The sequence below is a fragment of the Canis lupus genome, chromosome 30 (genome assembly GCF_048164855.1).
Source record: "Canis lupus baileyi chromosome 30, mCanLup2.hap1, whole genome shotgun sequence".
In the NCBI taxonomy this organism is placed as follows: Eukaryota; Metazoa; Chordata; class Mammalia; order Carnivora; family Canidae; genus Canis; species Canis lupus.
Genome location: NC_132867.1, coordinates 40,827,549 through 41,071,341, shown reverse-complemented (window position 1 = coordinate 41,071,341; position 243,793 = coordinate 40,827,549). Strand labels below are relative to the sequence as shown.

Below are 243,793 nucleotides of genomic sequence, written 5' to 3'. Positions count from 1 at the left end.
GACGGAGGGACGTGCATGTGGTGCTGAGACGTGGGGGAAGGCAGGACCGCGCGTGGCGGGGACAGGCCTCGCTGGTATTCCAGTTGTTATTCTGTGGGTTGCTGGCCCTCTGGGGAACCGGTGCTGGATCCACACCACAGCCGAGGAAGTTTGTGTGGGAACACGTGCAGGTAAGGGTCAAGGGCACAGTGCCCGCCTCCTGCCCGCCCACCCACGGAGCCCGTCGCTGGTCCCCAGCATGAGAAGCAGGGCACCTCTGCTCCCGCACCCCCCACCCGGGAGCGGCGGCTGGCAGCCCCTTGCTGGCTCCGGGGCAAATGGGCCTAAGAGCCCTGGGGTCAGGCCCACCGGCCGCCACCCTCTGCCTCCCTGCGCCGTCGTCCCCCAGTGGCGTATTTCCATGCGCACGGACAGCCAACATCAGGTACAGACGTGAGTGCAAAGGCAGGGTTGGTTTATTGGACTTGGCTTTGACGCGACAGGCACTCTGCAGGCGCGCGTACAGGCTGGTGGTGAGCACACCGTCCCTGCCGGCAGAGCCAGGGCGGTTCAGAGAACAGATCAGAGGACGGGTTCCGTGTCATGTTCTTCCCACACTAATCGCCTCCGGGTTTCCCGGACCCTCCTTTGTGCTTTCAGGTAAACAGGAGTCAGAAAGGATTGTACGTTTATAAACTGTGATACCAAATTGTACAAAACTAACCAGGCGTGTGGGGTCAGGGGAAGATGACCGTTTTACAAAATACCGTAGGAACACCAGCATTAACGTGAGTTATTTCCAGTTTTGGACTCCAAGTCCCCTTGGCAACTTTGCCGAAGAAAAGAACATGCATTGAGTAGAAAACTGGTATTCTAAATACATTTTCTTTGTGTGACACATTCTTGTTGTGTGGATACATAATGTGAATTAAGAAAAAGTTTTTTTTTCCTCTCTTTGCTGCCAAAATGTAGGCATTAAAATTAAGCCACAGTAAACCCACTGAACTTACCCACAAAATGGAGTAAGTTGGGACAGATTTAGGGAGGGAGGGAGGGAGGGATGGCATCGAGAGGTGCGGCGGTGCGGCAGGGGCGTCTCTAACACTCCTCCGGGGCCTCTGAGCAGGGACGGGCGTGTGCTCCGTGGAGAGCGTCCAGCATGCACCCGGGGGCGGCCGCACCCACCGGGCCCTCGAACCTCTTGATGAAACACCTTTAACGCCGCTGGACTACGTGCTCCATCTTTAAAGCTAAAATGAAAACTGTTACAAAAATAATCTGGCTGAGGATCATGAAACTTTTTTTTTTTTTAAACAAAAAGTTAAAAATATTTGAATGTTCAAATCTCATCTTCTCTCACACTATCAGATTTGGTTTTGAACGTGATTTAAGTATCTTACGGAATGCAGCACATAAACCCCATGCAAGCACCACAAAACCATCCCGTACATAAGACTTCTCAGTACAATGACTATTTGACAGCTCAGGGTTAGTTATTTCTCTTCTCGTGGACTAATCATGACAAAACTTTATTACAGAGCAGGAAAAGGACAAGGTTCATCCCTCCTTCTGGGGGGGCCTCCATCGCCAGCCGGTCCACCTGACCCTGCAGGGGCGGTATTTGCACGCAGGGCCCCACCCTGATGACGTGATTAAGAAACCAAAGTCGAATCAATACAACCCCGCGATCCCAGCAGGCCTCCCTTGTCACGAGGCGCTGGCTGGTCTCACTGAGGCAGTGCCGGGGCCCTCTCGTGGGGAGGAGCCAAGGGGGCTGCCTGGGTTTTGGGGAGACGCTGGGGACCCTGCATGGGGCAGAGGCAGCCTTCGTCCAGGAGGCCTGAGATCCCGAGTGGAGGGTCGGCTGGAGAAGCACGGAGCACCTGCGTGCCAACACCATAGCCCCACGTCGCAGACCTCTTCTTTAGGTGTGCGATTTGTTATCTCATAAACTCAACACGGCGCCGTAAACTCCAGGGGCCTTCCAGAGGTGACCACCTGATTTCGGAATCTGCATCCTGTCCATCACGGGGGCTCAGGGCTGGTGCGGTTTCCCTCCGCTCTGTCCCTGCTTCCCCTGCTCATGTCTGAGCACCTGCCACCAACGTCTGTCATTAACAGAAGTCTATAAGAACCTTAAGTGCAAGCTTCAGCATTTCAGATAAAAGGTAGCTACGAACAAATAAATACAAACAATTCTTAACGGCTGATTTCCACCTTCCAGCAGGAACGCAGGTTTTCGGACACTGCAGCCACACCTCTGAAGAAATGAGTTTTAGTCTAAGTCGGGAAAGCTGCTTTTGGGCACGCCAGTCACCGGGGTGCTGGCTCGAAGGCTTACGGAGAAAGGTCAGAAGGGCAGGCGGAGCACAGGACCCGGAGGAAGGAGTGTGCTCGGAGTCCCGGGTGAGCGCCGCCAGGGGCGCTCACGAGGGAAGACACTTTGGGCTGGCCTGAGAGGTAGGAACACAAGGAGGGGAACAAGGCCCAGGGGAGGAAGGAGGCGTCCCGAGGGCGGAGGCTCTTCTCTCCTCGCCCCTGCCGCAGGCCCGTGGAGAGAGGCTACGAGCCTCCTGCTGACCCGGTGACAGGCACCTGCCAGACACCTACGGACAGGGGAGGAAGGCCACCGGAAAGCTACCCGGCATGGCAGGCACGGCGCCGAGCACCCCAGCTCTGCAGTCTGCGGATGGGGACGGCACCTCCAGGCTCCCACCCCGGTGGGGGTCACAGAGGTCATTCGCACACCTGAGGGGCTCATGTGCCAACAGCGTCTGTTGTAAAACCTTCAGCCAGACACCCACAGCCCCCACAGAAGGATGGAGCAGCAGCAGCTCCCACTCAGAACCTTGTTTATACAATTTATGGGGATTTATAAAACAATAAAAAAAGGCCCCACCTTTTTAAAGTTATAATTTATAGAATATCTGTACAAAAACAGTCTCTAAAAGGACCCTGCTACTATCCTAGAAGAAGTCCATAGCGGTTGGCCTTCTCTTTGGCGTGGTGGTCAGCAGCTTCTTGGTCCCCAGGGGGGTGCTGGTGGGTGAGCTCGTGGGCGTCTTTAGCACTCCGTGGAGGGGCCTCTGCTCAGGGTTGAAGGCCACTCGGGAGGGGCCCGTGGGACTGACCAGGATACTCTTGTCTGTCTTCTTGAATTCTGCCCCGGATGAAAGCAAGGCCACGCGTTAGTGGAGTAGCATTCCTGGCCTGCCCAGCGCCCCAGTGCTGTCTCCCGTCGGTGCCGTCCCCCGTTCCCACTGCCGGCAGCCCAGCCAGGCCCGTGCGGTCACGAGGTCCTGCAGAGAGCAGGCCCCGAGCTTCCAGAGGTCACGGACTCACTATCCTGCTCCATAGAACGAATGAACAAATGTCCACGGACGGCATAGGAGGGGGCGTCGGGCAGGGGGGTGAGGGAATGCGCATGAGCCTGAGGCTCAGGCGGGAAGAGCCTTTCATTCCAGCTGATCTGCTCCCCACACTCCCTCCAGCTCCAGAAACAAGGCCTGGCAAGGCCAGAGGCACCTCAGACTCCCCCACGGTCTCCCCCCTTCACACGTACGTTTACGTGTAGGCCCTATGAAAGGTCAGATCTTAAACACATTACATCCTTTTAAAAAGCTTGGTTTCTGTTAAAACAGAACAAGCAAAAGGCACTGATACTAAAAGCATCTTCTCTTGGGTACGCGGCTCACAATGTTAGCAGATGCAGCTCGGCTGGGGGCTGCCAGTGGTCCCCAGGCCCGAGGACACGGCTTTTCAACGCATCCCCCGCCAGACAGACCCCTTCCAGAGGCCCCGAGGACACCCCTCCACACCCGGCCCTGGATGCCCCACTGGCAGCTTGGCTCTGGACTTCTGACTCTGGAGCGGGTCAGGGCCCGTGTCCCCCGCGAGCCGCCTCCGTGGAAGGAGCCCTGCAGGAGGCTGACCCCACACTCACCCGCGGTCATGTTTCTGTTCAGCCCGAAAGTGACCTTCTTGGAGCTGGACGGCATCTTGTCTCGCTGCAAAGGGAGGACAACAGAGGGAATAAGACAGCGACCATGCCGTCCGTTAGGACTGGGGAGGAAGACCGGGTACCCCATGATGCCTGAACCCCCCAACGTAACAGGAAAAGGCTCGCCATTTCCACGCTAGGACTCCCATTCACCAGGAGCTTTATAGTTTTACGGGTGCACGGAACGATGGGCCCACACACCGGGACGGGCTCTGGCTTCAAGGGCGGCACATGCGCTTCCCAGCGGTGCCCACACACACTCATCTAGATGATCTAACAATTCATCAGAATTAGCGGTTTCCTATTTGGGAGATTCCCAGATGTGGCTGCACTCTGCATATGACAAAGCACCCTCATTTCCATGTGAACCCCGTCACCTTGCCCTGCACCACTTGCTTTCAGACCATAAACGTTTTATAAGAGAAGCCGGATCTGTCTGTGGCATCATCGGCGAGTGTGTCTGAGACTCTGCACGCGTGTGTATTAACACAGCAGTCGTCCCTCTGCTAGTTCCAGCAGGTACCTACGCAGCACCCCCTCCTTTCTCAAAACAGCCACTGTCCCGTGGCCTCCTGGCAGGGTGGCCCAGTAGCACCCTCCTGGCGGCAGGCCCTGTCAGCCTCAGTCTGCGCCTCACCCTGTACCCCCCATGGGCGCCCGGGGCAGCGCCTGCTCCTTCCCCCACCCTGACCACCCCCGGGGATACTAAGATGAGGCATCACGCGCTGCACTCTCGATTCCCGCGGACCAACCCCTCAGGCCGGCCCAGATCACCGAGAGACGAGCCTGTGCTACCAGGAGGCGGTGAGAGCCCCAGAGCCACCTGGCCCCAGGGGCCCCCAGTGCGGCAGACCAGGGCTCCCTCGACAGGAACCTGCAGGCCGCGGGCAGGAGCAGAGGCCTGGCACACGCAGGCGGCGTGGTCGGGGTCAGGAGGGTGGCAGTGGGGTCACGAACCTGCAGGGCAGGGTGTGCAGAAGTGGCAGTGGCGCTGCTCTTGGCTTTTCTGAAGAACAGCGGCTTTGGTAAGAAGGCAGTGTCGAACCTCACAAAGTCGTTCTCCGTCCTCAGCTGCTGCTTCTTCGAGGGGCTTAAGGCGCCCCCGTCTCCCTGCACGAGGGAGGGGTGAGGAGAGGGGAGGTCACACGTGTGTGCAGGGAGGCCATGTGGGGCCCATGGGCCACAGCGTCTCTGGCTCAGACACCCCCCCCCCCCCCCCCGGGTCTGCAAACACCTCCTGGACACGGCAGGGCGCAGACCTCAGGCACGCGGCACCACGCCAACAGGGCCACAGGGTTCCTAGCTTTTTAGCCACAAGAACCACTTTCATGGATCTTCAAGCCTAGGGCTCCTGAAGATTTCTGCTTTTCAAAGACCACTTGTTAAATAATTGAACGCACTTTCTCATTTCTGACCAAAGACCTCATCGTCCACCAAGAAGTTTGGTGGTGCAAGAGAGTGAGCACGCCCTTAGGACCTGCAGGTCCACTGTGGGGAGATAAAGGACCCTCACCGGGGGTTTTACAGCTGCCTGCAGCCCCCAGCAAGGCCCCTGCTCTGGTTCTGGGGTCCCAGGGTCTGGAAGCCCGATATAGTTAACGTCACACGGCTGGATTCTGCAAGGTCCTGGCGTTCCTGGCCTAGAAGCTGAGGCCTTCCCCCAGGAGCCCCCCCCCCCCGGGTGGTGTGAGCGAGGGGTGGACCCAGGAGGCCTCTCTCACACGCCTTCACCCACCAGCGAGAGACACCAGACCCTTTGGGAGGAAAAGCTCCCTTGACCCTGCGGCTTATGAGCAATAGTTCCAACGCCAAGGAAGGTTGCTGAGCCTGAGAAATGACACGCGGAGATTTCCCGATGCTTAGTGAAGACAGGGCACCAAATGAACGGGCGTGGAGGCCCAAGGGAAGTGGTACCTGCCGCAGAGGTGCTCGGGGAAGGTCTAAGGTTACAACAGGCTTCCTGGAGCCCAGGGGAGAGCTCCGGGTGCTTCCCCAGCTGAGACCTTTCCTGGTCACAAGCGGACTCAACCACTCAGAGACACCATCAGCTTGGGATGAGCACTTGGCTGAGCGCACACGGGTGCCCGTTACCCATATGTCTGCCCGAGCGGGTGCTGGACGTGGTCAGCAGGCCCGTTTGGGAAGGGCTGGGGAGCAAATACCGGGCGCCCTGGGGTCATGAGGTTTTGTAAGTACTGCTGCCGCTGCTGAGGAGGGAAGGCTGCCTGGGCCAGCCCTCACCACCAGCGTGCCTCTGCGTCACAGTCGAACGGTTTGCTGACACTGGTACAGACACGCCACAGGGCCACAGGCGACATGGGAAGCAGATCCACAGCCCACTCCTTGCTTAATTGACTCTAGATGTGTAAGCACAGACAAGCTTTTCTTTAAAAAAATAAGCGAAAAGGAGAAGAAATTTGGCCCTCAAAGGGCCAAAGGTTGGCCGCGGGCGCATTGATGAAGGAACACCAGAGCAGCGTCTGACGGGGACGCCTGCCTGCCTGTGCATACTGCAGGGGGCCTCAGCTGGGGGACACTCCCAGGCTTCCTGCCGGCCCTCTGCAGCCCCCAGGGAGCAGCCTGGCAGGGTGGGGGGTCCAGGACAACAGTCCCGGCCCCCAAGAAGAGGCACCTGTTTATTTCCTCCTGGTCCAGGCTGTTATAAACCAGGGCCGCCCCTCGGCCTGGAGCTCTGGCCTCGCCCTGCCGCCCCCCAGGGGGCTGGCTTACCAGAGCCTGCCTGAGCGTGGCCTCGGACTCCAACACCACGCCACGTGCTGCCAAGTCAGACGTCTCCTTCACCTTCTTCCTCTTTTTCAAGATGGCAGTTTTCTGACTGGACGGGCTGTGCACGTCGGGGCTGCCGTGCTCCGCCTTCTTTCTCTTCAGCCTCCCGCCCGGAGGCGGGGGCCAGGCCAGTGCGGGGGGACCGCTGCCGTTGACCGGGAGGGCTCCGAGTTTCCGCTTCCTCTTCGGGACCGGGGCCCCGCCGGCGGGGGTGGCTCGCGGAGCCAGGTCCTGAGCACGGGCGCTGCAGGGGCCGCCAGGAGCCGCGTCCTCCAGGGGCGGCAGTGCTGTGGACTCCGTGCTCCCGGCCTGGACCCTGGAGCTCTTCTTCTTGGGCCGTTTCTTCCTGCTGTGGGCTGTGGGGGGCCCCGCGCCGCCCTGTTCCTGGGGGCCTGGGGTGGCTGCCGGCCTGGGCTCTGCTGCTGGTGTCCTCGGGGCTCTGCTCGCACCGGCCTCTGGCTCGCCACCTCCGTTCTGTTCTGGGGGCATGGCTTCAGCGCTCGACCCTAAATGTTCAGGCTGGAGGTGGTTCTTCTTCTTCTTCTTCCTTTTCCTCTTCTGAACACTGGCTTCACCCTCCTCTTCCTCAGTAAGAAAGAACTTGTTTCCTAGAAAGAAACCCAGGCCCATGAGGGAGTGCCTGACATGGGGCTGACCGCTGGCTCTGTCGTCAGGTGCCGTCCTTTCCCTGCCCAGCTGGGACCAGACCCTCCCGATGCCGGTTCCCACAGAGACGGAACTACAGCCACGCTCAGGACTATGCATCTCCAGGCCCGTGAAAACCACAGCTGCAGGGCAGACACACCACACTTGCTCCAGAGGGCGCAGTCTGTGTAGCAGCCGCTACACCCTCACCTGCTGAAGGTGGCCCCAGGAGGAAACAGGGAGGCTGCGGGTGAGAATCCTTCCTCCTCAGCAGCCCGAGCTGAGGCTCAGGCTCTGGCTCTGCCCTGACCCCGGAAGCCCTGTGCCCAGCCTCCCAGCAGTGCAGAGGCGCCCTCCTCCTCCCTCACCCACGTGGAGCTTGGAGGCTCACCTCTCTCTTTTTCCAGCTCGGTTTTCTCTAAAAGTTTATTTCCTTTTTTCTTGTGTCTTCCTCGGTTGAGGGTTTGCTCCTCTTCATCAGCAGAAATGTCCTCGGCAAAACTGAGCTGAGATATACTGCCTGCTGGACACCAAAGCCGCATCCAGTCAGCTTCCTGAGATGCCACGACTCTGTCCCCACCTCACACCGGCATTCTCCACCCTGACTTCTGCAACCTCGCTACCTTCCCAACCCAAATCTGTGGTGGATGCAGGAACTGCACCCCATGGGGGACACCCTGACAGCACGCCCCCTGGGGCTCAGCAGCCCACAGGCGTACATGGGGAGCAGGGTGTGCTGGCTTGCTCACATGTCCCTGGCTATGGACAACAGCTTTTCCCTTGGGGCACACCTGACCATGACGGCAAAGGAAAGGGAGCCTGAGATGTCAACTCTTTTCTTCCTAAAGAATCAAACTGGTATCTTCCTAAAACCGACGATGACCCCTCAGCCCAGTCTACCCCCTTCCCTGGCGCAGAGGCCTCCCACAAGCTCTGCCCAGCTGACGGCCTTCACAGGTAAAGGCTGTCTTATGTTCCCAATGTCTCTTAATCCTGTTTGTCAGTATTTGCTGTAAGTGCCTCAGTTGGGCCATGTTCATGTAACATCACCAGCTGTAATCCTGATGCCCTCACCTTCAGAAAGATCCTGGAACCTGAAACAGAGAATAAAAGTCCCTGAAAAAACCTCTTCTTTCTGTGTTCTGTAAACACACACATACCAGTTTTCAGATGTGCTACTTGGGTGTGTGTTCACTTTCTTTTCCTTCTAGGAGGAGAGGCTAACGGTGGTGTGATGTGAAGGACGCATTGCCCTCGAGGACGTGGGACGTGGTGATCTAGAGAGTCCACTGTGGTTCGTTCATGTGTAACAGAAGAAATTAAAACTTTTCTCAAGGCCAAAGCAGCCCATGTCTCTGCTTATGTCCCACTGTCCTCTCTGCTCACCTGGTGGAGAAGCACCAGTGCTGGGTGGGGGGGCAGAGCACCAGGGGAGCCAACAGAAGGTCCAGTTCAGCTCTGTCACCTGCCAGCAGGGACCTCGGGCAAGCCTCGTGCCCTGGCTGAGCCATCAGTGAGGTGGGACATTAGAAAAGCCTTGCAGGGCTTCTCCTCACAGGAACTAACTTATGTCAAGTGCTCGGACACTTGACACTGAACACAGTGGGTGTTCAGTTTCTGGTCACCAACCACGAGAAGCCAGGGTGCTCTGCACTCAATGACTGGTGTGGCAGACCGGCACGGGCGTGACCACAGTGGGAGGTGAGGGAGCCGACACCACTCAGTGGCACCCTTACGCGGCAATCGCTGGCGGTACGAACGGCCGTTACTGATGTGCTGCTGCTGCCCCACGAGGACGTGGTGGCCAGAGTTGAACTCTTAGGGGCATGTGAAGCATACACGTGTGGGTAGGGGAGCAGCTGTTCCACGAAACTTTCCTGCTGCTGTGTGCACGCCCAGGCTATGGCTAGACGTGATGAGGGCCGGGGACACAGCCTCCACTGCGAGAGTCCACAGACTGCGCCCACAGCCACTTACTTTTTGATGAGTTTGGAGAGACGCTTCCTGTTGAAGGGTGGGATGTTTTTCCTGTTGGTGATCTCCAGGAGCCGGTCCGCAACAGCCTTGTAGTCGAACTGCGTGAGAACAACAAAACGTAAGCCCGCAGCCAAGCCACACTGACTTAGAAAGTCACTTCCACAGGTGACGGCAACCAGCGGTGTGGGCTCCCAGGCGCATTCGGCAGCAGGCCGGTGGAACAAGGGAGTGCTGAGACTCAGCGACCAAAGGTTCAGTGCGATCTCTGAGAAGCCTGTTCTATTTGTTCTTGGGGGATGCTATTCTTCATCCATCCTGTTTATTCTTTCTTTAAAGAAAAACTGTGGTAGAACACAGCACAGAGTTGGCCTGGGTGTGGCTCTCTGGAAGTGTGATCTAGAAGCCGACCTGTGCTTGGTAACACAGTCACCTTTACTGGAAAAGCGCTGAGCTGCCTTTGTCGTAGGGAGCGCATGGATCCTAACAGCGCACGCCGGGATGAAGACTGACAGCTTTCATAACTCTGTCACGTTTTTTTTTTTTTTTTTCTTTTCTCTGTCACGTTTAAATGTGCCTCCAGTAAGCTCATCGTAAGGAAGTGACGTCAGCGAGCAAAGGGATTAAAGACGACGGGAGCCGCGGGCCTGGGGATAACGCACTCTGACCCTAATTCCCACTTAGCCAGGCCACTCCACAGCCAGTCTGTTCTACCAACCTGGAGCAGGGGCCCAGCGTCCTCCAGGCGCCCACCGCCTCTCTCCCCGTCGCCGTGGACCCCGTCCTCTCTGCAGTGCTGCTTGCCCAGTGCTATCAAAACACACCCAGAGACAGAGCTCTTTAAACACAGTCACTACTTCCAGAGGAGCCACTGTCTCAGTGTCTCTTCAAACAGAAAACCCCTGCAAATACATTTGTCATCTTCCAAAGCAGTTTTGTTAAAATAAATCCCACAGAAATCACACATTTTGCCTTTTAATTGCATCACAGACAAGACCTCTGCTGCCCTCAGCGCCCTCCGGCGAGCTTTGCCTTCCGTTAACACTGGCGGCGGGGGACGGGAGGCCCTGGGCTGGAGGCCGGGAGAGCGGAGCAGAGCTCACTCAGGAGTCTGTCCCCGGTTTCAGGAAAACTTGAGGCCGGGGGTAGAAATCTATGCAGATAACACACTCACGTCTCAGGGGGCTGCCGCAGCAGACACAAGTTAATGCTAATGCAACTATTAACACTTAGAAAATAATTCAAAGAGCACTAATGCCCATGAAGAAGCAGATAAAACTACCAAGGAAAACTCACAACTTTTCAAATTTTATCTGCTTGTTAGTGGTGGGGCCTCTGGGCACAGCCTCGAGAAGACGCAGCAGAGCCCTGCATGCATGTGCGGGTCCAGGGCCACAAGCACGACAAAAGGAGCTGGGAGAGGGTGGCTGGTTGAGACAAAGGCCGGGCGCGCAGGAGGGAGCGGGGACGGCCCCCACGACTGCATGAAACCTGCTCAAGGGCAGCTGGTTAATTCATCTACACTGAATTTAAGATCAAAGATTTTCTTCTTTTGAAAAGAATTATTTTTCCAATTAAGGAATAACACATGATTGCTGTAGAAAATTTAGGACAGAAGTACAAAGCAGAAGTCACCCATTAACTCTGCTTCATGCAGCCAACTATTAACATTTTGATATCCTTCCAGATTTTTGAAGGCACATACCAAACCAGGCTCCATAGACTTTTGGGTCTTGTTATAAAAAAATGTTTAATTAAATTTCCTCTGGCCACTAATTTTTGAAATCTTTGCTTTTTAACGTCTGTGTGACATTTTAAAAGCATGCGCACACCCGGACCTGAACGTTTACCTAATGCTGAGCCCTGAAATGCTGTAAACCACTGCTGGAGTGGGAGGGGTCTGCAACTGGAAATGTGGGCTCCACATGCAGTCCCTGCGGGCTAAGACTGGCCCCGGCCATCGCAGCCCACAGCGGGTGTTACCCAAAGAGGGACCCAGAGATCAGGAGGCAGCGCTATGGAAATAAGCGTGTGTTCGCCACGTGAGCACCAAGGACCCTCTTGGAGATACAAGTCCACATCAGGATGTTTAAATACATCAAAAATCCAAACAACAAAAATAAACAAAAGCCAAGGCAAGAGCAATGGTAAAGTGAAACCCTAGAGGGACTCCCGTGACCCTGGGAGGCAGCACATGCACGCCGCGGAGGGCTCCCGTGTGTCAGCGCCCCTTGGCTTCCCTTCTCGGGGAGCTCATGGCAGGGCTCCCTTTGATGAGGTCTTAGGTTATCTCAGTGAGACTCCAATGTATGTACTAAAGTGTTCACCTGAGGAGAATTTTATCTAAAAAGACAGACTGTTCAAGGGAATCCTCTTACCAGGCTTCTTTTTACTGACTGGTTTTCTCCATGCCACCTCGTTTTCAGGCATCTCATCTTCGGAGAACTCGTTCTCCTCCCCTTGGGCTTTCTGTTCCTCGAGGGTCTCTTCCGGTCCGAAAGGAGACTGGTCTACGATGACTTCCAGCACACCCCTAGCTATAGTCTGTACCAATGTCTGGCTGGGGGTAGAAGTACAGCAGAGAGAAGGTGATGACAACAGAAGACCTGGTCATTTAGCAGAGGTGATGGGGCACATGGTGCACGGCCCACTCTAGCCTCCCCAGGGCCCAATGTGGCCCATTGCCCGGCCTACAGTGTTGGCTCTCCTGACCACACTCCCACGCCAGCCGGCTGTGGCTGTGCAGAGCCAGTGGAGCGCCACGTGCTGAAGGCAGACAGAACTGCGACTGTGGGGGGGGTGTGTCTCCTGAAGGTCTGTGGTCAAGCCAGCAGAGCACAGGTAGGACTCAAAGCATCACAAGTCTTGCTAACAGAAATTCAAAGTTCAGCTGTTCTGGGGTTTGGCTAAACTATCACAGGTGTCTTGCATCAAGCCTCTCAACAATTTAACACCAGTACCCACAATTAAGGACCAAATGAAGCAGAGAAAAACAAGCATGGGATTCACTTACTCCTTAGTTTTGGCAGCAATTTTGCAGAATGGATCAATAAATTGGAGATTCTGATCTGCCAAAAGCTGAAATTTAGGAACAAAACAAAATTTTTTTGTATGTCCTAGAAAAAGGAGCCGTTCACATTTTTCACATAGGGTTAGATCAGGGAAACACCTTTGTCAATGCTGAAAACGCACTCTGCGTGAACTGCCCAGATGCTCGGAGCCAGCTCATGGCCATCTTCCAGCCACATGGGCATCAAAGTGCAATGACCAGAGAAAACCACCCCACTAACCCATGCTGTTCTGCATTCCCTGATCTAGAGACAGGTTCAATCGACAGAGATATTGTCAGAAACTGTAAGATGAAATAACAAAAAATCATTATGGTGAGCGTGTCCTTGTGTTAACTATTGGACTGTGTCAGTTGCTTTCAATTGTTTTATAAGCAGGACTTCAAGAACATCCTTAGCTCACAATCTTTGTTCACGTGTCCTATTAGCTGCTTAGGACACATTCCCAGATGGGGAAGGATTTGTCAAAAGACAGGGTGAGCCAATTTATGTTGCTCCTGTTGCTGGTAAGGCCGGTGCTGACCACAGCGTTTTCTCCCCAGCTCCAGGAACATGCGGAGAACCAGAGTCCCCGGTCAGGTCCGCTGTGGTCTCATTACACCCCGGGCCTGATGTCTCACTGCTTCTTACCTCTTTCCCTCCCACTTTGGATAGTTCATCCAGATAAATATCAATGAAGTGGAACTTCACTCCATTAGGAGACTGGCTCTCAGGATGCAGGATTTCTTTCATCAAGACATCCAGGAAGAGCTTGATTCGGCTGAAGAAAACAACACACGCGGTCCTATTAACTGCAGCATGCCAGCTCTTCCCTCTTCCCCCAAAGAAAACAGTCACGTCTGTTCTTGTGCTACAATGCGTAACAAACAGTGCAAGGCTGAGAACGTGCTATGAGGGAAAAGCAATCCCTGGAATCGGTAGAAACGCGCATGTGCCCCCACGCCCTCAGGAGCCTCTCCTGGGCTTCGTGTTCTTCACGCCTAAGGAGGTTCTGCGTCTCAGTCGACGGAGGGGAAGGCAGAAATCACGCCACTCCTACTAGCTCGCTAACTGGAACGCTTGAAAGTCACACTATCCCTTTCAACATTTTAAAGCCACCAAATGCTTACCCCAATACTTTACCAACCTTTCTTCCCAGCCATGTCGCTTGAGAACTTCAAAGGACTGCCTCAGGACCAGGCGGATCAGCTAAAGATAGACAACTTTTGTTACCAAAGGGAAAGTAAGAAATGCCGGTCAGTCAGCAGAGTGAAGAGACCAACGAAATTGGTTACAGCCTGCGTCTCCAAAGTGAAAACACAGTCACAGTCATCTCATTGAACTTTTCACCAGGAAGTGTTAACTAAGGATCCCCAGACTCACCCCCAGCAGCTGAAAGAGAAAACAGAGCGGCCTGCGAGACCTAGTCGAACGCCGTCCCGTGATCCCGCTACCTCTTGCCACACTAAGCCTGGGGCTTGCTCTGCTTCACAGATAAGCCCTCCCACTGCTCTCAAGAAGCTCAACATCCTTCCTTTACAGGCTTCGAAAGCACACTGGGGGAAGGGCCTTCAGATCTTACCATATAATATTTGCCCAGGCGCAGCCGGTCTATCCCCTTCCACTCTCGATTCATTGTTTGCCAAAAGGTTTGAATGAACAGGTGTTCTGCAGTGAACAAAAGCTTTTGAATACTTGGTTTTCAGATTCACATATTGCCATAAAGCAAGAAAGTAACAAAGGGAAACAAACTAGGATTATTGATTGTTTACTTTTTTCCAAGAATTTTTTGGCAGCTAGAAAATTTGGTCCATAATTAAATATGCTCAGTAATTTATTTTCCATTCCCACAAAAGCCTATTATAACAGGAAGGCTGATAATATCTTGATATTCAACTGTAATGCTCTATGAAGCATTTTTCTTTATCCACTGCAAAGCCTTGTTTCTATTAAAATCAAAAATTCTCTGAGCCACATCCATGGGCCCTTTCCGCCCACCTACACCTAACAATCAATCCAAAGCCATTAATTTTGATGAACACTTGGATGATCCGCATAGAAACTCAGCTTTTTGTTTCATGTTCCATGTCAGCTGGTTGAGCTCTAATAAAACATTCTATTTTTCTCTTCTGAGCCACGAATCTACCACTTTTCCATCCAAAAATAACTGTTGGATTTTTTGGTTTTACTTCTTTTTGCACAATTCTTTCTTGATATCTGAAAACCTAGATAATATTCCATGGGTAGAATTCTGCTCATTATGGGTCAGCTGGGACCCGGCTGAACCACAGAGCCACTGGGGTTTCGAAGGCCAGTGGGATGGCTCTGCTCCGAAGAGCGCCAAGCAAATCCAACCAAATCTGCTGTCTTTTTTTTCCTTTGTCAGCACAATCAAAACCTGAATGTCTCAGAAATAATTCATTTTCTCCCTTTGTTTTTTGGCTTACTTTATGGCTTACTACCAGTGATGCCCTTATGTGGCTCCAGTCTTCAGGATGTCCTGGTACCCAGAGGTGACAGCAAACAGTGGCATATGCATGCCCAGCCTCTGAGTTTTATTTTTATTTTTAAAAATGATTTATTTACTCATGAGAGACACAGAGAGGCAGAGACAGGAGAAACAGGCTCCATGCAAGAAGCCCAATATGGGACTCGATTCCAGGACTCCAGCATCACACCCTGGGCTGAAGGCAGATGCCCAACCACTGAGCCACCCAGGCGTCCCACCTCTGAGTTTTATTAAAGCAACTCAGAATGTGGAGACTCAGGAGATTTTCATTTCTTTAAAAAATGTATACATATATATATCCATTTATTTTTGAAATCTTACAGAGGTCACACAATACTGCACAATATGCCTCTTTCATTGGCCCTCTTTTGGGGTCAACATCTAAGCTCTTCAGGGCTTTCTCACAGGGAAGGTCTGTCGCCCGACATCTACACCCTGGCAGCCCTGGGCACAAGTTCAACAAGCCCCCTGGAAAGAGGAAACTCTGAAGGAAGAACAAACAATATTGCCTAGTTTCCTATGCAAGTTACCCAAGCTGATGAATGAGGAAGTTCTGAAAGTTATGAAAACATCAGGACTTACGGGCCTCTGAGTTGTTAACAACGTGGACGAGTTGGGAAATAGTGTTCGCTAGCTCCTCCTGCAAAGGTGGGGTCGGGGAGAGACAGCAGGGTTATTATGCGGCAGCACTGGACGTCACAGCATCTGCTGGGGTCTGGGCCTCTTGTTACATCACTGTTTAGATTTTAGCAAATGCGAAACTCCCAATCTCAGTGGACTATTGTGCCAATGTAATAATGCCTCCGAGGATCACGCTGTAGGTTTAAGATAGTATCTCTAGTTTCAGTTCAAATGACCTACAGAAATAAACTGTCAATTCTTGGCTTTAAAAGTACATAGCTGGGAAAAAAAAAAACGTAACTGACGTGGACATCCTACCCTAAGCCACCAAATTCTGGCATACAGATGCAAGGGGATCCCTGGTGGTTAGATGTGGGGACTGTCACTCCTCAGGGGTGTGTGTGGAACCAGAAAGTCCCATCCTAGGCTCACTCGCTTGGAGCCAGGCTGCGATGGGGGGTGTGTGTGCAGGGGGTGGGCCAGAAGCGAAGGTCAATGGCACCCATCCAGGCTCTGTCCAGGGCAAAAGGGCCATGTGAAGAATAAGTCCTGCTACAATGCAGCAAGATCACTGGTGGGGAGAATTTGGTGGTCTGGGTCTAAGAAGAGACCTGCCCTGGGAAGTGTCAATAGAATCCTGTTCACAAGTGACATAAAAAAAGAACAGCCATCCTTGGTATGACTTGCATTTACTTTACCTGGGCTCACGTCTTCCTCACCCATTTTAAATGAAAATGATGCTCCTGTTCATCTGTTTTCTTCCTCCACTAAAGCTGTCGTTTGGTTTGTTACTTTTGAATGTAACTTAAAAATATTTTGCCCTGCTGTCCTACTCAAAATATGTTCAGTGAAGTAAAAGCAATAAATCAAAGCAGGCTATTACATGGCTTGGGGAAAGTGGTAAAGTTGCACACCAAAATCCAGACAAGTAAAATCTATAATCTTTTACGTATCGAAGGGCTTCAAATAGCGTTCCTCAAGGCTTACTCTCCACTTCGACATTGGCAGGTTTGCTTTCATGCACTAGAACAAAACTCTGTAGACAGCGAAAGTCATTTTCTTAAATTGTTTTGGTGGTGGGGTTCAGCATGCTCGGCAGATGGGTCTAGAAGCACATGCACATCTGTGCCAAGTCTCCCATTGACTCTAAGGGTAGAGGTTGTCAGAGGCAGGTCCACTGCTTGCTCTACTAGGCTCCCGACCCTCAGCAGGGTGACTGCCCAGTCACGGCACCCGTTCAGATCATGCCAGAGGTAGGCTCGGAGCCCGGTGCTCACAGGCTCTTTGACTAGAGCCATGACATTACTGACCACAAATAATAACATACTAAACAGAAGCTTCAAAATATGTAAAACCTTCCACGGAACCAACCTATGAAAATATGACAGAGAAACAAGAAACTTCTATTTTATGCCTCTTCTTCGTTATCTGAAAAGATAACTTCTCTGCTTGGCCACTGTATATCCCTTTCTGATGGACAAGAGGCGGGCAACTGAGCCCTGAGCAGCGACTTCAATTTCTTTACGTGCACAGGAGACAGACACATAAAACGAGCAAGCCCTTTTTATCCATCTGGGCCAAAGCACCAGTCGTCTGACAAAGGGAACTGTATGTTACCTGTAGGAGGGGTTCGTCCTGCACCCACATGCAGTAGAAGAGCCCTTTCCATATTTTTAGAAGTTCTTCTTGACTGAAACCTCCTAGAGGACAAAACAGCACAGACATCTTACTTTAGAGTCCTCACATATCCTGTCGCAGGGTCTAGAACTACCACGTGACAGGAACAACACCACAAACATCTTCATTCTCTCACCCACTTTTTTTTTTTTTAATTTGAAGCATACACTTCCTTGGTGGTACAAAATAAACACATATAGATCACGTAGTTTTATCATCTATGGGGCAGGTGGTAGTGGTGGTGTGTCCTCACCATCTGAGGAGTGTAAGGAAGTACATGTCATTACAAAATTATTAATGAGGTAGTCATTTATAAAAATAGCTCCCTCTGTGTGCTCCTCTCTGCCAAATCTAGCATATCACTCTGCATACCAACATTTGCATTATTCTTACAAAATGAAATTGCAAATCCTACAAAAGATACAGGATTTGCTTAAGTCCCATACAACTGGCCCTGGGGAAACTGGCAGAGCTTTGAGATATTTTTGCAAAGATAACCTCCCACCGCTTTTTAGAGATTTTATTTATTTGAGAAAAAGAGTGTGCGACAGAGAGAGCATGAGCCAGGGGGAAGGACAGAGGGAGAAGCAGACTCCCCACTGAGCAGGGAGCCTGATGCAGGGCTTGATCCCAGGACCCTGAGATCACAGCCTGAGCAGATGCTTAACTAACTGAGCCACCCAGGTGCCCTTGCAAAGATATTGTTTTAAAGATCCTGGCAAGAAGTCAAACTTGGCTATATCTGGATTTCTTTCCCTCCTGGTTATAGTTTTCATTTCCTGGGCAACATTAGCTTTGTTTTAAGTGACATCACCTTGGTTAGCCTCGTTTGGACTCCTTTTTAAGCCCTGTACTACCTCCGACTAAGCCACAAGTCATACACAGCCTTTTAGCTCCTGGGCAGACCCCAGATGTCATAATTGCTGAGTAACATATGGAATCTCAAAAGCCAGGTGAGTATACATTCTTGGAGTTTCCAAGTCGATGGAGAACAAACAACCCTTGAGTCTTGGTGCATGTTACAAATGGTCTGTGTTAATACTTCATTAGGGGGTACTAGGAAAAATCGTTTGGAATATCAAAGAAGGACAAACTAGGTGAATGCATACAAGTACGTATACACTGGGCATCAATGTAATTTCAATATACCAAAAATAATTAAAAGGTGGCAAACAGATCCTTTTTGATGTATTGAAGTTTAGTGTATTCAGAGTGAGAGTGAACCTTTAGAGGTATATAGGTATTGACTTCCAAGTTACCAAAGACCTTTTTCATATCAACAATTTTATTACGGTGCATTTTGATTGTTAGTTTCTACTTAAAACCAGTATGCTAAAGAGTAAAATTTATTAAAATACATTTCCTTTAAGAGTCGGGCAAACCTCATGGCATGGCAACTGGCTCCCCCGACCCTCGGGCACCTTGTTATAAGCCACACCTTGGGGGCCTAGCTATTGCTAGCACAGCTACAGTGAGTGATAAATTTCCCTGGAGCTGAGACAACTGCAATCAGGACCACAATAACTTTGTCAAAGTGACCTGTGTTTATATTCAATCATGCTAAGACTAATGAAGAATTAGGGACGCCTGGGTGGCTCAGTGGTTGAGCATCTGCCTTCGGCTCTGAGCACGATCCCGGTCCCAGAATCGAGTCCAGCATCAGGCTCCCTGAGAGGAGTCTGCTTTTCCCTCTGCCTGTGTCTGTGTGGCTCTCATGAATAAATAAAATCTTAAAAAAAAATAAGACTACTGAATTAGTGGGCAGGGCAAGGATCACCCTTGGCTGGCTGGGAAAACATCAGATGAAAAATATACGGGGGGAACTTAGAATGGATAAATCAGATGTCGGTAACACCCGAACCTACTGATCCACCTTAGCTCGCAGAGTCACCTATCAATCGGAAGACCACAGCACCACCTGCTAAGTATTCTTACAAAAACCAAAACCAACTGACACGTCAAATCTGACTATTAACCAGTTTGTGGGGAAACACAGGGGACAGAGGAATATGTCAGGTGAGACCACGGGATACAGTCACCAGGGCAAATGGCCCGTTCCAGCAACAAGTAAACAGCAAAGGGAAAAGATAGGAACGGCAGCCAGACCAACTGAATGCAACGGCTGCCTCTTGCTTGGATTCTGATGTGTCACAGACAAATTCACAAAATGATGGGAAAACTCAACGGATTAGTTATTTCACATGAAGCAACTTTAAAAAGAGCCTGTCTTCTGGAGCTCCATAATGAGGTGCGTGGAGATGTCAGTGGGAGGTGGATGTGGACAGATGGGACAGACCAGGCAGGTACTAACTGGTCCTGAAGCGGAGTACTGAGTACTCTATTTATCTGAAAGGTAAAAAGTACTGCACAAGGTCACTAAGGTGTTACCAAGGGCCGTTTTTGTTCTTCTGTTTGTGTAGAAAGCTCTTCATAATGAAACTAGAAAACCAGAACGCCGGCCAACTTAACAGCAAACAGGATTGGATGACGCTGTTTCCTGTGTTAAGGCCTGGAGCTGGGCAGTCCCGGGGTCTGCGGCCCCCTCCAGCGCTCCCCCCTTCCAGGCAGGGCTCGGGGAGGGAGACAGTGGTCTGCGTGGGGCTCGGCCCAGAGAAAGGGGAGCCAGCAAGCTGCGCTTATGTCGAATACGCATGAATTCCCTCAGCTACAGGGCTGCTGCAAGGCTGGACAGATGACCCCAACTCAGAGGCTCTTGCTCTCGCCAGCAGGCTTGAAGAGGACGTAGTGTGCACCTGCACTCGGCCACCTCACCAGCTGCTGGGGAGCCTGTGTGAGAAGGGAGCCCATCTAGAGGAGCCAGGTTTGCCATGGAGAAAAAGTTTGGTGCCATCAGCTGAGCTCCTTCATGAAGCTGTGCTTTGGTTTTCCCCCTTAAAACTGGTCTGGGGGAACCCTGGGTGGTGCAGCGGTTTGGCGCCTGCCTTTGGCCCAGGGCGCGATCCTGGAGACCCGGGATCGAATCCCACGTCGGGCTCCCGGTGCATGGAGCCTGCTTCTCCCTCTGCCTGTGTCTCTGCCTCTCTCTCTCTCTGTGTGACTATCATAAATAAATAAAAATTTGAAAAAAAAAAAAAAAAAAAAAAACTGGTCTGGCTGGGCAGCCTGGGTGGCTCAGCGGTTTAGCACCGCCTTCAGCCCAGGGTGTGATCCTGAATCCCGGGATCGAGTCCCACGTTGGGCTCCCTGCATGGGGCCTGCTTCTCCCTCTGCCTGTGTCTCTGCCTCTCTCTCCGTGTGTGTCTCATGAATAAATAAATAAAATCTAAAAAAAACAAAACAAAACACAACAAACTGGTCTGGCTTAGGGGCACTTGGGCATCTTTCCAGATCCGTCCTGTGCTTTGACATAATGCTTACATATGGTACAGACACACACAGACACATTAGCTGTGTGTGTGTAACCTAGATAGCGTCGTGGGTTCTACACATTCCACGTTCTGGCACTTTTCACTTAAAAGCAGCACAGCGTATATTTCCAGATGGTTCTAAGAGCACTAGTGTGTCACGCCAACTCTAAGTGATACTGTGACATACCAAGTATCTGTGGTTACCCCACACCTGTAATGGGCAAAGGTGCAAAGGATATGTATGCTAGAGAGGTTTATGTAATGGAAAACTATGGATTTCAACAGTCACAGGGTGACAGTAGCTCCTAGGCAGTGCGCAGGAAAGGGGGTCAGGTGTGAAAACAGATTGCTTCTTCCTAAGCGAGGCAGCAGAGTACAGAGGACACAAACCCATGGCCAGGCCCCAGCTCGCTACTTGTTAGCCGTGCTATGTAGAAAACCATCAGCTAGCCCCTGGCCCTGTTCTCTCACCTATGATATGTGTACGGTTTAGGGTCACAGTCAAAATTAAAGGCATGTACGAGAAGCACTTTGTAAGAGTAAAGCGCTTTTCAGTGCTATTGGTAGGTAATACGATTGTCTTGTGTTCTCCACCCACAGGCTGCTGAAGCTCTCTCCCCTTTTAAAACACTTATTTTCAATATATGTATAAAAATCACTTGTTTTTGCCCAGGAATTTAGTTTTTATTTAAGACTTAAAAAAATAAATTTAGAACTTTTATTAAGTACTTTCTACCCTCATGGGGCTCAAACTCACTACCCCAGGATCGAATCCCTGGCTCCACTGACAGCCCCAGGCACCCCCCATTTTTTGTAAATTGACTTACAGCCGACACTCAGTGTTACATCAGTGTCAGGTGCTCACCACAAGTGGAGCTACCATGTGTCACCCACACGACACTGTTACACTACCATGGCCTATATTCTCTACACGACTGTACCTTTCATCCCATGACTTACTCATTCCATCACTGGGGGCCTAACGTACCCATTTTTGAAGGCTTTAAAGCGAAACAGAGAAATGCTCATTTAATTTCCTCTCACTCTGAGGGTGAAGGATGTATCTGAAGCAGGTTCAGCCCTCAGGGGCTTTTCTGTCTTCTTGGGGTTGACTTCCTAAACCAATGCCACCAGGTTTCTGGCAACAATATAGGTTTAGTTATTTCACAGCAAATGAGGCGAACATGAAGTGAGACATGGGCAGAGTAAATTTCAACAAACTGTGAAATGAGAAAACCCTGACCGCTACTCTCGGGATGAAATGAGCTCAGGAGCATTTTAGGTTGGGGTGAGTCCACACCTGGTCAGTCAAAACACCTGCAGCTCTCATCTATTCTACCTACAAGGGGCCAGGGACCCCTAAGCCTGTTAGTATGAAGAAATACTTCCTCCAATACTGAATCTGAAGCCCCATCAGCCGTAAGATGTACGGTTCTCTTACGTGCCACCAAATGAGAGCAAGAGGGCACAAGGTTGATTTTAAGATCCATCCCAGTTTCTGCAGATGTTACATGTTTACAGTTGCAGAATCAATAAAGCCGGGGGGGGTGTGTGTGTCTGTTTTTCATTCCCTGCTCTATTATTCTCAGTGCCAACAATAGTAAGAGCACACAGTAGGTGCTCTGTGTTTGCTGAAGACGTGAATGAACGGTACAAATGAGCTCTTATGGGTAAAACCATAGATAGCGATCATTCTGTACGTGCTCTGTGTGAAGTTACAACACCCCAGAGCATCATTTAGCTGCTTTAAGCACTACAAAAGTTCCCAATTTGTTTACAAAGCTTCTGGGGTTCCTGGCTGCCCCAGTCAGTGGAGCATCTGCCTCCTGATCTTGGGATCGTGAGTTCCAGCCCCATGTTGGTCGTAGAGATTTTTTTTTTTTAATTTTTTTTTAAAGATTTTATTTATTTATTCATAGAAACAGAGAGAGAGAGAGACAGAGATATAGGCAGAGGGAGAAGCAGGCTCCATGCAGGGAGCCTGATGTGAGACTTGAACCCAGATCCTGGGATCATGCCCTGAGCCCAAGGCAAACGCTCAACCGCTGAGCCACCCAGGCGTCCCTAAATTTTTTATTAAGTAAGCTCCATGCCTAGTGTGGAGCCCAGGGTGGGGCTTGAACTCATGACTCTAAGTTTGAGACCTGAGGGGAGATCAAGAGTCAGACGCTCAACCGATAGAGTCACCCATGTGCCCCAAGATCACTTAAAACAAAAAAACAAACCCCCACAAAACTATTTATGTTGCTGGTGGGCAGTTCTTCATACCAGTAAGACTAAGATTTCAGATTTCCTTTACTACACACGAAACAAAACACAACAAACCGTGAGCCTGTCAAGGAGACACACACGTCAGGTCAAGTTACTCCCCAACTTGCATTTCAGGTCCACGGGGGACAGTGGCGGCAGAAGCCCGGCTTATTATGCCTCCCTGTCACCGTCTGTGACATTCACCATGCAGTTCCTTCTTCAGAGGCCCAGCATACTCTACGCAACGTGGGCGTGGTGGTGAACAAGATAGTCTCTCTTGGCATGATGGGCACTGACCAAACAGGACCTGGGGGCACTGGTGCAGACACAGTGGCCTCATGCCCATGTCCCTGCAGATCCTGGGCCCGCTCATCAAGCTCTGTTTGGCCATTTCAGCCCATATGTACTGCATCTGGCCTTTCTTGTGTTCTTGTGTGGAGGCAAGCCCGGTATGCCTGGATGTGCTCCCACTTCCAGCTAAGCAGACAGACGGAAGTTTACACTGTTTGGGGAAGAGTGATACAGTAACAGAGAACGAAGAAGCCACACAGCTAAGTGCCATGACAGACACACACTGGATATTTTGGAATCCTGGAGGGGTGGTGTGAGATGGTAGGGAAGGCACTTTGGAGGAAGTGATGTTGAACTGAATGCTAGGAGTGCGCAAGAGAAGCAAAGGCGGAGAGGAGAGAAACGATGCATGTATACCAAGAGTCAGCACAAAGCATCACGTAGGGGCCGAAGTGGCAAGAGAAGGGAGGACAGACCATTGCCTGCAGACCTGGAAATCCAAGAAGGTGGTGACGTGATCAGAACCGTTTTTAGAAAATGACCCGGGCTGGTTTGTGGACGAGAGGTTCAATAGAGGGTCAAATGGACTTAAAGAGATTGGCTAGGAAATAAGCAAGTTCAGAGTCTAGATGAGATAAACGGTGAGGGCAGAGTAACTCAGCAGATGAAACAGGCAGAAGCAGCAAGAGACCATGGATGAGGGGTGGAGGAGAAGACCGGGAAGAGCCATCCAGGACATTATGGTGCGTCCAGCCTGGCTTTGAGAGGATGGCGGGAGCTAGCACCTAAGATGAGAGAACACAGGCGGCAAAAGTGAAGCAAGAGAGAACAGGTTTTAGGGAGGAGGAGAATGAATCACGTTGGGGCATTCGAGTCTGGGGTGCCCACGAGGGACACCCAGGTGGAAGCGCCTCGTCCGTGCATCCTATCTGCGCTGGGAGCAGCCAGGTCTGCTCCCGCAACTCGAGCACTCGGGGACCCGAAGCTGTGATAATAAACGTCGCCTCTCCGCGAGATCCCTAAGCAGAACTGAAGTCAGAAATCTGGTCTTCCCTCCTTTCTGGGGCACGTCCCACAGAACTGTATTTTCTTTTTCCCCCGGGGTGGTCCTTTTCCATCTCTCCTCAAAGACCAAACGAACTGAGAAAGTCAGTACAGAGACAGATAACGCCTGTCCTTTCTTTCTTTTAGGTTATTTACTTATTCGTGAGAAAGGCAGAGACGTGGAGGGAGAAGCAGGCTCCCTGCGGGGGAGCCCATGCGGGGCTGGATCCCAGGACCCCGGGGTCACGCCCTGGGCCACCGGGGTGGGGGTGGGGGTGTCCCAATACCTGTTCTGTCCAGTAGACTCTCAAGGCAGTAGTGTTAGCAGTCAACACGTCAAAATCAATCCGAGCGCAGCGCAGAGCCTGCGCCGTGGGCGGTGGTCCGCACCCCCGGGGGCTGCACCGCATGTCGGGGCCCGTGAGCTTCGGGCTGCAGCCCCGACGGCCTGGAGCGCAGCGCGGCCCCGCACCCGCTCCCGCACCCGCTCCTGCACCCGCAGCCGCTCCCGCAGCCGCTCCCGCTCCGCTCGCCACCGCAGAGGCCTTCCCGGACCCGCTCCCCATCCCCTCCCCGCCCTCTGGACCTCTCCGAGCGCCCCGGCCCCCCGGCGCCCCCCGGAGGTCGGGTCCGTCCGTCCGTCCGTCCGCCCGCCCCCTCCCGCCCCCTCGTCCGGGCGAGCGCGGCGCAAACCCCCGCGGGCAGCCCCCCCCCGCCGCCATGTGCGCCGCTGCCCGCCCGGCGCCCACCTGTCTCCCTCTGCGTCTTCACGCTGATGTACTGGCGCAGCTTCTTCACCGCGCGGTCCCGGATGCCCTTCTCGTGAGACGCCAGCCGCTGGGCGAACTGCAGCTCGGCCGGCTGCATGGCGGGGGCCATCGCGCCCGCTGGACCATCCCCCGCCGCCCGCCGCCGCAGCCTCCCGCCGCCGCCGAGCAGCTCGGGGCCGCGCCTGCGCAGAAGGCGGCGGGGCGGGGCCGGGGCGGCGCGCGCGCTGATGGCGTCACAGAGGCGCCGGGCGCCGCCGCTCGCAGCGCGTCCCGGGGGCGAGGGCGGCCCGCGGCGGTTCGGCCTCGGCTGGCGGGCGTCGCCGCAGCCGGCGTTTGGCGGCGAGGTTAGCGAGCGCCGGGTCTCGCCTGGAGGAGGCCCCGCGCCTCCAGGCCCGCTCCGCGGGAGCTCCGTGCGCCGGGCGGCCACCCGCCGAGCCTCGGCGTCCGCGTGCTGGGCTGGGGGCTGGGGGCTGCGGGCGGGATGCTGGGGACAGCCCCGTTAGGGGCGCCCTGAGGGGCCGGGGCTGAGCCCCCGCTGCCCTCGGAGCCAGCGCCCCCCAGCGCCCCAGTGTCGGGGCCCGGGGCAGATCCCAGTGTAGAGGATGCTTGGGGTCAGGGGTAGGTCCCGGTGCAGGGCAGGTCAGGGTCAGGGTCAGGGTCAGGTCCCGGGGCAGAGGATTGCAGGGTCAGGGTCAGGTCCTGGCGCAGGGGTGTCAGGGTCAAGGCCAGGTCCCGGTGCAGGGCATGGCAGGGTCAGGGTCAGGGTCAGGTTCCGGTGCAGAGGATGGCAGGGCCAGGGTCAGGTCCTAGGTCAGGGGATGGTTGGGGTCAGGGTCAGGTCCTGGGTCAGGGGATAGCAGGGTCAGGGTCAGGTGCCAGTGCAGGGCATGGCAGGGTCAGGGTCAGGTTCTGGGTCAGGGGATAGCAGGGTCAGGGCCAAGTCCCAGTGCAGGGCATGGCAGGGTCAGGGTCAGGTCCTGGTGCAGGGGTGGCAGGGTCAGGGTCAGGTCCCGGTGCAGGGGTGGCAGGGTGAGGGTCAGGTCCCGGTGCAGGGGTGGCAAGGTCAGGGTCAGGTCCCGGTGCAGAGGATGGCAGGGTCAGGGTCAGGTCCCGGTGCAGGGGTGGCAGGGTCAGGGTCAGGTCCCGGTGCAGGGGTGGCAGGTTCAGGGTCAGGTCCCAGTGCAGAGGATGGCAGGGTCAGGGTCAGGTTCCGGTGCAGAGGATGGCAGGGTCAGGGTCAGGTCCTGGGTCAGGGGATGTTTGGGGTCAGGGTCAGGTCCTGGGTCAGGGGACGGCAGGGTCAGGGTCAGGTCCCGGTGCAGAGGATGGCAGGGTCAGGGTCAGGTCCCGGTGCAGGGGTGGCAGGGTCAGGGTCAGGTCCCGGTGCAGGGGTGGCAGGTTCAGGGTCAGGTCCCAGTGCAGAGGATGGCAGGGTCAGGGTCAGGTTCCGGTGCAGAGGATGGCAGGGTCAGGGTCAGGTCCTGGGTCAGGGGATGTTTGGGGTCAGGGTCAGGTCCTGGGTCAGGGGACGGCAGGGTCAGGGTCAGGTCCCGGTGCAGGGCATGGCAGGGTCAGGGTCAGGTCCTGGTGCAGGGGTGGCAGGGTCAGAGTCATTGCCAGTGCAGGGCATGGCAGGGTCAGGGTCATTGCCAGTGCAGGGGATGGCAGGGGCAGGGACGAGGTCAGGTCCCAGTGCAGGGGATGCCGGGGCTAGGTACAGGACAGATGCAGGGGATAATGGGTTGGTACAGGTCCTGGCATGGGGACAGATTTAGAGTGGTTGTTTGCGAGTGTGCTCTCCTGCCTGGAGAACATTCGGGGGACTTGGGTGTTGTTGGCAACCTGCTGGCCTCAGAAACAGACGAGGTCTTAGTTGTGCAGGACCCAGTACACTGGACCGCCCTGGCGGCACCGATGGTGCACGCTCGGCCCGCGGGGCAGGTGAATGGACCAGGTGGCATCTTCCCGAGCAGGTGGTCGTCTGGGCTACAGGCGGCTGGCTGGGCTGGCCCTCCGAATCCCGGGCGGACCCCCGGAGGAGCCTCGGCTCCGCTGAGCGCCGCCCCTAGCCCAGCGCCCCCCGGGGTCGGGAAGGCCCCCGGGACTGCTTACCTTGCCGCTCAGCCTTGCATCCCCCTGTCCTTCTGCTCTGCAGGCAGCGAGTCTAAAAGCCCGGTTAAGGCAGCAGAGCCGACGCGGAACCTCGCCGAGCCCCACCGCTGCCCCCACCGCTGCTCGCCGGGCGGAGGATGCTGCGCCAGCTCCTGGAGGTTCGAGCCTCGCTGCTGCGCGTTCCCGCGCTTTCGGGCCTGCGGGGCCTGCGGGGTCAGAGGGCGCGGCGCGCAGGCGCACGGAGCGGGCCGCAGGGAGCCGGGCCGCAGGGAGCAGGGAGCCGGGAGCCGGGCCGCACCAGCCGGGGGCGGCCATGGGCGAGACGGGCGGCGCCGAGGAGGCCTGCGGGGTCAGTGGGGAGGCCGGGCCCCGGCGACTGGCTGCGTGGTGCCCCCGGAGCGCCCGGGCCGCGCCCACCCGCGCAGGGGGCCCGGGAGGGGGCAGCGGGCGTGGCGGGGACAGTGCGGCCCCGGGGCGTTGTGCGGGGGCCCGGGAGGTGGGGGGACCCGGGCTCGGAGCCGGGCAGTGTCCGGTTCACGGTGAGGGCCGGAGGCGGTCACCCGGCCTGCCCCCCCCACGGCCTGGGCGGGTGGGGAAGATGAACGGAACAGCGGAGGTGCGGGGGGCGCTCCCAGAGGGCCGGGCAGCTGGGCCCGGGGGTGGGGGGGTGAGGGTGAGGGGGGCCCGAGCGTGTCCGGCTGGTGTAGGTCTCGGTTTCCGGGGGTGGGGGTGGGGTGGGGGGTGGGACCGGAGCGTGTCCAGAGCATCAGCCTCGGCCCCCCGCCAGGGGTGGGGGAACGAGTGCCCTGGTGGCCTCGGCTCTCTCGGGGGATGGAGGTGGGGTGTGGGGGTGGGGGACCAGAGCCTGTCCGGAGCCGGGGCTGGCCTCGGCCTTGGGGGGGGGGTTGTTGGTGGTGGGGGGACTGAGCTTGTCCGGCTGGCCTCAGCCCCCGGGGGTGGGGGACCAGAGAGCTGCCCGATTTTCAGCCTCGGCTGGGGGGGGGCTGGCATGTGGATGGGAAGGGAGACACTGGCTCCCCCTTTGAAGTGTGCGGAGCAGAGGGCAGGATGGGTAACGAGGAGCTTCTGAAAGCTTTGTGAGCAGGAGGTGTCCAAGGAAGGAAGCCAGCCGACTTGGGCAGCAGTCGTCCGGAAAGACGGTAATAATGGGAAAATCTGCTCCTCCTTTTAGCACGTGGGGACTAAAGAGGAATTCGTTAAAGTCCGGAAGAAGGACCTCGAGCGGCTGACCACTGAAGTCATGCAGATCCGGGACTTCTTACCTCGGATCCTGAATGGGGAGGTGCTGGAAAGCTTCCAGAAATTGAAGATTGTAGAGAAAAGTGAGTCTGACTTGCAGTGAGCAGGCAGGGATGGGACGGCAGTCTGTGCCCGTGGCTGACCTTCCACGAACTGCCACTGTGGCTGCAGTTGGGAGAGTCGGTGGGGACTCAGGGTGAGGTGCCCTGGGGCGCAGAGCTCACACATCCCTAGTAAGCTGGCTGGGGGGAACGTGGCCAGCTCCCTGGGGTCTCCCTTAGTGGCTCCTGTTTCTACCTGCCTCTCATCCTCGGCGTGAAGATTCCATACTCTTAGAATTAGAAAGCTCCACTCTAAAGATTAAGCGTTGGTATAAGTGAAAAATCCTGCCTTGTGGAAACTTTGCATGGAGTTAAAAGTCTCGGTAGAGATACGTGTGTATTTACTTGTTTCTAGGTGAACAGACAAGCCCGTTTCTTGTTTTTATTAAGATTGATTGATTTATTTTAGAGGGAGAGGGAGAGAGTCCCAAACAGACTCTGTGCTGAGCTCTGAGCCTGGTGTGGGGCTCGATCCCACGACCCTGAGCTCATGCCCTGAGCTGAAACCCAGAGTCAGATGCCGCCCTGCCAGCTGCCACCAGTCAGTTTCCAGCCCTGATTTAAGTCTGGAATCCCAGGACTTGTCCATTCAGAGATTGAGATTCACCTTGAGCTCTGACGTCAGGTGTCAGTTTGGGAGCCTTATCGAAGTTCTAAGATTCTGGGACTGATTCTGCGCTTAACTAACATACTAAATTACAGTTAAGTGAGTCTTTGGTGCTTAAGGCTGGTCTAACGCTGTGCATTGGACTCCTCACCATCCCTGAGTGGTCTCTAGGACAAGTGTTTCTTTTCTTTTCTTTTCTTTTTAAAGATTTTATTTATTTATTCATAAGAGACACAGAGAGAGAGGCAGAAACACAGGCAGAGGGAGAATCAGGCTCCATGCAGGGAGCCGACATGGGACTCCAGGATCACACCCTGGGCCGAAGGCGGCGCTAAACCACTGAGCCACCCGGGCTGCCCAGGACAAGTGTTTCTGAGTGGCCCAGAGTGTGTCTCTAGCACTGGTCCAGACAAGAAGATACCTGAATTCAACAGTACACGTTTCTGGCGTGGGCTGATGTACCTGGCCAAGGGCGCAGCCATACATAGTTAGAAGGGAGAACGCTCATGACCACTGCAGTCCCCTGTCCTTACTCCCTCTTTGGAATCCTCAGATTGGGGGTCTCCTCCTACTCATGGCCATGACTCCTCCCCAGGGCTTCCTTGACAGTCTCAGCTCTTGCTGGACTTGACGCTGGTAGCCGTTTGTCTCCCCTTCCTCCATCTGGAGGGCTGTTGCTAGTCTCTGGGTGCCTCACCAACCCCTACCCTCCTTCACACATCTCACCATCTGGGATGTTGTCTCCCATGGAGACCCTGTCGGCTGTGCTCTAGGTCCCTGGTTATACCGTAGCTCTAGACCATTGGCTTCGGAGTCCCTTGTTCTGATCCCGTGCTCAGCCAGTGACCTTCTGAGAGCAGTCAGTCACCTGAGTGCGTTTATCTTCAGGGAAGGAAAGTCCTGACCCGTAGCAGAGCATGCCAGTGGGCTGAGTGGTTACGTCTCAGCAAATTAATGAACTGGCATTCTGAAAACGACATCAGGGTCTCATGAATTGGTTAGCACGAGTCTGGAGATCACAAAATCAAAAATGTATATATGAGACTGAGGGGCACAAAGATTGAATCTGTGGTGATGTGATCAGAGTTAGACTTTAAGAGCTCTTGCCTCGCCGTCCCCAGACCCTGTAGTCATGTCTTCCTGCTCTGGCTGTTTTGTCTTGGTCTACTTTGCTGACGTGTCCTCTGCAGCAGCCTTTCGGCTAGTGGAGCTTCCTGTGGAGTCGCCTCACTCCACGGTCTTTCCATGGGCAGTCTCATGCACACACAGCTTCAGTTTCCATATTGCTGCCAGTGGCTTCTGGGTTTGGCCCAGACCCCCAGGCTTAGTTAGGGCCTTGAGTCAACTCCTACTTGGCATTTCTCCTTGTGTATTTCACCATCATTTCAAATTCTCAGTGTTTGTCCCAGCCTAATCAGCCTGCAGCCATCAGGAAGCACCCATGGGTCCTCGGTCAGGCTTATTGGCTTCTTGCAATAAGAGAGGCCACACCCCAGAAGAACCATGGGCATCTTGCCAACAAGAGGCTAGAGCCGCGGTGGGTTTTGGGGAAGGGTGGAATTTAGGTGAAGTGCACATTAAATCGTGTTTTAATGGCCTCCAAGCAGAGTAGGGCCGTGTGTGGGGGCATCACCATATCCTACTACAATGGACCGCGGCCTCGTGTCTTTGAGAAGCACAAAGTTTATTTTATTTATTTTTAAAGATTTTATTTATTTATTCATGAGAGACAGAGAGAGAGGCAGAGATACAGGCAGAGGGAGAAGCAGGCTCCCTGCAGGAAATGTGATGTGAGACTCGATCCTGGGACTCCAGGATCACACCCTGAGCCAAAGATAGACACTCAACCACTGAGCCACCCAGGCGTCCTGAGAAGTACAAAGTTTAGATCGTGTAGAATGTTGTGTCTGGAAATTCCTTATTTGAAGCTCTGCAACTAGCTAGAAATCAAGGCTGCTGCCCTGTGTCCCAGTGACTTTGATCCTGTAGGGAACAGCGGGATGTTCCTTTTTTACTGGTGTAATTCCAAACAGCAAAATTTCTGACAGTCTGAGATTTTACAAAATAGGCTTTTTGTGAATCAGAAATCAGCAGTCACTGAAAGGGGTCATTGTCACAGTGTGTTCTTGGGAGAAACACTGTTTCCTGTTAACTTGGCAGCTTGCTTCATATGTCTGTTGGCCCAGTGTGGCGAACTCCGGGACAGATTTCTCCTTTCCTGCCTCTGACTCATTCGTGCCGTCCATCCCCCTAGCCCACCTCACACTGGGCTTTCTCAGTCTCCTCAGGGCACAAGCAGGTTTTTTTCCTCATGGCTGCATCCTGGATTCACTAGCCTGCGTCTGCTGCCACCTCTGAGCCCAGGCCCCTATCTCTGCCTCCTGTTTCTCTGTTTGCTCATTGTCACTTTCCAGTCTGCCCAGACTGTGTAGCCTGTGTAGTTTTTATTTTTTTATTTATTTAATTTTTTTTTAAAGGTTTTATTTATTTATTCATGAGAGACACACAGAGAGAGGCAGAGACACAGGCAGAGGGAGAAGCAGGCTCCATGCAAGGAGCCCGACGTGGGACTCGATCCCGGGTCTCCAGGATCACGCCCTGGGCTGAAGGCAGCGCCAAACCGCTGAGCCACCCGGGCTGCCCGCCTGTGTAGTTTTTAATAGTTAGGTGTGGTTAGGTCATTTCCCTGCTGATATCTTCAGTGGCTTTTCCTTGCTTTTAGGATACAGACCAAAAAACACCCCCTCTCTAAAAAAGCACCACCACCCAAAAACCTAAGCAAACCTGTACCATGGCCCAAAACACTTTGTATTATTGGACTTAGCCTCAGGCGCAGTCTCATTTCCTGGTCTGCCTAGATAACATCTGTCTTCCCATTGGTCCTGTCAGGTGTTGCAGCACACCACACTTTTCCTTCAGATAAAGTCATTTTTATTGTCATCCTATGATGTAGGTCCGTGGGAGGGCAGGGCCCCTCTTTTTGCCTCCCACTGTATTCTCTGTGCCCAAATATTTGGTTCCGAGGGACTTCCCACCCACCCGTTTTCTGCAAGCTCTTTTTTCTGAATTGCTCAGTATCACAAAGCTAGAGCTAGAGGTACCTGGGTGTTAAGAGAAAGGGAGGATCAAAGTGGATTTGGTGTCATGCTCACGCTCAAGGCTTGACTATGAACTTGAGTTGGCCCTTGAAGGCTTCTGCATCTCTGGCCTGAGGCCTGGCCTACAAGAGGTCCTTCTAAGGCATCTTTCACTTAGTTTTGGCTGTTGACATGGGTGACATGAAGGAAACAAAGTTTCTCTCCCTTTTCTTTTTATGAGGAGGAGGGCTGCTGGCTCTTCCCTGGGCCTTCTGAGACAAATCTGGTGAGCCATGGCCCCGAGAATGGCTCCCCGAGAGGTGATCCAAGGATCGCAAGGTGACAGCAAGAGCTGATGGACATGCTGATCTACCTGCCCTCCTGGCCCTGTGGTCTTAGAGCAGTATTGGGGTTTCTTTTGCTTCTCCAGTGGATGTGCGTTTGTCAGCTTAAGGAATGACAAAGAGCAACACAGAGGGAGGAACGAATGCAGACAGGAAGAGAGTAGAGGGCAACTATACCTGATTCGAGGGGAAGCTGCTTTTGGAGCCTAGGGGGTTGGCTTGGTTGGGTTCAGGCCATAAAGGACCCATGTTGACAAAATGAGTGTCACGTAGTGAATGGGACTTAATTCTGATTTTAGCATAGTAACTCCCTTTAGGAAATTGGGCAGGTAAGTGGTAGAGTTTGGAGTCTTCATGGGAAGGGTGTTCCCTGAGGATCTCTGAGAATATATGAGCATTGAGGAGCCAGGCATGCTTTGAGGGGTAAGAGGAAGGTGTTTTCAGATGGGGTGATGGTTACAGATGGTATGAAAGTCACAGATGAGAGTAGAGTTGATTGCCCACTAATAAGCTAATTTTTCAGCTTGATACGTGGAGCAAGGATTGGGGTATAGCAGAGTCAAGTCAGTAAATGTCAGTAGTTGATAGGAGACTAAATAATAATAAATTATTTTTATTTTGAGATGAGAGGCAGGTGGAAGTTATCCATGGAAATCATGTCAAAATAGCGACTAAAATGACATTTTCAGGGGTATGATTTTTTTTTTTTTTTTTTTTTACCTGTAGAATAAGCTTGAGGAATTGAGTGGAAGATAAAGGAGAATCAATAGATAGAGTACTCACCAAGGAAGGTCTTGGACTCCATTTGGGAGCAGGATTATGGCTGCCTGGGTGGACTGGAAGGGACACGTGAAGAAATGGTTAGTCTGGGTGGAGAAGTGAGGGCAGAGCCTGACAGTGGAAGTACGGAGCGCTGGCGCGCTGCTTCTGTGAGCTCTCAGATGTTTCCCTGCCTGTAGAGGGGACGGTGATGTTTACCACAGGAGGTGGCAAGGCTTCAAATGAGACGACTCTTTGGGAAGCACAGGCGCTTAGTGTACGGCTCGGGGGGGCCCTCGGGAAAGGACCTCTTCAGGTGGAGGGGCCCCTGGTGGACTGAAGACAGCTCCGCTCCTGACCCAGCACTTTGCATTCTGACTTAAACAACATCACTCTGTGAATTTGAAAAAGGTTTAGGGAGGCTTGGAGTACGAGTGACCTGGTTTGAATTCTGTTTCTGTCCTTTCTTAATCTGTGTAAAATGGGGCTCCCATGGTGTTCTCAGGCCTCCACAGATGACCTTGGCAAAGCAGAGATGGGGAAGTACTAGGTAAAAGTTAGCTCGCTCCCTTGCCTCTCACCCCTTCCCGAGTGTGTTCATCTAACAATAATGGAGTTTTACTGTGTCAATGTGTGTCAAAAAGTTTGTTTTAAATTAGAATCCTGTTTTTTAAGGACTTATTTTAGAGTGTGGGCATGTGCGTGTGAGTGGGGGGAGGGGCAGAGGGAGAGAGAGAATCCCAAGCAGAATCCATGCTGAGCATGGAGCCTGACGTGGGGCTCCATCTCACGACCCTGAGATCATGGCCCGAGCTGAAATCACGAGTCGGTCACTTAACTAATTTATTTTTCAAAAATAAAATCCTATATATTATGTGGTTCAGTATGTAAAATAGATGAAAGTTATATTTTCTGCATATTTAAAAAATTCTGTTTTAGAACATTACTTGTAAAGTTGATACAATGAAATGTTTTGATGAAAACAAAATATGATCAATATTAGATTTTGGAAATCAGTTGCAGTGCCATCCTCAGTGTCCAATTTCTGTTTTTAGTTGTGGCTGTTAAGTTACAAGAAAAAGACATAAATCACAAAGGTAAAGAATTGCAAATGGTGAGTTTTTAAACATTTCACTTTGCAGCATCAGGATGCTTTTCAAGGAAACTGATCTGGAAGCTTGAAGGCAGTGGGGTCAGATGTTTTTGTTTCATGGTGAAGTCACAAGGTCTGATAATTCTTTGTCTTACTGGCATGGATTCATTTGGAGGAAGATGGTGGAAAAGCCAGTCGGCCTGTCCTGTGGAACACTTGTCAAACACCTATGCTGCCTTTGAGATGTCAGATGATATGATTTAGAAACAATTGGACATCTTAGTGGCAGGCGTCTGGAGTTGGGATTGTGTAACATTTCCTATTGACACCAAACATAAATTGCAGTCTCATTTGATGACTTTAAATCTGCAACGTTAGTTTTAACCTTTTAAAATTTATTTATTTAAATAAAAATGTTTAAGTGTTCATATTGTAAACCAGCCTTGTTTTGTTCCTTAAACGTCAGTAATGAACAGAAACTAGTGTAGCTGTGATATACTGGGGAGAGGTTTGTCTAATTTTCTGTAGCAACAGAAAAAATTATTTTGTGCAATTTAAAATTTGTGCAGGAGGGCAGCCTGGGTGGCTCAGCGGTTTAGCGCCACCTTCGGTCCGTGGCCTGATCCTGGAGACCCAGTATTGAGTCCCACGTCAGGCTTCCTGCATGGAGCCTGCTTTTCCCTCTGCCTGTGTCTCTGCCTCTTTCTTTCTCTCCCCCTCTCTCCCTCTCTACCTCTCCTTCTCTCTCCCTTTCCCCCTCCCCCTCTCCGTGTCTCTCATTAATAAATAAAATCTTAAAAAAAATAAAATTTGTGTAGCAGCACCTTGTCTCTGTCTGCATGGTCCAGTAGAACCTTCTGTGATGATGATGGTACTGTGTGATTCCCTAAATGTTTAAAAAACAGCTGCTAGCTGTATATAGCCTATTGGCCCAGCACCATTTATTGAAAAGACAATCTCCTACTCCTGTTGTACAGGATTGTTTTTTTTTTTTTTTTAAAGATTTTATTTATTTATTCATGAAAGGCACAGAGAGAGAGAGGCAGAGACACAGGCAGAGGGAGAAGCAGGCTCCATGCAGGGAGCCCGACGTGGGACTCGATCCTGGGTCTCCAGGATCACACCCTGGGCTGAAGGCGGTGCTAAACTGCTGGGCCACTGAAGCTGCCCAACAGGATTAGTTTTGATCTAAATGGCTGTGTATGTGGGGATTTGATTCTGAATTCTTTTTTTTTTTTTCTTTTTATTGCGCCCCCCACCCCCCACCCCAGGCCGGCTGGAGCGGAGGAGGGGCCCAATTCTGAATTCTTTATTAGTTTTATTTATTTTTATATTGTTCATTATTAGTGTTTATTAGTTTTTATATTGATTTTCTACTTGGTTATGTTTTATTCTAGCTCCCTGATGAAATTGTCTTTTTGCTGGAACATTAATCACAGTTAAAGTCTGAATCTGGCAAATTCAGTATCTGGATCAGCTATTGGTCTGCTTGTAGTGTCTATTTTCCCTTTTGGTAATCTTGGTCATTTTAAGTAACTAATGGACTATTTAAAGTGAAAATTTGTAGAGACTTTGTTTTTTTTTTTTTTTTTGTAGAGACTTTGGATGATAGTATTTTTCTCTCGCAAGCCGTGCCCCTCCTCACCACCCCCTACCTCATTGCACGCACTGTCTGCTCGCCTCTGCAGCTGTCGTGTGCTGCTTATGCCTTGCTGAGCGCCTAGAAGAGGGAGTTGGCTCTGACGTCAGCTCATTTTTCTGTGCTTCCATCTCCTCTGGGATCATGACCCACCCTAAGTCTTGGCTGTGCAATAGCTCTGTGGTTTATTTCCATTTCCCAAGCTCTGTGCTACCACTGACGGCTCTGCCCAGCTTTGCTGCCTCTTTGCCTGTGCTGGTTTGGAATATGCTAAGATTCCCAGGAGGAATGGGGTGGGAGGCTGGGCTCCTGTACCGCTATGAATGCTCCTCCTCTCTGGGTCCTGGCCTGAGGGCCTCTGTGACTCAGTGGTCCCCACATACCTTGAAAGGAGTTAGTTTGTTTAAATTCCAGTTTCCTAATTGTTCTCAAGGGACGATTGATCTGCTACCTCACCATCATAGCTGGAAATGGGAGTCCTTCATATATGTGGTTGTGACTTTTAAGTTGTTAAAAAACACATTTTAATGTCATACAGTAAAGACAGGCTGTGGAAATGTCCCAGATTAAAGGAGGCTAAAGATACGGCTGAAGGCCACACGTGACCCTAGACTGGTGGTTGTACTTGGAAGGGAAGAAATGCTACATAAAGGGCAGTTTCGGGTCATTTGACAGAATTGGAATGTTAGTGGCAGATTAGATAAAGTTATTGTATTCATTTTTCTGAAGTTGATAACTGTATAGAGTAGGTGTGTAGGACGTTATTCCTATTCTTGGGAAATACTGAAGTACTTACGATGTATGTAACTTACCCTCAATGGGCTCAGAACGCGTATTGTGTGTGTGTGTCTGTATGTGGTACAAACGATGAACAAATGCGAGACGTTGCCAGCACGTAAGTCTGGGTACAGGGAATATAGGTATTGTTTGTATTTTTTTTTTCATGCAATGTTTTGTAAGTTTGAAATTGTTCCCAAATAAAAAGTCTGAAAAACATTGTAAAATGGATAAAGTGCTGTTTATAGAACATATGTGTCCTTTAGGCACTCTTGGGTTGTTAGCAGTGGGGTTTGAAAACCACAGTACTACCTGGTCTCTAAAGCATTGGTGGGGGCAGCCCGGGTAGATCAGCGGTTTAGTGCTGCCTTCAGCCCAAGGCATTATCCTGGAGACCTGGGATCGAGTCTCACGTCAGGCTCCCTGTATGGAGCCTGCTTCTCCCTCTGCCTGTGTCGCTGCCTCTCTTTGTGTCTCTCATGAATAAATAAATAAAAATCTTAAAAAAAAGCGTTGGTGGGTGTTTTGAGATTAATTTCCCAAGAGTTTGGTATTATTGAGAAGAGGGAGACCTCTGTTTCAGCTCAGAGAAAAATTATTATTTCTGGCCTATAGAAATCTGAACAAGAGAGAGAATCATGAAGCTTATGATGAAAGAGTGAATGCCAAGAAGGGATTATTGGGGTACCTGGCTGGCTCAGTCAGTGGAGTGTGCAACTCTCAACATTGGGGTTATGAGTTTGAGCCCTACAGTGCATGTAGAGATTACTTGAAGTCTTAAAAAAAAAAGATCATTTGAACCAAAAGTTTATTGTGACCCAAGTGAGACAATATCAGTGTCTCATGTCCATGTTTGGCAGGAACAAAAGGGGAAGCTTGGAGTATAACGTAGAGGACAGACAGGACTGGACAGAGTTTGGGGAATCCACAGGAGGATCACAAAGCCCCGGGAACTGGAGGAGTGGGGTGCCAGGGCTTCCCTTAGAGCTGCCAGCTGCACAGAAGGTGAAGTTACTGTTACTGGAAGATTGTCAGGGATGACACAGGGGAAGTAGATGTCCCAGCAGGTCTCCTTTCGTCCCCGGTCCCTTTGGAGCCTGCTGCTGTTCAAATCTAACATGAAGCTAAAAGCCAAGGAGCCCGATTGCTGTGGATGTTGACTTTAGCCTCTTGGGAGCACCGAGTGGGGTGGAGTACGGATCCAAAGGACATGTGGAGATGGTCTGGCAGACGGGGGCCTGGGAGAAAAGGAGAGAAATAGGGGCTTATGGACAGAGGAAGTGGGAAGGTAGCCAAGATGGAGAAAGTAGAGAGGTACATTATTTGAATATATCACTCCTGACACCCCACCATTAACATCTTATTCTAAATAAATAAAATCTTTAAAAAAAACATTTAAGGGATACCTGGGTGGCTCAGCAGTTGAGCGTCTGCTTTCGGCTCAGGGCGTGATCCTGGAGTTCTGGGATTGGGCTTCCTGCATGGAGCCTGCTTCTCCCTCTGCCTGTGTATCTGCCTCTCCCCCGCCCCCCGTGTGTCTCTCATGAATAAACAAAATCTTAAAAAAATAGTAGTATTCGTATGCCAATAACTGAAAACATTTCCTGATTCTGGTTTGAGAAATACATTCACAGAACTCATCTGAATTCAGTAAGATTGATCTTAGGTTTCTGTGATGGTATTTGTTTTCAGGTGCCCAGCGAATTTAGTCAGTGAGTCAGGGAGGTGTTCACCATCTGCCTGGCATCTGTCAAGCACTGCTAGGTAATGTCGAGATATTCAAAGGGCAGAATTTGACCCTCTTCCTTAGTAATTTACAGGTAGACTAAGGAGCTCCAAGAGACTCAGATGTTGAAGTTAGTGATACAAGGTACTGCCAAGTCCATTTGGCAATGCCAATATAGAACAAATTCCTGTTAGTCACACGTTTTCTTCATCTTATAAAAGATAACTCCAATGGCCTTTAAGTTAGAAGAAGAAGAGTGGTTTGGGGAGATTTTTGGCAGTGGAGAGAAAAAAATGCTATTTGCACGTTCTGATTCCAACTCGTTTCCCCCAACCCCTTTGATTTGTTTTAAAAGTTTGATAGCTAATTAAAGTGTTGTTTGGCTGGCTTATAGTGGGTAGGATTTCAAATGCACTTAAGCTCTTTAACTGAAGGTGTTGTTTTTTTTTTTAATGAATCCTGAAATATTCTCATTTTTTCACTTTTTTTCCCCCGTTTTTTTTGTTTGTTTGTTTTTTGTTTTTTGTTTTTTTTACTTTAGGTATTTATATTGTTGACAGGCTGATTAAGTTAAAATGAAGTCTTTAGGGTGAGCCGTGATCCAGTATGACTGGTGTCCTTGTAAACGGGTATATTTGGACATAGAGCACACGTGTATAGGTAAGCTGATATGAAGGGACCAGGAGAAGGCCCAGGGACAGTGGAGGCAGATGGGAACTCTGGAAGATCTAGGCTCCTGAAAGGTGGAGGAGGCAGGGAAGGACCCTCGCCTACAGGTTTCGGAGGGAGCGTGGGCCTGCTGACACCTTGGTCTCGGGCCCACAGCCTCCAGAACTGGGGGACAGGATGTTTCTGTTGTCGGCTGTCCAGTCTGTGGTGCTTTGTTACATACCCTCCAGATCTCAGTTCACAGTAAAGATGGAGTCCATTAGCAGCTAATCGTGAATTCTTTCCTAAACCTATTATGGAGTGCTAGGAAGGGAGAGGTTAGCTATGAAAGACCGTTTATTTTGGGTTTGAGACTTTTAGCTGTTTTGGTCAAAAACGATACTTTCATATTAACATGAAACAACAAGTGTAAGTTTATTCTTATTTTAAGCATGCCAGGTGCTAAAGGGTAGAGAAATTGATCCCTTATGTATGCTTTACATTTCTTTGCTCAGGGTTTCAGAAATGCTGCTTTTCATTTGTAGCTCAGCTCCTTGCTGGTAATAGTTCTCTGCACCCTTTCCGTGGATAAGTTAAGCAGTGAGAGATACAGCCTTTTCTCATGGTATTAAAACTATCAGGGCAGCCTGGGGGCTCAGTGGTTTAGCACCACCTTCAGCCCAGGGTGTGACCCTGGAGATCTGGGATCGAGTCCCACGTCGGGCTCCCTGCATGGGGACTGCTTCTCCCTCTGCCTGTGTCTCTGCCTCTCTCTCTCTCTCTCTCTGTCTCTCATGAATAAATAAATAAAATCTTAAAAAAAAACTATCAAAAAAGGATTGTGAGTTTCAGAAGTGGCCTGTGATGTAGATTATTTCTGTATATTAGTAGTCTGTCTTAGCCACCATTTCATTCAGTTAACAGTTACAGGGAGATTTCCTTATGAATGCTAAAGATTAGTAGGTACAAGACAGCCTAGGCTGGATGGCAGCTTCTTCCCTATTCTGACATCGAAGCTGGGTAAGATAATGTATTATTCACTGTCCATATTCTTTCTGTCCCTGGTTTTTAAAATAAAAAAATCATAGAAGTGGTATATTCTCATTATGAGGATGAGACATATAATCAAAGTGGCTGTATATTTTTCTCTCTTCAAGGATTAGCAGAAGGAACTTACAGAGAAGTAAAATTCATTTGTGTGACAAATATTTATAAAATTCCATGTACCGTTGTAGGGATTTGGGATGTATCAGAAAGCGAAACATGAAAATGCCTGCCCTTGTGGGGTTTGTTCAGGGCTGTTGGCACTGCGGGGGGCCACGCTGAAAAAGCAGGGTGAGGGTTTGGTTGGGAGAAGGCGGCAGTGCTCCCATCTGGCCACGAGGTGGCGGCCTTGTACAGCTGAAAGGCACCTGCCACCTCCAGGTGCCCGGGTAGGCAGGTGTGGCATCCCCCCCGCCCCCGCCCCGCCCATGCTGACTTTGAATTCTGTGGGGTGCCCGTGGGAGAGTGGAACGTTTGACCCCGTCCCCTTGTTATGGTAGCCTATGGATGTACGGCTACACAGGGCCAGAGACTGTGAGGTTACCCTAAGGAAAATCTGTGGGGCCAGGATGAATTCCCATGTGTGTTTATACGTGGTAAGGCTTGTAGAGATGTAATTTTCTATCTTTGCCACCTTTGAGTGACGTACAGCTTGATGATACAAGAAAATTTAAGAGTGAACTGCGAAGAAAAAGTTTGTACCACTGATTTATTTTAGTTCTTTTCATTTTGTTTCTTTTTATGAGCATATGCATTTCATAGTTCATTCATAATTATAAATGACATAAGTTTTCATTTAACACTGTCACAGAAGGCAACTGTGTAGCTTCTAGAGCCTAGCACTTGACTGACAGTTGATTTCTTGGGTGGCCAGGATTTGCAGCGTAGAGCACAGACTTCCAGGAGAGTCCTGTTGTGGCGTGATGCATTGTAGGAGGAGGGGGCAGAGAGGAGAACTGATTTGAGCTAGAAAAAATAGTCCCACTTTACATGGTTTCTGAGAAACGCCGTTTAAGACAAGTTGTGCCAGCCAGTTTCATAATCTGTAACCGAATATTTGGCTTTAGGTGCTAATCTTCCCTCTAGGGCAAAGGGTGCCTGGAAACTGCTGACTCCCTTCATTTCTCCCACGCTTTGGGGATGCCCCTGCTGTCCTTGGCAGTCCCCTGCCTTCTCAGAGCCCAGGGCCACCAAGCCACCCCCTGGGCTTGTCCACACTTCCCTGGAGGGAGTGCTGTCCTGCCGTCTCCTCCCCAGGTGGAGGGGGGCACCAGTTTTCAGGCCGCTGGCTGCTGCCTCCCACCACCTGCTGTTTCTGTCCCCAGGTTCCTGTGGCTGGGCTCCCTCACTGGCTCTCACTGGTTGTGTGTTGTTTTCATTTTGTTAATGGCCAGAGACCAGGCTGTTGTCCTGAAGCCGTCTTTCTCAGAGTCTATTCCCGGACCAGCAGCATCTGCCTCACCTGCGAGCTTGCTGGAAGGGCAGATTCTTCAGGCCCACCTCAGGCCTACTGAATCGGAGACTCTGACTGACGCTGGCGGGGGTGGGGGGGGCGGGTGCAGCCTGTGTTGACCCAGCCCTGTAGGGGATACTGGCGGACTAACATTTGGGAGTCAGTGTCCACAAGCACTGCTGCATTAGCTCTGAGTGCCGTGTGCCACCTCACATCTGGGTGCGTGTTAGCATAGACACTGATGATTTCTTAGTTCCTGAGGTCAAGGCACTTCATTACTTTGCTTTTTAAATGTCAGTATTTCTGCACCATAATATCTTTTCTTTAAAGTTGACCATACCTGTGATTCCAGACTTACTAACGTGGATGTTTTGGGGATTTTGTTGGCTATTTGAATCACCACCTAAATGAACGTGGTGGGGAGTTGCCACGGTTGCCCGCCTTCACCGCGGCCTTCTCTTGTCTGATCACCGTTGCTTCCGCCCCTCCATTGACGGCCGCTGCGGCTCTTCCTCCTGAGTCAGTCTGCCAGTTGGTGAGACGAGCACTGTGAATCAGCCCTGGCTGGCACCGTCTACTCACCGAGCTGCCTTCTGCTTTTTATGGAGCAGATACAAGTCTGTGCCACGAGACAGTCGGGTTTCTCAGCCCTGCCGTCAGTCCCTTACGTAACCCACTTTCTTAGAGCCTCCAGTACGAGTTTGGCAGTAAAATCAGGGCTTAAAAACATAAGACTGAAAACAACAACAAGAAAAGTGCTTTTGGGTATGGGCTAAAAACTGGCAAAAACCTGAAAAGCAGAACTTTTAGAATATTGGTCATTGAAGGACTGGTTCTGTGAATAATCACACCTGAGCAGCCCATGCCCATTTTCTTGAGAGATTTGGCTCATTGGATTCTTAGAGGACATTAATGGTCTGAAATGCTGAGTGTTGTTGTGTCTCTCTTCTTCTAGACCTGGAAAGGAAAGAGCAAGAGTTAGAGCAACTGAGAATGGATTGTGAGCACTTCAAAGCCCGCCTAGAGACCGTGCAGGCTGACAGCATGAGAGACAAGAAGGTACGATGCTAGCACACCAGTGTCCGGGCTGCTCCCCGACAGAGCCGAGTGGCCGGCAGCCCTCCTAGCCCTTAAGCCTCAAGAGATTGTATTTTAAAATGTATGTAATTCTGGGGGCGCCTGGGTGGCTCAGTCAGTAAGTGTCGAACTCTTGATTTCAGCTCAGGTCACAATTTCAGGGTCCTGAGATTGAGCCCTGCGTTGGGCTCCATACTCAGTGGGGAGTTTGCTTGAGATTCTCCTTCTCCCCTTGCCCCTCCCCCTCCTGGTGTTCTTGTGCGTGTGCATACATGTGCGCTTTCTAAAATAAATCTTAAAAAATAATAAGGGCTGGAAAATAGTCGAACATTTGGATTTTATGACCATTTAATGTGGAGAATATTTACTGGGTAGGCTTGTAATTATGACTTCCTGTTAACTTTAAAAAAAGTTTTTTTTTTTTAAGATTTTATTTTTTCATGAGAGACAGAGAGGCAGAGACAGAGACAGAGACAGAGGAAGAAGCTGGGATCATGACCTGAGCTGAAGGCAGATGCTCAACCACTGAGCCACCCAGGTGCCCCAGCTTAAAAAATTTTTTAAAATATTTATCTATTTGACAGAGTACTCACATGTGCCTTAGTGGGGGGCCAGGGGGTGAGGAGGGAAGGGTGGGGCAGAGTGAAAGAGAGAAAGAGAGAAGCAGACTCCTCACTGAGCATGGAGCCAGATGCAGGGCTCTTTCTCAAGGCCCCAGAGTTCATGACCCGAGCCAAAATCAAGACTTGGACACTCAACCAACTTAGCCACACAGATGACTCTAATTTTTATGTCTAAAAGATCACTTCAGAACATTAAAAATCATAGAATAATAAGAATTCTGAAAAATGTACTTAATAATTTATAATCAGAGATGTATTAACTGGAAATATTTGTAATAAACCTAGGGGATCATTTACTAATCTTTAAGAAACAACTAATGTGTTTTAATATTTGACGAGACTAATAGTATTTCTTAAAAATTACACATTCTTGGGGATCCCTGGGTGGCTCAGTGGTTTGGTGCCTGCCTTTGGCCCAGGGCGCGGTCCTGGAGTCCCGGGATCGAGTCCCTCGTCGGGCTCCCTGCGTGGAGCCTGTTTCTCCCTCTGCCTGTGTCTCTGCCTCTCTCTCTCTGTGTGTGTGTCTATCATGAATAAATAAATAAATAAATCTTTAAAAAAATTACACATTGTTTTTCTATAGAATAAATGATTTCCCCTTCTCTTCTGTAAAGCTAGAACTATCCTATCACTTCTGATAAAAGTCAGGGTGTGTGTATTTTTTATTTTAAAGTAGAAAAACACTAACAGTACTAGTAACAGTAGCTAGTATCTGTTGTTTCCTGTGTGCTGGCAGGTGGCCAGCCACTGGCTGTGCATCGAATATCTCTTGTGCGTCTCCTAGCACAGCAGAGTCAGTAGGCACTGTTAGCCTCAAGGAGGTTAGGTAGCTGGTCACAGGTCCACTGCTGCCTCATGTGAAAGAATTCTGAATATTTGTGGCTGCTATGGAGGTTTTCCAGAACTGGTGGGTTTTGTATGGACTTTAACATTGAACAAGAAGGAAAGGTCAGGGAAAGAGTTTCGGTCTCAAAACTGAGTTAGGTTGAGTGTCAGTCACATAATCAAAGTTGAAATTTTAGCTTTGTCGTATGTTTAGATCACAATAATTTAAGATGACGGTGGCTAATTTGGGCCTGAAATTTTCATGGTCTGAAAGAAGTTGACCAACAGACAGGAAGGATCTGATAAAAGTTGACAATGCACTTGTTAGGTTCTGTACTTCCTGAATTTGCTGAGATGTCCTTGTTAAGGTTAAAACTTAATTGGACAGAATCTTAGATTTCCTTTTTTTTTTTTTTTAGTAGATAAACATAGGAAAAATGCATGTTTTGTGGACATTTTAGAGGCAGTGCTTAAAAATGCACCATTCGTGGGGTACTTGGGTGGCTCAGTGAGTTGAGTATCTGACCCGTGATTTTGGCTCAGGTTGTGATCTCAGGGTCGTGCGACTGAGCCCTGCGTCAGGCTCCCTGCTCAGCGTGGAGTCTGCTTGAGATTCATCTCTCTCCCTCTTGCTGTCCCTCCCCCCTCACTCACTCACTAATAAATAAAATCTAAAAAAAATAAGCCATTCTGGTAAAGTGCCCGTATAGAGGATGAAATGGCCCTGGTGAAGTTAGTGTCAGATCGGTAGTGTGTTTTTGCCCTGACAATTTGACCTTAGTTAAAATGTGGGAATATTTTAGGTTAAACTATTTCCTATTTCCAGTCACGTTTCCTGTTTAATTGTCCTGCCAATTTAATACCGATGGGAGCCCTTTCAAGTCTGCTGTTACAAGGCCACATCTCTTCTTGTTGTAGAGAACTGACAGCTGCCTTTTCCGTAGCCTTTTCTGTGGTCTCCGTCCAGATCTCTACAGCTCATGAGGCTGGACTCTGGAGGCTTATTTTAGACTTGAGAAACCAGGAAAGAATGCAGGGGCTAGATCCCAAATTAGAGCACTGCTAGTAAGTACTACAGTATGCGTAGAAGTCATTGGGAAAGACAGAAGTTACTGGATCCAGTACGTATGAAGAAAGGAGAAAACAAAGTGTGGACTCAAAATCATAAATAACTGTGCTGGATGAGCAGCCACCCCGAACCCCGGGAGAATGGCCATCGGGCAAGGAAAGCTTGGTTCTCTGCTTAGTTGAGATGTTTCCCCAGCAGTGGTGGAATCAGATCAGGGGAGGCCAGCTGGGCCTTGCTGTGGGCGCGGGGGCTGGCCGGGAGAGTGGGTCTTCCTGGGAGGGGCAGCCTCTGAACTCCAGAGGAGAAAGGGCCCGGCTTCCCCTGTGTGTGACACCATCAGAGGCCCGTGCCGTCACTGTGAGGGCGCATGTGGCTCTCGACAAAGGGTCTGCCAGCAGAGCTTTTATAGTGTCTGACCTGGCTTTCCCGCCTGTGTGAACTTGTCCTGGATGATGTGCGGGTTCAGCCCTGCTCTCTAGGGGGTCTTTCAGCTGCTGGCCTCTGCCTTTGCCTTCTCTGCACGTTTTCTTGTGCACGTACCTTTCAGAGTTAACTACTAACTTGCACAAGACTGCCCATGTATGGTTATCTGTGATTTTGTTAGGAAAGAGTTGCTACTTTTGAGATAGTAAAAGGGAAGTTGTTGTAAACATTGTATATTATTTCAGGAAACCTTCTAAAGAAAAAATTAACTGATAGTGTATTTTAGTTACAGAGATGAACTACAGAGGGTTTTGAAGGAATCCATACTCACTTTAAGTATGTAAACATGTCAGGACTCGGTTACTGTTTCTTTTTTCAAAGCAGTTTTGTTAAGATATATTTTGCATAACAGAATAATCTGTTGTAAAAGTGAAGTTTGACTGTTTCAGTGAGTGTACGCAGTTGTACAGTGTTCACCACAGTCCATTTTGATTTTGGTTAACATTTTTAAAAAGAATTATAGAGGGGCACCTGGGTGGCTCAGCGGTTGAGCGTCTGCCATCGGCTCAGGGCGTGATCCCGGGGTCCCGGGATCAAGTCCTGCATTGGGCTCCCTGCATGGAGCCTGCTTCTCCCTCTGCCTGTGTCTCTGCCTCTCTCTCTATATGTCTCATGAATAAATAAATTAAATCTTTAAAAAAGTAAAGAATTATAGATTCACAGGAAGGTACAGAAAATTCGACAGGAGTCCCTTTGTGCCCTGTACCCAGTTTGCCCACTGGTGGGTCTCTGGAATCCCTGCAGGGCATGGTGAGAGCCAGGAGACCAACAATGGTAAAACCCACAGGGCTTATTTGGGTCCACTGGTCTTATCTAGTGATGTATCTCACCAGTATTGGATGCTCTCCTGTGTGTGTGTGAGAGAGAGAGAGGGAAAATGTGTGTGTGAGAGACTAGTTCTGTGCAGTTTTTTAAAAAATATTTTATTTTTTTTAGAGAAGGAGGGAGAAAGGGAACAGGGAGGGGGGAAGAGCAGAGGGAGATGGATGAGGAGATTCTGTGCTGAGCACGGAGCCGAGCCCAACACGGGTCTATCTCATAACTCTGAGATCACGACCTGAGCCGAAACCAAGAGTCAGATGCTCAACCGACTGATCCACCCAGGCTCCCTAGTTCAGTGCAGTTTTATCACATACATGGATTCATGTAACCACTACCACATTCAAGATACTGAATTCTTTCATCTATTAACACATAGTTGCTACACATTAATCTCCATAGTTATATTTTAAGAATGTCATGAAAATGACTTGTATCACTCAAATTCATCAAAATTATTTCTTGAATCAGTGGTCTGTTCCTTTTTATTGCTGTGTAATGTTCCATAGTGTAGAAATATAGTTCATTTAACTATTCTCCCATTGAAGTTTGGGTTATTTGCTGTTGTTCATTATTATGATAGAGGTACTGTGAGCATCAGTGTATAGGTTTTTGTGTGACTGTATGTTTTTATTTCTCTGGGATAAATGCCCAAGAGTATGGTCATTGGATTGTGTACTAATGATGTTTAGTTTTTTTTTATTTTCAAGATTTATCTATTTATTTTATAGACGGCATGAGCAGGGGGAGGGGCAGAGGAGAGAGAGTCACAAGCAGACTCCTTGCTGAGTGCAGACCCTGATGGGGGGGACCAGTGCCATGAGCATGAGATCGTGACCTGAGTTGAAACCAAGAATCAGCAGACCAACCAACCGAGCCACCCAGGCACCCCTGCACATTTAGTTTTGTAAGAAATTGCCAAGTTGTTTTGCAGAGTGGCTGCCCCATTTTATGTTCCCTCCAGTAGTCCATGAGTGATTTATTTCTTCCACATCCTAACTGGTAAATGGTGTTATCACCATTTTTATTTTAGCCATTCTGGTAGATATATGGTGACTGTACTTTGCATTTCTCGCATGGCTAATCATGTTGGGATCTTTTAACATGCTCGTTTGTTGTCTGTGTATCCTCTCCTGTAAAATATCTGTTCATATCTTTTACCCATTTTCTAATGGGATTGTTCTTTTTTTCCTGTTGAATTTAGAGAGTTTTTAATATATGTTAGATGGAACTCCTTCATTGGAGATGTGATTTACAGATAGTTTCTGCCAGGCTGGAGCGTGTCGCTTCATCTTCATGGGGTCTTCACAGAGCAAAAATGTTCAATCTGGTGAGGATGAACAAATCTTGTTGATTTTTGCTTCCATGATCATGAACAAGGTATGAGCTTTGTTTTTTTTTTTTTTTTTTGTTGTTGTTGTTGTTGTCCAGTTGATCTTGTACTTTGTGGAAGACATGACATCTCCTCCATGGACCTGCTCTTGCACTCTGTTACTGATCAGTTGGGCGCATTCCCCTGGCCTGTTCTGTTGTCTGGCCCCTCTACCTGTTCGTCCGCCAGAGCTCACTGTCATGGTTACTGTGGCCACGTAGTGAGCCTCAGCATTGGGTAAAGAGATTCTTCCCATTTTTTTCTTCCTCCAAATGGTCTAGACAGGCCCTTTACTTTTCCACATACATTTCATTATAGGTTCATTTGTGTCTACAAACATGCTGAGGTTTTGATGGGGATTGTCTGTAGGTTAGTTTTGGGAGAACTGTGATCTTGTCTGTGTCGTGTCTTTCAGCCCATAAACAAAGCACATCTTTCCACTCCTTTAAGTTGTCTTTAATCTCTTTCATCAGTGGTTTGTAATTGTCAGCACACAGATCCTGTACACATTTTGTTAGATTTTTACTTAAGCCTTTTATTTTCTTTCTTTCTTTTTTTGGTTCTACACAATGTTTTCATTTTTATTCAACTATAAGCAAGTAGCAGAATTAATACAAATTTCTGAAACCCCAAACTGGCTTTCTTCCATGAGTAAAGAGTGATCAATTTAAGAGGTCCAGGCTTGGGGATTTCTGACCGCCTTTCACCCAGGCCTGCAGTTTATCTAGATAGCTGCGCCTGAACCACAAAGCGACTCTCCCTATTGCTGTTTCCAGTACCGCTCTTTAAAGGAACCAGAGACACTGGCCCCCAGTAATCAGTCCTAGATGTAACACACTGGGGGCTAATGGTGTGAGAGACACTGTCGAGAAAACGTGACCCAGAAGATGCTATTATGCACAGTTCTGGACTCAGGCTCATAAAGACAGAGGCAGTGAATCTATTTTTTTTTTTAAACCTTTTTTTTTTTAAACCTTAAAGATTCTTTGATGTTCTGCTCTATTACTGTAAACCTGGTCTTTTCACCTGAATTTTTTCTTCTTTAAATTCTGGATTGCTAGTCCTCCAAAATGGAGGATTAGATTTGATCAAAACATAAGGAGTGTGACTGTGTAGAATTACAGAGGACAGGCAGAAGGAAAAGTCACCCTAAACCACTATCTGATGGCTCAGGTCTTGTCTGTGAGAATGGGAGCGGGGAAGGGGAGAAATCTACATGCATCACTGAGCTTGAGAGCATGCTGGGCACTGCCTGTCCCTGTCTCCTGGCGTCCCTCCACTTTCCAGACAGCTGCTCACAGAGATGGTCACACAGCTGTCCCATTCAACCTGATAACAGGTGCAGGCTGCCAGGGATTTGAGCTCATACTTCTTGTGGGGAGATGCCACTTTGAATTTACCAGAGTGGTCTCCATATTGTTTGCTGAGAATGGCCTTATCACACTTCAGTGGCCCATCCTGCATGTAAACCAGCTGGAAGTAAAGGGTGAAGGCCTTGGGAGGTCCAGATCCCATGTAATGGAAGAGAACTGTGCCACTACTCATGTCGTTGCCCCGTGTGTTGACCCCAGAAAATAGCCCCATTGCCTGTGTTTGGGCACCTGGCAGATTGCCTTCCTGCTGGGAGCATCTGAGTCTGTCATGACCAACATGCAGCGTTTACCTGGATCAAGGCTATCCCATGCAATACTGATGGGCTGGTTCTTAACCTGGGTGGGCGTCAGTACGTTGTGCAGTGTACCAACCTTGGCCCTGCTGTATTTGACCTGCAGTGGATGCTGCAGCTGCTCCTCTACCTCCTGTGGGCTCAGGGGCCCAGGCTGCCTTCTGAGGTCCACCAGCATCTTGGGGCTGAGCCGGGTGGACGGTGGTGAGAGTCTTGGCGAGGCTTAGGCCTAGCAGCACTGACTCAGCATGGTCTGCAGACTGGCCACAGGACACATGGGCCCAGCAGCTGGGATGCATTTTGTTTTCTTTGGAACACTTTTAAATGGTGTTTTAAATTGTAGTTTCCACTTTTTTGTTGTTAGCATATAGAAATGTGATTGCTTTTTGTGTGTTGATCTTATAACATGTGACCTGGCTGAACTCATGCATGAGGTCTGGGAGTTTTTTTTGGATTCCCTGAGATTTTTTTTTCCCCTGAGATTTTTTTAATATAGACAATCATGTCATCTGCAAGTAGGGACAGTTCTAGTTCTTCCTTCTACTCTCTCTACCTTTTGTTTCTTTCTTTTGTGTGATTACACTGTCTGGAACTTCTGGCACCGTGTTAAGTAAGAGTGGCAAGAACAGACAATCTTGCCTTGTTCCTGATCATGGGGGAAAGCAGTCTTTTACCAGTAAGTATGATTTAAAAAAAAAAAAAAGAAGAGCCCTTTTTAAAAAAAGAATTTAACTGAAATTCCAGTTAGTTATATACAGTGTTATCTTAGTGTATCAGGTGTACAGTAGAGTGATTTAACATTTCCATATATCACTGGTGCTCATCATGACAAGTGCACTCCTTAATCTTCATCACCCGTTTCACCCAGCCTCCCTCCCACCCCCTCTTTTGTGACCAGCAGTGTGTTTTCTGTAGTTAAGAGTCTGTTTCTTGGTTTGCTTCTCTCTCTTTTCCGCCCGCTTTGCTCATTTGTTTTGTTTCTTATATTCCACATATGAATGAGATCGTATGGTATTTGTCTTTCTCTTACTGACTTATTGTACTTAGCATAGTACTCTCTAGTTCCATCCATGTCATTGCAAGTGGTAAGATTTTGTTTTTATGTTATATTCCTTTGGGTTCGCTGGAAAATTGAGTGGAAAATACAGATTTCCCATGTGCTCCCAAACCCCATTCATTTGTAACCTTCCCTATTGTACAGATAAGTGTGATTTTAGCTGTAGTGTTTCATAGGTGCTTTTTATCAAGTTGAGGAAGTTCCTTTCTGTTGTTAGTTTGCTGAGAATTTTTCTCACAAGAGAGTGCTGGATTTTGTCCAATTTTTAGAATATTTCCATCACATATTTGTTTGTAGTTAGTCCTGTTCCCTTGCCCAGCCCTAGGCAATCACGGATCTGCTTTCTGTCTCTCTCTATAGATTTGCCTTTTCTGTATATTTTATGGAAATATAGAAATACAATATGCAGTCCTTTATATTTGGTGTAATGCTTTGGAAGTTCATTCATGTTAGCATGTGTCAATTGTTTGTTCCTGTCGTAACACTTTTTTAAAAATCTTTCATCAGTTGATAGACATCTAGCTATTTTCAATTTTTGACTCACGAATAACACTACTGTGAACATTCATGTACAAGTGTTTGTGTGGATATATATTTTAATTTTTCTTGGGGAATACCTAGGAGTGAAATTGTTGGGTCATAGGGTGAGTATATGGTTATTAGCATGTGTCATAGATTAGTGATCATCTTTTCTCCTAAAACGAGTATGAATATATGTCTGAATGTGTAAGAGATTCTGTATACCAAATACATCATCCCCGGTTAGATGTGAATGGGCCACCCTAGACCAAGTTATGAAGTCACCAAAGTTTGGTTTGTGGCCCACTGATTCCTTTCCTTCTCCCCCTAGTTGTCCTGCACTTACCTCTCTAAAAGAAAAAATGAAAACATCTAAAAAAATATAACTTAAAAAAAACTATGACTTTTTAAAGATTTATTTATTAGAGAAAGAGAGACCATGCGTGTGTGCATGTGTGCAAACAAGGGAGGGGTAGAGGGAGAGAGTATCAAGCAGACTCCCTGCTGAGCACAGAGCCTGATGTGGGCCTCGATTCCACAACCCTGAGATCATGACTTGAGCCGAAATCAAGAGTTGGACTCTTAATCAACTTTACCACCAGGTGCCCATGAAATACTTTAACTTTGAGAACTGTTATTATGATTCTAATTTTACTTTGGTATAAATGAATTTAAGTAGATTTCTATATTTCTTTTTTTTTTTTTTTTAAAGATGTGTTCATTAATTTGAGTGAGAGTGTGTGTACATGAATGGGGGGGGAGGAGGGGCAGAGGACAAGAGAAGGATGTTCCCCAGTGAGCGTTGGAGCCTGATGTAGGGCTCTATCCTGCCACCCTGAGATCATGACCTGAGCCAAAATCAAGTCAGATGCCCAGCCAACTGAGCCACCCAGTCGCACCAGGTTTCTGTATTTCTTAAGTTTATCTCTTGTTAAGTAAGGAAATGCTCTCACCTTTTAAGGGAACTTCAGGTAACAAGAGTAGTACAACCAGTGGTGAAAGTGGGGAATCAGGAATCCCCATACTGCCCAAGAGCCGCCTGCAGCGAGCCTTTAGGATTGTTTGTGTGGTCTGAGGGAACATCGGGAGGACAAGTCACTGTTGAGAACCCTGGCTGGGATTTGCCAGCTATATTCTTCAGAAGTCCCGCTGGCCTCTATCTTCCTGTCACACGGACGCTCAGCTTGACTGTGCTCGGCATGCCTGGGAGGCCCTCCTTTGCACTTCTTGTCTTTGCCCCATATGTCCTAGCCGGGTTAGCTGTGTCGTCTGACATCTGTACAGTGGGGTGAGCCACTTGGAGGTGGCAGGGTCATGTACTACAAGTGTTGCTCTGTGGACTGCTGTGTTTGGTTGTTACTTTGTTCAGGTGGCCCAGTTGGGGTTGATTCTAGGTGTAGCCACTTGGGACCTGAGGTGCCTTCTGTTTCATTTTACTTGAAGAAGATGAATTCAAGTCTTTGGCAATACTTATAAACTCTAATATAGCAGTGTGTTCTTTTTTGAGAGTGTAATTTTCCTTCTGAAGTTTAAAAAAATACATAGATTGTGGCTAAGGATGAGTTTTCATTTGCCAACATGTTTTCTATAATTCTACGTGCATTAAAAAAAAATCTTTGTATAAGAAACACAATAGAGGTATTTTAAAGTTGAATGCTGTTCATTTTGCTGATTTCATTTTGTTTTGATTTTAGGAGAAACTTGCTCTTCGACAGCAGCTGAATGAAGCAAAGCAGCAGCTCCTGCAACAAGCAGAATACTGTACAGAAATGGGAGCCGCAGCCTGCACCCTTTTGTGGGGTGTCTCCAGTAGTGAGGACGTCGTCAAAGCCATTCTGGGAGGAGTAAGCACGACCGCTGGGCTCCCTGGATGTTGTTGATCAGTGTTTATGGGACACAGAGGGTACAATGTGTACGAAGGCATTTACAGATGAAATCCATGTCTTACTTTCGTTCATCAGACAGTGGTGGCATACCAGTATGTAGGGTCCACTGTAAGCTGGTGCTCTAGGGGGTGCGTAAAATGAAAGAAATAAGACACCTACTCTCCCAGAACCTGTATGGTATTTGTGGAGATAGTACCGCTTCCATATTGTTGCTTGACCTACACACACTTAACAAAGTTTAAAGTACTTCTATGTATGTTACCCCACAGGTACCATAATACTTGATTTGTTTAAAGTTACGTGTTATTTAACATATGTATTAATAGTGCACACACACATCCACACTCAGGAAACTCAGAAGAAGAGAGATTTGAAATGGGCTTTGATTAACTTGAATAGGTGGCAAGGGCAGAAAATGGGGAGGGGAGAGGCAGCATAATCAAGGGCATGGGCTGAGAAGCCTGAAGTTAGTTTTAGGGATGGTGCCCAGGTCTGCTGACTGAGAGTGGAGGGCTAGTGTGGTAAAGTTATGGGGAGATAATGATCCAGAAGGAGGATGGAATGTGATTTTGGAAGACCTCAGATGCTAGGTTGCTGATTTTCTCTGGTAGGTGGTAAGGCTGGATTCCTGAGGGTTTTGAGTAAAAGAGTGGTGGAAAGAGAGACTTCAGGGAGATTGTCCTGACCTCGAGTGAGGGTAGGTAGGAGCAGGGTGGGCATGGGGACAAGACAGGAAGACTAACTGAAAGGCCCTCCGAGTGGCTCACGCAGTACCCTGCTGTGGGGGGCAGGGAAGGCAAGTGTGGTGCCAGAGGATGAGAGGGGCCAGAGAGCTTGTGGCTGCATTCTAGGAGAGGGGTGTGCTTGTGGACAGAGATACAGATACGAGGCCAGCAATAAATTACTTATGACGTAGAGAAATAATTGTGTGTGACTTTAGGTGGAGAAATTGTGTTTTAACATTTATTGAGCTTTATTCAGGTGTAATTTACACATCATAAGATTCCCCCATCTGTGAGCATACAATTTAGTGATTTTAGCTCATTCCAGAGCTGTGTAATCATCACCACAACCCAGTCTTAGTACATTTATATCAGCCCATGAAGTTGCCTTGTTCCATTTGTAAATGTGTTAGCTTTTACGCTATTCCTTAGAACCCTGACACCCCAGGAAGTGCTTCAGAGGTTCTGCATACTTGGAGGGACTTCTCCTAAGTAATGAAGATTTAAACTGCCCAAGAAGCCTGCTTACTGCCTTCCATCTCTTGACATGTTGAAGTTTCTGTTAAGATTTTGTTTGAAAATCCATTCTCCCATGGTTGAAACCTGTGGTTTCATGCCAAGAACCAACAGAGAACATATTTTTCTAGCATATTCCTAGAGTATTTTGGGTGAACTCACCCTAACACTTCCACCACTGTATAAATTTGTGCTGTTCCCTCACATATATTTTATTTTGCTCTTTCTATCAGTCTGCAGGGTAATTTTTCTACAGATTCCAAACTTCCTTTTTCTGTTCTTTTTGATATGGGAACTTGTAATGAAGGAGCAGACTTTTAAATACTGCTTCTGTAATTAAAAGAGAGTCTTCCTTTTGTGTGCTTGTACTCTTATAAAGTATTGTATGAGTATTTGTGCAGGGGTGTGATACTTTCCTTTCCAAACTTTCAGGATAAAGCTTTGAAGTTTTTCAGTATCACCGGTCAAACAATGGAGAGTTTTGTGAAGTCACTGGATGGGGATGTCAAGGAGCTTGATTCTGATGAAAATCAGTTTGTGTTTGCTTTGGCTGGGATTGTAACAAGTAAGTAATTCTTTTTAGGCACAGTGACTGTTAGAAGTGTTTCTAGAGTGATGATTACAGCCAGGTGTGTGTGTGCAGGAACATCTCCCAGGAGCTTTTTAAATGGCCTTTGGTTCTTACTGTAGAGAATCTGATTCAGTGGGTGTGGGATAGGTACAAGGTGTGTGTGTTTTGGGGAGCATCCCCCCACCAGGCGATTCTGATAAGCATCAGTGAGTAAGAAGACTGATCTAGAAAACACAGGATGAATTGCATGTTCTGTTCAGTTCTGCACATGGAAAAAAGTCAAAACTGGAAGTTTAGCTACTCATTATTTGGAATCATTTTACTAACATCTAGCTAAAATAGAAGCCTTAAGCTAAGAGTGAGAGAAGCCCTTGCTCTTGTTTTGGTACAATAATTAAAGAATTCCAAAAACCTAAATTGTCTTCCAAAGATTATAGTTATTCTTATGATAGAATTCTATGATAAAACTGCTGTAAGCGATAAAGCCAAATGACTATATAATTAATAAATCCTATCTTAGTGTAGTGGGAGGTGGTGGATACTAGTGAGTAGTATTGTTCTGAGGTCAGTGAATTGGTTCGGTTCATTGCCACGACTGTGAGTTTTGCTCTTTATGTTTTTACTGTTTATGTTGCTCTTTCTTCTCTTTATCCTATGCTATCCTGTTGCTTTATCCTATGCTACTCTTAGGGTAATTCTCTGCTATTAAAGAGAGGAAATCTTATTTTTCCTCATGGCATTATCCTTCATCTATTGAAATCCTAACGAGGTAGATCCTGTGTAGACATTTTCTTCATAATCCCTTAAAAATTTGTGATACTTCTTTGAGGTGGCTCTTGAGACTCTGACAGTGGCCGGGGCAAGTCCTGACTTAGCCCAGCCCTTTCCCAGGACGGTGTGGCATGCTTCAGACATCACACCTTCAGGTGGAGGGGGCTTGCACTGCTCCAACTTTTCAAATTGCTTTAAGGTCTTTTTTCTATGGCATTTGCAGACTTGATGATTGGATTCTCTGCTGTTTGCAGAGGATGCCACAGGCCTATGACAAATATGATTCGTCATTCCGCCAGATTGTGAGTCTGAGCCTCTTGAGTAGCTGACTAGTGTGGAGCAGTGAGGTGGTTGGCCAGTGGGTAAAGCAGCCTGTTGCCTGACACAAGATCAGCTGGGCCTTGTTTGTTCTTCCTGGGAGTGGCCTACATGGATACTCACAAAGAGTCGCAAAGTGCGCATTTACATTTCACTTAGGCATTGTGAATTTTATTTGGAAATTACTTACTCTGGTGGTACTTTATTAAAGTGCTGCTTCACAGAGGTTGTGGAGGCTTGTGCATCGCCAATACCAAGCTTCTGTCCTATGGGAGGAGTAGGCAGTAACAGTAGAGACCTTGGGTTAGCTGTCAGATAGATCCTCTGCCTTCTAAAACAAGGATTCTTTTAAAAAAAAGTTTATATACAGTTGGTATTTTGATAGGTATTGCATTAAATATGTAGATTGCTTTGGGCGGTATAGACATATTAACAATATTTGTTCTTCCAATCCATGAGCACGGAATGCCTTTCCATTTCTTCGTGTCATCTCAGTTTCTTTCATAAGTGTTTTATGGTTTTCAGAATACAAGTGTTTCATCTCTTTGGTTAGATTTATGCCTAGGTATTTTATTGTTTTTGGTGCAACTGTAAATGGGATTGATTCCTTAATTTCTCTTTCTGCTGCTTCATTATTGGTGTATAGAAATGCAGCAAATTTCTGCACATTGATTTTGTATCCTGTGACTTTACTGAATTTGTTTATTAGTTCTAGCAGTTTTTTGGTGGAGTCTTTCAGGTTTTCTATATAGGATATCACAGCATTTTTTCACAGATCTATAAAAAACAATCCTAAAATTTGTATGGAACCACAAATTTTCCAAAAGACCCCGAATAGCCAGAGCAACCTTGAGAAAAAAAAAAGAACAAAGTAGGAACCATAACAATTCTGACTTAAAGTTATATTTCAAAACTGTAGTCATCAAGACAGGATGGTATTGGCACAAAAATAGACATATAGACCAATAGAACAGAATAGAAAACCCAGAAATGAACCCACAACTATATGGTCAGTTAATCTTCGACAGAGCAGGAAAGAATATCGACTGGGGGGAAAAAAACCAGTCTCCTCAACAAATGAGTGTTGGGAAAACTGGATAGCCACATGCAGAAAGAGGAAACTGGACTACTTTCTTATATCATACATAAAAATAAAGTCATAATGGATGAAATACTTAAATTTGAGACCTGAAACCATCAAAATCCTGGAGGAGAATACAGGCAGCAACCTCTCTGACATTGGCCATAGCCCTTGTTTCTAGATATGTCTCCTGAAGCAAAGTGAACCAAGGCAAAAATAAACTATTGGACTTTATCAAAATAAAAAGCTTTTGTACAGCAGAGGAAACAACCAACAAAAGTAAAAGGCAACCTATGGAATCGGAGAAGGTATTTGTAAGTGACACATCTGATGAAGGGTTAGTATTTAAAATATATAAAGAACATAAAAAACTCACCACTCCAAAAATGAATAATCCAATTAAAAAATGGGCAGAAGACATGAATAGACATTTCTCTGAAGACGACATACAAATGGCTAACAGGTGAAAAGATGCTCAACATCACTCATCATCAGAGAAACACAAATCACAACCACAATGAGATACCACTTCACACCTATCAGAATGGCTGAAATCAACAACACAAGAAACAACATGTGTTGGCGAGGGTATGGAGAAAGGGGAACCCCCTCCTGCACTGCTGGTAGAAATGAAATCAGTGCAGCCACTGGAAAACAGTATGGAAGTTCCTCAAAAGGTTAAAAATAGAACTATGACCTGTGACCCAGCAATTGCACTACTAGGTATTTATCCCAAAGATACAAATGTAGTGATTCAAAAGGGCACCTGCACCCCGATGTTTATAGCAGCAATGTCCATAATAGCCACACTATGGAAAGAGCCCAGAAGTCCAGCAACAGATGAATGGATAAAGAAGATGTGGTCTATATATACAATGGAATATTACTCAGCCATCAGAAAGGGTGAGATCTTGCCATTTGCAATGATGTGGATGAAGCTAGAGGGTATGAGGCTAAGTGAAATAAGTCAGTCAGGAAAAGACAAATACCATATGATCTCACTCATGTGGAATATAAGAAACAAAACAAATGAGCAAAGGTACAGAAGAGAGAGAGGCAAACTGAGAAACAGACACAAAGTCTAGAGAACACACTGATGGTCACCAGAGGGGAGGCGAGAGAGGGGATGGGGAAATAGGTGATAGGGAGTCAGGTGTGCACCTGTCCTGATGGGCATTGGGTTTTGTATGGAAATGTTGATTCACTCTATAGTACACGAAACTAATATTACACTGTATGGTAACTAACTGGAATTTAAATAAAAACTTGAAAAAATTAAATTTTGCATATAGTAAACTCCCCCATTACAGATTGTTCTTCTACCTTATTGCTGTTTTGTGAGTTTTGGCAAATGCATATAGTCCTGTAGCCACCATAGTTAGGGTATGGGACAGTTCCAATTATCTCCCTCAAACCTCCCCCACCTTTCCTTTTGTCACTGTGCCCTCTGTCCATTGTCAGCCCCAGATAACTGCTGATTTGGCAGTATTTTTAACTTTTAGCTGAAAAATTTTTTAAAGATTTTATTTATTTATTCATGAGAGAGAGAGAGAGGCAGAGACACAGGCAGAGGGAGAAGCAAGCTCCATGCAAGAAGCCTGATATGGGACTTGATCCCGGGACTCCAGGGTCACACCCTGGGCCAAAAGCAGGTGCTAAAGTGCTGAGCCACTCAGGGATCCCCTAGCCAAATTTTTCTTACTGGCCCTTATGGCATCCAGTGTTTGCTCCAAGTAAGAAATGCTTACCTTATATCTCTCCTTGGAGCACCTGCCTTTTCTGATTTTACGGTAGTTGGTTGATCTCCGGCATCAGCTCTCTGATAATGTCCAAGATAAGTTGTGATTTTGCATATTATCTCCTTCACTCCTTTTAAAGAATAGAGGTGTAGGTCTAAGATTTTATTTAGTGATTTGAGAGAGAGCACGAGCAGGGAGAAGGGACAGAGGAGAAAGGGAGAAACAGGCTCCTTGCTGAGCAGGGAGCCCGATGGGCTCCATCCCAGGATCCTGGGATCATGACCCAAGCTGAAGGCAGATGCTTAGCCACTCAGCCACCCAGGCGCCCCTCAGTAACTTTTATAGGAGTACAAATATAGATGGCCAATTGTTATCACAGTCCTGTGGGACGAACTTGCTTAGCTTGCAAGGAAAAAACTTATTGCTCTAGTTGTAACTACTTTCTTTGCTTTTTTATTATTCGACAGTTATAATTGTACCCCTTGCATCTTAATTCTTGGTTTATTCATTCAAACAATATTACATAATAATTAAAGAATCAAAATTGCTTTTTGATTGTTGGTAATTTTTATTTATTTATTTTATTTATTAACTAAAGGTTTTATTTATTTATTCATGAGAGACACGATGAGAGAGAGGCAGAGACGTAGGCAGAGGGAGAAGCAGGCTCCAGGCAGGGAGCCCGATGTGGCGCTTGATCCTGGGTCTCCAGGATCACACCCTGAGCCAGGGGCAGGTGCTCAACCACTGAGCCACCCAGGCATTCCCATATTTTTATTTATTTTTATTTTTATTTTTTTAAAGATTTTATTTATTCATGAGAGATACGGGGAGAGAGAGAGAGAGAGAGAGAGAGAGAGAGGCAGAGACACAGGCAGAGGGAGAAGCAGGCTCCACGCAGGGAGCCTCACATGGGACTCCATCCCGGGTCTCCAGGATCAGGCCCTGGGCCGAAGGCGGTGCTAAACTGCTGAGCCACTCAGGCTACCTGATTGTTAGTAATTTATAGGCAGGATTGGATCCAGTTTGTCTCTCATGGACATAAGAGCTCCTGAGAATTGATAGCAGAGCACCCTTGTGTCCATGACCATCACCTCTACTTCAGGCAAGCAGTATGAGAGAGAAGATGGGCTGGAAGTTGAGGCACAGTGTCCAGTTCAGCTTTTGCCTCTGACCAGCCCTGTGTTCTTATGTCTTTGGCCCTCAGTTTCATCTCCTAAGAAGACTCTTGGTGCCTGAGGTCTGCTCTAACCCTAGGCTTGAGTGGTTGTGCGTGTGGAAGGAAAAGGTGCCAGTTTTGTACCTTGACCTACATATGGTTTTGTGTCACCCAGTCCGAGTCTGCAGTGAAGAGTCCGTGGATGGGCATTTAGGTGGTTTCTACTTTTTGGCTCCTACAGGTGATGCTGCTGTGAACATTCGTGGATAAGTTTCTGTGTGAATGTATATTTTTGGTTCTCTTGGGCATGTACCTAGGCATGGAACTGCTAGATCACATGATAGCTCTGTGCTCCACTTTCTGAGAAACCACCAGACCATTTTCCACAGCAGCTGTGCCATTTTACTCTGTGATGGCTACTTTCTCCTGTGTCTTCAGGACAGTCCATCTTTTTCTGTATGTGTGTGTATCTTTGGTGGTGTTGGAGGTGGTGGAGATCTAAGAGCAATCATCAGATCCTCTTGTCTACATCCTCACCACTGTTGTTGGACCTCTTGAAAGGCGAGGTTGGCTTGTAGAGAGCTGATTTCCAGTGTGAGCAGTGATCACCGTCATTTTATCTTGGTTCTGTGTCTGAATCATTTATTGAATCAGCTGTCAGGACAATAGCCAAACAGAATCATTTAAGACTTAGGCAACAGATGTAACTGGAAGCACTAGAAGGAGACAGACACTCTGAAACCATGACTCACATGACTTGATAAGCAGCTCAGAATCGCCCCTTCCCCTGGTGGGAGAGGACCCAGCAATAAGCAGCACTAAGGCAGGGTCTGGGCAGGAGTGTCCTTCCTCCGTTCTCTTCTGACATGGACAGTTGTTAACTAGAGAGATAACCAGGAGGTTCTCTGTCATCAGACAGGTGGACTAAGGGGGCTGGGTTGAGGGTGTTCCATTGACCTACTGTCATATGAGAAGGAGGAAGGAGCACCGTTTCATGATTACTTAATTGACTAGAAGAGAAGTGCTGGTATTTCTAGTTAGTGATTGGGATGATACTGTGTGTGGTGCCGTCTGGCTAAAAGGTGATCCTAGTTCAGGCCTGCAGACTATCGAATTTGGCTGAGTGGCAATTGCTCTGAGACAAGCAGGCATTAAGCCTTGCCTTCTGGATCATGAGACAGGTTCTGAGAGGCAGGGGTCGTTGATGTATGCCTTGTCGTTGAGGTAACCTGGTTAGACCATCCCTTTTCAGCCTCAGCACTAGAATTTTCCACTGTGGGGGCCTTCCTGTGTGTTGTAGGAGTTTAACAACTCTAGACTCTACCCATTAGAAAGGCCAGTAGCAGCCTGCTGAGTGTGACAATCGAAAATGTCTCCAGATATTGCCGAGTATCTCCTGGAGACAGTCAGCTTTCCCTAGCTTTCTAGATCATGAACTTAACTTTTCAGGTACATATACAGAAAGATTTACGATAATCTGTGATATTAGAGGTAATTGTTAAAAGATATTTTAGGATCATTGAAGACGTATTTTGTTTCTGTATTCCACGGGTATAGTTCTGACATGTTTGATTTAGTCCAATAACACAGAGGTCTTGCTAATTCAGAAAATTTGGTATGTATTATTTACAAACTATAGAAATGATCCCTGAAAGTATAGTCTTCTGTGTGTATTATTTATAATATGCTGTAGCGTTCATGCTGCAGATGAGATGTTCACAGAAAACAGATCCAGGATGAGCAGTAGAGATTAATGTATTGAACGTGTAAATTGTAACCCTGTTGTTACTGTTGTTGTTAATTTATTTTTAAACAACTTTACTGAGATAAAATAATGCACTCTGCAATTCGCCAATTTAAAGTACACACTTTGATGGCTTTAATATATTCATAGGGTTGTGCCTCCGTTTCCACAGTCCATTTTGAATCATTTTTATCACCCTGATAAGGGAGAAACCCCACTAACCTGAGCCATCACTCCTCAATACTGCTGTTCCTCAAGCTGTGGGCAACCACTGATTGGCTTTCTGCCTCTGGATTTGCCTGTTCTTGGCATTTCATATGGTCGAAACAGAGAGTATGTGGTCCTCAGTGCCTGGCTGCTTTCTCTTAGGGTGGTGGTTTTGAGGTGTGTCCATGTCGTTCCTTTGTATGGCTGTCCGGCTCTACCCGTTTATTCATTTATCAACTGATGGATGTTTGGGTTGTTTCTGTTGGTTTGTTATAATGAATAATGATGCTGTGAACATTTGTGTACAAACTTTTGTGTGGACATGTGTTTTCATTTCTCTTGGATGTGCAGTAGGGGTGGACTTGCTGGGTCAGATGACCATATGGCTTTAACCACTTAAGGGCTTGTCAGACTATCTTCCATTCCTACCAGCAGTGTCTGAGGGCATCAGTTGCTCCAGGTATTCATCAGTATTTTTTAAACTAACTTTTTGATTGTGGCCATGCCCAAGTAGGCATGAAGTGGGATCTTACTGTTTTTTTTTTTTTTTGTAAAGATTTTATTTATTTATTTGAGAGAGCATGAGCAGGGAGAGGGAGAAGCAGACTTCTCCCTTGGGGGACCACCCAGGCGTCCCCCAATGTTCTTTTAAAAGTAATCTCTTCTCCCAATCTGGGGCTTGAACTCATGACCCTGAGATCAGGAGTTGCATCTTCTTGTGACTGAGCCAGCGAGTGCTCCTCGATTCTTTGTATCTTTAACACCACACATAACTGACACCAGATTCATTTCTTAAATTATATAATTACTGTGGTAACTTATAGAAATGTCTGTAAAAATTTTAAAGAAAAATAAACCTGGAAAACATAAGTACATTTTTTGTCAATCCTTGATCATCTTGGAGTTGCCTCCTAAGTGTTCCAAACAGATGGATGAATAGGGGGGCTGTGGAGGAATTTAGTCATATTTATTTTACTTTGTAGTTTTCTCTTTAGTTATTGATACCCAGTGAAGTATAGGCTTGGCATTTGCTATCTGATTACAGGACACATGGTACAGGACTTTATTTACCTGTACCATGTTGTGTTTTTGTTGTGTTTTGTTGGGTGCTGTTGCCTGTTGAGATACAGTAGGTTTTTTACTCTGTAACTTTTTCTTCAGTGATACTTCAGTGATGTCCTGTTCTCAATTGTAACAAACCACCTGAACTTGAGGTCTTTAAACTGGGATGGTCACTTACTTTGCTTATGCTCTTGCAGTTTGCTCAGGGCGTGGCAGGGGTGACTTGCTGCTGCTCTGCAGCATGTGGGGCCTCAGCTGGGCTGTCTCAGAGTATGGAGGGCTGGAACAGCGGGGGGCTGGTGGAGGCCCTCTCCCCTCACGTAGTCTCAGGGCTTCTCACTGTATCTTCTTACTGTGGTCTCTGCATCATGGCAGCCTCAGGATAGTTAGGTTTCTTTCTTAGTGACTCTGGGCTTCTAGAGAAAGTGGCAGGAGACCAAGGTAGCAGCCATCAGGCTCCTTCCCACCTTGCCTTGAAAGTCATAGTGTTAGTTCCACTGCATTCTGCTGTCACACTTGAGTCACGGGACAGGGGCCTGTCCAGGGTTTGCTTGCTGGAGGCATGATTTGTGGAGAAGTCATCTCTGGAAGCTGGCTACTAAAGGACGTAGCTAGATGTAGGTTTTTCTGTGGGGTTTCCAGGAGGTGGTCTGCTGTAGTTACAGGAAAAAGGCTTTCCTCTGAAAAACTGCCTTAAAATGACTTTTATGAGTTTATGATGCCAAATGCTTAAAGGTTAAGTTTCCCTGCAAGTGTTTCTTTCCTAAAATTACAGTGTGTCATATACTAGAAAATATAAGTATCAGGTTCAAGTTCATTGAACAAAGAAGGTAAGATCATGTCAGTGAAGGGTCCCGTCTTCAGTAAAATTATAGCTGTTGTGAAATTATATACCAAATAACACAGCACTGATTTATGAGGCAAAATTTGCTGGAAAGGCAAACAGAAGCGGGAAAAAATCTGTTAGGTTTAAGAGACTTAATATACCTCTTTTTATTCTTCTCAGTCCAGATAGTCAAAAATAAATAGGCATGCTGAGCATTGATTTCATAAATTTAGTCTGGTAGCATAGATAAAAGTTTATATTTTGCCATCAAATTATAATTAATAAAAGACAGAACTAGTAAGTGATAAAATTCATCCTCCATTCTTGTAATTATTAGCAAACTGAAAGTTGAAGAAAAGTTACTTAAACTTGTAAAGGGTATCTACGAGGATCACACACACAGCAGACACCAGGTTGACCTGTGAACTCCTGGAAGCATTCCTGTTGAAATCCGGAGGATGAAAAGGCTGCTGCCGCCCTGCTTTTCTTCCAGTTTGGCCTGCTCCTCTGAGTTAGGAATTTTAGTTCCTGTGAATCATGCTTTATTGTTAGACCCAGCTAAAGAAAAGTCTTACCAACATGCACATAAATACACTTGGAGCATTGCTATAACCTTACGGGTATTTGGTAGCATTGACAGAGCCTGTATTAGCGGCAGCAGTGTCCCATGGGAGCAAGTGGGATTACCTGGTCTGATCTCCATGCTGGCTTTTCAGGCCCTCAGGCATGAAGAAACATGATACTTGCTGACCCATAATAGAACGTAAAATTTAGAAAAAGAGCCTTTTCAGGATTAGTGTTCATATTCTTTTTTGATCTCATGATTTCAATTTACTATTGTGGTTCAAAGTCATTAAGGATCTTTCTCTCCCAGGATTGAAAGTGCATTTTAGTGTCTTTGGTCCCAGATAAAGTAATATGCATCCACCTTCTGTTTGAACCCTGACTACCCATAGCTGTTTAATCCACTATTCTGGAGCATGGTATCCATCTGCTGTGCTGTGGTCAGGTTGCAGACAAATTTAGATTCTGTGCTCTATTCCGCTCCCGAGGCATCTGCTAATCACAGAGGACATTACTCAGCGTCCTAGTAACTGTTGTGGTTGTCAGTTACTCTCTCTGGGCTGTCAGTTCTGTGGATGACACTGTTTGATGGTACCTTGTGGGCTATTCTGTGTTTTCATTAGGTCTCTTAGGAGAAAAATAGCAAAAAATACTCAGGCAGAAAAAAAATACTCAGGCAGGGTTTTCTGAACTCTCAAGTTAACATTGACTTTGATGCTTTGTTTTATCTTTTTGTTGCAGATGTTGCTGCCATAGCATGTGGTCGAGAATTCTTGGTTAACTCAAGTCGGGTGCTGTTGGACACCATACTGCAGCTTCTGGGAGACTTGAAGCCAGGACAGTGTACCAAACTCAAAGTGTACGGTGGATGATATTAAAAAGTTCATGTTTGTTTACTTATTAGTTAGAATTTGCTGATTGGGCTTCTTTTTCAAGTAAACACAGTTAATTTGGTAATAGTTCTAAAAAAAAATAGAAGAAATACATTACCTGGAGAATTGCGGGATGCACTCTTTATTCAGTACTATTTTAGAAAAATAGTAAGAAACAAAAAGAATGTTCTCACCTTAGAGCAGTGAGTCCGAAATACTATTATATGACACTTAGGTTATATTAGTTAGCTGAAAACAAACTTACAGGTATTTGTTATAACGGCATCCTGCTTCCACATAACAAAATCTGTGTTCAGTTTCTACTGGGTAGCAAACCTAGTGGCTGACAAACACCCCCTTCACAGTTCTGCAGGTGGGAAGTCTTGGGGTGGGGGGGCTCACCTGGGTTCTCTGACAAGGGTTTTGCATGGCTGAGATCGAGGGGTTGTCCATGCTGGGTTCGTCTCCAGAGATTCTGGGCAAAACTGTGCTTGCAGGCACATTCCAGTTGCTAGCAGATCCAACCTGAGGCCGTGTTTCCTCGCTGGCTGTCATGTGGGGCTTGCTTAGCTTCTGGGTTGATTGAGTTTCTGATCATAGGAGCCACCCATCTTCCAGCTCCGACCGCCCACTGAATCCTTCTTCCATTTGGAAACTCTTGGACTTTCTTTTCTGCTACCAGCTGGAAAAAAGGCTCTGCTTTTGATAGGCTCATGGGTTTGGGTTAGGCATCACAGGATAAACTCCCTTTTGATGAACTCACCTGATTAGTAACCTCAGTTACGTTTGCAATGACTCCCTACCATATAACTTAGCACAGCCAGGGTGTTATGTTCTGTGTCCAGCCCTGGGGATTAGGGCAGGAGATGTTGGCCATTTTAGGCCTCTGCCTACCACACTGTTCATTCTGACTGGCTGGTTTCCTCCTTGGAAGATTGCTTATAATAATAGCTTCTTTAAAGTCCTTGTCAGATATTGACATCTTGGGCAGGTGTCTCTTTTCTCATGTGAGTTGGGATTTTTCCCATCTCTTCGTGGGCTGAGTAATTCTGGGTTGTATCTTGGACATTTGAGCCCCTGGATCATGTTTGAGCTGTGAAAAAGGCTGATGTTTTTGTTTGATGAGGCAGTCCGCCTGGTTGGGTCCAGGTCACAGGCTCAGAGTAGCCATTGTGCTTCCAGTGTCACTTCCAGTTTCAGAAAGCCTTCGCGGTACAGCCGGCTCTGCCCCTCCTCTGCTCCATCTGTGCCAGCCCGAGAGACCTGGGTCACCACTGCCAATTTACTTCTCGGGCTGGGATGTGCTCTTTGTGGTGAGAATCACACATGCCCAGCTTGACGTGAGGCCAGGGGTTCTCAGCCTTGTGGGGTCACCTGCATGATCTCTTAACTCCCCACAGTGTGCTTGGTACTTGTTAGTTACCCAGGGCCCCCTGCCAGCCCCTCACCTGGAGTGCTGGCATGTGCCCTGCTCTGTCCTATGCTTCTGCAGCTTCCAGAGGTGAGGGAGATTTCCTTCCCACACAGTGGGGGTGACGTAGGTGCCCTTCTTGCCGCAGAGCCCCTTCCTACTGCTTTCCTGGTGCATGCTCTGTGCGAGCCAGTGCTACTCCTGGGCTTCGGGGCTGAGTGGTAAACTTGCTGTGGGGCTGCTGGTTCTTAGACTTCTGGACTACTTCCCAGGCTGCCTGCTACTGTTTACTCTTCAGGGGCTTCATGTAGCTGCTCCCTGTATTCCGTTCAGAATTCAGGGCTACATTCAGTGAGAGCAAGAGGGTGGGGTGTGTTTTTTCCATCTTATCTGGAACCAGATTCTCAAGTCTGTTCTTACGTTTTGTACACACAAATACATGTCCATGAGCAATCTGTAATACATCATAACGTATAGCTCATATAGTTTTATGTATGTTTTTACACATTGTGGATCTAACTTTATTAGATTAAATCAATCTAATTTCTGTTAATTTCTTTTAAATATTTTGCATTAAAGGAGGCATAACATGAATTATCCCTGACCGATGGACACTAGTTTGTTTGTTTATTTATTTTTAAGATTTATTTATTTATTCCTGAGAGGCAGAGAGAGAGAGAGAGAGAGAGAGAGAGGCAGAGACACGGGCAGAGGGAGAAGCAGGCTCCATGCAGGGAGCCCGACGTGGGACTTGATCCGGGGTCTCCAGGATCACTCCCTGGGCTGAAGGCAGGTGCTAAACCGCTGAACCACCGAGGGATTCCCTGGACATTCAGGTTTTACATTCAGGTTTTACTCGTCACATGTAACAGTGTGCAGAACATCTGTGGCAGAGATCTCCTTGCTAACCTGTGTGAGTGCTTCTCCAGGAGCTGTCCCTAAAGTGTGATATTTGAGAAGGAAGGAATAACACTTTTAGGTTGGGTAAGATGCGAAATGGGTCTCCAAAGTGTGCACTTCCACCCACACGGCAGTGGTATTCTGGGTCTCCCACAACCTCCTCAGTGCTTCGTTATTTTTTACCGTCTTCTAAAGAATGCTTGTGTTGTGTACATCCATCTGTCTGCCTGTCTCTAGATGGATATTACCAGTGAAGTTGACACTCTTTGCACATGTTCATAACAGTTTTTTCCCCTGTGAATTACCTGTTCATGTCTGTTGCTTGTTTTCTTTTGGGTTGTAATTTTCATGACTTGCTTTGGATGTGTTCTGGATATTACATCATTGTCTGTCTCGCTTCTGTGGTCTGTACAAAGTCAGTGTTTATGGGGCCAGTCAGCGCCCTGCTGCACTTCCGAGGCAAGGCTTTGTTGGGGGCTGCGTCTCGTCTCTGTCTCTGTGATTCCAGCACATGGAGCTCTGTGCCTTTGCATCTGAGGAAGTCCTTGGCCTGCAGTGGGAGATAGGCAGACTTGGGTTCAGAGATGTTTGCTTGCTTCCTTGGTTTTTCCATCTGACAGGGAGCAGAGCCCATGTATGGACTGTTCTCCTCAGATCCCACTTGGGATCTCAGCATGTGAACTCTACCTCTGAAACTAATGATGTACTACTAGATGTTGGCTAATTAAATTTAAATTAAAAAACAGTGATGATATAAATTAAAGAAAGACAAAAAATATTAAATTTTTTTGGAGCAGTTTTAGTTTCACAACAAAATTTAGAGGAAGATACAGAGATTTTCTATATGCTCTTTACCCCCACACATGCATTGCCTTTTCCACTATCAACATCACTCACCAGAATGTTTTGTTTTGTTTCTGCCAACAATGAACCTATGTTGACACGTCATAATCCTGTAATCACCCAAAGACCATGCTTTACGTTTACTCTTATGGTTGCGTATTCCGTCGATTTGAACTGATGTGTCATAACATACCGTTCATGAGTGTAGTACCATACAGAGTGTTTTCACTGCCCTGCAGATCTGTCATGTTCTGCCTGTTGGTCTCTTCCCTCCCTCAGCCCCAGGCCACCCCTGACCCTTCACTGTCCCCACAGTTGTATCTCTTCCAGAGTCATGTAGCTAGAATCACACAGTATACAGCCTTCTCACACTGGCTTCCTCTGTCACTTGGTCACATGCACTCACAGTCCCTCCATGTCTTCTTGTGGCTTTGAGTTTTGAGAGTTCTTTGTATATTTTGGATAATATTCCTTTAACAGATGTGTCTTTTGCAAATACTTTCTTTCATGCTGTGACTTGTCTTCTTAGTTTCCTGACATGGTCTTTCACAGAACAGAAGTTTTTAATTTGAATGAAGTCCAGCTTATCAGTTATTTTTTTCCCCACAGATCTTGGTGTTGTGTCTACAGAAGGCATCACTGTATGGGTCGTAGATGTTCTCCTGTATTATTTCCCGGAGCTTTATAGTTTTGCATTTTACATTTAGGTCTGTGACTCACTTTGAGGTGATTTTTGTAAAGCATGTAAGGTTTGTGTCTAGATTGATTTGTGTGTGTGTGTACATCCAGTTCTAGTGCCACTTGTTGAAGAGACTCTCTTTGCTCCCTTGTGTTGCCTTTGTTTCTTTGTTAAGGATCCGTTAACTATATGTGTGTGGGTCTATCACTGAGCTGTATTCTGTTCTGTTGATCTGTTTGCCTTTTCTGTCACCAGTATCACACTGTTTTGATCATTATAGCTTTATGGTGAGTCTTGAACTCAGGTAGGTTGGTCCTATAACTATATTCTCCTTCAATACTGTGTTGAGTATTCTGGGTTTATTCCCTCTCCGTATAAATTTAGAATTAGTTTGTCAGTATACATAAAAGAACTTGCTGGGATTTGGATTGGGATTGCATTGAACCTATAGATCAAGTTGGAAAGAGCGGACACTTTGACAAGATTGAGTCTTCCTATCCATGAAAGTGGAATCAAGCTATCTATCCTTTCCTTTTTCTTTTTTTTTTTTTTAAGAGTTATTTATTTATTTATTAGAGAGGGAGAATGAGTGAGGAGGGGCAGAGGGAGAGAGACACTCCAGCACTGAGCTTGGAGCCTGACACAAGCCTCGATCTCACGACTTGAGCTGAAACCAAGAGTCAGATGCTTAACCAACCAACTGTGCCATCCAGAGGCTCCAATCTGTCTTCCTTCCCTTCCCTTCCCTTCCTGTTTTTCTTTCTGTCTTCCATTTATTTAGTTCTTTGGTTTAATTCCTCAGAGTTTTATAGTTTTCTTCATACAGATCTTATGCATGTCTTGTTAAATATGTACCTGAGTATTTAATTTTTAGGAGGCGCTAATGTGAATGGTATTGCATTTTAAATTTTAAATTCTACTTGTACATTGTTGGTATATAGGAAAGCAGTTGACTTTTGTAAAAGTTACCTGGTTACCTGGTATCCTGAAGCCTTGGTATAATCTTATTAGTTCTAGGTTTTTGTGGTTGATTCTTTTAGATTTTCTACATAGACAATTAAACATCATCTGTGAACAAAGTTTTATTTCTTCCTTCTCAATCTGTATACCTATTTTAAAAAGATTTATTTATTTATTTGAGAGAGAGTGCACACACAGACGCATGTGCATGTATGTTCGTAAGCTGGGGGCAGGGGGTGGCGGGCAGCAGGAAAAAAAAGCAGACTCCCTCCCTCCCAAAGCTCCCAAAAGCTCAGAGCCTGATGCGGGACTCAATATCTTGACCCTGAGATCATGACCTGATCTGCAGCCGAGAGTCAGATGCTGAACCAACTGTGCCTCCCAGATGCCCCAATCTATCTTTCTTTCATTCCTTTCTTATCTTGACCTCTCCTCTCCTCTCCATGGCAGCTCCATGCCTAGCATGGAGCCCAGTGTAGGGCTCAGTCTCATAGCCCTGAGATCATGTCCTGAGCTGAAATTAGTTTATCAAGTTTGTCCAGCAAACTATTCCTAGTTTACTGAAAGTTTTTGTCATGAATGGATGTTGGGTTTTATCAAATGTGTTTTTCTGGATCTATTGATATGATTTTGTGATTTTTCATTTTAGTCTGTTGATGTGATGGATCACATTAATTGATTTTCAAATTGAACCAGCCTTGCGTACCTGGGATAAATGCCACTTGGTCATGGTGTATAATTGTATTTATACTTCTTAAAAAAAAGATTTTATTATTTATTCATGATAGACATAGAGAGAGAGAGAGAGAGGCAGGCAGAGACACGGGTAGAGGGAGAAGCAGGCTTCATGCAGGGAGCCCGATGCGGGACTTAATCCCGGGGCTCCAGGATCAAGCCCTGGACCAAAGGCAGATGCCAAACCGCTGAGCCACCCAGGGATCCCCTATACTTTTGTAAAGAAAGATTTTAGGTACTTATTTGTGAGAGACACACACACAGAGAGAGAGAGAGAGAGAGAGAGACAGAAACATAGGCAGAGGGAGAAGTAGGCTTCCTGTGTGGAGGGAGGGTTGACCCTCTTGTCATTATGTAATACCATTCTTTATTCCTGGTAACATCCTTTGTTCTAAAGTTACTGTGTCTGAAGTTAACATAGCTGCTCTTACTTTCTTTCAATTAGTGTTAACATGGTATATTTTCCTCCATCCATTTACTTTTAATCTATATTTTTTTAAAGGGGGGACGAGGGACAAAGCAAGAGAAAATCTTAAGCAAGCTCCATGCCCAGCGTGGAGCCCAATACAGGGCTGGGTCTCACAATCCTGAGATCATGACCTGAGATGAAACTAAGAGTTGGATGCTTAACTGACTTAACCACCCGGGTGCCCCACTTTTAATATATATTTATGTTTATATTTAAAGTGGGATTCCTGTAGACTACGTATAGTTGAGCCGTGTCTTTTGATTGGCTCTGATGTCAGTCCTTCGGTAGATGCATCTGGACCATTGACGGTCACAGTATTACTGATAGGTGGACTGCTGTCTACCATACTCCTGACTGTTCTTTATTTATTTGTTGTCATTGGTCTTTGTCCTGTTTTGTCTTCCACTCTTTTTTATTTTTTAAAAATATTTTATTTATTTATTTAATTTATTTATTCATGAGAGACACACAGAGAGAGGCAGAGACACAGGCAGAGGGAGAAGCAGGCTCCACACGGGGAGCCTGATGTGGGACTTGATCTCCAGACTTCAGAATTATGCCCTGGGCCGAAGGCAGGCACTCAACCGCTGAGCCACCCAGGCGTCCCTAATTGAGCATTTTAAATGGTTCCATTTTCTTTCCTTTCTTAGCATATCAACTTATACCACCTTCTTAACTTTTTTTAGTTGTTGCCCTACAGCTTGCAGTACATGTACAACTAATCCAATTCCACTTTCAAAAAACACCGTATCAGCTCCCAGGTGGTAGGAGTGCCTTGTGGTCATGTGGTCACCCTGATTCCTCCCTCCCAGGCCTCGTGTCCATTCTGTAAGCTGTGATCATCGACTGCTGTCGTGGCTGTTGTTTTAAATGAACTGCTGATGGATCAAGTAAGAATCAAGTTTTCACTTTTCCTTCACTTCTTTTTCCATACTCTTCCTTTTTAAAAGTAGATTTGGGTTCTGATTTATGTTCCTTTTTTCTAAAGAGCTTTAAACATTTCTTGCAAGGCAGGTCTACTGGCAACAAATTCCAATTATTATTTGTCTAAGAAAGTCTTCATTTCTCCTTCATTTTTTAAAAGATAATTTCACTGGGTGCAGAATTCTAGGTTGTTTTTTATTTTTTCTCTCTCAACACTTTATCTTTTTTTTTAATTTTTTTATTTATTTATGATAGTCACAGAGAGAGAGAGAGAGAGAGAGAGAGAGAGAAAGAGGCAGAGACATAGGCAGGTTCCATGCACCGGGAGCCCGATGTGGGACTCAATTCCGGGTCTCCAGGATTGCGTCCTGGGCCAAAGGCAGGCGCTAAACTGCTGCGCCATCCAGGGATCCCATCTCTCAACACTTTAAATCTCTCTTTCTCTCTCCTCTCCTCACATGGCTTCTGAGGAGAAGCTGATGTAATCCTTGCCTGTGGCCCTGTGTAGGTAAGGTTTTTTTTTTTTCCCCTTTGGCCATATTCACGATTTTTTCTTCATCTCTTATTTTCTGCAGTTTAGAAATGATGGGCCTGGATGTACTGATTTTTGCACTGACCTGGGTGGTGCTGTCTGAGCCTCCTGGTCTGTGGTTTGGTGTCTTACAGTAGTTTAGTGGAGCCTCAGTCATTATTTCTGCTCCTCAGGTGTCCTGTTCTGGTTTTTTGTCTTTGTTCCCTTTGCATTTCAGTTTTGTGGGTTTCTGCCAATAAATCAGAGAGCATCAGAGATACTTTCTCACCCATGTCCAGTCTACTAGGAAGCCCATCAAAGGCATTCTTCATTTCTGTTTCTTTCTGGTTCTTTCCATGTCTCTGTTTACGTTTTCCCATCTGTTCTTGCCTGCTGTCTGCTTTACCCATCGGAGCCCTTGCACATGCGTCAGAGTGGTTTTGAATTCCTGGGCTGATCATTCCAACATGTCGGCCATGTCTGCTTCTGTCTCTTGCTCTGGCTGCAAATGTGTTTTTTAGCCTTTTGCCTTGTGATTTTTTTTTTTTCTCGATAGCCAGACACGATGACCTGAGTCGAAGGAACTGCTGTAAATAACCTTTAGTACCGTGGTGGTGAGGTGTTGGCGGGGAGGGACGCGTTCTGTAGTCCTCTGATCAGGGCTCAGGCTTCCAGTGAGCCAATGCGTCTTCTCAAGAGTTTCTCAGTTTTTTCCTTCCCCTGCTGCCCTTAAGTGGAAGAGGATGGCTGGAGTGAGCTGGTGTTGGTTATTTCCTTTCCCTAGGTCAGTTAGGCTCTGGTTGACTGGTTTCTGCTGAGGGCAGGCCTCGTTGGGAAGAACAGACACCTGGGTATGTTTCACTGTGGGTGCTTTTCCCCTATATCTGCTCTAGAAGCCTGGTTGGGCTCCTGGAGGTATGTGTCACAGTACTGTGGAGGCTTCTGTGACTGGGTCCTCCTGGATGTGTTAATTCTCACACTTGTCTACACTGAGCCTCTGGTGGTTCACCAATCCAGCTCAGGTTTCCTGTCCCTGTTCATGCTCCTGCGGTGACGTCTATTCATAACCCCCTGCTCCAATAAGCTGTGACCCCCTGTACTCACCTGTCTTTCTTGTCTTGGGTCAGCAATTTTCCCTGTGTGCTCCCTTCTCCTTGGGATCTAAGAGGGGAGGACTTTCAGCGTATTGAGCTCCTGAACATGTAGAACTGGAAACTGAAAGTTGTAGTTTTCATTTTTTTTTAAGGGTTTTATTTATTTCTTGGAGACAGAGAGTGTGCCTGTGGATGAGTAGGGGAAGGGAAGAGGAGGAGAAGGAGAAGCAGTCTCCTCGCTGAGCAGGGAGCCCAGTGTGGGGCTCCATCTTAGGACCCTGAGATAATGACCTGAGCCAAAGGCAAACACTTCACCAACTGCACCACCCTAGGGTCCCCTAGCTTTCATTTTTAAAGTCCATTTTTAAAAGGGGCCATTTCTCTTCTACTTCATATAAAACTTTTTCCTTCTTCAGAATTCAAGCAGCCAGTTGTCTCCCCGTCCACCCTTGCTCTCCCTTGTCCACTGAGCAAGCACTGGGGTTTTGTCTTCTCCTGTATGCCATTCCCTGCTGTCTTGAATGACTTGATCATGTTTGTGGTTGATTCTTCAATACTCTGATGTCAGGGTTACTTGCCTTTCTAGGGTCCAGGGATGGGAGCCCTACACAGTGAATAATCTAGTCTTGCGGCCACACCCTGGCCTTTGCTCAGCCTCTGAAATGGCAGACCTCACTGCCGCTCATAGGTGCATGTTCTCTCTGTACCTTGTCCTCGTCACTCCCTTAAACCTGCTGAGAGCTCCTGCTCACCAGTCTTCTCTCCTGACCATCCTGCCGACCTCCCCGGCTTCCCGTTTTGTCTAGCTCACCTGGACCCAATTGTGGTTACACCAGGGTTTCTGTTTGCCTGTCGGCAGTCTCAGATCCCTCACCACTGTTTCCCGCTCCTGCAGCCTTGGACCAGCCATTGGCCTTCTCCTTTGCTGCAGCCAGGGCTACCCAGTGATGCTGGACAAGGTGGTTCCCAGTGCATTCATGCCATTTGACTCTCTCCTGGCCTGAAGCCCCTGTCAGAGCCCTCTCCATGTCCTCATTGCCCTCCACTCTGGTCCTCACAGTGGCAATGGCAGACTTCAGACTCTGACCTTGGCCACTTTGCTGTTCCTCCGTCCTCTACAGATGGGCTCCCGGCAGAGGCTTTCCTTCCTGTTCCCCAGGGAGCACTGGGGGTGTGAGTGTGAGCTTACTCATCGTGGCTACCTCATTGGTACCTTCCCATCCTCCCTTTCGTCTTACATGTGTCAGAGGAACCTGTGGTCTTCTGGGACTCTTGGGTGAGTGGTCCTGGCACCTCTGGTTTTGATTAGCAGTCCTCTGGGGTTTTGCTCAGTGAGTTGTCATCTCTTGCTTCAGCATTTTCAAATTCTCCCTCTCTACTGGCTCCTCTTCAGCCCTTTACCTCCCAGCTGTGCTATGACAACCTTCAATGGGGCCCATTTTCTGTCTCTGCTAGAGTTTGGGCAGCCTGAGGTTTACCATGACATGACATGACACATTTCCCAGGGTAAAGGGTGGCTCATGGTACCAGGTTCCTTTTGCTTCCTCTTGAAGTCCCCATGGGCCAGCAGCCTTGTAATAGATTTGATTCTGCTGTGTGACCCAGGGTCATCTCTTTGGTGGCACACACCCACAGGGTGACAAGTGGGACATTCTTATGGCTCAGCCTCAGTGAGTTCTTTCACTGTTCTGTCCCCTTGGGCTTTATAATTTCCCACTTGCCCTGGTTTATCTGCTTGCTTTTGGGGAAGACTCTCCAAATATAGAAACTTCCAATATCTGGTGGCCAGACACATCAGCTGATGCTGGGCCTCTTGAGGTGCTTTGTGCTGCCAGCAGGACGGCTGGACTGCTGTCTGCTGCAGTGGTGTATCTCGTAAGCCTTGGCCTTCAGGCCTCCAAGAGGGTCACACCAGCTAGGGCTACACTCTCTGTGGGCACTTCTCCATTCACAAATAGCCCCTCAGGTACCTGTGGACAGCCCGGACCAGCCCTAGGCCTCCCTAGGCTCCATCCGCCAAGTTCAGTGCCACCAGCTGATAGCAAGCCCCTGTCTGCCTCTTCTCCATGCACTTCTAGTTCTTACCCAGCAGTCAGGATGTGTCATGTCAGGAGCTTCCCTGTCACCACTGGCATCAGTCCTTGCTCTCCACCCCCAGCCACAGGTCACCCAGGCATGCACACAGCATTTGGCGTTGGCAAGGTCTCTGCTGTGTCTGGGGCTGCACTCCAACCTTGGGGTTGCAGAGGGCCAGTGTGTCTCATGCTGATGCTGAGCCTGGTATGGTGGACCCTGATCCTCTCCTGGCATTTTTCCCTACTGCTGTAACATGCACCGCTGTTGCCCTGGTCTTTGACACCTGAGGCTGGACAAAGAAACTTTTTGTTTCATGTGGGAGATCTGGATTTTGGGAATCAGGTTAACCCCAGCCTTTCTAAGTACCCCCTGTTTTTTGTCTTTAATTTTCTCATTAATTGTTTCTCATTGCCTGTTCTTCATTATGATTTTACCAACCCTATCGAGCAGACCATGAGAGACCTCTTAGCAGCTTGTTCTAGCTGCTGCTTAGGGTCAGATCTGTTGGAGATGTTGTTGATGGGTTTCCTGGAGGCCCAGCTGGAGAGGAGACCAGGAGGTTGCCAGGGAGGGTTTATCCACATTCCTGAATGAAGACCGCTGGTTCTCAGTGCAACAGTATCCCCAGATTTGGGGTTGAGCTGCATGCTCTGTGAATGGACTATGTTTACTCTGTGCCAACCATAGGCTATTGACCCAGTACATTTCATAGTTCAGGGCCCTGGGAGTATATGGTGTTTATAGTCAGGGAAGGCCGGAGAGAACAGTAAATTTGCAAAGGTGTTTCATGCCCAGGCACATAGAGGTAGAAGATTATAGAAATGCCCCTGGGGACCCCTGGGTGGCTCAGCGGTTTAGCGCCGCCTTCAGCCCAGGGCGTGACCCCGGAGTCCCGGGATCACAAGTCCCACATCAGGCTCCCTGCATGGAGCCTGCTTCTCCCTCTGCCTATGTCTCTGCCTCTCTCTCTCTCTGTCTCTCATGAATAAATAAATAAAATCTTTAAAAAAATGCAGAACCTGTTTCAGTAGTCCTGAGATGGACCTGACAGTCTGCTTTAAAAAAAAAAAAAAAAAAAGAAATGCCCCTGGAGTTAGGAATGTACTTGGCCTTGCTACATGACAACTTCCACTTGTCATCAGCAGGGTTTAGTCAGTGAGAAGTCCTGCACATGAAATTTCCCAGAACCAGCTTGTGAGCTCTGCAGGAAAACCAGTTCATACTTTATAACCAAACCAGCATTATTACATCTTTGAACAGATGTAGCTCTGAGTGGTTGTAGCTATATTTGCAGAGCTGAACCTCCTTGAGTGATGATTCACCATCATAAGGACCAGCGGGCTGAATTTCCCCACAGAATCCTAGCTTCTAAAGAAGAGAGAACTTGTCTGGGATAGTCAGAACTCAGACTGTATTTTATAAAGGTGATTCTGGAAGCATTTCCACAAAATGTATTCATGTCAGTGCTTTAGAACTACACTTAGGACACTAAGCTTGGACCTCTAAGTGTACCCCACAGAGAGTTGCCTCTCTTCCATTCACTGTAAACTTGTAGTTGGCACAGACTGTGCTTCTGCTCTGTATTCTCAAGGTCTAATACACAGAAAGGTGCTCAGTAAATGATGCTTTGTGAGCAAATGAGATGCAGACATTCATTTTCTGGTTTATGGTTATACCTTGTTTGTTGTTAAAAGTCATGCAAAGTGTTACCTTGCATTTGGGTGGCCTGAAACCCTCACATAAGGAACAGCTTAATACCAGTGGAAAAGAAATCTTCAAACATGATTGAGCTTTCTTAATCATTTCCAATTAAAACTTTATTAATCCTAGGTAGTAGGAAAGCTGTTATTAAGGACATTATAACACATTTATAGGATGTTGGTTAACAGTTTAATATTTTAAGAGGCAAGTACATTCTGAGGACAAATATTAGATTATGTTCAAATCCCTTAGAGTCGGTAGCATTTCCAGGTATTAACAAAGGTCAACCAAGCTTCTAAAATGTTTCTCTCTGACATTTGGGTTCTGGGAACTACTATGTATTATTCTTTTTCAGTCAGTAGAGCTTTTGAGCCACAAAATATTTAACATCCAGTGAATTCATCTAGTGGTTATAAATTGGTAGGTGGTGGTTTGAATATAACTTTGATTCTTCTGAAAGGTACTTTTAGGGTTTCAGCCTATCTAGTTTGATCATTCTGTGTACATTTTTTAAAAAACAAATCTGTATTTGGCATTTTCATTAAGAAAAAGGCAAATAATCTAATACACATGGGTAAAAGAGATAATCAGGCAGTTCATAGAGGAAACACTGGTAAGCTTCATAAGTATGGAAGAGATTCTTCAATTGTATTGCAAATTATAACCATAATGAAATAACTTTTCATTCTATTTCACTGGAAAAAAGTCATGAGCTTTAGAGAGATGTGAGGCCCAGAGAAAGCTTACACCTTTCCACTGTGCTGATGAGAGGGGGAAGGAGGCAGGTGGGCAGCATCTGTTGAGGTCAATATGCTCATGCCTGGGACAGGTAATCCCCTTTTGCATATGTACTCCAGAACAAGTTTTAGCTACAAACACTAGGACGCTTGTGCAGAAACGTCATAGCATCTGTGTTTGTAGTAGCATGTGCTAGGAAATTACCTAAGCCTCTGTCACCTGCAGAATAGGTAAATAGATTGTGATCAGTTAAAGTTGGGATGCATCAGCGAAAATATATGATTACTATACAATCATTGTAGACAAATATCTCACCATGGTGTGGAAGATTACATATGGTGTGCTGCCACTGAGACAGACATGGAAGATTGAGTTGTTGAGCTCTGCACATGTGCTGTGAGAAAGTATCTAGAAGTGTGTGGCTCTGTCACATGACAAATGGAGCTGTTGGCTCCCACCTCCCTGGAGCGTCTATGGCTATGTTCAGACATGGTTCACAAAGGGAATTTGACTATGGTGATAAGATTTTTTTTCTTAACCAGGGAGGTGGGTATTGTATTCTTTATATCTTTTTGTGGGCCTTTAATGTTACATAGTAGATAAAAAGTTATCGATGTTTGGTTAGGGTTACATACACTGGTTTTTAGGTTCTAACTCAATGAGGGGGACACAGAATCTGAAACAAGTAGGTTCTGTAGTTAATTACTGTATTTAAAAACAACAACAACAACAACTTAATCCTAAAATTTGTATGGAACCACAAAAGATCCCAAATAGCCAGAGTCACCTTGAAAAGGCAAACAAAATTGGAGGCATCACAATTTCAGACTTCAAAGTTATAGCACAAAGTTATAGTGAACAAAACAGTATGGTAGTGGCACAAAAACAGACACATAGATCAGTGGAACAGAGTAGAGAACCCAGAAGTAAATCTACAACTATATGGTCAATTAATCTTCGACAGAGAAGGAAAGAGCAATCAATGGAAAAGAAGACAGTGTCTTTAACAAATGGGAAGACTGGACAGTAACATGCAAAAGAATAAAACTGGGCTACCTTCTTACACCATACACAAAAATAAATCAGAACGGGTTAAAGACCTAAATGTGAGACCCAAGAAACATAAAAATCCCAGAGGAGGCACAGTAAGTTCTCTGACATTAAGTTGCCTGTGGCAACTTCTTTTTAGATATATCTCCTGAGGCAAAGGAAACAAAAGGAAAAATAAACTATTGGGACTTCATCAAAATAAAAAGCTTTCACATGGCTAAGGAAACAGTCAATAAAACTAAAAGGCAACCTATGGAATGGGAGAAGATATTTGCAAATGGCATATTTGACAAAGGGTTAGTATCCAAAATATATAAAGAACAGTTACAACTTAACACCCCAAAAACAATCTAATTTAAAAAATAGGCAGAAGGCATGGATAGACATTTCTTCAAAGAAGACATACAGATGGCCAACAAACGTGAAAAGATGTTCAACGTCAATTATCATCAAGGAAATGCAAATTGAAATGACAATGTGATATCACCTCCCACCTGTGAGAATGGCTAAAATCAACACAAGGAAAAACCAGTGTTGGTGAGGGTGTAGAGAAAGGGAAACCTTCATGCACTGTTTTTTGTTTTCTTTTTAAGATTTTATTTATTTATTTGAGTGACAGAGTACAAGCTGGGGAAAAGCAGAGGGAGAGCAGGCTCCTCACTGAGCAAGGAGCTCGACACAGGGCTCAATCCCAGGATTCTGGGATCCTGACCTGAGCCGAAGGTAGATGCTTAACTGATGAAGTCATCCACGTGCCCCAACCCTTGTGTTACTGTTAGTGGGAATGCAAACTGGTATAGCCACTCTGGAAAACAGTATGGAGGGGTCACAAAATTTAATAATAGAGTCATTCTACAATTCAGCAATTGCACTACTAGGTATTTACCCAAAGAATGCAAAGGGATATATGCACCCTGATGTTTATAGCAGCATTATCCATGATGGCCAAGTTACCGAAGCAGCCCAAGTGTCTATCCACTGATGAATGGATAATAATGGTTATGTACACAACAGAATATTACTCAACCATCAAAAAAGAATGAAATCTTGCCATTCACAATGACATGGATGGAGCTAGAGGGTATTATGCTAAGTACAGTAAGAGAAAGATAAATATATGATCTCACTCATATGTGGTATATAAGAAACAAATGAACAAAGGGACAAAAAAGGCAAACCAAGAAACGGACTCAACTATAGAGAATACACTGATGGTCACCACAGGGGAGGTGGGTGAGGGGGTGGGGGGTGGGGAAAAAGGGGATGGGGAGTCATGAGTGCACTTGTGATGAGCACCAAGGGATGTATGGTAGTGCTGAATCACTATATTGTACACCTGAAACTAATATTACACTGTATGGTAACACTAGAATTTAAATTAAAACTTAAAAAAATTTCATTCGACAGGCACTTGCTCCTGCAATTGACCCCTAGTAAATGCTCAATGAAATAAAAAAAAAAAAAAAAAAAGAAAAGAAAAAAAAGATGCTTGGGTGGGTCATTCAGTTAAGGATCTGACTCCTGGTTTTGACTCTAGTCATGATCTCAAGGTCTTAGGATTGAGCCCCATGTTGGGCTCCATGCTCAATGGGGAGTCTGCTTGGGACTCTCCCTCTCCTGCTGCCCTCCCACACCCCTGTGCATGCGCTCTCCAGCTCACTCACTTAAATATTTTTTTCTTTCAAGATTTTATTTATTTATTAGAGAGAGTGAGTGAGTGAACATAGCAGGGACAAGAAGGAGAAGCAGGTTCTCTCAAACCAGGGAGTCCAATGCAGAGCTCAATCCCAGGACCCTGCGATGATGACCTGCGGTGAAGGCAGACATTTTACCAGCTGAGCCACCCACATGCCCCAGTAAATAAATGTTTTTAAAAAAAAGTTTAGGCCTCTTGGTCTGAAATGTCTGACTGTATTGCTGTACTATTTGCCTCTCTCTGAAACTGCATATGCAGTCATCTGTAAGAGTTTTATTGCTCACTGTTCCTTAGCATTACATGATGGTGCTAATTTGGTTACTTTAGATTTTACTCCAGATGAACAGTTGGTGGCTTTTGTTTCTGGAGGGTGGACATCACAGTAGTGCCTTTTTCTTTATTTTAATTGCTGGTTTGTTTTGAAGTACCGGGTATGTTTGTTCTTTGTTACTTCCGTTGTAATTTCGAGATGAATACAATAGTTGAGTTGCATCACCTTTACTTCTAATGACTCAGCGTTGTCCATCACACTGTCAGGAGGGCTTTCTGACTTCCTACCAGGCCAGCCTCCTCAACCCCAGGCCTGCTGTAGCTAGGTGAAGACCGTGTCCTTGAAAGAAAGCTGCTCGTGTTGCTTTTGTAGCATTTCAAGTTTGCCGGTATCTCTGTTAGCTTTCTCTCCTTTCATTGCCAATGTCAGCTTTATCTGTAATTCCAAGGCTGCAGAGCCTGGCCAATTGCTGCTTCGAGCCTGTAAGCCCATTTATAACAAATACTCTGCTTAGGTTTGTGGTAGGAAGCAAAATTTGCCTACCCTTTTTGTCACTGGAATAAAAAGTCTGATTCCTAGTTCTATGGTAGTTTGGGGAAGGACATTTACTTTTAATACCTCAATGCCAGAAGAGTGGACTGAATGCGCAGTTTCTCTTGAGTTTGCAATTGGAAACATGATACATTATTTACAAAATATTTGTGGTTAGGATAGAAATCTTGGAACAGAAAGCACTTGCATAAGGAATGAAAGTTTTCTGGGTTTATTGTTTGCTAAGTCCTCTGTGACCTTGGAGCACTCTCTGGTCTTCTGTGAGATGTAGCCTAGCAATGGCATGAGGTCTCAGGTGGTTCTGTGGTCACTGCAATGACATCTGTTCCACTCTAGCTTCTTAACAATGGCTGACTTTGACCAAATATGAATTTTAAAGACATTTATCAATTTGGTGAGTCCTTTTTGCTGCCTTAAAGTTAAATGGCAGTTGGTGAAGAATTTCAACTGAATGTATTTCCTAGAATTTGCCCTATATTCTAGTTATCACCCCAATGTTAATTTTGCCTTTAAGATTTAAAGATTAGCTAACTTTATTTTCATTTTCTAAGGCAAGGGTTGCAAATTTTTTCTGGAAAAGGCCAGATAGAAAATATTTTAGGCTCTGTGGGCCATACGATCTCTGTAACTCTGACTCACCTGAATTGTAGCATGGAAGCAACATGGGCAGCACATTTAATTTTAAGGACTTCCAACTACCTGTGTTGGTGATCTGAAGTAAGAACTTCACTTTTAGAATCCTGGATTGGAGGCTCCAGAAAGTTGTAGTTAAAGTGCTGAATTTTCCTCATGAGTACAACTTTTAAATAGCTCTTAATAACTCATTAAACAGATTACTAGTGAATAGACTTTGGATATGTATAAAAATTGTCAGGAAAACTTGAAAGGACTTGCAAGTTTGGCTCATTCTGTGGCCTGTGAGGAGGCTGAGGATCATAGTCTGAGAAGCGGGCATCATTGCTCTCGAGGGTGCTAGTCTAGTGTTGTCTTCTTGAACCTGGTAGCATTGCCTTGCCTTTGAAAATGCTCATCTAAATACGGGGAGAGAAAGACCGTTTCTGCATGCTTTGCCTGGCAGAGGCTCTCAGTCACTGGGGGTTGGTTCACTTTTCCATATTTAACCTGCATGCTTACCATGTCCCAGGTCCTGAATAAGCCATGGAGCCTAGAAACCAGCTGTTTGTTTGTTTGTTTGTTTGTTTGTTTTAAGACTGTTTTTATTTGTGTGTGAGAGAGATAGAGAGCATGAGTGGAGAGGGGAGGGAGAAGCAGACTCTTGCTGAACAGGGAGCCCAACATGGATGGGGCTTGATCCCAGGACGCCGGGATCATGACCTGAGCTGAAGCCAAATGCTTCACCGACGGAGCCACCCAGGCGCCCTGAAACCAGCTATTTTAACAAAAAACTGTAATAAGCACTTTCTGTGGCGTGCATGGATGCGCCTCCCACAGTTTATTTAATCAGGCCCTTGTTAATGGACTGAATGGCTGTTACTGATTTTCTTCTGTCTCAGGCTCCAGTGTGTCTTGGCATGACGCTGTTACTGATCCCATCTTTATTTAAAATTTGATTGTATTGCTTATTATAGAATTTTTGCAGTAGTTTTGTTTTTGTTTTTAGACATTTGGATTACAATACATTTAAAAGATCCTGGTTACTGAACTGAATGTTTTGGCACCCCTTACATTTGCCCCCAAAACAAGTGTCTTACTCTCTACACCCTACTGGGCCCTGCTGGTTAAGTATTCCATTGTACCCTGATATTGCAGGTCTTTGTTGGACTCAGGATTCCGTTAGCTTTTGCTGAAGAGAATGACTGTCCTAGCAGGTAGTTAACTTTACCTGACTCTTCAACCCTGGCTCCCTTGAGGTGATCGATCAAATTTGTGTCCCGTCCTTGGTTTCCCAGTTCCCACTCCTCGGGACCTCTTGTCTGGCCTCCCTCTTTCCCTCTGCCCTGGCTCTGTTCGGCTCTGTTGGGTACCTGTCCTTACCTCATGGCCCTTGTGTCAGTTACCCTGAACTTTCACTCTGTGATTGTTAACAGTTCAATTTTTTTGTTAAGTTTTAGGTTCTCCTTTGAATCACTGGGTATTTATAATAGTAGCTCCTTGATGGTATTTAGAATTTCTTTTTATATTATTTATACTTGCTAAACATACCCATTTTCTATTCTGTAACTGATATTTCTATTATCTGACAGTTCTTTTTTTAGTTTTGGCTCTCATTGATTCTTTGTGCTGTTGCTTATGGGATCTTGTTTTTCATGGTTTTGTGATTTTTGTTATGAACCCACGTTTGTTAGTACTCTGTGGGAATTTTGAAGACCAGGTTGAGGAACCTTTCCTTCAAGAGGATGTTTACTTTGGCTAGGCAGCTGAAGGAGCTCCTATCCCAACTCTCCTTTTTTTTAACTTTTGTTTTAGTTTTTAGGAGAGAGGTGAGGAAGGACAGAGAGAGAGAATCTTAAACAGGCTCCATGCCTAGTGTGTGAGCCTTACACAGGGCTCGATCTCATAACCCTGAGATCATGACCCAAGCCCCAAACCAGGAGTCAGACCGTAACTGGCTAAGCCACCCAGGTGCCCCTCCCAACTCTCCTTTGTATTAAAATAATTGGCTTGTGGATTTTCAGGCCATAAAGTATGGATTCATGCCAAGCATGAAAGCTTACTCTTCCCTGGCTTTGTGTGGGGGTCTGTGACCTGAGTTCCTGTCTTACATTGGTCTGAGGCTTTTCCTTCTGTCACTCTGCACAAAGCCACTCTGTTGCTCTGAGCTATGTGCTTCTGGAATCTGTCCTCTCCAGCACACGCCTCCCTGAATTTGCACTCTTACCCAGTTCCTGATCAGGGATGTTTTCCCTTGACTTCTCACAAGCTCATCTATTCTTTCAGGGGTTTGCAAAATCTTTGTGTAGCCTTTTTAAAAAATTGCTTTGCAGTGTGAAGTTTTGGGATCTTTGTATTCTGCAGTATTGTTAAAAACCTTGTCCAATCCATGAGCATGGAATATTTTTTCCATCTCTTTGTGTCTTCCTCAGTTTCTTTCAGAAGTGTTCTGTAGTTTTTAGGGTATAGATCCTTTACCTCTTTGGTTAGGTTTATTCCTAGGTATCTTGTGCTTTTGGGTGCAATTGTAAATGGGATTGACTCCTTAATTTCTTTTTCTTCAGTCTCATTGTTAGTGTATAGAAAGGCCACTGATTTCTGGGCATTGTCTTTGTATCCTGCCACATTGCCAAATTGCTGTATGAGTTCAAGCAATCTTGGGGTGGAGTCTTTTGGATTTTCTATGTACAGTATGTCATCTGCAAAGAGAGAGAATTTGACTTCTTCTTTGCCAATTTGAATGCCTTTTATTTCTTTTTGTTGTCTGATTGCCGAGCCTAGGACTTCTAGTACTATGTTTTTTTGTTTTTTTTTGTTTTTTTTTTAGTACTATGTTGAATAACAGAATTAATATTGTGAAAATGTCAATGCTACCCAGGGCAATTTACACATTTAATGCAATCCCTATCAAAATACCACGGACTTTCTTCAGAGAGTTGGAACAAATAATCTTAAGATTTGTGTGGAACCAGAAAAGAACTCGAATAGCCAGGGGAATATTGAAAAAACCAGAGCTGGGGGCATCACAATGCCGGATTTCAAGTTGTACTACAAAGCTGTGATCATCAAGACGGTGTGGTACTGGCACAAAAACAGACACATAGATCAATGGAACAGAATAGAGAACCCAGAAATGGGCCCTCAACTCTATGGTCAACTAATATTCGACAAAGCAGGAAAGACTATCCACTGGAAAAAGGACAGTCTCTTCAATAAATGGTGCTGGGAAAATTGGACATCCACATGCAGAAGAATGAAACTAGACCACTCTCTTTCACCATACACAAAGATAAAGTCAAAATGGATGAAAGATCTAAACGTGAGACAAGGATCCATCAAATCCTAGAGGAGAACACAGGCCACACCCTTTTTGAACTTGGCCACAGCAACTTCTTGCAAGATACATCTATGAAGGCAAGGGAAACAAAAGCAAAAATGAACTATTGGGACTTATTCAAGATAAAAAGCTTCTGCACAGCAAAAGAAACAGTCACAAAAGACAGTCTACAGAATGGGAGAAGATATTTGCAAATGACATATCAGATAAAGAGCTAGTATCCAAGATCTATAAAGAACTTATTAAACTCAACAGCAAAGAAACAATCCAATCATGAAATGGGCAAAAGACATGAACAGAAATCTCACAGAGGAAGACATAGACATGGCCAACGTGCACATGAGAAAATGCTCTGCATCACTTGCCATCAGGGAAATACAAATCAAAACCACAATGAGATCCCACCTCACACCAGTGAGAATGGGGAAAATTAACAAGGCAGGAACCACAAATGTTGGAGAGGATGTGGAGAAAGGGGGACCCTCTTACCTTGTTGGTGGGAATGTGAACTGGTGCAGCCACTCTGGAAAACTGTGGAGGTTCCTCAAAGAATTAAAAACAGAGCTACCCTCTGACCCAGCAACTACACTGCTGGGTGTTTACCCCAAAGATACAGATGCAAGTGAAACTCCAGGACACCTGCACCCCGATGTTTATAGCAGCAATGTTCACAATAGCCAAACTGTGGAAGGAGCCTTGGTGTCTATTGACAGATGAATGAATAAAGAAGCTGTGGTAAAAAAAAAAAAAAAAAAAAAAAAAAAAAAAAAAAAAAGGATGTGGTCTATGTATACAATGGAATATTACTCAGGCATCAGAAAGGACGAAGATGACCATTTGCTTCGACGTGGATGGAACTGGAGGGTATTATGCTGAGTGAAATAAGTCAATTGGAGGACAAACATTATATGGTCTCATTCATTTGGGGAATATAAAAAATAGTGAAAGGGATTAAAGGGGAAAGGAGAGAAAATGAATGGGAAATATCAGAGAGGGAGACAGAACATGAGAGACTCCTGACTCTGGGAAATGAACAAGGGGTGGTGGAAAGGGAGGTGGGAAGGGGGATGGGGTGACTGGGTGATGGACACTGAGGGGGGCACTTGATGGGATGAGCACTGGTTGTAATGCTATATGTTGGCAAATCGATCTCCAATAAAAAAATATACAAAAAAAAAAACCTTGTCCAACAGTTTTCCAGTTTTCATTGGACTCTAACTTACCAGTTATGGTCAGTTCACAGGTAGCTTATAAGATCTTGTGTGACTCTGGATACTGTCTTGTCGGTTGTTAGAGATGGCCGGGGTTGGGGTGCTCTTCCTCCCCTGTGCTGTGGGGTAGACACACTTGTATGGCCTGAGCCGGCTACCCAGACATCATAGATAATGTTCAGTGACTGAAAAGATAGGATTACATTTTCAGCAGCTGAATTGAACTGTTTGAGCCCAGTATACTTCTGCATTGAGGGTTGCCTGTGTGTAAATGCAGGACCAGTTATAAAAGAGATCACTCAGTAAATGTGGTCCTGAGATTCCTGTGGGACCCTCTGTGATTGTGTACCCTGGTCCTATGTGCTCTCACAAGGTGGTTTTATGTGGCTGTGTTGCTGGAGCTTCCCACTTTCCCATAGTGTCCCGGAGATCAGTATTGTTTGACGTGCATCACCCAGCCTGCAGAGTGTCGGAAAGCCCTGTTAACCAGGAGCTGTATTTAGGGTGAGACTTCCCGTGGGCGTCACCTCAATCTGTCTTCTTTATGTTCCAGGTTACTGCTGATGTCCCTGTACAATGTGAGCATCAACCTGAAAGGCTTGAAGTACATCAGTGAGAGCCCAGGATTCATCCCACTGCTGTGGTGGCTTTTGAGTGGTGAGGACAGGCTTTCCCTGTACATTTTCTCATACAGCATGGGCACCTGGTCCGCTGTGGCTGGAGGAAGGTGTAAAGTATTAGAAATAGGGGTTGATTGTCCTAAGGTGTTAGTGGTTTTTTTTTTTTTTTAAGTTTTATTTATTTATTCATGAGAGACACAGGGAGAGAGAGAGAGAGAGAGAGAGAATGGCAGAGACACAGGCAGAAGGAGAAGCAGGCTCCATGCAAGGAGCCCGACGTGGGGCTCCATCCTGGGTCTCCAGGATCAGGCTCTGGGCTGAAGGCAGGCGCTAAACCACTAAGCCACCCAGGCTGCCCTGTTAGTGTTTTTTTTTTTTTTTTTTAATTTTTTTTTTTAGATTTTTATTTATTTATGATAGTCACAGAGAGAGAGAGAGAGAGAGGCAGAGACATAGGCAGAGGGAGAAGCAGGCTCCATGCACCGGGAGCCTGATGTGGGATTCGATCCCGGGTCTCCAGGATCGCGCCCTGGGCCAAAGGCAGGCGCCAAACCGCTGCACCACCCAGGGATCCCTGTTAGTGTTTTTTTAAAAGAGATTTCAAACTAGAGAGAACTCAGTGGTATGCTAGGTTGTTTCTAGTTTTGTTTCTGAAGTACTGCTTTCAGTTAGTTATGATTCTGTGACACAGAGAAATTATCTTTTAAAAATTATTTTAATTTTAATTTTTTAAAATATTTTTATTTATTTGAGAAAGAGAGAGAGAGAGAGAGAGAGAGAGAGGGAGAGCATGCACCCAGAAGCATAAGGGAGGGGCAGAGGGAGAAGCTGACTCCCTACCAAGCAGGGAGCCTGATGCGGAGCTTGATCCCAGGAACCTAGAGTCACAACCTGAGCCAAAGGCAGACACTTAATCAACTGAGCCACCCAGACACCCCAAAAGAGAAACTGTCTTAACAGCTGGCAGAGGACATTCAGCTGTCCCTTTTTCTGTGGACAAAACAGTGCTGTGGGTTGTCTGGGGCTCTGAATGTCAGATGAAAGAATGTGGGGAAAAAGAAATATGAGGGATGCCTGGGTGGCTCAGCGGTTGAGCCTCTGCCTTTGACTCAGGGTGTGATCCTGGGATTCCAGGATCGAGTCCCACATTGGGCTCCCTGCATGGAGCCTGCTTCTCCCTCTGCCTGTGTCTCTGCCTCTGTCTCTCTCTCTCTCTCTCTCTCTGTGTCTCTCGTGAATAAATAAATCTTTAAGAAAATCTGAGATTGCACCTCTGAAGTCCCATATGTGTTATGTGTATATGGGTTTTTTGTTATCTCTAAAATAAAAGCTCTTTCTACTGTATCTTTTCTCTGTGATCACCAATTTATTTATCTATTTTTACTTTTTAAAATTTTCATCCCAATGTAAGTAACATACAATATTATATTAGTTTAGATGTACAGTATAGTGGTTCAGCACTTCTCTCATCATCAAGATAAGTGTATTTTTACTCTCCATCACCTCTTTCCCGCAGCCCCTACTTACCTCCCCTCTGGTAATCATCAGTTTGTTTTCTATAGTTGAGTCTGTTTCTTTGTGTCTTTTTATCCCCCTTTGCTCATTTGTTTTGTCTCTTAAATTCCACATATAAGTGAAATCATGTGGTATTTGTCTTTCTCTGACTGACTTATTTCACTTAGCATCATACCCTTTAGCTCCATCCATGTTGTTGCAAATGGTAAGATTTCATTCTTTTTATGGCTAATATTCCATTGTATATATACTACAACTTCTTTATCCATCTTCAGTTGATAGATACTTGGGCTGTTTCCATAATTTGGCTGTTGTGTACATTAGCCAAATTACCTACATCTCAGGCTGTTGCCCTGAGAAGCTTTTTATCTTGATGAAGTCCCAGTAGTTCATTTTTGCTTTTGTTTCCCTTGCCTCAGGAGACATATCAAAAATGTTGTTAGAATCAGTGTCTGACCACAAATTTAACCTGATTTTGTCCCAATTTGCTCATGATAACTTTTAACACTATGTATTCAGTAGGTACATATTTCACTTAGGTGTGCAAAAAATGGACTTTCCTTATTTTTTCGTAATTTGGATTGATCTCTATTTGAGCTTCAGTTCCACTTGGTGATGAATGCTTATTTTATGTAACAGATTTTTTGAATTGTAATTGATATGCAATTAACTGCCCACATTTAAGGGAAAAAATTGATTAAGTTTTGATATAAATATACACCTGTAAAATCATCACCTCAATAAAGGTAGTGAAGGTGAGCATCAGCCCCAAAAAGTACCTTGTGCTCCTTGGTGGTGCCTCTCCCTTACTTCCCTGCTCCCCTCTTCTCAGACACCTATTCACCCCCTTTCTGTACTATAAATTAGTTTTCATTTTCCATGTGTTTATATAACTGGCATCATATGTCTTGTACTCTGTCTGCCTAGTTTTTCTCATTCAACATATTTATTTTGAGATCCAACTATGTTATTTTGGGATAACAGTTGATCATTTTTTATTGCTAAATAGTGTTCTATGCTGTGGGTATACCATATTGCTTTACTTATTCAGGTGTTGATAGACATTTGGATTGTCTCTAGGTTTTAGCTATTATAAGTGAAGCTGCTATGAACATTCTAGTATGTCTTTACATTGACATATGCTCTCATGTCTCTTGGGTAAATACCTAGGAGTGGAATGTCTGGGTATGTGGTGTATGCTACCATTTAGCACACCCTAGAGTGGTGTGTCAGTGTTCCAGCTGATGTGTGTCCTTGTTGGGGCTTGTGTGGCCTCTGTTTAACTTTAGACACTCCATCAGGGGCATAGTGGCACCTTGTTGTGGTCTTAATTTGCATTTTTATTATGACTAATGATGCTGAGCATCTTTTTATGTGCTTATTTCCCACCCACATATCTTCTCTGATAAGATATCTTTTCATATCTTTTGCCCATCTTTAAAAAAATTGAGTTGTTTTAATTGAATATCAAGAGTTTTCTTTTGTGTATTCCAGATACAAATCCAGATATTGGATACAAATGCAAATATTTTCTCCTGGTCTGTGGTTTGTCTTTTCATTTTCTTAAGAGCATCTTCAAAGAATGGAGGTTCTTAATTTTTAAAAATATTTATTTATTAGTTAATTTATTATTTTAGAGTGAGAGTGTGAGCAAGAGCAAGAGTAGGGAGAGAGGCAGAGAGAGAGGAAGAAAGAGAATCTCAAGCAGACTCCCCACTGAGCACGGAGTCCAGTGTGGGGCTCAGTCTCACGACCCTGAGAGCATCACCTCAGCTGAAATCAAGAGTTGGACACTTAACTGACTAAGCCACCTAGGCTCAGTTTCTTAATTTTGATGAAGTTTAACTTATTGTTTTTTTTTTTTAAAGATTTTATTTATTTCTTAGAGTACACAAGTGAAGGGGAGGGGCAGAGGGAGAGAGAAGCTGACTCCCCACTGAGCAGGGAGCCCAATGTGGCACTTGATCCCAGGACTCCAGGATCATGGCCTGAGATGAAAGCAGATGCTCAACCTAATGAGCCACCCAGGTGCCCCTTACCTTATTCTTTTTCTTTAATGAATTGTGCTTTTGGGGTAGCTTTGTCTAACTCAAGATCACAAAGTTTCTTAAATTTGTTATTCTTCAGTAGTTCTATAGTTCTACATTTTACATTCAGGTCTATGATCTGTTTTGGATTAATACTGGCATGTAGTAAGAGGTGGGAGTCCCAGTTCTTTTTTTACATAAGGCTGCCTGGCTGATGTGATGCTGTTTGTTGTGAAGGCTCTTTTCTCCACCCGATAACCTCTGCACCTGTGTTGAAAATCACATGCCAGTGTATGTGAGGGTGAGGTTTTGGCTCACTCTTCTGTTCCATGGATACATTTTTGTATCATTATGCCAATACCATACTCTATAATAAATCTTTTTTTTAATAATAAATTTATTTTTTATTGGTGTTCAATTTGCCAACATACAGAATAACACCCAGTGCTCATCCCGTCAAGTGCCCCCCTCAGTGCCCGTCACCCATTCACCCCCACCCCCCTGCCCTCCTCCCCTTCCATCACCCCTAGTTCGTTTCCCAGAGTTAGGAGTCTTTATGTTCTGTCTCCCTTTCTGATATTTCCCACACATTTCTTCTCCCCAAAGTCATTTACTGTAAATCCTCCAACACTTTTAATTTTTCAAAGTTGTTTTGGCTATTTCTAAGTTCTTTGCATTTCCAGATATATTGAGAATCAGTTTGTCACTTTCTACCAAAAAAACACCTGGTTGAGAATTTTATTGGGATTATGTTGAATTGACATTTTATTTGAGGAGAATTGACGTTTTAGCAATATTGCATCTTCCAATATTCATGAATTCCAATATTCATGATCCATGAACATGGTATATATGTCCATTTATTTAGATATTGTTGGGAGACAGGGGTCTCTCATGTTTCTTTATGTCTTAAGAGCAGAGGAACTGACCTCTTTTGTTCCTTACTATCTTTGCAAGAATGCTTATATAGTGAGCACCCATTATAGGTAGAGGTACTATCTCTATACAGAGCAAAGGGTGGGTTTGTTTATAAGCATGCAGTAAGGATAATGCTTCCTTCTAGGGCAAAGTTTAGGTAGGCTTACCACCCATTATGAAAGATATGGGGTTCCTAAGCTTGTGTAATGCAACTCATGGCCTGTGCATGGCCCTATGGAATTGGGTCTCATTGAACTGGCCCAAGTGTGGGTATGGCTGTTGCTGGTGAGTGGTGCAGTTCTTTGTCTTGGACTCAGGAAGCTGATGTGTCTCCTGCCAGCACTCGTGAAACTATAGCCTGCTGACCTCTGTCCCAGTTGGGCTCCAGACCCTATCTCCTGGCCAATTTGTTGGATTGCTGCTTTGTAGGAAGCACCTCAGACATGGAAGCTTTAGTCCTGGGTGACTTCTCGCCTTTGCCTGCCTGTAGGTCGGCTTGGCTTGTCCTCAGAGACGGTTATCCTGAAACCAGATGCCCTTCACTTACGCTAGCTTGCAGCCACTGAGCCCTCAGCACCTTCTGCTAGCTGTTTACTTTCTCATCAAAAGAGGGCCGTATGCTAAATGTAGGGCCCATTTTAGCTGTGGTGCTCCAGAAATTGTCTGGGCTGAAGTGACAATTGTAATGAGTCTCTAATTTATATAGCTCCCTAGGTACAAATAGCCCAAGAATGTCAGTTCCTGACTTTCACCACAGGTGCTATTCTTTGACCAACATGGTTGTTCCTGTTTAAACTTTGGGTCATGTACAATAGGAAACTGTGGTGAAGTTGCCTTAATGACACTTTTTCCCACTGTGGCATTAGGCATTCTTGTCTATGAAAATAATTGCTTGTTCTTTTGACACAGTGAGGACAGCCAAAACCCTCATAAATCCTTTGCAAGGTCATTTTGCCTGATATCTTTAGAGCTGTTATCATAGTCAAACAAAGACAAGGTCTAGTAGGCCCAGGATGTTTGACCCCTGAATTCTGTATGGAATTACTTCAGCTTAAAAATTGACATTTGTTACAGAATTTGTTGCGTATTTTGAGAGGATGAGTATGTATTTTATTATGGAATAGAGAAATAGAAGCAAAAATAGTTTTCTGAATAGTAATCCTTGCTTCTTGGTGCCCAGTGGTGGTGGTATGTTTGTTTTCAGAATTCCAGACTCTTGTAACTGCTTAGAGCTAGGAGAGAATTTGAGAACTGGCTTCTTGTACCACTTTGCTTTTGGGTAGCTCTGCTTTATGAAATATACTAGAGAAACAAAAGTCTCTTCTAGTTTTTTAGAAGATCTAGGGAAAAAGATTTCATTATTTCTCTCAGTAATTGGGTCCTTCTTTTATCAGTTCTTAGGGGATTTGATGTATTTTAAAGTGTATTGACTTTGGACATGTTTGACTCATTAAAATTGCAGATTTTCTATTTAGGAATTCACCTACCCTTTCAGAATCCCATTTTCTGATCTGCAAAGTAAAGATTTCTACCTTAAGGGTCTTAGTGTGTATTAACATGCAGCCAACACCTCAGAGTCAGTGTTAAATAGGTGTCAGTTTCCCTTTTTATGCCTCATCTAAACCTTTCATGCTGTAATGAAAACTCATTTTCTTTTATTTCTTTTGACCTAAAGGTGGCAAGTTGCTGTCCAGTACCTGTACTTGGATCCAGAGTATAGGACCAGTTGCTGTTAATCATCCCTGACTTCATAATTTCATTTCCTTTAATGTTTGTTGGATTTCATTTTCCTTCCCTTTGTTCATCTATGTGGCTGGCTTTTCCCCAGGCTTTCTCTACATTCTTAACATTCCTCATAGGTTGCAGAACTACGTGGAACACCAGTGGATGGCTGATGAGGATAGGGTGTGCTGGGATGATGACCACATGTTACAGAACTGCTAATGCAAAGGAGTATTTTGATCACACTGCTAACTTTTTAGTGCTGTATTTCCTACTATGTTCACGGTGTTGGATAGGAAGGCATTTACACCTTATACTTATTCAGGTTGTCTAAGCAGTGGGAGACTTTGGTAGTCCTACCAAAATCGTATCTGTAGCCCAAACCTCTGTCCTGAACTCCAAAAGCACATCTCCCACTATCTCCTTGCCATCTCCACATAGGCATTTAACAGCATTCACATATTTCTGTATGCATGACCCCTACCACGTATCCATACAGCCTCACATGGACACCTAAGGGACAGTGAGACTCAGTATGTTCAGACTCAGTTCCTAATCTTTCCCACACTGACCTCTTTTCACGCCTTCCTATGACAACTCTATGTTGATTTCTCAGGCCTTTAGAAACCTCAGAGTGAATCTCATCTCCTTTTCCTTTCACACCCACATCCAATCTGTTAGGAAATCTTAATGGCTCCACTTTCAAAATCTGTCCAGAATCTGACCACCATCTACCACTTCCAGCTGGTCATGAGCCTCCATCATCTGTCCTTTAAAGAACTCCAGCAGCCTCCTATAGATTTCCCTATTGTCCATCCTTGCAGGGCATGAATTGGAAGCCAAGGATAGGACAGAAGGAATCCAAGACCAACTCTCCTTATTGAAAGCAGTCAAAATGTTGAATGAGATGTAAAAAAGATACAAAAATTGCTCCTCTGAGCTAGAAAAAGAGTAACTGTATCCAAAGCCCAAAAGCTAAGTGAAAGTGGGATGCCAGAGAAGTTAAGAGACCTGAACTAACACCTGCTTTGAGGGCATTTCTCAAAATGACTTTTGGTTTCCATGGCCTCACAGAGTGTGGGGACAGGAAACGAAGCCCATGTCTCACCCCAGGTGAGTGGCCTTGTAGGGACTCCCAAAGGCATTTACCAACATTGCAGGGGTAAACTGAGGATACTCCTCCAGCCCTTGGGGACTGCAGGAAAATTGCTTTTAGGGGAAATCATTGAGAGGACATGAGGCTGGTTGAGACTTGTGAGCTGGACCCAGCAATTGGAGGCTTCTCACTCTGCACCCCATCCTTGGGATGTTTGAGCTTCTGTCTTCCCTGCTCCCACAAGTCGTCCCAAGGACATAGCCTTGAGATAGGGATGTGGTGTGGAGACCTTCTGGACGGTATGCGTGACTGAACCCACTTCGGGCTTCTATGTAAACTTTCTTTTTTTTGAAGATAGAAGTGTTTTTATGTATTTATTTATTTTTTAAAGTTTTTATTTACATTCTAGTCAGTTACAGGGTGTTATATTAATTTCAAGTGGCACAAGATAGTGATTTAGCACTTCCATACAACTCTTGGTGCTCATCATCACAAGTGCCCTCCTTCATCCTCATCTCCGGTTTCCCCCATCGCTCCATCCACTCCCCTCTGGTGACCAGGAGTTTGTTCTCTACACTTAAGAGTCTATTTGACTGTCTGTTTTTTCCTCCTTTGTTTTTGTTTTGTTTTGTTTTGTTTCTTAAATTCCACATGAGTGAGCTCGTATGCTGTTTGTCTTTCTCTGACGGACTTATTTTGCTCAGCATAGTACCCTCTAGCTCCATCCATATTGTTGCAAGTGGAGGGATTTCATGCTTTTTTTATGGCTGAGTAATTTCCATTGTATATATGTACCACCTCTTCTTTATCCATTCATCAGTCAATGGATAATCGAGACTCTTCCTAATTTGGCTATTGTTGATAATGCTGCTATAAACATTGGGGTGCATGTTAAATGTATCCTTTTTTGTATTCTTTGGGTAAATAGCTAGTGGTATAATTGCTGGAGTAGGGTAGTTCTATTTTTAATTTTTTTATTCTGGTGGGTGAGTGTGAGGACCCACAGGTCTTGTGGTTGGCCAAGACAAGCCTTGTGTATGTTCCCTTTGCTTATTAAACTTGGCCAGCAGCCAACCTTTTTCTATGGTCTTTCCTTGATAGTATAAAATACACCTTTCCTTGTGGTATAAAATAAATTTGTTTAATATGTTTCAAGAAATAAAAGAAGGGACTAATATATGAGTAAAGAGTAGGAGATTATAGAAATGGCCAGGCAGATCTGAAAAAGGACCAAATAGTAATTCTGGAGATGAACAGTGTCATGATTGCGATTATAAATTTATTAAACAGATTATATACATAGTTGAAGAGATAATTAAATTGATATAGACAGATCTGAAGAAATGATCAAGAATGAAGCACAGAGAGGGTTGGAGGATAACAGATAGGGACGTGGAGGAGAGACAAAGAATGGAACCCATGGGTAACCAGAGTTCTGGGCTAGAGGAGAGCAGGTGGGGCAGGAACCATATTGCAAGAGAGAATGGCTGAGAAGTTTGCCAAACTTGGTTACTTAATGTGAGAAGTCTGCCTGCTTGTAAGTGGGAAGTTTGAGGAAAACTCTCTCCTTGGGCACATTGTAATGAAAACCACAGAATATTAGAGATAGAGATGGTCTTAGAGGTAGGCAGACAGCAAAGTTATGGCTTCAGGGGGGTAGCTCTTAGAATTGACCCTCCTGGCAACAGTGTCCTATCTTATGCTTAGAGAGAATAGCTGCCAACCCTTGTTTGCATGTTCCTCCTCCCACAAATACTTTTCAGAGCAGGGGTGAGATGGAACTGAGGCTCTGTCTCTGGAGCCCTTCCCAGGATGTACCTAGGGAGGAGTGTGATCTCAGATAGCAAGTATGTGGGAGAGAATGAGGGACAGAGGGAGAAGCGGGTGTGTGGGTGAGTCCAAGGAAACGTGGGCTGTATGAAGCAATGGGGTTAGAGCGCCAAAGGCAGCACAGCAGCACCAGCACTGGGTGCTAGTGAGGCAGGGGCGCTGCTGTGTGAGTGGGCAGGAAGGGGGAAGCAGGGACGGCTGACTCTGGACTTCAATGATGTGGGTGCAGGGTAATGTGTGAATGTGCACCTTTAAAAAACAAAAAACACTGTAGAGTTTTGGGTTATAAAGCAGGTCTCAACCATTTCAGATGATAAGAATCCTGTGGAATATTTTCTTTGACCACAGTGCAGTGAAGCTGGAAATGAGTGAAAAAAAATTAGTAGAATCTCACATGCAGAAATTAAGTAACCCATAAGTGAAGGAAGAAATCATAAGAGAAATCAGGTATTTTGAACTAAACAATAAAAATATTACATATCAAAAATGATGAAATGCATCTAAATAAGTATTTAGTAGAAATTTTATTAGTTTAAGGAGGAAGGCAGAAATTCATGATCTGAAACATCTACCATAAAGCTTTTTTTAAAAAACTGAAACAACCCAAACAAAGTACACGGAGGAAAATAAAAGGAAAAAGCAGAAATAACCAGGCTGTTGCTAGCAGGTTCCACAGCAGCTTTGAGCTATGGAGGGAAGCATCTGGACCAACAGAGACCATGGGGTCTGAAGAATGGAGAGTGTTGGAAGCTCAGAGGCTGTGGAACTGTTGAGTACATCAGTGTGTGCAGAGTCCCAAAGGAAGCATAAGAGAGAAAGGAACAGAAAAAATTATTTGAAGAAAGAACACCTAAAAACTTGATAACTTTGATGAAGAACAGTCTAGACATCCAAGAAGTACAGTGCACTCCCAGGTAAACACACATCTACACCTAGACGTATCACATCGAACTGTTCATACTCGAGACAAAGAAAACATCTCAAAAATCAGCAAAAGAGAAACACGTGCATAGGATCCACAATAAGGCGAACAGCTCTCTGTTCGTCAGAAACAGCGGTCCTAATGCAGGGGGATGATTTTTCAGAGTTCTGAAAGGAAAGACTGTGGACCGAAAATTCTATGTCCAGCTAAACTGTTCTTCAGATGTGGAGGTGATAACACACTCCCGGATAAAGAGAGATGGGGGGATTTTATTGGCAGCAGACCTCCTTTACCAGGAAAGAAGTTCTTCAAGCTGAGAGAACGTACCAGAACATGATGCCCCCAATCCCTGCCAGGTGCTGTCGGTTTCACACGGGGAGTGTTGGGGTTTCAGAAACTGCTGCTTCAAAGACTTGTAGCAAAAATGAGAGGGCTTATCCCACTTCTGGGTATTTACCCCAAACAATTCAAAAACAGGATCTTGAAGAGCTGTTTGTACAGCCGTGTTCATGGCAGCCTTACATACAATAGCCCAGGTATGGAGACCACCAGAATGCCCATCGGTGGCTGAATGGAAAGAGGAGAGGTGGGGCACCCACATGGGGGACCCTGTTCAGCCACAGAACAGGACATTCTGACCCCTGCTGCCATATGGTTGAAGCTTGAGGACATTATGCTGAGTGAGGAAAGCCAATCCCACCACATGAGTCCACTCATAAGAGGTGCATAAAGCAGTTGCACACAGATGCTGAAAGTAGACCAGGGGCGCCAGGGGCAGGGGAAGGAGAATGTTTCATGGGGATACAGCGTCAGATTTACAAGGTAAGCAGAGGGTCTTGGAGATGGATAGATGGACGGTGGGGATGGTTGCACAGCTGTGGGAGTGGACTTCCACCATGAACTGTACACTTGAAAATGGTTAACCTGGTAAGTTTTATGTTATGTAAGTTTTATCACAATAAAAAAATAAAACACTTGAAGTGTCAGCTGTCAAAGTGTAATAAAGCCACATGGGAAGATAGTTGTAGTATCTTGTTGTTCAGAGAAAATAGCTGCCCCAAACTGTGTACATATGACCCAGTTTATCATATGTATGCACCCATGAAATGGCGTAGTAAAACATCCCCACCCCCCTCATTTGAAGCTTTGACCCCCCCCCCATTTGCCCATCTGCAGGCTCCGCTCAGGCCACACCTCCTGGGAGCCTTCTGCAGCCACCTGGCCCACATTGGGCTCGCTTCCCTTTGGTTTCCATTTTACCTAGAAACAGTTTAACATTTTCTTGTTCTTTTGTTTCACAAATGCCAGTTATCTCCAACTAGACCATAAAATTCTTTTTGGTAGGAACCAACTCTTAGGTTTCTTTGGAATTCCTGTGATCACAAGCCTGCCTCCCCCAGTGCCTGTCAGCGGTGGCCTGGGGGCCACAAACCATGGAAGCAGCCCTGCACAGCGCAGCATTGCCAGGTGCTGGTGTCTGGTTTCCCTCAGGCCATGGCTGCACTGACCACCGTGCTCATCTTGCCTCCATTCAGGATCTGCTTTCCAGTTCTCCACCGGCCTGAGCCCTGACTGGACCTCAGGACCTCCTGAATCCATGCCACCTTTCCCCCAGCCTCTGGGGCTCCTTGCCATGGCCTGCAGGCAATTAGCCACCCACGTGTGGCCCAGCACTGCCCGAAGACCCCTCCTGTTCTGCACACTCCCGGGGTGATCCTCAGATTGATGGATCACACAGCTTGGTCTGAGACCGAATCCCCACCTTGGTGGCGTGACTGGCCTCTGGACTGGGCAAGTTAGCGCTTGACTTAGCCTTTTTGGGGCTGTCACTCTGGTTGCCCACTATGCTCCTGTCCTCTTCCCCTGGCGCGGGCCTTCTACATTGACCATCGGTCACTGAGGGACCCAGCAGTGCCAAGTGATGGTCTCGGTGATGGGTGTATGCGTGGAGCAGGACCTGAGGCTTCCTTGTAGACTTTTCTGGCTACAGCTGATAAAGAAGAGAATTTTTCCCACTCTGGGCCATGGACCTACTACTAGGCATGAGTCTAGGGCTGCCTGTGGTGGTGCTCCCGGCTGCTTGGAGGAAGGTGACCTGTGCTGTCCGTCACTGAAGCCAGGGTAGGTGCTGAGACAGGAGACTCCAGAAGGAATCCTGCAGTTGGTCAGTTCATCTTGTCCTTCCATGTCCTGGTTCTTTAGCTTTTTCTCAAATTTCAAGTTACTCTGGAAGCTTCTGTGAATCACTCTTGTTTTTCTTCAGTTAGTTTAAACCTTGTTTTCCTTTCTGTTGGGGCTGTGTATCTCTCTCCCGCCCACACCTTGATTCCACTTCATCGTCCATGGCACCTGTCACCTTGGGCAGAATGTACACTTTCCCTCCTAGTTTCCTTGGTGCTTTGCTGTCTGTCTGCCACACTGGAATGAAAGCTCCGGAGGGTATGGATCTTCATTTGGTTCACAGATGGAACCCAGTGCCTTTAACACAGATGGTCCTCTAAAATACATATCAAGTGAAGGATTGAAGCTGTATATCATCTCCGCGATGAGAAGCCATTGTTTGAAACTTGGTTATATCACAGAGAAGGGTTTGGTTGTATGTCTTAGGGTTGTATACACAGAAGGAGGCTGAGAGGTTTGGAGGCTAGGCAAGTTGGGCTGTGTGACTTCAGGGTCCCTGCTGGCCTGGGTATGTGGTGTTGCAAGAGCACTGTCTGTGTTGTGGTTCTGGTAGGTTGCATCTCTGTACATGAACAGTGACGATAACCATGTGATTAAAAAAATGTTTATGGCCTTTATTTACAAAGATTTTTTTAAAGATTTTACTTATTTGAGAGACAGCAAGAGAGCATGAGTGGGGGGAGGGGCAGGAGAGAGAGAAGCAGATTCCCCACTGAGCAGGGAGCCTGACATAGGGCTGGATCCCAGGACCCCAGGATCACTAGCTGAGCCAAAGGCAGATGCTTCACTGACTGAGCCACCCAGGTGCCCCAATATTTTTTATTCTTTTAAAGTACTCTCTATACCCAGTGTGGGGCTTGAACCCACAACCCAGAGATCAAGAGTTGCAAGCTCCACTGACTGAGCCAGCCAGGTACCCCTATTTACAAATGTTTTTTGATAAAAATGTTTTATTATGTTGGTTAAATATTCCTCCTAATACTTTTGCATTAGCCCAGTGCTCAGACTGTTAATGCAGTAAGTGTGGTATTTGTCTTTAAGAAAAACAACAAAAACCCCTCAAACATCATTGACTTGATACTTGGCCTTCAGAAGGTCCAACAGGCCAAAGAAGTCAACCTTTCTACAGGTGATGGTGGGCCCTGTTCTCTTTGATTAATCAAAACTTACATAACACTTAAAAAAAAAGATTTTGTTTACTTGAGAGAGAGCATGAGCAGGGAGCAGAGGGAGAAGCAGACTCCCCGCTGAGCAGGGAGCCTGATGGGGGCTCCATCCTGGGACCCTGAGATCATGTGCTGAGATCATGACCTGAGCCGCAGGCAGGTGCTCAACTGACTGAGCCACCCAGGTGCCCCTACATAGCACTTTTAATAAGAAACATAATTTAAATGTTTGATTTTCAGCTATTGATAGAATTGAGTAGATGGATGACTGCTTCATATCTTGAAGGATGTCAGAAAACATTTGGCTCACATATGTCAAATCCAGCAGGTTGAAAGCCATCTAAGATTTACTGTCATCTGATCAAGATATAACTGACTTACAGTCACAATTTAGAAAGGGGAGCTAGTGTACATGGGGAGATGAGTTTGGTGTGGGACATGCTCAGTTTGAAGTAACAGTAGAAACTTTATATACAAAAAAAAGAAAGAAAGAAAGAAAAAGAAAGAAAGAAAGGAAGGAAGGAAGGAAGGAAGGAAGGAAAGGAAGGAAGGAAGGAAGGAAGGAAGGAAGGAAGGAAGGAAGGAAGGAAAGGAAGGAAAGGAAGGAAGGAAGGAAGGAAGGAAGGAAAGAAAGAAAGAAAGAAAGAAAGAAAGAAAGAAAGAAAGAAAGAAAAGAAAGAAAGAAAGAAAGAAAGAAAGAAAGAAAGAAAGAAAGAAAGAAAGAAAGAAACTTTATATCCAAATGGAACTATCCAGAAGTTCATTGGTGATGAGAAACTTAGGAGTTTGGAGTTTGTGTAATAGGCCAGAGGCCTCGAGTGTGGGGTGATTCTGTGGTGCTTGGGCTGTCATCTACAAAACAGACAGATGCTGTATGTCACGTCAAAGGGAGGCCATGACAATTCAGTGGAAGAGTACATGGAAATGCACAAATTTTCAAAAAAGGGGGAAACAGTTCTCTGGGAAGGTCAGATACAACGTGAAGATCAACAGGAATGGAAACAAGGCTCTGACTGGTGATCTAGGGGCAGAGCTCGTGTGGCGCATGGGGTCAGGAGCTGGAGCTGCCCAGAAGGATGAGGAGGTGGGTGCTGCTTGGGCCAGGCTGGCAGGATGGGAGTTTTGGGTGTTTGTGCCAAGGGCAATCAGATTCTCCTTTCAAATAGAAAAGAATTAAAAACAAACATTAGTATGTCTCACTTTGAACACACAGCAGCCTGACATCTTGGATCAGGAGTCATTATCCCTTGCAGTTTGTCTTTACATAGTGACTTCTTTTCTGGCATAAAAGTAGGTTACTAAAATGTGAAATCTGCTTCATTTTTGGTGGTTTGTTTCAATAGGCCCCTAATACTAGAATAATTTTCATGATGATTCTCTCTGTGAATTCTGTGTTTGTCTTTGAGAAAAGATACCCCTGAGTATTCTTCATCAGCTCACTCATGAGGGATCCGGTGCTTAGGGTTATTACTCTTGATCAGACTATGAAACCTCAGCTGATGAGATTTCCCACCTGATTTGCAGGCCTTCCAGCTGTGAACACCTGTTGATGACATTAGTCATGTAACCTTGTGGAAGCCATTTTTACTCAGAAGTCCAAAGAAAAACCCTTTAGAAGGTAAAAGCTGGGGAGTTAGTGTTTACCAAATATTTGTTGGGTTATATTTCTTGGACACAAATATAACATTCTAAGTGCTGCACTTACAGAGGATAAACGTTTTTGTCCCAAGGTCACATGGTCCCGTTTGAGACAGGTCCTGGCTGGACCGGCAGATGCTCAGGTAGAGCGTCCTCTAGTCTTGCCGGCATCACATTCCCAGCCAGACTGTCCCAGCAGGCCACAGAGACCTATATTGAGTAGAGAAGTTGCCAAGGCACCACAGACCATTGTGATTCCACTCAGGAACAGCCCAGAAGGCAGGGACCCCCTCCCCGCACCGCCCTGCCAGTTTAATCTGGGAAGGTGCCCCTTAGAGCTCTGCTCACGTTCCTGCAGGTTACAGGACTCATCAACGTCTGAGATTACTATCCGTCTTTGCATAACCTAAAACTGGGTACAGGGCGGGGCTGAGAGTAACACTGCTCCCCAGCCTGGTGCAGCTGGGATTAGGAACCACGGTGCCTTTCTTCCGTGATGTGTTTGGCTGTGTCTGTGTCTCCAGGACTCTGTGGACAGTTTATCCTTTGTCTTCTTCCTCATATCTGTTCAGGGCTTCACTCTCCCTTTTATGGACCATGTGACATAGAGAAATAGAGCCTAAACTCCTTAGAGTAAGCCTTTTGTGGAAGGAAGAAAAAAAGAAAGAAAACACATACCCCTGTGCCCTGATATTCACACTTAGGTGTCTATCCCTAAAGGTTGTAATTTAGTTGATTGGGAGTGGAGCACAGGCATCTGGGTTTTCACATCTGTCCAGATCCCTTTGATATGTAAGGCAGGTTTGAAGGTTAGTGTTATGAGGCAGTCGTAGGGATCCCGTCATTGTGCCTTGATTGGTTTCAGCTTTGGGGCTTAAGACAAGTGCGTGGCACCCATCTGTCCACAGTCACTGATGCACAGGTAGACGCATGAGCTAATAGGCCCATCTAGACCCCAAAGTTGGTGGAGAAGCTTCTCTCTTGCTGGATACGAACAGGGATGCACATTGTAGCTCCGTGTGAGCGAGGAGGGCAGCCTTATTGGTGACGCTCTGGAGGGCAGGACAGAAAGAACAGATCCAGGCCTTTGATGATGTATCTGAACCACTGAATCCAGCCTTGCTTCTGCACTTGACAAGAGGTGATGGATTCTTACTGCTCAAGCCAGTTTGAGCTGGTTTTATACTTTCAGTTGAACTGTTCTGACTCACTGTTCTGTAGTAAATCCAGTAAAATTTCCTAAGTCAGGTCCAAGTTTCTCAATATGCAGAAAGAAGGCACAGAAGGTGTGATAGTTGGAGGTAACATCTGCATTTGCTTGAAAACACATCCTGCCAGCACCATCTTACCTGCTTTTCTGTTCTTGACAAAATGTGCAGTGCAGAACCAAATAGAGTTCGTAGAGCCTCCACGTGTGCGAAGTGGAGATGGTAGGATGGGGTGCAAATCCTACTTATTAGTTTGGTTTTGAGCCAAGTTTGGTGAGCAGCCTGTGCTCCCAGCCTCCATCTGTAAAACAGTGATGTTGACGCGAGCTTCAGAATGCCCATAAGAGCTGTCAGCCCTTGTACCTAGAGTGGCCACACAGAGTCACCAGGGTTTGTCCGTTATAGGCCATAATAATGATAGCTGTTATCAAAAGTGAGTGAAAATTGGGAATGAGAATGTCATCAGGATAAATGAAAGCATAATTTTGGCTTCAAATAACGTTCAGTGAAATTTCTTTCTAAGCTAAGTTAGCAATCTTTCACTTCACTTTGCACGACTGTAAACATCAGCCAGAAAAGTAACTTACATGATTCTTTTTCAAGACTGTACACAGAGTGCTTAACTCTTAGCATAATTGTCATTCTTTATGTCATTCATAATTGCCATTCTTTAAAAAGTTTAGCATCACTAAGGCAAGGCTGTTGTATGGGAGGTGGGGTAGTGGAGGTACCGCCTTCTATATGATGTAAAATATGTGCGACTGGCTTAATTTTTAATCCCTGGTACCCCATGTCCTGTTTCTGTCGTGAACAGCACTGGAAGCAAATATGAACACAGCACCTCACCTGTGCCCTTGGTGTGTGGCAGCCACAGGACTAAAGGCCATACTCACCACACTGTGTAGTCTCTACAACAGGTCTGTTTTACACATAGACACTGAGACTCGTGGAGGTGTGGGCACTCTTCACGGCCACACCTGGGAGTATGGTGCTTTAGTGGAGCTGATTCACATGCATGGCTGGGGGCAAGGTGAATGCTGTGGACAGTCATGAAGGTACAAAGCAAGTGGCAAACCCTCAACTTCTTATCCACATAGAAATTTAAGTCACTGAGCTCTGGGCCTAGGAGGACGGCAGCCCACATCCGATGTTGCTATCCTTACATGAAACCAGACATGGGAATCTGGAAAGGACTTTTGAGTTACGATGTAAATCCCCTTAGGACCTGCCACTGGCTTTCAGTTTGCCCTAATTTTGGCTGCTCTTTCAATTGTCAACATGCCTTTAGGGATTTTCTTATTCCACAGCAGGATCCTAATGGTCCATTTCTTTCATCCCTACTGAGTCAGCGGAGGTGACTTATTTGGCAGGGTTACTTGACAGCAGTGTTTCATTTTCTTCTGGCCTAAAGAGATTTTCCCTGTGGTAGAACTGCAGTAAGTGTGTGAAAGCACTTGGAAGTGGTAAGTTGCTGGTCACATGCAAGTTTTTATCACCGTCTTCTGGGAAGAATCAGTCCTTCAGAGGGTGGCCAGCACTACAGTGTGTCCTGCAGTAGTCGGGTGGCAGTTTCTCCCATCTTGCAGCTAGAGATGTGCAGCATTTTCCCAAGTTCCTCAAGGAGTCCAGAACCCAGATGAAGGGTGTCGTTCTCATGACAGGCTTATGACTTCTGTGTGGAAATGCACAGGCTTTGAACAAAGTTGGGAAGGACCGGTACTGCAGCCCCTAGGAAGATGAAGTGGGCGTGCATGGGAACGAGGCATTGCGTGTCCACGGGCTGTGACCTAACAGGCTGACTGCCTGTTAGCAGGATTGTGTTATAAGCACACAGCAGCATTTGAAAATTACCAAACCCTGGAGGTCCAAACGGCTTGAGTTCCAATTCTGAAGTCAGAAGCAAATATAAACAGGCTGTTTTAAAAGCATAGTGGGAGCTCTGTTAGAAGCAAGGAAGAAGAGGGAAGGCCTCACGCACTCCTGCGTTTCTGCTGCCCTCACGTGCACCGTGGGCTCCTCAGGCCCAGGAGCAGAGGGAGTAGAGAGGCATGCCAGAGCTCCGTGAGTCTGTTGGCTGGTCTGGCCAGCCCTCTTCAGTCACCCCGAAGCAGGAGAGGAGGGCCAGCAGCTCTGACTTGGTCATGTCCCAGCAGTCTCGAGGGCGAAGCGATGGGGTAGTGATGGAGATCCAGCTGGCGGGTTGCTGCCTTCCTCATCAATTGTTGTCACTGGGATCCTTGAGGGATGGATGTGTGTATGTTGGGGAGGAGGATTGAGAACTGTTGCTCTCAAGGTAAACACCCAACTTGTAGATCTGTTGGGTGTCTTCAGAGTAGTGGGCCCGTGTGTGGCAGCCGATGGAGAGGATGCTGGATTGGTTTGTGTCAGATCTCAGTGCTGAATAGGCTCATGGGTTGAAAGGACATGGAAGTGACTGCAGTATTTTCCAGAGGAAGGCTTGATGGCAATCTGCTGAGAAACCTGCCCAGCCCATGGCCAGGGCCTCCTCCCTCTTTTAGGGCCCAGGAATGATGTGGAAGTACTTTAAAGGTCGTTGATAATGCTTGTGAGGTCTTATCTATCCTTCCTGGCTTTCTGTCTACTTATCTTGTCAGCTATCAGGAGAAGGATGCCAAAATCTGTGACCATCTCTGCATTTTGTTTTCCTTTCACTTCAGTCAGTTTTCACTTCATGTGTTTTGCAGCTCCGTTAGTAGGTGCACGCACGTTTAGGGCTGTTAATGTTGCTAACGGAACTGACTCCTTGATTGTTAGAGTCCTTCCTTATCCCTGGTCGTGATTCCTCCTCTGAATTCCACTTTGCTGAGGTCAGTATAGCCACTGCAGCTTCCTTCTGATATTGGTATATCTATTTATATGTATGTATATATAAAATAAGACATATAGAAATATATAATATATATTTTAATATAATGCATCAAAAACATATTTCCATGTTTTTAACCCACCCGGCCTTTATATTTTTTGCGACTTCCTTGTGATAACCTTAAATATAAACTGCCACTTATCTTACCAGCAGAAAGGGTATAACAGGGAATAAGAGGGAACTGCAGCCCACAAGCAGTCAGCAGGACAACACCATAGACAAATAGACAAATCAGGAGACCGACCGGTACCAAGGAGGGTCTTTATATTATAGAGGAAAGGGGGGCGGGGCTGTTGTAAACGGAATGTCCATTGAAGTAAACAGGGGGCTGGAAGTGTGCTGGCCTCTCATTGGCTGAGCTGTGCCGGCCTCTCATTGGCTGAGCTATGCTAGCCTCTCATTGGCTGAGCTGTCTCCAGGGTAGGAGGAAACCTTCCTCCTACTGGGGTGGTCTCTTCCCGCAGAGTCAGCAGGTGCCCAAGGAGGGCTGAGAGCTCCCCCTGCTGGCCTCTGGTTCTAAACAAGGTTTCTCTTTGTTAGTGTTCATTCTTGCAAACTCTTTATAGTTGGGCCTTTTGAAAGTTAATCTGACGGGGGCTACTGGGTGGTTCCGTCTGTTGAGCGTCCCACTCTTGATTAGGGCTCAGGTTATATAGTCTCAGGGTCGTGAGATGGAGCATCGAGTCAGCTTAAGAGTCTGTCTCCCTCTGCCCCTCCTCCCCACTTGCATGTGTGCGTTCTCTCTCAAAAAAAAAAAAAAAAAAAAAAGAAAGAAAACTTAATCTGACAGTCTACTTTTTAAATTGTATTATCTTTTACATATAATGTGATTATAAACTTGTGTGTGTTTAAATCTGTAGTGGTGCTCTTTGTTTTCTATTTGTCCTGTTTTCTTTTTTTTTTTCCCCCTTCAGTGTCTGCTTTTTTTGGATTAATTTCATAATATTTTGTGATTTCATTTTATTTTTTAATTTTTTTTTTAATTTTTTTATTTATTTATGATAGTCACAGAGAGAGAGAGAGGAGGCAGAGACACAGGCAGAGGGAGAAGCAGGCTCCATGCACCGGGAACCCGACATGGGATTCGATCCCGGGTATCCGGGATCGCGCCCTGGGCCAAAGGCAGGCGCCAAACCGCTGCGCCACCCAGGGATCCCATGTGATTTCATTTTATCTCCATTTTTGACTTATTAGCTATACCTGTTTATTTAAAAAATATTCAGTGGTTATTCCAGGATATAAAACATATGTTCTTAATTTATCTTAGTCAACCTTTAAAATATACCATACTGCTCATGTATAGTGCAAGCAGCCTACAACACTGAACTTCCTTCCTTTCCCCCTTCCATCCTTTTGCAATTGTCATACATATGTGGAAAGCCCCCAAATCCAGTTTTATTATTTTTACTTTAAACATCTACCTTTTATTTATTTAGATTTTTTTTTAAGCAACCTCTGTACCCAGTGTGTAGCTTGAACTCACAACCCTGAGATCCAGAGTGGTATGCTCCACCAGCTGAGCCAGCTAGATGCCACTAAACAGCTACCTTTTAAAGAACCCAAAAAGATATGAGGGACACTGTCTCCATATTTACTATTTCTGGTGTTCTTCATTCCTTGTGTACGATCCTGACTTCTACCTGGTATAATTTTCTTCCTGCGTGGAGGACTTTTAACACTTTTTGAGGTGCAGGTCCACAGGTAGTGAATTACATGAGTTTGTTTTACATGGTGTTCAGTCACCATTATTTTGGGAAGATATTTGTGCTGGTGCAGGGTTCGTGGTTGACAGATGTTTTCCTTCATCCCTTCACGAGGTTGTTCAGCTGCCCTCTGGGCCACGTGGTCTCAGACTTGGAGTCCACTGCCCTGCTCGCCTTCATTTCTGTCTCCCGAACACATCTCTTGTTGGTTTTGAGAGTTTCTCTTCATTACTGGTTTTTAGCCTTTTGATAATGACATGTCTCCGTGGGGTTTTATCTCCTTGGGTCTGTGGTTTATAGTTTCCCTGAAATCTGGATATTCTGGGCCATCGTTTCTTCAAAATTTTATGACTTCTCCTCTTCTCTAAGACCCCAGTGACATGCTTGATGTCCTGCAGGTCCCTGCTGCTGTTGGCTTTTTTTTTCTTTCAGTCTTTTTTCCTTTTTGTGTGAGGGCAAAAGTCCAATGAAGAAAATTATAATATGAAGAAATGTGGTAGCTTCATGTTTTCCTTTGGGGTGATAGCCACCACCATCCTCAAAAATCATGTAAAGCAGGCCATCTGTGCTCACCACCTCCTCACATTCCTGCCACCATTTCTTCCCACGTTGTGCTCTACCAGTAAACAGAAACATATCTGCTGGCACAAACCCGTGTTTAAAATGTATTACCTGAAAAAAAAAAAAAAAAAAATAAAATGTATTACCTGTAGACTAAACTTCCAGAAAACTAAACCAAAAGGTAATTCTTGGAAAGGTGTTTCAGATGAGATGCCCAAGTTCTGTCGGCCTGCAGGAGAAGCACAGCACCCAGTAGGAATTCTGGTTCGAGTCCCTGCCCAGCACTTCCTTACACATGCGATCCTCTGTGCTCAGTAAAATCTCTGGGGGTGGCTGCGTGCTCCTGTTTACTGACAAGGAAACAGGCTCAGAGATGCGACTGCCTTACTTGTCACACCCCGGCAGTTGGGAAGCTCCACACGTGGTGGTCATGTTCTGGCATCCTGACTGCAAACCCTCGGCCTGAGCTTGTGCGTTTTCTCCTGGGCCGGGCTGAATCCATAAGCTCAACCGACATGGAATTTGAAATGTAAAAATTATGTGTTGCCTTCATTTCATAGATGACATGCCATTCCGAGACTCCTGTGTTTGCCAGGGGTATTTCTGTTATGCTTATTGACATCTGCTTATTTTAATGTGTTTTGACATGTGTTGAAGTGGGACTAATTTGGTTGTGGTTCAGGCTCTGCCTGTGTATCAGAGCTGATCCATCTGCCACGCCAGAGTATTTTAGAAAGGGAGCAAATTCCTACTTGGGATAAGTAACACCTTTCCCACTTCCCTCTGTGTGTGATCTGTTGTCTAAAGTGTCGTGTTGAAAAAGTTGAGGAGTGATTTTGGAAAGAGGGAGGTGAGGAATCTGTTTCTAGAGTGTAATTCAGAAACAGATGAGCTAATGGAAGAAGCCAAGATGTTCACATCCATTATGAGGGCATTTTAATTCATAAAGGTTGAAGTTATAATCTCTCTTTGGATTTTTAAAGAAAAACTTAGAAGTAAATGAAGTAGCCTACTACATAAAGTTGCACTAACCCACCTCATAGTCATCTAATGGTTGAGGCATTATGTTTGCAGACCTTGAAAAATCCTCTTGAAACCACTGTCTAGGGAGCCTCTCCACATGCCCCATCCACATGTCTGATCATTTCCTTCTTTAGTGTCCCATGGTAAATATTACAGATGGACTTATATTTTCACTTTCTGATCTCTTACATATTAATGGCTGGGAATTATTTTACTTAAGAAAGAAATCTCTAGGTAAGCAGGACTGGAGTTTGTATTTCTTTTGTTTCCCATGCAGTACGTTGTTGGGCTCGGCATCCCCTCTGGAGGCCCTGCTGCTGAGCTGGGGGGCTTTACCTATCCATTGGTGGCCGGTGCTGTGGGCAGGGCACCTGGCAGCTTGCAGCACTCCAGCAACTCACTTACTTACAGGTGTTCCTTGAGCTCTGAGCCCTGTCCTAGGAACCGGAGGGTCAGAAGTGAACGAGATGGAGTTCTTCACCATGGAACTTATATTCAGGTGGAGAGACATGAGGACAAACAGAATGACCCATGTCACATGATACAGATAACGGCGGGGCGGCATGGGGGGCTAGTGGGTGATGGGGTGAGGCTGCTCTCCAGGTATTTGGGTGAGGCCTGTGTGAGTGGAATGGCAAGCCGAGCAGAGGTCTGAGAGCAGAGCTTCACAGGCCGAGGAAGGGCAGCGGGAAGGCCCTGTGGCAGCCACAGGCAATGAGAATGTGGACGTGGAGAAGGCCCGTGTGGTTGGCAAGGGTTGGAGAGAGCGCCAGGAGAGCCGGGATGGGCTTGGGAAACCACCTGTCAGACCAGGGCTGGCCCCCGCTCGGAGCACTGCCCAGGATCTTCACAGCTGTCTCTAGGCCTTGACATTTTCGGTGCAGGAGGAAGAGGAGGAGGGCACACAAGGGAGATGGGGTGGGAGGAAACCCAGGAGGGGTGGTGTCCTTGAGGCCCAGAGAAGGCAGCATTGGTAGATGCAGCAAGTTGACTGCGCTCCTGAACTACCAGCCGTGGTCAGTGAGCTGGTGGGCTGGGGAGGCCAGGGGCTCGCTGTGTGGGTATTGGGTGGGTTGGGGGCTAAAGCCCAGCCGCTCAGTCCCTTCCTTTTGTTAGTGGTACATGCGCAAAGCTCAGATAAGCTGGTTCAATGTGGCATGGCTGTCGAAGTATACACTCAGCGTTGGGCGCCTACCGAGGACGTGTGCTCTGAATCTAAGGCAGTGACACTGATGTTTGCATGTGGCTCACAGATCAGCTCTGAGGGCGGTTCCAGGAGAGTCTCCAATGACATCCTGGGCAGTGGCGGTGTCATTGGAATGAGGATGTAGTCTTCATCTCTGATAGCTCTGGAGGCAGTTCTGGAACTCTGATGGAAGTGCCCGGAAGACACCCCACGCCCCGCCCCCGGCTGTTTCTGTTTTCTTCATTAGCCACCTGGCCGGACCCTCCAGGCTGAAGAGCCCTTTGCCTGGAGGAGGGGTGTGGGCAGCCGCCAACCTCCTCCCTCTTCTTTTGCCAGAGCAAACTGTTGATGGACAGACCACTTTGCTTCTGTTTGGTTTTGTTTCATTTAGTAGATTTTGATTTTTGTGGGGAAAAGTTAAAAATAAAATTCTATTTTAATTGTTTTTGTAATTTAACCAGGATTCTATGATCAAATCTTTTGTAGTCACCTTGAAATTCATGGGTTTTATCAATCTCTGTACAGTTTTCCAGACAGGATGGAGTGCACCTGCCCTCCTTCCCCATGCTCACCTGTTGTGATTATCGCTACAGTGTATGCCTGGTGTGTTGCCCTTTTGTGTTGGTTTCATCTTTCATCGGCTCTTTGAGAGAAGATAGGGCAAGGTGCTGGGCTCTCTGGAACTCATCCCCAGTGGTTCCCGGTAGCAGAAGAGCACTGTAGCTGGCCAAGGGGCCGTTCATAGAAGGATGACAAGATGCATGGCTGGGCTTAGATGCTGCCCATCAAAGTATTTGCTCACTGTTTTTATATCGAAGTGCTAAATCTACTCAGACTGTTATTTTAATATGAGGGCTCCTACGGCAGTATTAAACATCATGAATTTGATCTGTCTTAATATTTAAGGCTCAGTAACTCTCTCCTGGTTAGAGAATTAGAGAATCAAGTTTGGTTGATTTGTGAAGATGGATTTTGGTTTTATTTTAATGGGATTTTTTTTTAATATAAATTTTTCCTCCACTGCAGAAAATTAATTTTAGAGAAATCTTTTGTGGTGTTTCAGGAGTAATATGCATTTACATTTATATGTAAGGGCTTGTGAGTGCCTCCTTAATCTGAAATAGTCAGGTGTCATTGTTGGGCCCTTATCTGGGAAAGTGTGTTCTCACCAGAGGGACCAGCAGTGCGAGAGCCCAGGGCCAGAGTGCCCTGCTTTGTTGGAAGGACACCAAAGGCCCACGTGGCAAGAATGGGTCGCTGGTGGAGAGAGTAGGGGTGAGGTTTGTGCCCTGTGGTGTGGAAATTGCTATTTATGGAATGCCAACTATGTCTGAGCATTTTGATAGACACTTTCATGTGTGTCCTCGTTTGGTCTTTACGGTAATGATGTGGATGATTTAAACCTTCAGTTTACAGCTGAGAAAACAAATGCCTACCCAGCCTTTGTTTAAATAATTTTGCTAAGATGACAGTGGTGCTGCTGCCACCCTTGTCGTGGAGCTAACTCCCAGTTCACCTCAGATTTTAATTTATGCTTTTAATGTATGAATTTTTAAAAACAAAGTTAATCACCAGGTAAGTAAAGAACAGCAAATGTGTTTAATTTCATATATGCCTGAGAACAGAAGGACCCCCTGAATGTATGTGTGAGCATGTGTGTGTGTTGGGGGGGGGGATGTGGGAATGTGTGTTGGAATGTGTGTGTGCATGAGCATGTGTGTTGGAGCATGTGTGCACAAGTGTATATGGGAACTCATAGGAGTATATGTGGGAGTGTGTGTGCATGAGCATATGTGTTGGGGCATGTGTGTATGAGTGTGAGAGCATGTGTGCACAAGTGTATGTGGGAGCTCGTGGGAGCATGTGTGGGAGTGTTGTGTATGTGCATGTGTGTTGGAGCATGTCTGTATATGTGGGAACAGGTCTGTGGGTGAGAATGTGTGCACAAGTATATATGGGAGCTCACAGCACATGTGGGAGTGTGTGTATGTGAGCATGAGTGTTGGACCATGTGCACATGAGTGCATGTGGGAGTGTGTGTGAGCATGAGTATATGTGGAAGCTTGCAGCATGTGTGGGAGTGTATGTGTGTGAGCATGAGTGTTGGAGCATGTGTGCACGAGTGTATGTGGGAGTATGTGTGTGAGAGCCTATGTGCACGAGTACATGTGGGAATGTGTGGGAGTGTGTATGTTGGAGCATGTGTGCACAAGTATATGTGGGAGCATGTATGTGTGAGTGTGTGTGAATGAGTGCATGAGGGAGTGTGTGGGTGTGCATGAGCATGTGTGTTGAAGCACGTGTGCATGAGTGTATGTGGGAGCGTTGTGTGTGAGAGCCTGTGTGCATAAGTGCATGTCAGAGTATGTGGGAGCATGTGTGTGTATATGAATGCATGTGGGAGCATGGGTATGTGTGAGAGCGTGTGTGCATGAATGCATGTGGGAGCATGTGGGAATGTGTATGTGAGTGTGAGTGAGCACATGTGCACGAGTGTGTGGGAGCATGTGTGGGAGTGTGTGCGCATGAGTACATATGGGAGCTCACAGCACTTGTGGGAGTGTATGTGCGTGAGCATGAGTGTTGGACCATGTGCAGATGAGTGCATGTGGCAGTGTGTGTGTGGGTGTGTGTGAGCATGAGTATATGTGGAAGCTTGCAGCAGTGGGAGCTTGCAGTGTGGGAGTGTGTGTGCATGAGCACCTGTGTTGGAGCATGTGTGTACGAGTGTATGTGGGAGCATGTGTGTGTGCATGAGTGCGTGTGGGAGTGTGGAAGCATGTGTGGGAGTGTGCATGTGAATAGGTGTGTGAGAGTGTGTGTGGGAGCTGTGCTTTAAGGAGCCAGTTCAGCTGTCAAGTAATCCATTGGGCTGGGTCCAGTCAGCTTTCTCTGCGTCCATGTGAGTGCCTATGGCTTGAGGCATGTGGTGTTGGGAGTCAGTGCCTGTGACAGGGTCTGTAATAGGGTGTGTGGAGGTAGGGATGTCTTAGTCACATGTCCTTGTCCTTCCTCCCTCTGCTCAGTGGGATGGGTGTGGGGTAGATGGAAATACCTGTCACCATCTGGGGAGCTAGTGTCCTGGGGACACAGTTTGGGGCCATAGAGCTACCTGGATGGTGATGATGAGTGTGTGTGTAGAATGGGAAGGGATAGTGAGGGGGCAGGTGGGCGAGGGGAGTTCTTGGACCTTCCTTGGTGTCAGAGGGAAGGTGCGCCTGTCAGGGCCTTCTTTCTAAGGAACCTGGGTTAAACTTTTCAGTTCTGCTTGTGTTCAAAGAACTGCAATTTTAAAATTCCTTATTATTTTATTGAAATATGATTATATCCTAACCTTCCAGTTTGGGTTTTTCCCCAAATCCCTGCATAGAGTAATAGGGAAGTTGCCTGCCACTGAATCTTTGGCCGGTAGTCAATCCTCCTTCCCCACGTGGGCAGTGCACACTGAGTTGGCACACCTTGCAGCACCAGTTCCTTCTCAGCTGTTCAGCATGGATGTGATGCATTACTTAGCCTGGCTACGGGCACAGCTCCTTCCAGATGCTGCTGCTGGGGACAGATGTGACTGTGTGAGCTGCGTGCTTCTCAGAGGCGTTTGTGACAGACACCAGTGACGTGAGAGCTCAGTGCTATGGGGGATGTCACCAGGAAAGTCACACTGCTGGGTTATAATTGCCAGTAACTCTCCTAGTGCACTTCTCTCCTACCATGTCCTCCTCACTCCCAAATGTAAAAAACATTTACAAAGAAATCCATGTACTATTTAGAAGGAAACTTGGTATGATGCAGTGGTTTCCTGTCCATCGCACTGCTCAATAGGACTTTGTGAGAAGAAAATATCCCCAGAAGGTCAAAAAGGGTAAAAATATAGGAAAACTCCAAGCAGAATATTATTTCATTTGTTTTGAGTTCCCTGAGCTTTAATAATGAAATAGTGCTTAAAAGAATAGTGTGGTCTCACATGTATGATTTTCAAGAGGAGGTAAAACAAATCTATGCTGATAGGAATCAGAACATCAGTTATGTAAGGGTAGGGCTTGACTAGGAGTGAAGGGGGATGAGGGAATTCAGTGGTCATGGAAACGTTCCATACCCCATTAGGATTATATGGATATATATGTTTGTCAAAAGGTTTGAATTGTACATGTCAGATTTGTGCAGTTGATGTAAAATTTAACTTCATTTTGACAAGACCATCCAAGAAAAATGTTTTTTATTATGTATTTTTACATTCATTATAATAACTAACCCCTATCTACTGGTGTCAACCTTTTTCCAGTTCAAGTGCAGGGTGCAAGCTTTCCCTCCCTTTATCTTCTCCCATTTGTTCTATCCTGGGTCTCCAGGATCGCGCCCTGGGCCAAAGGCAGGCGCCAAACTGCTGCGCCACCCAGGGATCCCTGTTCTACAGTTGTCTTAAATATTCCATCTGTTTACATTGAGAACCATATCAGACGTTAGGATAATTTTTGCATCAACCGGCAAATATAATATGTCCCCTTATTTTTATTTTTTCATCCTTTATTTTTTTCTTAGTGTTCCAAAATTATTTTTTATCATTTTTTTTCCTGTTTAGAGAATGTCGTTTAGCAATTGTCTCTTCAGTTTATTCTTCCGGATTTTCAGAAAAGTTGCAGAAGTTGTACATGTGAGATTGTACAAAGAAGAAAAATATTGAAAGTCGTGAGAAAAAATGGCATGTCAACTGTAGGAGAAAAATAATTCAGTGATACTCACCCTGCTTCTCCTAATGTTAATACCTTCCATAACCATAGACTAGTTACTGAAATAGGAAACCCACATTGTTACACTATTAGAACCTCATCTTTAGCTCATTAGAATTTTGTCAGTTTTTCCACTAATCTTTTTCTAAAAACAGATGTAATTCACAAAAAATGAAATTCAACTATTTATAGTGTATAATTTAGTAGTTTTTAGTATAGTCACAGAGTAGTGCAAGCATGACTACCATCTACCTAATTTTAGAATATTTTCATCACTACTAGTAGAAACCAGGATGCCCATTAGCGGTCACTCCCCATTCTCTTCACCTAGCTCCTGGAAACTGCTAATCTGCTTTCTGTGTCTATGGATTTACCTTAATCTGGGCCATTCATAAAATTGGAATTTTATAATTTGTAGGTTCTTTCATGTAGTGTGTTTTTACGGATCATCTGTATTGTAGTGTGTACAACAATACTTCATTCCTTCTCATTGCCAAATGATATTTCACTGTGTAGATATACCAAAATTTGTTTATTCATTTGCCACTTGATGGACATTTGGGTCATTTCCACTTTGGGGCCATGTTATAAATTGTCAACACTTATTAAGTGGAGCACAGGTTGCTGGATGGTGAGCTATGGTTCAACAGTAGGCCACAAGAGGAATTGAAAAAGAGGTCCTAGAGGACACCTTGAGGTGCCACACTGGGAGATGAAGGTGGAGTGCAGACGGGGGGAGGGGTAGGAGGGGGCCAAGTGCCTTTATCAGGGTCTGGGGTTCCTGGGTTAGGGCTGGACTGATCAGTTCAAACCAGAAGAGTTAGGACTCAGGGAAGCCCTGTGGGGATCTTATCTAAGTAGAGGGCACATGAGGGGAAGATGCTGGGAGGTGAGGTGGGGGGTTGTTGATCACAAGGGCTGTGGGATAAGTCATACCAGGGACTTAACATTTGCTTGTGACTCTGCGGGCTGTGCTTGAGAGGCTACCATTAGGCCATTTGACCAAAGAAATGCACGGTGAGGTAGCAATCCCAGGATGCAGCTGAGCTACACTCTCAACAGGTTGTTATTGAGCAGTGCTGTAGCGAATGTTCCTGTACAAGTTTGTGTGGTGTAGCCTTGCTGCTATTGTAGTCTGCTGATGACAGATTTTCTTAATTTTCCTTCATCTAAGAATGCTGGAGTTCCTCTTCATTTGTGAAGGACATTTTCACTGGGTATAGGATTCTAGGTTGGTGATTCTTTTCTTTCAACATGTGGAAAGTGTTGTGTCATGTTATTCCAGTCTCTATGGTTTCTGGTGAGAAATCCAATATCATTGGATTGTTTTTCCTTCCGTAAACAATGTGTCATTTCCCTCTGCAGCTTTAAATATTTATTTTCTTTGTTCAGAAGTTTGGCTATGATGTGTCTTGGCATAGATTTCTTGAGGTCTGTCCTACTTTGAGTTTGCTCAGCTTTTTGGATCTGTATGCTTGTGTTATGCCAAATAGGGTAAAATCTCAGCCATTGCTTCTTAGAGTATTTTCCAGCCTGCAGCCATATGAATGTTAGATCTTCTTTACAGTCTCACTGGACCCAGGAGGTTTATTTTTTTTCTCAGTCTTTTTTCTGTTACTCAGATTCGATAATTTCTATTTTCCTATCTTCCAGTTCACTGATTTTTCCTCTGTCCCTTCCATTTTTTTCTCTATCAAGTTTTTAATTTCAGTTATTATATTTTTCAGTTCTAACATTTCCCCTTTGTTGTCCTTTATATCTTTGATTTCTTTGCTGAGACTTTCTGTTTTTTATTTGCTTCTAGCAGATTGCTGTTACTCATTGAATAACTTTTATATTGGCTGCTTGAAAACTCTCATCATATAATCTTCATATCTATGTCATTTTTGTGTGGGAGTCAGGTAAATGCCTTTTCACACTCTAGTTGATTCATTTATCTCCAAACCCATAATTGAGCCATCTACAGCAACAGTCTCTGTCTCAAGTAATAAATTTTCCATGATTGTTTATAACCAGAATTTGCTGATCTGTGGCCTGAACAGACCCAAATTCTCTGTTACTTTCCTCCCTGCACCGTTTTGGTACATAAGATGATTACCTTTCTCTTAGTCTGTGTTCCCTTCCAAGACTGTCACCAGGCTGATTCTCCTGTGTGTGTCAGCCTTCCTGATTCTGTGTATCCTATGTCATCTTCTCTCTTGGTATATTCCTTGTTTAGGGGGAGCATGTCCTGTTGAGTCTCCAGAGAATGGGTGTGTGGGACACAAAACTTTTGAGATACTATATGTTTGGAATGTCTTTATTTTACCCTCACCTATAATAGTCATAATTTGGCTGGGTATAGAATTATTTTTTATTTCTGAATTTTGTTTTTTTTTTTAATTTCTGAATTTTGAAGACATTATTGCATTATCCTGTAATGTCCAATGTTGAGTAGTTTTGATGCCTAATTCTTTGTATGTGGTCTGTTTTTCCCTCTAGAAGCTTATAGAATCCCCTCTTTGTTTCATTTTCTGAACTGAAATTTTATACTGATATGCCTGGTCTATTACATGTATATTTTATTAATTTTGGTGGAAACTAAAAGGTCCCATTTCAGTTTGGAAACTTTTGTCTTTTAATTCTAGCAATCTTTTATCAGTTATTTTGAATTACTGAATCATTACTGAGCGATTTCCTTTCTCTGTTGACTCAGTTTTCTCTTTCTGGAATATCTGTTATTTGGGTGTTGAGCCTCCTATTCTAGTCCTCTTTTCTTGTATTCTTCATCTCTTTGTTCTTTTAGCACCACATTTAAGAGATTTCCTTAACTTTATTTTCTGTCTTTCCTATTGAGGTCTTCATCTTTACTATCATGCATTTAATTTCTAACAGCCTTTTTTTTAGGGGGGGGATTAAAAAATACAACATCTCATTCTTGCTTAATGGATGATATAACTTCTTTTATCTCCTTGAGGAAAGTATCAGCAATGTTTTTTAAAAATTTCTCTTCTTATTACACACTCTTTTATTTTCCCTCCTTTTGTTTCTGCTGAAAATAATGACCATCTTTTTCTCAGGGGTCTGATGATGTGCATTGTCTTCTCACGTTTAAGGGTGGGACTTATAGTACAACACCCATTCATGATAAAAACTCTCAACAAAATAGATCTAGAAGGAACATATCTCAACATAATAAAGGCCATATATGGAAAAACCCACAGTGAACATCATATTCAGTGGAGAAAAATTGAAAGCTTTTACCCTAAGGTCAAGTACAAGACAAGGATATCTACTCTCATCACTTTTATTCAACATAGTCCTGGAAGTCCTAGCCACAGCAATCAGACAAGAAAAATAAATAAAAGCCATGCAACTTGGTGAGGAAGAAGGAAAACTTTCACTATTTGCAGACAACATAATACTCTATATTAGAAAACCCCGAAGACTACTAAAAAACTGCTAGAACTGATGAATGAATTCAGTAAAGTCACAGGATACAGAAACTCAACATAGAGAAATCTGTTGCATTTCTATACACTAATAATGAAGCAGCAGAAAGTGAAATCAAGAGAACAATACCATTTACAGTTGTACCAAAAATAATAAAATACCTAGGAATAAACTTAACCAAAGAGGTGAAAGATCAGTACTCTGAAAACTAAACATCGATGAAAGAAATTGAAGATGAAATGAAGAATGGAAAGACATTCCATGCTCATGGATCAGAAGAACAAGTATTGTTAAAGTGTCTAAACTACCCAAAGCAATCTATAGATTTAATGCAATTCCTATCAGAATACCAATAGCATTTTCCACAGAACTAGAATGAACAATCCTAAAATTTGTGTGGAATCATGAAAGACCCTGAATAGCCAAAGCAATCCTGAAAAAGAAAAACAAAAACAGAGGTACTACATTCCAGACTTCAGGTTGTATCACAGAGCTGTAGTCATCAAAACAGTATGTACTGGCACAAAACTAGACACAGAGATCAATGGAACAGAATAGAAAGCCCAGAAATAAACCCACAATTATATGGTCATTTAATCTTTGACAAAGGGGGAAAGAATATGTAATGGGAAAAAGACAGTCTCTTCAGCAAATAGTGTTGGGAAAACTGGACAACTATGTGCAAAAGAATGAAACTAGACCACTTTCTTACACCATACACAAAAATTAATTCAAAATATATTAAATGTGAGACCTGAAACCATAGAAATCCTAGAGGGGAGAGCACAGGCAGTAATGTCCCTGACATCAACCATAGGAACATTTTTCTAGTTATATCTACTGAAGCAAGAGAAATAAAAAGAAAATTATTGGGGCTACATCAAAATAAAAAGCTTCTGCACAGCCAAGTAAACAATCAATAAAACTAAAAGACAACCTACAGAATGGGAGAAGATATTTGTAAATGACATATCTGATAAAGGGTCAGTATCCAAAATAATAAAGAATTGATACAACCCTATACCCCAAACCCAAACAATCCAATTTAAAAATGGCCAGAAGACAGGAACAGACATTTCTCCAAAGAAGACATACAAATGGTCAACAGACACATGAAAAGATACTCAACATCACTCATCATCAGGGAAATGCAAATCCAGACCACACTGAGATATCACCTCACACCTCTTAGAATGGCTAAAATCAACAACACAAGAAACAAGGTGTTGGTGGGGATGTGGAGAAAGGGGAACCCTTGTGCACTATTTGTGGGAATACAAACTGGTGCAGCCACTGGGAAAACAGTGTTTAGTTTCCTCAAAAGGTTAAAAATAGAACTATCCTGTGATCCAGTAATTACAATACTGGATACTTAGCCCCCCATATACAAAAAACACCAGTTCAGAGGGATACAGGCACCCCTATGTTTATAGCAGCATTATCTATAATAGCCAAACTGTGGAAGCAGCCCAAGTGTCCATTGATGAATGGATAAAGATGTGCGTGTGTGTTTGTACAATGGAATATTACTCAGCTATAAAAAAGAATGAAATCTTTCCATTTGCGGCAACATGGATGGAGCTAGAGAATATTATGCTAAGTGAAGGAAGTCAGGGAAAGACAAGTACCATATGATTTCACTCATGTGGAATTTAAGAAACAGGAAGGAAACACATGAGCAAAGGATAAAAAAGAGACAAACTGAGAAACAGACTCTTAACAAATGGATGATCACCAGAGGGAAGGTGGGTGGGGTGCTGGGTGAGATAGATGATGAGGATTCAAGAGTGCACTTATCCTAATGAGCACTGAGTAATGTATAGAAGTGTTGGGTCACTATATTATATACCTGAAACCTAATACCGTATGCTACCTACACTAGAAAAAACAATGGGAGGGAGTGCAATGTGCTGATTGGGAGCCCTAGCACGTGGGTGAGGCTTGGGAACTTGACTGTAGTGAGAGCTTGTTCAGCCATTCAGTGGGAACCCACAGGTCAGCACCCTTAGGTGTTTTCTCTTGGGTTATTCAGATCGGCTGGAGAGGATTCATCTAGTCTGTCTATAGGGCAGAGGCCTACAAACTCTGGAAACAGAGTAGGGAAGAGAGAGTATCTTAGAATTTGTGGATGTGTTTTCACATAATTCATGTGTTTTCCAGACAGAGCCTCCATCTTCAATTGTGCTGAATGTCCCTGCTCTGGATTCTTTAGAAAATAAATTCCCAGTCCTCGAGGGAAAGAGCAATTGCTTAGGGGCAGGGAAAAGGGTAAGAGTCCAGAGATGTAATTGTTTCTTTTTGTAAAGGTCAGGCTTATTGAGTTATAATTTTACATAGAGTAAAATTCATTTATTACTACAGAGTTTTAGAAGTTGTGACATAGGCACACACCATGTAACCACTGTTGTAATCAAGACACAGGATAGTTTCATCATTGCAGAATATTTTCTTTACGCCACTTTGTGATCACCTCCTCCTCACTCCCAAGCCCTGGCAACCACAGATCTCTTTTCTCTTCCTGTAGTTTTGCGTATATAAACAGAATCATGATGTGTGTAGATTTTGAGGTCTGGCTTTTTTCTCAGTGTAATTCATTTGAGATTCATCATGTATTTGTGTGTATCAGTTGTTAATTTCTTTTACTGATATTTACATATTTTTTTTTTACTCTACGGAGATACCATGGTCTCTCTATGCATCAGTTGAAAGATGTTAGGGTTATTTCCAGTTTTTGGCAACTGTGAACAAAGACATTGTGAATAAAATATTTGAAAATATATTTAACCAAAGAAGATACATAAATGGGAAGTAAGCACATGAAAAGATGTGTCTTTTCCAATATTTGGATAATTTTTATTGAGTTATTTGTTTTGTTATTGAGTATATTTGAGTTTATAGTCTATATTCAGGTATTTTTAAAAAATAAATCAGATACATATTTTACAAGTATTTTCTCCTGGCCTCCAGGTTCATCTTTTTATTTGCTAACTCTATCTTTTGAAGAACAGATGTTTTCAATTTTGATACAGCTTATTCTTTTTTTTTTCTTGCTTGAATTGTGCTTTTTGTTTTTTATCTAAGAAATTCTTACCAAATTCAAGGTTACAAAGATTCTGTCTTGTGTTCTAGATGTTTTTTAGTTTTAGGTTTTACATTTAAGTCTATTACTAATTTTCATGTAAGTTTTATATGTGAGGTGAGGTATGGATTCACATTCTCTGGTTTTACATGTGTTCACTTTTTCCAGCACTTGTTGAAAAGGCTGTTATTTTTTAAAATTAATTAATTTTTTATGGTGCAGAAAGTTGTTTTTATTATAGCATGGGGATGGGACCCTGGACTAAAGGAGCTACACTGGGGAAGATAAAGAGCAACTGATTATATACTTTTAAGTTTGTGGAGGGAAGAGGTGGGGAGAGATGACGTAAATTTCTAATCTGTTGCTGAAAGTAGGGTATACCTGGCCTTGAAGGTCTATTTGTCAAGATAAGGTTGTATTTAGTCTTTAATGAAATATCAACATTAAGGCAGCTAGGAGTTACTTAAGGAATTTTTTTTTAATGAAAGATTTATTTATCTTAGAGCACATGAGGGGCAGGGGAGAGGGAGAGAATCTTCAAGTAGACTCCATGCTGAGTGTGGAGCCTGACATGTGGCTCAGTCTCACCACCTGTGAGATCATGACCTGAGCTGAAGCTAAGAGTCAGACGCTTAACTGAGCCACCTAGGTGCCCCGAGGAATCCTTTTTAAAAATTAATTAATTTAAATAATGCTTACATCCCATGTGGGGCTTGAACTCAGGACCCTGAGATCAAGATTCCCAGGCTCCACTGACTTAAGCCAGACAGGCAATCTGAAAAGGCTGCTATTTTTTTTATTAAAATGCATTTCTAAAAAAGATATCAATTGCATCTATGTGTTTGTTGAGATTTTACAAAACTGCAGTCTGTTCCAGGTTTCTCTAATCCTATTTCATTTGTCTCTATGATTGTCCCTTTACCATATCACACTGTCTTGATAACTAAGTCTTGAAATCAAGTACTCTGAATCTTTCAGTTTTTCTTTTTCTAATTGTTTTGGCTGTCCTAGTTCCTTCACTTTTCCAAATAAATTTGAGAATCAGTTTGTTGATTTCTGCAAACAAGCCTTACTGGGACTTTGATTGGGATTGCACCGAATATATAGATCACTGGAGAGATTGACACTGTAACAATATTGGGTCTTCTGGTCCATAAATGTGTTATATCTCTCAGTTTACTTAGGTTATCTTTAATTTCTTATGTCCATGTTTTATGATTTTTAGCATACAAATCTTGCACATATTTTGTAAGATTTATACTTAAATATTTTATGTTTTTGGTGCTGTTGTAAATGATATTCTTTTTTTTTAAAAATTCCTTTCCCATTGTATTGTTACCAATATGTGGATACAATTGATCATTGTATGCTGACCTTGCTAAACTCAATTAGTTTGTGTTATTCAGGGGTTCTGTGTTTTAACTGATTTTCTTTCCTTCCTTTCTTAAGTCAGTAATGGAAATAGCATTAAAGTTTTCAACTCTGATTGTGAATAGATTTGCCTATAGAGTTCTATCATATATTGCTTTGTGTCTTTTGAAGCTCTTTTGTTGGGTACATACATAATTGAGACCATTATGTCTTCATGTTGTGTTGACCTCTCTATAATTATGCGGTGTCACTCTGTAGTCCTGGTAACATTTCTTGTTCTGAAGTCTACTTTGTTTGGTAGTAATATAGGCTCTGTAGCCTTCTTTTAAGTAGTATTTGTATGACATATTTTATTTATTTTTTTAAAAGATTTTTTATTTATTCATTCATAGAGACACAGCTAGAGAGAGAGAGGCAGAGACACAGACAGAGGGAGAAGCAGGCTCCATGCAGGGAGCCCGATGCGGAACTCGATCCCGGGTCCCCAGGATCACGCCCCGGGCTGCAGCTGCAGGCGGCGCTAAACCGCTGCGCCACCGGGGCTGCCCTGTACGGCATATTTTAGATATTTGTTTTTACTTTTAACTTTTGTCTTTATATTTATCTTGGGTGTCTTATGGACAATATATAGTAAGGTCTTACTGTTTTATGCATTCTCTGTCTTCCAATCAGTGTGTTTATAGAGTTTTCATTTAATGTATATAGAAAGAAATATGAAAATATCTCGTTTATTTTTTCCTCTTTTTTTGTTTGCTATAGATTATTTGAATATTTTATTTTATCTACACTGTTGGCTTATCACTTTAAAAACTTTTCTTATTATTTGCCCTAGGGTTACAATATAATCTTTAAATAATACTACACTGCTTGGGGTGTACTGTAGGAACCCTACATCAGTGCTTTTCCATCTATGAATGATACTTATTTCAGATTCCTTTTCTAGATGTTCATGTGGCTGGGTCATCTCCCAGTCTGGCTCTGTTGATTACTTTATTGCTCGACTCTGGGCCTTCTGTCTCCCTTGCTTTGTCATCATCATTTCTGATTGAACGTTGGACATTATGTGCAGGGCAGTAGAGCTAACTTTTTCTGTAATGGTCTGGAGAGTAAATATTTTAAGCTTTAGGGCCATATATGGTTTCTGCTGCATATTCTTCTTCTTCTCTCTATCTCTCTTTTTAAAAATATCCCTTTAAAATGTAAAAATCCTTCTTAGCTCACAGCCTGTATAGAAACCGTTCCTGGGCTGCTTTTGGCCTCTGGGCTGCAGTGTACCAGCCACTGCAGCAGAGAATGAGGTCACTGGTGTTGACCTGTGGACATGGCCATGCCTCGTTCTGCTGGGCTGTTGGTGTGGGATGAGATGAGTGTGGGTTTTGTTGTTGCCGTGCTTGCCTTCTATGTACCATGGGCTTCAAATACCTCTCTTTCCCCTGTGCTGAGTGAGGGTGAGGGCTGAGGTGCCTGAGTGGTTTCCTCAGTGCCCTAGTCCGCCCCTTACTGTTGACCTTCCCTCTGTGTCTGTTTCTTACTTTGCTCCTGTCCCAGCTGTAGACTGCCCTTACTGGCTGCTGAATGTTTGCTGAGCTGATGCTGGAGGACGAGGGGAGCTGTTTGTCATCTCAGTTCAGCCCCTGTTATCTGTGTCTGGCTGGTAGGGCCTTCCCAGGCCTCCTCCCTGTGACAGCCACACTCTGCACCTGGCCTTTGGTAGCCCGTACTAGGGAAAGTTGCCCCCTCCATGGGTAGAGCACAGCAGTCTTCACTTTGCCCTGGGAGCCCTGGGTCAACAGCAAAAGCCTCTGGGTGGCCTTGGTGTGTGACACTTCCCACTGAGGACTTAAGTCTGCTCTTATAACCCACGCTTACTTCTTAAAAGGTTTAAGTGTAGTGCTAAGAAAGAGGTACCTATGTTGAGCCTGGATCCAAATATGATATTCAATCAAGAAGTGGATCAATGGCATATTAAAGTTTCCCAGTAGGAAGGAGTAAGCAGTAAGAAGAGTTGGATCCATCCTGGTTAAGAGCGTAGCTTTGTGTCGTGCTGTTTGCATCTAGCTGTGTTTTAGTGGTGCTAGAGTCCATGCAGGGTACCAGCTTCTGAACTCCAGAGAGAATTCCTCAGGAACATGGCAACACTGTGCATACTGTAGCCTATGACTCTGTGGGACCTGGAGGCCCCAAGAGCTGCCGTACCTGTACGTGGCCTCTAAGGGGTTGATGTACTTGGAATACAAATGAAGTAATAATTCTTCAAACAATCTTATGTGGACAGAATTAGAACACCATGAAAGGCCCTTGTGCTTTTAGTTCAGAATCTTAAAGTGATCTGATTATGAATAATATTTGAAGACAGGATGTCACTAAATAGATGGTCATTGAGTTTTATTGTGTCGCTCTTATGAGTGGAGCTCTTACATTGGAGTAACACTGTTTCTCATTCAGCTTGTAGTTGCTGGAGAGTCAGACCTGTCATTCAGAAGGGCCAAGAGCTCTGGAGGAATAGACTTTGCCTCCGTTCCTGTAGAGTCTCATTCTAACCAGAAGCATTCCCTCTCTCCTCCAGACCCAGACGCAGAAGTGTGTCTTCATGCACTGCGACTCGTCCAGTCTCTGGTCCTGGAGCCGGAAGTCTTATCCAAGTCGGCCTCTGAGTTCCGGAGCTCCCTGCCCCTGCAGCGCATCCTGGCCATGGCCAAGAGCCGCAACCACCACCTGCAGACCGTGGCCCAGGAGCTGCTGGACGACCTCCGCGCCCTGGAGCGTGATGTGTAGGGATGCTTGGTGTGTCCCTTCCCCTCCCCCAGGCCCCCACTTTGTGTTCTGAAACCATCACTGTGCGCCATGTGTTCTAGATGGTAGAATGTGAGTGCTCGAGAGGGACGTGAACGTGTTTGTATCCACACAACTTCCTGGAAGTGAAGAACCACAGAACTTCCTTCCTGTGGGTGGCTGGCTAGCCTGGCCCAGGGGCAGTCTTCCAGAAAGGCCCATGTCCTGCACCTAGAAGAGGGCCGTCTTAGAGCGGCTCCTGCTGCTCAGGAGACTTTCTGACACCTGTGGGTTCCCCATACAGAGAGGATGAAATAACCATCTGCCCCATTGGTCAGCATTTATCTGAGATACATTTTTTTGAAAAACAATTCATTCTCTCTCTAGTTATAATTAATACCCTAAAATGCAAGTTTACCTTTAAACCTTTTGGTGAACCTGCTATTTCAGGTGACATTGGACATTTTAGTTCTATTTTTTGTGCCTGTTTTATTTTTGAATAAAGAAAGCCAGAAGAGTCACTGATGTGCACAACTATTGTTTTCTGAAATGTATACTTGCTATTAGGAAGTTGTATATTATAATGCATGTGCTTGGTGGGTAGAAAAAACCCTCCTTCCATTGTTCTGGGCCATTTGGCTATACATTCAGAAGTCCCATTTTTCCTATAACAAATATCATGAAAAGGGCCTCATAGATTAGAGTCCATGCAGTTGGTTGCAGTTCTTCACATGACATAGGTGGGTGTGTCCCAGGATCCCTTCACCATGTATGTCTTTCTCAACCACACCTAGGCCACTGGCAGAGAGCACAGAGGGATCCACTTCATTTCTCACAGACACCATGTGTGCCAGAGTGCAAGTTCCATCCACATCACCCTATAAAGTCACATTAGGGAACACGTTCGCTCCTCCCTTGTGCTGCTTCCCTCACAGTGATGCTGCGGGCCCTTGGGCTCTGGGCATCCTCTCAGAGTGAAGGAAAGAGCTGTCATCCCCTGATGGTGGCAGCCTAATATACGTTTATAAGCTGTTTCTGCTGCGTGGCATGTTAGAGTAATTTCATTCTTCTTAGGTGGATCTTATAGGCAATGTGTAGTTTATGGCTGAAGCTGAAGCCAGGGGCTTGGAGGAAGGCACAGTGCTGACTCGCAGGCCGACAGATTGCGGAGCACTGCTAGCTCATCGGAGCCAGTGAGCTGTTGTAAGAGACAGTTTGAAATTCATGGGTGCAGAAATCCATCCATCTGTGTGCTGTGGTTCTGTAGGTCTGACTATTGGCGAATAAAATTGAGGATGTTGTGTGTTTGTACTTTTTCGAGCATGGTATTTTCTTTTCGGGTATTTGTTTGATAAGGTAATGGGAGATAAACTAGTGTAATGAGCTTGTGCTGCCTCTAGAAATGCTGGGTCTGTTCCTGCCAAACACGGGATCTGCAGTGTATAGAGACACAGAACTGGGCCAAACATGAGTGTTATATAGCTTAGCTAATTAGTAGATGGATGTGATCAAGAAGGATACTTTTTTTTTTCTCCTAATTTTGAAGTGTTATAGGGATAGCAGGAGTCCTCATGAAAACTCCTTCAGGGAGAAACGCATGACAAATGCCATGTGTGGAGTGTCTATCACAGGAAAAGTACTTACAGCCAGTCTTAAGGAATGGCTTAGCCTTTCTAATATTTCTGTTTTTCATGTGAAGGTCAAGGGGGACACATGAGTTCTAACGAAATCTCAGTTTAAAAGTATGTATAAAAGCTTGTGCTTGGCAGTGTTTGGGTCTCTTGTGAATTTAAAATCAGAAACAAAAGCAGTAAAATAGCACATATATTTTAAAATTTATTTTCTTTTAAAGAATTCCTCTGACGTTAAGTTGAGGCACTGTTTCTTTCTCCACGGTGCTGTCAGTTTGTCTGTAAAGGCCTGGAGCCTGTCAGGCCAGCAGCAGCCAGGCCTCACACCACCCCATCCTGCCCGAGACGGTGCTCAGAGCAGCCCTCTTGCTCACGGAGCTCAGAGATCCTCATTCAGAAGCAGACCCATGCTGCGGTTCTGAGGCTGGCTTTCCATAGCTGGGTCTGTGCACGGCGCAGAGTGGGGTTGAGAAGTCCTCATCCCGGATATTTACATAGCCCCATGCCTTTTACTTATTTCAGAGGATTTCAAAATTAATTGGAACACCAAGCAGAGCATCGCAGGTCTGGGGCTTGAAACCAGCCTAAGGCCGGCACTCAGACCAGGGACAAAGAAGGGTGCAAATGAGAGTCGTAAATGTGCCTGTTGCTCTGGTTCTAACCAGTCCTGCCGTGAGCTGTCCTGCCATGACATTAATTTGAAGGGGGAAAGGTTGATGAATACTCCCGTAGACTTACTAATTTCGTGAGACAAAGTTTGCTGTTTTCTCCTATGCCGTGGATGCTGACTACCTGAGCAGGACTCCTCTGACCAGAGTAGAGTCTTGGGCGTAGATCCTGGTGTAGTACGGGACGCACTACAGGATACAGCACCCTGTCGGGACTATGCTGGCTCAGACGGCGGAGTGACGAACCCAGTAGAAGTTCTTTGATGCTCTTCCAGGCCAGGCTCAGGTGGGGAGGTCAAGACACAGCTGGTACACCTGCATCTTCACCGAGCTCGTCTGTAGGCTCACAGCTGTCCCTCTGCTCTGAGAGTGTGCACATTTAAAATTGTCTCCAGATGTAGAATAAGGAGTCCTTTGAATGTGCTAGTGCACGTTGCAAAATGAAGACTTGTCTTTTCTCACTTGTAATTCTTCAAGTGTCTTTTAATTGTGGCAGGATTTACCACATAGATGTAAAAGATAAGCATAAAATTACCATTTTGACCGTTTTTAAGTGTAGAATTCAGTGGCATTAAGTACATTCACAGTGTTGTGTAACCACCACCACCGTCTATGTCCAATACTTTCTATCATACGAAACCGAAACTCTGTACCCATTAAACAAGATCTCCTCATTCCCCGGCTGCCCTCTTTCCAGCCCCTGGTCTCCTCTGTTCCACTTCTGTCTATGAATTTGACTCCTCTACATACCTCCTATAAGTGGGATCATAAAATATTTGTCCTTCTGGGCCCACTTATTTCACTGAGTGCAAAGTCTTCAAGGGCCAGCCAGGCGGTATCATGTCTCAGTTTCATTCCCTTTCATGGCTAAATAGCATTCCATTGTATCTGCATGCAGGCACACCTTGGAGATATTGCGGGGTCAGTTCCAGGTGCCCACGACAAAGCGGATATGGCAATAAAGTGAGTCTAATGTTCTGGTTTCCCAGTGCATGTAGAAGTTACGTTTACACCGCACTGTAGTCTGTTAGGTGTGCAGTAGCATTGTTTCTGAAAAACAGTTTGTTGATAGAATACGCTAACCATTATCTGAGCTTTCAGGGAATTGTGGTCTTTTTGATGGTCTTTGGACCATCTTTGGACCTTTGGAAGGTCTCCCCTCGATGCTGATGGTTGCTGACTGATTGGGGTGGTGGCTGCTGAAGGCTGGGATGGCCACGCACATCTTACAATAACACAATAATCAAGTTTGCCACATTGATCAGCTCTTCCTTTCATGAGCGATTTCTCTGTAGCCTGTGATGCTGTTTGATAGCATTTGACCCACAGGAGAACTTCTCACATCCTGCTGCCGCCTTATCAACTAAGAGTGTTTAATATTCGACATCCTTCATTGTCATTCCAACAGTCTTCACAGCATCTTCACCAGCCCTGGATCCCATCTCAAGACTCCACTTCTTTGCTCATCACTGAGAAGCAGCTCCTCGTCTGTTCAGGTTGGATCCTGAGATTGCAGCATCTCAGTCCCATCTTCAGGCCCTGCTTCTGATCCTAGTTCTCCTGCTCTTCCCACCACATTTGCAGTGACTTCCCCAACTAAAGTCTTGAGCCCTTCTAACGCCTCCATGAGGGGCTGGAATCAACTTCTTCCACATTCCTGGTAAAGTTGGTATTTTGACCTCTCCCGCGAATCACAGATGTTCTTAATGGCATCTAGAATGGTGAATCCTTACCAGAAAGTCTTCAATTGATTTTGCCCAGATCCGTCAGACGAATCACTATCCATAGCAGCTAAACCTTACAAAATAGATTTCTTAATAAGACTGGAAAGCTAAAATTACTCCTTGACCCATGGGTTGCAAGAATGGGTGTTGTATTAGCTGGCATAAAAACAGTAATCTCATTGTCCATCTCCCGCAGACCTCTTGGGGGACTAGATGTACTGTCAATGAGTGGTCATATTTTGAAAGGATTATTTTTTTCTGAGCAGTAGGTCTCCAGCGATGGGCTTAACGCATTCAGTAAGCCATGCTGTAAACAGATGTGCTGCCATCCAGGCTTTGTTGTTCCATCCACAGAGCCTGGGCAGAGTGGAGTTGGTTAGCATAATTGCTAAGGGCCCTAGGATTTTCAGAATGGTCAGTGAGCGTTGGCTTCCAATGAGGTTCACCAGCTGTGTTAGCACCTGACAAAAGAGCCTGTCCTTTGAAGCTTTGAGGCTGGGCATTGACTTTTCCTCTCCAGCCATGGAGCCATGTCCCATGATGTATAAGAGTTAAATTTTTATCAAGTCAATCTGTTTTTCTTTTGTTGCTTAACTAAGAAACACTAGATGACATCTTCTTCCTATGTAAGAGAGTTTTTACTACCTGGGAAGCCTGTTGTTTAGACACCTTCATAATGATCTTAGCTAGGGTTTCTGGAGAACTTGCTGCAGCTTCTACGACAGTAGTTGCAGCCTCGCCTGGCATGCTCACGTTGTGGAGACGGCTTCTCTCCTTAAACCCCGTGAACCCACCTCTGCTAGCTTCCTCACCTCTCAGCCTTCACAGAATTGAAGAGAGTTAGGACTCTTCTCTGGATTAGGCTTTGATTTAAGGGAACGTTGTGGCCAGTTTGACCTGTCCAGACCACACAAACTTTTTCCAAATAAGCAATAAGACCGTTTCACTTTATCATCCGTGTGTTCACTGAAGTAGCACTTCTAATTTCCTTCAAGAACTTTTTCTTCGCATTTGCCACTTGGCTGTTTGGTGCAAGAGGCCGAGCTTTTGGCCTGGCTCAGCTTTTGACATTGCCTTCCTTACTAAGCTTGATTATTTCTAGCTTTTTATTCAAAGCGAGAGACGTTCAACTCTTCCTTTCACTTGAACACTCTGAGGCCATCGTAGGGTTATTCATTGGTCTAATTTCAATACCGTGTCTCAGGGCCAGGGAGGCCTGAGGAAAGAGGGAGGAATGGGGGAACAGCCAGTGAGTGGAGCAGTCAGAATGCACACAACACTTACTGGCTAAGTTTGCCATTTTATATAGGTGCGATCAGGGCACCCCAAAACAGGTAGGGTAGTAACATCAAAGATCACTGGTCACAGATTCCCCACAACAAATGTAGTAATAATGAAAAAGTGTGGAGTGTTGCAAGAATTACCAAAATGTGACACAGAGACATGAAATGAGCAAATGCTATTGGAAATAATAGTGTCAGTAGACTTGGTGAAGGCCACAAACCTTCCATTTGTTTAAAAAAAAAAAAAAGAAAAGATAAAAGCAGTATCTGTGAAGGGTAATAAAGCAAAGTGCAATAAAACAAGGTACGCCCGTGCCATATTTTGTTTATCCATTCATCTGTTGATAGGTTGTTTCCACCTTTTGACTGTTGGCATAATGCTGCAGTGAATACTGGCGCACAGGTCTCGGAGTCTCCGCTTTCAAGACTGCTGGGTGTATACTTAAACGTGCAATTGCTGTGTCACACTGTAGTCCTATGTTTAACTGTTAAAGGGACTGCCAAACTGCTTTACACAACAGCTGCACAATTTTACATTCCCAACAGTGTCCATGCACGAGGATTCCTGTTTCTCCATGTCCCTGCCAACACCGGTTATTTTCCGTTTGTTTTTGTTACAGCCATCTTTATGAGTGTGAAGTGGTATCTTATTGTGCTTTTGATTTGCATTTTCCTGATGACCCAGTGATGTTGAGCCATCTCTTCATGTGCTTACAGGCTATTTGCATATCTACTTTGGAGAAATGTCTGCTCAAGTCTTTTATCCTTTTTCGAATTGTGCAGTTTGCTGCTTCTTGTTGAGTTCCAGGAGCTCTTTATATATTCTGGATATCAATCCCTAGTCAGATAGATGATTTGCAAATATTCACTCCGTTTTATGGGTCGTCTTCTCACTCTGTTGATAGTGTCCCGTGATGTATAAGAGTTAAATTTTTATCAAGTCTATCTGTTTTTCTTTTGTTGCTTAACTAAGAAATCATTGCCAAATTCATAGTCATGAAGATTTTCCCCTATGTTTTCTTGTAAGAGTTTTATTGTTTTTCTCTCTGCAGTTTAGGTCCTAGATCCATTTTGAATCAATTTTTGGATATGGTGTGAGGTAAGGGCCCACCTTCATTCTTTTGCCTGTGGATTTCCAGTGTTCCCAACCATTTGTTGAATTTTGTGATTGTCATTTGGAAATATTTTTACAAGTGTGATTTTCAAAACACAAAGATTCGTGTATGTTGTACTCGTATTTTAGGAGCCTTTGGTGTTTTTCGTGAGTATTGTATTGTAAGGATTTTAAGTTGTTCCTAGTAGAGCTTCCTCAGCAGCTACTCTCCCACCAAGGATGCATATTTAATATTCTTAGAACATACCTAGCCCCAAATGACTAAAAAAATAAATAAAAATGAAGGCATATTCATAGTTCAGCTTTTTAGAATAAATGGTTTTATGCAAACAGTTACTCTTGGACGTCTGAGAGGAGAATCCAGGGAGCAGGAAGGGTAGGTGCAAGGGGCAAGGGCCCTGCAGCACTTGTTTGGGGCGAGTTTGAAGATAGCAGGGAGCGTCTGGGTACCAGCATGGGACAGACTTCATGGTTTGCTTTGTGTGATGGTACATTGTTAGAGAGTTGGAGGCAGGAGCAATATCTGATTGTCCTTTTTAAAATGTAAAAAGAATAGATTTAATTTTTAGGATCAGTAGGTGGCTACACTGTCTGGCTTCAGCCTAGTGGTCACCTGCCAGCCCCAGCACCGTAAGCCACAGGGGTTAGGGGTTCACGATACCAAGACCAGTGAGACACATGCCTCCCCAGACTGCAGCCTTGGTGCCCTGGGCCAGTACCTGTACTTCCACACCCAGGCTGGAGGTGGACCTGGCACCTGACTCGCTGCCCCGCACGTGTGTTGTGCAGAGCATGGGTGAAGCAGAGGGGATGTGTCCCTGTGGGGTGGAGGAGAGCCCGCTCACTGCCAGTTCTGCTCTCAGCCACCTGCACCGTCAGCTCCTCAGCTGTCCCGGGTCCACTCTCTCCTGGACTGCGGACCTCACGGCAGACGTTTTTAGCAATGGAGGAATCCTGGAGTGCTTAGCCAGTGCAGTGAGCTGCTCTCCACAGATGTGTACGAAAGCACAATCTCTCGGCATTTGTGGGGACCCCGTCAGTGTCGGGTAGGTGACCTCTTGCCCTGGGTGTGAGAATCACATGACACGGGACTGTGGCATGACAGGCATTTGATAGCGCCATGACTTCTGTGAGACTGTAAGGCCTCCCTCAGGCCCTGGGAGCTGGCCCTGTAGCTGGACGCATTGGTTTTCTGGCGGCCGCCGGGGCTTGTGTCCACTTTGCTCCCCCTCATTCCTCACACTCACTGTCTGCAGGTAGGGGGGTAGCCCAGGCCATTGAGCTGATGAGATCACAGCCTCATGGCAGCCTCTCCCCGCTGGGTGTGCGTCCATGCTCACCTGTGCTCACCTGTTCTCCAGGCCAAGGTCTGATCCTGCTCCTGGGTTTTCCCAGTTCTGGTGACTAGTGGTTTCGGTCCCTTGGGGCTCCTGTGGCCCAAGGCACAGGAGGCAGGGGAAATGGAACACAGCAGTGATGGCCACCAGTTACCCCTTCTGCCCACCCACTCAGGTGGCGTTTGGACCACACATCGGGATCCATGACAGGCTCCTGTAGCTGCCTGATTGCAAGGAAACAGGCAGATAACACGGAGGGAGAGACCTAGATTAATCATCAGTATTGAAAACTTTGATTTTTAAAGGGTTCTGTTCAGTGTCTGCAGGTCAGTTTATAAAAGTATGTCCTTCTGTCTCCAGCCTGCTGGTTCCTGGGGTCACTGTAGTCTGTTACCTTTGCTGGGAACACTGGGTATTTCTCTGTGTCATTCTTTGTTTGAGATCCCCTAGAGCGGAGGCCAACGGGCCTGGAGCAGAGGCCTTCCTGCCTGCTGTAGGCCAGCGAGCCAGCTCCCGGAGGCCGGGCTGGGGCTGGGCTGGGGCTGATGGGCAGGGCGGTGGGGGCCGGGGAGAGGAGACCCCGTGCAGAAGGGCTGGCGCTTTTGCTTTTCTTTCCCATCTTTAACTCGCTGCCCATGGAGCAGAGATGAAGGACAGCGGGAGCTTGGAAGGTACCACTTAGGGCAGAGTGGGGCAGGTTCCTCCTGCTGGCACCGAACTCACAGAATGCACACTTTCCCGAGACCGGAAACTCACCTCTTAAGCATCCAAGCTGCTTTTTTGAGGTGAACCGTTTTCATGGCAATCTTTATAAACACTTCGCACACTGGCTGCCTTTATGCGTTGTACTTGGCATGTTCACTCTTCTGGATGAATCAGTGTTTCCCCCGCCTGCCTCCCGCCGCGGGCGGGGGGGAGTCTGAGAGCTGTGCTGTAGCATTTGAGCATACTTCCTCCAGCTAGGAGAGTGGGAGGTGGTTTCTCACATCGAGATGAGTTTCTCGCCCACGTGTACCCCCTGCTTACGGGGTTGGGGGGCAGGGGCACATATGGTGGCCTAGATCCCTGTTGGTCAGAGGTGGTTTCTGTTTGGTTCTGGCCGGGCACAGGGGGTGGCGGGGCCTTCTGCCCCAGCTGGGCTCTGATCCTGCCAGCATAGCAGCCTGGGGTGTGTGGGAGCAAGACCTCGGGGTTCTCTCCTCAGGTCCTCCTGGTCTGCAATGAGGTGCCTTTGGGAAGCATTGTGGGGAGCAGGGCGGAGCCCCTGCCTAGCTCTGCCTGCCTCTGGGGGAGCCCCTCCCCGGGGGTTGTGCTGGAAGGTTTGCCCTTGGGTGAAAGAGGCAGCCCCCACCCCCGTGGACTGGAGCCCCCACCCCACTGGGGAGGCCCAGCACCTCCTCGCTTCTCTCAGAGTCCAGGCTCCCTGGGAGAGAGGAGGGAGAGGTCTTTCTGGGGGCGGTGGCTGAGGCCCTGGGCTCCTGGGGTCCTCATGCTGTGGAGCTCACTTGAGCCCCTGGGTGGCCGGGGGTGGCTCCAGCTAGCGCCACAACCGCCACTTTCCTGTGGCGCCTGCTCCTGCTGGTGAGTGGCCACCTGCTTCTCCCCGTCCCCTCCCACGTACACACCACCGTGGGGCCTTCCCACAAGCCTGCCCTCACACCACACTTTGTGCCCGACTCAGGTGTGGACATAGGTCAGCCTCTATAATGACGTCCCAACAGGTCAGTGAGTGGATATGGCCGCAGATCGTGTGTGCACACGGGGGTGTGTGAAGGGCTGTGCCTGTGTAGGGGCCTGTGCCTCTTGGGGCGGCCTGTGCACATGGGGGAGCCTGTGCCTGGGGGGGAGCCTGTCCCCGGGGGGGAGCCTGTACCCGTGGGGGAGCCTGTGCCTGGGGGGAGCCTGTGCCCGTGGGGGAGCCTGTGCCCGTGGGAGAGCCTGTGCCTGTGGGCGAGCCTGTGCCCGTGGGCGAGCCTGTGCCCATGGGGGAGCCTGTGCCCGTGGGGGAGCCTGTGCCTGGGGGGAGCTGTGCCTGTGTGTGGCGTCCGTTGTACCTTCCTTCACTGCTGAGCCTGACCCTTGGTCCAGCTGGGTTGCCTGGTTATGTCTGTTCTCCAAGCCTGTGAAATGCTAGTGGGAATTTGGCTACAAATACGAAAGCCCGAGCCTCTGTGTGTAGGTTTCTTTCCAGGAGTACAAGGCAAGCACATATAAGAATAAAAATCCAGAAGCAGCAGCATCCTGGGAGATTGCTTCGGGCACATTGTCAAGCAGGCAGCACGGAGAAGGGGCTGGCTGGGTCACTGAGTCCCCCTCCGGGGCTGGCCCGGTGCTGCCTTTCCTGACCTGTGTCTTGAGTGGAGGGTTGGTCACAGAGAGGTCATGGTTTTCTGTCTGATGTGTCAAGCATTTTGTGCACAGAACTAAGGTTGTCCATAGTAAGGCTTTCCAGGGCACATGTGGCTCCACCAAGGGGGCTGGACTGGGGTTCGGAGGGGACCCCTCTCATTCTCTACCCTCCCTTTGAGTCCCCATGTTGGAGGGGTCTGGGGTTTGTGTGCTCAACAGAGGCTCCATGGGTACAGGACCCTTAATGACACCGAAGTCATTTACATCCTGATCTCTGGGGATGTGTATCTGTTTATTTTTGGCTGTAGACCATGAGTACTTGTGGTCTGACATTCAGTTAGGCCTAAGGAGATGGTGACAGGGACAGATGCCATCTCTGAGCTCTACAGGACAAACCTGAAACCCCTCCTCATTCGGGGCCAGCTTAGGTCAGGCTCGTGTTTGCTCTTACAAGCAGCAACAGGGGGCACCTGGGTGGCTCATCTGGTTGAGCGTCCTACTCTTTGTTTCAGCTCAGGTCGTGGTCCCAGGGTCCTGGGATCGAGCCCCACATCAGGCCCCACGCCTAGTGTGGAGTCTGCCTCAGATTCTCTGTCCTCTCCCTCTCCCCCTCCCCACTGGTGCATACAAGTACTCTGTCTCTCAAATAAATAAAATAAAATCTTAAAAAAAAATACCCAACAAACCAGCAACAGAATGACTAGGGTGCTGGGCTGCAGGCCAACCTGAGGCAGAACCAGCCTTCTTTGTGGCTACCTCTACTCCCCGCTGTCCTACAACCTTATCTTGTTTTCTCTGCGGTGCTGGAAAAAATCCCATTCCTGGAAATTGCCGAGAGAAGAGCCCTATCTTCAGGCCAGAGGCCCCAGCCTTGGGTTGAGCGTCCCTGTCCCGGAGGCCCAGATGCCTGCTGACCAGCTCCCTGCCCCGCACCCAGCCAGACCGGGTACTGCCTTCTGTTCTGTTGACGTCAGCAGCAGGAGAGACTCCCGGCAAGGAACAAAACTGCCTGTACTCGGGCTCCTGATGCTATCATCTGGTAGGAAACCCTGACAGAGCTCCGGGCAGGTGAAAAGCTTTCCTGTTTGTCGAGCAATTAGTCACACGGATTCTGGGCCAAGACACACCATCTGCATCGATGTTAATCCCCAGGCCAGAGATGACAGTCTGGCTGCAGCCACCGAGCTTGCACAACAGCACTTCGGGCAGCCTGGTGGCTTCGCTTGTCCCACAGATTCACAACTCCTGCCCTGCTCAGCAGCACATGCTTCCTCTTTTCCTTCTGGAACATTTGGCTCTGGGTTACACTTTGCCCTGCTCAGGAGAGGCAGCCTCAACCCAGAAGGAAGCTATGTTTCTGTCCTGGGAGGGCTCGGCCTCCCCCGGGGGCTGCTGCGCCGACTGGGGGGCTGGAGTGGGGGGTAGCTCCCGGAGTTTCCGCTTCCAGAACAGAGAGTGCGGGGCAGCAGGGCCGGAGCTGCTGGCTGGGTGAAGGGGCCATATTTTTGCTTCCGGGTTCCCAGGGACTGGAAGATGTGCACACCAAGAAAACCAACCACATTTCATCTGGTTTCTGTTGTTTACAGATCCGTAGGTACTGTCTTTCCAGGGGCGGGGGTCAAATTATCCAGCGCAGCAGTCTGTGAACAGGGACTGTACTCACAGCGGGCGGCGGACGGCGGGGACGACGGGGGCCCGGGGGGAACTGCAGCCTGGAAGACCAGAGCACGTTCCCACGGTGACAGGCCTCCACGGCCCGTGTCCCTCCGTGATCCGAGAACACCATGTAATGGTTGGAGCAGCACAGCAGAAAGGGGCAGCTGCCTCGACCAAGGGAGCCAGGGCTGGAGGGGCGCAGAGTCGGGGAGTCGGGGGGAGTCTGCAGGTAGGAAGGCGGATTCTGGGCAGAGGACAGGGTGGGGTGCCAGGTGGTGGGGAGCAGGCGGCCGGGGTCCCCGAGGCGCTGGCAGGCTGGCCGGGCCCCAGCGTGGCCTCGGGTTGTGTCCTGGGTTCTCCACCAGGCGTGGCCTTCGGGTCCCAGCGTGTGGAACACAGAAGCACCACGTCCCGTGAGGGCCGCTTGCCCCGAGGAAAGGACGTTCTGGAGGGAGGACGTCCCGGGGAAGTCGGGGACACGGGGACTGCTCTGGACTCAGCGTTTGGTCTCCTGCTGGGGCCCCCGCTTCTCTCCTGCCCCTGAGAATGTCTGAGCTGCGTGCTGGAACTCGGCCAGTAGCTGCTGTGGGGAGGCCTGATTCGGGGGATAATTACTGGGCCTGCGTGGGCGGTCGTGCCCTGCGGTGACCCCGCACGGCGGGAGGTCAGGCCAGTGAAGGGACGTCACCTTGCCACAGGGCTCACACTCCTGAAGGTAAAGCCTGCCGAGACCCGCTCCCCGGCCCCCACTTCTTGTGTGGCAGCCTGGGGACCGTGGCGGGCACGCCCCGACAGGGTTGGAGTGACAGGAGCGGCAGGAATGGGCCCACGGGCCCTTCTTTCGTGGCCGAAGTCTCCTTGGCGCCAGGGCTTTTCCTGCTGGTACAGCGGGTGGGAGGCGGCCGTGGCGCAGCCGGGCCGTGTGCGGAGCCTGGGGCGGCGGACACAGGCGTCGGGCCCTCAGGCCTTTCAGGGTCGGAGGGCAGAGAGGGCCGCCACGAAGGCCAGCGTTCGGCAGGGAAGGGTGCTCCAAGCAAGGATACCCAGGGCCTTCCTGCTCCCTGGCAGCGGAATGTTCCAGCAGTGTACTGCCCTTGCCCAGCTGCTCCCTGAGCTCTGTCCTTCCTGGAGACTGTCCTCCCCACCCCACCCCCCGCCACTTCCTAGAAAGCTGGTTACTAGAATTTTCCTGCAGGCTGGAGCCCTTCTTGGGAACAGCTGGGAGGGCCGAGCGCGTGTGCGCACAAACACCCTAGTCCTGGGCTCACACGCGGGATTGCAGACCTGTTCCGAGTTAGGCCAGGAGGGGCCGTGGCGACATCTTGGGGCCACGTCCCGACCCCGTCCCTCATGTTCCCTGATTCACTTCCGCGGGGTCCTGCCCACCAGGACGGGGCCTCTGAGCGCCTCTGAGCGGGAGGAGGCCGGGGGAGTTCTCGGTCCCGGCGGGGGGCAGTCTGGAGAGAGGCCGGGGGTGTGCACACAGCTGAGCCCCGAGCAGGAGGGAAGGGAGGGCCCCGCGCCCAGGAGCCTGCGGCTGGCCGGGGTGCGGGCGCCTGTGTCTGTGTTAACTGGAGTCCCGCAGGGGGGCAAAGCTCCTGCTCCACCCGCCTCTCCGAGCCTCCCGTCTGAACGTGGCCCTGCCCCTTCACCGCTTCGTCTCCGTGGCTCAGCCGTCGAAACCATCAGCCACGGGTCCCGGGCACTAGTCCCACCTGCCACCCAGGTCACCCAGACCCTCAGCCAGACCCCATAAGACTGGTCGCCTCAGGCGTCACTGCCCGCCCTCACCCACACTCCTGCTCACCTGCTCGGGGACCCCCACTCCGGCCACTCCGGCCAGGGCTGCGGGGCCTGCCCCACTCTCCCACTGAGAAAACTTCCCTCTGGGGCCAGCATTGGCATCCCCCCCCCGACAAATCCTCACCCGCTCCCCCACTGCCGCACTCCCTTGGCAGAGCTGGACCAGCTCGGTGGCTGGGTGCCGCCCGGGGGGACCGCCGCACCCAACGCCGGGGGCAGCAGCTGGCGGAAAAGCAGGTGCGATGACCCTGGCCCGGGGCCGCGCGTGTGGCGGCGTCAGGGCCTCCTGGGCTCCTGCTCAGTATCCCTCCTTACGGTGCCCTGTGCGCTCTCCACCCAGCAGCCAGCTGCGTCTTCTAGGAACATAGACCTGACCACGTAATCCCCTTGCTTAGACATTTTCCGTGATGTCCCGTGGCACTTGGAGCGGGCGTGCGGCCCACCTGTCGTGCCCGGGCTCCGCTGCCCCAAGCACCGTGGATGCCTGCACCAGCCGGCACGGCTCTTGCTACTTATGCGGCTTTTTCGTCCTGAGAGGGGGGCCCGGGACCTGCGTGGCACCCATAGGCACGGAGTATTAGCTGAGTGAACCCTGCCAGGGGGCAGGCCACCTCACCATGGGGCTGTGCCACCTGGGGATCCCCCCACCAGCCCCCTCCTGTCCCGCCTCTCCGTTAGCAGGGGCGGAGTGGGTTGTGGAGGGTGGCAGGCTGAGCGGCTGGCAGGCCCGAGTTGCCCAGCCGACGCCGCACCTGCCCGGCCCCTCTGTGCTGTGGGGCCTCCCCCGGGCTCTGCGTTAGCTGCCCGTGAACCTTGCGTCCACCCCAGGCACCTTCTGGAGGAGGCGGTGGAGCTTGCCCTGTCGACAGCTGGTGCTGAGCTCCGTCCTCTCCTGTGCGATGGCTTGGCTGGTGCCAGGCTGTGCCAGGCGCTGCAGAGACCCATCCGTCCCCTCCCACGCTCGGCAGTTTCCTTTTTTTTTTTTTTTTTTTTTTTCAGTTTCCTGCTGTTCGAAGCGCACCATCCCCTCCTCTCCTGCCCCCGGAGCGACAACAGTGACTTTCTTAGGAGACGCAAAGGAAGAAGGTTCTCAAAGGGTGACCTGGAAACCCTGGTTGCTCACAGGTGGGCATGCCCTCCCGGGGGCTCCACTGCTCCCTGCTGGGCTTACAGGAGAGGCTTCCGAGGGGACCCACAGGTGTCTGGCCCCCGGGTGGGCTTGGGCCACACTTCTGCATGTGCACCACCGGGTGGGGGGTGGGGACTCCCTCCCCACTTCTCCTTCGAGGATTGCTGCCTTTCTCAGGTTTTGTGTCCAAGCCCCAGCTGAACCCTCCTCAGGGGGTCTCCACTAGAGCACCCGGAGGGGGGGTCGCCAGGGTGGCAAGGCGGCTTCCTGGCTTTGCTAGGGAATGGGATGGATGCTGTCCCCCAGAGCTTGGAGCCAGAGCAGTACGGCTGGTGCCCTGCCCACCTGGAACTAGGGGAGTTCGTCCTGGGGAGGCCGTGGGAGGCTGCGTGGGAGGCGGGTGTTGCTGGCAAGGACAGGGAAGGAGGGAACAGGCCTCCCTGCCCTGCCTAGGCTTCCCCCCAGCGACCCACACGCTGCCCGGACACACCCTTCCTGAGCTGGGAAGAAGCACAGGCTTCAGTGGCCTTGAGAGCTCAGTGGTCCATCCCCCCCTCCATCCCCCTCCCTCCTCCCCTCCATCCCCACCCTCCATCCCCACCCTCCATCCCCACCTCTCCCCACCCTCCATCCCCACCCTCCATTCCCTCCCTCCATCCCCGCCTCACCCCACCCTCCATCCCCACCCTCCATCCCCACCTCTCCCCACCCTCCATCCCCACCCTCCATTGCCCCCCTCCATCCCCACCTCACCCCACCCTCCATCCCCACCCTCCATCCCCACCTCCCCCCACCCTCCATCCCCACCTCACCCCACCCTCCATCCCCACCCTCCATCCCCACCTCCCCCCACCCTCCATCCCCACCTCTCCCTACCCTCCATCCCCACCCTCCATCCCCACCTCCCCCCACCCTCCATCCCCACCTCTCCCCACCCTCCATCCCTACCCTCCATCTCCACCCCCACCCTCCATCTCCACCCTCCATCCCCACATCCCCCCTCCATCACCCCTCCCCCCATCCCACCTCCCCTCCCCCCCCACTGCTGCACTGTTTGAGGGGCTGGGCAGCACTGAGGAAGAGCAGGGACCATAACCACAGCCCCACTCGGCCCCACAGGCGCTGTTCCCTTCCCCTGCGGCCGTCCCGTCCCTGTCCCCGTGGCGGTGAGTGGAGGACCAGAGCTTTGTGGGCACAGCCGGGAGCCCCGCGGAGCCGGCTTCTCCTGCTGCAGCTGCTGCCCTGTCTTCCCGCTGCCCTTCCCGCTGACCCCGGGGGCCTGGGTTCACGTGCTCGCAGGGCCCGAGACGATGGCCACATGCTGTGAGGAGAGGCAGCGTGGAGCGCGGAGGCCAGTCCAGGGCCTGTGTCCTCGAGGGCCACCCACTCTCACACTGGCAGCAGCACTGGGGGCCGCCTGGGCCGGCCCAGCCTCCAGCCCCTGCTGGGTCAGCCCCGCCAGCCCGCCACCGTCCTGAGGGTCGGGGCTCCTGTGGCCCCGGCTCCTGGGGACTCCGTCCAGCCTGGGCCGCTGAGGAGCCCTGGCCGAGTGTGTGGTTGGTCTGTTTTGGGGTGCCCCTCCCCTCCGAGATGGATGTGCCCCAGACACCTTTCCCAGCCCACCTGTCACCCCGGGCAGCTGGCCCCCAAAGCCGTCTGGCTGCAGCCAGCAGCGGGGGAGGGGGGGTGGCGGCCGGGGAGGGTCCTCTCCTGACCAATTTCTCCCCCGGAGGGAGGAGCCTCCACATCTGCAGAGGAGGAGGGGAGCACTGCCCCCGCGCTGAGCTGGTGGAGGGGTGCTGGGTGAGCCGCTCAGAGCCGGAGGCGGGCCGCGAGGCAGCCTGGAGCGCCCTAAGGTCGTCAGTTTGCTGAGCCCCCCTGGGGAGATGCAGGAGCAGCCACACCCCGGGAGAGGGGTCTATAGCACTTTGAGCCGACAGGGTCGGTGCATGAAAAGATCCCACAAACCCGAGGCAGATCCACAGCCCCGTGGACACACGGGCGGCAGTCGCGGGCAGACGTAAGCGCGGGAAGAGGGGCTCAATGTCAGTCGTCCCCACACCTGTCAGGTGTAGCAGGTGTCAGTGCCGTGGGGGGGGGTGTGGGGGGCCGAGCTGCCCCAGGCCCCGCGGGAACTCAGTAGCCTCGGGCCCGCCCGCGCCCCACCGCTCGGTTGAGGGGAAGAGCGGAGGGACCCCGCGCCGGGACCGTGCAGCCCAGCGCAGGACCGAGCCGACCTCGCGTGGATGGTGCACGTGATGAACAAAGAGGGGCTGATGGCCCGGGGCGGGGGCAGGTTGCCTGGCTGGGCCGGGGTGGGGGGCCCTGGGTGAGCGCCAGGTGCACCCGCCGCCGCGTCCTGGAAGCTGCAGGGCGCCTGCGTGGACAGGTGCAGGTGTGGCACCAGTGGAGGTGTGGCACTGCGCCCCTGGTTCCGGGAGAGGCGGGAGGAGGAGGGACAGCCCGGGCGCCCCCTGCACCCCGTGACCTGCCCGTAGGGGCGCAGGCCTCTGTTTCTCACCCAGGCCGCCGCGGCAGGGGGAGGGCGGAGTCCTCCGTCTGTCTTCCGTCCGCCCCGGACTCCTGCCTGCCAGCGACAGCCGCGTGTCCGTGTGTCCGGGGCAGGCTGCGGGCGGCGGGGGGCTGCGGGGGCTGCGGGGGGCTGCGGGGCGCCTCCGTCCTTGCGCTGAGCCGGGCGGGCTGCCCTCCCCGCCGTCCTCTCTGGCAGGTTTCGGACCGCGGGCGGCGCGGGGCCTCGGCGGCTCCCGGAGGGCAGCGGCGGCGTCCTCGTCCTTGGGGCCAGGCCGCCGGGAGGGCCCCAAACTGCTCCCTGCCGCCCCCGGGAACCGGGGAAACGGGGTCGCTGTCCGGGCTTCCTGCGGAAGGTCGCCAGGAAGCACGGGGCCAGGCTGGGGGCCGGGCTGTGTCCTGGGAGCCGAGAGCAGCGTCCACGCGAGGGTCGAGGGGCCACGGCTGGGGCGGCTTCCGCTGCACGCGGGGGGCCCGGAGGAGCCTGCGAGGCCGGGGACCCTGCTGGGGGTGGGGGGCTCGGCGGGGATGCGGGGTGGTGCCAAGGCCGCGGGCAGCAGTGTGTCCCCGGAGGCAGCCCAGGCCTCCCCGGGACGGCCAGTGCACCGGCGTGGCCGATTCTCCGCCTCAAAGGAGACGCTCCGACTCGGGCTGGGGCGCCCAGGCTCCGGCGTGCACCAACCGAGTCTCAGGACTTGCGGGGTGGGGCCGGGACCCGAGCCCCCGAGCCCCCGAGCCCCGCGGCCTTCGCTGAGTGGCCTCTGCATCTCCGGATCTTGGGGTTGGGCCCCCGAGGCTTCACCCTGGCGGCCCTGAGCCTGCGGGGCTGGGCGGGGGGCGCCGAGACCACGTGGGCCCGAGGGGGGCGGTGGGATTGGCCTTTGCTGTGGGTGGCGCCTGTTGTCCCCCAGGGGACACTGTCCTTTGGTCGCTGGGGGGCCCCGGGAGGTCAGGGGGCGTCCGGCTGAAGGCCCAGATCAGACAGAGGGAGGCTTGCAGGAGGGTGGGAGCCTGGGGACACAGTGCAGGCTATGCCGGGAGAGAGAGGTGAGGGGAGCCCCGGGGAGCGCAGGCCCTGCCCGCCCCTGCCCTGCGGCACCAGTGCTACCCTCGCACCCTCGCACCCTCGCATGGCTGGGCCCCTGTGGGGACTTTGCCTTGGTTCTGAGCGTCCTGGAACCCTGCTCTCTGGAGGAGCCTCCGTGTCCCCGACCTTTCTCTCTCCCACACACTCCCCTTCCTGGTCCTTTGGCCGCTGCCCCAGTGAACACCAGGGCGGTGCAGGGCCCCGCGGAAGTGGGCTGGGAGGGCACGGGGGGCGGGGGGATCATGGTGCTGAGACACCGCTGCTGGGTGAAAGCTATGAAGGGCACGGGCAGTCGGCACAGGGGACAGCTCCAGCTGTGCAAAGGCCCGGGGGCAGGAGAGCCGGTAGGAAGCAGACAGGCCACAGGGCTGGAGGAGCTCTGAGCAAGGTTCAGGATCCGGATCTCACCCAGATAAAGGCCAGAGGTCACTCCTGACTCCACCTACTCCAGCAGGTGGTCGGGACAGGGAAGGGCCCTGGACTCCCCCCGGCACACGGTTGGCAGCGGCGATCAGGAGTGTGGTCAGTGGCAGGTGAAGGTGGCTGTTTTCCAACTGGGAGGCCAGTGACAAGCGGGGCCACCAGGCTCCAGGTGTGCAGGGTGTGGGCAGGGCCGCCGGCTCCAGCAGGAGTTATAAATGGACCAGCACGGCCGTCGCCATGGTGACCAGCAACTGCTCCTGGGGCGGCCCTGGTCGGCGCCCCCGTGGCCCCCTGCGCTCCCCCTGGGAACGCGGAGCCTGGCCGGCCTCGGCCTTTTAAGGGCATTTCTGGGCCAGCGCCTCCATTACCAGCCTTTGTCGCGGCTGAAATGCGATCTCGCCGGAGCCGGGCCGTCAGTAGGGCAGGAAGCTCTTCCTGGCTGGGCAGACAGCCAGCCCTGCCTGTCCCGGCGGCGCCCCCACGTGCCAGCTCCACCGGCGGGGCGGGGGCGCACGGACATCCCCCCGGAGCCGCTCCGCTGGCGTAGGTGCTTGGCCAGGGCGGAGAGAGGCCTGCAGAGAAGCCTGGGCTTCCGGCGGGGGTCGGGGCGTCTCGGAGCCCCGGTGGGTGGGGGGCCAGGGCCCCGGGACCCTCTGCGCAGCATGTTGCTGCTTGTCTGGCCTGCCTCTGGGCTACTTTCAAAACCAACAGCACTTCCCCCTGAGAGGGCGGGAGGGAGAGTGTGGGGGACCCCAGGCCGGGACCACCCAGGGTCTCGGGTTAGGTTTGTGTGGGTGGGCGGCTGGACGGGAGGACGTGACTTCCGGAAGCCTGGGAAGCACCCCTCCATGTTCTGAGGCTCCCTTGAATGTCCCTCAGCCACGCTCCACCAGGCTCAGGGCGAAAGGGTCCCTGCGGCTTGGCAGAGGGGCCACACTGGACTCTGGCACGCGGGGGCCCCCGGGGGGCGCTCTCCAGGCCAACTGTTGAGCCCCGCCCCGGGAATGCAGATGTGTCCCAGGAGAGACTCTGCAGAAACCTGGGGCCCCCGACACTGCAGGCTCGAAACCCCAGAGCTGGCGCCTCAGGCTCCCTGCGCCCCCCAGACTCATTCGCTGCCCACCACATCCCCTGCAGCACCAGCACCGTCACCCTGACAGGCCTGCCTCTGGGACGGCAGCTCCCGGCCCGCAGGCCCGGGTCTCCACGCCCTGGAGACGAGGAGCGCTGGACGAGGAGCTAGCTGCTTGCTGACTCCGTGGTCCACGCTCAGTCCGGGGGAGCAGATGCCGCACCTGCGCCTGTGGGCGGCTTTGCATTGGCCGGACGGCAGGCAGGTGAGCTGCAATCGTGCCACGGAGAGCACCTTGCCGCGGCGTGTCATAGCTGGGGTGGTGGAGGCCAGGGAGACTGTCCTGCCCAGGGCCAAGGAGCCCCCTGGGGCAAAGCAGGCTCGTGCCCCAGTGTCCCCACGGCCAGCTGGGGCAAGAGGACAGTGGCCGCTGACCGTGTCCTGTGGGCAGGCGGAGTGAGCAGCACCTGGGAGTGCAGCTGCAGAGAGGAGTGAGCACACCTGGTAGGCCATGCCACCTGGACACGGATCAGCACCACTTTTCATTTAATTTCATTTATTATTTTATTTGTACAAGGGTTTCAACGTGATGAAGGGCATCTATGAAGAATTCATAGCCGATACCCACTGACTGGTGCAGGCCTGGATGCTTCTCCCACCCTAAGTCTGCTGGAGCTGCTATAACCCAGCACCCACCCTGGAAGGCTTAAGCAAGAGTGGTTTATTGTCTTACATCCTGGAGGCTGGACGTTTAAAATCCCAGTGTGGGCAGGGTTGGCCCCGTCTGGGACTGTGAAGGAGAATCTGTTCTAGGATCCCCTGCAGCTTTCAGTGTTTGCTGGTCCTTGGCCTGTAGGTACATCACCAGGACCTCTGCCTTCATCCTCACACGACCTTCTCCCCGTGTGCACGTCTGTGTCCACGCTCTCGGGGACACAGTCATACTGGGTTTAGGGTCCCTTTTCTCCAGGACGACCCCATCTTCACCAACAACATCGGCGGTGACCCTATTTCCAAAGAGCCTCACCTTCTGAGGTGCTGTCGGTTAGGACTTCAACATAATAGGAAGCGTTAGGGGACACGATTCAGCCCATGAGGTCAGGAGCAGGCAAGGATGTCTGTTCTCACCACTTTGGTTCATCATCATTCTGAACATCCCACCCTGTGCAACAGGAAGGGAAAAGGAAAACACAGCATCCAGATTGGAAAGGAAGTAGTTAGTTGTCTTTCTGCACAATCAGAACCCAGTGTCTGGGCCGTCCTATGAAAAAGTGCAGAAGACTTCTGGGACTAGTGAACGTAGCAAGGTTAATACAAGATCATCGTGCAGAAGTACCGTGTATTCTGTTTACAAGCCAAAATCTAAATAAAAGAGAACACCCAAAATATGAAATATTTAGGGATAGATCTTATCAAAAAAATGTGCAAGTTCTCAGGGATCCCTGGGTGGCTCAGCGGTTTAGCACCTGCCTTCGGCCCAGGGCGTGATCCTGGAGTCCCGGGATCGAGTCCCACGTCGGGCTCCCTGCATGGAGCCTGCTTCTCCCTCTGCCTGTGTCTCTGCCTCTCTCTCCCTCTCTCTGTGTACCTCATCAATAAATGAATAAAATCTTTTTAAAAAATGTGCAAGTTCTGACTGTAGTTGACAAAATATCGCTGAAGGAAGTTAAGGTGAATTAAATAAATGGAGAGATGAACTATGTTCATGGATGGGAAGATGCAGTTTTGTTCAGACGTCCGTTCTCCCCAAATAGATCTGCTCCCCCAGAGCAATCCCAACCAACGTCGTATCAGACTCTTGCAGAAGCTGACAAGCGGGCTATCAAGTGCTTAGGGAAATGTAAAAGTCCTACAATACCTGGTCTAAATGGGGTAAAGAGGAGTGAGTTTGGAGGACATATATCACCTGGTTTCAAGACTTAATATAAAATTATCACAATTGGGGCACCCGGGTGGCTCAGCGGTGGAGCATCTGCCTCTGGCCCAGGCGTGACCCCAGGGTCCTGGGATCGAGTCCCACATTGGGCTCCCTGCAGGGAGCCTGCTTCTCCCTCTGCCTGTGTCTCTGCCTCTCTCTGTGTGTCTGTCATGAATAAATAAATAAATAAAGATTTAAAAAAAAACTATCACAATCAAGACAGTGCATGTTGACATCAGGGAAGACAATATATGAATGGAATAGAATAGAAAGTCCAGAAACAGACCCAGAAATAGACAGACCACTTTCAACAAAGGTGCAGAGACAGTCAGTGGAGGAAGGAGGGTCTTTCCCACACATTGCGTGTCCAAAGGCACACAAAGGGAACTTTGACCCGTACCTCTGGCCATGTACTCAACAGTAGCTCAACATCGTAGACCTAAATATATACCTTAAAACTGTGACCTTTCTAGAGGAAAACAGAAGCGAATATTTATAACCGTGAGTTAGGGAAAGATTCCTGAGCTACCACACCGAACGCGTGAGCCGTGAAAGAAAGCGGATGAGTTGGACTCCATCAAAATTAAGAACTTTTGCTTTTTCCGAAGCCTCCGTTAAGAAGCAGATGACAAGCCACGGACCGGGAGGCAAGTCTTTGCAAAGCACGTACGTGACGAAGGACTTACGTCAGAGTATGTAGAGAACGCCCTAAACCCATACAAGAGGACAAATCCCCCAGTTTTTTTTTTTTTTTAAAGGGCAAAAAATATGAATAGACATTTCACCAAAGAAGACACACTGACAGCGAAGAGGGAAGCAGGTGCACGTCATTGGTCACCCGGGAAACCGAGTGCAAACCACAGCGAGATGCCGCCGTGCACTAATGAGAAAGTCTAAGATCCACGGGACTGACCTTCCCAAGGGCGGACGCGGTTGGGAATGAGCGGGAATTCGCGGTCCTTGGTGGCGAGAGGACCAACTGATGCCCTCTTTAGGAAAACGGTCTGGAAGTTTCTTTAGAAGCCGAGCACACGGCGGGCACAGGATCTGACCACGGCGCTCGTAGAGAAAGGAAAGCACCGACCTGTGGAAGACGCGTGCACACGTGCTCTAGGGGCTCCGTCTGTCATCGCCCCAAACCGGGAACCAAACAAACACGCCCCGGGAGGTGAAGGGCTGGCCCCGGGGAAGGCGCAGGGGGCCAGGGTGCGCCACGGCGGGACGGAGCCCAAGACCGCTGATGAAGCGAAGGCAGGCCAGACGGAGCGTGCACCGTGTGACGCCGTGTGTACGTTCGGCAAGTGCACACCCATCGCTGGTGGCAGGAAGCAGGTCGTGGGTTCGGGGACACGACTGGGGTCGGGGCGGAGGCAGAGGAGAATGGGGAGGGAGGGGTGCCGAGGCTCCGGAAAAGCCCTTGCAAGGGATGCTCCTAATACTCCGAGTTTTCTCCCTCTGTATGTATAATTTCTAGAAACTTCCACCCACTTGGTACGTTGCTATTATAAGGAGGTACAAATCCTGAGGGAAAGAATTTGGCAAAGCACTGCCTTTGTGGTGCAGAGGGGTGGGGGTGGGGGTCACACTGTGCCCAGCAGGGGCTGCCAGGAGCAGGTGCAGGCTCAGGGCCCTGTGGCCACACAGTGGATTCAAAGCCTTATAGGTTTCTCCCCAAGCCGACCCGGCCCATCCCTCCCCTCCCCTCCCCTCCGACCCCACACCTCCTCCCGCTGTTGCGTAAAAGGCCCATTCCAGAGCTCTGCACCCCCCCCCCCCCCGCACCTCAGAGCCCCGTCTCTGCAGCTGGAGAAGGCGGTGTGAGGCCTGCTTCCTCCCTCCCGGGAAGACTCACAGTCTGGGGCCTCCCGGAGCGGGCTCCTGGGGTGGGGGCCGGGAGGGGGCCGCGGCAGTCGCTGGAAATGGCAGGGGACTGCAGGCAGGACCCGACATCCAAGCCACGGTCCCCGGCGCGGACGGTGGCTTGTCAGAGTGGGGCCTGGGGGGGGGACCCAGGGGTGCCCGTGTCCGGGGCAGCAGGAGGCTGGCTGTCGCAGCGCCACGGCCCCGCTTGGCAGCACGAGCCCCCCGCCCTCGCCCGCCGGCCTGGGCTCCTGCGAGGTGCCCCCAGCCCTCCGTGGGGGGCCCCAAGCCGCAGGGCGCCGTAGGCGGGGAGGAGAGCAACCAAGGTTAATGACGGTGCCTCCTGAATTCCAGGTGGAACCCGGTCGCCTTGGTCGCCAGATTTTTCTTCGAAGCACTTACGGTAATTTGACCTTAACATGTTTCCTGGGGATTTATTACTTGTTAGAGCTGAGTCACGTCTCCCCTCCCCCACCCCAATGCGCAGGACCCCCAGGACCCGTGGACGTGGCCTGATTTGGAAGGAGGATCTTTGCAGTGAGTTCGTCTGAGGGGTCCTAATCCAATGGGACTGGCCTGTGCATATGAACGGGGCACCTTGGGACACAGGCCCACAGGCAGGACACCATGTGACAACGCAGGCCGAGGTGGGGATGATACCGTAAGCCACAGAACGCCAGCACCAGAAGCTGGGGACAGCCTGAGACAGATGCCCCCCGCGCCCACACCCTCATCCCCGGAGCTGCGAGTCGCAGTCGCCCCGGGACGCTGACATGTGACTTTGCGTGTCTTCCCTCTGGACGGGCACCCACCATGTCTGTCGTGTCACCGAGAGCCCTGGCCTCTAGCCGGGACACGACCCACTGTGACGGTTTGCAGAATGAACACACACAGGGCCTCGCCACCTGTCACCTGTGCATCAGGGGTCTCTCGGTGACCCCTTCTGCCCCCATAGGTTCCCTGAAAATGGGGCTGCCATCTCTTAGGGTGCTGGTGAGCAGGGACTCCAGGCTCAGGGCATGCCCCTGCCCCCGAGCCTGGGGCTCCGTTAGCTGGATGCGGCGCTCTGCGGACACAGGTCCCCACTCCCAGGAGCTGAATGGAGGGGGTCCAGACAGGCCACTCACCAGAGACCCCTGCTCCACGGCCACCCTTCCCGGTCACCTTCACGGCTCTGGGAGACCTGCCCTGTGTGTGCCCGTGTGTGCACATGTGCACGTGTGCTGAGGTGCGAGGGGGAGGTGGCTGCTTCTCTGGCTGGGACGGGTATGGACCCCGGGTCCCTCCAGCAGGAGCTGTTGGGGCCCCACAAGCTTGGTCTCCGCAGCGGTGAGGATGGTTTGTGGCTCCGGAAGCTCCTGGTTACCCCAGGGCGGCACCGCAGCGCAGGGAGCCCACACGGGCGGGGCACGGGAGGCCCAGAAGGTCCTTGGGGTGGGGGGCTCCCCGGCCCCCCGCTGGAGGCCGTGGGAAGGAAAAAAATCCCCCCGCCCGCCTGTTTGCAGACACGGGGTCGCCGCGTCCGGCTGCCTCTGCTGCAGGAAACTTGTCATTGATTTGAAAACCACCGCGGTGAAAACCCCGCTGCTGGAGGCTGGGGTGCGGGTCACTCAGCAACGTCGGGGGGGGGGGGGGGCTTGAGCCCTTGAGCCCGTGGCCCCAGTGGAGCTGCCGGGATGGGGGCTGCTTGCCCCTCACCTGCCCGGTCCAGGGAGGTTGGGGTGAGACGCAGTGGCTCTCGGGCCCAAGGGTCCCGACCTGAGGTTGAGCCACTGTTGTAAACCGGCCATTTAGGGGCAAGGTCTGGTGTGAGATGCCGTTGAAGCTCTGCGTGCGGCAGACGGTGCCCCGAGGGGCGCTAATCACTCACAGAAAAGCCTGGGAGCTCCGGCTGGGGCGGCGTGGAGGCCAGACAACCTGCCATCTGCTAGGGCCCGTGCGAGGGTCTGGAGGCCCAGCGTGGTGGCCGCGGTCAGCCAGCAGAGGCCCCGGGTGGACAGCCCGGGGGCGGGGCGCGCATGACGGTCCCTGCCTCTCAGCATCCAGGGTCGCTCGGAGCCCTCAGGTGTGTCCCTAAGGACCTGGCAACCCCACGGGGCCCCGGGGCCAGGGGTCACCGTCTGGTTGCGTCCGTCCTACGGCAAAGGCTTCCCCACGTTGGGACTGAGAGGCAGCCGGCAGCCAGGCGGGTGCTGACCCCTCGGGGCAGCTCCGGGTCCCTTTGAAGGTCCGAACCAGTCCCGGGCCTGGCCTGGCCGTCAGGGCCCCAGAGCCCGAGGGGAAGCCCCACCCTCCGGCCAAGGACTTCCTGCTCTTTGAAAGGGTCTTGGTTCCAGGGTCCCACCCTCTGAAGTTTCCGGAGTCAGCCCGTCCCCCTCCTGCCCCAGAAGTGCCCAAGGAGGAGCTGGGGAACAGAAGCGGGCAGCTCCGGTGTCCTCGCGCCGTGGGACGGCCACGCTGGCCGCCGCTCACGTCCCAGAACAGCAGACGGAGGCCCGGGGCCCTGGGGAGCGGGAGCACGGCCCCGAGGGCCCCCGCACTCCACCAGGGCTGGGTCGGGGCCCTTGGACATACCTGCCCGTGCGGGGGCACAGCCCTGCCGACGGGGACGCCGGCGCGCATGGCAGGTGTGCACGGGCTGCCTGGGGTCCCGCGAGGACTCTGCGGGGGACTCTCCCGACTGCCCTTGCTGGCGCCACGTGGGTCTCGCTTTCCCATCTGCGAGGCGGCGATGGAAGCAGAGCTGCAGGGCGCCCGGGCTCGGGCGCTGTGGCCGCCCCCCTGTCTCCCGCTCTGAGCTCGGCCCCTGCGTGGGTGGGCGATCACGGGGCTGGCCTCCCGCCCTGCGCCCACCTTCACGGGCCTCTCGTGTTGAACACACGGGGGTCCGCGTTCCGGCGGCTTCTGCTCGTATTGGCGCATCTGAGCCAGCTGCTCTCAGGCTGCAGGGCACGCGTGTGCGGGTGGGTCCAGGGAGGGCCGGCCCGCCACCTCCCGCCCCAGCCCTGCAGCGGCCCTCCTGCACCCACATCCAGGGGCGCCCAGACCCTCCCACCCCCTCCTCTTATCACCAGGGCCCCCTCCTCTTATCAGCGGCTGATGACAGCATCTGCCTCTCCCTTCCCTGCCCCTGGGAACAGCCCGGGACACAGCTGCCAGGGCTTCCTGGTTCCGAGCCCTCAGGGGACGGCGGGCCTGGGTGGGGGTGCCTCCGGCCTGGCCACATCCTCGTCCAAGCTGTGCCCTTGGCCAAGCCCCCCGCGACAGTCTCACAGAGCGTTGGATGCAGGGTGCCACTTCCCAGTGTCATAGGGCCGTCAAGGGGGGGGTCCCTCCTGCAGCCCATCGCCCCCAGGCAGAGGCTGGACCCTCCACCGGGAAGGCTGCTGGGGGACAGGGCGCCGCATAGCCCCACCTGGCCCTCACCCAAACCCCACCAGCCCCTGCCCGTGCTTCCTGGCCCCGCAGGAGTGGGTGGACGGGAGACTGGCAGGTGTGGTGCCACCAGGCGAGGGCTTGAATTCACACATCCTGGGAACCCAGAGGCCATTCCACACACACACACACACACACACACCCATGTGCCCACGATGTGTGCTCCGTGCACAAGCACATGCATGTAGTGTGCATGCTCCCACGCTGTGCACGCAGGCTGCACCCACACACACTGCAGGGGACACTTGCCTGCGTAGACACGCACACACATGAAGCCCGGTTACATGCACCGACGACCCAGCCCTGGGAGGGGGATCATGACCGCACGCGTGGGGTGGACGGGTCTTGGTCCCTGGTGGCCAGGCTTTCCCGAGTGAGCCAGTGTGTCGGCCGGTCGAGCTGGCCTTCCTACGGGGCAGTGGCGGGGCCAGCCTGGGTGCCCTTGGATGAGGCCATGTGGCCGCTACGGTGGCATGTGTGCCAGGGCCCTGGTGGGCTAGGGGACACGGGGCCGGGCGAGGTGCCTGTGATGGGGACCCTGGAGCAGCCCCCCGCTGTGCCCCCCCACGGCGTCCCTGCCCAGCACCCCCGGTGCCCCCTGCCGCCCCCGCCTTGTCTCTGGATCCCCCCTCCAGGGACTCGTCCCGTGACTGGCTGGTGTCCCTGCACACAGTGTCCTCAGCATTCGTCCCCGTGGGAGCAGGTACTCAGTCCCACCCCATTGTCTGTGACTCTAGAGGTCCCCGAGAGCCGCCGCACCACCTTCACACACGGGCGGGCACCAAGGGCCAGGAGGGGTGCCGAGGCCTGCGGCCGTCCGTCTGTCCCCACCCACAGGCCGGGCCGGGGGCCGGGTCTTCTGTGAACCGGGGCCGTCACCCAGCTCGCCAGCCAGGGCCGTGGGGAGAAGGAAATGCAGCCGCCCGCGCCGAGGAGCTCCACCGAGCGCCAACTTCCACCTCCTGCCACCCCGGGCGAGGGCACCCTCGCCAGAGCCCCGTGCCAGCCACGGCGGGCGTGATCCCAGGGTCCCGACCCGCCTGCGCTCTGTGCCCCAGCCAGCCAGCGGGGAGCATGTGGCCCCTGTCGGGGACGGCGACCTCCAGTGCCTATTCCCAGGGTCGAGCTCTGCCCTGAGTAATGCTCTGGGCCCCCACGTCCCTGCGCGGCCACCTGGCCGGGTGACCCAGGCCTCAGTGTCCCCTTCCATGTGCCCTGAAGTGAGAGGACCCACGCGGGAGAGGCTGCTCTGTGCAAGGAAGGCAGCAGAGACACAGGGAGAGGGCGCAGGGGGCGCCTGGCGGGACGGAGGGTCCAGGACGTGGACCATCCTCTGGGGCTGGGGTCGGCCCCCTGCGGCCTGGCTCGTGACCCCAGGCTCTGGTGGGTCACCGGCAGCGGGCCCTTCCAGGCTAAGACAGGACAATGGGGGGCCCTGATGGTTGTGGCCGGTGACGGGGCTCCCCGTCACCAGCCAGGGCAGCCGGGGGGGCCTGTGGCCCTGAGCCCTCGCCCGGGCAGGACCTGCAGCCGCCCGTTTGCACTCCCGGCGGGTGACGGACCCGCAAGGGGAGGCCCGTGTTTCCTGTGTTCTACTCGGTTCTCGTGTCCCACCTGTCAATGCAGTGCTGCCCCCCGGCTGGGGGCTCAGCCCCACGGGACGCCCCTTTGAGATGCCAGGCGCAAGGAGCGGCTCCCCAGGTCCCCACGCTGCCGTCCCACTTGGCGGTACATCGGAGGGTGACCGTTGGGTCACAGAACTTAGGAAAGCGCTTGGCTCGCGGGTTTATGATAAAGGACAGGACTGGGGAGGTGCATGGGGCCCGGGGCGGGGGCCGAGGTCTGCATGGGGGGGCCCCCCACGCCTCTCACGGCCTGGCCTTCCTGGCGCCCCCGCCCGCCAGCCTGGAAGCCTCTGAACCCCGTCCTAGTGGGGTTTGTGGCGGTCCCCTTGCCCAGGCATGACTCACTGATCACTGGCCAGTCCGGCCCCAGCCCCTCCCTGAGGCTCACCCCTCCCTCCGCGGGTCCTCCAGGGGCTTTGGGGGGTCACCTCACTGACACGGAGCTCAGGTTAGGTCCCTGGGGGCCTGTGGTGCATAAGCCTCCGTGGGCTCCTCGCACCTGGGAGACCCTGAGGGGTTCCGGGGCTCTGCACCAGACGGCGTCTCCCCCAAAGCCTCTCTATCTGCTCAGAGACCCTCGCCATGGGGGGGACCAGCCCCGGGGGTGGGGTGCCGTCGCCCCGGGAGCCCCCAGGCCAGCCTCTGCTAGAGGGGCGCCCCCCGCACAGACCCACCTGGGGCCTTCCTGCTCCCCACATGCGGCAGGGCCAGGGGAGCTGCTCAGCCCCGCGTCTGTCTCTGTACAGCGGGCACCGCGGGGTCAGGCCGGGCAGGAGGGCGGGGGCTGGGGCGCTGCTGTGGGCAGGAGAGGACGCCTTTGGGGCTCCCCAGGTGCTGGGCCCCCGCAACTGTGCCCCCGCCCCGGCTTGGGACTCACGGGGCTCAGGGGATGCGGCCTGCAGGACGGGCTGGCTCAGGGGACACGGCCCGATGACCCTCCGAGGGGACTGTGCTCAGGGCGCCATGAGCCACCACCTGCGGCCTTCTTGCCGCCCCCCACCCTGTCCCCTCGGAGCTGTGCGGGGTGGGGGCTCCCAGGCCTTCCCCGCCCCTCCTCCCTGCAGCCGGCCCTGCTCACCCTCCATCTGGGTGCCCTCAGCCTGACGGCACCGCGGACACCCACCCAGCTCAGCAGCCCCTGCTGGGCTCCCGCCACCCCCAGCGTGCCCCTCTGGGCTCCCGGCCCCCACCCCCACGTACCCCTCTAGGGTGCCGGACCCCCTCCTGCCCTCCCAGCCTGCTCACCCGGTTCAGCCATAGGACACGGTCCCAGTCGAGGTCCTGCTGCCTGGAAACTTCGTTATCCCCCTCCCCCCGCCTGGCTGGCCCCGGAAACCTCGCCCCTGTGTTCCTGCTTCTTGTCAGCCCCGGCCTCGCCTCATTGCCCCTGCCCCCCAGTCCACCCCAGTCTGTTCCCCCCTGGTCCCCACTACCCCCTGCCCCCCCCATTCCCAGTCTGGTCACACACACACACACACCCCGGTCCCCACTACCCCCTGCCTGCAGCCAGGTGACCTGTCCCTGTGACCCTCCATTAGATCTTTGGCTCCCACCCTTGCTTCCCCAGGGACGTCTGCACCCCCACCCCCACCCCCAGTCCTGGGAGAGCCGTCTATACCATGCTGCCCGTGTGCCCCCTTCATTCACTGTCCAGCCTCAGGCAGGAGGGGCCCCCACCTGGCTGTAGGTCCAGTCCTTGCTGACCCAGCGTGCCCCCCTCCCCCCCCTCCCCTGCTCGAGGTGTCTGGGTCCCATAGCCTGCTGGTCTGGCCCTGCCTCCCCGACCCCTTCCAGGGCTGGTCTAGGGGCCTCCCTCCGTCTACACTTGTGACCAGGACCCCTGCCCTCCAGACGTGGGCTGCACATCCCGTGTCCACCCCTCAACACCCCCCATATTTCTGCCCCCAGCTGGGCCCCGCGTGACTGTCCATCACACCTGTCCCCCGCCCCCCCGGGAGTCTCAAGGGCACCTCAGTGCCTAAACCTCACCTGAGGCCTGGCCGTCCCGTAGCCTGCTCCCCCGGGCCTCCCTCCCGCCTCCACCTGCCCCTCCTGGGGTTTGAGCGGAGAGACCCCCTGCCCCGCACCGCCACTCCCCTGAGCCCTCTGAGCGCCCCCTGCTTTTTAAGTAGGTTTTTATTTCAGATTCACAGAAGGACTGTGGAGACGGCTCGGAGCCGCGTGTGCTCCCCGGTTGCCCAGCTTGTGCGTCACCGCGGGCCCTCAGCCCTCGGCCCCCTCTCTGCAGCCCCGCGGTCTTTATTGCCGAGCCTGGAGCAGTTGGGCTTCTCTGCTGCCTCAGGACCTTTGCACATGACACGGGGTTTCTGGAACCCCACAAGGGTCACGCGCTCACTCCCTCTGGCCCCATTCTCGCGTTGCCAGGTGAAGTTTCCCATCCCGGGGCCCTGCACGCACCTCCGCGCCTGACCTCCCTCCTTCCCAGCCCATGCCAGTGCCCAGTGCCGTCGTCCTGTTTATTTATCTTTGTTAATCGCTTAGCAGGATGCCGGGGAGCCGACTCAGTATTTGGAAACAGGGCCCAGAATCAAGTCTCCGTCCTGTCTTTCCCAGCAAACAGCACGTTGACGACGGAGAATTCTTTATAAAAGTCCGCAAACACACACAAGGGACGCCGGGGGGCTCAGTGGTCCAGAGTCTGCCTTCGGCCCAGGGCGTGACCCCGGGGTCCGGGATCGAGTCCTGCATCGGGCTCCCCGCAGGGAGCCTGCTTCTCCCTCTGCCTGGGTCTCTGCCTCTCTCTGTGTGTCTCATGAATAAATAAATAGAATCTTAAAAAAGAAAAAAAAGCCAGCAAACACCGATGACCTGAACCGTGGAATTCAGATATTGCCGTTTTGCAACTTCCCGTGAAACCCGGACGTGCCCCACGTCCTGGTGGCTCCCAGGGAGGAGGCGGCCCGGCTGTGGGCACCACCAGGATGGTTGAGCTCGCCGCCCCCTCCGGCCCCCTCCGGCCCGTCTCAAGGCGAGGGCCAGCCAGATGCCGTGCACCCCGGGATGGCACAGACCCCAACCCTGGCTGGGGTCGACCTCCCCGTGGGACCGCTGGTTTCCAGAAGCTCAGAGGACAGAGGCCCGTCCTGGCTGCAGCACGAGGGCCCCTTGGCCACATCCACGGGAGTCAGAGCCACGAGCACAGCCGCTGGCCTGCCGGGGACCGACTCCCATCAGCCCAGCGTAGCGACTCGTGAAGCTCTCCTGCAGCACCCGTGAGTCGGGCGGGAAGTCCGCCCTCTGACACCACTAAGAAACCATTCGTTTCATTTCTGGGTGTGGTTAATATTATCAGTTTTTAAAAGAGTTGTCCTTAGAGGTGCTTGTGCAGCGCTGTGGCGGGACTGGTCTGGGTGGGGGTGTCCCCCCGGGGCCGGGCTGTGGGTGGGCCGTGGGCAGGGGCCGTCGTGGCCCACTGGTCGCTGTTGACACTGGCCGTCGGCGTGACAGCCTTGTCTCCACATTAGCGTCTGTCTTGACGACTCCCTAATAAAAAGTCCAAAATCAGGCAATCAGCCAACAGGTAGGTGGGTTTTCCTTCCCATCGTCGCTCTTCATTGAGAGGGTCACCCCTTCCTCTGGGTCCCCAGGAAGCATCGACCTCGTATCACCCAAATTCCAGGGAAATATTAAAGCAAGCAGAGCCATGAGCCAGGTTCATTTATTTTTATTTTTATTTTTATTTTTATTTTTATTTTTATTTTTTATTTTTGCCAGGAAGGTTTAAAACCAAGGCGGGGAGGAAGATGCAGAATGAGAGTAAACACAGGGGTCGGGGACCGTGTCCTCGCGTGGCCGGGGCCATCGTCTTGGTGATGCTGCTTGTGTCCCTTTTATCTGCTATGCAGGAGGCCCGACGCGCTCGGCAGCGCCACTCCCGCTCGGCCGGCGGGGCTTCCGCTGGAGCCTTGAATGCCAGAAAATGATCCTGAGGCTCCCTGTGTTTTTATTTTATTTTATTTTATTTTATTTTATTTTATTTTTATTTTTACTTTCCTGTGTTTTTATATTAAGCTTGATCAGTACGGCGTTAGGAGCTAACGGGACGGGTGCCGCCGAGCATCCGTGCCTATGCTTCCCCGCACACCCCGGGACGGTGGCCACCCGTCAGTCCTCCTACTGGCTCGGGGGCTGGGCCACTGGGTGGGCGCCGCTGGGCACCGGGGCACGGACGGGCCGGGCGCTGCCTCCACCCGGGGAGAGGGTGGGAGGTGCGGGAAGCCGCCCGGCAGCCGGGCCGCTGCACTGAGGCGCCCTGGGCTCACGGCCCCTCCGGGGGTGGGGGCCGCGGGGTGCAGCTGCGGGCGCTGGCGGCCGGCCACCTCCCTGCACACAGAGCCGTGGGGTCCCCGACACAGTGTCCCCACCGCAGCCGGAAGCCCGCTACCGCCACCGCCACCGCGCTCGGGCCGCTTGTGTTGTTTGTTTAGGTTCCTCTTGTTTGGGCTGCAGAACCGCGCTTGAGGAAGGAAGGGCCTGTGGCTGCGGACGGGCCGAGGCAGGGGGGCTGCGGCGGGTCGCCCAGGCGGGCAGGGCTGGGGCGCCTGTACCCCCGCCCCGCGGGCTCCCCCTGCTTGAACTTCTGGCCTATTGTGGACGTTTGGTTCAACAACGACTTTATCGAGGTGGGATTTCTATCCCTGTTTTAGGGGTGTCGTGGGTGAATTTTAGTAACTTTACCAAGTCAGGCAGCCACAACCGTGACCCACTTTTAGAACATCTCCAACACTGTTTTTTTTCACTTTTTAAAAAAGATTTTATTTATTTATTCATGAGAGACCCAGAAAGAGAGAGAGACACAGGCAGAGGGAGAAGCAGGGAGTTACGCGGAACTCGAACCCGGGACTCCAGGATCACGCCCTGGGCCGAAGGCGGCGCTAAACTCCTGAGCCCCCCAGGCTGCCCATCCTTCACTGTTTTATGTAAAAGAGACGGATCTTCAGATCTTCCTTTACGGTCCCCTGAAAGCGGAGCTGGGGACGGGGACTTGAGCTCAGGTGGGACCCCAGCCGGGTCTGGGCCAGCACCTGGCTGGGCACCTCGGTGCCCCCACTGCGCGTTTCCAAAGGCCACGCAGGCGAGACACAGTGCTACGGGGCCGGCTGTGCTCCGGGGTGCCAGCACACTGCTCAAAGGGTGGCACTGGGCACTGGGCGACGGGGTAGAGACAGAAATGGGAGAAAAGGAGGAAGGAGGGAGGGAGGGAGGGACGAGAGGGATGGGAGGGAGCGGGGGTAGGAGGGAGGGGGAAGAAGGAGAGAGCTGCTCTGGGGACTCCGGGGAGCCCCCCTCCGCCCACCCCTTCCCAACAGCTTGTGGGGAGCTTCTGCACACGAGCCCCCTGAACGTCATACTGGGGCAATAGGGGCCGGGGCGGGGGGTGGACAGAAGGAACAGGGTGGCGGGGAGCCGCCCTACAAGGAGCATTACTGACCTCCAGGGACTTCCTGGCTGTGTGACGTCCCTGAATCCTTACTACCACCTGCGAGGGGGAAACTGAGTCCCAGAGAGGGAGCGTGACCAGCCCGAGCTCACACAGCTGGCAGCGGTGGAACCATGGGGACCCTACTGTCTGCTGCATCGTCAGGATTAGGTCCATCCACCAAAGCCCGTTTGCCCGGAGCCGCAGGAACCCAAGAGATCTATTTGGTGAATGACACAACGTCCCAGAACTTTCTTTCTTGCTGCCTTATGGCAGCCATTTTTGCCCATATGCATTGGTCCAGCCTGACCCACTGTCTTTTCTTTTGAACGTGCCCTCGATCCTGGCCAGAATTTTCAGCCCCGGCTCCTGCCCCTGCCGGCGAAGGGCTGCAGCCAACTGCCTGGGTTTAAATACTGGTCTGAAGTTGTTTTTGTTTTGTTTTGTTCTTTATGTATTTATTTGTTTATTTATTTGGGAGGAGGGAGAGAGAGCACAGGAGGGGGAGGGACGGAGGGCGAAGCAGCCTCCCTGGAGCCGACTGGGGACTTGATCCCATGACCCTGAGGTCATGACCTGAGCCCAAATGACACCCTCAGCTGACTGAGCCCCCCCACCCCCCCAGGCGCCTGTGACGTTTTGGATAAACGGATCGTCTAGAGAGTTGGCGTCCCGGCCAACTAAGGCCATTGGCTCTCATAGGACAGATGTCCTGTCTCTCGATCCGAACCGTTTCCCAGACCCTCCCACAGTCTTGAATGTGTCTGTGAGGCCGCCAGGGAGACTGATGTGTGTGGACGGTCCTGTTGTGGTCCCAGCCCGAACCCAGGGGGACCCCGCAGCCTCCTGGGCTTGTGTCCCCTGAACCCTGGGACAGGGCTGCGGGAGGGTGACAGGTCCTGGGGCTTGCGGGGCGTCGGTGTCCGCTCCTGAGGCCTGCCCCGCGTGGCTCCCCTGCCTCACCCTGTGCACCTGCTCCAGGCAGATGTGCCAGGGCCCACTCTGGTCCGGCCCCGAGCCTCTTCTCCCGCGATGCTGGCACGTGGGGGCCCGTCTCCGGTGGGGGTGCTCAGTGGGTCTGTCGAGTCTGTGGATGCGGCTCGAGGAAGGCGGCCGAGCTGGTTTGGCAGAAGGTGAAGGCCGTGGGTGGAGGCTGCAGGCAGCTCCGGGACTCGCTGGACCTCCAGAGGCAGAGGCGGCCGAGGCCGGGCTGTCCCCGAGGGACGGGGCCGCGGGCAGGAGGGCCTGGGTCCTCGGCATGTCCGGAGAAGGTGCAGAATGAAGGGGGGGACGACAGGAGGAGGGCAGCGCCCGGCAGGTGCAGGGGTGGGAGGAAGTCACCCGTCATCCTTCGTGGGCGGGAGGCGACGCGTTTCCGGGTGCAGGGTGACAGCCAGGACGCCTCAGATGCCACCGGCTGTGGAACAGGGCGGGACTGATCGCAGCCGTACAAGGGGTGTGTTGGTGGCTGAAAAGGTAGAACAAAGTTTCTAGGCAACAATCGGAAGCTGTTGACGACGCGGGGGAGGCAGCCCCACCTGCCTCCCACCACCTGCCCGGGCCCCGGGGTCCCGCTGTCTCCGGCCCCCTCCTGCCCTTGATGGGGTCTCCTGGGGACCCCAGGCCTTGCCAGTGTGCAGCCAAGCTCTGCCAAGGAATGACCTTGAGCCTGCGACCTGCGTGGACACTCAGGGAGGTGGCACGTGGACGGGGTGACTCAGCGGGGCTGGCAGCGGACTGGGGACACGGTCAGGGCTGTTCCCCGAGACTCCAGGGTGCCCACAAACCCGGATGCTCGCTTGGACTCCCGGCCTGGCGTCGAGCACCAGCACCCCCGCGCCCCTCATGGGGCTCGGGGCACATGCACCGCCCGCCCCCGGCCCGGGCCCTCTCCCTGGGCCGTGCCGCCCTCCCCAGAGTGGACTCCATTGTCCGCGTCCCTGATAAGGACATCGAGGCCCCAAGATTCACCCCACGTGGCAGATCAGCCCGCCCGTGGCCCCTGCGGGCCAGATCCCACGGGCTGTGCCGTCCGTGTCCAGTCGGAGGCCGATGGGAGACACCTCGGCTCTGCTCGGGTGTCGTCCTCTGGACGGTGGTCCGCGGAGGCCCGACGGGAAGGCGCCAGCTCCCGGCCCCTCTGCCCGACGCGGGCCGGTTACAGCTCTTCTCCCCAGGCGCCCCCAGCCCAGCACCTGGCACCAGCGCCCCGGGCCCAGAGCCCCCAGCGTGCGGGTGGGGGTGCGCCCGGGGCAGCCGCCCGGGGGGGCTCCGAGTCCGGGGTGCCCGCATGGCCCGTGCTGAGAGCGGGGTGGCGCTCCGGCCCCGGGAATGCAGGGCGGCCCCCGCAGGCCAGGGCTTGTCTGCGGTGGAGCGCGGGCACGCGGCGTTCCCTGGGCGTGGGCATTCCCGGCACGGAGGCTGGGGCTCCTCTCCCTGGAAACTGCGTCACCCTCCTCCAGGCCGGGCCGGGATGGCAAGAGGCCTGGCTCTGGAGACGGTGACTCACGAGGTCACCCCGATGGCCCTGCTCTTTCACACTGGTGTCTGCCCGAGTCTGGAGCTGACCGTCCCCCGCCCCCCGCGCCCCAGCTCAGGGACCCGGGCCTGTGGGACAGAGCCGGCCGGAGCTCACACACGTGGCCAGCGGCCAACCCGGCCTGGGCCCAGGAGCCTGTCCTACCTGGTGATGAGCCTGGAGACGGAGCTTTGGGACCGGGGGGAGTTTGAGAGTCACTGGAACCCCCCACCCTGGCTTCGCGTCAGTTCCGGGGCTTGGCCAGGGCTCCGGGCCCAGGGGGGTTTGTGTGACTGTGTCGCCAGGGGCCCTCACAGGCTTGTCCCTCTGGATGAAGGGAAAGTCCTGGGTCCTGTGACTCCCAGGCCGATAGGTTTCCTCACATGGAAATGGGTGACGGCAGTGATGTCACATGCCAAGTGGGCCCAGCCTGGCCCCCAGGGGCGCTCCCGGGCATGAGCGGTTCCCAGGTGGCCTCGGGCAGCGCACGGGGGCTACCTCCCACGCTGGGGTCCCTCACCTGCCCCGTCCGTGGGACTCCGCGGCCTCCAACCTGGCCCAGGGGCCTCTGTGACCCTCACAGGGTGAGCTCCTCCCCCTGCCCACCTTGTGCTCCTGGCCGCGCCGTGTGCTCACCTGTGTTCTCTCCACCCGGCCCCCTGCCCCGGCCGAGCTCCGTCACCGCGAGCCGGGCTGCGCACCCCACCCTTCCCTCCCTCCGTCCAGGGAGCGGGGGCCCCGCGCTTCCCTCCCTGCTCAGCCCTGCCCGCTCCTGGGCCACCAGTTTTCAGGGAGTCGCAGAGGCTCATGTTCAAGCCTCGTCCCCGCCGACCAGGTGTGTGGCCCTGGGCAAGCCACGGTGACCGGGGACGTGGGGCAGCCCGACTGGAGGCGCGGGACGGCGGGGGCGCAGGAGCCCCGTGCAAGGCCCCCTGGTTCTGCCCTTTCTGTGGCGTGGTCCCGGGCAAGCACCTGCGCCCCGAGAATCCCACTTCACAGCCTCCTCCTCGCGGGGCAGTTGTGGGCGGTGCCCCAGGGCGTGCGGGAACTCACCCGGGACCTCGTCCTCCGCTGCCCCCACCCCCCCGGAGCCCTGGGGTGGTGCTCACGGGCCCCCTCATGGGCTTCCCGGGCCCTCCGCCCCCTCTGGTCTAGGGCTGCCTCGACCCGCCCCTGCCCCCCAACCCGTCCCGTGAGGGGCCCCTCAGCCCCGGCATCCCCTTCCCAAAAGAGGTGGGCTCCAGAAGGCAAACCCTGCAAAACCTCCAAACGGCTGTCGGGGGCCGATCTGGGGACGGTGCCGACGAACCGGAGCTGCCGGCCGGGCAGGGCCTTGATCTTGCTGCCGGAGGCTCCCGGGGCGGCCGGGTGGGCGCTTGCTTCCCTGGCCCCTCCAGAGACGCGGGCGTGGGCGGGGAGGGCAAGAGTCCCGCCCGCGGATGCACCACGGGGGTGCGGCCCGGGGCTGGAAGGCCGGGGTGTCCCCGAGCCCATGGGCTCCCCCGGCAGCGCCCCTGCCCAGAGCCCCCGCTCGTGTCCACTGTCACCGTCCTGGGGGCCCAGCGGCGTCCCTCGAGGCTGAGAGGCCGGGGTGACGTGGCTGCTGCCCGGGGAGCCCGTGGTGTCTCCAGGTTGGGCAGCAGGACCGGGAGGAGGGGCCGGGGGAATAACCAGAGCAGCAGCCGCGGCAACCTGGACTGTTCTTTTTTAATTTATTTATTCATGAGAGATGCAGAGAGAGGCCGAGACCTAGGCAGAGGGAGGAGCTTCCCTGCGGGGAGCCCAATATGGGACTCGATCCCAGGACCCCGGGGTCACGGCCTGAGCCGACGGCAGACGCTCCACCGCTGCGCCCCCCGGGAGCCCCCAGACTGCACTGTCTGCGTGGACGAGCCGGCCTGGCTCTGCCCGAGGGCTGGGCCCCTTGTCTCCCCGTCAGGGCCCCGTGGGGGCGGAGGGACCTGGTGCCCCGGGATGGAGGACAGCCGCCTTTGCCTGCGGAGGCAGTCCCTCCAAACACGCGTGGGGCTAACAATGTCCGAGACACGACCACAGCCCCTGAGGCCGAGGGTCCCACGTCCTGGCGCCCACGGAGGGAGTCCACGCGGGAGGTTGTGACGGGTGAGCGTCACGGGCACGCCCTCACACCTTTCCTGCTTAGAACAATTTCCTCGTCGTGGGAGTATCAGGTGGCGTCATAATATTTCCAAGTGGGACTGTTTCAGGGAGGGGCCCTTGTTCCGCTGTTGGGGACTTCTCTGTCCTTGGGGATCGGCCGGTGCGCTGAGCGCGGAGGGGACGCGGGGGGCGCAGGGCCAGCGGCGTGGTGGCCCGAGCTCCGGGACCCGTCCTCCCTGCCGGCCGCCCCTTCCTGCGGCTTCTCTGGGCCAAGGCCTGCGGAGGGCTCTCCCCCTGGCTCCTTATCGGCCCATCGGCCCTTTAGGGAATGACGCTTCCTGCCGAAATGGAGTCAGCTCGCAGAAGACTTCCTATTTGGGGAATGCAGCAGAGCTGGGCCTCTGGAGCGTCCAGGAAGAGGAGAGCCCCTTCCGGAGCCGCGGGCAAGACAACACACCGGGGACACGGCGCCCGCGCCGCTGAGCGCCCACGCCAGAGCGCGGCCTTCCCTGGAAGCCGGCCCCGGGCCTTGACGTCCTGGCCCCGAGCCCCTGCCCATAGGAAACGGGGCGGGGGGGCTTGGGCGGGGGCTTGTCCGGGGGACAGCCGGGAAGGCTGGCCCCGGCTAGGGCCCCCCCGGCACCCCAGATGCGCCCAGGCGCCCTCGGCTCTGCACCTGGACGCACCCCTGCGGCGGCCTGGGCACGGCGTCCCCCTGACACCCGGCTTCCCGGCCTCTGAGAGCCACGTGGGGCGCCGGGCCCGGCCCTGAGCTCGGCTCTGGGGCTCCAGTCCCAGGATCTAGAGCCACCCCCGACCCCGGGGCCTGGGCGATCTCACGGGCGGGGGGGGCCTGGCCGCGAACCTGGGAGGAGCCAGCTATCCCTCCCCCGTCCCCCTGCAGCTGTGCCTGTCCCCACTGTGTCTCTGCCGCTGGAGCAGCTCCTCCTCCTCTGTCCCTCCAGCCTGGGGACAGTAGGTCCCGGAGCACTTGGCATCCCGGACGCGCTGACCGCCGCCTGAAGCCTCCCCCGGCCCCAGGAGCCCCTGGCCATGACAGAGACACCCTCATCTCTCCAGGCGGGCAGCCCTTGAATGTGGCCACGGTGTCCCCAAGGCCCCCACGGGCGGACCCCATGTCCTGCCCTCCCCCACTCACCTCCTGGGGCTCAGGGTCATCTCCCACACAGGAATCCTTCCTGCTCCCTAGGAGCAGAGCCTCTGCCTCTGGGGAACCCGTCCCAGCCAGCCTCCCTCTCCTGCCTCATCGGCCCAGGCAGGGCCTCTCGGGGGTCCCTCAGGCCTCCTCTCCCTCTGGACCCCTCGAGCATCACAGTCCAGGGCGGCCGGTGGGCCTGCCTCTTGGCCAGGCCTCCCCCCCCCCCCATCCTGAGACTGGGGCAGGGGAGGAAGGCAGAGCTAGGGAGGGGGCTGCCTCGGGAGGTGGGGAGGGCTGGGTGCTCTGATGGGTGCTGGGCTTTGGCCAGACCCCGGGCCCGGGGGACAGGCTTCCGCTTTGCCAGCCTCCCTGGGACCACAGAGCCTGCTGGTGGCATCAAGCCTCCTTACATAAGCGGCGTGAAGATACACGCACAGCCCCGGGCAAGTCGGAACAGCCACCAACGGGCGGGGAGCCACGTGGCCGAGCCCCGGGAACGCGGTGAGTAAGGCGGAAAGCCCCGGCTGGCGGCTGGCAGGAAAGGGACTCTGGGCGGGGCGGCCCTGGCGGAGAAAGTGCTCAGCCAGGGAGGCTCTGAGCCTCCAGGAGGCCGCCCCGGGCCTGCCCCGGCCCTGCCCCGGCCCTGCCCCGGCCGCGTCCCGCTGTCCGAGCTCACACGGCTCACGCGCCTGCGCGGCTGACCACCTGCCCTAACCGGGTCGGGGAGGCCCACGTTGGCCCCTCTCTTCTGCCCACGGGGGTCCCGGGAAGCTCATCCTGAGGTCCCTAACTTGGTCACATCTGCAAAGACCCCTTTTCCACATGAGGCCTCACCCACGGGCTCGGGGGGTCAGGACATGCGCACAGCCTGGGGTACCAGCATGCCTCCAAGCCAGTTGGCAGGAGGAGGTGCCCCCTGAACCCCTTGGCTGTGCTGTGAGCTGGGGAGGCTCCCAGAGGCCTCCGGACTTGGTGGGACCAGTGGGGTCCGGACAGCATCCCCCAGCAGGGCTGCTCCCTAGGAGCCGAGCCCCAAACACGCCCCGTGCCCCGTCCCTCCTTGGGCTCCTTCCCGCCCAGGCGCCCCTGCCCCACCCCCGGGAGCATCTCCATCCCTTGTGTGAGGCTCTCCGTGCCTCCGGCCCATCTGTCCCCTGGCGCTCACGCGGACCCAGCGGTTCCCACGGTTACCGCAAACCCAGAAAACGGGGTGCTGTGTTTTATTCTCAGTCCTCGGAGGGGGCTGGCCCTTTGCCTGAACTGTGCTCCCTGGACAAGCTGGGAGCTCCGAGGCCCCCACGGCCCCCACTCCAGGCTGTCCCAGGACGGCAGATGTAGAAAAATAGTTTTATTTTTCTAAGTAGCCACAGGCCTCTTTTTGGGAAGCTGAGCCCCATCTTCCAGCTTCCTGGGACTCAGCCCCCAGACAGGCAGAGGTCTGTGGCTTGTCCACGCTGGCTGTGCCCTGCCCTCGGCGGCCGTGGGTCCCTGTGAGCGCCTGTCCCCGGCTGCCTCTCCAGGGAACCTGCTGGGGTGGGGGGCACATGCTTCTCTGGCCTCACGCTGGCACCTTCTAGAGCAGTATTTTGACCCAGGTGATGCCCACAGGTCCTCCCTGTGTCCCCAGAGGCCCTGGGGTAGTGGCCTGAGGGTGGGTAGTGCCCAGGCCCGGCATCGGGTGTGCACGGACCCGTCCCCAGCCCACCAGCAGGTGCCCCCCACCACCTCCGGTCCCAGCTTCCTTCTACGGCTGGTAGGGAGCCTGGAAGCTGCACCCCCAGCAAGTGACCAGACAAGGGATGTTCTCAGGAAGCCAACAATGAGTCAGGATGGAAAGTGGGGGTGCTCGCGGGTGCTCCGGGACCACCTGTGCTTTCCAGCTCCGTGGCCGTGAGAACCCACTCTTGGCCCCACCACCGCGGAGAGGCACGGGACCCCAGGATGCCGCTCCGACAACAGGGGAACGGCAGGTGAACCCACCTGGGGTGACAGGGCACCCCCAGGGCAGTGGCCGGAGACCCGCCAGCCCCCAAACAGCCCTGCCCCCCACTGTGACCCGAGTCTGGATTAAAGCAGGCTCACCGTCCATCTCCCGGGGCTCTGGCCCCCCTTCTAGGACGTACCTGCCGAGAGCTGTCCCCCGTCCCGACATCGAGGTCCTCTGGGTCACGTGAGCGCGGAGGCGCTGTCCAGGGGCTTTCCCACGAGCCTGAGCTGCCGGTCACCTTGTGCTCTGGGCCCTGAGCTGAGGCGCTGACAGCGGTGCCTGCGGGCGCCGGGCTCACTTGGGCTCCTCCCTCGGTGTGTTGGTCCACTCGGGCTCCTGCCCCGCTCCTCGGCCGCTCCCTCCTTCAGTATTTTGTCGTTTTCCATTTTAACTTAGCGATTGGCTCCTTGCTTGACCTCCGCGTGTCTGCCGTGGAGGCTGCTTCGAGCCTGTGATACGCGCCCCCCGCGCCCCGGGAAGGCTGCCTCCGATAGTGCGCACGAGCCCCCAGATGCTTCCCCCTCCTCTAGACTCACTGTCCACTGCCCCCTGCCTCCACGTCGTTGGAAGACACGTTAGACTGTCGAGAAATGGGCGGAAGACGTGAGCAGACACATCTCCAGCGGAGACCCACACGGGGCCCCAGACACGCAGGAAGATGCTCCCCGTCCCTCGGCATCAGGGACACACACCAGCACCACATGGGACCCCCCCATCCCGCTCGCCCGTCAGGACGGCCACCGTCAGGAGGCGACAGGTGCAGGGAGGATGTGGAGAAAGGGGAGCCTCTCTGCGGCTGTGGGAACGCAGGCGGGCGGCCACCGTGGGGATGGGGTGGGGGTGGCCTCGAGGAGCCGGACACGGAGCTGCCCTCCGACCTGGCAATTGCACTGCTGAGTACTGACCCTGCAGCCCAGAGGCGGTGAGCTGCAGGGGCACCTGCACCCCGCGTTCCCAGGGGCCGTGTCCACGGGGGCCGCGCCGCGGGAGGAGCCTCGATGTCCACGGACAGATGCTGGAGGGAGGAGACGTGGTCCCTGCGCACCCCGGGTGTCACTCGCCGTCAGAGGGGGGAGATCTCGCCATTTACACCGACGTGGGGGGAGCCGAGGGCGTGATGCCGAGGGGGGCGAGTCGGCCGGGGAGAGACATGATCGCGCGGCCTCCCTCGAACGGGGACTAGAGGAAACAGCCCAGAGGGTCACGGGAAGGAGGGAAAGTGAATGGGAAGGAAAGAGAGAGGGAGAAAACCCATGAGAGACTCTGAACTCCGGGACTGGGGTCGCTGGAGGGGCGGGGGTGGGGGACGGGCATCGAGGAGGGCACGGGATGGGATGAGCACCCGGTGTTACTGGCAACTGATGAACTGTCGCGCTCTCCCTCTGAAACTAATGATGTACTAGACGTTGGCTGGTTGAATTTATTTATTTATTTTTTTTTTAATTTTTTATTTATTTATGATAGTCATCACACAGAGAGAGAGAGAGAGGCAGAGACATAGGCAGAGGGAGAAGCAGGCTCCATGCACCGGGAGCCCGACGTGGGATTCGATCCCGGGTCTCCAGGATCACGCCCTGGGCCAAAGGCAGGCGCCAAACCGCTGCGCCACCCAGGGATCCCAGGCTGGTTGAATTTAAATTAAAAAAAAAAAAGATGTTTGTTCTGGTCTACTTTGTGCCTAATTTCTTTTTAATTAATGGTCTTTCTTAGAGTAGATTTATGTTTGCAGAGTGATTAAGCGGGACAGCCAGGGAGGTGCCGACACTCCCTGCTCCCCTGCTCGGAGGTCACCCCGCCGGCTGGAACGGGGCATGTTTGTCACGACCGGTGGCCAGTGCTGCCCCATTATTACTAGTAACCATGCCAGCGGCTGACAGTAGGGTTCACTCCTGGTGTCATGCTTCTGCGGTTTGGAGACACGCAGAACGCCCACGCGTGGCCACCATAGAGTATCTTACGGAGTGGGCTCGCTGCCCTCCGCCCAGCCCCCAGCCACCTTTCTCCTGTCTCTGTCATTCTGTCTTTTCCAGAATATCCGAGTTGGAAGCGTACCGTGTGTGTGTGGCCTTCCGCACCAACCTCTTTTCCTTAGCGATCTGCATTTCAGGTTCCTCCACGATGGCTTCTTGTGGCCTCCGTGAGGTGGAGGCGAAATCGATGGTCCCTTGAATTGCTCCTCCCTACAGGTAACGCATCATTTTTCTCTTGGGTTCGTGAGATCCTCGTGGTTTTTGTTGTTTTGTTTTGCTTTGTTTTTGAGCAGCTTGTGATGCGGCTGGGCGCAGTTTTCTTTGAGTGGAGCCTGTTTGGGATTTGCTGAGCTTGTTAAAACTGCCCATTTGCCTTTCCCCAGATCTGGGACATTTTCCACTATTATTATGTCAAATATTTTTCTGTGCCCCTGTTTCCCTCCTCTCCCCCGGGACTCCTATGGTGTCAATGGCGGACTGCTCGCTATCATGCCACCAAACCCTAAGCTTCTGCCCATTTTCTTTTTTCAAGCTTATTTTTCCCTCTGTCGTACAGGCTGGAAATTTTGTAGGGATCTCTCCATATGTTCACTCCCCTTTCCGACCACTGCCATTTGGCTACAAAGCCCACTCAATGATGTGGCTTTTTTTTTTTTTAATTTCAGATCTTTTATCTTTCAGTTCTAAAATTTCTATTTAGTTGGTTTTTGTAGTGTCTGTTTCTCTACAGAGGATTTCTATCTTTCCACTCACTTCAAATGTATTTTCCTTTACCGTGTGGAGCATAGTTATAACAGGTGCTTCAAAGTCTTTATCAGATGGTTCCAGCATTGGGTCATATCGAGGGGGTGGCATCTATGGATTGTCATTCCCTTGAGAATTTTTGTGGCTCCCTGTGCATCAAGTGATCTGGGGGGACTCGTGGTTGTCCCTGTGACCTGCCTCTCCTGGCTGTCCAAGGTCTGTGTGTGTTTTCATATAAATCATATAAATAGTGGCTAAATTCCTGCATAATCCCATAATCCCTCCATCCCTGCCCAAGTCCTCCCATACCCTGGGAGCTCCAGACCAAAGGATCATGTCTGCATGGGCTTCACGGCCTTCATGCTGGGGTTCCCATGGGGCTGGCTCAGGACCCTGGCCCGTGAGGTCACACCCCAGCCAGCTGATGTCTTGGAAGCATCAAGGATGCCCTTGTATCATGGACACTAAGCACATGTTGGGGTCAGTGATGGGGACTCAGAAGCAGGCTCTGGTCTGACATGGAAACATGTCAACCTGCAGGGCGGTCTCCATCTCATTCCCTCATGGGAAGGGATGCAGGCATGCGGTGCTGAAGGCACTGCAGGACGGAACCCAGGTGGCAGACCTGCCCTCGCAGGAGGGTGGGCAACAGCAGGTGTGGCTGGTGGCTGCAGAGGAGGGTCTTCAAGCCAGATCGGGGGAGGGCAGGTCAGGCAGCTGCAGAAGAGGGAGGTGGAGGTGAGGCACGGCCCTGAGAGGTCACCGGAGGCCGGTTTTGCCGCTTGAGAAGGGTGGTGCAGGGCCGGCTGAGCCGTCTGGGTCCTTCCCTGACCTGCAGGCACGTTCTCGAGCTGGGTGGTGAGGAAGTGGCATCTGTGGGAAGCCTCTGAGGCCATGGGGCCTTGATCCGGGGGCGAAGCCTCAAGCTTTCCTCTTGGCAGAACAAAACTCGGAGGAACACCAACTGCCAGCACAATGGGAGGAAAACCTGTTTCCTTTTACTTTCTTAGGGGAAAAAAGCCTTAAAGTTCTGAACAAATGCATGGGAAGAACCTCTCCACTTTGAATCTGGAACCTACGGGGGCTGGGCGTCTTTGGGAGGACGCAGAGCTGGCCTAGCCGTGGCAGGAAGCACCCACATGGTCACGAGCATGCTGCCCGAGTCGGAGAACCCCAGAACACTCTGGGACACCTCTTTGCTGGTGCCCGGGGGGCTCTGGCCTCCCACACGCAGGGCAGCAAGGCACCTGGCCCTTCCGACTCCGTGGCCCTCCTGGGGGCTGCCCATCGGGCCCTGACAGCCAGGGTAGGGCGGCCCGTCTTGGAGGAGCTGAGAAGTCACCCGGGTGCCCTGGCTCGGTCGGGCCGGTGCCAACGGGAGCCCCAGGAGAGGAGGGGGCTCTGTGCTCTTGGGCCCTGTTTGCATGGCTCACACCCACCAGTGGGCTTTCCCCGGGGCCAGAGGCCAAGGGTGTGACGGCTCACGTGCCGTTGAGTAGAAATGCTCCAGACACACGCACTAGACTGTGAAGGAGCTTGAGTGTGTTTTACACACACATACACACACCCCGTTGCATGTGCGCACATGCTCACACACAAGTGCACGTGTACCAATGTGCACACGTGTGCTCACACAAGAATGTACCCAATCACACACACGAACTCACACACATAGTCATGCCTGTCGCATCCACAAGCACACTCCATATTCACTCACGCATGAACTCACACACAGTCATACCGACACACACGCTTAGGATTGGACACATGCCCCACAGTGTGCACACATATGTACTCACCTGTGTACCCACAGTCACACACGAACTCACATACATGGTCACGTGTTGCATGTGCCATGCACGCTTGCACATGAGCCCACCGTCACACGTATGCCCATCAACAGCACACCACACACGTGCACACACATCAGCTGTCACACACACCCTCCGCCCTACACACAGAGAGAAGTGGACAAGTCAGACCCCCCAGCTAGCTGCTAAGCGCACGTCGGAGCTGGCCTGTTGCCTCCAGGCCTCTCAGGGCCTCAGCCGCCAACAGCGGGCTCGCTATGTCGGGGCCACGCAAAGATCGTATGTAAGTCCGCGTGCACAAAGCCGTGCTTCCATGAAGTGAGGTTTGCTGGGATGAAGTCCTTTCTGTGAAGAATGACACCGATCATCGCGCTGAGAGCAAAAGGACTGAGATGTGTGCACACATGCCTCGAACCGCAGAGCACGTGCAGTCCACGTGTTCGCACCTTGGAATGGGAACCCCCGCGACGGCGCCCCTTCCAGGCAGGCACCCCAGAGCCCTGTGACCCACGCCGGGCTTGGTCGGGGTTTGGGTGCGGGTCAGAGCGTCTCCCCGACGCCGCCGGGTGGAGTTCAGGTGAGACCTGGAGGGTCAGAGGTTGGCAGGAGGTGTGCGGGGTCGCCCCAGCAGGTGGAGATGGCTGGGCTGGAGGCGGGACATGTGAGGTCTTGGGGTTGCTCTGCAGCTGCAGGCTGGATACAGTGCCCGGAAGCGGTGGCCCCACTGGCCTGAGTGGGGTGCCTGCACCCCCGGGCTCCCTTTGGCCCAGGCCCCTCCGAGCTGGGTTTCCCTCTGTGAGCGGAGGAGTCCTGTCACCCGGGGGCCCCTGCATGTCTGTTGGGCACCCAGGCCCCCACCCAGAGCCCCTGCACACCCCCAGCCTTCCTGGCCCAGCTGCCACGTCCCCTCCTCTGAACCCCACCCTCCCCCCCCAACTCCCAGGTGCTCAGCTGTGTGCTCACTGGTCTATTGACTCTTACTCGTTACTGTGGCCCCCTGTCCCAGGGGCAGTGACATTAAGGGTGATGGGACCACGGGGAACAGCAGGCTGGGGGGACAGGCAGGGAAGAACAGGGGCTCTGAGAAGCCCAGGAGCCGTGGGAGGGGTGGGGACTGGCCTACCCTCGCTCCCCACCGTGTCCTGGGAGCCCCTCCGTCCCCCTGTCTGGGGCTCCTCTACCCGCAGGGCAGGTGTGTTCCCACTGGGGCCCCTTCCCGCCTCATCCCGCCAGCATCGTCCTGCCTGATGCTCCCTCTGGGGACTCCTCCCCCAGTGGGTCCTGGGGATGGTGATGCGACGTCAGGAGGCCGTCCGTGTCTGTGGACCAAGCAGAGGCTGGTGGTGGCTGTTCGACCTCGGGTCCCCACCACCCTCCAGCTCCAGCTCTTCTCCACCGCCCGTCGCTCTGCAGGCCCGGACCCCCAGCAGGTGGGCGCTGCCCGCCTCTCCGCGCCCCGGACTGCGGAGCCAGGCCCACCTTCGGGGACTCACGGGCCCTGCTCCAGCAGCAGCAGCTGCCCCGGCCCGGCCCAAGTCCTCCCCGCCCACATCCCTGGTGCTCCCGCCACTCCGGGGGCTTAACAGGCCACCCCCAGGGGCCCTGCATCCCCACTTCCGCTCCCCTGGGGGTGCCGGTGCAGCCCGAGTCCCATTAGAGAGGAGGGGTCGAGCCAGCACCCAGCCGCCCTCACTCTGCGCTCGCTTCCCTGTGGGCCACGCCCCACACAGCCTGTGTGCACACGCACACACGCACACACACCACAGTGCACATGCCCACACTTGCACACACCGCACGTGCACATGCACACACACACCACATGCACACATGCCCACACTCACGCACACACCACACGTACACACAGCACAAACACATGCACAGGCATACACCACACACACACACACACACACACTCCAGCCCTTTCTCGTGCCCCCTCCTGTGTGCCCTCCTGGACTCTGTCCACCTCCAAGTTCTTCCTACGATGTGTCTTCGTTGGGACAGGAGGGAGGCGAGGACATAGGACAGAAGGGACAAATGGTCCTGGGCTCCGGGGGGAGTGAGCCTGAGAGACGGGGCTACCGGGACGGGTGGTGCCTGGGGACGACCCCTCTGGGACCCCGCGGGCAGGGAGGGCGGCAGGCAGGGTGAGGTCAGCAGGCTGAACAGGTGGGGTGGGGACGGCTGTCCAGGTGGACACCGGCTTCTTCAGGAACCGGGGTGGAGTTGGCAAGAGTGACAGAAGCAGGTGCCGGCGCCTTGGGGGTGGGATGGTCCCGGGCATCCCAGAGGGATGTCACCTGGACAGAGTATCGTCTATAAGGATGCATGGCAGGATGAAGGCTTCAGAGAGGATGGAGGAACGGGGTCTGGGGTGGCAAGGAGGAGCCAGGAGGAGCCCCTACCTCTGTCCCGTGGAGGGAGTGAAGGAGGGGCCCCCCATGGTGGGAGGGTGCAAGGGAACCAGGCTCTCAGGAGGCTGGGGTCAGTTACAGCAGGAGGCAGGGACAAGAGGCAGCCCTGTGGGCTTCTGCTGACACGTTTTCTCAGAGGGTGCAGGGAAGGTTATGGGGTGGGATGGGCGGGGCTGGACTGGGGGTGCAGGGCCGTGCAGGGAGAGACACTGGTGCCCTCAGAGCCAGAGGCTTCTTATGGGCACACAGAGGTAGGTCTCCAGGTTCGGGGCAGACTGAGGGAGGTGAGGGTGTGAGTGAGTGTGCAGGCGAGGTATGTGTGTGTTTGTGTGGCGTGCATGAGCAACACATGCGCAGCGTGTGTGTGGCACATGCAGTGGGCGTGTGCCTGTGTGTACACGTGTGTGGCATGTGTATACATGAGCGTGCACGGCACCTGCATGAGTGTGCATGAGTGGTGTGCTTGTGTGGCACGTGCATGTGCGGGTTTACAGCTCCTGTGGATGGAGGCGAGGAGATGGACCTTCGCGACCACCAGGTCCAAGTTCAGGCAAAGGGGGTTTCGCAGGGGCTGGAAGCTTGGAGTTTGGCCCCGAAATAAATGCTTCCAGAAGTAAGAGGGAAAACATTGGAAAGCTCAAAAAAAAATTTTTTTTTAATGCAAGGGATTTAGCTAAGAAAAAAACAATATTAACTTCATGGAGTCGTCCTGAGGTCAGGATATGGTCAGCATGTGTTTCTGGCCCTGAGCAGTCGGACCAGAGCTCTGGAATGTTCCAGACACCTGAAATGCCAGCTCGGCTTTCTGTTTTTCTTGCCGAACCAGGGAGCAGATTTCAGGAAGTCTTCAGCAGGGACTGAAATGCAAAGGGGTGTGTTCCTGACTGGGGGTGAGCCCGCTGCTCCCCGAACAGGCTCCTCGGGGGCAGAGGGGCGTCCCTGGGAAGGGGGGGGCGCTCTGGAGGGCGGCGCTCCCATGCGGGGGCCGGGAGCTGTTGCCCGGGGATTCTCTAACCCGCTTCCTGCGCTCGAGCCCGGGGTGAAGGAGGTCAACAGAACCCCAGCCCCACAGCTCCGGCCCGGAGGGAGTGGGGCGCCAGCAGCCGCCCGCCGTGGGGGGGCCGAGGCTCCGTGCTTCCCCGCCGGCCCGTCCGCTTCCGGAGCTGCGCGCCCAAGGCCCCGCGGAACCGAGGGATTCCTGGAAGACCAGGCCACACTCGGGTTAAACAAACCACCCAGCATCCTTCTTGTGTTTGGATATTTCCAAAGATTGATCGTGCGTGGACTTTGTGATTTGTGATCCAACGTGACATCAAAGAAAGCGTGTCCTTTGGGTGAAATCCGTGATTCCTGCCATGTCTAAAAACGTTTAAATTTCCTGTCCCGGAAAAAGCGAGCTCCGGACCCCTCCCCCGTGGCCTCCTCTGCAGCGGGGAGCGGGGAGCGCGTGTCCGAGTGGGAAATCCGAGAACCCGGGACTCTCGCTGTGGGTGGAGTTAGGAACGTCCCCCTGGGGCTTCCCCCCGGGGAGGGGCGTCACTTAGATGGGGTGTCGGAGGGCTTTAGTCTCCAACCGTCTGTTGCTGGGTATTTTCTAAGAGACACCACTGAAAGATACGTTTCTGTCCTGTTGGGGACACGGCACCGAGAGGCTGGGGGCCACCGGCAGCTCCTCTCCTGGGAGGACGGTGACCCGTGCAAGAACACGGTGCGGGCGACAGGCAGCGGATCAGAGCTGGTTGGAGACCAGGCGCACATCGTGGGCGCTCGGCCGCCACCTGCTCCCCGCGGCCGCGGCTGCCAGTGGGCTCGGAACTCCCTGTCAGGGCAGGATGGCCTTGGCCGAAGGGGACAGAACCTGTGGTGCCGGGAGGGCGGGAGGGCCGCCACTCTTTCGTGATTGCTGCCGTCTGAAGGCGTCTGTCGCCCAGATTCTCACGTGGAGACCCCAGTCCCAACGGGACGGTATCTGGAGGTGGGGCCTGTGGGCAGTTCTTGCGGGCGAGGGTGGGCGGCGGGGGCGGGGGTGGTCCTTGCGCTGAGATCCAGGAGAGAGCAGAGCCCGGGCCCTGAGACCCCCCGTGCATTACCGTCTGCCCCCGTGGGGGGGTCCCCCACCACCCTGGGTGAATCCAGAACAAGGCCACTCAGGTCGTTTCTTTGTAGGGGCCTCCTTCTGTCCTGGAATCCTGGTTGAGAAAAAGCTGGCTGAAGGAATGATCGAGAGAGAATAGGTTTGGGAACGGGGACTGTTTGCTTAGGAAAATGAACTTACTCAGGAAGATGGGCCTTAGGCACTCAAGAGGGAGGTCTTCTGACCCAGGCCCCGCCACCAAGAGCCGAGGCCGAGGGTGGCTGCGGGTGGGGCGGTGGTGGGCACGGGCTGTAGGCTCAGTCAGCAGGACTGCAGACACAGGGCTCCCGCGGGCAGGCCTGGGGCACACGGCGCCTCCCCTTGGAGCTCGCGGCCTGGTTGGCGGCACACAGCCTGGAGCGGGGCTTACCCACGAGGCCCCGAACACTGCGCATCCCGGAGGGGCCCAGCTGTAGGAGCCGGAGTCTTCCGCGCCCCGTTCATCAAGGTCCTGACACCACGGAGCCACGTGGCGATTTGTCAAAGCAAACGTGTGTGCACGTGCGGGCCCTGGCCTGGCAGGCTGCCCAGGCCCAGCCCGGAGTCCCCGGGACGCCTGCCCGCCTGCCGGGACTGCGCCAGGCGGCTCCTTAGAGCGGGGCTGCTCACAGGCTGGCGCCTCCACTGCACCGAGCCCAGGCTCCCAGGGGCGGGCTGTGTCTGTGGGGGCGCAGGAGGTTCTCGGGGGGGTGGGGGCAGCGGGTGGCCGGGCCGCAGCCTGGTTCTCCTCCTCCTCCTTCAAAGTAATGGACTTAGTTCCTTTTTTTTTTTTTTTTTTTGACTTAGTTCCTTTTATAGGAATTTCCCTTTGCAGAGGATCTGATGGGAAAGTGCAGTGCCCACCCCTCCCCCGTGGGCCCCACCTTGCGTGCCGCTCGGCTCCTCACAATCCCTGAGCCCGGGTCGATGCGCTCTTAGGAAGCCATGGTTCCCGCGGGGTTCATTCTCGGGCCGTATTGACAAATGAAGGCTGACGTGTGTGCCCCATTCCAGAATCATACGGAGGAGGCCCTGCCCCCCAGGCCTGTGCTCCACCGGGCCGCCCCTCCCTCCCCCACCGCGCAGCTCCTGATCTGTTTGCTGTCTCCTGTGCTTTGCCTTTTCCAGAATGTCACAGAGCTGGAATCACACACCCTCAACCCACCCGATTCTTTTCAGAGGATGTGGTGCATGAAATCCTGGAGCCAGGCGAGGGTGTGGCAGGCCGGGCGGCTTCACTGCTTTTCTCTCTTGCACGTGAGTCTGTACAAACCAGTCCTGATTGTCCTCGGGCGGTGGAGTTAGTGCCTGGGGTGATTTTCTGCTTACCATTCAAGGTGGTTTATACCTGGGGAGGGCTCAGCCTCCTAGGATAGATGGGAAAGGGTGAGAGGTGGCAGCTTCTCCAGGGTCTGAAGCTTCTCCAGGGGCAGCAGCTACTCCAGGGTCTGCAGCTACTCCAGAGCCACCAGCTTCTCCAGGGGCAGCAGCTACTCCAGGGTCTGCAGCTACTCCAGAGCCACCAGCTTCTCCAGGGGCAGCAGCTACTCCAAGGTCTGCCACTGCTTCAGTGTCAGCAACTTCTCCGGGGCCTGCAGCTTCTCCAGGGTCTGCAGCTTCTCCAGGGTTAGCAGCTTCTCCAGAGCCGCAGCTTCTCCAGGGGCAGCAGCTACTCCAGAGCCAGCAGCTTCTCCAGGGGCAGCAGCTACTCCAGGGTCTGCCACTTCTTCGGGGTCTGCAGCTTCTCCAGGGTTAGCAGCTTCTCCAGAGCCACAGCTACTCCAGGGCCAGCAGCTACTCCAGGGTCTACAGCTACTCCAGGGCCAGTAGGTTCTCCAGGGCTAACAGCTCCTCCAGGGCCAGCAGCTTCTCTAGGGTCACAGCTTCTCCAGGGCTGACAGATAAAACTCCCTCCTCTGGCCAGCTGAGCCAGTCTGTTCCATCCCTGCAGAGGGGATGGCCTTAGTCCTAGGCCTCAACAGGACAGCTTATCAGAGTACAACACAATTCACATATGCACAAAATATCATAGCACACGTGTGCACGTGTGTGCTGGGTGGTGTGTGTGAGTTGTGCATATCTTGTGTTTGTGTGTGTGCCGTGTGTGTCTTGGGGCTGTTGCATGCATGTTGTGTGTGTGGCAGGTGGGGATGGTCCCGGGGCACCGGGGGATAAGCCATGGCACTCAGGTTGCTGCTGGCCAGAAGAATGCATGACCGCAGGAGCGTTAGGAAGCGACACAGCTGAGGGCACAGCACACCCCTTCCTGACTCATGCCTTTCCAACCTGCGAGGCAGCGGGAGGGAGGGAGCGTCTTTGTCATCCTCTTGCTTGCCAGGGTGTGGTTGGGCCCTTGGCTCCCTGGGGCTCCCCACAGCTCCTGGGCTGGGTGCCCGTCTGGAGCCTCTGTGGTAGAGCTAGCTGTTGGCCGCGAAGACTTGCAAATGAAGGGAGACCCCGTGTATCAAATGAGAGAATGAATGCTGGGCACTTCTGCGTGCCAGGCTTCCCTTGCCGGAGCTGAGGGCCGTGGCGGTGGCAGTGGTGTCAATGGCAGTGGGGTTAATGGTGGCCGCGATGTTGGCAAAATGTTGCTGCTGGTGCTGATGACGTAGATTTGTTGGTGTTGGTGTAGGTGCTGTTGGCGGTGGTGGAGCGGTATTGGTGGGATGTTTGGGGGGCCACTGACCCCAGTAGAGGGGAGGAATATGCAGGGTGTGGACTTAGCTGGACCAGCAAGCCTAAACTATCTGGGGTCACCCAGTTATTTAAGGCCTAGAGGGGACAAAGGAGCATCTTCTTTGTTGCCACAGCCACAGGGAGGGTGAACAGGCTGGCTCAGTGCACGACTAGGTCACAGTGGACATGCCCTGGAGCCCCGGCCCCGTGACCTGGATGAGCCCCAGAGTCACGTCTGGCCACTCTGGGCTGGGCGATGGGGGTCAGGGGTGAAGTCGGGGCCCAGTGAAGCATCCTGGTTGCCCACACCCTGGACAGAGTCTACTCAGGGCTGTGGGCTGGACGCCTCCTCCCTCTGGCTGGGACGCCCTGGGGATTGGCTGCCTTGTGCCCAGGAGGGTCGGGGATGCCCTGGAAGCTGGTCCCAGGAGACCCTGGGTGGGGCCGTCTGGGGAAGGGACGTCCTTCTGGGAGGGACAGAAGAGGAGCTGACAAGAGGACCTTAGGAGGTGCCAGGCGACCTGCCCCCGGGTCCCGAGCTCAGGGAAGGAGAGGTGGCCAGATGGAAGACAGAGGGGGCTTGTCACTCACGGGACGAGGAATGGCCAGGTGCAACGTGCCGGGTGCGTCTGAGACGCTGGAGGCCGAGTGCACAGGTGTCATGAGGTCCGAGGCCCGGGACACCTCTCCAGCCAGGCCTCCCGGTGACTGCGACCCCGGTGCAGTCAGTGGGACGGGGAGGCGTCCTCTCCATCCTGGTGTCCCTCCCAGCTGGCGGCTGGGCCTGTGTTCTTGCGTCTCTCTCTGGCTCGCATGCGGTGGGACGCAAAGCACGTGGCAGCCACATGGCTCCCTGCGGCTGCTCACAGCCCGGGCCTGGATGGGCGCCGACGGGCACCTGTGGGGCACTGGCCCGTCCTCCGACGCCGTCACCTGGGCCTGTTTAAGCACCTGAGACAGAAGGCGGTGAAGCCGTCGGGCAGGGCCGGGCGCAGGATCCTCCTCCGACATCCTTTAGGGGACTTTCTAAGCAAAACGTCCCTCACGAAGGAAGTTCTTGTTTCTGTGCAGGAAGCGCGAGGCCTGCGGCCGGCAGAGGACAGAGGGCGCTCGGAGCGGCCACGGCCCTCCCCACGCAGGACGCTGGCCTGCTGCTCCCGGCCGCTCCTGGCCTGGGTGACCGAGGAGGCGTGGCAGGGACCCTGGGCCCTCCCGGGCGGCGCCGTCGCTCCGCACGTCGGGACCCCAGGCCCGTCACAGGCAGGCCGGCCGGGCGCCCCTCGGGCCTGGCGCGTGTCCCCTCCCTGCCTGCGCTCACTCCCTGCCAGGGCGCCCCGAGAGGAGCACCCAGGAGCCGCCCTGCTGCCAGGTGCCCGCGGCCAACAGGAGGAAGACGTGGATGCAGCCCCGGAACACAGACATCAATAATTCGGCTTTTCAGAACTGCAGCGATCTTTAAAATGCCTCTTTTTCTCTTTTGATTCAGTCTTAATGGAAGCCCGGGTGTTCCAAGGACCATTTAATATTTAAACAGTTGCCTCCACTTTGAAGGTCAGTCCAGAGCTCAGGGTGCAAGGCCGGGCGTGGAGGGGGAAGGGAGGTGGGGCCGGGGCCGGGGTGTAGGAGGAGGCCTGCGGGGACGTGGGCTGGGGGGACTCGGGAGAGGGGAGAGGAACGGCCCCCACTGACTGCTCATGGGACCTGGGTCCTTGCAAGAACCTGGCCTGTACCCCAGTGTCTCCGGCTGTGAAGTGGGTCCGTGAATCCCTTCTTCAACCCTGGGAATGGGACGACCCCATACAGAGGGCAGGGTGCGAGCGTGCGGGGAGCGGCTCGGTGGACGCAAGTGGCCGCGGCCCCTGGGAGTGGTTGGTGGTGCCGCTGGGGGGCCCGAGGCCTCCTGACCAGCCTCCCCGCCCTCCCTCCTGCCCGCGGCCCCGAGGCCCATGGGCCCCTCTGTCCCGAGTGTCCCACCAGCCTTAGGGCTCCGGGAAAGTGTGCCTTTTAGAATAAAAAAACAAGTAAACTCAGTTTATCTGCTGTTAGCAGTTACTTGTTGTAAATGTCAAATATTGGGGCACCCGAGGGGCTCCTCTGGCTAAGCGTCCAGCTCTTGGTTTCGGCTCAGGTCATGACCTGGGGTCCTGGGATCGGCCTCCCTGCTTAGCGGGAAGACTGCTTCTCCCTCTGCCCCTCCCCCTTCTCTCTCTCTCTCTCAAAAAAAAATCTCAAGAATACAAAGTAACCCTTAAATGCTTATACTTTATTTTTTAATTTGGGAAAAGCCCTTCAAGACACACCCGGAAGGCTGAGGTTGGAGGTGGGCACCCTCGTCGGCTCCCTTCCAGACGTAGACGGAAAGGAGGGGTGCGTCCATGCAGCCAGCAGCCACTGACACAGGGTTTTAGGGCGAAGGGAGTGTAAGGAGGGAGGCCAGCCGCAGGGCTGGGGTGTCGACAGCGCGGGACCCCCGCAGGGCGTCTGGAGGGCCGAGTCCTCCCTCCCAGAGCTGGGGGTCTCGGGACTTGCCCAGAGGCTGGCGCTGTGTGCACGTGTGCGGGGGACCCCCCGGCCGGGCGGCAAGGCATGGGGCATCCCAAACCCCCTCCCTCTCCAAGCAGAGCTGGGCCCCCCAAGCCAAGGAGCACCAGACCCCGACTCTCCGCGGGGACCTGCACCGGGAGCATCGGGCGCGGGGCCACGCGCCACCGAGCGGCCCCACGTGCTGAGCCAACGGCTGACGTCAGGCCCGGGGCCACTTTCAGCAGCGCCGCGTGTCTGGGAAGCCCTGACGGAAAAATTGGCGATTGCTGAGCCTGTGGCGGGAGGGTCACCAGGGAAAGGCTCTGAATACCTCGCGGCTCCGCGCGTCACGGGAGCCTCAGCAGGTTCCGCTCGTCTCCCCGGGGTGGCAAGGCAGGGAGCCCCCCCCGGACCCCTCAACCCCGCTCTGTGTCCCCGCCGGGCGCCCGCGGGGAATCATCGGCAGGCAGGCCACCCGGCCCCGGTGGGTCCCCGTAGCCTCTGCCGGGGTCCCGCTCAGGTCTGCTCAGGTCCCCGCCAGAAGGGGGTGACTCCCACACCAGGGAGGGGGTGCACACGGCCTCGGCGTGCTGGCCGCTTCCTGGGGCGCTCCCCTGCTCGCGAGAGCACCCGCCTCGGCTGAGGGACGGTGCTGTTTGCAGACCCCCTTCGCCAGCGTGCCCCTGTGTGCCCAGCAGCGCGGCCCTAGGCCCCGGTCACAGGATGGGGCCAGAACCCCCTGCCCCACGCACTCCCCACCAATTCAGGATGGCCCACGAGAGGCGCTGAGTCGCTGGGAGGGGACGCCTCTCCTGGGAGCCGGGCCAGGGCCAGGCGGGGCTTGGGGACCCTTCCTGCTTGGAGGAGACTCGGGACACGCGCCTGGCGTGTGTGCCCATCAAGCATTCTTGGTTCCGCTTGGAATAAAACAGTTTGTGTTTCGGGCCCTGGGATGGTGTCCATCGCGCTCCCGGGACACACGTGTTTAAGGACGTGCCCGAGATGAGCTTGTGCCACGGGCAGCAGACAACGTAGCCACTTACCGGTTCTCTCCAGCTCCTGCCTCCGGCCCCCGGGCACCCCCTTCCTTCCAGCCATGATGCAGGTCCCAGGAGGGACCCCCGCGTGCAGGCCCTAGGCTGGGCACGAGGGCCAGGGAGGCGAGGGGGGTGCTCAGGGCGGCCCGTGTGGAGACCCGCTGGGTGGTGTCGGGCCGTGGCCTAGTCCTCAGCCGGGAGCCCGTGCTTGGAGCTAAGGCCCCCGTGTGTCCTCTCCTGGGCTGAGGCTCCTGGAGGACACCGGGTGTCTGGGCTCTCCCGGGACGCCCCCCACCTCTAGCTCAGCGCTTGGCACGCGGTGCCCTGACTCTTGGTTCCTGGCGCCTGGCACTGCAGATGGAGTGAGGACACCTGCAAGGACGTCCACCCCCTCGAGGCCCGGCCAGCCTCCGAGCCCTAGCGGTCCCGAGGCCTCTCCCTTCTTAATACTTTGATGACGGACACGGCTTTCTCTGTCCTCCCCACTGGGAAGATGCTTCCAGAAAGTAAAGGGTCAAGACCCAGCGGGCTGCCCTGGCCGGGGGAGTGAGCTTGGGGGCAGACTCAGCAGATGGGGCATGGCCTGTTTCAGGAGTGTGCCTCGGAGCTCGCTGATGCGGCCTCCTCCCGGGGGCTTGGGCAGGAGGCCCTCTTCAGAAAGGAGGGTGCACCTCAAGAGAGTTAGCATGGCACGGGTTGGGGCTCTGCACAGGTGCACTCCCAGGGCTTTCTGGGAGGGTAGAGCGAGGCCCCAGGGCACCCGATGCAGCCCCTCTTCTCCGCACCCCTGGCCACGTGCGTGCCCCAGATCGGAGGGCGGATGGCAGAGGAGGGGGGACGTGGGCGGGGGACCCGGATGTGCAGGGGGGTGGGGGCGGCTCATTCCCATGGACCTTCGTCTTGCACAGGCCAGGGGCCGAATGAGGGGCAGGTGGCCGGCGGCACCACTGCAGACAGACGGGCTTCAAACTCCAGGCTCAGGAGTACCCCCAACACTCACGGCGACAGGTGGGGGGGTGCGGGGCAACCCGTCCCACGGTGATGTGAAGCCAGACGCCTACACCCTCCCCTTCAGGGGTAGAGATGGGTCACCAGTGGGAGTCGGGGGCCATGAGAGAGACGGAGGGGTGCCGGGGAGGAGCAGCAGAGGCAGACGGGCAGGGCGGGTTAGGGGCTCCCTCGGAGCCAGGATCCTGCCGCTGTGGTGATGCTCTGAACCGGCCTTGGGTGACCCGGATGGGGGGCACCTTGACCTCTTCCTCAGGATCGGGGTCCCCTGAGTTCCCATAAAAGGACCTACCTACCTTAGGGGCCCCCGGGTGGCTCAGTGGTGGAGCATCTGCCTTCAGCTCAGGGCGTGACCCCGGGGTCCTGGGATCGAGTCCCGCGTCGGGCCCCCCGCAGGGAGCCTGCTTCTCCCTCTGTGTCTCCACCTCTCTCTCTGTGTCTCAAGAATAAATAAAATATTAAAAAAGACAAATAAAGGGACCTACTTTCCCTGTTCGTTAAGCCCCCTGGGCACCCGGGGTGTCCCGTCCAGGCCACGTTTGGTCCCCTCATAGCTCAGGGAGTGCCCTGCTGAGACGGGACCCCCTGACGGCCAGCTGGGGCGGGGGCTCCATGTGGCCCTTCGCCCCCCGGAGCCAGGAGGCGGCCTGTGTGCAGGTCCAGCACGGACGGCGCCGTCACGGGGACACTTGAGAGAGAAGGGTCGTTGAGGGCAGGACGGGGGACGGCACCGTCTGAGGCCAGGGACACGCAGACCCACACCCAGTGCTCCGCGGGCCCAGCCCCACGGTGTCGGTCGGCACCTCCCCTGCTGCGCTGTCGCCGCCCCACGGGGGCTGCTGGGGGACCGTCCCCCTCACACTGGCCGCACCTGCGCGGGCTCTGCTCCGAACCCTCGAGATCAATCACCTGCTCTTTCCAATCAGGCTCTTCCCTGATTTCAGAAACGTGCTTGCTTTCCCAGGGCCCCAGGGCGTGGAGGTGACTTGGTCGCTGTGACGGGCACACGTCTGGTCACTTGTTGGAGCTGCCAGCATGTGTGTCCCGCCCCCCCACCGCCCCCCACCAGGCCTGGTGCGCTCCAGGGCCCCGCATGGCTGGGGTCAGGCCCTGAGCGCTCAGAGGAAGCGGTTTCCGCCCCAGACCACGTCGTGCAGCCGTGCGCCGCCCGGGGCTGGGGGACAGCGGCCCTTCCCACCTGTAGACGTGCCCCGGGGACAGCGGGACGTGGCGGGAGATCGAACACAGGGCTGATGACGGGCCCATGGCCATCAGGCCGCGTTTGACCATTTAAGGAAAGCCCTGAATTAGAAAGGCATCCAGACCCCGGGACGATAGGCCCAGGCGGCCTCCTGTCCCCCGCGCCCCCCGCCGTGGGGCCCGGCTCCTGGGGGTCTGCTATCAGCACACGGAGGGCTGGCGGCTCCGTCCGGGCCGTAGCAGACGGACAAACCCAGACGGTTCTGCCGAAGGCCGGGCTCTGCTGGCTTGGCCGGTGGTGAACGAGCAGTTTCCGTTCGAGTCACTACTTCCCGGCTTGTAAAGGTGGCCATGGGCTCCCCGTAAACGCTTCTCAGGGGCGCCCGGCCTGACTGGCATGGTGGCTCGGAGGCAAAATCCCCCAATTTTACAGATGGGGACACGGGGTCTGAGCGGCGAGGATCAGGGCTGGGTTCTCAGCTGGCGAGGACCCCGCGGGGCTTCTGGCGGGGGGCAGGCTCGCTACAGGAGAGGGCACGTCCGGGGAGGTGGGTGGGAGCCCCCACACGCGGCCCTGTTCCTCCCCCCGCACCCCTCGAGCACCCGTGGCTTCCCTGCCCCGCCTCCCTCCTCTTTGCTGTTCCTTAGCTTCTGATTGTCCATCATCTTGCCCCCTGGCCTTTCTCGTTCTCCCTCCAGGTAAGGGGCACCTGAGTCCACCTCCTTGGCCAATCGGGCGCATGGTCACTGTCGCCCAGGGGCTGTGGGCACCTGACGCTGTGGCCTGCACTTCGAGTCCCTGGAGCCCACAGCCTCCGGCACCACCTGCACCACCACACAGGCTGCAGTCGGGCTCAGCCCTGCTTCTGCTAGAGCCACGGGGGAGGCCCCAGAGGGCGGTGCCGGGCCAGGCTGTCCCCCCACCTCCCACCCCTCAGCCACCCCCCTGCAGCTAGCTGGTGCAGTTGAGCCTCCCTGGGAGGGGGAGTCGCCCCCGTAGTAAGGCCAGCGCACCTCCCTGGCTGGTCCCGGAGGGTCTGCTTACCGGCGGCACGGCCTGCCTTCCAGGCCCCCTCTTAACTTGCTTGCACCTGCCAAGACCCCGTTTCCAGATGAGGTCCCCGCGCTGAGGTTCGGCGCGGACTGTACCCAGGCAGGGGCCAGGGGACACTGGCCAACCTACTGGATTATGTGATCGAAAACCCAACCAAAAGAGCCACAGGCCTCAAAAGGCGCGTGGGTTCAAAGTCCAGCAGAACGGCACACTCTGTTCCACACGGTGCCCTGCACTTCACCCACGAGGACAAATACCCCACCGCGTAAGAGTGTGGTAAACGTCAGCGCCCACGTAGCCGCCCCTGGGGGAGGACGGAGAAGGAGCAGGGGGCAGCAGAGGGGCATTGTGCCTGCCGGGTGCCGGGCGGCCTGGCCCACATCGCTGCGCTGGTGACGGACCGTGAGGGGTCTGGCCGCACGGCCTCCCAGCCTTGCCACCCGCGGGAGCCCCAGTCCAGGGCCAAACCCAGAACCTGCGGCCCCAGGAAGGCTATGGGGCCGGGGTTCCGGGGGAGGCAATGCCTCTGCTCCGAGGGGCGCTACAAGCTCTCCCCCCTCCTGGGGGATTATCCTGCAGCTCGGAGCTGGGGTGTGGCTTCCACTTGGGGTCATCCACTTCCCGTTCCTCCTGGGGCCCCAGGTGCAGGTCCTGGGGACTCAGACCAGAAAGGGAGCTGCCAGCATTTTGAGGTCACATCTGCACATGGAAACCGAAGCCGCTGCACACGCTGGCTCCCTGCGAGCTGTGTCTGGCCGGGACGTCCCCGGGGACACCAACAGGGCAAAGTCCCGTCCCCGTCGGCCGGCGTCCAGGGCCATGCCTTCGGGTCTGTGGAGTGGGGTGGTCCTGCCTGCGCTGGGGTCAGGGGTTCCCGGGGGCATCTTTGTGACCCATCATGACCCCAGCTAAGAACCTCAACCCCTCCTGCCTGAGGCCACGGCTCTTTGCTCTTGAGGATTGTGGAAAACCCCTAGGAAGGGGAACCTCTGGGCCTGCTCTTCTGTTTTTCTTTAGAGAGAGCGAGAGAGAGAGTGAGAGAGCGAGAGCACGTGTGTGCTTGCGGTGGGGGGAGCTGCAGAGGGAGACTGAGAATCCCAAGCCGACTCCTCGCTGAGCACAGAGCCCGACACGGGGCTCGATCCCATGACCCTGAGATCGTGACCTGAGCCGAAACCAAGAATCAACGCTTAACTGCGAGCCCCCCCGGGTACCCCAGGTCTGCCCTCTTGTCCTGCCCCTGGGGAGGCCCCGTGTCCCCCTGGAGTGGCCTCGCCCAGGCAAGCAGACGCTGGGGTCTCTCACCCCCTCCCTCTGTCGCTGCTGCCTTCCTGTTCTGGCACATTCTGGGAGATGGTCCCCGGGCCATGCAGTGGGGAGCCAGCCAGCTGGGGCCGGGGGAGGCGGAGGGGGGCCGAGTCCTCCGACCCCGGGGAGCCCCGAGGGTGTCCCTGAACCGGGTGCATGGACGCAGGAGCGCCGTGTGAGCGACACGGAGTCTGGAGACACAGGCGCCGGCTTCCAGCATGGGCAGGGAGCCCGGGCGCTCGGGAGGACGGAGCTCTGGGGATTAGGGGTGCTGAGAACATGGCAGCAGGGGAGGAGGGGGCAGGACAGGATGGCAGGTGAGGACGCCGGGGGGCCGCAGGCCGCTGGGTCCAGGGCGGCACGGACCGAGGGAGCGCGGGGCTAAGGCTGCCCGGGGCTGCGGCAGCCGACCGGCCACACTAGCTGGAACGTAGGCAGAGGGGCGACGCCACACCGGACAGAGGGATGGGACGGGACGGACGGGACCCCGGGCCAGCCCGAGGCTCCAGCAGCGAGCCCAGGTGGCCAGGCTGGCCCAGGCGACACTGCTGCCTCCCTGGTCCCGGGGTCCGTTCTGAGGCAGGCGTCCCCCTCGCGGGATCTGGGGCGCTCAGCGGCTCCGGGGTGGGGGCAGACCCAGGGGGTATTTAGGAAGCCCCCCTGCCCCCTGGCAGCCCGTCTCTGTGGACGCCTGAAGCTGACCCCTCACGGGCCCTGCTCCCGAGGCCAGCGAGTGGGGGGGATGGAGGCTGCCCCATGAGGATGGGATGTGGGCCGTAGGCCCCGGGGTGGGGGAGCCAGCGAGGGCCCAGGCCCAGGTCCCATGGACACAGTGCGGGCCGCATGCCAGGGACGAGGAGCCTGGAGCCCTGACCTCGAGCTCCCAGGACATGGGAATTGTCAGGCCGGCCCTGTGCACACAGGGTTTTTAAATCTTCCTTTTGGGGTACAGGGGGCGGGGATGGCTCGGCCAGTGAAGCATCTGCCTTCCACTCAGGTCGTGATCTCAGGATCCTGGGATCGAATCCTGCGTCTGGCTCCCTGCTCCGTGGGAAGGGAAGCCTGCTTCTCCCTCTGCCTCCCCTGCTCATGTTCTCTCTCTCTCTGTCAAATAAATAAATAAAATCTTAAAAAATAAAATAAAATAAATAAGATAAAATCTAACTTTTATTTGTTGCCTGCGTGGTGAGGTCAGCAGATCAGGAAATGACCGGTCACTGAAGTTTGGGGCGCAGCACATGCCCTCGCGGGGAAGCAGCGGGCCGGCGAGCGGGGGCGGGAGCCTCACTGTGGTTTCCACGGGAAGGAAGGGCTGGGCAGGGGCAGCCCATTTGCCTAACTTGGGCGGGCTGGAGGGGCACGGGGCTGTCCCTGGCCGTCTGGCTCCTGGCCCCAGGGTGATGGGGGCAGGGGATGGTGGCCTGGAGCACCCGGGGTGTGGGCTCTGCCTGGGAAGAGTCCCCCCCCCCCCAGTGTCCAGCACGGTTGCCGCACACTGTTCGGTGCAGGGAGAGGGAGCAGGGGGTGGTCCCGGGCCGAGTCCTCCGCTTGTCCCCAGCAGGGTTGGCCAGGCCGCGTCTCCACGTGGCGATCCTGTGTGTCCACAACGTGGAGGGTCTTCATCCTTGTTCCTGTCGCCACATGTGGCACTTCGAGAGGACACCGTGGGGGCCCGTTTGGCCCAGTCCTGTCCCCCCAAGGGCCCTCGGCGCACTTTTGATGAAGAGGATTGTGGTGGGAAGCCGGCTGCCCAGCATGTGAGGGGGCGCGGTGGGAACCTGCCTCGGGGGGCTCGGATCCCGCCAGGAACCCCAGAAGCGGCATCCCAGATGCTCGCAGGCTGCAGCCCGGGGCGGGGGGGGGGGGCGCTCCTTGCTGACAGCCGCTCCCCCACCTCTGACGGGCTCCCGCTGGCCCGGTCTGGTCGGGACAGGGCTGGAGGGGGCCGGGACCTCTCCAGAAAGTGGGGGGACCTCGGGGGGGAAGCCATGTTGGGGTCACACCACCCGTCGGTGGCCGAGCCACGTCTGGAGCCCGGCGAGCGGAATGGTGGACGGGTGTCATCTGAGCGGGCCTGACGCTCTTGGTCAGCGCTTCCACACTCAGTCTGGTCTCAGAGAACGAGCGGTCCTGCACCATCCAGCGTGTCCCCCGATGCAGGGTTTCTGACACACAGGTGGCAAAGCCTGGAAGCGGACAGTGGCCCCCGGGCCACTCTAGACGCCGTGGGTGTGGAGCCTGGCTGTGCCCCCTGCTGCATACCAGGAGCTCTGAACCCCGTTTCTTCCTGCATAAAGTGGCAATGACAGTGAGGGCCCTTGGGGGTGAAAGAGACGAAGATGCTGGGAAGAGCTTGGTGTGGCGCTGGACATTGGTGGGGGCCAACACCAGTGCCCACGGGTGCCCCTTCACCTCAGTGGGCTGGAGGGGGCCCCAGGACACCCACCAGGCCCAAGGCCAAGGCATGCATTGATGCTGCCCCAAGCCGGCAGGAGAGATGAACTCTGAGCCAGGGCTACCACGGGCCACATTGGGCTACTCTAGACCATGCTGGGCCACGTTGGGCCACCCTGGGTCACATTGGGCTACTCTAGACCACACTGAGCCAGCCTAGGCTACCTTGGGCTACTCTAGACCACACTGAGCCACCCTGGGTCACATTGGGTCACATTGGGCTACTCTAGACCACACTGAGCCACCCTGGGGCACCCTGGGGCACATTGGGTTACTCTAGACCACCGTGGGTCACTGTGAGTCACATTGGGTCACTCTAGGCCACACTGGGCCGCCCTGGGCCACCCTGGGCTGTTCCCCAGCGCCATGCCCCTGACCACAGTGAGGTCCGGGCCTGGAGACCTCGGCCTGTGCCGCCCCCCTATGGGATGGCTATGCTGAGAAGGACATTTTGTGCCACCCCCAGGCTGATTTGACTCAGGCCGTGTCTCGGGTTGGTGGCGGGCACAGCGCGGGCAGAGGGGGGTGGGCCCAGTAGCTTCTGCGGGAGCTGAGCACCTTCAACATCAGCCCCCGACTCCTTGCTAATCAATGAGAAAACTGATAGAACCACAGTGAATCTCCAGGTTCACATATCGCTCCACACTTGGGAAGAACTTTCTGGAAATGCAGCACACACACAGCCCCTCGCCCCCTCTGGCCCCACGTCCCTGCAGAGTGGGACTGGGAGCCCTTCTCAGCTGTGTGTGGAAGGAGCAGGTCTGGGGGTGGGGGGAGGAGGGTCAGGAGGACGCCGGGTGCTGAGTGCCCCCCAGACCTGCCACCGCAGTGCTCTGCGCGATCGTCCTCCTGGCTGCCCTTCAGCCCACCTGGGCTCCAGCCACACTGGTCCCCGTGGGCAGGGCCCGTCCTCGCCCCGTCTTCCGTCCGTATGCTGGCTCATTCGCATTCACATTCATTTTTTTTAAAAGGCTTTATTTATTTATTCATGAGACGCAGAGAGAGAGGCAGAGACACAGGCAGAGGAGAAGCAGACTCCCTGCAGGGAGCCCGATGTGGGGCTCCATCCCGGGACCCCGGGGTCATGCCCTGAGCCAAATGTGCCCCCCAGGCGCCCCTCACATTCATTTATTTTTTAAGCTATTGCAGAAGGGACAGCTCTGGAAACAGAGACCGGGCTCCCTGGGGGAGACCCCCATGGCCGGGACCCCTGGCAGGGGTGAGGCACTGACCCGCCCACAGCCCACGGGCCGCCGGACACAAACCCCCAGCCAACAGGCAGCAGGGGCTCGGCACCCACGGTGACTGCACCCCGAGGGGCGCGGGGCAGAGCTGCTGAGCAGGCGGCCTGGTGGGGTGTCTCCTGTGCTCAGCCCCGGGGTGCATCTCGATTTCCCTCCCCCTTCCCGTAAAACAAGATCCGACACAACTTTAAGGGCCACACGAGAGGAAGTGTCCAGAAGCTGTCCTCCTGAAGTCCCCTCCCCCATTCCTTGGTGTTGGCACGGGCTCTGCGTCTTTCCCAGATTCCCACACGGAAGCCCTGACCCCCAAGGACGGGGTGGATTTGGGGATGGGGCCTTCACACGGGGACGGGGACGGGGACGGGGCGGGAGTCAGGTGGTGAGGGTGGGGGCAAGGACCCAGACACGGTCACAGGGGAGCACGGGAGGACACATGGACAGGACAGAGAGCGGCCTTGGGGGGAGCCGCCCTGCCCAGGCCTGGACCCCCATGCCAGCCTCCAGGACAGGGACCCCCCAACACCCGCTGTGCTTTGTGAGGCCACCCCAGGCCCCGGATGCGTTCACGTAGATGTTACAGCTTACATAGCAATACCCCCCACCCCCATGCGATCTTCCCTGCCCTCTGGTGCTATGGGGGGAGCGGGGGTGGCACCTTGAGGCTCCCCCATTTTTCGAGGAGGACCACACTGGGCAGGTCGGGCTCAGCCCCCGAAGCCCCGGGGGCGCTAGGGGGCTGCTCCTGCTTGCGCCCCGCAGAGGCTGCGGCGGGGGGGGGGGCCTGCTCTGCCTGGCGGTGCTGTGTCGCCCTGGCCTCGGCGGAGTCCCCTCGATGGATCCATGGATGTCAGCACCTCGTGCTTGGCCCGAGGGCATCCGCTGGCCCCGTCCTCTCCCCGTGCTTGGCTCCTGGTTGCCCCTGACCTATTTCCGGGAAGGGCACCCCCGCCCCCAGCGAGAGCAGCAGCGGTTCAGGGAATCCTTTGGGGAATTTATTATGCAAAGAAAGTTCTTCAGCCACTTGTGTTTTATTTAAACTTGTACCTGAAGATGCGGGGTTTCCCGAAGGTGGATCCCCACGAAGCTGCTGGATGGTCCCACGAGGTCATAGCTGCAGGCGAGGAACAGCACTCCCAGCTGTGTTCTAGTAGATTCCACACCTCTTCCCCCATGGAATCCCCCAAGGGCTGCAGCGGCGCTTCCTCCCAACCTAATCTGCTAGATGACGTGGGGGCTTCACGGGCTCTGAGGGGGGGCCGCGGAGGACGGCCTCACAGCGCCTGGAGCCTTTGCTACCGCAGAGCAGACGTGAGCACGAGGCTGGGGCCGAGCGGACCCCATCGCCCTCCCGGCCCCACCTTCTGGAAGCTGCTCTGAGCCGACCCTCGCTCCCCTGCTGCCCGGCTCCCCGGCCTGGGCTCCCCCAGCTAGCGAGGGGAGGAGAGGAAGGGCCTGGGCGTGGGGCCCCTGCCCCGCTCTCCTGCACCTGCTGGGAGTGAAGTCAAGTCCTCCCACTTGGGGTTCTCCCCGCCCCAAGGCAGCCCTGAGGCAAGGGATCGGGTGGGGGTGGTTTATGTGCAGGCGATCCCAGGAAGCCCAGCGAGCAGGGAGGCTGCGAGGGGGACCGGCTGTTGGCAGGTGCGCGGACCACACCCCCACGCGGTGCCTCCTCGGCCACAGAGCCGTGTCCTGGTCACACCCCCCACCCCGCCACCCCCACCAGCACCGTGGGACTTTGCTCCCGGAGTTCAGACAGGCTGAGCACCCTGTGAACCGAGGACGCCCTCGGGCAGGGCGAAAGGGCGTGGGGCAGGGACAGTGACATCACCGCCCCCCACGAGCCCGCTGTCTGCTGTCCCCGTGGCCCACCTGGCGCTCAGGAGAGGGACAAGTCAGAGACGGGCGCGCCCCTGAGGAAAATGGGCTTGAACCCAGGACCCCTGGAGAAGCCGCTGCCGGCGGCTCGGGATCGCTGGTGTCAGGCGGTGGCGGGTGGTGTCCGACGGCGGGGACCTGGGCACAGGGGCAGGGCAGCCGGGACGCTGGGGGTGTCCTGCAGGGGCCCGCCCGGGCTCCCTGGCTCCGGTCCTTTCAGGGGAGCCCCCCCCAGTCTGCTGCCTGCGCTCCGGATGCGAGAACACGTGCAGGTTCCCCCACGAGCCCCACGTGGCCGCTGCCCCTGTCCCGGGGCTGTTAGGGTCAGCTCTGGGCCGCGCACGCAGCGGGCCGGGGACTCGGCCGGTGGACGCTCCTTCTCCGGCTGGGCAGGGGCCTGGAGCAAACCGCGCCCCCCCACCCCGGCCCCTCTTCTTGCCTCTGACCATCTTGCTGGTTTGGGCTCAGCTTCGCCGCCCCCCCCAGCCCTGCTCCCTGGGTGCGGCCCTCCCGCTCAGGCCGTCCAGCATCTCCCTCCGGGCGCCCTCGTCCCTCGGCGGACGGGGTCTGGGCTGCCTTGAGCCCGGGCCTGCCTGCCGTGCCCCTGCTGGTCCTTCCGGCCCCACAAAGCCAGGACCCCACCCTGCAGGCGACCAGCCCCAGCCCGGGGACCTTCCCGCAGCCTGGGAACCCAGCCTGCCAGGCCCGTCGGCTGAGGGTGCCTACGTTGGCCGGCCTTGTCCTAACTGGCCTCGGGGCCGCGGTCTTCCCAGCAGGAAGCACGTGCAGCAGCCTCCGGTGTGAACGGTGGCCGGCGTGTAAACACGGGGTGTAGCTGAGGGCACGTGGTAAATTGTGTCCCACCGGCCAGGAGGCCTGCAGCGATGCCAGGTGGCCGGGAATGGAGGTGACAAATGGTGTCCCAGGGTTGGGGACACACGGGGTGGCTAGGCAGGGCGGGCCACACAGGACGGGGTGGCGGAGGGGGCGTGCGGACGTTACTACGTGTGTACACGTGTGTAGCACAAGTGCGGCAGTGTGTGGGAGAGCGTGAGTGTGTGCAGGGGCCGCTGGCCAGTGTCCCTGCCAGCCAGATTGACCCCGCAGGGCTTGCAAGCATTTTTCTGATTTGTAAAGTTCTCTGGAATCTCTGAAAGGGAGAAAATTAATCATGTGTCCTGAATATAATAAAATGACAGGAAGCCGGGATTGTCCCCAAATCAGAGACACAGGGATCCTTCCCCAATGCTGCTCCGTGACAGCTGGGCCCCTCTGTGGGGGTGCAGGGCTCAGGGCAAACACAGAGCGGGGGGCAGGCCGTCGTGCTCCCCGTCCTGGCTGAGCCCCGGGCCTGGTCCCCTGTTGGGCTGAAGATGAACAACACGGTGACCCTACAGCGGCCCTGGAGAGGCAGCAGGAGGGGTGGGTGTGCAGGGTGGCCCCCGCGGGGCCCCCTGTCCCCTGGCCGTGCCCCCACCTGGGCAGCAGGCCTGGATGGCTCCCGACGGGACAATCCAAGGCCACCTCCTGAGGAGCTGGGCATCTGGAGGGATGCAGGAGGCTCCCGGGAAGAAGGCGTGCAGGGTGCTCAGGTGAAGGGGCCCCCGCGGCTCCATCTCCTGCCCTCCACTCAGACTGGGACTCAGACCCCCCAGGGCTCCCAGGTCCCGGTCCCCAGGCTACAGACGGCAGGGCCAGGGGCTGGTCAGCCTCCGTGAGGTGATGCTCCAGCTGTCTCCCGACCCGTCCCCATGCCCGTCCCTCCAGTCACCTCTCTGAGCTGTGCTGTCTGCCCCGAGGACCCTTCCCGCCAGGCTGTGGAAGGGGCGCCCCATCCCCCCCGCACCCTGAGGGGTGTCCCCGGGGAGGCCTCCTTCCGGGCAGCGGCGTGGGCCACAAGTGCCCCGGGAGCCACCTGCACGCCCACCTGGCCGCTGTCCCCGCTGCAGGCCCAGCCCCCGGCAGCCCTGCAGAAGGGAACGTGTTGTCCCCGGGCCCACAGGGCCACGCTCCGGTACCCTGGAATGTCAGCCTCCAGTCTGGGCTTGGGATCCTGGCCGCGGACAGGGTCCAGGGACCGGGTGGAGTAGCCAAGTGTCTGCATGGGCGTCCTTACCGCCTTGGGAGGGAGCAGAGGGAGGGTGCGGGGGCACGGGAGCCTGGAGGGAGGGTGCTGCAGAGCTGGGCCTCTGGAGCCCTCGCCTCTGGGAGGCGGTGCCAGCCTCTGGGAGGCTCGGGCGCCCCGTCACAGGGTTTACGAGCTCCGAGTCCACCCCTTATCACATCTCCAAGTGCGAGCGGGGGCCTGTGCCCTGCATCTGGAGGAGCAGCCCTTGGCCCTTGTCTCCTTTTACTGCTGTGACCTCGGGAGCCGTCGTGGGCGTGGTTGTGCTTTTATTGGGTGCAGGGCGGTTCCGGGCTTCTGCGTGCACCTGTGACGTCTGTACTGCCCAAGATAAGCTCTTAAGTGCTTAGTCGTTTACTGAGGTACTGGCCAGAGGTGTTTTCCTTTGCTGTTTGGTGGCATCATTCACGCCCAGGGAATGCGGCCCAACCAAACCCCCTGAATTAATGTCATTACACAAGGGCGCTGTAGGGCAGGGGTACCGTGGTGGTGACACAACTCAAAAGACGGCATTGGCCTCCAGGAAGAGAACCAGGAGACAAGCCATGAGAAAAATATGTGGAAGAAAGAGGTAAAGGATTCATATTCTCAGTATATAAAGAGCAATCAGAATAAATAAGAAAAGCATTTACGCTGCTAGGGGACATCTTGCTCTTCCCCACCCACCCACCCACCCCCAAGGTGACATCTTGTGCTTTCCCCACCCACCTACCCACCCACCCCCAAGGCAACATCTTGCGCTTTCCCCACCCACCCACCCACCCACCCCCAAGGTGTCTGAGGCTCCTTCCTGCCATGACAGGGCCTCAGGAGCCACCTCACCGTCACCTGGAGCCCGATGGGGAGGGGTGGAGCGAGCCTGAATGACCCTGCTTGGCCATGCCCGCTTCAAACTTCGGGCCCTGGGGCATCTGGACACCTCCCTCTGGAGGCGCAGGCTCTTGATTGACGGGGGGAAGGTGTCCTGAGAGCCGCTGAACCCCATCCTGCAGCCCGTAGGAATCCTGCAAAGAAGACTCCTGCCCCTAGGACCCGAACGTCTCCGTTCTTGTCCTTTCTTCCCCTTCCCTCGTCTGGTTTTGGGGGCAGAGGGTGAGAGAGCTTCTGACCCGAGGACTCACAGTGGCTGGGCCTGGGGATGCTGTGGAGTATCCCCGGGGACCCCTCGGGGAGGACGCCGGCTCAGGCCTGGAAGGAGCAGGGTCGCAGCACCGAGCCTGGGGCCCAGGAGCCTGGGGGGAGCACCCAGGAGGGGTGGAGGGACCCGGAAGGGAGAGGGGAGGTGTGGCGGGCCCTGTCTGGGTGCCTTCCCTGAGTGGCCCGGCTTTAGGTGGGGGGACCCGGAGGGAGGCATTCCCCGAGCGGACAGATGGGGGGAAGCATGGTCAGGGGAAGTCAGTTCGGGGGCCAGAGGCCAAGGCGACACAAGGCACCTCCTTTCATGCTCCTGTGTAGGGTCCACTGCCCGCATGCCCCACCCCTGCTGCCTGCCAGCCCAGAGGCTGCCCTGCTCAGCTGAGCACCCCCAGCTGCAGGCTTGGCGTCTCCGTGACCCCACGGCCCCACAGACCATATGCCCCTGCTGCCAACCTCTCTGGAATACCCCGCTCCTGAACTTGCCCTATTATTCTAAAGTTGCCCCTTGTGGGCCTTCCCTGCCCTGGGCAGGGGGGCGGCGGGGGGGGGGGGGTCTCAAAAGCCTCTGCTGCACTCGTCCTGCCGACTTGAGGGCTGTGGGAGCCCAGACCAGGGACGGGGCCGGCGGGAGCTGGGCTGTGACGGCCTGCGGTGGGCACCCGGATGCCTCCCACGCTCGGCTGCCGCTACTCTCAGTAGCTTGGGGCCGAGCTGTCTTGTTTTCTCCCCCACCCCAGTTTGTGCCCCTCCTGGCTTCGCAGGGACCACGGTGGAGACGCGAGCACAGGCGGGGCTTTGTCCTTTGCCAGCACCACTGCGCTTTGTCCCACTCTGTTCACCGCCGCTCACGCTGTACCTGGGAGCTGTCGCGGTCGGGCGCCAGCTTACGGTCATTTTTACTACTTGATGCCCGTGACGTCCTTCCCTCCCCGCGACGTAAGCCTCCGTGTTTTCTGTCTAAACGAACAACACAACGACCATCCCGCAATCACGGAAACCAGGCACCTCGGCAGGCCCTGCGCGTGCAAGAGGCCGGTGCGGAGCCCGGAGCCGCGCGTCCTCCTGGGCAGTCGGAGGCCTCCGCGTCGCCTTGGTAACCGGGCGATGAGGTGTGCTCGGCTCCCCACGGCCCCCAAGCCTGCGCCTGCGGGTTCCCAGGTCTGCAGGCCGCGTGGTCCCCGCTGCTGGTGACCCGTCGTGACCCTGGCCGCCTCTCCACAGCCAGGGTAGCCGCAGCCTCTCCCAGCCGGCCTCCTCCCGGGGGATGTCAGAGGAGAGCCTGGGCGGAGGGACCGAGGTGTCGGCACGGAGGGGAGGACAGCAGGGGGGTAAATTGGGGATGACACAGGCAGCCACTAAAACCCGATTCGGTGACGGTGCCCTGAATGCGGCACTTCCCTACGCGGCAGGTGCAAAAGGCCGGCGGAAAGGGTGTCCACGCTGTTTTAATGAAAAGATGGGGCTGGGGCTGGGGGACAACTGTCTCACTGCGATAGCATCACTAGTGGTTTCTATTTTCCTCTTTAGGTACTTCTGCATTTTCTAAATGTCCCACCTTACATTTTCTAATGATTTTGTGCCCACCTGGCATTGCCAGAAGTGTCTGGATCCATCCTGTGGCTGCAGAGGGACCCCGTGCCCCGCCTCCTTGTCACTGCCTGTCCTCCCATGGCTCCCCCAGGAAGCTGCCCCTGGGCTGGACGAGGAAGTCTTCCATCTGCTGCAGGGCCTAGGCTGGGCAAACCACCTCCCCCCGCCGCCCCGTGGACCTCCTCCCCCTCCCCATCACCCCTTCACGCCCCCGTGCTCACTCCCTCCTTCCCCGTGGGGAAGCCACGCTCAGGACCTGGCCACTGCCAGGGGGACATCCCAAACTCTTTTCTCCCCATCCTGGCCTCTTTCCCTGCCACCACCCTTGCTTGGCAATGCCTCACCCCTGCTGGAGCCCAGATTCCCCACTTAGAACACAGCGGTCCCCATCCGAGCACCTCCAGAGAAGCCACATGGCACATTGGCACGTCCAATGATGTCAGCGATCCCACCCCCTGTGCCTCTCCAGCCCGGGAGCTGGCTCGGATCCCCCCTCTCTTGCTTCCCCCCTCAGCTGCCTCTCCCCCTGCCCTCCTGGCCTGTGTCCACACCCTCTGCCTTCTCTTGGGGGACCCGGAGGGAGCCCCCTGTGCCAGGCCCCGTCCCCAGCCCAGCCCCTCTGCTCTGTCGCCTGGAAACACTTTCTTCGCCTTGGGCTCAGCTTCTGAAAGCATATTCCCCGTCATCTCATGTCCTGTTGTCTGTCTCCTTAACTAGACGCCTGCCCTGGAGAGGAGCCACCTTGTCTGTTCCCTTCCTGCTGTGCTCCCGCTCCCAAACCATGCGCGGCACCCGGCAGACGCTCGGGAGCCTGGGTGCACGCCCGACGGGTGACTCGGGGCACCGCGTGCCCGGACCTCCCCTCCCTGCAGACCCGCCCCTCCCTGCCCACTCCGTCCCTGCCGGCGCGCCGGTCACTGCCCACGCCGGAGTCTGGGCGCACGCCTGTTCACAGTTCTGACAAACAGTAGGAACTCACATGGTCTCTAAATGACTGAATAATCATAAAAAGGAGTATTCCAGGCTTGATGCTGGGGGATACATCGGACACCATCGCTACTCCCAGAAGGAATCGGGGTGCTCTGTGCATCGCCAGCACGAAGCCCGGAATAAGGGACGTGACTACACAGGGGCTCCTGGGCCTGGGTCCTGGTCTGCACGAGGCCGGAGCACCCCAGAGGCTTCTGCTCTACAACGTGGAGGACTCGGGACTTTTCTCCCCAGTTGCTTGGGATCGCCAGTACCAGGGTGGGAACTGGGGCATTTACAGGCGCGGGTTCCTTCCACCCACTGATGTCACCTGGTTTACTCTGGGGGTGCAATCAGGCCCTGAGACCACCCCCACCAGGCTTCTGGGTGTTGCTTTTCTTAAATTGTAAGTCCTGATGCCTGTGTTTCAGGCCCCTGGTGCTCCCTTGCCCTGTCCGGGTATCCTCCCACAGCCAGCTTCCTGGAGACCACTGTCTGCAGAGCATCCATTAGGGAGACAGGCATCCGAAGGTCTGTTGGGTCCCTAGGTGTGGCATCAACCACAGCCTTGCTTTAATATCGGGCCACCCCATTAGCCACCTGATTCCTCAAAGCCAGAAATGGGAAGCAGAGCCCTAGATCTCTGGACTCGAGAGCCAGCTGGTGGGAGAGGAGGAGGCTTTTGCTGGTGTGGGTGTGTGTGTGTGCGAGTGTGTGCCTCGGATGTTGGAATTCCACCCTGCCTGTCCGGGGGCTGCCTCTCCAGGCCTCCCCAGGGCCCATACCCCGGTCCCAGTGTCCCTAAGACCAGGATGCCTCCCCTCCCAGGGTGCAGAGGGCCTGGACCGAGAGCACGGACATCACCGAGGTAGGCACAGACCAAGTGCATCGCGGAGGAGCGGGATGCAGGAGGCGATACCGTCAGAGCCGGGCTGGCCGCTGACCGTTAGGGCTTTCTCCCCACCTGCCGAACCCCAGGCCAGGGGCAGTGATTCCCTGAAGCAGCGTGCGTGTGTCAAGCTCCACAAATGTCACACGCAGCAGGAGCGGCCAGGGCCAGCCCCGAGGCCCGAGGATGCTGCTGGCAGCCCATCTTATTTCCTGATACCTGAAATCATCGGGCAGATGCCTTCGATAAACCACACAACACCCAACAGAACAGCCGTCAGGACACAGAGGGCCTTGGGCATCTAGGAGGAGGGTGTGCAGAAGGAGGAGCACCTCGTCTTCCTACAGGTGACAAAGGGAGAGCCATCTCGAAAGGGGCGCTGTCGTCCCCCCCCACCTTTAATCCAGAGGGAGCAGGTTTAGCACACCCCCGGGGACAGGCTGGGTGCACTCCTTCGTGCGTATAAACGCTGTCTTCAAACCCCACTCTGCACTTATTATTTCGAGAACTTTGTGACTTGCTCTTGCTCAGCACTACGGGTGCCCGGCCAGAAATGTGTGAATATTAAAGACACCCACTTCCTGTTGACGAGGTCTCCCCGTCTCAAGACTTAAAAATAATAAGATGAATTCCAGAGATATTGCAATTCTAAGTCAGGCTTAAGAAATTCTGAATGGAAAAGAAATCCGATTTTACTGTTTCTCCTGAATCTGCAATGATATACAAAACACACACACACACACACACACACGCACGCCCGATGGTACATTCTTGCAGAGTTTGAGAGCATTTCTTCCACTCTGTTAAGTGGAGACTTCGTCCCATCACTTGCTCACAGCCACTGAGCACACGCTATGTTTTTTTTTTTCTTTTTCTCCCTCATAGCATGTGCAAAGCACGCAAGACTAGCAATCTGAAAAGAAATCAAGGATTCTGGAAGGAATTTTGGCCTCCATGTGCCCAGGATGCAAACAATAATCAAAGACACTTGGGAGCAGAGGCCCATCAATGGCAAATTCATGGGGGTGCCAGGAGGAACCCCGCTGGAGACACGACAGCCATTCCGAGGTCAGACTCTTCCTCTGCTCCGCCTGCACTCTCCGCCCCAGGGCTGGGGTGGCCGCGGCCCACACAGGGCTGGTCAGATGGCTGGAAGCTCAGGACGGGCTGGGAGTAGAGGGGCCAGGGTGCCCAGCTCCAGGGACCTTCTCTGGGAAGGCAGCTTGGCTCTGTCGCCTGCAGTTTTTGTTCAGCGATGACAAAATGTTTCCAAACAGCCAGCCAGGTGTTTGCAAAACACCTGTGACCTTTCAGAAGACTTGGCTAAACCCGGGATAGGAGGGCGGTGGAGGAACCCGGTTTGCTGGAAGTCCCCTGGATGAGCCTGCGGAAAGTCCTGAGGTCACAGAATGAGGGGCAGCAGGTGAGTGCACCCAGGGCCCTGGTTTCCTCTCTCTGTGTCTCGCTCCCGGAGGAGCAGGTTAGGGGGACCCGCGGAAGGGAAGAAAAGCCGCTGTAAACGAATCAGAAAGTAAAAATACTCCAGATTCTTGGTGGATAAACCCAGGACAGATAATGAGCGCACCTTTGAAAGACAGGAAAACTCTGGCGTTCCTGGTGCCCTCGAGAGGCCTTTCAAGAAACAAACTGAGCCGCCAGCAACAGCCCAGGGAGGGGGCGACGGGGAACTCTGGTCTGGCTGACGACGGTGCATCAGGAGAAGCACGTCCGAGTCCTCCATGGTACCCTTGCCAGGCCGGCCACGTCTCCAGGCGACCGCCCACACATGGAAGCCTCCGGAAGACCGCTTGTGGGTTCTGCATCCATCTTAACTCTTGCTCCCCAGCCCCTCCTGTGAAGTAGTATTTCCTTTAACACGAGGCAGAATGATTCCAGGCGAGATGCAGAATTTAAACCCCACACCGCTGCCCTCCTAACGCCTGACGTTCAAAAGGTACCATTCACCCGTAGCCTCTGTCTTCCCTTAGAGAACGTTCTGTTTTGTGCAGAGGCGTAAAGGGGGGACGAAGTGAGCAGCAGTACCATGGAGGTGGTCACCCAGTGCCGCCGTCGGCCTGTCCAGCCTCCCCTTTACTAGGGACAGGCTGCGGGCTGCAGGTGGGGGGAGTGCACCAGTGCAGACCCACACAGGACTGCTCCCCTGCAGCTCTGGGGAAGCAAGCGGCCCCCCTGGAGTCACCACCCACAGGGCCTGCAAAGTGTGCAGTGCTGGCAAAGAGGAAGTCCTCCTGTGGCCTCTGGGGCGGGGCCCCCCCAGCCCCAGGAGCAGAGTCCTTCCCTGTCTGCATACACAGCACTGGGCCACCTGCCAGATGACCGCCTCACTTGATGGGGTTGCTAACTGGCTTTCCCACGGCGGGTCCCAAGAACCTGAACGCCCCACTCCCACCTGCAGCACAGGAGGCGGCCTCCCCCCCATCCTGCTGTTCATCAAAGCAGAGCCCGAGGATTCCCTGTCAGGTCCCCCGCGTCTCATCCCGAGGTCCTGACCTGCAGAGGTGACCCAGAAAGGGCAGGGCGAGCCGGACCACGCCCCGGCGCGCCGCGGGAGGGCCCGGGCCGCGATCCCATCCCTCTCACGGCTCCCCCCTCCCAGCCGGCGGCCCCCCGCGGGGTGTGGGGTGGGTCGGCAGTGGCAGGTGGGCCGGGGATGCTGAGCGTTCCCTGTCTCAGTTGTCGCCAGCTGAACAATGGAGACTCGTGCAGAAGAAAAGGAATCGCAGGTCCTGCAGGCCCGCAGCTGCCCAGCGCCCCGGCACCCCGCGGGGCCCCCTCCGGAGTCTGCGAGCTTCCCCGGGCGCCACCTGCTCCTTCCCCCAACAGACGCGCCCAGGGCCGAGCACCTCCGATGGAAACCGGGTCCCCCGATCGCGCGGGCTCCGAAGGGGACGCAGCCGCCGCGCTGCTGCGCTTGCTGGGGCTCGGGGGCCGCCCCGGGAGCCGGCCCCGCGGGAGAGCGCGAGCGGGGCGCGGCGCGAGGGCGGAGGAGCGCGCTGCGGGAGGACCGGGAGCCCGAGGCCCCGCGCCCGCCGTGCCCGGTAGGGGGCGCTCGCCGGCGGGGCCGCGGCGCGGGCGGAGGGCAGGCCTCGGCGGGCCTCGGGCGGCCGGCGCCCCTGACGTCACCGCCCCGCGGTCGCCAGGGCGACGGCCCCATCAGCGCGCGCGTCAGAGCCGCCGGTCTCTTGGCAACGGCCCGATCTCCCGCTCTCCCTGCGCCTGGCCCGCGGCCGCGCGTCGCTCTGGCGTCAAAGCGACGTCAATGGGGCTGTAGCGCTCCGGCGGCGGCGGCGGCGGGGGGGCGGGGCCTGGGCGGCGGGGGCGGGGCCGGGGCGGGGCCGGGGCGGGCCGGGGCGGGGCGGGCGGCGGGTGGCGCGTGCGGCCCGAGCGCGCGGCGCGGCCCCAGAGCTGACATGCGGCGCGGCCCGGGCGGCGGCGGCGGCGGCGGCGGTGGCGGCGGCCCGAGCAGCAGGCGCCCGAGCAGCGCGAGCGGCCGAGCGGGCGGCGGGGGCCGCGGGGACAGCGGCGGCGCGGCCTCGGCGCTCGCGGGGCGGCGGAGGTGAGGCTGCGGCGCGGGCGGAGCGGCCGAGAGTGCGCTCGGGGCGGCGGGGCCGGGGCTCCGGGGCTCTGGTTCCCGCCGCCGCGCCGGGCTCCGGGGCCCGTAGGGGCGGCGCGGGGCTCGCGGACCCGGACGCCTCCCGCCCCGCCGCCGCTGGGCTCCCCTTTGTTGGGCGGCGGGCGGGGGGGCGCGGGAGCGGGTCAGCGGCCCCGGGGGCTCCGGGGATGGAGCCGACCGCGGGCGGCGGGCGGGGAGGGGGTCCGGGTCTCCCGCGGGGCCGGGGGCTCGGGGGTCGGGATGGAGCCGACCGCGGGCGGCGGGCGGGGTGGGTCCGGGTCCCCCGCGGGGCCGGGGGCTCCGGGGTTGGGATGGAGCCGACCGCGGGCGGCGGGCGGGGGGATCCGGGCGCCCCGCCGGGCTGGGGGATCGGGCTCGGGATGGGGCGGACCGCGGGCGGCGGGCGGGGGGTGGGTCGGGGCGCCCCGCGGGGCCGGGGGTCTTGGAGCTCGGGATGGAGCCGACCGCGGGCGGCGGGCGGGGTGGGTCCGGGTCCCCCAAGAGGTTAGGGGATCGGGGGTCGGGATGGAGCCGACCGCGGGCGGCGGGCGGGGGTGGGTCCGGGTCCCCCGCGGGGCCGGGGGTCTTGGAGCTCGGGATGGAGCCGACCGCGGGCGGCGGGCGGGGGTGGGTCCGGGTCCCCCAAGAGGTTAGGGGATCGGGGGTCGGGATGGAGCCGACCGCGGGCGGCGGGCGGGGGTGGGTCCGGGTCCCCCAAGAGGTTAGGGGATCGGGGGTCGGGATGGAGCCGACCGCGGGCGGCGGGCGGGGGTGGGTCCGGGTCCCCCGCGGGGCCGGGGGTCTTGGAGCTCGGGATGGAGCCGACCGCGGGCGGCGGGCGGGGGTGGTGCCGGGGGTCTTGGGGACGGAGTGGAGCGGCCCGGGCGTCGGGGCGGGGCGTAGCAGAGGGCGGGGCCGGGGCAGGGCTGGGTCGGGGTCCGCGCTGAGCGCCCGTGGCCCGCAGGTGCAGCGCGGAGCCATGGTGATCATGTCCGAGTTGAGCGCGGCCCCCGCGGGCTCCGGCCCGGGCCAGCAGAAGCCCCTGCGGGTGGGCTTCTACGACGTGGAGCGGACCCTGGGCAAGGGCAACTTCGCGGTGGTGAAGCTGGCCCGCCATCGAGTCACCAAAACCCAGGTGCGTGGGGGGGGGGAGAGCATCCTGGGGGCCGCTCGCAGAGTCCCTGTCCTTGGGGTTCATGTGGGGTGTCTCAGCGCTGACAGTCCCACAAAGAGAAGATGCTTTAGATTATGATTCTGAGTGATTTGTATAGGTATTAGGGGACAGCAGACAGTAATGACCAGATAACCCAGGGTTGCCCTGCCCGTTTAAACACTATTAATGGTTACTTTGGTTATTCCTTATTCCCCCCCCCCCAACTTTTGGTGACCCTTTGGGGACATAAAGTGTTTTTGAGATTAAGCTGCAAAATACATGACATATAAATGGAAGGTTGTTTTTTTTTTAAATATCCTTTCTTTTAAATTGTAGGTTGCAATAAAAATAATTGATAAAACCCGATTAGATTCAAGCAATTTGGAGAAAATATATCGTGAGGTTCAGATCATGAAGCTTCTGAATCATCCTCATATCATAAAGCTTTATCAGGTAAGGACTCCAGTTTGCCTTTTGCTGTTATGTCCGGCAAGTGCATTAGTTTCAAGAATAAGTCTGCAGTTTCTCAATCTTGCTCCTCTTTGGCTACATGTGGCAGTCTGGGAGCTGGTTGTGTAGGGTAAATAGATCGATTTTTGTGAGCTCTTCAGATGTATTTCCAATTATTTTCTTGCTTTTGGGTCGTAACTGAGATTTGCCTCATTAGAATTTTATTTAGTCTTGTCATTCATTCCGGTTTTAGATGCGTAGAGGTTGGTTGTTTACATTTAGTTTACTATGAAAACAACCAACCAGATCAATGTATTGCCACAAGTCAAACATTTAGCGGAGAAGGACAGATTTTAGTGCAACGAGACACTTCCGCCTTTGGAGATAATTATTAAACTTTAAAACTGGCTGCTCTTACCGGCTTCTGTAAACTTGCAACAGCAGCATTGAGCACTCATCTTCCCATTTAAACTCTCCCATCAGAGACTGGAGAGATGAAAATACCTTCGCCGTGGTGAAAGTGGGGAACTTGACATTTAATCCACATTAAGAACATGCCTCACCCTGTCCCGCCTGTTGGTTTGTTCTGTGACTTTATTTTTGTTATCGTGTTGAAACTAATACATTATAGCTTTGGAGTATGGGCGTTGATTGAATTAGGACAGCAAAGCCGAGCGGTCTCGTTGGCAGCCGCCCGCTGGTGCAGGTGAGGGGGGCCTGCTCGCAGAGGAGGAGTTCCTTGCACGTCCTCAGTAGTGTCCCATCCAGTTGTGTTGGCTGTTAAGTTCCTTTCGGTGTTGGTCATGGAGGCCTTGAATCTGGGATGAATATGGCCCCGTGTGTGTGTGTGTGTGTGCACACGCGTGTCCAGTTGGCAAGCCTGGATGTCCAGTGTGATAGGAGAGGAATCAGAATAGAAACTATGCCACGGAAGCAGCGTCACCCGAGCTTGTGTCCCCCTGAATGACAGTTTACTCAGAGTCATTAAGTGCGGCGCTCCCGTCACCATCCACCCGGCTTGTGTTTTGTTTCTGTGTCATTTTTCAGTTGTGCTGCTTTGATAAGAGGTTTCCTCATGGTCACTGATGTCAGCGTCTGAGAAATGTGCCTGGCCTGTTTCCGCAGGAGTGGGCTGAACCCTGTTTTTGACTTTGCTGGAGGGATGAGCCAGCGTGCACCTTCCTGGTCTTCCTGTCCCTCCGCTGACCCATTGTGTGGAGCAGCCCAGTTAGACGGCGCGCTGCCCGCGTCATCAGAGTTAGAGGTCCTTTCGGGGCGAGGCTGCTCGCTGCTCCCCGGGGGGTCGGGCTGGGAGGGGATAGGCTTCCGTGGGACAGCCACGCATGTCCGTCCCCGGGTTCTGACACGGTGTGTACTTCTCATCCAGCTGGCCCAGGCCCCACAGCCTCGGGGGAGTCACTTCCCTCTTGCCTTGAGGATTTCTGAAACTCAAAACCTGTTTGCTCTCCTCCGTCCCTCTCTTTAGCTGAGGACAGGGACAAACCGTGGTCTCACCCGCGACTCTGCCGCACGCACTGAGCGCCAGGGTGGTTAAAACTTGCCCTGGTTTCACGTTCTTGTTAGACTTAACGGCTGCATGCAGTTGTCTTTAAAGTGTCTTTTTTGAGGAACAACTGCATTTCGAACCTGAAAGCAGTCTGTTCCTGTAAGAATGTATTGTCCCTGTGTCTCCCTCCAAGAGATTTTATTTTATTATTTAAGATTTTTTTATTTATTCATGAGAGACACAGAGAGAGAGAGGCAGAGACCTAGGCAGGGGGAGAAGCAGGCTCCATGCAGGGAGCCGGACGGGGGACTTGACCCCGGGTCCCCAGGATCAGGCCCTGGGCCGAAGGCAGGCACGAAATCGCTGAGACCCCCCGGGGCCCCGCTCTGAGAGATATTAAAATACAGGGACGTGACTTGGTTTTACAGATTAATTCTACCTTGTTTCCTAATTAGTTAGATTTGAAGCTCTTTTAAAAATTGTTTTCAAAGCGAGATAAAATTCTCGTAAGTGAGCCCAGAGGGTGTATGTGACCTTGGCTGTTGCTATTGACACACACCTACGGGGTGCTGCTCGCTGGCCGCTGCGGCTCGCTTACCTGGCCGGGCGGCTTCCCAGCCCCTAAGTGATCGCGTGGCCAGCGCAGGTGGGAAGGGGGGGTCTGCTATCTATTATTCAGCTGGTACTGGCCCCCGGCCTGACGCACTGCTGCTCGCAATGCTGCTCGGCGGCGTCCGCGCGTCTGAGGCCTCAGGGCAGGCGGGGCAGGTGCGTTGGGCTTCCAGTGCGTCAGGCCGGGCAGGCTGATGGAGAATTCCCCTCCGACGTTTTCTATTCTTTTCCTGAATAGGAACCCCCATCTTTGTTCCTCTAAGGCAGAAGTGTTTATTTTCTTTCCTTTTTCAAGATAATGGATGCACTCATGCTGGGGAAGTTAAAAATTTACTGGGGTTCAAGTGGATTATTTATACCACTGGTATGTTCCCTTTCCGTGTGGTTCAGCGTTCGGTCTTTTGTGCTTTTAGGTTATGGAAACAAAGGATATGCTTTACATTGTCACCGAGTTCGCCAAAAATGGAGAAATGTTTGGTAAGCCACACCTATTTCAGTATCTGTTGACGACAGACGTGTAACTTGTCAGGAATCCCTCTGCGGGCCCTTGGGTCCGCCCATCTTACGAGTCCACAGTGCTCTTCAGTTGTGCCCCACAGGGTGGCCAGACCCTTGGATTTTAGGGCTATAGCTTTGTTTGGTCGCTCCACAGATTATTTGACTTCCAACGGGCACCTCAGCGAGAATGAGGCACGCAAGAAGTTCTGGCAGATTCTCTCGGCCGTCGAGTACTGCCACAGCCACCACATTGTTCACCGGGACCTCAAGACCGAGAACCTGCTGCTGGACGGCAGCATGGACATCAAGCTGGCAGGCAAGGCGTCCGCAGCCCGGGCAGTGCCGACCTGCAGGGGCGAGGGGTGGCGGGCGCAGGCCTCCGAGGGCCCTCCTTGCTCACCGTGCATTGGGCTTTGTAGCCTGGGCCCTGCCCTTCGCCCTGTGACCTCACTGTTTTCTCATCCCACAGATTTTGGGTTTGGGAACTTCTACAAGTCTGGAGAGCCGCTGTCCACGTGGTGTGGGAGCCCCCCATACGCCGCCCCGGAGGTCTTTGAGGGCAAGGAGTACGAAGGCCCGCAGCTCGACATCTGGGTAGGAGCCCGTGTGCACGGCGCGTGTCAGACGCCCGGACTCTAGTTAACGGCTAAGTGTTCTGGGGCGCGGGCCTGACTCGCGACGTGTTGCCCTTTGCAGAGCCTTGGCGTCGTGCTGTACGTCCTGGTCTGCGGCTCGCTCCCCTTCGATGGGCCCAACTTGCCGGCTCTGCGGCAGCGGGTGCTGGAGGGCCGCTTCCGCATCCCCTTCTTCATGTCTCAGGGTAGGCACCGCCAGCCGTCTCCCCCGCCAGCTGCTGGGACTGTTGGGTAACCGGGATGCGAGTTTGGGAGAGGAGGGAGGAATTTATATCCTGAAATGCCTGCCTGACTGTGTCTGAGCGTGCCGTCAGGTCCGTGAATCAGCCCCGTGTTCCCGTGGGGTGTTTACAAGCTGCCCGCAACTGAAACCCAACCCACTGGGTGTTTCCTCAGTGCCCTACTTACAGGGCAGGCGGTGCCTGGGCTCTGCTGCCCCCCGAGAGGGCCTAGTCCTGGGTCCCTGCCGGCCCCGGATCTGGGGACGCTGGCCTGCTCACTGGGGATCTAAGTGGTCCCCTGTCTGGCAGGCTAGCAGGACCGCGTGCCCCCAGGGGCCCGGCCCCTCCACCCCTGGCTCTCCTCGGCGACAGGTTGAGCTGACCGCCCAGGCCGCTGCTCTTGGTCCCGGTGTTCTCTAGGAGAACCACTCGTCTGTCCGCCCTCAGGAAGGGAGTCTCGTCCCCAGCAGGCTGCCATGGGGCCGGGTGGGGGTGGGGGCGTGTGCGCAGGTGCCACGCCGGGCTCAGCAGGCCTCCCTCGTCCCCCAGACTGCGAGACGCTGATCCGCCGCATGCTGGTGGTGGACCCCACCAAGCGCATCACCATCGCCCAGATTCGGCAGCACAGGTGGATGCAGGCTGACCCCTCCGTGCCACGGCAGGCCTGCCCGGCCCTCTCCGCGCTCAGCTACAACTCCAACCTGGGCCACTATGACGAGCAGGTGTTGGGCATCATGCACACCCTGGGCATCGACCGGCAGAGGACGGTGGAGGTGAGGGCCCGCCGCGCCCCTGCCCCGCGCACTTTGACGGGAGAGGCGCTCGTTGCGAGGAGAAGCAGGCACTAGCCCGAGGAGTTAAAACGGGAACAGGGGTAATTTAAGGGCCAGCTGTCCACTCCTCTGAGGGATATTCTCGGCCACCCCAGAATAACCCTGGGAACAGGCTCGTCAGGAGCCTCAGCCACTCGGTGAGCGCAGGGAGGCACCACCCCCATGCGGGCGGCTGCACCCCACTCCCGCTGGCCTCGCTCTGACCCCACCTCTCCGCCTCCCCCAGTCCCTGCAGAACAGCAGCTACAACCACTTTGCCGCCATCTATTACCTCCTCCTCGAGCGGCTGAAGGAGTATCGGCACACGCAGCCGTCGGCCCGGCCCGGCCCCGCCCGGCAGCAGAGGCCCAGGAGCTCAGATCTCAGCAGCTTCGAGGTGGGGGAGCAGTGTCCTTCGAGCTCTGCCTTGGACTGCGCCCCCGCCCCCGCCCCAGCTACAGATCCCTCGCTCCGAGGGCCTGGGAACGGGAGGCCGAACGGCCGCCCCCAGGTCACGGCCCCTGCCCGTTAGGCGTGGGGAGGGGGGTCCTGTGTGAGCCGCGGACCAGAGGCGGGCCTGGCGGCTCTGCCGAGCTCGGGCACCACCCTGTGGCCACCTGTCCCTTAACTGTCTCCGCTCTGGCTTCTTGACCCCGTCCCCTGGCACCCTGGGCAGTGTGGCCTCGGGGAAGCCCAGTCAGCTAGCACCTGGTGTCTGCAAGCCCCCAGCAAAGCCAGCGGGGCCTCCTCATGGCGCCGCAGAGCCACCTCCCTGTCCCTGACGGCGTCTGTCCTCTGCTCGCCCACAGGTGACTCAGGAAGCCTTCTCCGGTGACCCTTTCCGATCCTCCCTGCTGTGTCCTCAGCCCCAGGCCTTGGGGCCATCTGTCCTGCACGCCGACACGGACTGTGACCCCCTGAGCTCGCTCCAGGTGTGTGGCTTACCCTGGGCTGCCGTTGGGGCGGAGGGGCTTCTCCCAGCCGTAGTGCCGGTGGCACCCAGGCCCCACGAGCCCCAGAAGTCACTGGATCGTGTCTGTCCCTTCCCAGCCCTTGCTTTTCCCCCTGGACGCCAACTGCAACGGGGTGTTCCGGCACCGACCCATCTCCCCCAATGGCCTGCTGGACGCGCCCATCAGTGAGGAGGTCGGGCAGGCCCCAGGCCTAGAGGAGGAGCGGGAGGCACAGAAGCCCCCGTCTGGCAGCACCGCCCGGAGGCACACGCTGGCCGAGGTCTCCACCTGCTTCTCCCCGTGCGCCCCTCCGTGTAAGTGTCCCCGTGGGCCAGGGACGTGGGCCTGGAGCTCAGCCCCGGGGTCGAGTTTACGGTTGAGGTTCCCGCCAACTCGTGTGAAGCGTGCCCTTGTTGCAGGGCAGCTTCTGCTTACACTGGTCCAGATTTGTCATTTGTTTAACCCCCGAGGCCGCGTGTGACCCTCCAGGGGCAGAAGGGTGTGGGGCTTAGCTGCCCCCCGGGTGTCTGGAGGGCAGGTCCTCCGTCCAGGCCCTGCATGACCTGCATGAGCCCCCACTCAGCCGCGGGGGAAGCTGCACCGTTACGGTGGTGGCTCAGACTCTGGTAGCCTCCGGCCATCACAGACCCCGCCCAGCACGGCTGTCCGGCCTGACGTCAGGCCCCATGGGCCACCCACGGGCCGGGGAGAGGCCGCACCAGGCATGGAGGAGGTGTCCATGCCCATTCCTCTCAGCCGTGGCCACAGCAGATTGCCAGTGAGAACTATGGGGTGCTGGGGGCCGCTTCTGACCTTGGGGAGCGTCCGGGGCCCCCCTAAGCACGTGCTTCTCCCACAGGTATAGTCATTTCCTCGTCCACCGCGAGCCCTTCGGAGGGCACCAGCTCCGACAGCTGTCTGACCTTCTCGGCAGGCGACGGCCCGGGAGCACTCAGTGGACGCCTGGCTGCTCAGGGGCTGGTGGGCACCTGCTCCCCTCTCAGACTGGCCTCACCGCTCCTGGGGGCCCAGTCAGCCACTCCAGTGCTGCAGGCTCAGGGGGCCCCGGGAGGGGTCACTCTGCTCCCCATCAGCTTCCAGGAAGGCCGGAGGGCGTCAGACACCTCGCTCACTCAAGGTGGGTTCCCCTTTCACGCACACTCCCGCCTTTCCCGGAAGATGCTCTGTGGCCCTGGGGGGCATCACAGTCCTGGCGCAGCCCAGCTGGGTGAGCAGCAGTCTCCTGGGGTGAACTCAGTCTCCCGGGGGCTGGTCCTAAAAGCCCAGGGGACGCCAGGATGCCCAGCAGTTCCTGACCTGCAGGAGGCAGCTCCCCTTGCCCGCCCAGGCTCGCTCCCTGTTCCAAGGCGCCACACGTGCCCTCCTTCCACAAGGGACCCCCTGTCTGCCCAGACTCCTAGCTGCACCCCTGGGTTGGGGCTGCTGCTCCAAATCAAACAAAGATGACTTAGCCTCGAGGGGGCTGTAGTAAGAAGTGACCGGGTGACCGGAGAGGAGCCGTGAGCCCCGCAGGAAAGCGTGCCATCGACCTACCCCATCGTGTTTGCACCGGATCCCTCCTTAGGGCTCCCCCAGGTCTGCAAACCCTCACTCGCCCTGGGACGGAGATCCACTGACCAGCCTGGTTTTGCTCCCCGCAGGGCTGAAAGCCTTCCGGCAGCAGCTGAGGAAGAACGCGAGGACCAAAGGGCTCCTGGGTCTCAACAAGATCAAGGGGCTGGCTCGCCAGGTGTGCCAGCCCTCCTCCTCCAGCCGGGCCACCAGGGGCGGCCTGAGCGCCTTCCAGCTGCCCACACAGAGCCCGGGCCTGCACGGCAGTGGGCCCAGCAGCCGGGAGGGCCGGAGCCCCCTGGAAGAGGTGCTGCACCAGCAGAGGTACGCCCGCTTGGCGCCCGCCACCCTCGCCGCGGTAGGCCTTGCGCACCGCTGGGTTTCTTGAGCCACCTTAGCTCCTGAGCCCGTCCCCTGTGCATGTAATCAGATGCAGGGCATGGGGAGGACTGCGGGGGGCAGGGGGCCTGCTTCCCTGTAGGTGGTGACGGAGGTAGGAGCCGCCAGGTGCCCTTGCTTTGAAGCCCGCCCGCCTGTTGGGGGGGACGGAGGGGGCAGGGAGTGAGCGTGTCACGTCTGGGCGGCATCTCTGAGCCGCTGCAAAAGCGAGCTGCGGAAATGTCAGGACTGCTCGGGGGATCGTCACACACGGCATTTCACGTAGTGAGCAGCGACGGGGCAGCCCTTTGGGCCAGTGGCAGCACTTGCGGGGGGCGCAGCGGGCAGAGCGGCAGTGACCTGTTCTCCCTCCCGCCCCCTCGCGTCCCGCAGGTTGCTCCAGCTGCAGCACCACCCGGCAGGGCCCCCCGGCTGCCAGCAGGCCGCCCCGCTGGTCCTCGCCCCGTGTGACGGCGCCCTCCTTGTGTCGGGACTCCAGAAGGAGCTGGGGCTGGGGCCCGGCCCGCTGCTGCCCCCCCACCTCCTGCACGCCGGCGGCTCCCCGGTGGCATCGGCGGCCCGGCTGCTGGACACCCACCTGCACATCAGCCACACCGTGGCCCCCCGTCCCGCCGCCACGCTGCCCCCCGGCTTTGTGGCCACGGGGCTCCCGCAGGGGGACTGTGAGATGGAGGACCTGACCGCGGGCCAGCTGGGCACGTTCGTGCTGGTGCAGTGAGCGCCCCGCCCCTGCCTCCGCCTCCGCTCGGGCCGCCGGCCCTTCGAAGCAATAATTTCAGAGGATGTGAAGATGTTTCCGGACTCGAAGCCAATACGTTTCTAGAAGCGAAACAAGCAATACGTTTGGTGTTTTGGCTTTTTAGTTTATTTTTTGTTTGATTTTTGGTTTGTTTGTTTTTTTTTTTCCTTGCACTGAGCAGATGTAACTCTGAGTAGGGCCTGGAAACTTTCTGAAGAAAAATAATAATCGAGGGGCGTGTCGGGGTGGGTGGACGGGAAGGGGAAGGAGGGCGGCGGGGCGCAGGCGGCCGGCTCGGCTGGGCTGGCCAGCGCCACCACGGTCGGTCGGGGGCGGCGGGAGGGGACCTCGGGGGCCACGGAGGGCTTGCCTCGGAAGAAACCGCGCGTGAGCCGCGTGTCCATCATGTGTGTGCCTGTGAGTGTTTAGCATCCTCTTTTATTTTTAGTTAACAATTCTCCACTTCCCGAAACATTTACGCTTCAGAGTGAGAACTGTGAACTTTCTGCTTTACGCATCCGTTTTTGTTTTTGTTTTTTTTCTTAAAAAAAAAGCTCTGTTGGCCAGCCCAGGAGAAAATAATCTACAAATTCCTGGAATTCTCCACCCTGAAATCAGAACCCCAAGGACGTTTTTGTTTTTGTTTTTTTCCCTTATTTTAGATGAGAACTTGTATCCACTGCTCGAGAGTCAGGTTTCCGGGATTCTTCAGAAGAGCCACGGGAAGAAACTGGCAGGGGTGGGTGACTGTGAGGCTGGGACTCCGGCCCCGGGGCGCAGGGCCCAGATCCCCCGCGTGCCTTGGAGGGCCCTAGACGTTTCTTCCCGCTGCCCATCTTATTTCCGCTGCTAATTAAGTTTTTACGCATTTCATTATCAGGGTCCAAAAAGAACAACCGACTGGGGTGGGGGACGTGCAATACGGCAGGGGCGGTCGTCGGGTGGGGGTCGGGGGTCGGGGGCCCCCACCTGCCCGCGGCCGGCTCGTGGTTCCAGGGGTGGCCCTGCCTTCTCCAGGCCTCACGCGTGTCAGGCTTCCTTTCGTTCAAGAGAATGAAACGAGAGGTCGGATCAGTGTTGTTCAAGCTCTGTTCCTTTTTTAAAGCAAACGTTGTACATGTATATAAATAGGAGACAAATATACACTACTTATTTTTTATATTTTTTACTACACTCTTTTGTGTTCCTGGTTTCAATTTTCCTCTCTGGTTAACGTGACAAAGCGCCAGCACCGGGTCGGCATGGAGGAGGGCGACGAGGTGCGCCCTTCCCCTGGCAGGTGATCTCAGGTGGCTGCTGGGTCAGTCGCGCGCCACCCGAGTGGAGCGACGCGAGCGGCTGCTGCACGCCCTCCGCGCCCGGCGGTCCCCAAGCCCTTACCGGCGACCCAGGTGCCTTCAGCTCACTCTGGCTCTTACGCCCTACAGTATTAACAGGGGGAAAGGTGGGCATTTGTAGAAGCCAAAGACTGCCCGGGGCTCCTCGCGGGCAGGGAGGCCGCGGGGGGCGCGCCCGGGTCTGTGCACCTGCCCAGCTTGCTGCTACCGGCCCTCCGGCCGCCGCTACTGCCCTGTGGCTGTCGCAAGAGTCGGGGAGGGGACTGTCCTCGTGCCTGGCCGCAGAGAAATCACCAAAGCCTCCTGCTGGCTCGGAGAGAGGGTCGGGGCGCCCGGGCCTGCGGCGCCGCCGAGGCCGCACGGCTGACTCCCCACCAAGCCGCTCCCCTGTTCTACTCCTCGCTGTTCTAACGCCGCAGATCAAAGGCCTCAGAACCATGACAAGCACTTTACTTTCACGGAGGTTTTCTTTCTTGCTGTGAGCCGTGTGTCTCTGCGTCTCGTGTGTAGGCGTGTGCGACGTGTGTTTTGTAGTTTCCCCCCACGGCGCCGTGGGGCAGGCTGGGCGCCTGTTTATAGGCACTACGTGATCTGAGATGTATATAGTCTGTTTTTTTTTTTTTTACCATAACTGATTTAATTATTTTATTTCTTATGTTCACATGAGAAATGTATGCCAAAATGATTAGTGGGTGTATGTTTTTTAATTTAATATTTAAATAAAATATTTGGGGGAACAAACCCTCGACCTTTCCCCGTGGCTCGTGTCTGTGGGAGTGCCTTCCTTCCGAGCCGCGTCCTCCAGCCTCCACTCAGGTTTCACATCTTAAAGGAGGGGGACACGGCGCCAGCTCCCGCATCGGCCTGGCCTCGAGGAGCCGGTGGCCCCCCGGCAGCAGCCACAGCCTCCTCCCCTGCCCTGAGGTGGGAACCCACCTGCTGCTGAGCAGGGCGGGTCAGGGCCTGGAGCTCAGTGCACCCTGGCCTTGCTGGTGGTTCCTGCTGCCTGCCCGGCGCGGTGGGTGTGGGTGCTGAGTGGTGGGCATGGGTGCTGGGTACTGGGCACAGATGCTGGGTGGTGGTTGTGGGTGCTGGGCATGGGTGCTGGGTGGTGGGCATGGGTGCTGGGCATGGGTGGCGGACACGGGTGATGGTGACAGGCTCTACGAACCTGGCGAGCATGTCACAGCCCCGTCCATCCTCCGCCGGCCCTTCCCCTCCCGGGGCGCTGCTCACCCCTTCCCCCTTCCCCCCTATTGCTCTGTGAATCCACTAGTGAGTCAAGGGTTTGGAAGACTCTCACGGCCAATCGCTCCCAGTCTCTTAAAATCGACTTTCCTGAGTCCCAGCAATGGGGTGGACGCGGCCGCCAGACAACAAAGGGAATCTCCTCGTTTTGACTCCCTGGCAAATATTTTTTGGTTGAAAAGTTCTTCAGTCTCTTCCACGCACCGGGATGGCCCTTATCAAAAGAACGTCAACGTGCCGGGGAACTGGAGCGCGGCCCGCGGGTCCGTGCACTGCGCGTGGGAAGACCGCGGCCAGCGGAAGGCAGAGACACCCGGCACCCGTGGGACCCCTTCGCTCCCGGCTGCGAGCCAGGGGCCCCCGGGGCGCGCACGGGGAGCAGCACTGGCCGCGGGCAGGAAGGGGCCTCTGACTCCTGCTGGAACGCAGACACCCCTCGAGGACGTTACGCTGAGTGCGGCCGGCCAGGCGCGGGAGGACAGACCCCGAGTGACCCACGTACGTGGGCACCCAGAGTGGCCAGGCCCGCAGAGACAGGAAGGGGGCGCTGGCGTCGGGCCTGGGAAGGGGGCCGGAGTCAGTGCTTCGTGGGTACGGGTCGGTGTGGGGACGAGAGAGAGTTCTGGATACGGGCGGCGGTGAGAGCCAGGTGACGACACAACTGGACTTCACGCCACAGACCTGGACGCTTAACGTGGCCACGATGGTGACTGTCACGTTACGTGTATTTCACCGTAACGAGAAGAAACTGTCTCGGGCGGTGCCCAATGTGAACCGTAGCGTCCCCGTGGTGCATCGGAGAGCGAGAGGACAGCAGGCTGGGACCCGCAGGGTCCTGAGAAACGTCGGGGTCTGTCGGCCGGCCCGGAGATGACAGCACACCTGAGCACCCCTCGGCGGGGCAGCCAGCCCATGGGCGACCACTGCTCTTGCACCGGGTGGCTCCTGGTGCTGCGGGCAGGACCAGCTACAACATCCTGCACGGAGCCGAGACTCTGGGGGTGGGGAGCTCAGGCTCGATGGCCCCCTGCGCCTGTCCCCAGCCAGGTCCCTGAACGCAGGCTGCACGGTTTTGGGTATGCAGGAGGCCACCACGTGTTGACCTGGTGTGCGGGGCCCTCAGCTCCCCAGCTGAGGGGGCTCCTGGAGGGCCGGCCACGTCCTGTCCCCACACCTGGGGCACCGGGAGCAGCCAGTCATGGGGAGCTCGTGGACAGACGCTGCCAGCTGGGATACCCCACGTACACACTGGGCTTCGGAGTCTGTGGGGGGCTGCCACCACCGTCACCATCTCCATCACCACCACATCACTGTCACCGTCACCATCACCATCACTGTCACCATCATCACTACCATCACTGCTACCGTCACCATCACCGTCACTGTAATCACCATCACTGTCACCACCACCGTCATCATCACCATCTCTGTCACCGTCACCATCACCATCACCATCATTAAATAGCTCCTAACTCCGTTGGGCCGGCTCATCTGCTCTGGAATCCTTCCGGCCCCACAGAGCGGGGAAGCCAGCGCAACCGTGGGACTGGGTGAGGCCCGCCGGCGTGTTGGGTTCCCCACCCCTGCTTCTTGCTTTTGCAAGGGCCCCACCCACTCAGGTGTGTCTCCAGGTGTTCACAGTGTGCACAAGCCATTCCTGTTGGGGCCTGGCAAGGCTCAGAGGTGCTTTGGCATGTCCACGGGCACAGGGCTGCTCCACTGAGTGATGAGATTCGGAGAGTTTGTTTCTTGGTCTCCTGGGTGAGGGTCCGGGGGCCGCCCAGAGCCATGACCGCTGCAGACCAAGGGGTGCCTGAGTTCTAGAGTGTGCAAGGTGGAGCCGAGCCCAGCACGCAGAGGAGCATGAGGGCCTAAGAAGGTGGCCTCTGGGTTCAGACACACCTGGGTTTGGTCCCTCGTCTGCAGCTTTCTAGGCCCGTGACCGTGGACAAGGGCTGCACCGTGCACACGGTGAGTGGACCAGCTGGCTCAAGGCTCAGCCACTCGTCTCAGGCCTGTTGTTGAAAATACTGGCTCAGATAGCTTTCTACCTTCACTGGGTGTGTCCCCTTCCAGCCACAGGGCTCACATGTAAAGCCAGGGCTCCTAGGACCCGCCGGATCACAGATCGCGGGCTGTGAGCGGCACACGGGTGTGAACGCACCCCCACAACACAGCAGCCCTGCTGAGGTGCGGTTGGCACACGGAGAGACGCGCCCTCCCCGACCGTGTGGTTCACTGAGCTTTGACCACACATGGATCTGTGGGGCCACCACCAAACCCAGCACACCTGCCCCATGTCCCCCGGAAAGCCCCGGGTCCTCGGCAGGGGCACTTCCTCTTCCCCTGGCCTCCGGCAGCTGCTGGCCTGCTTTCCGTCACTCTGTGGATTAATTGTGCATTTTCTGGAGTTTTCTATGAACCAGCCGTACTGCGTGCGCCCCCCGCCCCGGCCCCCCGCCGTCTGTCCGGCTTCTTTCTCCCGCATCGTGGCGCGGCGGCTGGGCCGGGTGTGGCCACCTCCGGTCCTGAGAGCGCTGCTCCCGCTGGGACGCACCAGGGTTTGGGATGCGCGCACCTGCCGGCGGGCAGCGGGTCGGTCCGGTCTGCGCTGCTACACGTGCGGCCGAGGATGTGCGCCCGAGTCCGTGCGGATGTGTGTCGCTTCTCCGGGGAGAGGGAGGTGCAGTCGCTGCGTCCTACGGCACGATCGCTGTTGGCTTCACAAGAAGCTGCCACACCGCGACCCGAGTGGGCGTCCCAGGTGGCCCTGCACCTTCCCGGCGCTCGGCTCTGGGTGGTGCCCGTCTTTGGGGTTTAGCCACTCCAGGAGGCACAGAGCGGTATCTTACTATGGCTTTATTTGGCATTTATTTTGCATTTTCCTGATGACTAGTGATGTCTAACATCTTTCCATGTGCTTAGCGGTGATTCTGTTTTTCAAGTTTATTTAAGCCTTTGCCAATTTTTAATTGGGCCGTTTGCATTCTTATTATTGAGTTGTAGGAACTCTTTATATATTTTGCATGTAAGTTTCTTGTCGTGTGTGCGCCCATACACACGTGTGTATGATAAACACCTTCACCCAGGTGCGCGTACAGATCGGCACAGGTACGTGGGCACACACACATGCATACAGAGTGTTTCTCCCACCTGTGGCTCGCTTGTCACTGGAAGAGAGGAGTTCAGAGTTTTAATTTTTATGAAGTCCCATGTATTTTATCTTTTCTGTTGCTTCTCGTGTCCTAAGAGATCCCTCCTCCTCCCCCCACCCCCGCAACGTTGAGAGGACCTCCTGTGCTTCCTTCCAGAAGCTTCTCATGCGTTCAGCTCTTGGTCCACATCTACAACCCGCTTTGAGATTAGTTTCTCCTGCGGTTTGGGGCCGCAGTGCCGGCTCACGTTTTCTCCCTGGGTCTCCAGTCGTCCCAGCACCATTTATGGAAAAGTCTCTCCTCTGCCCCCATGGAGTCAGTTTGAGACATTTGTCAGAAAATCAGCGTCAACGGAAGGGCCTATTTCCGGTCCCTGTTCCGTTCTGCGGAGCTGGACGTCTCTGCCGGGCAGTACCAGGTGGTCTGGATTATTTTATCGTTACAGGCGACGTCTTGGTGAGGCTGGGTAGCGTACATCGTCTAATCCCGCTCTCCTTTCTCGACGTTAGTTTTGCTTTTGCGGGTCCGTATGCATTTTGGAGTCATTGCCGTTCCCTACAAGCTGTTCTGAGTCTGTGTATGTGTGTGGAGTCGGTGTTCATCCTCTCCTGGAGGCCTACGGAGCGCGGCGGCGAGCGCGCACGGGCCGGGGCCGCTGTGGGGGGGCTGTAAGCCGCCCAGCCCGTCTGGTGGCCACACGGAGAGCGATGCAGTCCCCGTTTTATCTGAGCTTTGGAAGTTCGTGTTTTTCAAGACGACGGCACATTTCATCTGGCTCATTGGGTTTATTTCTCGGAGGCTCCCGATCGCCTCCTCGTCTCCTCTTATTGGACCGCAGCGTCGTCTCCTGTCGCGTGGAGCCTCGTGCCGACCAGCACACGGCTTCCTCCGTGGCCGACATGCTGGGTCCCGGTCGCCCGTCTGGCTCTTCACCTCGGGGCTCGCTCTTCCTTGCATGTCCTCTGCGGGGCTGTGTTTTAAATGCTCCATTTCGTCTCCACAAGGAGAGGGGCTGCGGCACCGCCCGGTCCACCTCCCACGGGTCACACTCTGGACACATGGCCACAACCCTCAACGGGGAGGCTGTGGGCTTCAACAAAGCCGCCCACTTTTATCATATTCTTGAGAGCAGTGTTTGCATAAGATTTACGTCACGGTCACAACCATGACACAGGCTTGCAGACCAGCAGACCCCAACAGCTTTCACCAAAGGATACAGAGACGGTCTTAGCGAGGACAGGTGGGCTCCCTTTCCCATGAGCTCCAAACCTGGCACAGAGGTCGGGCCGTGTCCATCTGGGGGACTTTGCTTGTTCAGATGGGACTGGAGCAGCCGGCCGGTCATGCTTGGAGGCTGCAGGTCCCTGGCCGTGCTCCGTGGCCCAGCGAGGCTGCAGCCTCTCCAGCCCTTTCTTCCACCTGCCACATGGCTGATGGCAGCACGCGCCCCAGGCTGTCGGCGGGGAGGGGGGCGTCCAGGCACGTATGAGCAGAGTGTGACCCGGGGGGACACTGGGCCAGCGTGAGCTGCTGCTTGTTATTCCTCCTACAGAAGCTTCTCCCTGACGATGTGCAGCCTGGCGGCCAAGGTGTCAGTTCCCACCGGGCAGAAGCTTGGGGCTGGGGTTTTGGGCCCAGGTCAGCTGAGCCCCACTTCCAGCCCTGGGGCCTTGATGCACTGCTTGTCCGTGTCCTCTCACTGGCTGATCAGAAGACCCCAAAGAGCACGTGGGGGAAAGAAAGGGGTCCTGGGGTGCGTCCAACCATCCAAATCAGCACTGGGGCAGCCATCCCCGAGCTTGGGCACCTCAAGGTGCAGAGTTGCCCAAAGGCACCTGCGCCAGCCAGTTTCTCCCACCAGCCCCAGCCAGGGATCCTGCTGGCAGTGAGCTGGCCCGGAGTCTTGGCTTTGGATGGGGACTCCCGGCGTAGGGGGTGATGGATGGATGGAGGAGGTGGGAGCCAGCTGGAAGGGCCTGGAGCCCTGCCGGCCACCACCCAGGAGCCCTCCACACGCCTACAGCTCCTGGGGGGCCTGCCCACCCTCTCTCCGGGCCGGGGCTGCAGGCAGGCTGTCCCCCGCCTTCGGGCCCAGGCACTGAAGACACCTCAGGGGCAACTTCCCTCTCCGGACGGGGTATAATTAATTCTCCTGAAATAGGCATGACGGCCCAGTAATCTTGGCCTGTCTGGGTTGGGTGGTGATTATCGCCTCTCGCAGGTGTGGCGTGGCACTGGCCACCGGGGATCCCGAGTGATTGCAGACCTGGCAGGTGGTGCAGGGGAGGGTCAGGGGCAGCCAGGGGGGCGAGCTGCTGCCCACCACAGCCACCGCCCCCCACCCCGAGGCCGCGGGGTCAGGAGTCACGTACAGTTCCAAGGGGTGGGGTTGGTGCCGAGAGTGCGTGGCTGGTCACACAGGCTGGTGGCCAGGGTGGGGCCGGGCGGGGGGTCAGTGAGGCTTGGATGGGGCAGGGGAGCTGCGTCTGAACGGAGTGCCAAGCCAGGTCCCGCGGTGGGAGAGGGGACGCCCCCACCACGCACACCCCAGGGACGTCACCCCCACCAAGAGGAAGCCCTCGGAGCCTGGGTCACTGCCTGGGGCTGCCACGGTCTGTGGCGAGGTGTCGGACAGGACAGGGAAGGGGTGCTGGCAGGGCCATCGCCTTGCTCACCCCTCCCTTCTGTGCTGTTTTGGGGTCCCTTCTCCCTCGCTTGGGCTGGCAGCAGCTGGCGTGGGAGTTGCAGGTGCAGAGGCGCCCGGAGGCTGGGCTGCGGCCCCTTCCAAGCCAGACTCTCCTCCCCTTCCCCTCCCGAAGCTCCTCCTGCAGCTCAGAGGGCCAGAGCCTCAGTGTCACCCGTGGAGGAGGCTGCAAGCACAGAAGCTTTGTCCCCACGGGGTCGCAAGTGGGGCAACAGGCTCCTGAGGTGAACCATGGGGCGCACACAGCCCGTCGCCCTGAGCTGGAGCCGCAGCCTGTGCCCCCGGGGCTCGCTCGGCCCGGCACCCACCCCCTGCCCTGCTCAAGGTCCCTGGCCTGTCTCCCAAGTTGAGCTAAGATCACCAGGGTGGACCCTGATCCCATAGGACTGGTGTCCTTACAAGAAGAGGGGACTTTGGACACATGTGGAGGGAAGCAGGCGGACAGAGATGCGTGTGCCGTGGCCACAGGCCCGGGAGGCCGGGAGCGCCAGGGCAGCAGGTGCAGCAGGACTGGCCCTGCCCTAGAGCCTCTGGAGCTGGCGCGGCCCTGCTCAGACGGCAGGGCCATGAGAGGGTAAATTGGGGGTGTTAGGCTCCCCCCCCAGTCTGTGGCGTTGCCTCCCCAGCCCCGGAGAGCACACACGGAGGCCAACACAGGCAAGGCCCTGCCTCTGAAGGGTAAAGGCCTCCAGCGTCCGGTCCCAGGGACTCCTGGGCGGGGAGCTTCCATCCCGTTTCTGGGGTCCCCGTCCCCTGCCCTCGCCACGCTCCGGGCCCCTGTTGTCCGGTGCTGATGCAGCTTCCCGAGGGAAGGGCCCCTCCTCCTCCCGCGCGTGGGGGGCAGGGGCATCTTTAGAGAGACACAACGGCCCCCCTTCCCTGCTGACCCCTGCTCCCCCTTCCAACCGACTGTGGACAGTTGGGTGCCCGGCCCGGTCCTGTGCCCTCCCATGGGAGGGGTCCAGATGTGCCCAGGCTTGGCATCAAGGGCTCGACCCCGGGGGGACACAGGGCACCCCTCCCTCTGCTTCCATCCCGTGGAGCTGTTGGGTAAGCAGAGCTGGCTGCTGCGAGGTTCAGAGAACTGGGTGTGGGGCCAGTCGGCAGGGTGGCCCCCAGTTGGGGGCCCTAGCACCTCCCCAGCCTCAGTGGGGCGGGCTCAGGTAAGGGTGCCTGCCTCGGTGTGCTTGGGTGCACGGGCTGGCCAGTGGGACCCATCAGCTGTGCTGGGGTGACCTGCGGAGGGCGAGGGGAGGGCGTCCTCCTGGGGCAGAGGCTGCGGGAAGGCCACGGGGCGGGGAGGCCGCACCATGGGTCTCCCCAGCCCTGCTCCGGGGCTCTGGGACCCCTGCAGCCAGACTCCCCAGCCGCTCCCCGCCCGCAGTCCTTCCCCTCCGGGGGTCGGCGACACCTCTCTCGGCCTGTACGTAAGAAGGACACCGAATCCCCAGAGCCCCTGCTGCCCCTGGGTGCCTGGCCCCCTCCGAGCCGGGCGTCCCGGGCCTGGGAACGCGGCTGCGCTGGGTGACGGCCCGTGGTCTTCCCTTCCCTGGGAAAAAGGGAAATGAAAACACCAGGAGGAAGTGGTTTCCCACGTGGCAGAAAGTCACAAGCGCCCGGCGTGTGGAAGGCGGCAGTGGGGACGGCGGGCGCTCGGGCCCCTGGGGAGGGGGGCCGGGCCCCCAGCCCCCCGCGGCGGGATCCGTGGACACACGGAGACCTCTGGGCTGCCGGGAGAGCCGTGGGGGCGTCTCGGGGCTGCACCCCATGATCACGCCACACCTGGGCTTCCCCATGCCGAGGGTCCCGCGGCAGAGGAGCCGCAGAGTCCTGAGGGGGCAGGCCGGGTCACCTGGGTCACCTGGGATGGGGCGCGGGGCAGAGGTGACGGATGGGCCAAGAGAGGGGGCAGGATGTGGTGAGTGGGGCCCGTCTGCCCCTGGGAGGTGGCCCTGAAAACACTGGTGATCGTCGCTCCAGAAGGAAAGGCTTCTTCCGGGGCTCCCCGGAGCCCAGGGCGGCTGGAGACACAGCCCTGCCAGGGTGCGGCAGGATGGCAGGGGCTTCCCAGGGAGGGCGGGGGGAGGAGCTGCGGCAGGGCCTCCACCCCTAGGGGCAGCAGGCACCCCAGCCCTGGTGTTGGCGGGTGCGGGACCCCCTGCAAACCCCTGTTCCCCGGACACCCTCGGCGAGCTGCTGGCTGGCTCGGGGTGACTTGCCCTCACGCCCACCCAGTGGGGAGGCCCCCGGACGAGGCAGCTGAACCCTGGGGCTCAGCCTGCAGGAAGGAGGGCATTGTGCTGGGGCTGCACCCCACGTCCCCGTGGGACCCGCAGCCCGGCCCCTCCGCTTCACCCCAAGGGGATGCATCTGCTCCAGCGGCGTCTATGACGGGGCCAGGGAACAGAGAGGGGGGCTGGGCGGCCGGACAGCTTCAGCTGCAGCGGGCTGCTCTGTGATGTGTGTTTGTGCGGGCACACACGTGCACAGGCACACACGCGCACAGGCACATGCACACGCGCACACGCACACGTGCACACACACGTGCAGACTGGCATGCATGCGGGCACAGAAACCCATCTCCCTACTTGTTCTGGCCCGCGGGACTCCAGGTCAGGCTCCTGAGGCCTGGGGACAGCGCCCTTGACGGACAGGCTAAGTGGGCGAGCTCCCGGCAGAAGGGTGTCTCATGCTGGCTGATGTGACCAGAGGGAGAGGTGACCGGGGGCGAGGTGACCGGGGGGGAGAGGTGACCGGGGGGGAGGGGTGACTGGGGGGCGAGGTGGCCGGGGGGAGGTGACGTCTCCCCGCAGTGCAGGCTGAGGAAGCAGGCCCTCAGCAGGAGGAGGGCACTCGTCCTGTGCCCTGTGTGCGGGGAGGGCCCGGGCCGACCAGCTCCTGCCCCCCCTCCCGGTCCCCGTGCCGGGGGCCCTCTGGCCTGGGCCCGGCTCTCGCCGTCCGCGGGGGCTTCTCCCCGCCGGGCCCTGCGTGTGCCCGCTGAGCAGGGCCGGTGCTCAGGGCTCGGGAGCCTCGGGAGAGCCAGGCCAGGGCGCCGGGGGCAGCCACCTCCCTCCGGCCGCGCTGAGCCCCGGACGAGGCGGGTGGAGCCTGACGGCGTCTCTGCCGCAGACACAGACACCCGGGCCCAGAGGAGTCCTGTGGATCCAGGCAGAAGGAAGTGCAGGTTTACTGCAAACAGGGCTCCTCCCAGCCTTGGTTTATTGTCAAATATTATCACAAAGGCCTGCTTCAGAGAAGGGCCTGCAGGTGAGCAGAGCCCGGGGTGGTGGGGGGATGCTCTGCCCCGGCTCGGGGTCCCAGGAAGCGCCACCCCCGCCCCCGGCCCCTTGGGGTGCCCGCTCACTGCGTGTGCCCTGGAGGCTGTGGGGCCGGCCTTCAGGGCCCTCTCCCCGGCCTCGGCCTCGGGGCACAGAGCTGGGTCGCAGGCCGAGTTATCGGAGTTTTTGTGTAAACACGAGTCCTCTTCTGGGGACATTTCATCCTTGACTTTGAGCCCCAGGTAACTTTTCCTTTGCTTATCCTGGGGGAGAGCCCCGGAGCCACGGGCTTGCCTCCGAGCGTCAGGATCCTTCTGGGCACCTGGGCCTTGGGAGGCTGCAGGAGTACTCTGCGGAGGTTGGGGGCACCCACCTTCCCCGGCTCCCCCCCAGCCAGGCCCCACCCCGCAGGGAGGGCTCTAGGGGACCTTGCCGTGCTCCCGCCAGCCCTGGCTTCCAGGCCCGTCCAAGTATCGCTCTGGTGAGACGGGACACTTGAGAGTGACTCAGACAATGACTTGGGCTCACCTCCCCAGCCTTGTCTCCTGAGGGGACGGACCGAAAGTGTAGGGGGAGGCACCTCCGCCCTGGGCAGGTGCTCTCGGGGTGACTCATCGGGTGCAGAGCCATGACGAGCTTCCCCGCTCACCCTGGCTGCGCTGGGCTTGGGAAGCCTCGGCTGCCAGCGCCTACGCGTGACCTGGGGTGGAGGCACCCAGTTAGCCTGCCCAGGCGCGCCCACCCTGGGCATCGAGCCCACCCCCTGCCCAGGCCGGTGTGGCTTTCAGGAGTCCCGCCCGGCCCCCCGCCTGGCTCTGGGATGCCAGGAGCTCTCTGCAGCCTCCCTGAGGCTTTGGGGCCCTCCCCGCCCCTACCCTAGGGTACAGACTGTGCCCTGGAGACAGGCAGGCTCTGGGGTTCCCAGGCTGGAGGCTGGGGTGCTGTCTGGAGAGTTTGGAGAGACGGGGAAGGTGGAGTAAGGAGAGGGGTGGAGAGATCTCCCTAAATGGGGACTCGGGGTCAGGACACAGGGCAGTGTCTTCTGGGGGTGGGGTCAGCCCGTGGGCGGGGTGTGGGGAGAGAGGCTGCCTGCGGGATCCCATCAGGCTGCTGGGAGGACATGCAGGCCAAGGATTGATTTGCACACCATGCCTGGTCACCATGGGCGTGTGTCCTCGCGTGTGGAATCTGGGGTGCTCCGCGATGGAAGGAGGTGACCGCAGGGGCCCACCTCTCGGCTTTGCACAGCTGGCCTCCACCCCGGCCTGGGACAGCCGCCCCCAGCCTCCCTCTTATGCACCCTCTTGCCGGGTCACCCTGAGAACCCCTTCCTGGGTACCCGTCCCCATTTCAAGACCTGGCACTGCCCTTCCCCTTGTTCCCACAGTGGCTCTGCATCCCCCCAAACTGAGCGTTGGTCTCTCTTCATTAGTTAGGACTGTCTTGGCTCAGAATCTCCATTCAAATGAACATAAGTAAAAAAAGGGAATTCATTGGCTTACCCTAACTACATCTCCCAGGCGCTGCTTCAGGCTTGGCTGGATCCAGGAGCCCAAATCACAGCCTCACAGCTCTACCTGTCTCTCCATGTCTTGGTTCTGCTTGCGTTTTATTGACTTCGTTCTGGGTGTCACCTCTGTCCCCATGGGCTGGAGGTGCCCTTCGACCTCCCACCTTCACCTCCTACCAAGCTAGCAGCTCCGAGTGGGAAGAGGCCGATTTTGTGGTCACTGTGTAATCATGTCCCAGAGCAGGGTTCTCAAGGTATGGCTTGGGTCATGTGCACACCCCAGGCGGCCAGTGCGGCTGGCGGATGCCGTACATGTCCGTCCTTATCCTGGGTGAGGTCAGCCCGCGGGAAGGAGAGGGTCACTGCCTGGCAGATGGGAGAGGGAAGCCAGGCAGCGTCCCCAGCAGGTGAGTGAGCTCCTCGCAGGGGTGCTGGGCATTTTAAGTGCGTCTATACCCGCAGCCCCTTGCACCAGCGCACAGCTGGGTACAATCTTTCTTGACCAGCAACTGTCCCCTCCCCAGGGAGGCTTCTTGGCCTTAGAGAGGGGAGCACACGGGCTCTGGGGAAATGATAAAGTGACAAAGGTCACGTTTGGGAAAGCTCTGAGCTGCCCAGGTCTGGCCCTTCCTCCTCTGGTGGCCTCAAGATGAAGGATTAAACTGCCGCACAACTGACAGGAGGAAGGGGTGGGCAGGCTTTCCGTGCCCCTGAGGCCCGGCTCACAATGAGGCATTGTTCAACTCTGATTCCAAACGGGAGGCTTACACAGCTTGACTTTGGCAACAGTGGGATGGAAAATGCGAAACGGAGGCCGGACAGTCTGCCACGGTCATCCCAGACAGGACCCCCAGCGCCAGCTTTGGTGGGGTCAGAGCCATGGGGTCATCACTTGGGGTCCTGGATCCAGCCATGCCTGAAGCTGCTCCGGGTGATGCAGTATGGAAGCCAACAGATTTTCTCCTTAAGTTCATCTGAGTCACTCTCCCAAATCACCAGGTCCCAGAGTCTGCAAGAGGGGGGTTAGGTCTTTGTGAGAATGTGCATTAAAACGACTTCCCTAAAAAAAATAAAAATAAAAATAAAATAAAATAAAATGACTTCCCTGCATAAATGTTAACAGGACCAACCCATTGTCAGGGATGGGAGCGGAGTTCAAACGGATTTCGTGCTCGTGGATTCCGTGCTCGTGGCCCGTGGGCCCCTGCGCCTCCCGTCACCTGGAGCTGGCTGCCTCCAAGGCCCTCTGTCCCCATCAAGGGCAAGAGAGGCCTCCCTGCTCTGTGGGTGCCGCGGAGCCCACGGCTGCACGATGCTCACGGAGCCCAGCTCGGCGTGAACACGGGACGGCTCCGTCAGGGCCCAGGGCACCGTCCAAGCACGCTCTGCCCTCCCTCCCCTGTGGGGACTCCACGCCGCCCGGGGCTTTGGGCTGTCACAGTGCTGTTCCACCGTCTAAAGCAGCTTCTCATCCCACCCAGTGCCCCCCGAACCTGGGGCGAAGCTGCGACAGACGAGGCTCGGAGGGGCGTGTGCAGGCGTGTCTGTCCCTCACCCTCCGGGTGGCCCCCCACCCTCAGGCGCCAGCAGCTCGGATGCCCCGGGCCTCGCTTGTGGGTGTCTGCCCTGCTGGGTCACCATAGAGGGAGGTCTGGGTCCCTGGAGGCCCCTCAGGATGGGTGCGTGGTGGTGGTGGGGTGGGGAGGGCGTCGGGGTGCTCGGCGCCACTGCCATTTGCACCCTCGGGGACCAATTCCAGGGCTTCCAGTAAGAACCTCACTCATAATCCCGCTCACGGTCCCAATGCTCGCCGGGCTGCCACGAGCTCCCGGGGCGACACCGGGGCCCCCACTCCCGGTGTTCGTGCCTCTGTGGGGCTGGGCTGCTCCGTGCAACGACGGTATGTGACCCCGGACACCAGGCCACTTGCTCTGGTGGAGCCCGCCGCCCCGCTGCAGGTGGCTCCGGGAGCTGCCACGTGGCCTCCCACCCGCGGCCGCGCGAATCCGCCGTGTGGACAACAGACCCTCCAGCCCCGGTGACACCGTCCGATGACGCAAGCCTGTCTGACATCTTAGCTGCAGGCTCACGATAAACCCTGAGTCTGCAGGATCCCCGAATCCCCGAGCCACGGAGACCGTGTAAGGTAGTCAACGCTTGAGGCTCTCAGCTGCTCAGTTCTGGGACCAAGTGTGGCATGGGCACGGCCTGTGCATGCGTGTGCGTGTGTGCACGTGTGTTCTTCCCGAGGGCCCTGACACGACAGCTCTCCCAGGCTCCCAAGGCCAGCTCCCGCACCTCCAGGGACACCCCCATGCCTGCCTTGAATGTATTTTTTTAAGGTTTTATTTATTCATGAGAGACACAGAGAGAGGGGCAGAGACACAGGCAGAGGGAGAAGCAGGCTCCATGCAGGGAGCCCGATGTGGGACTCGAGCCCAGGACCCCAGGGTCACGCCCTGGGCCGAAGGCAGCGCTGAACCGCTGAGCCCCCCGGGCTGCCCCTGCCTTGAATCGTAAGCTCTGTCTACACGCCTGCGAACCGTGTCTGGACTAAACCCCTCAAGTGACCGGGTTTAAAGGAAGTTGTCGTCAGGCCCGTGGGCCGCACAGCCACCCCCACCGCAGGTCAAGGGCCAGCGGTCGCCCTTGGGAGGGACTTTCCAGGCCATTCGCCGCTGGAGGAGCCTGGAGGCAGCTGCCACCTGCGCCTCAGATCTCCCCAACCTCGCTGGAGGCTGCAACGACTTTGAATAAAGAAAATGCAACCAGATGCCCCGAAGCTGCTTCCTTCTTGTTTCCCCCCAAATAATCATTCCAAGGGCGATGTGTGAGGAGGGAGCCTTGGGGTCAACCATCACCCACCGCCCACTTTGCCCGCTCGGTGTGCACAGGAAGCGTGGCCTCCGGTTGGGGGGGGACCCCGGGAGCCAAGTCCAGCGGGGAGAGAGGGCAGAGGGGCCCGTCAGCCCCGCACTTGCACCCCGCGCTCCGGGAAAGCCCCGGGAGGAGGGATTTCCTCACCACATCCCTGGAACGTCGTTTCCCTGGGAAGGAAGCCCAGGAAGCCCGCTCTCTTCCTGGCAGGGATTCCCCTGAAGCAGAGCTCCCCACTCCCGGGGGGCAGGGGCGGGCTGGTCACTGGGAAAATGGGGGGGATGCAGTCCCCCCACCCCCGCGATGAGGGGCAGCACCAGCCGGGCAGGAGCCTACCTTTGTTGAAAAGTTCGATATTTTGTTCACTAGAATTTTGAATTAATTTTGACTTTTAGGAGTGTTGCCCTAATGAGTTTTTTTAGCGACTCCCACTTAAATTTTGCAGGGAGACGAATCCTCCTGGCATGCCCTGAGGCTGGCATCTGTCCCCTGCCCTCGAGTGACCGGGTGACCGACACACAGTGAAAGCCTGGCCGGCCTCTGAGCGGGGCCGACTCCCGCGGAGCCTGAATCCCGGTGGCCGGCACGGTGGGCCCCGCTGCCCCGGGAGCCCCACGATCGCGGTGCCCGTCCCGGCGACCACGCAGGCCCGCAGCGCAGCAGTGAGCGGGCAGGCCCGGGCGGCTGGCAGCCTCTCGGGCAGGACGGCCCTGAGGTTGGCGGGGGCCTCCCCAGGAGAGTGCCCTGGGGGACCCTGGGGGGCCCTGGGGGCCGCAGCCACCCCTCCTCCCAGGCAGCCAGCCCTTCCGTGGGGCTGCGCCCAGACTCCCCGGGACCACGTCAGCCCTGCCTGTCCTAGAAGCTCCCTCCCTGGCTGCCAGCCACACAAGGGCACGGCTCTGCCCCATTCTCCCGCCCGTGTCCCTCCAAACCCACCTCCAACAGTGTGTTTGGATGTGGGCCGGTGACCAGTGCCATCACGGACTTGCAGGGTGCAGGGGACACGTTCCCCCCGTCCTCTGCTAGGTGTCCCCGGCCCTGACCCTGGGGACCCTGTTATTCCCGATAAATAGAGGAGGGGCAGCCCATGCTCCTCCACCCAGTGCTGTGCTGGGGGTTCATCCTGCCGACCACCCCACCCTCCTGCCCCCCACTCCTGGCTGGCATGGGGTTGGGTCTCTGCATTCAGTGACCTGTCTCTTCCGCATCTGCCCCTGAGACACCCCGGAGCTCGGAGCTCCCCAGCCTCCCGAGATCAGGTCCCCTGGAGAGGGAGCGGGTGGTGGCTGCACGCGGGGTCAGCACGCCCCTGCCTATGCGGCTGCTTTCTCTGATGCTTCTCCAACGGCCTGGTTGAGCCCTGGGACGGTCCAGGCGGCCTACAGAGGGGAAGGGTGTGCGTGGGGGAGGAGGGCCGCAAGGCTTGTCCTGGACGCCCCGCAGGACCCCTCGGAGCCGTCCACAGTCTGGCCTGTGGGTGGCCGGCTGAGCTGGGGGCTGACCAGAGAGCACCCGGTCCGCCCACCAGCAGGCAGCCCCCGGGGCCACACAGAACCAGGCTTTCTCCTTACACAAGCGCCGAGCTGCCACGCGTGTTTCCGCTGTCACTCTCTGCCCCATCTAAACTGCCTGCCCAGCTCCCACGAAGCCTACCCACCTGGGTCCAGGTGAGCCTAACCTGCCTCACGGCCCGACCAGGGCTGTCCCAGGATGCGGGAGGCCTTCTTCCTAGATGAGCCATTTGAGTGGCAGGCTCAGACCTCCCTGATGGGATCAAAGGCTGTTGGGGCACCTAGAGCCACCCGGGCATCATTCCAGCTGGGGGAAGCACCCCAGTACCCAGTAGAGAAAACCAAAGCCCAGGGAGGCTGGGGCTCATCCGAGGTCACACAGCACAGGTGGGCTCCTCCCTGCATGTGGCCTGGAGCTGGAGGGACTCAGCTTATGAATCAGAATCCGGGTGGACCCTGGTCCCAGCCCCCGGCCCTCGCTGGATACAGTGGGTTCCAATTAGCATTTGCAGAGGGCTTATGGGACTGGGTTGTGGCATCCTCCCTCCTTTTGCCCATTTACGACCAACGAGCGAGGACCCCATCCGTGGACCACCTACCCCACTCTCCCACGACCTTGGTACACACTTGGTTAACGAGACCACAGTTATTGCTCAAGCCCCCTGCTGACCCGCTCTCTGCCTTGGGATGCTCGTCCTCACCTGCTAGTCTTTCTCTGTGTCTCTTCCTCATTCCTTCCTTGGGACTCTGACCCACATCACTCATTCTTTCTGTCATCTGCAAACTGCCTGCAGGCCCTTTGCCTGCACCTGCAAACATCCCTGCAAACATCCTGAGCACTTCCTCTCCCTCATCTCCCTGATGACTCGACCCCTTGCTCATGTAGAAACATCCATCTTTAGCTGGGGTGATGCTCTTGTCTTGAAGTGGACGTGCCTGGTGTCTACACAGCCCCGTCCACTTTCTTATGCTTACAGTTTGACCCTGTGTCTTTCCCCATCCTCTACTTTCAATCTCTGGGTGCTAATATCGAACCTGTGTCTCTCAGCAATAGCATACGGTTGAGTCTTCATTTTCTTTCTTTCTTTCTTTTTTTTTTTAATTTTTATTTACTTATTTGAGAGACAGAGTGAGATCAGGGGGCAAGAGCAGAAGGAGAAGCGAACTCCCCGCTGAGCAAGGAGCAGGATGTAGGACTCAGTCCCAGGACCCTGGGATCATGACCTGAGCCAAAGGGTGTCCCAAGCCTTGATTTTCTTATCCACTTTGATGGGCTCTGTCTTTCTACTAGAAAGTTTAGTCCACTTACATTTAATGTAATCAGTGATATGGTCGGCTTCGGACCTTCCACCTTACTGTTGCTTCTTCATTCGTCCCACCCTCTCTTTCATCCTCCATCCCTCCCTCCCAGACTTTTCTGGTGCTCTGTCTCTGCCTTTCTACAGATCTATGCTCACAGCTGGGATCACTTCCCCGCAGCCTCAAGAGCTTCCTCCGGTGGCTTTTGGTTGTGTAGGCCTCTCTGCTCATTCCTGTATTCATTCTGGAAGGATGTTTCCACTGGGTATGGGATTCTAGGTTGAAAGTTCTTTCCGTCAGCACTTTGAAGGTGTATTAAATTGTCTCTGGCTTCTCTTGTTCTTAACTGGAAGGCACTCGTCATTCTTACCACTCTTTCCCCAGGAGGCAACGTCTTGTTTTCTCTGGAAGCTTCTAAAGTTTTCTCTATATTTTTAGCTCTTAGCAGGTTCACTATGATGTGCCTGGGCATGGTTTTCTTTGCCTTTATCCTCTTCAGAATTTAAAGTTTCTTAAATCTATGGATGATGGAGTGATGTATTTTATGAGTTTTGGAAAAATCCCTGGCCATCATCTCCTCAAATATTTATCCTGTCCCATTCTCAATCTCTTCTCCTTCTGAGATGCCGATTACACGGAAGCATGGATGATAGACTGTGATTATCTCCTATGCCCCTAAATTCTGTCCTTTTATCCCCACTTCTTTTCTGTCTATGCCTCACTTTGGATAATTTCCGTTGACTTGTGTTTGCCCAAACCGTATTGTGGAACTCACGTAAATCTAGCGCCTGAACATGTGATGCCTCGCATTCATGGGTAGTCTCTGTCACTCGAGCACGTGTCCAGAATGCTGTTTTGTGTCTCACTCTTTCTTCTGGTTTCACTCTTTCTCATGCCCTTACAACAAATCCTTGGGTTTAGACCCCCGAGTTTTCAGCTATAGAGGGCCTCTTGTTCCCTTTCAGAGATTCCATTTCTCTGTTGAAATTCTCCAGCCCTTAATTCATTTTATATGTTTCTCCAAATTCTTTAACATATTTGTAATAGTTATTCTAAAGTCCTTGTTCAATAACTTTAACATCTGGGTCATGTGTGAGTCTGCTCCTCGTGCCAAATTTTTCCTCTTGATTAAGGGTCACATTTTCCTACTTCCTCTCGTGTCTCATAACCTGTTATTGTCTTCTGGGTGTTATGGTTAAAAGAACTGCAGACAGTGGGGTGAGTATTGCCCTCCCCCAGAGGTGCACACTCTTTTCTCTGTTAGGAAGCTAAACAAGGGGCTCATCACGTCGGTCCACAGGGGGTAGGGTCCTTCTCTATCCTAAAAACCAGACAACGTTGACAACAGAAGAGCAAACCCCAATTTCCTCATCTGGCATCCCTTTTGCTGTTTGGCTCCTACTTTGAGTCTTTGGCCAACTCAAATCCCTGTCTGCTTCTAAATCTGGGATCTGGGTTTGCAGCTTTGGCTGTGGCTGTAGGGGCCTGGGGGTTCCCAGTTCTGACCAGCCTCCTTGGGGTCAGTCCACTCAGCACCCCTCCCCTGAATGTCCCAGACAGACTGGAGTTGTCTCCTCCCACCAGCCCCAGGGGCGGCCTATCCAAATGCTCCAGTCTCCATCTGGCTTCCATCATGGTGGGACTCATCTGGCCAACAGGAGTGAGTGGGGTGACATGTGACTGCCAGGGGACAGCCTGTAGAAGCCTGTACCTCTCCCGAGTCTCCCCCAGCCTCCCTGCCATGGCGACCGCATGTTTTGGGAGGGTCCACTGGGATGGGCATGTCCCACAGGTGAGAGATAAACATGGGGGCCCTGAACCTCGGAGGCCTTGGGACTATTTGTTACCTTAGCCTGACTTCACCTGTTGTGACTGACGAGGGCTCCGTTGCCCATTTCTCAGCCTGCTGTTCCAGAAGCAGAGACATGGCCTGGTCCCTTCCTCTTCCTCACCCACCACCCAGGACAGACCAAGCCACACGGATGGAAGTCTGTGCGCTCTCCTGTTGCGCTGCTGACACCTGGCCAGGCCTTGACCGTCCTCCCCTGAGTGTTCTGGACCCTCTCAGCTGGGGCACGCAGGATGGAGCTCCCTGACCTCTGAGCACGTCCACACAGCAGCTCTGCCAACGTCCTAAAAGGCGGATCAGAGCCTCCTGACGCCCTGCTTGTGGGAAAGCCCCTCGGGGCCCCACATGATGGGCTTCTCTCTGCCCTCTGGTCACCAGCCTTTTAGCTCCTGACATGCCCAGTGTGGGTTCCCCTTCCTACACCCTCTGCCCCCACCACACCTGGTCTCCAGCCAGCTGGACCCCATCCTGTGACCTCCAGGGTCAGTCCCTGGGAAGATGTGACTAACCACCCCATCCCCCAACACCAGGCCCCTGAGCACCTGCTCATTACAGCTGGAAAAGATGTTTCTGTGTCTGTGCGCATGCGTGTGTTCTATTTTGGGGTCGATATCTGCTCTGGTTGCTCCCAAGCAGGGTGGTATCTGCTGTGCTCACTGCTGTACCACTGGGACTGGCACAGGGAAGTCACACTGTGTTTGTTGATTGAATACAGAGGTGGATGCTCTAAAAAGAGCACGTGTTCGTTTTGCTGTGTTGCTGGGATAGCTTTCCCCCAGCTGCCGAAGCGGACCCAGGGGAGCACATGGGGCAACGGGGACTGAGGTGGGACCGCCACCTGCTCAGGGTCTGCCTTTGCAGTGGGTGGGGCTGACAGAGCGAGGCCCTGTGGGATGGAGGGGAAGAAAGCCTCCTCCTCCTCAAGGAGGGTGGCTGTTGCTGACAAGCCTGGGGCAGGAAGGGAAGAAACCCCCGGTCCCCTCATGCCGGCACCATGCCCGCCACTTTGATGGCAGGACTTACTGCATCTCACCCACCTTTCTACATATGCAGGAGGCCCGCCTCGGCTCAGACGCTGTCCCCAAGCTTGGGGTGACAGGCCCCTGAAGGCCCTCCAGCTCCATTCAGCACCTGCTCACATCCTTCCCCTCTCACCCTGGGTAACTGGTGACATTCTGCTGCTGGGGCACAACAATGGGGGACATCGCTCTCAGGGGCGGAGGGCAGCTTCTCATGCTCTGTGTGGGTGACTGTCACCCTTGTTCAAGGGACGCCAGGAGGGGGATGAGAGTGGCACTTCCTGAGAGCGTCCTGGACTGACGGGTCCTGTCATGACATACCCACAATGGACCACCCACAGACCCCAGGGAGCATGGACCTGGGCTCCTTTGGAGCCGTCATAAGCTTTGCAAAAGTGAGACGTTCCAGCCACGACCGGTTACAACCTCGCTCTCTCCAGTCCGGACCCCTCCCTCTGGGGCCTTGCAAGAGCCACAGAAATTTGGAGGGCACAGAGTTGGGGCCATGTCTAGCTTGGGTGTAGTGGATGTCTATAGTGGTGGCTCACGCCCACCTCTGGGCCACATACCTAAGTTGTGACCATCTGGAAACTCCTACCTCTGGCGGCCTGACCCCAGTGGCCACGTCACACAGACCTCAGGGTGAGAGGTTGGGTCTGGACGCCAGCACGTCCACTGGGTCCTGGTCCTGGAAGTGTGTGAGTGAGCTTGGGAATGCAGCCAGAGGATTCCTTAAGTTTGATTGCCCTGAAAATATGCTCGACATCATCAGTAAAGAAGCTTTCTTTTTTTCCCTAATTTAATTTTATTTAAATTCAATTCATTAACATAGAGTATTATTTTCAGAGTCGAATTTAGCAATTCAGCGGTTGCAATACCCAGTGCTCATGACATCACGTGCCCTCCTTCATGCCCATCCCCCAGTGACCCTTCCTCCACCCCTTCCCCTCCAGCGGCTCTATTTGTTTCCTGGAGTTAAGAGTCTCTTAGGGTTTGTCTCCTTCTCTGATTTCACTTTGTTTTATTTCCTCTCCTTTCCCCTTTGGTCCTCTGTCTTGTTTCTTAAATCCCACAAATGGGTGAGATCATATGATAATTGTCTCTCTCTGTGATTGACTTATTTCAAGAAGCTTTTCTATAAATAATTAGAAACAAACTTTGATCAACCATGCAATAGGAAACCTTGAATTATCTTTTTATTCTCTCTATAGGCAATGTTTATTCAATGGGAAATGCTACAGTGTTGTAACATTGCCACCTGAAGAGACCATCACAGCATCTGGTTGACATATAGTAAAAAAAAAGGGGAATGACACAGGTTTGTCAAGTGATCAATAATTTTCCTTGATTTTGTGGTGTACGTGGAATTTAAAATATCATCCTTTGCTGTGATTTCTTTTCTCATTCCAAATAGGCCCTTTTGCACCTACATTTTGTGGTTATGATTCTGGATCCTTTGTCTTGGAATGGGGCCCCAAAGTGTGTAAGCTTCATGCCCACAAAGCCTGGATCTGCTGCTGTGCAGGCCCTGAGCGATCCAGCAGTCAGGGAAGCTTCTGGAAGGGTGGAAGGTAGAATGAGAGAAGAGAGTGTCGGGGAGCCTCCAGGAAGCTGAGCCAGACCCCTGACCTCACTCACCCCAAGGACACGAGTGCCCATGTTCGGGCCCCTTATGCTTCTTTCTCTCCTCCAGTAGAGCGAAAACAAATCACACAGTCACAGGGATGTTGCAAAGACTTAAACATTAAAATAAATCTATGGTATTTTAATAATGAACATACCTTTGAATTTTTAGGGAAAGATGCATTTGGAAGGACTTTCAGACCTATGCTTTTTTTAAAAAAAAAAAAAAAAAAGACTTCATTTTTGAGAACAGTTGTAGGTTCCTGGCAGGACCGAGCACAGTACAGAGATTTCCCGTTCCCCCCGCCCCCAGCACAGCAGCACACCCGCCACGTGGAGATCCACGGGCCTGCTGACGTCATCACCACGCAGGGGCCGTGGCTGACGTCAGCCTCGCTCCCGGTGCTGTGAGTTCTGCGGGTTCGGGCGACAGTCTGATGACCTGTGTGCACCGTGGCGGTGCCATGCGGAGCGGCTTCTCTGCCCTCCAGGTCCTCTGCGCTCCGCCCGCCACTGACCTCTTTGCTCCCCGCAGAGTCCAGAGTGTGCTTTTAAATGAAGCTTTTGATTGGAAAGTAATGAAAGAAGCCAAGAATGGGAAAAACAAAACCCAACGGCGTCTGGAATGCATCCTGGGGGGTGGGTGGGGTCTCTCTGCGCTCCATGCAGCCCTGGGCCGCCCCGCCTGACCCCGAGACCCCAGGGCCCCAACACAGGGTGGGGGCAGGGGCCTGGCGGCTGTCACAGCCCCCGCAGTCCCCAGGGCAGCATTTCACTCCCAGGAACCGTAACCAGACTTCCCTAAACAAGGAGTCACTGACTGGATCGTGGCCACAGCTAGCGTCCCGGACCCTCGCCGTCCTGCCCTGCCCCCGCCGCCTCCTCCTCCTCCCCCCTGGCTGTCACTTGGCCTCAGCTGGTGGACAAGCTGGCACCAGGCCTGGGAAGGCCTCCATCCTCATGAATTATTCACGGGCAGAGAAGACTCCGCCAGTTTCCCCGCAGCTCCCAGGTGATTCTTCAGGGGGTCTGTGCGCCGACGGCCTGGCTGTGCGCCCGCCGCCCCGGGGCCATCCTGGGGTGGTGCCAAGAAGCGTGGTGGGGGCCGTCGGGCCAGGGCGCACGCCTCTCCGGGTAGATCTTCCAGCCAGCTGCTGCTTGCAGAGCCTCGGCTGCGGGCAGGGCCTCGGGGGGCTGGGGGTGCCGAGGTGCATCCACCTGTCGGGAGGGCTATCCCCCCCCGCCCTCATGTGTCGCCACCTCCCCGATGGGACCTGTCCGACCCACGGAGGCAGGTGTCCACGTATGAGGACTGCCCGGAGCTGACCGTGTCTGCGTGGTTCCAGACGAAGCGGAGAAGACTACACAACAGAGACCACGGCCCTCAGATCCTCAGCGTCAGGCGAGCATAGCTGCCCCGCCCGCAGGCCGGCTGGGCCCTCGGAGGACCTTCCCCCTCCCAGGCCGCCAAAGGGCAAAGGTGCTCCTCTCCCCAGGGGTGGCTGGCGCCGGAGCTAGGCTCGGGGGCTCGGCCAGGACGGGTCACCTAGCCCAGAGCCCAGCAGCAGGACGGGTCCCCCACCCCGGTCTCCGCTGACAGCGAGTCAGGGTGGCTCCCAAGGGGAAGCTCCCATTCCAGGGGGACGGAAGCAGGCTCTGGGCCGCCCCGGTCCCACTGGGAGTGAGCGGCTTGAGCGCAGCCCACGGCCGTGCTTGCAGCACCTCCCGACCCATGACAACAGCTGAGCATCCATTGCGATGACGGCCCTTGCTCCTCCAGCCCTGCGGGTCACGCTGTAGGACCACAGAGACGCTTGGGGCTCTACGACGAGAGCTCTGCTTCTTGCCCACCTGCCAGTCTCGGTGGCTTGGCTTTAAGACCCGGGATAAAGGCACAGCCTCTGCCTGGGGCCCCTCCTCATGGTGACGGCCCAGGGGACAGAGCCCACTGATGCTGGCAACGGCCCTCGAGGCTTCCGCTGGGGCTGGGGGCTCTCACTGTGTCCGTTCCACCAGCCAAGCCGTCAGGTGGCCACGCCTGCGGCCCACAGGCTGGAAGCCTGGTCCTACCCCAGGCAGGGGGCAGGAGCCCCATCCCACCCACCTGACATGTGGGCTCCAGCTCTGCCGAGAGTAGAGGCGAGGAGACAGCAGCCCCCCAACTCCCACCAAGGGGCTCGTTCTCGGTAGGGGTGTCCTCTCTCGGTGTGGGGCTCCCTGCTGGGCCCTCTGACCCTCCCTGGGACCAGCGGTGGAGCTGAGCAGGAGGCCCCGTAATCTCCCAGCCTCGCCCCCTGGAGTGTCCATGACCCTTGGGATGCGGGTGGGTGGTCCTTGACCCAAACAGACGGAGTGCTTGGAGCATGCTGAGGGCATGCCTCTGTCCGCCTGTGACGTGCCCCGGGGCGGGCTGACCTCTTCGTAGCAGGTCTCAGGGAAGGGGCCCATGAGGGACCCATCAGGCCAACCTGGCCGGAGTCAGCCGTTGGCTTCTCTCATCCAGATGTGGGAAGGGAGGGCCCGGCTCTGGGCCAGCAGAGTCCTTGGGGGGCTGCCAGCAGTCCTTGGGGGGCTTTCTCAGGTGCAGCTGCTGGAAGAGCCCAGATCCCCCTGTGGTCCCTGACCGGATGAGGCACGGGGAGCCCCCAGGCACGCCACCGCCGCTGCCCGGGCCCGCTGCTGGGGACACTCATTTAGCTCGAGCAGGGAAGGCGGCTTGGATCAGCAGTTTTAAGGCCGTGCCCATTCCTGATCCTGCAGCTCCCTCTGACAAAGACACTGCGGGGAGACCCCTGCACCCCACCTTTGCTGAGCTAGTAGACTCCTAAGCCAGACACGAGGTCCCAGCAGATCCTAAACCGTGGTGGCCTGGGAACAGGACCGCGGGCCCCGAGGCCTGTGATTCTAGGAAACAGTGGAAGAGACGGGCCCGCAGGGCAGGTCGGCACCCTGCATTGTGCTCGGGGCGACCACATTGGCCGGCAGCACCTGTGTCCTAGGTCCTCCTTTGTCCTCAAGGGGCGAGGCTCGGATGATAAAATATAGGACGTTCTGGTCCTGCTCTGTCGTGAGCACAGGCCCCAGGGGGTGCTTCCCTTCAAGAAACCCAACATGCAAAATCAAGGAAATTAAGAAGACTCTCTCCAAAGGACCTTTTTCTTTTTTTTCTGGAAAAGAACACCCTTAATTTGCCAGAAGCACCAATAACCACTTCCCCAAGTGCATTTACCGTGTGATTCGTTTTTTCAAGCGGAGACCGCATTTTAGGAACACGTCCAGGGCATCGAATGAAGGACGCTTTCCTACTGCAGAAGCTCCCGAAGGCGGCGGGGCGGCGGGCGGCTAGTGGCTGGCGCAGAGGTGGCCGCCTGGGGACCACTGGCTCCCTGAGGTCGGTGGCCCGGACGAGGAAGCAGCAGATGGGAGGGGAAGGGAAGGTGGGGGTTGGTGCCCCGCAGGCCGCCGCGATGCTGGGAGAGGCTCACTGAGCAGCTGACGGTGGGGGCGCGGGGGATGACGTCACGTGTGACCGCAGAGGGGGACGCATCGTGAAATGGGACACGGGCGGAGGGAGAGGGGGTCATGAGAAAACACACACGGAGAGAAATCCCCCAGGACATGTTTCCCTTGAAAAACAAACCGACCCCTCTGAGCTGAGCCAGGGCCGTGACTCAGAATTCCACACGGAGCCTAGACGAAGTGATGGCGGGGACTCCCCGGGCGGGGGGAGCGGGGCGGGGGGGACAGCAGCTCGCCGCCGCCGCCGCCGGTCCTTTCTGTCCTCACCCACCGGGTCCTGCATGGCGGGGCCGGTCTCCCCCAGGGAAGGCAGCGAACTGCTTCAGACTCGAGCTTGACACCCAGGATGGGGAATCAGGGACTCCTCTGCCTTCTGGGGAGCCGCACTCCGTCCAGCCGTCCAGAACATTCTCCGCGTCTGGACGGAGCCATCTGGCGGGTGGGGTTGAAAACCTCCGGTTCAATACCAAACAAGTCAACGCGGCCTCCCTTTTCAGCCTTTCCGGCCTTCCTGTCCTACCCCTGTTCCTGCTAAAACCTCTGTATACGTGTATTGTCGCCCAAGTGCGCACGGCGCGTATCCCCGGCCGTTATGAACACGATCTACGACACGGGCCGTAGGACTCAGGCGGGCCAGAGCCTCACTGTCCTATCCCCCCGGGCAGGGCCACCGCCCAACCCGCTGTGACCAAAAGCATCCTAGAGGGTTAGGGATCGAGGCGACACGGAGGGCCGCTGGGCAGCGGGCTGGCGCAGGTGGCTGCCCTCGGGGCGCCGGGTTTGCTAAGCGCACAAGGTCTCTCCCGAGAGGCCGCTCCTCGAAGGCAAACCCTGGCCTCCGTGTCGGGAGGGGTGGTCAGGGCCCCGCGCAGCGCACCCCGTCTATGGCATGGTGGGGGCGGCAGTGCTCCGGCCCTTCCTCTCGCTTAGAGGGACACGGACCCCCTCTGTCTGCCCGCCCCGCGCCGTGGGAACCGCCATGAACCGCGTTGCTGTTGGCAAAGGCTCGGGTTTTGCTGTGTTCCAGGCTTCCCTGGGGTGGGGTGTGGGCCGTGACGGCCGTCTGGGGGGAGCAGAACACAGAGGGACGCCCTGGGCAAAGGGCCTCCCAGCCTTCTCACATGCGTCCCCTCTCATCTCCGAAGCATCGGGGGGGCCCCGGGGCCTCGGCCACCGCGCTTGTCCCTCGAGGCCTGGTTTGCAGTCACGAGAGGCAGCAGAGCAAACAGAACAGGGATCTTCCTTGCCAGTCGTGGCCGAGCAGGCGCCCGTCAGCTCTAGCTAACGACGACAGCTGTCACCGTCAGCACCCGGACCCCTCTGCACGCGCCCTGCTGTGCCCGGCGCCCGCTGATTCGGAGCCCTGGCGAGTGGCAGGTCCGAGGAACCCCAGGGCGGGGTGGGAATCCCATAGCGGTCTGGAGCCCCCGTCCAGGAGGGACATGGATGGAGGGCGGCTGGCAGCCAGCGAGGGGTCCCCACCAGGCCTGGCAGAGATCCAGTGCAATCATCGCGGCAACCGGGCCTGCAGCACGTGCCCCCCATTTTATAGATGAGCACACGGAGGCAGAAAGCACTAAATAAAGCTGCATGTCATCGGGTGGACAAAGAGGGTTCCCCGGGAAGGGGAATCCGTCCTCGCACTGGGCGCACAGTCTCCAGGCGTCCCATGCTCTGCACTGGTGGCACCTGGGGCCCGTGGAGCACTTGGCCAGACACCATCCTCAGTTTGTGGGAATGACCCGCTCCTCTTGGACGAGCCGAGGACATGCGTGTGCCTTGTGCTTGCACATGCACTGCAGCAGGTGAGCCAGAAGCAGGCCTGTGGGCGTGCTCCCCCGAACATCCTTTCTTCCTTCTGCAGCTCTAAGCGGGACGTTGAGGAACACACAGTGTCACGCGGAGGCCCAGCCTCATTCCATCATGGGGACAACTGCCAGAGAATGATTCCACTCGGCCCACCACCTAGGCCTGCAGTGCCTACTGGCGGGGTCCCTGGACGTTGGTCTCCAGTGAGCATGGGGAGGGGTGCGTGGACCCCACCAGCAGTGACTGATGGGGAGGGTTTGGGGGATACAGCATTGCCGGCTGTGCAATTCACTTTGGGGGCACAGGCAGGTAGGGGCGTGCGGGCAGCTCTTGCTGAGGGCAGTGGGTCCCCTCCAATCCCTGCCCAGAGGATGCCATCCTAGATGCCCTGGGGCTGCCTCCTGCACCCCTTTTAGTTCCTGCACTCTGTTCCCCCCCATGAAGGGAGCCTCTCCAGCCCTGGGGAGCTTTTGCAAGCGCCAGTCCCCGATTGACACGACCCCGAAGGAGACATGGAATGAGCTACATGCAGGTGCTGCCCAGAGCCTCAGGGCCATGAGGAAGCCCTGCCAGGAGCCAGGTACCACCTCAGCTCCCCACAGGGTCCACGTGTGCCCTGGGCACTTGGCTTCCCTTGCTGGTGTCTGTCCCTCTGTGTGCTGATATCCAAATGGTAATACCACCCTGCTTGGGGCGATGGTCACTTAGCTCCCCAGACAGCCAGGATTGATCACGCTGGCTGGAGGTCCCCGAGCGAGGCAGTGGGTGCTGCTGGCATCACATGTGAGCCCCCTCTCCAGGCCCCGGCACAAACCCCAGCGGTGAGCTGCCCGGGCTCAGGGCTGCTGCAGCTCTACAAGGGGGGGCCTCCTCGGGGGACGGCTCACACCCAGAGCCCCCATGGGACAGGTTAAACTCCTCTCCGGGGAACATCCTAGCCCGGCCATCTCCCCTGTCCTGTCTCCCTCTCCCCCTTTCCCAGGTGTATTAGTCAGCGAGGTTGCCATAACAAAACCCACATGACAGGCTTAAGCAGCAGAGCATCTTTTTCTCACGATCTAGAGGCTGAAGTCTGAGGTCAGGGCGCTGACGGGGTTGGTTTCTGAAAAGCCTCCCACCCCAGCTCACGGATGGCTGTCTTCTCGCTGTGTCCTCACACAGCTGTTTCTCTGTGTCCCTCAAGCCCAGGACACTCCTTTCCGTGTCCTGATCATCTCATCCTATGAGGACACTGGTCAGATTGGACTAGAGCCACCCTGATGTTTCCATTTTACCCTAATCACCTCTTTAATGTGGGTTCATTCTGAGATCCTGGGATGGAGCTCCAGCACGTGAGTTGGGAGGATGTGATTCACCTCATACG

At 53.7% G+C, this 243,793-nt stretch overlaps 5 protein-coding genes, 3 long non-coding RNA genes and 1 pseudogene across 18 annotated transcripts; 4 read left to right on the top strand and 5 right to left on the bottom strand.

Annotated features, from left to right (window-relative positions):
• Positions 1-437: 437 nt before the first annotated feature.
• On the bottom strand, positions 438-25,142 carry RRP1B (ribosomal RNA processing 1B). Of its 6 annotated transcripts, none has more exons than XM_072807128.1 (16): positions 24,942-25,139; positions 17,180-17,262; positions 15,524-15,581; positions 14,015-14,100; positions 13,580-13,641; positions 13,084-13,303; positions 12,399-12,463; positions 11,764-11,945; positions 10,104-10,195; positions 9,389-9,486; positions 8,486-8,505; positions 7,803-7,934; positions 6,710-7,374; positions 4,937-5,089; positions 3,923-3,986; positions 438-3,139 (listed from the first exon to the last, which is right to left on the bottom strand). In XM_072807128.1, the coding sequence occupies exons 1-16, from the start codon at positions 25,069-25,071 to the stop codon at positions 2,946-2,948; spliced, it is 2,304 nt and encodes a 767-aa protein (XP_072663229.1). In that variant the 5' UTR covers positions 25,072-25,139; the 3' UTR covers positions 438-2,945. The 6 variants fall into 6 exon arrangements, with proteins under 6 accessions (XP_072663229.1, XP_072663230.1, XP_072663231.1 ...); XM_072807129.1 differs by having other exon boundaries at positions 7,803-7,931; XM_072807130.1 differs by having other exon boundaries at positions 13,084-13,213.
• Positions 25,143-25,188: 46 nt separating this feature from the next.
• Positions 25,189-127,812, top strand: HSF2BP (heat shock transcription factor 2 binding protein). 2 transcript variants are annotated; one of them, XM_072807127.1, is made up of 9 exons: positions 25,189-25,306; positions 27,118-27,232; positions 28,267-28,417; positions 42,558-42,661; positions 52,807-52,956; positions 54,669-54,801; positions 65,020-65,137; positions 87,474-87,577; positions 126,296-127,812. In XM_072807127.1, the coding sequence occupies exons 2-9, from the start codon at positions 27,212-27,214 to the stop codon at positions 126,502-126,504; spliced, it is 990 nt and encodes a 329-aa protein (XP_072663228.1). In that variant the 5' UTR covers positions 25,189-25,306; positions 27,118-27,211; the 3' UTR covers positions 126,505-127,812. The 2 variants fall into 2 exon arrangements, with proteins under 2 accessions (XP_072663228.1, XP_072663227.1); XM_072807126.1 differs by lacking the exons at positions 25,189-25,306; positions 27,118-27,232 and adding an exon at positions 27,279-27,423.
• LOC140621386 (phosphatidylethanolamine-binding protein 1 pseudogene) lies at positions 49,015-49,714 on the bottom strand (annotated as a pseudogene).
• Positions 127,813-136,176: 8,364 nt separating the features above from the next.
• On the top strand, positions 136,177-147,930 carry LOC140621753 (uncharacterized). Of its 4 annotated transcripts, XM_072807121.1 has the most exons (4): positions 136,177-141,191; positions 142,315-142,361; positions 146,372-146,571; positions 146,884-147,930. In XM_072807121.1, the coding sequence occupies exon 1, from the start codon at positions 139,084-139,086 to the stop codon at positions 140,017-140,019; it is 936 nt and encodes a 311-aa protein (XP_072663222.1). In that variant the 5' UTR covers positions 136,177-139,083; the 3' UTR covers positions 140,020-141,191; positions 142,315-142,361; positions 146,372-146,571; positions 146,884-147,930. The 4 variants fall into 4 exon arrangements, with proteins under 4 accessions (XP_072663222.1, XP_072663225.1, XP_072663224.1 ...); XM_072807124.1 differs by lacking the exon at positions 142,315-142,361; XM_072807123.1 differs by lacking the exon at positions 146,372-146,571.
• A 12,619-nt stretch (positions 147,931-160,549) lies between these two features.
• Positions 160,550-164,794, bottom strand: LOC140621751 (uncharacterized). The gene is made up of 2 exons (XM_072807120.1): positions 164,366-164,794; positions 160,550-162,052 (listed from the first exon to the last, which is right to left on the bottom strand). Exons 1-2 carry the CDS (start codon positions 164,594-164,596, stop codon positions 161,654-161,656), a joined length of 630 nt encoding a protein of 209 aa, XP_072663221.1. The 5' UTR covers positions 164,597-164,794; the 3' UTR covers positions 160,550-161,653.
• A 2,110-nt stretch (positions 164,795-166,904) lies between these two features.
• On the top strand, positions 166,905-170,036 carry LOC140621752 (uncharacterized). The gene is made up of 2 exons (XR_012021513.1): positions 166,905-169,123; positions 169,831-170,036. It is a non-coding gene; the product is annotated as an uncharacterized lncRNA (long non-coding RNA).
• A 12,309-nt stretch (positions 170,037-182,345) lies between these two features.
• Positions 182,346-187,150, bottom strand: LOC140621750 (uncharacterized). Its single transcript, XR_012021512.1, has 3 exons — positions 186,908-187,150; positions 184,959-185,095; positions 182,346-182,882 (listed from the first exon to the last, which is right to left on the bottom strand). It is a non-coding gene; the product is annotated as an uncharacterized lncRNA (long non-coding RNA).
• Positions 187,151-201,174: 14,024 nt separating this feature from the next.
• LOC140621749 (uncharacterized) lies at positions 201,175-203,558 on the bottom strand. Of its 2 annotated transcripts, none has more exons than XR_012021510.1 (2): positions 203,372-203,558; positions 201,175-202,359 (listed from the first exon to the last, which is right to left on the bottom strand). It is a non-coding gene; the product is annotated as an uncharacterized lncRNA (long non-coding RNA). The 2 variants fall into 2 exon arrangements; XR_012021511.1 differs by lacking the exon at positions 203,372-203,558 and adding an exon at positions 203,019-203,360.
• A 434-nt stretch (positions 203,559-203,992) lies between these two features.
• SIK1 (salt inducible kinase 1) lies at positions 203,993-215,789 on the top strand. The gene is made up of 14 exons (XM_072807118.1): positions 203,993-204,084; positions 205,106-205,276; positions 205,631-205,747; positions 208,277-208,340; positions 208,516-208,677; positions 208,831-208,955; positions 209,058-209,181; positions 209,767-209,990; positions 210,277-210,426; positions 210,839-210,961; positions 211,080-211,296; positions 211,842-212,120; positions 212,644-212,878; positions 213,326-215,789. Exons 2-14 carry the CDS (start codon positions 205,121-205,123, stop codon positions 213,669-213,671), a joined length of 2,322 nt encoding a protein of 773 aa, XP_072663219.1. The 5' UTR covers positions 203,993-204,084; positions 205,106-205,120; the 3' UTR covers positions 213,672-215,789.
• The last annotated feature ends 28,004 nt before the right edge of the window (positions 215,790-243,793 follow it).

Coding starts and splice junctions, on each gene's coding strand:
- RRP1B (XM_072807128.1), bottom strand. CDS start 25,071: ATGGCCCCCGCCATGCAGCCGGCCGAGCTGCAGTTCGCCCAGCGGCTG. Junction 7,935..8,485: donor GTTCCAGGATCTTTCTGAAG/GTGAGGGCATCA, acceptor TTTGGTGTCCAG/CAGGCAGTATATCTCAGCTC. Junction 7,375..7,802: donor CGAGCTGGAAAAAGAGAGAG/GTGAGCCTCCAA, acceptor GTTTCTTTCTAG/GAAACAAGTTCTTTCTTACT.
- SIK1 (XM_072807118.1), top strand. CDS start 205,121: ATGGTGATCATGTCCGAGTTGAGCGCGGCCCCCGCGGGCTCCGGCCCG. Junction 208,956..209,057: donor GCCCGCAGCTCGACATCTGG/GTAGGAGCCCGT, acceptor TGCCCTTTGCAG/AGCCTTGGCGTCGTGCTGTA. Junction 212,121..212,643: donor AGACACCTCGCTCACTCAAG/GTGGGTTCCCCT, acceptor TGCTCCCCGCAG/GGCTGAAAGCCTTCCGGCAG.
- HSF2BP (XM_072807126.1), top strand. CDS start 27,388: ATGGGCGAGACGGGCGGCGCCGAGGAGGCCTGCGGG. Junction 27,424..28,266: donor GCGCCGAGGAGGCCTGCGGG/GTCAGTGGGGAG, acceptor TCCTCCTTTTAG/CACGTGGGGACTAAAGAGGA. Junction 52,957..54,668: donor TCAAAGCCATTCTGGGAGGA/GTAAGCACGACC, acceptor CCAAACTTTCAG/GATAAAGCTTTGAAGTTTTT.
- LOC140621753 (XM_072807122.1), top strand. CDS start 139,084: ATGGGCCCACGGGCCCTTCTTTCGTGGCCGAAGTCTCCTTGGCGCCAG.
- LOC140621751 (XM_072807120.1), bottom strand. CDS start 164,596: ATGGGCTCGGGGACACCCCGGCCTTCCAGCCCCGGGCCGCACCCCCGT. Junction 162,053..164,365: donor CCCCCGACAGCCGTTTGGAG/GTTTTGCAGGGT, acceptor CTACCTTTTCAG/CCACCAACACACCCCTTGTA.